General features: G+C 39.4%; 16 protein-coding genes and 1 pseudogene across 18 annotated transcripts; 2 read left to right on the forward strand and 15 right to left on the reverse strand.

Moving 5' to 3' along the window:
- Positions 1–1,240: 1,240 nt before the first annotated feature.
- Positions 1,241–16,429, reverse strand: nlk1 (nemo-like kinase, type 1). Its single transcript, XM_033645418.2, has 12 exons — positions 15,729–16,429; positions 14,294–14,708; positions 13,431–13,560; positions 13,285–13,340; positions 12,733–12,839; positions 11,144–11,229; positions 10,801–11,010; positions 9,528–9,629; positions 7,842–7,928; positions 7,518–7,716; positions 6,299–6,392; positions 1,241–5,678 (listed from the first exon to the last, which is right to left on the reverse strand). Exons 2-12 carry the CDS (start codon positions 14,599–14,601, stop codon positions 5,630–5,632), a joined length of 1,428 nt encoding a protein of 475 aa, XP_033501309.1. The 5' UTR covers positions 14,602–14,708; positions 15,729–16,429; the 3' UTR covers positions 1,241–5,629.
- Positions 16,430–17,421: 992 nt separating this feature from the next.
- Positions 17,422–29,193, reverse strand: maza (MYC-associated zinc finger protein a (purine-binding transcription factor)). Its single transcript, XM_033645724.2, has 8 exons — positions 28,190–29,193; positions 25,950–26,100; positions 25,041–25,444; positions 23,407–23,657; positions 22,902–22,965; positions 22,260–22,431; positions 20,651–21,112; positions 17,422–18,289 (listed from the first exon to the last, which is right to left on the reverse strand). The coding sequence occupies exons 1-7, from the start codon at positions 28,220–28,222 to the stop codon at positions 20,787–20,789; spliced, it is 1,401 nt and encodes a 466-aa protein (XP_033501615.1). The 5' UTR covers positions 28,223–29,193; the 3' UTR covers positions 17,422–18,289; positions 20,651–20,786.
- A 739-nt stretch (positions 29,194–29,932) lies between these two features.
- On the reverse strand, positions 29,933–41,716 carry cdipt (CDP-diacylglycerol--inositol 3-phosphatidyltransferase (phosphatidylinositol synthase)). The gene is made up of 6 exons (XM_033645858.2): positions 41,536–41,716; positions 40,477–40,611; positions 39,474–39,627; positions 35,151–35,232; positions 34,939–35,020; positions 29,933–34,582 (listed from the first exon to the last, which is right to left on the reverse strand). Exons 1-6 carry the CDS (start codon positions 41,576–41,578, stop codon positions 34,440–34,442), a joined length of 639 nt encoding a protein of 212 aa, XP_033501749.2. The 5' UTR covers positions 41,579–41,716; the 3' UTR covers positions 29,933–34,439.
- Positions 41,717–48,592: 6,876 nt separating this feature from the next.
- taok2a (TAO kinase 2a) lies at positions 48,593–80,125 on the reverse strand. 2 transcript variants are annotated; one of them, XM_033644628.2, is made up of 20 exons: positions 79,619–80,125; positions 69,811–69,951; positions 64,793–64,864; positions 64,267–64,368; positions 61,471–61,516; positions 61,274–61,370; positions 59,899–60,012; positions 59,112–59,203; positions 58,928–59,021; positions 58,410–58,491; positions 58,132–58,302; positions 57,686–57,895; positions 57,290–57,418; positions 56,380–56,616; positions 56,089–56,217; positions 53,893–54,096; positions 53,450–53,689; positions 52,274–52,486; positions 51,266–51,448; positions 48,593–50,893 (listed from the first exon to the last, which is right to left on the reverse strand). In XM_033644628.2, exons 2-20 carry the CDS (start codon positions 69,940–69,942, stop codon positions 49,997–49,999), a joined length of 3,444 nt encoding a protein of 1,147 aa, XP_033500519.2. In that variant the 5' UTR covers positions 69,943–69,951; positions 79,619–80,125; the 3' UTR covers positions 48,593–49,996. The 2 variants fall into 2 exon arrangements, with proteins under 2 accessions (XP_033500519.2, XP_033500517.2); XM_033644626.2 differs by having other exon boundaries at positions 52,265–52,486.
- Positions 80,126–84,184: 4,059 nt separating this feature from the next.
- Positions 84,185–87,954, reverse strand: LOC117268241 (heat shock 70 kDa protein 1-like; annotated as a pseudogene). The gene is made up of 2 exons (XR_013488042.1): positions 87,816–87,954; positions 84,185–86,331 (listed from the first exon to the last, which is right to left on the reverse strand). The product of XR_013488042.1 is annotated as a heat shock 70 kDa protein 1-like (transcript).
- A 2,939-nt stretch (positions 87,955–90,893) lies between these two features.
- On the reverse strand, positions 90,894–94,812 carry LOC144458659 (heat shock 70 kDa protein 1). Its single transcript, XM_078161606.1, has 2 exons — positions 94,526–94,812; positions 90,894–93,041 (listed from the first exon to the last, which is right to left on the reverse strand). The coding sequence occupies exon 2, from the start codon at positions 93,016–93,018 to the stop codon at positions 91,099–91,101; it is 1,920 nt and encodes a 639-aa protein (XP_078017732.1). The 5' UTR covers positions 93,019–93,041; positions 94,526–94,812; the 3' UTR covers positions 90,894–91,098.
- A 2,791-nt stretch (positions 94,813–97,603) lies between these two features.
- Positions 97,604–101,522, reverse strand: LOC144458660 (heat shock 70 kDa protein 1). The gene is made up of 2 exons (XM_078161607.1): positions 101,236–101,522; positions 97,604–99,751 (listed from the first exon to the last, which is right to left on the reverse strand). Exon 2 carries the CDS (start codon positions 99,726–99,728, stop codon positions 97,809–97,811), a length of 1,920 nt encoding a protein of 639 aa, XP_078017733.1. The 5' UTR covers positions 99,729–99,751; positions 101,236–101,522; the 3' UTR covers positions 97,604–97,808.
- A 2,791-nt stretch (positions 101,523–104,313) lies between these two features.
- On the reverse strand, positions 104,314–108,232 carry LOC144458658 (heat shock 70 kDa protein 1). Its single transcript, XM_078161605.1, has 2 exons — positions 107,946–108,232; positions 104,314–106,461 (listed from the first exon to the last, which is right to left on the reverse strand). Exon 2 carries the CDS (start codon positions 106,436–106,438, stop codon positions 104,519–104,521), a length of 1,920 nt encoding a protein of 639 aa, XP_078017731.1. The 5' UTR covers positions 106,439–106,461; positions 107,946–108,232; the 3' UTR covers positions 104,314–104,518.
- Positions 108,233–111,023: 2,791 nt separating this feature from the next.
- On the reverse strand, positions 111,024–114,393 carry LOC117268256 (heat shock 70 kDa protein 1). The gene is made up of 2 exons (XM_033644542.2): positions 114,255–114,393; positions 111,024–113,171 (listed from the first exon to the last, which is right to left on the reverse strand). The coding sequence occupies exon 2, from the start codon at positions 113,146–113,148 to the stop codon at positions 111,229–111,231; it is 1,920 nt and encodes a 639-aa protein (XP_033500433.2). The 5' UTR covers positions 113,149–113,171; positions 114,255–114,393; the 3' UTR covers positions 111,024–111,228.
- Positions 114,394–127,648: 13,255 nt separating this feature from the next.
- On the reverse strand, positions 127,649–131,767 carry LOC117268357 (heat shock 70 kDa protein 1-like). The gene is made up of 2 exons (XM_033644720.2): positions 131,657–131,767; positions 127,649–129,779 (listed from the first exon to the last, which is right to left on the reverse strand). Exon 2 carries the CDS (start codon positions 129,754–129,756, stop codon positions 127,837–127,839), a length of 1,920 nt encoding a protein of 639 aa, XP_033500611.2. The 5' UTR covers positions 129,757–129,779; positions 131,657–131,767; the 3' UTR covers positions 127,649–127,836.
- A 4,272-nt stretch (positions 131,768–136,039) lies between these two features.
- Positions 136,040–138,109, reverse strand: LOC117268901 (uncharacterized). Its single transcript, XM_033645650.2, has 3 exons — positions 137,589–138,109; positions 137,130–137,412; positions 136,040–136,980 (listed from the first exon to the last, which is right to left on the reverse strand). Exons 1-3 carry the CDS (start codon positions 138,092–138,094, stop codon positions 136,321–136,323), a joined length of 1,449 nt encoding a protein of 482 aa, XP_033501541.2. The 5' UTR covers positions 138,095–138,109; the 3' UTR covers positions 136,040–136,320.
- A 2,514-nt stretch (positions 138,110–140,623) lies between these two features.
- Positions 140,624–152,355, forward strand: LOC117269064 (trypsin II-P29-like). The gene is made up of 6 exons (XM_033645893.2): positions 140,624–140,783; positions 142,494–142,514; positions 143,445–143,607; positions 144,575–144,846; positions 147,587–147,726; positions 150,420–152,355. The coding sequence occupies exons 1-6, from the start codon at positions 140,639–140,641 to the stop codon at positions 150,714–150,716; spliced, it is 1,038 nt and encodes a 345-aa protein (XP_033501784.2). The 5' UTR covers positions 140,624–140,638; the 3' UTR covers positions 150,717–152,355.
- Positions 152,356–153,408: 1,053 nt separating this feature from the next.
- On the forward strand, positions 153,409–162,821 carry jmjd8 (jumonji domain containing 8). The gene is made up of 9 exons (XM_033645380.2): positions 153,409–153,643; positions 154,902–154,997; positions 155,455–155,503; positions 158,793–158,889; positions 159,007–159,075; positions 160,034–160,153; positions 160,552–160,619; positions 160,775–160,909; positions 162,281–162,821. The coding sequence occupies exons 1-9, from the start codon at positions 153,543–153,545 to the stop codon at positions 162,359–162,361; spliced, it is 816 nt and encodes a 271-aa protein (XP_033501271.2). The 5' UTR covers positions 153,409–153,542; the 3' UTR covers positions 162,362–162,821.
- Positions 162,822–165,316: 2,495 nt separating this feature from the next.
- On the reverse strand, positions 165,317–171,861 carry LOC117268735 (E3 ubiquitin-protein ligase CHIP-like). Its single transcript, XM_033645379.2, has 8 exons — positions 171,727–171,861; positions 169,992–170,206; positions 168,939–169,137; positions 168,387–168,552; positions 168,194–168,281; positions 166,172–166,228; positions 165,916–166,032; positions 165,317–165,674 (listed from the first exon to the last, which is right to left on the reverse strand). Exons 2-8 carry the CDS (start codon positions 170,109–170,111, stop codon positions 165,549–165,551), a joined length of 873 nt encoding a protein of 290 aa, XP_033501270.1. The 5' UTR covers positions 170,112–170,206; positions 171,727–171,861; the 3' UTR covers positions 165,317–165,548.
- Positions 171,862–172,002: 141 nt separating this feature from the next.
- LOC117267927 (calpain-15-like) lies at positions 172,003–194,963 on the reverse strand. Its single transcript, XM_033643998.2, has 13 exons — positions 194,833–194,963; positions 192,062–192,249; positions 187,125–188,214; positions 186,101–186,309; positions 184,701–184,884; positions 183,632–183,855; positions 183,404–183,529; positions 183,152–183,304; positions 182,817–182,978; positions 181,084–181,304; positions 179,224–179,369; positions 176,838–177,016; positions 172,003–174,603 (listed from the first exon to the last, which is right to left on the reverse strand). Exons 2-13 carry the CDS (start codon positions 192,220–192,222, stop codon positions 174,426–174,428), a joined length of 3,033 nt encoding a protein of 1,010 aa, XP_033499889.1. The 5' UTR covers positions 192,223–192,249; positions 194,833–194,963; the 3' UTR covers positions 172,003–174,425.
- Positions 194,964–199,046: 4,083 nt separating this feature from the next.
- amdhd2 (amidohydrolase domain containing 2) lies at positions 199,047–210,742 on the reverse strand. The gene is made up of 12 exons (XM_033643877.2): positions 210,396–210,742; positions 208,529–208,666; positions 208,155–208,291; positions 207,148–207,287; positions 206,408–206,462; positions 205,091–205,303; positions 204,828–204,916; positions 202,979–203,123; positions 202,771–202,878; positions 201,656–201,724; positions 201,035–201,136; positions 199,047–200,951 (listed from the first exon to the last, which is right to left on the reverse strand). Exons 2-12 carry the CDS (start codon positions 208,609–208,611, stop codon positions 200,872–200,874), a joined length of 1,221 nt encoding a protein of 406 aa, XP_033499768.2. The 5' UTR covers positions 208,612–208,666; positions 210,396–210,742; the 3' UTR covers positions 199,047–200,871.
- Positions 210,743–228,163: 17,421 nt separating this feature from the next.
- On the reverse strand, positions 228,164–235,571 carry foxj1a (forkhead box J1a). The gene is made up of 3 exons (XM_033644218.2): positions 235,382–235,571; positions 234,036–234,645; positions 228,164–231,671 (listed from the first exon to the last, which is right to left on the reverse strand). The coding sequence occupies exons 2-3, from the start codon at positions 234,585–234,587 to the stop codon at positions 230,811–230,813; spliced, it is 1,413 nt and encodes a 470-aa protein (XP_033500109.2). The 5' UTR covers positions 234,588–234,645; positions 235,382–235,571; the 3' UTR covers positions 228,164–230,810.
- Positions 235,572–243,446: the final 7,875 nt, after the last annotated feature.

Consider the following 243,446-nt stretch of genomic DNA (forward strand, 5'->3'; position numbering starts at 1 on the left):
CACCACAGCATCTCTAGACTCTTTCATGCCTGTCACATGTGCTCAGTGTGAACCTGCTCTCATCTGTGAAGAAAACAGGGCGCCAATGGCAGACCTGCCAATTCTGGTATTCTCAGGCGAATGCCAATCAAGCTGCACGTGCTGGGCTGTGAGCACATATCCCATTAGAGGATGTCGGGCCCTCATGCCACCCTCATGGAGTCTGTTTCTGACAGTTTGGTCAGCTGTATGCAGGACCATACCCTCTTTGGAGGTTGTCTTGCTTTTGCCTCTCCATTGCACCTGTTGTCACTTTTATCTGTACCAAAGCAGGTAAAACTAATTCATAATAGCTTGAGCTTCCTAAATGGACACATTGATATCCCTATAGTTTAACTGACTTGGTGTTAGACTGTGACCATTAAGTGTTCCCTTATTTTTTTTTAAGCACTATGCAATCTGAAGCTGGTGAAGGTCTGTTCATAAATCATTTCAGAGCCTATGGATGCATATGACTTTGTAAACTAAGATTACAAATCTTTTCAGCACATCTACAAACTGTTCTCACAGATTTTGAAAGCTTTATTTACAACCACATCCATTAAACTTCCATCCAAACATCTTTTCACAGACTTCTTATTGAACCTGTTTATACCTGGTATTATCATGTCTTGGGAGATCCGATCACAAGTGAACAGCGCTGAATCCAAGTCTCAATGACCACCAAGACGCATTGTGATCCAATCACTTCCACCACATTCAGAGTGTGGTCCACATTCTTTTAGCAGTGCGAACACTAATGTGTCCTGCCCCACAGTGAACAACAGCCTACTCAGCTGACGTTCTAGCTGAGGTCCTGAAGCCACACTACTCCAGGTGAATGGTCAGTTAATTCAACTTTTTCCTGTTAACACAAGCTAAGTGTGCGTATAGAACTACAAAGCTCCTGCCAGTTTAAAACAACAACACATTTGGTCTTTGCACCGATACTGATTTGTGTTTATTTGCATATAGAGCAGGGAAGTGAGATCCGATCACAAGTGCTCACCCTAGACGCATTTGGAGATGCTTTCTTAATGCCAGGTGTGAACAGACAGACATGGAACTGTCCGCGTGTGATCGGATCTGTCCGCGTGTGATCGGATCACCAAAGACGCATGATGATACCGGGTATAAACAGGCTCACTGACCCTTACCTGGGCCAACTGACACATTCAGGTCAAGTTGTTAAGAAAAAAAGTGACATGTAAACATTAGAGGATTATTATCCAGTGTCCATTTATTTATTTATCATTCACTACTTTAACTCTAAACATTTTTTTTAAGAAATTCAAGTATTTGTTGGGAACACAAGTCAAAAAAACAAACAAAACTTTTTTTTTTTGCTAAAACGAAGACAAAACATCAGTTTCATATTTATAATAATAAAAACATCAAGTTTCTTTTCATAGAAGAAAAACGAGTCTAATTTCTAAAGATGACCAGCCGTCTGTCTGTCTGTCTTTCAGCCTGCCTGTCTGTCTCACTCTGCTTTAATCATCTACAGACTAGAGCTGAATCAAAGACTCAAAATGCACTCGTCAGCTGATCTCTGAACAGTGTGCAGGGAGGTCATCTAGTTTAAAAACTGGTTCTCACCTGAAGGATCTCTACTCAACACAACAACAGAAATAAAGGAAATAAAGAAAAAGTCCAAAAGGGAAAAAGTTTTGATTCATTGTTCCCTAAATGAGTAAATTTGAGCTTCAAATGAACAAATCACTCCCTCAAATGACCCCTTGTTTTGATAAATTAATTTTGTGTTTTCTATTTGCTAATGTTATATTTGTATTTATATTACATTATATATAATTTATTCTTTTCAGTTATTTTTTCAACAAAAATCTGGAGTTCTATCTTCTGCAATTAATTTTCAGTAAACTGAATCACCTGACAAAATAATGTAATTTAATTTAACGTCATTCGGGGAAACTGCAACAGGAAATTGTATTCTGACATTTCATAGAAACACCAAGATTTGTAAATCAACAAAATGTTCAATGTTCATTTTTTAAACTCTTCTGCAAAGTTGCAAGATGTGCAGACAGAACGTATCTGCCAAATTTTCACTTTTTTCTTAGTTTCGTATTAATCGTAGCTTTAACATTTTTAATGTTATGTTTAGGCGCTCAGAACACTTTGGTTAGAGGTAGAGAAAGATGGCAGTCTTGGTATGATATTTAAAAAGTTTGAGACAGGATGTGTTTTCTTTTTAAATAAAACCACCATTTTTCCCCTTTGGCAACCTTTACACAAATCAGACATGGCTTTAAGGACAAAGATTGTAATTAAGCTTTAGATCCACAGTGGGAGTGTTCAGGGAATAAGAGACACATTGTAAAGGAGAGAACATTAATGTTAATTTCAGGGAACTAACCCAGCAGCTTGAGAACATGTAATTTAAAGACAAATTATACTGATAACTCTTCACTAATAAGTTTATATCAGTAACTTTCTGTTGTATTATCAAAATGAAAAGTTGCTATTTCACAACACCAACTGAAAATAAACATATTAGTGCTGACATCACGCAGAGGTTTACTTGCTTTTTCTTCTTTCAAATGTTTTTAGGGAACAATTCTCAAAACAATCTCCCTACTGCTTTTGTAAAAATCTAATCAGATCACAACAAACAAAAACAAAACTTCTAATAAAAATCACTTCCTAAAGATGAATTAAATAAAAAAAATTACCACAAAATGTACGTTTTCGTCATCGTCGACAAACTCAACCAATTGCACAGCATTCAAACCCAAATGCTCTCCATGGGATAATAAATATACACATGCAGATATACAAGTCAGCCTCAGTGATGAGCTGCTCACAGAGACTCGCTGTGTTCCTGTAGAAGAGGAGCTGAGGTTTCAGGTGTTAGAAAATCAGGAAACTGTGAGGGACCGACAAAGACGCTCCGGCGCCTGGAGGCTCAGGGGCCCCGCCTGCTGGAGGTACAGGACATGTACAAGACTCCTCGTGACTAAAGAGCCACAGGAACTAAACCAGGAGGTTCCTTCAGTGTGTTCTCAGGAGCCTCAAATCAAATGAACGAAACATGGATGAAAAAGCAAACAGTCTGGTCAGAGGTGAATTTTAGCATGGGACAAGACAAACTGAGGTGAATTCTGGGGTGGCTGGCTGTCACTTGGTTGGCACCAGTTGACTGTCATTGCAAAAGTTCCTGAGGTCCTTAAAAGGGTTCCTGGAAAAGTTCCTGCAGTCAAAAAGGGACCAAACATCTTGGGAGCGTCACCAGAAACCAGAGGATCATAGTGATGGTTGTTCATGTTTCACAGATTTATCTACAAATGACAATACTGCTGAACTTTTTGTCAAAGCACAGACTTCAGTTTCAGTTCATTTCAGCTACATAAACTTTCACAGACTGAAAACTTTCTGCAGATGTTTGTGTCGTAGTTGGAGGTTTTGTCTTGCAGTCAGGACGATGACCAAAATGGTGCATCTTCAGTTAACTCAGCGCTGCCAGTGTGCTAAAGTCGGCACTTTTTCCTCAAAGGGGTTACTGGGTTTAAGTCAAAAATTCACTTCCAGTTTCTGAAATCTGAATAGTTTCTTGAAGTAAACTGAACATCTTTTGAGTTTTGGACTGCTGAACCAAACCATTAATTGACAACTAAAAGTTTAGTTGTCTTATCGATCTGCAGCAAGTTTCACGTCTTTGCATGTTCATGTCCACTGAACTAACACTTTCAGGATGATTTCCTTAGTTTGTAGTTTAAAGGGTTAAACATGTAAAAACCACCAGTATGTTCACTTTTGATTTCACTGCAACACGAGAGGAAGTGAACCCAATTAGATGGCAGACTTAGTCACTTGTGTGTTTGATGATAAAGTCAGTTTGTCGACACAAGACAGATACCCCTTCCGATATCATACATATCTTCTACTAAACGTCTTACAGTGTAGAATCTGATATGGTACTTTACTGATAATCCAAACCAGGATCAATACTGGTGCTTCCTTATGTGGCTTTGTACAATACATAGTCTATTAACGGGACACCTGAGCCTGAAACTAAAACAGGAAGTAAAAACGACAAACTAAAAGAAACAAAAAGACAACAAAAACAGCAGCATTTCACCGACAACATCCTTCTCTCAAAAATCCTCACACTAATTCTGAGCTGCGGGGCGAGAGGCGAGGAGCGAGCACGAGGTAAAAGAAGAAGTAGTCACTGAATCTGGAGGAATGACGTTAAAGGTGTGACGAGAGGGGTTCACTTTACAGATATGCACATATCAGTTCTTTTTCTCTTTTCAGGAGTTTGAGGTAACTGAGACACTTCAAACCAAAAAGGGTGGAGACACACATTCTTCAACAAACACTCAATAAATTAAGAAATTAAAAAAAAAAAAAAAAAAAAAAAAAAAGAAAAAACATTGTTGCTTCCTGTTTGTCCTTCCACTGGTGGGACAAAAAGTCGAAGCAGAGGAGGGCTGCAGGGAATAAAACCCATGTGGTGTGTTAAAATAATACGTGTTGAGATGGGAAGAAGGAGAAAAAAAAACGAGCTGCCAAATTCATAGTTTTGGCATCTTTCTGCAGAACATCGTTTCAGATGACTTAAAGTCACACTTTCCTGTCATGACTTGAAGATAAAATAGTTTGCAATGAGATGGTCTGTTGACGTCAGTAAAACTGTGGGGAATGATTTCCTGTCTCTAGATTTGTATCCTGATTAAATTCTCTCCTGCTGAATGAGGCAGGTTTCTAAAGGTGGTGAAACAACACTGATCCAGGACCAGACGACTCAACGAGAGGAACGGAAACTAAAACAACAAAGCTAACTGTGTGTGTGGAGGAACACTGGGGAACTCTGTGGTTAAAACCTGCTACATCTGTTTAATTGCATTATTAACGCCGCATTGAGTTGCGGCGAAAACACAGTGAGTGATGTGTTCAAATGTAGTTAAAAAAATAATAATAAAAAAAAGGAAAACCTTGGCGGTGTTTGGCGGTTCATGGTGTCATGTCATTTGGCGGGTCTTGTTTTGGGTATCTGATCTGATCATGTAGCAAGTGTCTGAAAATCCGGCTGGCAAGTGAACACACACGGAGTGTTCGGTCTCCCCCGGCGTGTTTACCGCTTGTTTAAATTAAACCATATTGCACAGGGCTGGAATGACTTCAAAAAATTAGCTAAGCAACAATTCTACCAAACAATTAAAATCATTATTTCTTAATGTCTCTGCTAATATAGATGGAAAATCCAATCTAGTACCAAGTTCCTCTTTCTTATCCCTCCTCCAGCACTTCAGCAGCATTTTTTTTTTTAATTCAGCACCGGAAACGCCTCGAGCATCAGCTGTTGGGGTCGTTTAAAAAAGTGAAGCAGTAGTTTTCATAATCTGGAAACTTAGTAGATTTATAGGAGGGAAAAAAATGATGAGGATTTTCAGGAGGAGCTCAGGTGGGTTGGCTGTTTCCCCCTCTTACGTTGGGAGTGTTGTTCCCCTCCACACCTCGCCAGGTGGGGAAAAAAAAAAAAAAAAAAAAACAAGAAGAAAAAGTCCCAAACTCTTCAGTATTTTCACGGCCAATAAATCCTTTCTCAAACGCTGATGTCGCCCCTCATGAGAAAGAGGAGGACCGTTCATCTCTCCTCCTTCCTGGACACCTTGGAGGAGTGCCATGCAGTGGACCTGAAGACATAAAAATTCCTTTCAGACATGGAACATGTACCATTCATCGATCTGTTAAGTGATGGCGTGTTATACATTACTGTTCATTACAAATTTATTCTGAAAAGTAATGACGTTAAAGAAGTAAAGTCTTCTTTGTGCTCTCAGGCTGCATCAGTAAAGGATTTTAAAATGTACTTTGCCATCAAAATTGTCTGAGCAAATGCATAAAATGACAAGGCATTATGTTTAAACTCTCATTTATTGGTTATTCCCTCTCACTGTTTATGAAATGGAAGACCATTTCTGATAGGAAAAAACACAAACAAAAATACTTGTGGTAATTTAAAATTAGGGACGACTAAGTTAAAATTACAAAGAACAATGGAGATTCTTACTTTTATCATGTCCAACTTTTATGTATTTTTCATTCATTGATTACATAACAATGTGCATGCCTTGATGATGATGCAAAGTGAGCAGGGAACAGAGAAATGATTTGATTTGTTGATTTAGAGCTAACAGAAGCCGGTTAAACTAACTTTTTTTCAACCGTACAGACTGTCTATGATTTAATGGTTTCAAACAGAACTTGGAAACTACACATTTCATTATGAGCTCAGACTTTTCCTCTCCCTCACCTGATGAAGGTCTTGAAGGCAGCACTCTGAGGGTTGATGCACAGTGGCACTCGTTTGCCCTGCTGGTGCTCCGTGATGAAGCGATGGATTAACTCTGGCGTTGGGACACAAAAGAACATCAGCAGTCAGGATTTATACACACAGTAACTTAGAGACTATGTAAAAGTCAGGGTGGAAATCAGTGTTCATTTGTCAACAAAATTTTGACAATAAGTGTTCAATGATGTCCTTTTATTTCATGACTAAACTGACATCGTATATGAAAAAAAACACTGACAAAAAATTACTGTGAAATCTCCATTCAGTATGCCCTGATGTGTAAAGTTGAGACGTAGGAGTTGGCTCTTTTTGGGCGGACAACCTGAGTTAGATCACAGTAGCCATTTCAAAACATTGTTTTTTTCTTCCTTTTAACCAATGGTGTTAGCCATTAGCCGGCTTACTGTAGCTCCCTCACCTTATTGTTAAATTTAATGGAGCCAAGCTAGCTTACCGTATACATCTACTCCTTCACATTTGTATACGTCTTCTGATCAGCATTTACAGAGACCACTGATCAAAGTATTTTTAATTTATATCAGCCGATAATATCAAAGCAACCTTAAGTGAAACATAATGCCGAATTTAGCAAAAGACCTCAGTAATATTGGTGATATAAAGTAGCAGTAATATGAATAACTTTAGGCATTCATTTTTATATGAAAGACGTATGGTCAGTGAGTAACACATAAGCCCTTTTTACACAGAGATCCACAACAGGGCTTCTACTCAGTCCCTTCATTATGCCACCAATGCTTTTTATACAGATCCAAACCATGGCGGCATCATGCTGCCCCAGTGTGTGATTTTGGATGCCAGCATCCCCAAATCAAAAGGGGGCATGACATGTAACACAACAGTGACGGCCTCTAGTGTGACAGATAACACACATGTCAGCGGCACTTTCATAACAATAAAGGCAATACATGGCAATCATAATCATTTTCCGTCTCTGTTATATTTCAGCTAGAATCCATCCCTTCAGCAAAATCCATGATACTGTCTGAAAATTATGAGTAAACCGTTGACTAAAATAAAAATGTAAAATAAAAAAAGAGTAAAATTGGCTTTAAACCATCTACTTTTCTTCAGTAAGTGATTCAGACGAAAACTTACTTTAAAATTCTTGTAAAAATTAACACTGGGGGAAATGTGGTTATATATACACACGGTGGTGTACCTTTTCCCTGCCACACAGAAAGCAGACTGTTCTCGTAGCTGTGGCTGAACGGCCGTTCGGCGACCGGCTCAAAGTCTCGGGTGTAGACTCGCCCGCTGGGAACAGAGTAGCAGCACTGACACATGCAGGTGTGGTAACGCAGACGCCCTTCGTCCAGGTACGGGTGGGAGAGGGCGTCGCTGCCGGAAATACGTTTGGCCTGGAGAGAAAACAGACAGGGTTTAAAAAGAGATACCAACACATGACTTTCATTCCATCAGAGATAAACAATAACACAAACATCAGAACCAACAATCTCCTTCAGTGTGTATTGTCTGAACTCACCGGATCAAACACCAACATCCGACAGAGCAGGTGCACCGCCTCGTGTGTCGCTCCATCAGACAGCATGTAGAGCACTGACAGCGACGGCTGTAAAAATGAGAAATAAACATTTCTTTCATCATTCTGCTGCTGAACTAGATAGTAAATTAAATTTGGGAGAATATGAGCTTAATAATCAATATCAGTAAATGACCTGAGTCATGAAAGATATTTCATCTTCAATAAAATCAACAGTAAAAGTTTACTATTTAAAATTATTTGATCCCAGTGGTCAGATCATGTGAATTATCATCAACAGTGTAGATTTACTCAGCTTTCTACTTGTTTTTTTTCTAATTGATGTGTAAATAAACAGTTTTTTTCCATTCGGTGATTGACCTTAAAAAGGTGGAGATATGCAGCAGACTGTCTGTCAGCTTGTTTTCAAGGTTTTCTGTTACCTGGTGGACAAAAATCAATAAAGCAGCCTGAAGCAGCCAGTTTGCCTGAAAACTGATTATACTGTAGCTATTTAAACGCTGTTATAGGCTTCACAAATCCATTATTATTTATGCTATACTGACAGCATGCTACAAGCTTAATTACCTTACAGGTTATTTAATTTCTAAATGAAAAAGTAAGGAGTACGCCAGTGTGTCAGGGGGTCAGAGAGATGTTATAATTCATACTTCATGTAAGTAGCAGTGAAACAAAAAGGCCCACCACTCTGACTCAGTGTGTTAAATTAACTCAAATATGATGGATTATTATTTCTGTACACTGAACATATTCTTTATTCAACTATTGCACTTTTCTCTCATTTCATAACACTGTAGACATATATTTTCAAGAGTTTTTCTATTGTACGTTTCTATTTTAAATTAATAAATCTCAACATTTGCTGTCCTTTTTTATTTTCTGTATGTTTACTGTTATTCACCAAAATACCAAGGCTACTTCCTTGTATGTGAAAATCTTCTTGGCAACAAATCGGATTCTGATTCATTAACATTATGATTGTGTTTGTCATTTCTATAATTGACACAGAGTCTTGCTGAATGCTAAGCACCAATTTTAAAATAATCTTTCATATCTAAAGCAACATGCTTATGCTTATCAAAAATAAGGAGTAAAAGTCAGTTGGCTCAAACTGTTATTTCAATGTGTCAGATACCGTCTTGCTTACTGCTGAAGTATTTACTTAAAACGCTTCTGTCTGACGTTCATCATCACGTTTATCATTACTATCATTATACCTGATGAAGGTCAGATGCACCAAAACACTGTAAATAAATATTTCAGCGGTAACGAGACAGCGTGCAGGAGTTCTTCTCATCGTTTTTTAAGATTGCACCTCCTCCGACGCATCTGTCAGACATTCAGGTGTGCAGAGCTTTATTCACGTGTCAGATACTAATTTAATCAACATTTCATATCTTGTGCTACTCAGCTCATTTTCACATTGGAGCTGCAGGCTGTCAACATTAATTAGCCTGACACTCAGAACTGCTTCTGACCTCTCAGACACTTCATTTACTTGCAAATGTTGAAAACTAAACCTATTTTAGATAAAATTTAAAACCAGACCAACATTTCAACAACACTCAGTCTCCTCTGTGAAACATTTTTGGTAAAAAAAAAAAAAAAAAAAAAAAAAAAAAGAGCTTTGTTGGAGATTCAGTGTGAGCGGACCACACAGTCACGTACCGGTTTGTGCGGCCCCCTCAGGATGTGGGCTCTGGCTCCTTCGCAGGCTGATGCCAGGGCCGACAGAGGAGGCGTTCCCAACAGGTCTGTGATCAGATCCAGCTGGAGGACAAGACAGGGAAGGAGGAGAAAATGTGCGTTAAAGAAAGAGCTGCACAATAATCCCACTAATTTGGACTGATTTGGTAGAACATGCTGATTCATGTGTCAAGATGCAAACCTGCACATTCTAAAAATTATGGAGGGATGCATCGTCCTGTAAGGTGCACTCTCCTCACATAATATAAATGAGCTATACATTCCCATTTTTCTTCTTTAATCACATTACTACTGTTACATTAGACTACTATTACATATTAATCCTCATAGCTGGAAGGCTTTAGGTTTACCGGTCTCAAGCTGGAAAGTATGGAAAGTACAAGCAGTAAAAATTCAATCAATTTATCATGCAAAAATGGCCAATAATCTCTAATTTGGGGCTTTTTAATGCGAGGAATGCTGGTTTTGTCCATTTTATGTAATTGTAAAGAGAATATTTTTGTGTTTTACACTTGTTGGCAAAGACAGAAATATTTGAGTATTTTATAGTTTTGTTGCTAGATTGGTTGGTTGAGTGTGAGTAAAGCGGTTAAGAAGGAGTGTGTCAGCCTTAAATTGCATTTGTGCGTGCTGCAGCAGGGATAAATTATGACCACTAATTCGTTATATGCAACTTTCCAAAGCAAGTTGAAATGAGACTGCATAAATGCCTGAATCTAAATCATGATCTTTTAATGATTTATCATGCAGCCCTTCCAAAAGGTACTCAGTATGAAAAAAAATGAATAAGAGTATAACTGTCTTTTCCTCCGTAGTGTTTTTTTCCCTCTGCACCTACATTTAAGTAGCAGTAGGAACTGGTGAGAATCTTACAGGTAACTAAATCATAAAACACAATTACGGGCTGTATTATAAAGTGTTACCATCATTTCTTCTAGTGTTTTCAGGAGACATAATGAAACACTGGGAAACCCGAGCTAACAATCTAAATAGGACAACTTACGTAAAAAGAAAAACAAAACCGTCAGAGGGATGTGATTTAATGAAGCAAGAATCTACAATAAGCCCCACAGTGAAAGGAAAATGTAAACATTCCATGGTGGCACCGGAGTTGTTTTACTGAATCTTTTATTTATTGACGGTAAGGTTGCAGAGCATGGATGCCCTTTTTAAACACCCTGCTAACGATGACTCAGCAGGTACCGGTAAATAAACAGATGTCACCTCATCTCACCTGCTGAATGGGGCTCTGAGCCTGGAAGAGGATGCGGCGTCCCAGCAGCTCTGCGAAGATGCAGCCCACCGACCAGACGTCGATGGCAGAGCCGTAGTGTCGGCAGCCCATCAGCACCTCCGGCGCTCTGTAGTACTGTGTCACTACCTCCTGGGTCATGTGACGGGACGGGTCAGGCTCCTCCACCCGTGCCAAGCCAAAGTCACAAATCTAAACAGAGAAAATAAATCATGTTAATGCATCTGTTTGGGATCATGACTGAATCGTGTTCTTGGTCTGAGGAACACTCCATTCAACACTGATCCATGTTTTCAAGAGGCAGACAGACAAATCTGAGGTTTACCTTGAGCAGGCAGTTGCTGTTGACCAGCAGGTTTCCAGGCTTGATGTCCCTGTGCAGGATCCCAGCAGAGTGCAGGTACTTCAAACCTGAGCCACAAAATGAAAACCATCAATAGTTTATTCTCATGTTACCCATACTGCATTACTGTCAAGCTCGCATTACTGCTTCCCACTTAAATGTTTTATCTTAAACGTAAAATATAGGTAATCTACATACACCATTTCCTCTCGCTCATACCTGTCATACAAACCAGCCCGTTTAGTTTAGAATGTATTTACATAAGACAGGAAGATGTTAGATTTAACTCTCGTAAGCACAGTTATCCAATAGCTCTTCAGAGTTTCTGTCTGCCAGATCAATGTTTCTTTAAAATTTAGAAAAAGACATTTTGGTGTCAGGTGCAACGTGGTAAATCACAGTTTTGATGGTAAAAATGTTTAACTCGATAAGGTGTGCCTGACATCAAAACACACTAGTGGTGACAAAAGCCGACTGTTGCGTCGCCTCTCATCACTTGTGTCTTGGCCAAAAAGCTGCACTTGAACACACCAAAACGACTACAACCAACAGCCAGCTACCACTTACTTTCTATGCCTGTGTAAGTGGAAATAATTCTCTATACCAGCAGGTGGTGGTAGTCTGTATTCGGCATCAAAAGGGAAAATGAAAAACCGACAGGACGGATTTCAGATAATAGTTAGCACATTAACAACATAACCCAATATTTACTAAATATTAAACGTGTGCTAGTAAACACTAATAATTATAAAGTGTTTCTGCTAAAGAGCTTAATAGCTAAAAAATGGTACCTAACGCAACAAGTTTGTTTTGATTTTCTTTCCTCACTTCCATTTCTCTTCTCATACAATGAGTTGAAATGCCAATCAGAGATATTTCTCTCACATGGCTAATTTCTATGCTCCAATCGTAAATCCCTGCTGGACAATTAAAAAGATGGTTTTAAAATATTTAAAAAAAAAAAAAAAAAGTATGAGGAAAAACTAAGATTAAAAAAATAAAAACTAACCTTTTGGTCGGATGAACATTTTTATGGAATCATCGTGCAATGCTGACTACATGAAACCATATGTGGAATATTGCTCATGGAGACAGCCTAAACAATTCCTCAAACTAATTATTTAATTGGTGCAAAATTAACCTGCAAATATTTTGTTAATGGACTGTTTCAGTCTTTCAACAAACAAAATTTCCATCGAAATTCTCTGGTTCAAGTTTTTCCAACATCAGTATCTCCTGATTTTCTTTATCCCGAGTGATAACAAATTAAATAAATTTGAGTTTTGGACAGACAGTCAGAAAAAAGCAGGCATTTAAATTTGACGATGTTACCTCAGGGAAAATGTGGGGGGCGTATTTTTCTAGGCAATTTTTCTTATATTTTATAGACCAAACAATTGATGGGGCAATTAATTCATCAATCAGTGTCAGTTGCAGCTGTACACACACATATAAAATGTAATTTAGTTACTACAAACACAGTTCATCTTCTTGTCTTGCAAGCTGAAAAAAGCTTCGTACTGCAGTTTAGCTAACACTCCACTTCTGCTGGACTGAAACTGTCCGCTCACCTCGGAGGATCTGATAGAGGAAGACCTTGATGTGGTCGGTGGTGAGAGGCTGAGGAGACACGATCACTTTGTGGAGGTCGCTCTGCATCAGTTCTGTTATCACGTAGCTGCGGGGTGGTTTGCTGTCAAGGCAAATAAAAGCTCACACACGGACTGACCTCCGCCTACATGAACATGATGCATCTCTATCTGAGAACAGGTCTCTTTTTTTTTGGGTTGTTGAGTAAATGTCAATAAAACAAATATGAAAAGAATATCATATCAACCACTCATACTAAATATTCACTAGTGGCCAGCCTCACGTCTGCAGTGATGGGCTGGATTTAGACCAGAGAGTGAGTGAGCGGGTGGCTAAATTAAGTGAATAAAAAAGGAGGATGTGATGGGGACAATTAAAAGAAGAGAAACTAGGACAGAAAGCATGGGAAAGAAAATGTATGATTAGTGAGATAGTGTGCTGGAAATGAAAAAGAATACTTTCTATATGATGGTAATATTACACAAATGCAAGAGTGATTCTGACTTCTGATCACTTTGTTTGTTCAAGGATACATTTCCTCAAAGCAGTCGATTTGTGGAGGCTGCAAAATATCCAGAGCTGACAAAACCTGCAGACATAGAAAAAAAAACAAACATTTAGTCCATCTTTAATCCCATCTACAACAAACAATGGGTTTTTCCCTTTGTCTTGTTATTACATTGTCATGTTTGAAGAAGCAGAGCATCCTCAACTCTCTGAAGACCCTCTTACAAGAAACCAGGTTCTGGAAGACATTAGGCATCTTCTTCAAAGCCACCTTGCGACCGTCACGTGGATCAGTAACGGACCTGCAAGACATCAAGAATCATGGGCAGTTTAGACGTTTAGCTAGTTTGATGATGTAGTTTTGCAGACTAAACCCTCCTGTGGTTTGACATACTGCCAGTATAACTGTAGCAGAGAATAAATCTGCAAACAAATCTAATAATTCATTGTGGTATTTTCATGCACAAATACCAAACATTTGCTGGTTTCACCTTAACAAATTTAAGGATTTGCTGCTTTTCTTTGTCTTATATGAGTAATACCTGAATATTTATCAGGTTTTGGACTGTTGGTCTGACAAAACAAGCATTTTATAGATGTCATGTTGAGCTCTGGGAACATGCGAAGAACCAATCATCATCCAGGTAGGTACCTGTTTCCAATCACACCTCTACAATGATAAAATCAACTTACAGTGGTTTTACATTTAGGTTATATCTGCGTAGTAAGGCAGATAAAAGTGTAGATTGATTTGAAAGGCTATACCAGCCAACAACAATGCAAAATTTGATTGAAATTAAGGCAGGCATGACGTTCACTGAGATGAATAAATTGTTTCAAGATAGTTTGAACTCTCTGCAGAAATAAAAGGAGACAAACGGCTGCCTGGAAGACGACAACAACAACAACAACAACAACAACAACACAGAAATTCTTTAACACACTTGTATGCTTTAAAGTCATGGTCACCAGTAATGCGGACTATGCACATCTTAAACATTCAAAACAATGGTATGATCCTTAATTTATATTTACCAGACAACACCAAAAGCGCCATAACCAATGGGGCGGTCTGGCTCCATTTCTGCAGGGCTGGGCACCTCGCTGGCCGGGTTGCTGTAGGGCTGAGGCACTGCTGCTCCGCCGCCTGTGCTCCCTCCGAGAGCTGTGGGGTGACGAGGGGTCCCAGCCGGGGCAGTGGGTCCAGTCAGGCACGGCGTAGCACTGAGGCCCGTGGAGGGGGCTCCGCAGGAGGAGTTGACACAGAAATACTTGTGGCCCAACTCAGAGCCCGGAAACAAGTCTCCACAGACGGTCTGCCGGCCTGCACCGTGAAATGCCATCCCTCCTCTCACCAAACCCCAGAAACAGTCCACTTTGTCTGCACCGAGCTGCTGCTGCTAGGCGCGGAGGAAACACGGCTCCTTACTCAGCATGATTACTTAGTTTCCTGTGTGAACATACAGGAAAGACAATCACTGATAGTTTGGACAGAAATTCAACTAAAAGTATTGTCCTGTGAAAGCTCAGGCTAGTTTGGGGACATACTTTAGCAGACTGGATCATGTGCTGACAGCTCTCCTATAGTATAACACACTGTAAGCGCAACTGTAGCAGTCATTTAAGTAGCAACTCAACTTGATAATAGCTTGAGGTACAATTCCCAACACAAACACCAAATATTTGCTGGTTCTAGCTTCACAAATGTGAGGATCTGCTGCTCTCCTTTGTCTTATAGTATAAACTGAATAAATTTGTGTTTTGGACTGATGGTCAGACTAAAGACCTGTGATGGACATTTAATCGTTTTTAAAAAATATTATTGATAACAACATAAATAAAGCCCTAAGATACAAAAAATGTTAATATTCAAAACAGATTCTGTATCTTAACTACAAATCACAGTATTTTTTATTGCATTTCGAAGAGTTTGAGTATTGTGAGTTATTTTGGATCATCACCCAGGTTTACAGTCACACTAATGCACTGATAAAAATCAACTTACAGTGGTTTTACACTTATGTTTGTGTGGTAATGCAGTCTAAAGTTCAGACTAATTTGAGGGAGTGTTCTTTAATATCAGGCAACAGTAATGCAAAATGTGATGCTCACTGTGATAATAACTTGTTTTGAGTCTCTACAGAAAGAAAAGGAAACCAACGGCTGCCTGCCCTAGGGTGTAGAAAATTAAAATTTTATATGCTGTAATTTTTCACTACAAATCAAACACTTTTCATGACTGAACGTTATAATGTAAACAAGCAAGATGAAGAATGTGTTAACACTGCAGACACACAGAGGATTTATTAAACGTTAGCTAACATGTACTAACAAACATATTAAAAGCATGAAACATGTCGGACAAAGCTCACATAAATTCGTGAAACATGGTCACGAACGTGGCCGAACAAAATCACTGAGTCACACACTTGAAATCAGCGAGCTCAGTTACCTTTTTGTTTGCTCTTACCTGGTTAGTTGGTGAAGCTGCTCGGTTAACTGAGCTAACAGGATCCGGCTAGTTAGCCAAGTTAGCTAACGATGGTCCAGCGACGACTCCAAAACATGGAAAAAAATAAATGTTCCACTCGATGCTAGCCTCAGCCACACACGCTGCAGAGTAATCCGCACTAACAAAAGCATGTGCATTAACGTTATTGCCTTTCTGTTATTGATAACTGATATTTTAAAAAAATACCAAAGCAGCTAGCTACCGTGCTAACCAGCTGTTCCTGCTCATAGGTTACCCGATGATGACCCATATAACTATCATTGGTCGGGTACAGTGACCTACATATTATAAAAGGAAAACCTTTCCTTTACTAATATAATTTAATAAACGTAAGAACAAACGCTCTGTTAAATCAAAGATGGCATGGCACGGAAACTAATTTCATAGAGGCGAAAAAGACAGAGTTGGATGCGGGGGTCCGGAGCTCCAACCCCGGCTAGCCGACCAGCTAGCTGCAGCTAGCTTTAGACTGCTCGCTAGCTGGCCATCGCGTCGTAATATCCACCGATCAAGCGTCCCATAAAGGCAGTTTCTTGTGTTTTCTGAGTGAATACGTCTCATCCAGGAGGCCCTCAATGTTATTTTAAAGATTTCTGGCCGCTTTTACAGCGGCTAGCTGGCTAGCTAGTCAAGTAGGAGGAGCTAGTGAAGCCGGGTGGGGGAGGGTTGATGCTTTTCACCCTGCTGTAAACAATGCTAATGTTAATTTAGCTTCAGACAGTGGTGGAGGAAGTATTCAGATCACTTAGTGAAGTAAAAGTACCACAGAGTAAATGAATAAATAAGTAAATAACATACTTTGTTACAAGTAAAAGTCCTGCAATAAAAATGTTACCTAAGTAAAGATATCCATGTATAATCAAGAAAATGTATTCAAAAGTACAAAAATGTCCCCTGTGACTGTTTTAATATCATGCAATAATGTAAAAGCAGGATTTTTACTGTTGTAGCTGGCTGAGGTGGAGCATTTTGAACTATTCCCTTATGATTATTTTCATTCTGGATTAATCTGCTAATTATTTTCTCCATACATAAATAATAATAATAAAAAAAGAAATGACAATAGTGCCATCACAGTCACCAACAGCCCAAAGTGACACATTCACAGTATCTGTTTTGTCCAACCAACAGTTCAAACCTCAGCATTATTACAATTACAAGCAAAAGCAGCAAATCTTCACATTTGTGAAGCTGAGCCTTTAAATGTTTTTACATGAGAAATGACTTCGACATCAAAATAATGCCTAATATATTATCTTAGTTTACTAATTGATCAGACTTATGGTTTTGGCTGTACTTGTATAAATTGTTGGGGAGTTTAATTTATGACAAAACATCTTATTTTATAAACTCATATGTATAAATTCATCTGTTCAGAGTGAAAATCTCAATTAAAGCAATTGAAGTTGTCAGATAAATGTAGTGCAGTAAAGAGTACAATATTTCCCTCCGAGATGTAGTGTAGAAGTATAAAGTAAAATGTAAAGAAAAGATTCAAGTAAAGTAAAAGTACTTCAATGTGTACTTAAGTCCAGTACTTGAGTAAATGTACCTGGTTACATTCCACCACTGGCTTCAGGTGAACACCTGAGAAAATCTGGATAAAGTCCCCCAGACACTCATGAAGATCATTTCAACTTGAATCCACACATGCATTTTACTGCTTTTTTAATACAGTAGTAACGAGGCGCTATGCACTATGCATCAAGTACAATCAATATGCACAGCCACAGAAAAATGTGTCACCAAGGTAGCTACAAATTACATGGCAATTTACCTTTTTCAAGAATTACAAATCAGCATCCAGAGACAGAGCAAAGACCATATGAAGCAGAGAAGTTATGCACATTCAATGTTCATGGGGGAAATATACACAAACAACTATTAGTTTGCCTTTATCAGCTATATAAAAGTGTATATACATGATGGCCCATCTGAAACAGCTTATCTTGTGTCCTGTTAGGTTTCCCTGCTCTGAAGAATCTGACAAAGGCAAACTGGAGACTGTTTAGTAATAAATTAAGGGAGAAACTGAGATAAGTCATGTTGTGTCTTTAGGTCAATTTCCTCATTATAAATAAACACTAATATCATGGAATATAAATTATCTAAAAACATCAACAGCTTTACAAAATCATGACAGGCTGTGCAAGTTAGTTGACAATTCAAACAATGACATGATGGCAAATAGAAATAGCTAATTGCTAAGCCACATGAATAAAAATACACATTAATTTTCCTCCTTAATGAATGAGCGGAGGTTTTTCTTATCATTTTATCCACAGTCTCTTCCCTGGCTTGACTAATCTGATTTGCAAAGACACTGTACAGTTTGCAAAGTGTGTCTCTTAGTGTTGGTGGCAGGTCAGCTGTTTAACACTGCTGATGGAGCTGGAAACAAAAGGTCCGAAAGGGCCGCCATCCTCACAAAACCACAAGCAACGCTGAGGAGAAAAGACGACTTCCGTGGCAGCTTCTCCCAGTCTGAGTCCACTTCTGGCAGTCTGTTAAGAAATCATCTGAAAAGTAAAAACAAAGCAGTTCATGTAAGTTTCACACCTAACCATGCACATATTTATTTATAGACCATTACATCTTTTATTACAAAAGCAACTTACAGTTTTCCAGTGGTCTAAAAGGTAACAAGCTAGACTTCTGCATACTGTGGTGAAAGTATGATCACGCAGTGGTTTAGTGGTAATTGATGAGGTGGGTGTACTACTAGGTAGATAGAGGTTACTGATGAGGAAGTGGGCATACTCTCCTATATATTACAATGGCTTTTTAGCTGATAGGTGGGTATACTGTAACTGGATAGAAAAAGAAGTGGGTAGACATTAGTTGATTGTGCTGCAGAAGTGGTTTAAGGTTTACAAGACTGTTTGGATAGTTTCAATTAGGCTTAATCAGTTGAATTGTTTGGTTGGTTGCTATAATCCTTCCTCTTGTCCGTGCTAACTATGAGGGGATTTCTCTATGTCAGTAAACACTTAAACGACTGTAATAAGAGGACAAAATCCACAGTCATCGTTCTAAATTTCAGCAGAAGCTGTATGTAGACAAATCAAGTGGGTATTTTCAAGAAAAGGAAAAATACAAAAAGGAAATTTCATATGAAAAAGTCTAACTTCTAAAGATCCCTACTTTATTTGTCCAATTCAAGGCTGCAAACAACCAACATATTGCTCAACATGCACATGGCACGAATGTTGTTTCAAAATAGACTTCACAACATCCATTTATACAATGTACTTGATGAAAATGGCTGACAGCAGCCCTGCTGTAGATATCTTCAGTGTACGTATTGATTTACAGATCAGTGTCTATACCCCAACACCAGATGGATGTGTTGTACATGATCAGGTCATATCGTCCTTTAATTATAGTACCCAAATAACCGTGTTTACATTATTTCATTTACATTTCTTAATCAAAAGCCTGCTGCTGTGTAGTTGCTGTATTTCTGTTCTTTCATTCACTGGGACTAGAAAGTGGAGGTCACGGTGAGCAGAGGGTTTGCAGATATCTTTGTTAGATGTGCATTTTGAGACTTTTTTTCAACTTGCTTCATATTGTCTTTACTATTAATCTCCACTGATATCAGAAACTTATAGGCGGAAACGCAAGAAGTCCATCCTGACACATCCACTGTGATGGTGCTACACCAGCTATGTGCATATGGTGTGTTCCATTTGTAATCAGAAGTAAGAATTTCAGAGTGCCCAATAGGAAATTTCAATTGGAACGCCCCTGAAGTCAGATTTCCATCTTGGAAAGTCTGGGTAGCCTCACCAACCCAGACTAAGTAGGTATAACTGCAGCTGGAGCAGCTAAGTGACCCACCAGCTACATGACTCACCCACCATACCTACACACCAGTCTACGATCAGCCCCCTTCAGTTCTTGGCCCAGAGGCAGAAGTCCCAACGAAATTGTTAAGTTAGCGATTAGCTAGCTATGAAGTATTACGTTAAAAGAGAGGTGGTTAAGCTCAGGGTAAGGGTAATGGAAAGACTATGTCTCATTACTTAGGCTAATGCTAACTTAGCAATTAGCTGACGTTTGCTATGAAGTATTATGTTAAAGGAGAAGAGGTTAAGGTTAAGATAAGGGTAATGGGAAAGGTTATATCTCATTACTTATAAAATGAATCACATCTTCATGTATTTCGCTTAAAAAGTGGATTATTGCTACATTTGGTCTCATTTATTTAATATAGTGTAGCACTATAGCAGGGTTCAGATAATGTGTTTGATGTCATCCGCACTCTGACATCCAAGTGAAATGTAACACAGCAAAAGGCTCTGAAACTACACCTGATCCCGACACAACCATAAATCTCAGCAGTCTTTCCAAACCTGCATAATGTTTCAAGAGTACTCCCCAGATTTATCATTACATGACATTGTCGGATCCACGATGGATAGTTTAAAGGATCAGAATCAATGCAGCAGAACCAGAGATGTCGTCTTTTTTATTCCACACATTCTTCTTCCTAATCAAAACTGTGCCCCTACATTACCCACAATGCAACACTGACAATTGTGTGTCAGATTGTGGTGTGTTCTGCTGGCAGCAGCTATTGTAGTCTGGAGCCTCTAGCCTGCAGCAGTGATGAGCAGTGGGCTACAGAGGTCTCACTTCCTTCTAACTCCATACCTCCAGATATTTTTCATTTTCAAACTCGTAGTTTTTAGACCAACACTAACTCAAATGACATCATTTGAGGACATTGATCAGAATTCAATCAGACACTGAAGGCTTTATACAATATCTGGAAACATACACTGATGTGTAAAATCAAATGAGTTCTCATTTTAGAGCTTCATTTTAAATAAATAAAATGAAAAGGAACATGTTTATAGATTAATGACACACACCTGGATTGGATGTTGTCTTTCCTCTCCTCTCCTCCATGAGTCCGCGTATGCTTTTGCCTCCATTCAACCAGCTCCCCCCAACTCCATCCCCAGCCCCACCCGTCCCATCCCCAGCTCCCCCCCCTGCCCCAGCGTGCTAGCTGTGTGGCTGGGGAGCGATACTGGAGCAGTCAGTTACCAGCAGTCCCACTGTGCTAGCACTGGACACAGTAACAGCCACGCTGGTGGTGCCCACGGGGCCCGCGCTTGTCTGGTCGGGACCAGGGTCACCCTGGTTGGCGTGGGTGCCCATGTGGCCCTGAAGCTGTGTGGCCGTCTTGCACTGCACCCCGCACAGCTGGCAGAGCAGCACCCCGCCGGCCCCCGTCCCACCGAAGCCCCCCCTTGCCCCTCCGCTCTCCTTCCATTCCTGACCATGGTGCTTCTGAGCATGAACTCGCAGGTAGGTGAGGGTGGTGAAGCCTGGAAACATACAGACACTTCCTTAATATAGGATTGTTTTTAAAAAGTTATACTTGTTATTTTATTTCAGAAATATTGCAACGTACTATCAATTATTATTTTGCAATAATTTCACATTTTGCAGAACCACGTTTGATGATATCACTGTCAAACTGGCCAAGTATTGTGACACTCCTTGAGAAATCCTGTGATTTTGCTGGTTGAAAGTACATTTATTCAAGTACTTAAGCACAATTTGAGGTACTTTACTTGAGTACTTCCATTTTATTCTACTTTATAAAGTAGTATATCAAGTAATTAAAATCATCCTCACCTTAACCAGTTGCAACATTTAAATGATAAACATATTAATGCATCAATAATTACAATCCAATATTATTCTGAAATGAGTACTTTTACTTTTGGTTCTTTATTTGAATACTGACGCTACTACTTTTGTACTTTTACTTGAGTAAGATTTTGAATGAAGGACTTTTATTATAACAGAGTATTTCTACATTGTGGTGTTACTGTTTGTTACTGTGTGTTACAAATAAATGGTCTGAGTACTTCTTTCACTTCTGTGTAAATCCTACAACTGGTCAGAACAAAAATTAATAAATAAGTGAATACAGGAAACCTTCAGCTGTGTTGGATGTGTGCTAGTTTGTGCAAACCACAGTTGAGTCTTTCATTTGCAGCTCTTCATCTAACAGCTCACCCTGACTGTTTCTGCTGCACTATTGCCTCCTGCAGCATTTAAAACTGATCCACTGACCAAATAGTGCAGAGAAAGTCTATACCTTGTTATGGAGACCTGTCTTTATTTAAGATAGCACTGCTAATTAAGTTCTGCAAATTCTGCAATAACACATTCTCCTGTAGGTTCGCAGGTGGAATACTCTTAATATGAAGCAGCAGTTACAGGAGATGAACAAATCTCTGATACAGCTGAAAGTGATTAGTCAATGAAGGCTGATATCTGACAGTATGAACAGGAACACCAGCATGAAACTAAACTCACAACCACAGACGTTCACTTAGAAGTAATGAGAGCTGAACACAGAAACTTCTCTGCTTTTTCTTTAAAACAAGACACAGCCTTGATTGAATGAGTGAAAACTGCTGCAGCAGTATAACTTTTTTGGTGCCGTTTCCTGCGACTTACTGCGGTTGCAGAGGTGACAGGCGTGGTGCTGTGACTGGTTGTGGACTCTCATGTGGTCGGTGATGTACGCAGCAGACAGCAGCTTCCCACAGATGTGACACGGAACCTTCTCCTCGTGGCGGACCAGGTGAGCACGTAGACGATCTCGCGTGGCGAACGCTGATGTGCACGTCTGTGGGAAAACAAGAAGACGTGCACAGATACATGTAGTGAGCGTAGTAAGGGACACACACAGAAACACAGAGAAAAGCCAAAAACATCACGTGAGAACATAAATACATTTATTCATTCATTTTCTGTAACAGCTCATCCTGGTGCAGGTTCGCGGGGGAGCTGGAGCCTATCCCAGCTGTCATTTGGCAAAGGGTGGGGTGCACCCTGGACAGTTTGCCAGACTGTCACAGGCCTGACACATAGAGACAGACAACCATTCACACTCACATTCACACCTACGGGTTAATTTTTGAGTGACCCAATAACCTAATCTGCATTCTGACGGAAGAAGCCAGGAACCCAGAGAGAACCTGCACCATCATTATCTTATTCATCATCATCATCATCATCATGCAGTGTTTCAGGGTCTATATTATTCACTAACCTATATTGATTGAACTACTATAAACAGTCAGATGAAAATGTTACCGTGCACTTGAACGGTCTCTCTGTAGAGTGCACCTGTCGGACATGGCTGTTGAGGTGGTCCGGTCTGAAAAACACAAAACGAGTCATTACAAACTGCAAAATATTTTATCACCCCACTAGATTATACCTAACCATTGATAAATTTGTAATCTCCTGCCACCAAAGCTTGATTGGGTCCGGTCAGATTTCTGAGGGGACTTCTCCAAATGTTTGAATGGTCTTTGATGCAGTTAGGTTGTAGAACATCCTCTTTACAAATACACGTTATTTTGTATGAAGTGTTTGTTTTATATATGGATAACAAAACGTGTTAACACTTTATTTGGACAGTCCATCTACAGATAGTTTATAGAATATCTGTAACATATCATGTCGTGTCCTAGTTGGCAGGGTTTTGATGTGTTAAAAGAGATGTCAAATGTGATGTTTTATTATCTAAAGGTTGCGTCACACCAAAAAAAAAACCCTGCCCAAACTAAACGTCTCCTCTTATCAAAGTTTGTACCTAGAGAAGGCCTTGGCACAGTGAGGACAGACGTAGGGTTTCTCCACGCCGCCTTGGTGTGAGCGCACGTGGTAGCTCATCCTGTCTTTCCTCTTGAAGCGCTGCTGGCAGATGGGGCAGGAGTACGGCTTCTCGTCCGAGTGGGACAGGCGGTGGCGGTTGAGATGATAGACATCTCTGAAGGCCTTCCCACAGGCCTCACAGGCGTGGTTCTTCCTCACCTGGTTAGTGTTGGGATTGGGATTTGGATTCTGTAGAGCAGCAGAGGAGTTAAGAGGCTTTGTCACTATTTATCCTAATATAATAATGAGTTGACACAATGATATATACATACACATGATATATAAGAGAGGAAAACTACTGCTGGTAGAGTTAGAATATATTTGTCAGATGACATCAGTGAAATCTTTCTTCTTTCTAAACTTAAAACCTTTGTATATTATCTAACAGTTGCCTGAAACATGTAGCTGTTGCTTGGTCACCATTACAAAAGTGTGGTCAGACACATAACAATATGTGATGACAGACTGACTATGATCTACACCCTAAAATATATAAAACTGAAATGAATGTCATGATGTCCTGAGTTGATCAACAGACTTTTTTGATTAATTTTCGAGCCAGACATTTCCTCTGAGAATGACTGTCAAAGAGGACGTGTAGTTACGCTCTGTCAAAACACCAGCTTTATGATAAAAAAAAAAAAATTAAAAAAATTAAAAAAAAAGCTGCTGGCTACAAGTTTCAACTCATGACATGAGATGAAACATCAGTAAGTGAGAGATGTGAGCAGACACTTGGCTGTTTGTACAAAACATCACAGGAAACCATCAAATGAAACACATTTACTCATATTTAAGAAACTGGAACCAGAGAATATTTGGTATTTTTGCTTAAAAATGAATAATATGATAAATCAATTATTAAAATAGTCGCCAATGAATTTTCTGTCAGTCAGCTAATCAATTAATCGACTACTTATTGCAGCTCTTTTATGTACAACGTGACATGGATCAGGATCCAAACTTGCACTACTATCTGGCCAATGTGGTCACCACTAACAGTGGCGTATAGATTTTTTTTTCCTGGAATTGAGAAGGAGTAGGAAAGCATCAAAGTAAACTTGTGATACAAGTAATGCTTTCTTAATATTTCTATATTGATTTTTCTATTGATTTTTTCATTGTAATGCATGCCTATTGTATGCTAAAATGTAGAAATAAACAAACAGATAAATAATTCAAAGAAACTCTTCTACAGACCATCAGAAACCTGAGCTTGTCAAAGTCATACAGAGATGATGAATAACCAGGTCTAGGTTCCAAATCATTACTAAAATTATTATTAAATAAATAAGGATAAGATGTCTAACAGGGACACCTGTGCGATTAAACACTCAAGTGTTGTTCATTATGTGGTAGACACAATATTTTGAGTAAAGTTGGATGAGATTAAACAGAACAAAAAACAAAATGATAATTGGAGGACTGGTGGTGTGTCTGTGGACTTTGCAGGCAGATGCCGTTTGCAGAAATAAAAAACAGACCTGTCCTTTAATCCTGGTCCGCTACCCTCACTAACCTCCCTGCATACATATTAAACTCACTCACTGGCTCTTCTCCCAACGAACCCACCTGCTCCATGGACCCCACAACAACAACAGCTGCCTGGATGGGTTGAGGCGGTGCAGCCATGGTTACAGTTGCTGGGGCGATGGACACAGAGACCGGCTGGCTCTCTTGGTTGGCGAGCTGACCGGGCTGGGGGAGGGTCTCCGGGGCAGCAGCAGCGGCGTTGGGGGGAAGGGGAGGGGGAGGAGGCTGCGGGGGCAGGGTGAGGTGGAGGAGGGAGAGAGGGACCGTCTGTTTCTCCACCCGTCCTCCTTTCCCTCCATCCTCCTTCTCTCGGGCGGCTCGGTCTTTCATCTTGATGCCCGTGTGCACCGACTGGTGCCGCCGCAGGTTGTAGCTGTTCTTGAACTCCTTGTTGCATGTGGCACAGATGTGGGCTGGCCGGCTCGGCTTGGTGAGCGGTTTGACTGACAGACACAGAGGAGGGTCAAAATAACATATTTAGATTTTGAATTTTTACATTTCAATCAGGTTTGAAGATGTTATTTCTACAGTTAAAATACACCCCGTTTTTAATATGTACATATAGCAAGCACAGTCACTGTCTATAAAAGCTACAACATCCATATTGACATTTTAACCTTCAGCAACCCTCGATCATTATTGGACCACTACAGTGTAACTGGGCTCTGGATGTTAAGTTTGTCCGTTTTACTTTGGGCCCTCTGCAGTCTCCTCAGTGGTCAGACTGAACAGGTTTAAACTGTGATTTGTCAGTCCACAGTAGGTTCAGCTGATATTCATGATCCACTTCCAACAGTGCTAAACTTCAGATGTACCCTCTGTTTCTATTCTGCAGATTTAAACAGGAACCTGTCCCTGTTTAAATCTGCACACAGTTTAATGCCTAACTTCCAGTTTCTTGTTTGTGTGAAACAGTTTTAGACCCCCCCCACCCCCCCTCCTCCTCACCAGGTAGTGGCTCCTCACTCAAGGCGGCGGTGTCAACAGTGGACGGTGGAGTGACAATGTGCTCAGCTGGTGGACTCTGAGCTGAACCGGTGAGCTCCGGCAGCAGCTCAGACTGAAGAGGTGTCTCAGGTTGGCTCTGAGTCGATGGCGTCTACCAGAGATAAACAGGAAAACATGTTTTAATCCTCCGACACACAGTTAATCAGCCAGTCCTCACAGTTTTTAATCAGTTACGTTGGATCACAGCATGTTTTTGGTCTGTTGATCATATTCACCCCACCAGGTATTATATTGGAGAAAAAATGTAGTGACCCACTAACTGAAGGTCAGGATTAGATGTAATGGTAACTACTTTACTTAAGGTGACCCAGTTGGCTAAAGGTTTGGTGTTCTAGGTAAAAATCTACCAGAGACCTCTATTTATTAGTCCACTATTTGATTATTTAACTATTTTGAACATTAATTAATTCAATGTTTAAGCAGAAAAATAAAACCTTCTCTGTTTCCAGCTTCTTTTCTCTAATGTATATTTCTTGGATTATTTTTTCAGTCCAAATAGCACTATTTTCTTATGTTTTATTGACTTAAAAGTTAATCACTTTCTTGAGAAATTAATCTGCAGATCAATAATAAAACATTTTTTAGTTGCATCAACTCTGTCAATACCTAAATTGTGTACCTGTTTATACCTGCAGACACCGCAGTTTACATATGTATTTTCGTCTACCACAGTATTGTATTTTCGACTATTTTATTCTATTTGATCTATGTTGTATTTTACTCCTACAGTTTAATGTTGCACTATTTTATGTCTCATGTCTTGGATTTTCATTCTAATTGTGTGTTTTGTAACTTGGTGTTGTTGAAGGGAGCCTGAGATCTCAGACTTTCATTGCCAATGACTGCTTCTATGTAACTGATGTGCAAGACAAGACCTGACACTTAAATAAAAACCAAGAACAGATTACCAACCAGGCAAAGTGTGCAAAAGGACCCCAGACGTCCAGGGGCCCCAAAAAGGTCCAGGATGAGTCCCTGTCAACTAGTGTCACATACCTGAGCACAATTTATTTAAAATAGAAATCTGCAATACTATGACACACACCAGTTTTGTGTGTTTAGTGTGTGTTGAAAACAGTTTTAAGTAGTAACTAATTTCTTTCTACTGAACTACACCCCGCCAAACGCATCACCCCGCAGAAGCAGGTGGGCATCTACTTGTGGACGACTGGGTCATGCTCGTGACAGCGCGAGATGTAAACATTAATGGTGTGCCCCTTGGCTGAGCTGTAATGTTAGCTGGCTCTGTGGTGCTAGTGGTTGAGCTGAGCTAGCAGTGAGTGCACGCCTCCTTCTGCGCAGTGACACAGTTGGCAGGTGTACTTTGGTAAGAAGAAAATAGTTCTTATATGATACTGCTCACAAGAAGGCCTGTGGATTATCTTGAGTCTTATCTTGGGTCATGATTTCTGGAAAGAGACATTGCTGTTGAGTTTTTCAAATGTACTTTTTTGGTGCTTTGAGCACCACAATTTGAGCACCATTTAGTTCTATTTTATTGGAGAGAAGGCAGACATTGCTATGGCTGATATCTCCAACAACCAGCAACTTACACTAAACAATCTAGGGTGATCAATAACAGTATAGGTAAGAGGTAAAATATGTATTTTTATATAACCTATTTTTAATTTTGTGGTGAACTGTCCCTTTAAGTAAAGGTAGCATTACCTCAGTTAAGAAGTACTTTGTTGCAAGTTAAAGTAATGTGTTAATTTTAACTTCCTTATACTGCTGGGTAGCTTAACCTATAATAACACATTATATTTTATTTTTTGTATCACTAATCTGTAAACCTAAGTTATCAAATAAATGCAGTGGAGTAAGAAGTACAATATGTACTTCTGTGATGAAGTTGAATAGAATTATAAAGTAGCATGAAATGGAAATACCCAAGTGAAGCACAGTTACCTCAAAATTGTCCTTGAGTACAGTACTTGAGTAAATGTACTTAGTTACTCTCCATCACTGGACAGGGAACATGTCTGTGTGTTTACATGTGATCCAACCTGCCAGCTGGGGAGGACCAACCCAAAAGCCAGCTTTACCCTGACCCCTCTGTGACCTCCCCCTCCCTCTGTAACCCCATACAGAAATGTCAAACAACCCCCTCCTCCTCCTCTTCTCCCCTCCCCAAAAACATCCAAAACCACAAAGCAGCTCCAGCATCAAATAAGACTTACCTGAAAAAGGAAATTACTCCAGGAGGTATCCATCCTGAACACTGCAGCCGGGGTCTAACAGCTAAGCAGCCCGGGAGCAAAGAGGGGAGGGAGGAGGGGAACGGAGCCGAGGAAGAAACGCTCCAACTGCTGCTATGAAAACAAAATCTGAGGCCTTTATCTCTTCTCTTCCTGTCCAGGTTAATTAATGGAAAATATATAATGACAGCGTACGATATTTAGCTTAAGTCGGCTAACACTTATTAGTCATTCGGCTGCTATGAGTAATGAATTAATATGGCAATCTTTTGGCATTAAACAGGCACTGACAAGATGCTTTTTGTAAATGCGACAAAATGGTTCATGCTTGCTTTAATGGTGCATTTTTTAATATCATTTGCTTATGTCTACTGTAATGAAAAAATGGTGAATTGCATGCAAAATAGAGAGTATTTTATACAGAAGAGGATGTAGTGCTAATCATAGCAGCTGTTCAGGAGTCATTTATTTTGCGATAGCTCCAGGAAAAAAAAGGCCGCAGCGTCGGGTCCCAAGCCTCGGCGTTGCGTACAGCTCGTCCCCTAACTAGAGAGCTCCTGGTCGGCCGCGGTCCATGGCTCCGCCTCGGTGTTTCAATCGACAGGATGACATCTTTCTCTTTTTTTCAAACTCTCTCTCCGCCCTCCCTCCCTCTCGGTCTTTCTTCCTTTTCTTTTTTTAATCTCTCCTTCACCCCCTCTGTCCCTCTCCGCTTTAAAGGGAAAGTATTTTGTGTATGCACCCTCCTCGCGGACCCCGTCTCGTCTCGTGCCGTCCCTCGCCCCCGCCACCACCGCCGCCACTTCACGGGTAGGCCGACAAATAATGAAATCCGACATTTATACGTATCAGCTCGGCCTGTTCATTACCCCCGCTTCGATTTCGCGTAAAGTAAAAAATATCCACCGGTGCATCTAAATAAAAAAAAAAACAAAAAAACACGCCCGGTCACCGGGACGTCTCTTAGCTAAAATGGTGTCGGGTTAAGCTAAAACAAGGCTTTATCCTTGGAGCATCTTAAAGGTAACGATGCGCGCAAGTGCAACAGCTGGATTCAATCCACATGACGTCCATTGAGTGGGGCTACACCAAACTCCATTCAAAAAATCCTAAAGTTCATGCACCCTTGCTTTAAGTTCATAATAGTAATGTAATAAGCACAACCATCGATTTTTTTCTATTCTGTAAGAGGCACTCGTAAATTCGGCATATATCCAACACACCAAGAACTGTTTAATTACTGAAAAAATATCAAGTCTTAATGTTATTTTTCAATAAAAGTAGGCCTACACTGTGCTCTACAGTTTCACTGTGCTGTATTAGACTTTGCCTCGCAAGGAATTGAAGTAATGCAAACAGGGCCTTATTTGCAATACTGCATTTCCCCCACACATTTATGATAATTCACCTGTAAACTATAATTTATTTCTGTTTTTATGTCCTTTATTTAAAATACATCGTCCTACTATTCAACTGCGTGTTTCACTCAGAAAACCTAATTAAAAAGAGTTGCAAAAAAGTGCACTGTGCTTAAAAGGGGGATAGGGCAGACTTAAGTAAAAGGGGTGTACTTTTGAGCTAAATTATTCTATTAACTTATTAATGTAACAAGAATGACTTTTAACAATATTGAAGGTAAATTAAATATGAATGTAAAATTAAATTAAATATGAACGTAAGCAGCACACGAAACTGGAAGGGGAAAAAACAAACAAACAAACAATCTGGTTTCCATCGTCTTTATTTTACAGTAAATTCAAACCACCTGTGCTCCAAACAAAATAACCATCAAATATTCTAATTACTACATTTGACGTAATTTAAATCTTTAAATATAGTATTAAACTTAGCTTTACTTCGTCGATATACATTTCTGTTCTAGAATAATACATTCTGGGAAATGAGTTCCATCAAAAAACAAATATTGATATTTAAACACTTTTAAACACACACACACGCACAGCCACACCCACACGTTCTGCATTGAAACATGGCTTTACAGAGGTCTATAAGCAGCACATACATACAGTCAGTGGCTTTAAAATGTACAAACCATAATACTTGGTGCTCCTCACGCCATATATAACCATTGACCTGCATCACTTTCTAACTGTTTCTAAGTCAAAAGCAAACACATCTCTTCTACCATAAAAACATGTCTCAAAACATCACATAATTGTCAAATAAGCACAAACTGATCAACTTCCCTCTACTGCGACAATCACCATTTAATCGACACCAAAATATCAGCAGGAATCTCCAGAAAATCAAAAGAAAAGCAATAACGAGTGGCTCGGAAGTTTTCTCTTTAACATGAACAAAAGGGTGTCGTCTGCATCAAGTGAATAAAACTTCAGTGTTTTGGTCTGTCAGAGTTCCAGGACACAACTTCATCTTTATATATGTTAAAAAAAAAAAAAAAAATAATAATAATAACAATAAATGCTAAATAATTTGGGAATAAAGGTCGTTTTTCTCGTGAGTCACAGTTTTTATGCTTACAGCTGCCATTTCCTCCACAAACTTAAGAACACATTGTTTGAATGTAGAAGCAGCTCAAGTACCACTTTCTTTTAAGTCACACTTTATCAGCAAGAGTCTATCTGTCAAACTAATGGCCTTACTGCTGGTTAATAAATCTTTTACAAATTTTTTTTTCTTGCTCCTCAGCTCATCAGGTACACCCTAGACCCTCATCTGTTATTGATGACTTTAGAGCTGCAGCTTTCCATTATTTTCTCAATTCATCATTTGGTCCCTAAAACGTCAAAAAACAGTAAAAGAAAATGTCCAACACAGTTTCCAATAGCTGAAATTGACATATTTAAATGTCTTATTTTGGCTGAACAACGTCCAAAACCCACAGATATTAAATGTAATATCATAGGAGACAACCAGAACCATCAAATATTCACTTATGAGAAGGAACCTATGAGTTTTTGTCATTTCTGCTTACAATAATGCTCAAAAATAGCTGCAGAAACATTTCTACATGCAGATATAACCAGCAAATGGTATTTCTCACAAACTGTCAATCCAAATGTTGTGTATTAGTCATTTATAACCAATCCATAAAGCATTATTTAAAGATTTATTCACCGTTAATAAAGCCATAGAGGCTGGCTTAGTGTGTGGTACTGCAGTTACAATGGATGTCAGATGATGTGATACAATGATTGTTATCATACTGGTTGTTCTGGTTTCCAATATTTCAAATATATATATATATATATATATATATATATATATATATATATATATATATATATATCAGTAATATGTTTTAGCTTCTTTTGATTTCACATGTTATATATTTCATTTGACTATCATTTTTCAAAATGATACATTTCTTAATAAACATATTTTATAGTCGCTTTAGCCTGATTGTCTTTTTCATATTCAAACTTCCAGATGTTGCAGATGAGTAAAACCAAACTGGACAAAAGAGTGGCTGTAAAACATGAGCAGCTTCACATAAAATGACTCATGATCTAAATGTGGTATAGGAGCACCAGAACTTCACTGTGGTTGCTGTCTCTGGCCTCTACAGATTCATTTCTCAAACAACCAGTGTGAATATTAAACTCCACGTCTTTGCCTGCTTAACAACTTTCATGATTATCAGAATTCAAGGTAATGAAAATGCTACAAAGAGCCACCTGCTGAGGCATGTTAAGACATCATTGAAAGAAAAAAGGAGTTAGGATCATGAAGGTGTGTAACAGTTGTAACATTTCTAGTTTGTGCTTCTTATGTATCATCATTACATCCTTGTCACAGAGTTAAAGATGAGTCCCTCTAAAACATAAAACCCACAAGGTTGTTTAAAGGGGACCCATTATACCTTCTCTTATTTTCTGTCATATCTATAATGTCACAGTGTCCGATGTTCACACTGAACGTGGCCAAAGCTTCAAATGTTGAGGTAAATTAATGTAAAAGTAATCTTTGTAAGAATGGTCTCAGACCATTAAGAATACTCTGTTTCTTAAGTTTTTCTTCTACTTTTTTTTGGGGACAAGCTGACGCCAGCTCATGATGCATTTCTTTATATGGTCATCTGTTCTATGCACTAGTGATGCACGGGTCGACCCACAACCCTTGGGTTCTGTGGGCTGACCTGCGCGTTGGATAGTTTGGGTTAGAAAATATCGTTGGTTTCTCTTGAGTGGATCTTAAAGTGACAAAGCAGCAGTCTGAGTAAGTTATTAATAACTTACAGAAACACTGCAGCAGTCCACCTTTCACCTTCTCTTCCCCTCTCTCTGTCTCTCCCAATCACACACAGCAAGCAAGCGGCTTCATCATCAGCCCTGCTGCGCTCGAGTTTCTGTTATACGCTATTTGACCATATTAAATCTCTCCAGTCCAGTATAAATATTTCCCTCTAAGAATATGCAGGACTAACACTGTGTCCTAACAGCAAACAAGGCTCTCTTATGTTACATCATGTAAACAATCAAACAACTGTACCGATCAGCTGGGAGCTCATGTAAACAAACCATGTATGATATCAGCTGTGCTCTCGAGATCAAGTTGGAGACCTAACCACTTAAATGATGAGTGAGCACTTGCTGTCTACCTACTTTTGTACTTTATAAACAAAAAATGTTTTACACACATTTTACACTGTGATATTTACTGATATTGACACACAATACAACTAAAAGCAAGTTGGATATTATTTCCAGAACTTTCAGCTCTGGTTTTTGGGTTGGGTTCAGGTGATTTGCGAGGCAGGTGGGGCAAACTGGCTCTCATAATGGGTTGGGCTGATGCAGGGCTTTTAAACCCTGACCCGTGCATGATTACCAGGCACGCTACAGCAAGTGTTTCCAACACACTGCTACATGAGCTACATGCTAATGTCAGGGAAACATGGAATCCTGCTTGCTGATGTTGTTTATTTCTCACCGATTTCGGATCATACTCCTACTGGAAGATGTCTGGATGCAAAGATTTGGTTTAGAAGCTTTTATTGGTGATTGGTGCCGCTGTACTCCGTTACAGTCACCCCCGGCTCAATGATGGTACAGATAATGAAGACCTGGAAACACTGACCAATCAGAGCAGATTAGGCTCTTTTGGGAGGAGGGCTCAGGAGACAGGCACTAAAATGGAACATTTCAGATGGTGTTCCAGCACAGACAGTATGAGGAAAATAACCATTGACCATTAAAGCATGTAAACATGTTCTAGTAGAAACTCAAAATACAAGGATGAATCTGAAAATGAGCAGAATAGGTCCTCTTTAACAGCATTTCGTGCAGCTCTGAAGGTTTCTCCAGGATTTGTAAACACTCTTCAAATCATCTTCTGCTGCTCGATAAACAATATTTTTTAACATGTTTCTAAAGTTGGGACGAGGATTTTTCATCCAAAGCAAACATGATAGCTCCAGGGTTTCCTCGCACTAGATTGGCTGGCTGTTGCAAAATCAATATGAACTTTTAACTTCAACTCCACGGAGACTGATTTCAGCCTGGTGTCTGATCTGTAGCGCAGGAGGTGACTGAGTGAACGGTTTGTCTCAGACATTTTTAATTTCTTCTGACATTGTGACATGCTGCTCTAATTTAACACGGCAAAACAACACTACGATGTGATCATTTAATCAATCGCCTGCTGAGCTGGATCAGACAGATCCTCCTTATCAATCCTCCTTATTGATATTTGATAAAAATGGCATAATTTCTTCCGTCACTTTGAAAAACTCTGGGAAACCCTGAGCCAGAAAAGACAGATTGTCTAAATAAAACTAATTTTATGAGCTGAAACTGTGACTCAGATGTGAAAAAATTCATAAGAGGGACAAACTGAAAATACTGACTGCCCATTCATACATCCAGCTAGTACGGGGTGATGCTTATGAAAGTCTTCTTTTACAATATATGACTTTTGATATTGGGAGATCAATTTTGACACATAATTCTCACTGCATTTATTGCCATATCACCAAAGTGTCAAACCTGTCAACAGCGTATGTTTGTAAAATAAGTCAGAGAAAAATCAACTGTAGAAACTGTTGAACTCTTGTTTTCTTGTTTTGAGACACATCTAATTTGCAATATTTGGTCATAAACTTTCTGTCTTTCTGAAGTTGTCAGACAAACTGAAGTGATGTGTTTCACGCCGTATTTAAGTGCACAAAGTCTACTGTTAAACCCTTATAATAGTAATAAATAAAAACCAAGGTGGATTTGTTGCTGAGGCTCTCACTCACTCCTCTCTCTCACTGCGTCTTCCTCTTTGCCTCCCGCTCGGCTACGTCGAGGGCGGCCATGTTCTGGGAGGCGGTGACTAGGTGCACGAGGCTGATGCCGGTCTTCACCACGCAGATGATAAAGCACAGACCCTGCAGCCAGTAGAGCCATGCTGCAGCAGAGGGAACTGGATTAGGTTGTTTTCAGGGTGGAAAAGCCTCTGATGTGCTTGGTGAAAAATGACTTCAACCGACAAAATAGTTGCCAAATAATTTTCTGTCAACTGCCTAATTGATTAATGGACTGATCATTTAAGCTGTGCATGTATTAACTGTTTAGGAGTATAATTTATAACTAAACATCACATTTTATGAACTCTTCATATGCTATGTCTGCAAAAATCTTAAGCTGTTAAAGTAACTAAAGCTGTCAGATAAATGTAGTGAAACACAAGTAGAAAACTAAAGTACAAGTATTAAAACTGTACTGTACTTACTCATTAGATGTTAAGGAGAAGGAACATCTTACCTGCAGGTTCCTGGATGTGATGGAGAAGGTAGAGCAGACAGAAGAAGAGCTCGTTCCCAGCACACATCACAAACAGCACCGGCTGCAGGACACAAACACTCAGTCATTCTCTTTCATTTTAGAGTTACAGAGATTTAATGCATGATGCACAGTATCTGTGTGTGTGTGTGTGTGTGTGTGTGTGTGTGTGTGTGTGTGTGTGTACTCCTCACCTTGGATGTGTAGTAGATTCGGAGGATAGGGTTGCCAGAGAGGTCGATGGACTTGTGACTGGCCGATCTGTGTATTGTCGAGCTGAGAAATTTTAAATTAAAAGAAATTTTAGGCTGATTACAGTTATGTATTATGCGATTACAGCCTTCACATGCAGCCGTTGTAGCAAACATGCGCCTCCTTATAAATATAACTCCACATTGGCAGCAAGAGTTACCTCATATTCAGTAACTTACCTGGATGTAACTTCACTTCTGTAAGTACATGTGTAGCCCTGTGTCACTTTGTATAACAGATTACATGAAAGAATATAAACTGAGTTACTTTTGAGACTATAATTAAAACATGAAACCTTTGCTGAGAGGAAACCATGTCCACACACAAAAATTGGTGAATAAAATATATATATGTATATGACTTCAAAGGCTGTATCCTGTTTACCTTTATATACTGTTACTTACTGCTTTACTACCTCTTTACATCTCTGTATGTACTATATATATATATATATATATATATATATATACAGTACAGGCCAAAAGTTTGGACACACCTTCTCATTCAATGCGTTTTCTTTATTTTCATGACTATTTACATTGTAGATTCTCACTGAAGGCATCAAAACTATGAATGAACACATGTGGAGTTATGTACTTAACAAAAAAAGGTGAAATAACTGAAAACATGTTTTGTATTCTAGTTTCTTCAAATAGCCACCCTTTGCTCTGATTACTGCTTTGCACACTCTTGGCATTCTCTCGATGAGCTTCAAGAGGTAGTCACCTGAAATGGTTTCCACTTCACAGGTGTGCCTTATCAGGGTTAATTAGTGGAATTTCTTGCTTTATCAATGGGGTTGGGACCATCAGTTGTGTTGTGCAGAAGTCAGGTTAATACACAGCCGACAGCCCTATTGGACAACTGTTAAAATTCATATTATGGCAAGAACCAATCAGCTAACTAAAGAAAAACGAGTGGCCATCATTACTTTAAGAAATGAAGGTCAGTCAGTCCGGAAAATTGCAAAAACTTTAAATGTGTCCCCAAGTGGAGTCGCAAAAACCATCAAGCGCTACAACCAAACTGGCACACATGAGGACCGACCCAGGAAAGGAAGACCAAGAGTCACCTCTGCTTCTGAGGATAAGTTCATCCGAGTCACCAGCCTCAGAAATTGCAAGTTAACAGCAGCTCAGATCAGAGACCAGATGAATGCCACACAGAGTTCTAGCAGCAGACCCATCTCTAGAACAACTGTTAAGAGGAGACTGCGCCAATCAGGCCTTCATGGTCAAATAGCTGCTAGGAAACCACTGCTAAGGAGAGGCAACAAGCAAAAGAGATTTGTTTGGGCCAAGAAACACAAGGAATGGACATTAGACCAGTGGAAATCTGTGCTTTGGTCTGATGAGTCCAAATTTGAGATCTTTGGTTCCAACCGCCGTGTCTTTGTGAGACGCAGAAAAGGTGAACGGATGGATTCCACATGCCTGGTTCCCACTGTGAAGCATGGAGGAGGAGGTGTGATGGTGTGGGGGTATTTTGCTGGTGACACTGTTGGGGATTTATTCAAAATTGAAGGCACACTGAACCAGCATGGCTACCACAGCATCCTGCAGTGACATGCCATCCCATCCGGTTTGCGTTTAGTTGGACGATCATTTATTTTTCAACAGGACAATGACCCCAAACACACCTCCAGGCTGTGTAAGGGCTATTTGACCAAGAAGGAGAGTGATGGAGTGCTGCGGCAGATGACCTGGCCTCCACAGTCACCGGACCTGAACCCAATTGAGATGGTTTGGGGTGAGCTGGACCACAGAGTGAAGGCAAAGGGGCCAACAAGTGCTAAACACCTCTGGGAACTCCTTCAAGACTGTTGGAAAACCATTTCAGGTGACTACCTCTTGAAGCTCATGGAGAGAATGCCAAGAGTGTGCAAAGCAGTAATCAGAGCAAAGGGTGGCTATTTTGAAGAAACTAGAATATAAAACATGTTTTCAGTTATTTCACCTTTTTTTGGTTAAGTACATAACTCCACATGTGTTCATTCATAGTTTTGATGCCTTCAGTGAGAATCTACAATGTAAATAGTCATGAAAATAAAGAAAACGCATTGAATGAGAAGGTGTATCCAAACTTTTGGCCTGTACTGTATATTGTATTGTTGTTATATCCATATAACAAATAGACTGTGATTTATCTGCACAGCAGCAGATAATGTTCAACATTTTCAGGCAGACATCACTAGATCAAATGTCAGAGGCAGAATGGCAGACAGGCGTAACAGTGACCCTGACATGCATTTTCACTCCGGTGTTCACTTTGGACCCTATTTTTATGATGGACTTTTTTTGTGAGTATATGATAATAATTTAATGCAAGTACTCGAGTAAAGAAATCACTTAAAATTCCCATCCATAGTTCTGTGTGTGTAGCATGGAGGGGGCTACAACTACATTTCATTGTGTAATCCTGTACCGTATACTAGGGCTGAACGATATGGAGAAAATTTCATATCTCGATATTTATGCCAGATATCTCGATACCGATACGATACGATATGACTATGGGTTCAGTGAAAACTAAGCATTTTTTTAAAAAAAATTAAAAAAAAAAAAACGAGTCCGAACCATTTTCTGGAAGCCCTCTTTAGTGACTGAATACACGGGAATCATGTGTAGCAATATGGTACGTTATAGCATTTGTAATGTCTTTGTGCCTGCTGGATGTCGATTGGTATGGCATTATGCTACTGAATGCATCGGCAATCCGACCTTGCTTGGGCTTGACACAGGAGGACCCAGATGTCCCTGCCGTGTCTTTTAATGCAAGGCACTGTTCACACAGTCCTCGGTAGTGTTGTCACGGTACCAAAATTGGGACCCACGGTATGATACCAGTGAAAGTATCATGGTTCTGAGTAGTATCAGGATACCACAGCCAAAATGAGGCAGATGTGCCTTTTGTCATTTATAAAAAGATAAATCACTTTTCTATAATACATCAATGATATTTCAGTGGAATAAATTACTAATTGACTTGTTCATACTTCAAAAACAGCATCAATCAGTGATGAACATAGGGGGGATCAAAATAAAATAAATAAATAAAATAAAAATCAACCAGCCACCCTCCTCCCCTGACAAGTAAAGAACAGTCCCTAAAGTGCGGTGAGGTTTGTGGAAATGTTAACGGCTCGTTTCTCCTCTGACACGTCACATATCTGTGTGCCACTACGGCTCGGCTGTTCCGGTACTACTGGGCAGTCATGACACCGACTTATTCACCTGGAGCCGGGCTTCTTGGTCGCCGGTAGCCTTGCGTCACCAGGCTCTTCACGTACGGCGAAACGCCGGTAAACCACATTATCTTGCGGCGGCCATAGCGCTCCGCCGTATTCCTGTCTGTGACCCCCGTTCAACCCACAACCTGTAAGTTTCGCCTTTCGTGTCTGCTGCTGGTTGAAATCTGTACTCACACAGCGTGCTGAATGATTTAATTTGCTCAAACAAAACTATTTTTAGTCGCAAATGTGTTGTGTGTACTAGCAAGTTGCTAGCAGCAGCACGTCTCGTTCGCTCAATGGGATGTTTGTGATTGGCTGGCTTTGTTGTCGATCCAAGGCAAGCAGGAAATGAGGTTTGTGATTGGCTGGCCGTAGCTGTACATTTAGGGCAAGCGTAAAAAGGATGTTTGTGATTAGCTGAGCTGTACATACAGGTCAAGCTGGGGAAACTCATGGGGAAATTATATCGTCAATATCGTTGCCTTTTGGGATATTAATATCTTGCATGTTCATATCTCGGTATAGATACGATAACGATATATCGTTCAGCCCTACCGTATACTGACGATAGTCAAACCGCTGCAAGGGTCCTAAAGACAGAGGCATGTGATATGCTGTAAAGCCCTCTGAGGCAAATTGTGATTTGTGATATTGGGCTTTATAAATAAAATTGATGATGATGATAAATGATTTAAACCTCGTGCACAAAATAAATTGAATTTGCTCTGTTTTTCAATCCCAGATAAAGATTCAAAAAAGCCTGACACAAAGACTGCTCAGGTCGACACTTGTGACTCGACTTCCAGTGGCACCAGCTGTGCAGGTTAAACAGGTTCTGGCGTTACCTCAGAACACTGTCTACAGCTGAACACTGAACAGTTAATGTTCCAGCCCACAGACTAATGTAATGTTTAATCAGCATTAATATCATCTTGTTCCTCATCCACATGGCAGAGAATCTATTCTGCAAGCAACAGTCACCCTGAGGGTTAAATCCATGTGAGGACAGAGACTTGTCTTGATAATAGTGTACCTGTGCAGGTGCAGCCAGTGGCTGGCTATGTCCACACACATGCTGATCTGGAACAGGAAAGTGTAGGAGGGGTAGAGCAGGGACAGATTCACCAGCAGACACATGGTGGCACAGCGGTCAGTCAGCATGTCCATCATGGCTCCAAACTTAGTGGCTGAAAGAAAGCATCAGTAAATATAGAAAGTCAGGAGAATATGAAAAACCTCATCTGTTTATTCCTAGCTGGGGTTGAGACTTTAGTGGTGAATGTTAAACTGAAGATGCTGAAACTTTTTTATATTTTTCTCTGGTAAATAAAGACTTGTCTTTCAGCCTAACACAGATATACAAAGATGTAGGTTTGGTTTAAGAAGTGGAGCGGACACAATTATTAAAACATTAAGGAGAATATTGACTGTGTATAAAAATGTACATTAAATGATTTTTTTAATTTAAAAAAAAATGGCAAACCTGTTCTGTGCGTAAGTGCATTAGGAGCAACTTAAAACTGGAGTCAGATTCCTTGTATCTGTACACATACCTGGCCCCTTCAGTTCCTGAGATATGATCTTGAAGAATGCTGGAATGTGAAGCTGACCTTTGACCTTTTGGATCTATAATGTCATCACTTCATCATTTTATCCCACTAGGTAACGTTGTGAAATTTCGTCATATTTAGCATATGAATTCACGGCCAAAAATGTGTTCTGTGAGGTCACAGTGACCTTGACTTTTGACCACCAAATTCTAATCAGTTCATTGTTGAGTCCAAGTACTGTAGGTTTTTGTGCCAAATTTGAGGAAATTCCCTCAAGGACTTCTTGTGATATTGCATTTATGAGAATGAGACGCACACAAGGTCATGGTGACTTTGAATTCCCACCACCAAAATCAGTTCATCCTTGAGTCCAAATAAACGTTTGTACCAATTTTGAGTTAATTCCCTCAAGGCCTTCCAAGGCTGAGAGGTACATGTTCATCACTCCATTCCCAGTGGAAAATAATGATCCTCACAAATACGTACACTGATTGAGTGCCCGTGCAGCGTGGCCATCAAAAGCATCAAGCAGAGCACTGAGCAGGTAGCAGAAGACCGCGGGCCACGGACAGCAGGGCATCAGGTAGAAGGAAACCAGAGCCAACACAATGCGGCCGTAACCTGCAGGTAAAAAGAACAAGCTACATGTGGAGAAATGTGGACAAGTTTCTCTTGTCCAGAAACATTAAGCTTAACCTCGTTTGCTGGCCTGACTGGTACTGTGCAATTAACAATTTTGAGGTAGTCCTACTATACTTGGCTATTTTCATTTTCTAGTTCTACTTCACAATATCTTAGAGGGAAATATTGTACTTTCTACTGCATTTTAAAACTTAAGTTCCTCTGCAGATTTAGATTGTCAATACAAAATATAATAACCTAATAAATGATGATGCATTATTATAGTTAACCTACCACACAGTATAAAGTAGGTTAAAACAAAAATGTTCTCTCTACCTTTAGCAGCTGCAACAGTAAAGTGATGAACACTGATGATCAATGCATCAATACTAAAATGAAATTATAAAATACTTTAAGTTTAATTTCATGCTAATACTTATGTACTTTTACTCAAGTCATTTTTTGAATAAAGGGATTTTACTTGCATACATAAAGTCAATCAGACATTAATTACATTGAGTACGTTTATTAATCGGTATATCTTTATCAGTTACAGTAAGTGCTTCTATACTTTTATGAAGATTTAGAATTATTAGTTCGTTTATGAGCCTCTGAAAATAAATCGAAGTCTACATGTGACACCTAATCACAGTTTTTGAACTTGAGTTTAATCGAAGTGGGATTTCTCATTGTCAGACAATTAACGTTAGAGGCCTGATGAGCTGTAAGTGCTTTGAATTTCACAATATACGTGGCAAAAACTAGGGGGGGAGATAACGTTAGAACATTAAATAATCCAGATATATCAGTAGATAGATAACATTATGTTGTATCGGCACTTTTTTTCGTCTCACAGCAGCATCCATCCTGTATGTTGGCTAACTCTCAGCTAGCTACATGATGGAAAACACGATAGAAACTCACCAATTAAATTGGGAACGAAGACAAAAATATTTTCCTGCGTCATCTTCGATGTTCGGGTGGTTTGCTGTCGTCTTTTTGTTTCTGTTAGCTTCGTGTTTTAACTCGTATCTTACAGAGAAACTCACTCAAAGAGCGACAGTTGAATGTATGTTGAACGGTGACTTCCTCAGCGATGCTAAATGTCAAGTATCAGACCATATCACAACTTCCGGTTAATTTTCTAAATAAAAGTCTTAAAATGGCGTTGGAGATTTTAGACCTCAAACCTCAAATTAAAATATGTGAGGTATAATAAAAACAAAACGCCGCTGTGATGATTACTGTTGTTTATAACCCCCCTCACAATGTATTTTTCTTAATAATAATATATATAATATATAGTATATGTAGACTACATATTATACTGTACAGGAACTAACCATAGGCCTATATCATGTTATATTAGAATATATTGCTAAATCATATTAACATATTATTTTTACTATTATTAAAGTACACCTTACACTATATCGTATACTTCATAATATACAATACAGCACTATATCATACTATATTGTGTTATTATGTTATATTGTCTTACCTCATCCTATAGCTACTGTATTATGTTTCTGTTTTGCTATATTATTACAGACAACACTATGTATCATTACTTAATCACAGTAAGATACATATGATTGTGCTTTGCGCAGTTTACACTTTAACTTGTAACTTGCCGCCTCACCTCATCAATTTGTCTTTCATTGCTCTTGTAGCTATAGTTCCTATTTTTACTTTTACTCTTATACTAGTTGTATACCTCTTATTTTATTTCTTTTTTTTTTTTTACTTTCTCTATTAATCTGTACTCATTTCTGTCTTTGTGCTGCAAATAACACCTGAATTTTCCCTCTGGGGATAAAGAAAGAGTTATGTTATTTTAGAGCTGGAAAGTCAGTCAGTTAATCATTAGTTGATGAGGTGGACCTGTTTTGATTGTCAGCTAATATATGTCATTTTTTAAGCATGAATAATGAGCTTCTAAATATAAACGTTTGTTGAAAATAAAATAAGAGCCTAGCAGTTATTTTATTCTAAGCATACAGTTAAACTCAGTGTCAATATAAAACTGTTTAAAACATCAGGTGTCACAGCTATTGTCTACTGTACTTTCAGTGGTGGAATGTAACTAAGTACTTTAACTCATCATTGTACAGAGAATCTTTTCATTTCATGTTACTTCTACTTCAAACTCATCTCAGAGGTAAATATAGTACTTTCATTGCAATATTTTTTATCTGGCAGCTTTAGTTACTTTACAAACGAAAATGTTACACAAATATTATCAATCAGTCGAACAACTGAAAATAAAATAGAAATTATTTTAATGGTTGAAGTCATTTTTTATGTCTAACATTTTATGGTTTCAGCTTCACATATGTGAAGATTCGCTGCTTTTCCTTTTAGTAATTTTAATTATTGTAATGTATTATTAATAATGTTGAGGTTTGGACTGTTGATTGGACAAACAAACGTTGTGAAGGTGCCCCTCAAGCCTCTGGGTATTTTTGTGATGTCACAAATCTTACAATCAATTGATTAACAGAAAAATAATCAGCAAATTAATCCAACAAGATAATAATCAGTAGTTAATGGTTCAAAATGAGCTTACCTCAACCAGTAAAATGCTGCTTTTACATTAATGTATGATAATTATCTAACGATGTAATAATAATGCTACAACAGTCACAGGGAACATTTTTTAATACTTTAGGTAGCCTACATTTACCTGATTATACTTACATATTTGACTTAAATAGCATATTCAATGCAGGACTTCTAACAGAGTATTTTTACAGTGCTGTATTAGTAGGCTACTTTTACTTTTGTTAAAGATTTTAATACTTTCTCCACATTTATTTTCAGACATGGCTGAGAGAAATAGCCTACCTCAAGTTGTGCTTTTATTTTAAAAGAAAATACCCAACATTCCGGTCTCAGCGCGAATCCCGTTGGTTGGGTCGTGACGTCATGTGACGCAGCGTGCACCTCGCGCGCCTCCCCTTTAATTACGTCTGCCTGAAGTTCAGCGGGAGTCTGTTTCCTCCAAGACAAGAAAAAAAAGGCGAAAACTAGTTCATGATAAAAAATAAAAAACACCTCATAGTATGTACTTATTTATTTATGACATATGAAAAAAAGGTCTTTATAGACGTTTTGTACACTTAAACTCAACAAACCATAGGCTATATATCTATCTTTGTATCTATCTTTTAACCTTTTACTAAAATTGATCAGATTTCGGGCTCCATATGAATTTAGTTATCACCAATTTAGGAAAAATGTACATATGATGTAAACATCTCAGGATAAGTTCATATCATGCAGTGTTTTCAAGTGGAAAATAATGTGTGTTGTCCTCAGTTGGGGAAAATAAATTCATATTGACATGTTTGGTGTCCTTGAAAATGTTGAGACCTGAACAAGCACTCAAAATAAGGTTAAGAGTTCTCCTGTAAACACTCAGACAGACATGTCTTCTCACTTTTTAAGCACCAGTTAACACCTGAACCACTCAAAACACAACACGAAAGCAATGACAACAAACACATCGTCTATTTTTGTTCATTTATTTCTCCAAAATTATTTTGTTACGTTTCTGTACAACTTATTTCTCAACTCTCCTCCAAACATTTTGAACCTGAACATTTTAAACTCGGCCTCCTGCTGTAAAAACTGTTTTAACTCCATCCATCACACATCCATCCTGCTCTACACAGACTCTCATTATCATTATCATCATCATTATCATCATCATCATCATCTTTCTCGTCAGTGTATTAACCTGCTGGCCACAACAGTCGGGGCGTGTTTGGGGGAAAGAGAAGTTGTTTCTTGCCTTTAGAGGCTGAGGCAGAAACAGTGAACAAGGTGGGTTTGTCCCACAGAAACATGTAAAACTGCACTAGAAAACATATGGACCCACATTAAAACAAGGAACTAGTAATTAAAGGAATAACAGCACAGCATTTTGGGAAATCTGCTTGTTTGCTGTTGAGTCATAGACAGACTGAAACAAGCAGCATTTTCACTACATTTTAAAAGAGGTAAATTCACATCTTTTTGTTCACATCTTCTGCCCTTGAACGCACCACTAGGTACAGTTTACGCTCCTAGCTGCAACACCAAATGACTTCATCTGACAAAACAACAATGGCAACTAAATTAGAGCTGAAATAATTAACTGATAAACAGCTGAATTCAACTGACAGTTTAATCGATAATCAATTTATAATAAAAAAAAAGGTTAAGTAAATTTCCAGCTTCTTGTAAAATAATTTGTAGTTTTTCTCCGGTTTATCTGACGGTAAACTAAATGTGGCTGGACTGTTGGTCAGAAATAACAAGACATCTGAAGACCATTTTATAAGCCACACAGTCAGTCGATTAAGTCAATTAAAAATGTGAACAGTCACCAACTAATTTTCTGTCGGCTACTTAATCCATTAATTGACTAATCCTTTCAGTTCAAAAAAGAATATTTTCATGTGTTGCAGAGTTGCTAACAACTAAAGAATCAACAGGCATTTTTCACTTTTTTTCAGACCTTCCATTAACCAAATATATTATCAAATTATTGAGAAAATAATCAGCATATTAATGGATAATTAAAATAATTATTAGTTGCTGCTTTAGACTGAAACATCTTCTCATCTGACAGCAAACATGAAAACTTCCCAAAATGTTCCTTTAATTTTTAGGATATGAAAACACAGAAATCCTGATGTCAGTAAACTGATGTGTTGAACTCACAGCTGTAGGTGACTCCAACAATACAAACTGGATAAATCTACTTCTACTTTTCTCTTGGCTGGAGGTACTGAGTGCAGCTTTGATTGGCAAAAAATAAGAAATAACACAACCTCGGAATGATCAGCACTAAAACTCTTTACAAAATAATGCATTTAAAAAAAAGTTGGCAAAATGAAATCTCACAAACATTTTCTAGAGGTTTTTGATAGAGAAGTTGATTGGCCTGCGGCCAGCAGGTTCCTGCCAATCATCTCCATCAGCACAGATCAATACAACATGTTGGGTGACTTGTTTTCACCACCTGAATGTCTCTAGTGTCTCCACATGGGATTAAAGTCCAGCATGTCCTGTAAAGATGACATAAACAAAAAAAAAAAAAAATTCCAGCTTCCACTCTGATGCGTTTTCTGTCCCCTCCTGATCTCAATCTGCATCTCCTGTCAAACATTTGCACAAAGACGGGAAATAAACTAAAAATACTGAAGCAAAATCCAAAGTCTGCATACCAGAAATATGCATTATTTTAAATTCACCCAAACATTCTTTTACTATCAGTGCAAATGAGGTAGACGTGACAACTACAGACAGCATCAGATCACACTGAGGTCAGCCTCCTGCAGCAGTGATGGAGGGCCATGTGACGCGTTGGCAGGAAATCAGCTGATTTATTTTCCACCAGTCGGGACACCGACGCTGCAGGAAGTGACCAGATGATTTTTTCTACCCATTCACACTGTGCAAAATCAAATGATGAGCTGTTTATCTGGAAACGTTCTGCTATAAAAGCCCCACAAAGTGTTCAATGTCAAATCAATAAATCAATTTGGGATATATATATATATATATATATATATATATAATCATATCAGTAACCTGTGTAAACTAACAGAAATATATGAAATTAGTTAAGAAATTATTAAAACTCAAGCAAATTTTGGTAAATGTTATTCGATCACTTATTTCTAGAGTTTTAGACCAAATGTAAGAAAATATTATTTCAAAATGCCTTTTTGGAACTCACCACAGTGAGTATAAATAAGAAAAAGAAATTTTGGAATAAAGTGGCATGAAATAACATGTCACTGAGAAAAACAGAATTGAAATAGCTCAAAATGTCTATAGTGAAATAAATACGATATCCAAAAACACTGTTATTGTCAAAATGATCAAATGTATGTTCATATATGTATTTTTTTAATCCATATTGCTATTTATATCCTCTGTTTGAATGATCTAACATTGAACACTTCTGGGGTCTGTTTTTTTGCAGGTTACAGTGTTTTTTGGGGAAAAGTCCTTTGCACAAAGACTTCAGGGTGCAAAATATAAAATAAAAATAAAAACATGGCACCAAACGTCATGAAAGAAATTATTACTATTATTCAGCTCCACCATTGAACGCTCCACCTGGTAATACTGGCTCAAAATAAAAAGTAAAAAGTCAAAAGTAGCCCTCCCCAGAACTGTAGACTCCCACCCTGAGACCTCCACAGGAATGCTGGGAAAGGTAGTCCTTTTGTCCTCCTAAGAAACATTAATATTTTTTTTTCTTTTTATAGCTCTATCACAGTAACATTGCGCTTATTCCCCCACCTAGTGGTCAAAATTGGCAATTACATTTTTAAAAATTAGCATACAACATAAATATTACAGCTGCAGTAGAGGTAATAATAATGATAGCGTCTATTTGTCTGCATCTAGTACAACATCAAGAATCATTATTATTACTCTAACACAGTCTCAGTTAGTGCTTTATGTACACTGGTAAGTACAATGCAAGTCAAAGTGTTTGGACAGTGAACAATCTTCAGTATACCTGCTACATTTACAGGTATCTTACATTTATATGCATTTATATAAATAGGTAGTGTGCATGTTATCCATACAAATGCTGTCTGTACACAAGTTCCATGCACTGAATTGTACTAATTTGTAATGTAACATGTACATCTTATCTACAGATGCAGACCAGACTGTGAAGAGGAGAACGACAGGTGGAGGTGTAGGTAAGCTGTCAGCACACGCACACGCGCACACACACTCTTTCAGCAAAGATCGCACACAGATTTAGCACTCGGCTCACTCAAAAATACTCTGGCAGCGTCCCTTTAAAGGAGCAATCCGACTTTTTGGGACATTTTGCTCGAGTTATAACTTGAGTCCTATGAGATCACTGGTTTCTGTCTTCTCTGCGAGTTCAGTACAGACATGTGGAAGCACAAGGAAAATAAAATATGATCTTGTTTTAACATTGCGTATTCTTGGTGAGCAAGTAAATCCCTGGTGGGCAATATGAACCATGGGTCCACATCAGTGAATTTACCATCAGGTATCTTTTAATATATTGTTTATGCCACAGTGTCTATTCCTTTAATATCTCTGAATATGTTAGGTCAGAACTATGTGTACACAAAGGTGTGTTTCTGTAATTGTTAAACATTGCTACCCTCACTAGTCTCCAAGTTGTCACGTTTTGTGCACACTGTAATTAAAATGCAATTTAGTTTTTGAAAAATGTGATTATCAATTTCAAATGGCTCTCATAACATAAGCTGTTTTTACAGTGTTTACCCTTAAAGATTCAATTGTGCTGAATTTTTACTGTTGTCTGAGTGCTGTCTTACTTTTACTCCAGTCAATCTAAGTTGAACCTTTTGTATTAAAATCAGGGAAACTCGATATATACACAAATACATACATAAATACGCATATCTAAGCTCACAGAGTATGCTTTTTTAGCATATTTATAGTTACATAACCAATAAACTACAGGGTGTGACCAGATCTCCTGGGGGAAAAGGCATCCATAATTCCAACTGTATGCAATACCATTTAAAATACTTCCATTTATATGATTAAAGTGTTTAATCACATCCAGTGTACCATGGATTCTAGTGGGGCTCGGTTTCTGTCATCTCTCTCCTGTTGTCTTTCTGATAAAGGACATAAAAATGCCCAAAAAATACAAAAAAGGTTCAAATTTGAAACACTGCAAAAGTGACTATGCCAATCACAGGTTTCACTTCCTCAATGGTTTTCTCCTCAATTGTAGTTCAACTACAGAATTCTGTTCTTAATCAAATCAAACAAGCAAAATGTTTTCAGTTTAAAATTGCTAAAATCTAAAAAAGTAAAATCTTATCACATGGACGTCTGTGATCTAATGTGGATCTACATAAGGGTCCTTGAAACAAAAAAGGCTGACTTGTATATCGATGTTAGGCATTAAATTTGTTAGACACCCCTGCTTTCTTTCTGATGTATATTGTTTTATTTTCTGTTTTCTGTGTATTTGTATATTGTATTGATGTTTTTTATGCCTTATGTAAAGCACTCTCAATTGCCTTAGTGTCTTAAATGTGCTTTATAAATGAACTTGTCACAATGTAGACAGGTGACATATCAATATCAGAATATGAAATGACATGTACTTTTATTAGAGGAATTTATTGCCCACCAAAACCTGTTTTATTCAGAGCTGGCAAAGTGTGAACAACTTTTCTTTAAAGGATCCGACTTCTGAAATGCAATGTTTAAAGCTGTGCTATCTCATTCTTTCCTCCTGCATCTAACTGTGACTACATGTGCGAGTGTTAAGGTTGTTGGGAGGTTAACAGTTCCCTCCTGCTAAAGCTAAATGTCTGTACTGAACACCCAGAGATTAAACTGATTAACATCTAATTATCTCGTCCTCTGCCTCCCAATTGATACAGCAAACAAGCTTGCTTCAAAAATGTCAGACTGTTTCTTTAAGAAGACTTAAAGGGCAGTGGTAGAGTTGTCTTGGGTCAGCCCAACAAAGAGATGGCAGTGTTTCTTTAATTGTCATATACAGAATCTTATTTATCACTACAAATAAAAGAAATGTGTTTTCAAGAAATCTTCCCTTAGTTGACCCCCGCCCTGCTGAACATATGAAACACTTACAAATCAAAAAACTGGGTTTACAATTTACTGTTATTTACATAGTTACAGTGGTTTTTAAAGCACCGCTAGCCGAGTGGAAGCTCCACAACTGTCGCTGAAAACCAGAATTTAAACCCGCCTGCCAGCTCAACTTTAAACCTGCTGTCAGACTCTGAAGGTCTCAAACCTGAATCTCAAACTGGTCCAACAGGCGACACTAGTCTCCTGCAATTAAACTGTCATTACTGTGCAACAGATTCAATGTGCCACAAATTGAACAAATGGACTCAAGTCATTTTGTTTTTTGTCAGATTTTACAGTTCGACTTGCTCATTTTGCAGCACATGGCTCATTTTTCACATGTGGACATGTCGTCGTTTAGTTTCATCACTGTTCCTGTGCAACTCTTTAATGTGTGGAAGAGGTTAACAGTGATGCTCTGGGTCTTAATACTCGTGTATTTCTCTATAGTGACTCAAAAAAAAAGGGGCTTCCTCTCTTTCTTTTCTTGTCTATCAAGAACATTTATACACACTGTGAGAAAGGAGATATTAAAATTTACACTTAAAAGTGGGGTTATTTGTTTGTTTGATTTTGTTGTTTTATGACTGATTTACTTTGCTCTGGCTCTATGAAACCTCTTAAAATATGCTAAGAACTTAAAATTCGCTCTCTCTCTCCCTGATAGGTTTTGTTCTACTTCTGTTGGTTTCTTTACAGAAGCAAAATGACAGATCTCAGATCAGAGAGGAGAAATAGGGCAGTTTCATGAGTAAGAGAGGTGAGAGCCGTTAGAAATGTGAGAAGTGACCGATGTGCTCCGGCTGAGCCCTCCGTCGCTCCCCCCGCCACCCCCTGGCCCTCCAGAGGCCGTCCTCCTTAGAGGCTGGGGGCTGTTTCTGAGGGCCATCAAACTGGGGCCCCTGATGCTCAGGCCCCCGCCTCCGTAGCCTCCCTGTGACGATGACGATGAAGAGGCTGAGGAGGGAGGAGAGGAGGAGGAGAGAGAGATGGGAGGAGGTGGTGGTGGGGGAGGCAGGAGAGCCAAGGACTGAGAGGAAGCGTGGGTGGAGAGGTGGTGGTGGTGTACCTGGGAGTGATGGGGGTAGTGACCCCCTCCTCCCACCCACTCCCTGGCCCGCTCGCGCTCCCTGCTGTCGTGGCTGTCCCGGTAGAGCTGTGGCGTGCTCTGATGGTGCTGGTAATGCTGAGGGAGGTAGTGCTGCTGGTGATGATGGTGGGATGAGTGGGAGGAGGAGGAGGAGGAGGAGGAGGAGGAGTGGCCCCTGCTGCTCTTGTGCAGCTCGCTGTCCCTGCCGAGGCCATGGGAAGAGGTGATGGACTCTGCGCGGCTGAAGCTTCCCCCGCTGTGGTTCTGACTGCGCCAGGATGGAGTCGACACCGAGTTCTGCACGCTGTGGCTCCAGTGGCTCCCTGAGCGGGGGACGGGGCGGGAGGGCCACCCACTGGAGCCCGAGGAGGGACTGGGGGTTGGGTAGCCCTGGTTGAAGGCCTCGGCCGGGATGCCGCTCAGTGCCATGTTGCTGAATCCAAGACGCATGCTCTCTGAGTCAAAGGCCTCGATCTCATGAGCCTGACGCTCGAGCAAAGTCCGGATTCGCTCCGAACGTTCATTCTGCAGGGAGAGCATCTCCTCCTCGATCTGACAACAGATGTTTAGACCGTTAGCGATTTGTGAGTCACCACAACAACAAACAAGCGTGACAATCACAGCTGGAATCATGATTGATTGATTATTGCCCACTTTTCACCTTCAACCTTCAGATACCACACAGTGGAAACACGAGGCAAAACCTGGTTCTTAAAAGTTCAGGTTACAGGTCATTAAAAGCTTCTGTAATGGAAACAGGGCTGAAGTGTGGATATGGTCTAACTGCACACATTAACTTACTCTCATCTTTTCTAGTTGGCAACGTAGTTGTGTCAGGCCAGCAGTAGAGCATTATAAAACACACTGAAAAGCTTGGATAGTGTTGTCTGTGTTTAAGAAGACAGTGTAACATTGTGTTCATACCCTTTGCTCCAGTAGCGCCCGGCGGATGGACACCCTCTGCTCCAGGTCCTTCACCTCCCGCTCATGCTGAGTGTCTGTGTGGATCTTGATCTTGCTCTGGTAGGCGTTGAGTAGCTCCAGCTCCTGCTGCAGCTGCATCCTCAACACCTGGTACTCTGCCTCCTGGGTCTCATCTAGGCGCAGCTGTACGAACAAACAGGAATGAGCATCAGTATCAGAAGAGCTCAATCTGCTCAGAGCACTGAGGTGATGATTTGACAGCTGTTGTTAAAACAGCAGGAAAATAGTGTTGTTGTTTTTTTGATCAGATGTGTTTGCAGCAATCTCTCCTTCCTTTCCTCATTTAACAGCAAGATTATCTTATTAATTAAGTGTTTTACTGAGGAACTGTTCGCTCACTGTTACATTTAAAGAAATGTTAATTAATATGTTTTGCCACTATAAATAAATAACAGTGAAACACTGGGCTAAAACTAAATCTGTTCAACCTGATGTTCACATGTAAGAAGCTGGAACATGACAATTGGTGGAAATTTTACTTGATGAATGATTTAAAACAGAAAATCAACGATAAAAATTCTTGTTTATTTTCTGTAGATAAATTCAAAAAAGTGTTTCAGCTAAAGTATTTTCATTGTATAACTTCAATTTTGCTGGGAGATAATTAGAAGATAAGATGTAACTTTATTAAGCAAATTGCTGTGCAGCAGTCACATTACAAAGTAGGACAGAGATATTTAAATGATAACTAAATAATTTTGTCAAGCTGTGCCAAAAAAATAATAGTTGGTATTTGTTCGTAGAAATCTTCTTCGTCGACCTGCTGATTTGTGCTGCTCACACAAATGAAATTTTCCACAACACTGCTTGTACTTTTGCTTTTATTTTCAAACTGTGATGAACACGCTGAGGTGATGCTGATGCACTGACGGATGACGTGTGGTGTGTTGAGGTGCAGATGCAGTTTCAGGTGTACAAGGTGCGCGGGGGTTTCCTTGCCTTACTCACAGCCTGTGTGGACAGCATGTCGTTGATGGAGTGGTCGTACTGCTCAGCCAGGATGGCCAGCTTACGTGTTTGCTCCTCTTTGATGCGTTTGAGGACGGCCTTGTGGTCGGATTTGGGAGTGCTCTCTAGCAGGTGGTTCCTCAGGGCTTTGTACTGACGAGTCTGGATCTTACACGTCTCCTGGAACTGACGCTTGATCTGCAGCTCTTTGGACTGAAACATGGTTTTGATAACAATCAGATGACATTTGATATATTTTACTTTATTTGGACGTGCTTTACTTGAGTATTTCCATTCTTTGAAATATACCTCTACCTCTAAATACTAATCAACCCTAGTGAACAAAGTATCTAAAATTGACTCCACATTGAAACTGCAACATTAAAATATTTTAACATGCAAGACCTAGTGATAAAGATAAGTAATAAAATATTCTAGTACAACATAACACTATGAAAGGAGTCATTCTGCATATAACTTTTACTAAACTATACTGTGCTTTCATTTTTATTCTTTATAGTATATTTTGATTTTTTTTCATTAAAAGATAAGAGTTTAAATGCTTCATTTTGAGTGAAAAATTTGCATGACGCGGTGCCGCAAAAGTCTATGAAAATTTGTCAATGCAATGCCTATTTCACAAGATATGTCTTTAGTCCTCTTTTCCTCTTGTTGAGTTTTTTTAAGCTCCCTGACAAGCTCCCAGATCAGAGGCAAATTGGTGCTCAAGTCCTGTGTGTAAACTGTTTTAAGACATGAGCCAAGAAGTTTATCAGTGCACCACAGATTTCTCTCAGAATAGACTGAGAGTGGGAGGGAGAAGGTGAAAGGTGGACTATTGCCCGCAATGTTACCGAAAGTTATTAATAACGGCTTTGTCCATTTTTGACCTGCCCACAGGTTGTGGAACAACCCACGCACCACATGACATACTCATTCCTCCTGGTGAAGAATCTTGTAGTGTGTGACCCCGTCACCACTCAGTCATGTAGTGTGAAAACCACAACAAATTCGAGACATCTGATTATAAGACAGCAAATCTGCGTAACAAATGTAACACCCCTATATTTGGTATCTTAAGACCATGGTATTTCTACTGTTACTTAAGTAAAGGATCTTCTTCCACCACCTAAGTAATCTGAGACATGAACCCCCCCTCACAAGTCTCCTACATACCTTGAGGCTCTTGGGCTGCTGCCGGACCTCCATGGCGTGTTTCTGACGAAGTTCTTGCTCCCGACGCTTGTTGTACTCCATCTGGTTTGTGAGCTCAGTCTGGTGTTGCGTCCGGATCAGGTCGGCCCGGGTCCGTTGCACTGAGCCCAGCTGCCTGAACTCCAGCTCCTGGGTGGACTCGTGGTGCCGCAGCAGCATGGCACACTCCAGATCCTTCTGGGTCTGCTTCTTGTTGAGGTCCTGGTGGAAGATGAAACAGAGGGAGAGCGGAAATGCAAGAGACATAAGATTAACAACCACAGAGACAGTCAAAGGCAATGGGTTTATTGAAGTGGAAGTACTTAGTGTTTGACAAAGGACAAGTGCACCACTCAATTTGTGCATCTCCAATTTATTTCACATTTTTTTTATGCATAGCTTTGGGGGGATTTTAACCATCGTACCTCTCTGAGCAGGTCCTGCTCCAGGTTGTGGCGAGCCAGCAGCATCTTCCTCTTATACTGGCGACACTGCAGCTCATAGTACTGCCTCTGCCTCCGGAGCAGGCTAGCCTCCTCCTCCGCCTGCATCTGCTGCAGACACTCCTTCTGACGGATCAACCACTCCTGCTTCTCCCGCTTCGGAGTCGACTGGTTCTCATTCAGCTCCTGTTAAAAGTCGAAGAGTAAGAGGGGGCCCAAAGTGAACAAAAATAGATCAATGTGGACATCAACTAATGCTGACTGTCCTGCCATGAAGATTTACTTGGCAAGAGCAATGTTCAAAAGAGGTAAATTCTTTTCTAGTTTCTATGTGCCAAAGTATGTGGCCATGATAATGCGATGTAATGTAATTATTTAGATATTAATTTAAAACAAGCCTGCAACCAATGCCCTTTGTGAAGATAAATTACAAGTTAACTCTAGCGTGTTCTGCGCTGAAACCGTCCGGGTGCCGCACTGCCCTCACAGTTGAGTTCCCCCTCTCTTGTTCCGTCAACATCACGTTATTAAGTTAACACTGAGATAACTGATAACTGACATTTGTGAATCGATGCTCGATGGTCCACGTCCGCGTTGTGATGCATCTAAGAATCGATTATTTCCCCTAAAACTAACAGATGTGTGAGCCAAGTGTCTCCTTCATGGCTGAATTTGAAGTTAATGTATGTAAATGCAGCTTTATATGTTATGATAGATTTCATTTCAAGGCTTAATTTCATTCTACAACACTGTCACAATGAAATGTAGTTGTAGCCCCTCCACACTACACACACAGAAAATGTATAACCAGATATTTAAATAAGACTAAAACAGTACAAATTATACAAAAGTATGAAACTAAAACTTTGTTTTAAGCAGGGAAGGGAATGTTATATTTTTTCCTTTTGCTAATCCAAACTACTCAGGAAATATAAATGCAAAATAAAGATCAGTGTGCAACCATCGTCAAGTATCTGTTTACTGCATCTAAATTAGTGCTGCACGATTAATCTAACTGCAATTGCAATCGCGATGTCAGGCTGTGCAATTACATAACTGCATAAAAGGCTGCGATTTGCAATTTAATGTAAATAAATGTTAACGTGCGTGCCTGTGAACGTGACTACCTCTCCTGTAGTGTGTGGAGTTTGTTGACATCACGCCCACAAGCTATCCTGGTGCGTGCAGCCGGCGTGCAGCAGTGACCAACACAGACGCTGAAGAAGAGCATGAGCATGAACAGGCTGAGTTGGTGGCGAAAAAAACGTCGGTTACATGGCGATACTTTGGATTTAGGTACAGTGACGTTGAACAGAAAGACGTGCTGTGTAAGTGTAAAAGTTGAAGTTGCCACATCCCGCGGCAACACGACCAATCTATATCAGCACTTGAGACAGCACAGAGAAAAGTAGGAAGAGTGTATGCGAGAGAAAGCTGAGCCGTCTAACGTTAAAGACAATGAGACAACTGAAAGCCGCCAGAGCCTCATAAAACAACATCCAAGCACAGTTCCGCAAACATTTGTAAGTGTCACGGGGAAATCACAGACTCCATAACAAACTATATAATAACAAATTAAAAACTGAGCAACTTTGCTCAGGTTCGGCCCACTTGACATGCTGCTGTGTTGTGCTATGGCGTGCTGGAATTAGTCATTTACGTGACAACGCCTGAACGCAACATATGCTCCGCTGTGTGTACAGTGCCGTGCTGTGCTCCTGTGTGAGCGGTGTATTTGACTGTGCTCAGTCTGTTGATGGTCATTTACACTGTCCATAACAATAACTATGTCAGGTCAGGTCAGTGCGCCCTGATATAATGTAGGGGAAACACTGAATCAAGCAAGAAGACTCATGATACCATTTATGTATTATATTGTAATCGCAATCGCAAATCGCGATATCGTCCACTCAAATCGCAATCGCACATTTTTATAAAATCGTGTAGCACTAATCTAAAAGAGCTGCAATCATGTTTTTAACACTAAAACACAAAAGGATGGCTAAACAACTCCAAACAACATCGCGTCTTAAATATTTCCAGTGAACATCTGGACCGCTGGAGGAGGGCAACAACTACATTTAGAGGACATGGGGTGTAAGTGCTAATACGCATGTTCTCTGGTTTGGGGAATATCATCCATTGTCAACATTAGTTTTAATATGCGTTAGCTCTTACCTCTTTCAACTGATCCTTTCGCTGACGGTACTGCCGTTTCTGTGACTCCAGTAAACTGGTCAATTCTTTCTTCTGCTGGCCCAGTATGTGCTGCTGGAACTTCTTCTCTTCCGTCAGAGCTGCTTTCGTCTGCAAGACAACACAAACAGAGGCTGAGGGTAAGAGGCTGGCTTAAAGAAACAGCAGTGCTAATTCAGACATAGCAGCAATTATGAAATGATCAAATTTCAGGTCAACAGGATAAAGGTGTGATCACACTGAGTCTACTGATACATGAAGTCCTGATGTCACCTCTTTCTCTAGGATGGCCTGGTGCTTCTTTGCCAGCTTGTCTGCTTCAGTGGAGAAGCTGTTCCTCTGGTTCTCCAGCTCTTTGTCCAGCTTCAGCTGATGTTCATCCATCTCCGCCTTCAGCTTGTTCTCTAGCCCCATCAGCTGCTTCTGGTGCTGCCGCCTCATACGTTTGTAGCCAGACATCTGCTCTCGCAGTGCCGAGCCCTGCTCATGTTCCTGAATCTGACGGGTTACCTGGATGAGGGGAAGAGGTGAAGAGGTGAACAGGTCAACGCTGATGTTTGAAGGTGGGCGTTCATTTCAGCTGGCCAGCAGAGGCCTGGCAAACTGATGTAAAACTTGCTACAACTGCTGTCATATACACTAGTGTGCGCAAAATGTGGCATAAAGGCATCTGAACAAAGCAGGGAAGAGCCCTTTAAACTGGAAAAAGAAATGCAGCTCAAAGTCCCATATGACATTTGCAGCTCTCAATCTAACCTAGAGAAGATATCTGTACAACCCTGACTTTACTGAAAATGGAGCTGACATTTTTGGAGGGCAAAGACAAAGCATTGAGAGATTTTGAGACATTACATTAATAATCAGAATGCGTAAACTACTGAACACAAAGCTGTCTTACACCAACATATAAGTGCCACTATCTGTCCATGCCCATTGCTGCAGTAATTAACTGCACATTATAAGTTCTTCCCTGCTCATTCAGGTGTGAGATTGGGGAGACTGGGCTGGCTGAATTCAATTTTCCTCCTCTGTAACTGCTGTGTGCTTGGTAAAAGTGTATTTAGCAAGAAACACTATAGCACTATATATTTGCATCTATGTTCTATGTGTGTGAAGTGTGAAGGGACTAAATCTTACATGTCGCTGTGCAAAAGTCAAATCTTTATATGCTCTCTGAATTTACCAAAGAAGCAGTTCGGATGGTAGCAAAGTGGTCACGGTTGCGGTAGTAGGCTCGACGACGTCCGGCTGAGGGAGCCTGGGGTTGGTCCATCTCTGGCTGGTAGGGGTCATCATAGATGTTATCCTGACCCTAAGGAGGGGGGTGAGTAAATAAGGAAGAAGGGTAAGACACTTTTTTTATCACACACATAAAAACAAAACAAAACCAAATTTCTCAGTTCATATCTACACCCCCAAATCTGTAAAAAATGTTTAATTTCTCAACTGACAATTTACAGGTACCAAACTTAGCATAATTCTTTAGATAATGAGGAACATGATGAATGATTGGATTTTTATTTCACAGATCAGGTCCAGTTCCGCATTTTTAGCACAAAGTGAACCTCTTGGTCTTTACCGTGGGTCGGTGGATGATGGAGCTGTTGGAGGTGACAGTGTGCTCGCCCTCCTGCATCATGGCCATCTCACTGCTGCTGTCATCAGAGGCGTCTGCCAGACTGTTGACCGAGCTGCTCTGAGAACTGGCTGAGATGGACATGCTGGGCACTGACTGGGAGCTCTCCATGCTGTTAACTGTGCCTGTTCGCAACAGGTACTGCTCCACCTCCTGACACAAACAAACACACTGGATTTAGCTCCATATACTGTAGATATTTTTAAGGAGACAGGTCTTCAGGTTTTTATTTTTGTCTGCATGCATAATTTGTCTTTTTTGATGTGGTGTATTGTTTTCATATATTCATTCACCACAGACAGAAATACATAAAGTATGCCCTTCCTCCCTTTCCCCCTTTGCCAATACATAGGACTTCATCTCCATCTCCCCCTGTCCCTGCTCCTCACCTCCTCATCCTCCCCTCCCTCAGACACTGGGCCGTTCTGCTGCGTCTCTTGGAAGAGGATCTTCTTCATCTTGCGGTATTGCAGGTTGTCTAGCTCTCGCACTGCATCCTTGGTTCGTGCGATCAGATCCATGATCACCGTCAGCGGACGCTCACGGCACAAGAACCGATGCTACAGAAGGAAGGGTGGAGATGATGGATGAGCACAACAACACTCCAGAGGAGGTTTATGAGTGTTCGTTTTGGTGAGATACTTATAATAATAAGATGAGTTCTCACATTCAGCAGCACATCCGAGGTAGGCCGGTCCTGGGGAATCTTCTGTAGGCAAGAGTCAACAAAGTTTCGGAAGGAATCAGACCTGCAGAGAAACAAGGGTTTATGTTATTCAATAATAGTAATAATACTGTAACACATAAAGCTGAAAAAGAAATGAGTCAAAACAAAGAGCAGCAGCAGCGTTTAAATTTGTTAGGTTGTCTGACAATGACAATTTTTTTTTTACATCCAAAGAAGCTATCAAATATTGTTTTCTCTCTGTCACAAATTAACTAACTCATTATCAAATTCATGGAGTCACTCCTCTCAATAGAGAAAGGAACAGAAATTGCAGAAGAGAAAGAAAAGAGACCTACATATCATAATCACTTGCAACAGGTAGATAATTAAATAATTTACAAAACAACTTATTATCTCAAGATAAATTGATAATTAAATGCAAATTTTTTCTCACAATTAAGTCTTAATCTTGAGTTGAAATCAAACTAAAAACAGAGGAGACACACAAATATTCTCACCAGTGATTGGACTGAAGAATGGGGCTTTCATTCTGAGCGATGTGATATAAGGCACTCATAGCATTCATATTAAACAGTGGGGGCTTCCTCTCCGCTGCGGAAAGAACACATTGTCAGAATAAATTCACTGTCTGGATGTAAATACTCATCTAAAAGACTAAAAGGGTCAGACTGCAGCGTTTACCCAGCTCTATCGAGGTGATGCCCAGTGACCAGACGTCCACCTTGCCGTCATACTGGCCCTCATCCATCGCCAAGATCACTTCTGGAGCCATCCTGAAAAACACAATGCACAGCTGACATCTCTGATACAGAAAATGTAGGAATCTCATAGTGCTGTGACTTCATATCTGCCTTCTTTTTTATTGACCCTGAACTGCAGAAAAAATTAATATATATATATTGAAACATCCTTAACTTCCCTTGGAAAATTTCAGTAAAATTTACCAACCCTTTGCAACGCTAGACATGACACATGATTTGTATCACAATAATCCATCTACAAAAGTAGGATTTGAAGGTCAAGTGTGTGGGATTTAGTGGCATCTAGTGGTGCACATTGCAACCAACTGAAACTTCTCCCATGTGACCAGCGTGCAGGAGGACTATGGTGGCCAGAGCGAAAATGCGAATGGCCCTTTCTGGAACCAGTGTGTTGTTTGTCTGTTCTGGGCTACTGTGGAAAGGACATGGCGGACTCCATAAAGGAGGACCTGTCCTTAGGTTACAAAAACAGGACACTTAGTTCCACTTGATTATACACTAATGAAATCATAATTGTGAATTTTATATACAATTTTATGCAAATATGTCCCACTAAATCCTACACACTGGATCTTTAAGCACACAAAGAGCATTACTTGTTAGGATAAACTTTTCTAAGAGGAGAAATGATGGTCTATACATCCTAAAATTTCAACAGGTCTGCTTCATGAGTAAATGTAGTTGGTGTAGAGAAAGACAACACCTACCAGTAGGGAGTCCCCACGAAGGAGTTGGCAGGAGCCACGATCGAAGCAGAACCAAAGTCCCCCAGTTTAACCTGACCGGGCTCTGTCAGCAGGATGTTTCCCGCTTTCACGTCCCTACAGACAACAATCGGACATTAGTGCAAACAGTGTTTGTTACATACACATTAAGATGCTACCTGAAGCATTTTTGGTATCAACATTTTATCGAAAAATAAGTCAAAATGGGAGTATGCTGTACACAAACAGAACAGAATTACAGAAGGCATTTTTTAGTGTTTTCTTTTCTGTATTATGATTTTAAACCCATAACCCCATTGCCTCCTCCCCAAAGGCTTCCTCCCAACATTGTTGCAGTGCTTTAGAATTCCCAGTCTTAGGATATGGGTTCAGCAGCCAGGATATTCAGAGTGCAGAACATGCGAGAGCATATATATAAAACACCTATATTTCTATGAATATTTTCCAGGGGAATGATTGGGTGACGATCAGGCAGCAGGGCACAAACTTACTGCACAATTGTCACATATGATTCAACCTCTATAGTGCAATCTCACTCACAGGCAGCCGATCAAAGCAGCTAATCAGTGGTTGCCAGTGAGAGTAGAATCTATCAGAGCCACCTCTTACAGAAAATGTAAGTTTTTCCAGATTTAGAAAGGACATAATGTTGCACAGGCAAGACTTACATGAAGGGGGAATGTGGGATTTCAATAACAGGAGAATTCTGAAGCATTTTTAATATTAATTTATCAATGTCAAAATTACCCGCGAAGAGTAGTAGGGCCTCAGGGACGAGTGGTATAAACATATAATTAAGTCAATTATCATTACAAATTAAAGTGTACTGAAGAGGTTGGTAAATGTCTCAATTTGTTTGTAGTCTTCAATAATAAGGTTGTAAAATAAGGGATTCAATTACACCTGAAGAACTCATATTTAGACTGTCAGGATGCCAAAAACATTCCCCTGCTTGTCTCAACTTGTTTTGAGCTCAACATGTAAACTCACTCTGATAAATATACATTCTTATTCTTACTGTGAAGCCTACTGCACCTAGTAACAAGATAGTGTTTTTTTGTGCCCTTATTAATGTTTGATTGTTGCTGAACATTCTATTTGAAAATATAAAAATATAAAGTCATTACAAAATAGATCTCGAAGTTAAAATGTAGCACCATGTACCCAATATATACATACATACATACGTACATTTATATATATATATATATATATATATATATATATATATATATATATATATATATATATATATATATATGTATGTATGTATATATATGAATAGTAATAATTCTTCTTATATTGTTGCCAGAAAGGCTAGGATTTAAAGAGCCAACAACAGTGAAAAAGATGTTACCTGTGAATCATGTTGTGAGAGTGAAGATATGCTAATCCCTGCAGTGCACCATGGGTAATAGCAGCTATTTCTATTTCCTGAAGTGGCTTTTTGTGAACTGCAAGGAGGAGAGGACAAGAGGAGTCACAAACAATAAGAGGAGATGGGTGAATAATGATGTTTTAATAACTGATTAAGTGCTTGAGTGTTTAACTGACCTTCGAGGAGGTCCGAGGCTGAGCCGAGGCAGTACTCCATCACCAGCTGAGGGAGGAACAGTCAAACATGATGATTAGCAGAAACACACACACGCACACTTTTAATTTTTTCACATTAACATTTATAATACTGCATAAACAATACAGATGTAGACGGTGGTGGAAGAAGTACTCAAATCTTTTATTTAAGTAAAAGCAGCAATACAACAGTGTATAAATACTAGGGGCGGGGGAAATTTCCGATTCTTAGATGCATCGCGATTCGGACGTGGACAAATTTGAATCGATTCACAAACGTCCAAATTTCGATTATTTAAATCTGTTAATTAGAGTAATACAGAAGGTTCTAAATAATGCGGAACTAAGAAGCGCGGTACATGTCATCTCTGGGACACTTTGGGATGCGCACCTGGAGCAGACATGCTGACACGCGTACAGAGGAAAACAAACATGGGTGACCGCTACCCACCTCGCCGTGAGAGCTGAACAGCTCCTTCTAATTTAAAAGCAAATGTGCGGAAATACTTCGGCTCCTACAACGTTGACGGCGGAAGCGAACTGGACAAGAGCCACGTTATATGTAAGCTGTGTCGTGCTAAAATAAAATACTTTGGCAACACAACAAACATGAGAAGCCATGTAACTCGATTCCACCTGACAGAGGAGTCAGGGAGACGGCAGGCTCTCGTTGCTGCGGCAACTAGTGGCGCTACCGACCAGAGAACAATCGAGGAAGCAATTAGAAAGCTGCCACCCTCATCGGAAAAGGCAAAGCGAATTACGAAGGCCATCGCGGCATTTATTGCCAAGGATTTGCGTCCTTATTCTGTCGTGGAAAATCAGGGATTTCGAGCACTGCTGCATACACTGGAGCCCAGATACACCATCCCATCCCGACGCTATTTCACCGACACTCTACAACCAAACCAAAACAGAAGTCATGGCCTCACTGTTGAAGGCAGGTAGGAACGCAGTTACATGTGATGCGTGGACATCTGTCGCCACCGAATCATTTGTTACTCTAACTACGCATTTTATCCTGTGATTTAAGATACCTGTTGTTACCTTTGGTTCCGTACAATGAAGTTGTAACTTTCCAGTTTGCAAGCATTTCCATTTATATGTTTAATAAAATATAATGAAAATGAATTCAACTCTTTCTTATTACAAATGCACTGTTTTTAAAAATTGCAAGTGCTGAATGCTTATTCAGTGAGACAAAAAGAAATGTGTGTTGTGAAAAAGTGCATCAATATACATAAATTAAAGATGCATCAATAATCGTTTTATAATCGAATCGTAGCCCCTGAATCGTAATCGTAATCGAATCATGAGGTGCCCAAAGATTCCCACCCCTAATAAATACTGTGTTACAAATCAAAGTCCTGCTTTCAGAATGTAACAGACGATGAAAATGTTCAAGTAAATACACACTTATGTATCTCAATTCTAATAAACACAAGAAGTTTGTGCTCTAATAATAATAAAAAAAAAAAAAAAAAAAAAGGGATCAGCGCTCAGTGAATAATCCTCCTAAGCCCTACGATAAGCTATTATGGCAAGGCTTAACTATACAGACCCGTGAGCAGTGATAACTAGCATGTCTTTGGGGTCATCGGGTGGGAACCTCCTTTCACCGGTGTTTCGTCTAGTTAGTCCCACGACACCTCCAGGAGGCTAGACAGTGATCTCTGGCGTCCCAGAGACACTCCCCTAATGCCAGGTCTCACTGCTCCCCACACTAACCGAACAACCTCCTTTACCTTACCTATACTACCACAGAGGAGGTAGACCCAGGGAAGGAAGCCTTGTTAGGCTATCACACTCCCCCGCCGGGTTAGGCTGTACAGTCTACCTCCCCAGGACGAGCCCTCACAACAATGAATCAAAACTGTACTAAGTACAGTACTTGAGTAAACACATGGTACTTGAGTAAATGCATTGCCTGGTGGGTCCAGAAATTCAATCTCCGCGCTACGAGTTCACTGATTCATGACATGACACAGTGGTTTCTTGGTTGAAAAAGATATCGATCCAATCAGTGCTGAAGGCTGACTAAAGATTAGCCCATTAGCGCCACCCTGTCAAGCTGTGCACCAGAAGCAATGAGCAGTAATGACAACAATGGTGACTCAACAGATAGAATAGACACTGCTATCAAGGCTGTACTAATTCTCAATATTGTCCGACATGTTTTTTGTTTTGTTTTTTTACTTGGCTGCACTTAACACTTAAAACCTTGGCAAAACCAGTATGTTGGCATGGATGTGCATCACTGTGGACTTAAAATGATGTTAGATTTAAGCAGATATGTTGGTCTCTAGTGATTGGTTAGAGAATATCAAATCACTCCCCTCAACAGAAATCAGTTAGAGTGGAGGCAATGTCGGACTAAAGATGGAAACGGAGTGTAACGAGTTGACAATTCAGTCTGGTGTCAGACAAGTAAATGTACTTAGCTACTTTCCACCACTGCTTATAATAAAGGATGAATAAAATTGCACCAATGGTCTCTCTCTTTGTTGTGTGTTAAAGTTACTCATTAATTAAATATGCTGTACGTTTGCTGTTTCCAGCTCGCAAAGTAAGGATTTGCTCCTTTTCCCCCCTTTGTATCACTGCACATTAAATATATCTGAACAGAGAGAACAGAGACAGTTATCTAAGGAGACGCTGAAGAAACTTGTGATGGAGATTTTTCACTATTTTCTGACATTTGTTACAGATAATTTTCCATCTAAATAAGGTCATCCTATTGGATATGACAACCCTCCCACTGACTGACACCATACGTACCCATGCTGTGTGCTCTTTCAGGTAACATCCCCGATACTCAATAGTGTTGGGGTGGCGGAGTTTCTGCAGGAACTTCACCTCTTTAATGATGTCCTGCCATTTCTGTACATGAACACAAAACCCTCAGTGAGTCCTGATCTTGTATTTTTCGGCACATTTATACACACATTATTATCAATAAAAAAAAATAGTTTAGTCATCAATTACAATAACAAGACCAGATCTTGATATTTTTTAGCATTTTACTCTGTCAAAAACAGTAGTAAGGAAAAAAATATGTGAGAAGGTGGAGTTTTATGAACTCATTTTTCCAGAGTTCACAGTTAACAGTTGTAGACTAAGAGATAATATGGAGGTAGATTTTAAAAGACATTTTAAAACCAACTGAGGAGGTTAATAAGTAGAATATGACCCTTTCATTGCCTAACAGAGAAATATCTTAATAATTTCTACAGAGAGTAAGTGAAGCATGAGAAGGGACTTTAAAATGTAAAAGGAAATTACATATTTCTTTACAGTTTGTTACCTCGTTTGTCTGCTTGCCACTGTACGACATTTTCTTGATGGCCACCACCTCATTGTTGCGCACATCTCGAGCCTATTGGAAACACAATCATCATTAGTTTTAACACTGGAGGAACCAAGTTAGTTGAAGAAAAAAAATGAAGAATGCAACATCATAGTACCATTTTTTTATTAACACAAAGCCCTTCAAAATTAACTTAGGAAACTTAGAAAAAACAATAGAGATGTACCTATACCACTTTTTCCTTCCCGATACTGATTCTGATCCCTGAACCTTAGGTATCTGCCGATACCGAGTACCGATCCGATACCAGTGCATAAAATAAAAATGGATGGGATATGAATTGTTGTATGTCTCAACTCCTAAAACTATGTAAAATATTAAGATATAAACAAATAACAGTAGAATGAATGCCATAAAACTTTTTTTTATTATTATTATCCAGTGTTGACACAGATCAAGACACAGGTTACGGTGCAGCCACACAATTTGGTAAAAAAGACATTTTAAAGGCTACAGTAGAATGCTTTTCAAACTCCTCTCCGTTTCTGTTTTGTTTGCCTGTAGCGTGAGTATGCGTGATGATGTGAGGCATTATGTGGTATCGGATTGGTCATAGGCTGTACTCGCCGATACCCGATACCGCATTTTAGGCAGTATCCGAGGCGTTTCCGATACTGGTATCGGTACAACTCTAAGAAACCAACAAACAAAAAAGAACATCCTATCCAAATATAAAAACTAAAACTTATTACTAAATAAATTACTTACTAAATTCACTGGCATGGGATATGAAACAAAGTCCAACATTGCACAGAAACTAATTCTTTAATTTCTATTTATTCAGGGAAGCTTCACCAAAAGTCCCGACTACACTAACACAGTTTCACACATTCACACCTGAAAGCTGCCCAGCGTGATAACAGTCTGACCAGCTGGGTTTACTGATCTTGCTTAAGGGTAGATACCTTGGGGTGCTTTCATAATTCTTGCATGATTACTGCTGTGAATATTCTAGTTTATGCAAAAGCATCTTTTCCAGAGTAAAGAATGCATGTTAATTTTACGACCACATGGTGGTGCCACAAGATCAACTGGATATGTTCAGAGAGCTGAGAACAAAAGATGTACACGATGATCCATTTAACAACCAAACTACTTTATCTATTTCTGAATAAAATACAGGTATTTTCTCAAATCTATTTAAAGTGCCTAATCCTCCACAAGGGCTTAATCCTAAATCCCAAGCCAGGATGCTGCTATCAGACACCACATGAAGTCATGTTGCACTCAGATGACACAGACAACATGAAGTCCTACTCCAGACTGTAAACAACAAAGCGATGCATCATTGTTGTTTCTGCTGAGAATAATTCCCACAGAAAAATAACATTAAATATGGAACCAGATGAGCTGTACAACCCTCTTTAAATAAGGTTATTTTGTGATCTGGATGTTGTTGTCAAGGGTCATTTAAGGCCAGTTGTCCCCTCTGACACAGACATACAGTCTGGGCTCTGAGGAAATACAGTATAAAGCTGTGCCACTCTTGTTAAATTGATGCAAATTGATGCACATCATCTATTTTTGTAGCACATCTCTAATGGCCTTTTAAGGATCCTCTGAAACTCAGACATTCAGCGAGAACACTGTGGAGGTGTTAGTCTACCTCACAGCCTGAAGAATATTTTACAGGTAGAATGAGAAACACAGCTTAGTGAAAACGCACTGTGTTCCCACTGTTTTGATAATTAGGTGGGGACATTTTCACATTCACAGTTTCCTTATTAATGACAAAATGCAGATGAGACAGAATTTCTGTCTTTAAGAAACCCACACAAAGCAACAGTGGTTACAGCTCAGGCTTCTTGGGCTCAGTGTATATTGTTTCTAAAGGGAATGCTTGAAAAACCAGATAAAGATCCTAACAGTTTCATTATCTTCAAAATAATCACCACATTGGGGGCTGCAGGTACACCACGCAGAGTATCTGGTTGCTATATACTTGCTCACAAAACAGGAAAGTAGCTACAAACAAGAAGAAGATAATCATATTTTAACTGTTTGTTTGTTTGCTCTGGTTCCAGATCTCTGAATCACTGCAACTAGTGCTTGGCGATATAGAGAAAATCAAATACCACAATATCTTTGACCAAATACTTTGATTTTGATATTGCAACAATACTGCAGGGCTGACTACTAGTGCTTCCACAAAGTATTTACACAATGGGATTTTTGATAAATCAGTAATGTGGATATAATAACTAAATAGGTAAAGGTGAATAATAGAACAGAACAGTCTGGTAAGGTCCGAAAATTACAACACTTTACTGTAACACAGCCTTTAAAAACCAGGAAAAGACAACCCTTACAAACTTACAATATCCAAAAGCTAACACAATGTCTAGTCTCATATTAAAGGATAACTTCGGTATTTTTCAACCTGGGCCCTATTTCCCCATGTGTATGTGTGCGTTTGATTCATAGGTACAACTCGTTCTAAAATTGGTTCAGTATTGAGGGAGGCGGATGCAGCTGGCAGCCGCGAAACGAACTAAAACGGTAACGGGGGCAAATGCGTCCCGTATAAGTTTGTGCATTAAAAGTGTTTTTTATCGCCACTGACCGGTTCAGATCGCCAGTGTTATCTCTGTAAATAGCATACTAAGGGTTTCCCTTACCCTTCACTTCCTCTGGGCTGTGACGTCATCTCGCGAGAGCTTTGCTTGTTGCCAGAAGAAAACAGAGGAGCCATGCTGAGCGCCGCTCAGAGTGGCGCTGGTTGTCCCGGAGTACAGTTCAGTGTTTTACTGCATCGATTGAAAACAATGGTTCGTGTTTGTGCTTATCCGAATTGCAAGAACAGGATGTCGCGCAACACCCTGTACAGCTTTCACAGGCTGCCTTTGTCGGACTTCGGCGAGATGCTGAAGTTGTGGCTAGTTGTGCTACAAATGGATGCTAACACTCCTATCCAGACACTGTGCCTTGCAGACCATCGGGTCTGCAGTGCTCACTTCTCCCAAGATGACTACTGCCAGCCGAAGAAGAGAAGACATCCAATCCCGAAACACCTCTTCCTCAAGAAAACGGCTGTCCCACGAGTAGAGAGAGCTACAGACACAGTGGAGGTAATGTTATATAAACAATGTTCGAAATGCTTAGCATGCTATTTACAGAGATAACACTGGCGATCTGAACCGGTCAGTGGCAGAAAAAAGCACTTTTAATGCACAAACTTATACGGGACGCATTTGCCCCCGTTACCGTTTTAGCTTGTTTCCCGGCTGCCGGCTGCATCTGCCTCCCTCAATACTGAACCAATTTTAGAACGAGTTGTACCTATGAATCATACGCACACATACACATAGGGAAATAGGGCCCAGGTCGAAAAATACCAAAGTTATCCTTTAAGATAGATAGAATATTGATATACATTCCCAGGCCTTGCCATCCACATCTCTCATTTGTGCTTAGTGACAGCTGTATCCACCGGTTTGTGCAACCTCATCTCCTTGCATGGCTTTCTAGCTACATCCATGAAAATTAGCAACAGAAAAATGGCCACAAAAATGACAGCAAGTCTCAATGAGACTGACGCAGTTGTGGTGACTCAATAAAAACTCTTAAACTTAACAATTTCTGATTGTGAAAAACTTCATGCTGTTCCTCATGATCACCATCATAGCATCCTGACGACTGTAAATGAGGTCGGAATTGGGAACGTCAGCTGCTACTGATCAGTTAGGGCAGAGTAAAACAAAATATTCACCTAATCCTTTAAACACACCTTTGCAAAAGTATACTGCATTAGAACTATCTGTCAGATAGACGAACAGCTTCGGAAGCCTCCAACAATTTCTGCGACTTTGCGAAACCGACAATCTGACGTTCACACCCACTTCGCACAGTGATTGGCCAGCTGTGTGGAAGTGAGAAAGTGGGCAGGGTGCAGAGTACACACAACACCACGAATGTCTTCCAGAAAAGACTTTTGGAAAATTTCCTCTGCCATCCCCATATTTAAATGATCATTACACATCTCCATGATGGCTGCCTTTTCACTCTGCCTTTGAATGGCCACTCAGAACTAGGGTTGGCATCATTTGTGTTTTTCCTTCCGATGCTGGTGCTAAAACAATACTTTAAAAACAGTTCGGGTGCCTGAACAGTGCCTGAAGCAACAAAATTTAAACTTGAAATTGAACAACATATTAATTCTTAACAGTTGAAAGTATACTAAAAATATATATATATATATATATATTTATTAACAAATTCACATAATAAAAAACTATCCCAACTTCAATAATTTACACTAAATAACAGTTACAGTACTAATAACAGTAAAATACATTTTGAGTTGGGATCAATAAGTGTCCCCCTAACTTTGGAGAGACTCAGCAGCCAGACACTTCTATAATAGCGAGCCCCCACCAAGTGAGCCTGTCAGGTTCCAATGCGAGGCTAGTTTTGCTCACCAACTTCGAGGCTAATCCCCTTCACCTATATCAGCAGGTGGCAAGCAAGACACAGGAATTCGACATGGGTCTTGAGTTCTATCATTTAATCACTGTCAAATTACCTGAACTGTACTCTTTTACACTCTCTATTACACTACTACATTTAACTTCATACTCTGCTCTGGTTGCTGCAGCCTCACTGTCACTCATCACTGCCAAACACATGTGCTTTCTCTCTCTCCCTCAGCCATACACTCTCTCTACACACACAATCTGGAACCAAAATGAGACACCGAATGTGCATTGTGATTTAGTCCGGTAGGTACTGGTCGTATAGGAAACAGTGCCATATTGGCACAGGATTTCGCTACCCAACCCTACTCAGAACAGCTATTAATACTTCTATAAACACTAGCTTAAGGACAATGCTAGCAAAAAAGGCCCATTCTTACTTAAAAATCAAGCTTCATCTTGTTTACAGATGATCCTGAACTGAAGAGGCTGTAAGACACACAGGACCAAACAGACATAGAAGGACTTTACGCCCCTACTCACAAAGTAAACGGCTCCAAAGCTACCATGACCGATCTCGCGGAGGTCAGCGAACAGCTTCTCCGGATCATCTTTGCAGAAGAGGTCTGCCACCTCGGGGTCTTTCAGATTGCCCGCCCGTGCACTTGAGGGCATGGCCAGGGCCTGGAAGACAGGGGAGAGCACAGGTTACTACTGAAAGACTGCAATGAGGAGGGGAAACACTCAGTTTAAAAAGGTCAAAACAAGGAATAGCCATCCAGGCCTCAGTAGGAATACTGAAGGGGAAAAAAAATTGCTACTGAAGTATTCCTATTATACAATTCAACACACAATTTTGTAAATTCCTGGTTTTTCAAAAGCTCAAATCTCTAACATTTTTCACAGGAGCTTAAACAATCAAGTATTTGATCAACAACAACAACAAAAAAAAAATCAGTCAGCAAATATTCTGATTTAAATTTATCAATCATTGAAGCTATAATACCAAACTGTTTTCAGATTCTGAAATGTGAGGATTTGCTGTTTTTATCACATCATAATTAATCAAATCTGCTTGTCAAATTAAAGGAGAAATATGAAGACATCACATCACACCACATTAAAAAACACTGGCCTATTATATTTCTTTGTTAAGAGTAGGGTTGTCACGATACTAAAATTTCAAACTCGATATCGATACCCAGGAAAATATTCAATACTCGATACCATTTTCGATACAGCAGCAAAAAATTAAGAGGCATGTCATTTTTTAAATAAAGATCAGAACAGTAACATCAATGATAACAACAAAAAATCCCTCCAAAATAAATAACAACCAGAAACAAGATCTGTCCATACAAATGTATTTATCTACAGCCCTGTTTATTTTCTGTGCTTCTGGTGACTTGGCACCATATTTTCATTGCTGATCAAATAGAGTTGGTAGTTTAGGCTCAGGATGCTCCTGTTTCTACCTCACTATGTGATCAGAGAACCAGGGGTTACGGGAGAAACCAAACGTTTTTTCAGCTTCAATCTGTGACTTTACAGTTAACATAACTTTTCAGACACACATAATTGTGTTGTCCTGTTAAACCAACATTGTCTATTAATGTTACAGACGGGCATGACTGATAAAGTTTTCTGCTTAGCTCCCACATTAATGTTAGAAGTTATATTTTAGTTTGATGCTGGCGACACCAGCTGCTCAGCTGCTAGTGAGGGGAGGGGCTGTACCCGCCGTCTGCAGCATGCTGTGTTCACTTCACTAAATATTTCCAAAGAGCGCTTTTTCCTTTATCATTTTTGACCAAAACTGGCTGCTCTGATCCTCCTGCAGCCGCACTGGCCATATTACAGCAACAGAAATGTGTGCATGCATGCACAGCAACGACAACAAGCCGGGTTGCAGCGAGGGCTTTGTGCCTGCCAGACGCTGCCTGCACAGCGCGTGTCCATCGGACCCGTCGCGCGCACCCGACAGGCGCTGAGGTGGTGTGCACTGTTAGTATCGATACATTTGTAAATTAGTATTGTATCCGGATACAGCGTTTGAGTATCGATACATTTCAGAGTATCGATACTTTTGACAACCCTAGTTAGATATTCATGATGTACACAAACCTTTAACAAATCAAAAATATTAATACTTTTTGATGGATGTATTGACAGACTTCACAGTAGGCTCCAATCCCGTGTTTTAATTTTTGGTGAAGGAACAACCTTTTGGTTTAAATTTGGATCATGGACTGTGTGCCCATTTTGTGTTTGAAGTGATGTGAAGCGTCTGTTTTCCACTTCAGTTGGGCAGAAAACCATCTAATTAATGTGTTAAACACACTGGAAAATGCATTCTTGTGCTCTTGTAAAGTGACCCATTTGCAAAACTCCTCATGTGCACCAAAATCAGAGACTTTATCAGCTTCCCTGAAATCTGTGGTGCATGTCTCAAGAATTCTATAATATTTCAGGAATGTCACGACTGGCTGCATTTGGAGTTATCAGCAGCTCTGCACCTCTGGGGTGTCGTGATAAAAAACAGTTTATGTCTCCCACAGTTTATCTATCTCAGACAGTAACTAGCTGACAAGTAGTGACATGAAGATGAAACTGGATGTTTAACTGTGAAGGTGAAAGAGTTACAACAGAAAGCAGAGTAATAATACTGAGGGAGAGAGTGACATGAACAGCATAGAGCGAATGCTGAGTGGGGGGGGGGGGGGGTCTTGGGGGGTTGACAAAATGGCAGCTGGTTTTCACAAAGTGCACTTCAGCATGAATAGATTTCAATTATTAACTGTTCAGTCTGGGGCTGAAACTTGTGACGTCGACAGCATACATGCTGTGAACAGATTCCAAAATAAGAGGACAAGGCAAAAGTCATCTTTCCAATGCATTAACTAATTGGTGACATTTAGTGTCTCTATTTGTGTCATAAAGATGCAAATTACGAGGACAGGTCTATCTGAAAAAATGGTGACAATACTAAACTGTTTAACTTAAAATGTGTGAACCTAATGAATATTTAAAGAGACATGTATTTAGATAAAAATGTAATGAAAACAAATGTGGGGAATATAGTTTTAAAGAAAACACTAGTAAAAAGGACTCAAATAACTGACAAGTACAAAGAGAGCTGAAAAAAACAAACTGTGGGGTTTCTCCACACATTCACTTATTTGTGGCCGCCTGCCATGATTAAAACATCAGCTGCAACATTTTGATTTTCTATTTTCGGAGCTGGGCCATTTATTAGGATTGCTGCCATTGCTCCACACTTTAGCAGTGCAGAGCGTACTCTTGCCACAGGTGGAGCAGCAGAACGTCAGTCACAGAGAAAGGGAGTCTTAACCGTTTATTACACTGGGTCTTTGCCTCTGCAGCAGCTGATCCTCTCATCTATTGATCTGATCAGCTCTGATTGACTTAAAAATTATCCACCCTGTGACTTAAAACTGCTGCTGAGGAAAGAAAAATTTAACTAATGAAGAGTTACACCTGCGGTGCATTCAGGGTCCTGCAAAAACCTCTAATTTAGAGAGGGGACACACACTGATACACAAGGACATGCAGGCAAGGGGAGGAAAAAAAAAGTAAAGTTACCAGCCGAGCACTAGCTCTGTGAATGTTAAGGAAGGCGGTGTGCTTGGACGGAAATGGTGACAAAGACATGCTATAAGAATGTCAAAATAAAGGCATATCTTAAAGACGACAATATCTATCAATGTTTTCACTTTCATGATACTGAATCATTGAACACTGAATTGATTTACTGATACAGATAAATGTATCGGCCCTAACAGACCAATTGTTTTGGCTCTGAAGGCATCGTCAGTAGGAAAGATCTCATACTAAAATACTAAATGTGTTCACTTGTTCTACACCTTTAAAGTAATTAATTACAGAGGACCATTACGCCATTTTGTTCAGAATTAAAATTGAGTATGAACCATTGATGTCCCCTTTTCGACATAAAAATGTCACAAAAATGCTGCAGATTTATTATCTTTTGATCAAGTGATAAATTTTTTTTCAGCTCTAGTTGAAATATGAAAGAAGGTATCTTTCTTTTAAAAAAAAAAAAAAAATCAGAAACAGCCCACCAGTGACGCAAAAAAGAAAAACGTAAGGAAAAAAGAGTTATTACATAAATTTGATTACATGCATGACACTTGTGTTGTCTTGTGCATCTGAAGATCAGAGAGCAGCAGAGAGCCTGACTGACAGCACCACAGTTCTTCACCATCCAACTCATATCAAAGATTTGTATAAATAAATCCTTAATGAAGAGCCAAGCTAAGCTTCAAATCAAATCTTTCTACTAAATCAGCACCCCTGAATGTAATCTCAGCCTGCACACTGAGTGACGGTTATTGACAAATGCAACATCATTTCGTAATAGGGTTAATGTAGCTGCCCATCTTTGAGTGTCAGCTGGAGGCCCAAGAAGACCCGGCAACATAATCAGGCCTCTGTGACTCTGTGAATACATGAAAACATGCCTTCAGGGTCCCCGTTTAATGCAGTGCTGGAAGGCTTGCTCCTTTTAAAGCTCTGCTGCTGTTTAAATGCACTAGTAAATCTGTGCTAGACGAGGAGACAGATTCCTCCCCCTACCCAACCCAACATTTATTCAAAACGCAGTGAACCGATTTCCAATTATATACTATGTGGCACTCAGTGGCCTGATGGTGTTCAATCCAAAGCAAGGAAGCAGACGGCTGCAGCTGCCATCTACAGTCAGGACGACAACAACCAATCTGACAAATGTTAAAGACAGAAATGTATGAAGCATTTTTCAAACTGGAAGAAGGAGACACTGAGCATCCTCATTACCTAAAGCCTAAACAATGCACTGTGGTTCTAATCTGGTCATGGACCTGTATCATGTCAATCCCCTTTCAAATTTTCTATCATTCCACACTATACATTTTCACAATTAAAAGGAGGCATGCCATGAAAATAAATGTGGCCTTCAAATGGGGTCTTGTAAACTGTAGTAAGAGTCCACATAAATAACCCAATTTTGTTGAAAATCCCAGCTCAGGGTTCCTACACATTTGGAATTTCAAAATTCCATACTTTTCCATACCCTAATTTCCAGACTTCTCTGCTTTTTTTTCTCCCCCAGAGAATATGCGACATCCGAGTAAATATATCAGTGTATCATATTTCACATCATATTTAATTATTCTTAATAGGCGATTGTAGCCAAGTATCATAATGGCATGCAAATAAAAACTCAGGTAAGTTCAATGTCTGGGCTGAGGCAAAAAGGTTGGGACTTTGGGTGCAAGCTATGCAGTAACGAGACGTTGGTGTTTTTTCCTTTCATGTGGCTCAGAATCGCCTTCTACCCCATGTTGGCGATGTCAAACGATTTCACACAAAGCTTGCATCTAGCTCTGTGTGTGAATTGGGAATCCTTGGCCAACCAGTATTTATATACAGTATTGTTAAGCCATCCATCCAAAAACTTGCATCTACCCATTGTGAACCACGTGAAACTCGTCTTCTTGTCGAAGGTGCAGAGTTGGAGTGAAACTTGATACCTGGGGGGCTGGAGGAGGGTCATGGGGCAGCAGATTGGACATACCACTTGTCAATCAGGTAAAAGGGGCGGTATGTTTTCTGAGACGTTTGCTCTCACACATACTGTGCTTGGCCCGACGTAAAACACGATCCGATTCTGGATTGATTAAATTATTTTTGGAAATACCTAATTTTCTATTTTATAAAACAGTATTTTAGAACAGTGGTAACAGTCTGGAAACATAAATATTTTTCCATACTTTATTTTTCATTTTCCATACTTTTTAATACCTGGAAATTGGTCAAATTTATTTCCATACTTTTCCATACTTTCCATACCTGGGTAGGAACCCTGCCAGCTCATGGATTGGGACTGAAAAGTGCACTGAGGTTTGTCCACCATTTTCTCCAGCTTCATGTTGAATTGTAAAAACCACCAAACCATTCACCATTTTTTGAAATGAGAAGATGTCTTGTGGTATCTATTTTTGTCATTTTCCAAGGAACAAAGCTGTTCTCACAGAGTTTAAGCACACAACACAGGGAGTTTCCCCCAACATGCTATGTGGAAAAAACAAACTCACACATGTTCATTTAAGTTAAATTTCAAGCCAGCATAAGAAACTAAAAAATAGATAAAGAAAAAGGGAAGCTGAGCCCAGACAGTTCTTTTTAAACATAGTAAGTGACGTAAAATTTGGTGTGTCAGTGGTGCTGAATGACCAAGATCACATGGTTGAGCTCAAGGCTGACTTGGAAATGGTTTTGCATAACAGAAGCTCCTTGTTGTAAATGGGTGTTACAGCCACACAAAGTTGGCACTGAAACATTTTAGCACTAATAATGAGCACCTCCACAAGCTAAATTGAGTTTATTTCTCATTTTGTAAAAAGTGGCTGGTTGGCAGACAATGAGGTCAGGGTTTCCATTAAATAAAAAACCAGTGCCAATCCATGTGGTCTGGAAGATTTCAATGTCCTGGACTAAGAAGACTTTTTTAGTGCCTTTCTTTGATTGGTCAGTGTTTGAAACTTTGGCCATGTTTCATAAGAAGACCTGACATTATAATATTATATATGAGATAATTAATAAAAGGTGCTAGACTGCATTCTTTGGGAGAGCCCATAAAGACAAAAATATTCTATCAGCTTTACACAGTGTACTAAGTAAAAGCCATGCAAGTGAGCTTCAGTGACAAAATGTGTTTGACTGCATTGTTTTCTATTCGAATGTCCCACTGGCCTGAGCTGAACTTTTTTTGAATGTCCTGTTTCTATTTTTTTTATGTCACTCCCTTTGAAAGCATCACAATGGATGAGAAAAGAGTGATTCATGTTGAAATGGCGATTTATCTACACAATACCATCTTATTTCACTAAAAAACCTAAATAAGGTGGCAAGTGGCTAGAAGGAGATAGCCAGGGAGCTGAAAATGTCTGGAAAATTACCATTGCTAATTAGGGCTGCCACTAACGATTATTTTCATTGTCGACTAATCTGTCGATTATTTCTTCGATTAGTCGACCAATCATTTCATTGAAAAATGTGTTAAAATGTTGAAAAATGACGGTCTGTCTCGCCCAAACCCCAAAATTACGTCATCTAGTGTCTTGTTTCATACTCATGCCAAAGGGTTTTAGTTCACTGTCACGGGAGAGTGTGTAAAGCTGCTAATATGTGAACATAAGAAGCTGCAGTAAGAGTATTTTGGGGTACTTTTATAGTACTTTTCTATGAAAAATGACTCAAACTGATTAGTCGACTACTAAAATAGTCACCAATTATTTTAATAGTTGATTAGTCATCAATTAGTTGACTAATCATGGCAGCCCTATTGCTAATAACAAACTACTTTGCTATATTGTATATCACTTCCAGTAAATATCACAACATAAAACTAGGTTTTCTGTTTAAAGTAAAAACATAGGAAGATAGCAAGGACTTGCCCATCTCCTAAGTTATTTGGACTCCAGTATGTTCTCAATGGCACAGCTGAAAGGTTAGATTGTCAGTTTACATAAGCAATACATTGATCTCTGACCCAAAACAAAGACTCAGATCTGTCAAAGTTACAATCTCAAAGATCTCTGTTTCGTTCTCTTTGATGGCACCTAGGCTTGGGCTTCTATATTTGTATACCTTCATGACATTTCACCAGGGTAAATGGTATATGACGGTTTGCAGGAGGGGATGCAAAAATACATGTTCATCAACGGCCACTGACGGAGCTAAAGTTGTGTATGTGTTTGAGAGAGAGAGAGAGAGAGAGAGAGAGAGAGAGAGAGAGAGAGAGGGGAAGACATGCTGTAATGTGAACTATTGCATGAAATGTTTCTGTAGGCCTAAGTATTAATAACTTAGTTGGAACACTGCTTTGTTACTTTTGACCCACCTCCCGGAAGCCGTGATATTTATATAACTTTACCAGTCAATAAAAACATAAATAAGTAAAAAACAGCCCGGTGAATGTGAGTGGATACTGATCAGTGACGCTGGCAAATCTTCACGATTGGCAGCAACAAAACTGGAAGTTAAAAAGTATACCACTTCACCCATCTGGCAGCCTACAGTTCATCTGGTACATAAATCAGATTTGTTACTTTTTAAGCACACAGCAAATTCCACTAGCACCACCGCAAACCAGCGCCCTAGTGGATGGGGGTGGGGGATTTATATAACGATGTCGGACTCAGTTGTTGATGACTGACAGCCACTGCCGTCGGTCTAACTCTACTTAAGTCAACGACAATGCTCATTAAACAAAACAAAACTGCATGATCAATTCTTTTTTCAAAACACCTGTTGAACCAGCAGAACACAAACTTGAACCCTCTGGTTTCTTCAGGCTTCAGTCATTATCAGGATATTGTTACTCTTCTGGCAACACTGAGAAATTATACATTGTGATAAACATTGATATGATCAAAAATTTAAAAATGACCGCAATCATATTTTCTTGCCATATTACCAAGACCATGTGAAAATATGATGTTTTGCCTGCTGTCTCTCTACGCTTGCTGGTGGCATGTGCTGAGCAGTATATATATAATATATATATATATATATAAATAATACATCACCTCAAAAAAGCATTTCTATATCAGGAGCTGATAGATGTTCTCCTCTCTGATCTCAAACATGCACACATGACAAGATTTGAAAGAAAATGATTAATCACACACACAAAAAGACATTATTAAGATTATGATGCTAAAGGAAGCAACTCAACACCTCACATGATGACTCTCATGTGATCTTATGGAGAAGCATATTAACTAAAAGGCTGACATGTGATAACTTGCTGTAATAGTGATTTGCTGTAAAAAAAAAAAAAGAAAAAAGAAAAAAGAAAAAAAGAAAAAAAAAGGGAAAGGCTTAACGAGTCTGGATGGGAAAAGGTTTGGGAGACATGGTCAACACAAATTATCTATTCTTCAGTGAGAACCTAAGATGAGATTTTAACAGTCAGTTAAATATCTGTCAACAGTAGTATGCTAGTTAAAGGACACATTAGCCTCAAGGCCGAAGCAGGAACATCAAGCCCGGCTTTAGAGACACAACCTAAACCAGTAAAGCCATCTCAGCGGCGCACAGAAATTGTCTTGCATGTTTCAAGTCATCTGATCAGCTCTTCCCATCAGCCTTGATCAAAGAATTTAGAAGCAGTATCAGCCAGTAATTGTTGATGCTGGATTAAACACAGCATCTTTTGTCATTGCTCTTTTCTTTGTTTGTTTGGCCATAATAACTTTCACATTATGTAGCCTGCCAGCTACCTGCTCACATCAGGGACACATGTCGTCTTGGTTGTTGATGTTGTTAATTTCTACCCAAGTTCAGAATGTGTTCTTGCTCAAATATTTCTGGCTGTGAAGATTTTGCTTTAAAAGCTTTTGTTGGTGATTGTTCACAATAAAAAGAGCTGCTATACTCCATTACAGTCTTTCCAAAGCTGCATTGATGGTGCCAAGTTGCCAAGATACGGAGGACCCTGAAATGTTGACCAACCCTTGAGATTATGACTTAAACTTGATTAAAAAAATAACTTTAAATTCAATCCATCACAAAGAACAGTGCTAGCAGTTATCTGCAGCAACAATTTCTCATTTTACTATAGTTCTCTAAACACAAATCAAAGACAACTATGCGCCCCCTGTCCCAAATCCGAAAACCCAGAGAACCTGCCCCACCCACACATTCCCAGTGGCATAGGGACAAACTGGAAAAGATTGGGCATACAGGATGAGGGTCAGACAGAAGTTTCATAAGGGTTTTTCTTCTGCTTTCACTCTGTTCCAGGATGTCTGAGCCATGAAATTTCAACTCGTTGTTAATTATTTTTTGCCCTTACCTAATTCTGCATTAAACCTATTTATTTGCGCAATGTGTGTTGCTCTGTTTCTCCTGAAATGGGGCTGGGGCTTAGAAAAGCATTAGTAATGTCACCTATAGGCAGGTGGTCTTTCGTACCAAAGCAAACATTGTGAGGTGTATGATGCTTCTTTTGAATCCTTTGTTGATTTTTTTTCTATAAGAATATTAATTCATTTTTGTGGGCATACCATTGAGCTTATAAACATTTATGCTCTCTTTCAGTCCCACAGTGTCCTGTTCTGAACACAACCATGTTCTGTTGTAATGCAAGCTAACACAATGTTATAAATACCATATAACTTATACAACCAGCAGGTGATGGGGTAGCAAAGGTATATTGTTTCGAATTGTTTTTTGAAATTGAAAAGCTAATGACAACACTTGCAAAGGAAACCCTGTAAGCTAACCAGGCGAGCTAAGTAAATGTAGCCTTAACGTTACTTACCGCGGCTTATTGTGGTTCCGCTCTGGAACGAAAAACAACCGTTAGCAGCCAAGCTAGCGAGCCTCTATCCTCATAGCCCGGGTCTCCTCTCCCTGCGGATAATTAACACGGCGTTAGGCCCATTTCCACCGATGTCCCAGCAGTGAAAATAATTTACGGTTTTCTAATTACACTACTAGTTTAGCTGGCTCAAACAGAAGCTCGGCCAGTTGTCCTCTCTTACGTTACTAGCCTTAGCTAATTGGCTAGCTTAGCTCCGACAAGCTAACGTTAACATTAGCTGTTCTGCGGGGTGTGGCTGATGTTTCTCGGCGCTGCTCCACTTCCAAGCATATTGTCCCGTTACACTTGATCTTTGTAAATATATGCTCGTAAAATCCGGTTTAATATCTGCGCCCCATCCTGACGGTGGACTTGTTCCTTACACCGTTTTTGTTCTTTTGCTAATACAAGATGGCACAGGCTGATGGGGCGGGACCATAGTGACCGGACGCTGATTTGTTCCATTTCCTGTGAGACTTCCGCTTCACAAATAAAAGGGTATAAATAAATCGACCTAGATAATATGAATAATCTAGTACAAAGGCTCGAAGGCTTGATTTAATGATTTTTTTTCCCAACAAGACTCCGTATATGTTGGTCACATTTCATTATGTTGAGGCAAAGCACTTAATGGCAGTAGTGGAAAAAATACTCAGATTTTTTAGTAGTAGCCTAACAGTAATGATATTATTGTAATAGCAGTAGTAACAAAAGTAGTTATAATGATCACACACACGTGCAGAAATTCTTTGTGAGCTCATGAGTACAAGTAATGCATTCAAAATCTTACTTAGGCCTATGTAGAAGTACAATTAGCATCAAAATACACTTAGAGTACTAAAAGTAATAGGCTACTCATTATGCAGAATGGCCATTACAGGACATTATTTTGTTGGATTATAATTACTGATGCATTAATTAATTTATTCATCATCTAAGTGCTGCAACTGGTAAAGGTGGGTATTTTATATGCTGCTGAGTAGCTTAATCTATGAAAACATTGTTTTAATCCTTGATATATGTTTTGTTTGGATAATGAAAATATGCAAAGTAACTAAAGCGTTTAATTTAATGTGGTGGAGTAAAAAGTACAATATTTCCCTATGAATTGTAGTGGAGTAGAAGTAAATTAAAGTAAAAGCACTATAAGTACAAAGTAGCATTAACGCACAAGTACCTTAAAACTGTAGTTAAGTGCAGTACCTGAGTAAACTGGTTAATAGACATGTACGAATGAAATGAAAATACCTAATGTACCTAATGTTAAAGTAGAAAGGAAAAACAAGGACATTTTAAGTTTCAAGTCATTTGTCATATCCCCATTGAAACAGGGATCCTTTTAAATAAATAATTGAATAAATATATTCAACATGTCTCTGCATTATGTAGTGAAATGTAATAAACTGAACTGGAATGCTTTGTTGCCCCATCCAGTATACTGTAGTTAAAATAAACAATATAACACCTTTTAAACACAATACATACAGCAAGTAAAAAAAGATAATATGTGCAAATGCTAAATGTTAAATCTAGTAGTAGTACTTCTGAGCAATCAGGTGGTCACTGTGAAATAAAATAATTCACAATAAACCTACAGTTTCAGAACAAGCTAACTCTTTGGGTTTTTGTTTTCACAACAAACAAAAAAATTCTGGCAACCTGTTTCAGGAGATTTATAGAATCAACTGTCCACAGCACAGCTGTGAAGTGTGGGGTATTTAAATGGCCAATATATTGAAAAAAAATTATGGGAAGAATACACAGTAGTATGATTTTTTATTAGGTCTGGTCATCACTGTCCCTCAGATCACGACTGACCAAAATGAAACTTGGCATGTTTTATCTATATATTGAAAAATCAAATTGTATCTATTGACAAAGCAGTTTCATGAATAAAACATAAAAGCTAGATATTTAAAACCCTAAATTCCTTTGTACAATACGTCAGACAGGCTCTTAAAGCAGTGAGGTAATCTGCCAAAGTTTAAGTGAAATTGCGACAGCTAGTGGGGATATCGACGCACTGCACTGCTTTATTTCTTAGTTCAACATACAAGCTAGTGTTATATAGATGGCCTCTTATTCTGGGATGTGTACAAGCGAGGAATGTTTAAACTATATGTCTTCATTTTTAAAAGCACCTCACAAAATATGCAAAACATTGTGTATCCTTGAAGCCATGATGAAAACATTAAATGTGATACACTGTTATAGATAAAACTACTAAGCAGTATAATATACTATAAATTAGCCTGTGACCAGCAACAACATAAAAATACTGCTTACAGATGTATGCATTATTATTACTAATACAATCATACAATTTATATGATATCAAAAGATCTGAGGGAAGACATTTTACATAACTAATAATTTTGATGCTCAAAGTACATTTTACTGATAATACTTCTGTACTTTAACTTAGGTGGAGTTGGTGGAATTATTTATAATAATAATAATAATAATAATAATAATAATAATAATAATACATTTTATTTACAATGCCATGTTCATCAAAAGATCTCAAAGTGCTACAAGTTAAAAACAAAGAAAGATTATAAAAAAAAGGAATGGAAGAGAATAAAACAAGATGAGCAGTTATTTAAAAGGATTTAAACAAAAACATCTAAGGGGGACCAAAAGCTTTGCTAAAAAGAAATGTCTTAAGATCCTTTTTTAAAACAGCCAGCGGATTGTGGTGCCCTCAAGGTGTCAGGGAGGGCATTCCACAGATGTGGGGCAGCAGCACAGAAGGCCCTATCTCCCATGGTCCTGAGTCTGGTTCTGGGTATTTGGAGGAGGTTTGAGTGAGTGGAGCGGAGGGAGCGTATTGTGTTTTGTGGGTTGAGAAGTGCAATTTAGACCTTTTGCCTAAGTAAAAGTAATAATACCACAGTGTAAAAATACCATTATGAGCAGTAAGTATGAGCATTTATATACTTCAAGTACCAAAAGTCACAGTAGAGTAGCCCATTTTAGGACAATATAGTATGACACTGGATTTTAATTCTTGATGCAAACATGTGTTCATCACTTAAATGGAGCAGCTTATAAAGGTGGAGCTCATTTATTTTACATTATATACTTTTGGGTAGCTTAAACTATAATCACAAATCATATTTTAGTAGTGTGTCTATTAGCTGTGTTATTAATCTAAATTAAACTAAAATTATTAAATGTAGTGAAGAAAAAAGTACAGTATTTCAATTTGATATGTAACGGAGGAGAAGTAGAAAGTAACATAAATGGAAATACATGAACCTCAAAATTCTACTTTTGTATAGTACTTGAATAAATTCACTGAGCTAGTTTCCACCACTGGTTTTAGAATAACGGCTTTAACTTGTTAAAGAAATATTTTGCCCACAAAATGACAATTTCTAAATCAATTAGTCACGCTGTGTTACCTTTACCTTGGTGAAGAAAACATTTTCTCACATGCCTCTACTGAAAATGGTGATCATATTGATTTATTGATTAATTAGGAACCATGTCTAACAACAGCAAAACTTTATCAAAACATTTACAATTTCTTTCACTATTTGTGCAGTATCATCCAAGTCTCATTTATCCAGTCGTATGCTTAATACTTCCCAAACACATGCATTTCTGCTAAAACCTTTTTCCGTGGAAGCTTGCTAAAAAATATAGTTTTCTTAACAAGTTCAAGGCAACATGACCAGTCGATTTCCAAATGGTAATTTTGATTTTTTTGATTTGATTTTATATACTTTATTAATCCCTGAGGGGAAATTCAATTTATAGGTGAAGTATTTCTTCATGGAGTGTCTGTTACACTACAGTACTTACTTCAGTAAAAGATCTGAATACTTTGTCTACCACTGTACATGAGGAAACGATTCAAGCACAATGTATGGCCTTCATGCCCAAACAATAGGTTATCAGAATTCCCAGTATAATCCATCTCACATTTTGGTTATTACACATTCAGTGGAAATGTGAATAATTCATGCAGCTGTTTTACCCAGTAACACTCACTGTGTGAGAAAGTATTTATGAGAGAAAATAAGTGACTGGTCAGTTTTCAAATGTGTGTTTAAGAGTTTTCATTCTAATATTGGAGCAAAGTTTTCTCTGGATTGCAATAATATTGTTACTATTGTGTATTTCAGCGCTGTGTTTGTTTCCATGAACACAGGGTCAATAGTGTCCTCTGTGTTTCCAGCGGCAGGAACACTTTAGCACATGGGAGTCATGTAACTGATTATGATTAGTGACCTCTTTTATGCTGTAGAGACAGACTGTCAGGATGTTCAACACCATCTCACATGTGTACCACCATATTTCAAAACCCCTTACCTACCATTACACCTTAATCACTGTCAGGACTTGTGATAGATATACACTTGGATCTTTCTGTGGGCCAGACTAAAGTCCTGTACTAAAAACTTTGGGAGGCAGTTTCTAGGGCTTTCTACGCAGGTTTTTTTTGTATACTAGTGCATGACTGTAACTCATTAGCTTTAAGTCAATCTCTTTAAACAACACTCTGGCTACTTTTCATGAAATGATTTTTGTTTCATCTTTATTGCAATGTCCAGCAAGGCAGAGATGAAAGGTACATTAGGGTGGCAATTATAATACAAATGTTTATAATCTAAACAACTTTATTTACAAATACAATGATTATAAAGAAAAATAATATAAGTCATACATTTACAGTTGTATTTAAACAGTCCTAGTGATAAGAGTCCACATGAGGGCCATTTTAGTCCACCTCCTCAATAGTGGGCCCCTGGGAGCTGGCTCGTGCCTGCTCTCTACAGCTGCTTGCAGGCATTCCTCCCTGGTACAACTTGCTGATGATGGAGCTACACACTTTCTCCAGCTCTTTCTGCTTGTCTTGGTACTCCTCTTTTTCAGCCAACTGATTGTTCTCCAGCCAGGTGATGGTCTCCTCACACTTCTCAGTCACCTTCTTCTTGTCCTCCTCGCTAATTTTGTCCTTCAGGTTCTCGTCCTGCACACTGCTCTTCATGTTGAACGCGTAGGACTCCAGGGAGTTCTTGGCAGAGATTCTGTCCCTCTGAACATCGTCCTCAGCTTTGTATTTGTCAGCATCCTGCACCATTCGCTCGATCTCCTCTTTGCTCAGTCGACCCTTATCGTTGGTGATGGTGATTTTGTTCACTTGCCGGTGCTTTTGTCCACTGCAGACACGTTCAAAATGCCATTGGCGTCCACATCGAAGGTGACCTCGATCTGTGGGACCCCACGTGGAGCAGGCGGGATTCCAGTAGCTCAAACTTGCCCAGCAGGTTGTTGTCCTAGGTCATGGCTCTTTCCCCCTCATAGACCTGGATGAGGACCCCAGGCTGGTTGTCCAGAGTAGGTGGTGAAGGTCAGGGTTTGTTTTGTGGGGATGGTGGTGTTGCGTTTAATCAGGGACGTCATGACTCCTCCAGCTGTCTCAATACCCAGGGACAGAGGCGCCACGTCCAGCAGCAGCAGGTCCTGGACATTGCCGGAGGTATCACCTGTGAGAATGGCAGCCTGGACAGCAGCACCGTATGCCACTGCCTCGTCTGGGTTGATGCTCTTGTTCAGCTCCTTGCCGTTGAAGAAATCCTGCAGGAGTTTCTGAATTTTGGGGATTCTGGTGGAGCCTCCAACCAGCACCACGTCATGGATCTGTGCCTTGTCCTTTTTGGCGTCCCTCAGGGCTTTCTCCACCGGCTCTAACGTGTTCCTAAACAGGTCTGAGCACAGCTCCTCAAAGCGAGCCCTGGTGATGGAGGTGTAGAAGTCGATGCCCTCAAACAGAGAATCAATCTCAATGCTGGCCTGGGAGCTGGAGGACAGGGTTCTCTTGGCCCTCTCACAAGCTGTGCGCAGCCTCCTCAAGGCTCTCTTGTTCTGGCTGATGTCTTTCTTCTGTTTCCTCTTGAACTCCTCTACAAAGTGGCTGACCATGCGATTGTCAAAGTCTTCTCCACCCAGGTGAGTGTCTCCAGCCGTGGCTTTGACCTCAAAGATACCATCCTCAATGGTCAGGATGGACACGTCAAAGGTGCCTCCACCCAGGTCAAAGATCAGGACATTACGTTCTCCCGACTTGCTTTTGTCCAGGCCGTACGCGATGGCGGCTGCTGTCGGCTCATTGATGATCCTCATGACATTCAGTCCTGCGATGACGCCTGCATCTTTAGTTGCCTGGCGCTGGGAGTCGTTGAAGTATGCTGGGACTGTGATGACTGCATTGGTTACCTTTTGGCCGAGGTAGGCCTCAGCAATCTCCTTCATCTTCACCAGAACCATGGAGGAAATCTCCTCAGGGTAGAAAGCTTTGTTCTCTCCTTTGTGTTCCACTTGAATTTTGGGCTTTCCTCCATCTCCCACCACCTTGAAGGGCCAGTGCTTCATGTCCGCCTGCACCACTGGATCATCTATCTTTCTTCCAATCAGTCTCTTGGCATCAAACACAGTGTTGCTGGGGTTCAAAGCAGCCTGGTTCTTGGCTGCATCCCCGATGAGCCTTTCGGTGTCAGTGAACGCCACATAGCTGGGGGTGGTCCTGTTGCCCTGGTCGTTGGCGATGATTTCTACTTTTCCATGCTGGAAAACCCCCACACAGGAGTAGGTGGTGCCCAGGTCGATGCCGATTGCTACACCTTTAGCTGCAGACATCTTGGTTGTTTTGAATTAATGTCCTGAAGATGCAGAGACAAAAATTAGACGGGAAAATTGAAAAAGTATGTACATACAGCAACCATTTTTACATTATGAATGAATCAATAAAAGCTTGTCCATTCTAAAAGATCGATTTACCATTTTACCCTTGGTGTGTTATTGTTACAGTCAAGTCAATTTTATTTTATATTATACTTTAATATATCCTTTTCTTTCCTACTGCAATCTTGTATGGGCAAGCACTTACAGAAGAAACCTCATACACCTTGTTACTTTACAGAAAGGATGTGTTAGAGTGATTACAAACTCTGAACCACGAGCGAGCTCAGGCCCTGTGTTTCAAAAACTTGCAATTTTGAATGTTTATGATATAAATGTGAATCGGATCTGCTTACTTGTGTTCCAGCAAAAGAATGATTATTTTACCTCCAGGTTTCTGTTATATATTTGTATCTAACAACCTAGTCCACAGCTACTTGACACAAAACTCTTCCGATCTCCACACTGCTTTCTTTAGAACCGCTCTTGGGCAATTTGCTATACATTATCAAGGTCCCTGTCTCTGGAATCAGCTACTTGACTATCTGAAAAAAATTATTTATTTAACATCATTTAAAAAGGCTCTCAATAAGTACCTCGTCAGCCAAACTATGTGCCATCAAACTTAATAAGTCATCTATAGTTATGTTGTTTATTTATTGTCTTAGCCTACTTTGTTCTTTCATTTACGCCTGTATCTTTATTGTCTTACATTATTCATTTATGTATGTATTTTTCTTTTTCCTTCTTATATTCACTGTATAATCACTCAGTTGATTGCTTCTTTTTCCTACTCATTCTTGTTATCATTTATTGTTTCTTATTTTTTGCCTTTGTAACAAATGTGGTCTTTGATTTATGTCTTCGTGGGTGAGGTTTTCATATAAGCCCTCGCAGGTTTCATACCTCTCCTTCGCACATCCCAATCAAAATAATTGTTTATATTACTTAAATATGTTTGTGAAAAATAAATTAAAAAAATGTAAAAAAAAAAAAAATAATAATAATAATACACACTCATTTTAATTTCAAGGACATTTTAGTTCAAAGCAACAAATAGTATACTTCTCTTAAAAAATAGCTTCAAATTAAAGGCTAAGGAAAAACGTGTCTATTGCACTGTAACGTTAAGCTACTCACATGATTTAATATCTAAAACTGACAGTTTTTCTAAAGGTGTTTGGTGAAACTTTCACTCAGTATGAGTGAAGCATAGTGAAGCCCCAGTAGCTGTATTTGAGCCAAGGACTGTTATTTCTATAATTCGCACATCATTTTAAGGACATTTTAGCTCAGAGCGACAAGTAATTTATCACATAAATCACCAAATAGCTTGATTTTAACTCCACAGCGCTGTACATTAAACATAAAGCCTAAAAAGACCGCTTTTCTGAGGGAAAGAAGTCCGTAAAGTCCGTAAAACAAATGCATTTAAATTCTAGAAGAAAACGGAAGTAGCACTTACTGTGGTGAAAAGATGAGAATATAAAGAGAAGGGAAGGTGAAGAGGTTTCTGTGCTGTCCCGTGGATCCTCTCGTCAGTGCTCTGGATGTCTGAATGCCGGTAACTGAGCCACTGGGACTTTATACATTGCTCACTGTTTTCTGGACACATCTCGAGCTTTCCACCATGCTGTCTACAGACTCCTTTGGTCCAATCACAGAGCTCAGCGCTGACGCTCGGCGTGATGACGTAGCCCCGGGGCGTCTCACGAGAAGCTTCGAGGAAGTTCCGGGAGGTTCGAGCAGACACTCACATGGGTAAACGAAAAGATTTGTTTTCAATCGAGAATTGATTTTTGGCTAATCTAAATAAAGCTTGAATTTAATTAAGTCGGGCAAAATTTTCTCCTGCAGGACCACAGAGTGAAACAGAGATTGAATCTCAACAATAACCGGAACAACAGAAGGAATGTGGTTTATTGGAAGTTTAATAACTCACTACTACAAAGTCCACCAATTTTCAGAGTTTTGGGAGTAATGAAGATGTAAAGTGTTGTGAAGTTTTTTAATGTTAAATAAGAAAGATGCCTATTTTTCATACTGCAAATAAGGGATCTAAAAAGAGATTGGAATAGAAAAAAATAATGATATTTCTGCTCTAACTTAGGACAATATTACAATGAGTGAAAACCATGCTATCACATTAGAAAACTAACAGCAGGAACTGAGTGAAATCTATGCAGATTAACGTTTGTGCACTTTCATAGGAAATGGTCAGAGGAGGATGAAAAGAGCAGCAGGTAGGCTATTTCTTAAATTTAGAGAGAATGTATAACTTAATAACCAGACTAAATATTGGAGACACCACCATCTGTGAAGATGTCAGTGTTATCTCTAAGTAGTAACTTATGCTAATCTTTATAGTTCAAGTGATTTCCATGAAAGCTCTAATATTCTGAATTCAACTAAAGATGCAAAAGCAGTGAATAGTGTTAGCACAGAATGTTCCAAAATTATTAGGCCTACTTCAGAGGAAATATCTCAGGTGTTAAAGATCTAAAAACAAAGTACCAGGCTTACTTCTAAATTTTATAAAAATAGGCTATCTGTCAAAATATTGCAAAATCTTTTTGCTGGCTATACCCCTGCCCCCGGGACTGTTGTTTTTAAATCTTTCTATACTTAAATCCTTCTTCAACGCCAAGTTTCTTTTCATGTGGATCATCCACTCCAGACACTTTTCCTGGGCCCTTCTCTGACTTTCTGCCAAAGCTTTTTACCTTTATCTGGAAAAATAAGCCACACAATATAAATAAGGAGGTTATGTCTGTGTCTCAAACAGAGGGAAGTCTTAATAATTTGGAATGCAGCTATTCATTATGCAGAATGGCCCATTTCAGATTATTATGTCTATGGATTACAATTATTATGCATTAATGTGTTCATCATCTAATTGTTGCAGCTGGTTAAGGTGGAGCTCACTTTATTATTTTATATGCTGTTGCTTAATCTACAACAGTGTATTTTTTAAAACTTGATATATAGTTTGTATTAATAATGAAAAACTTTAAAGTAACTAAAGCATTCAAATTATGCAGTGGAGTAAAAAGTACAATATTCCTCTCTGCATTGGAGCAGACGTATAAAAAGTAGCATAAAATAGAAGCACTCAAGCACAAGTACCTTTAAATTGTACGGTTCATGGACGGTTCACCACTGCTTTAATGGATATGTAGGTACTATGAATGTCCAGTGTTTAAGTAGTAAAATAATTCAAAGGATGTCATAAGTTTCAAGTTTTTATCTGCACATACATATCTCAGTGAACTAAAACAAAAAAAAGCAATTTTGACAAGATTAAAGATATTTACACCATAAATTGATGTAGAAAATGTACAAATGATGCATTAAGATTCACCAGAATGCAGGGAATTAAAAATTTCATGCCCAAAATATTCTGGCAGAGGACACAGCCCAACCCCTCATTTCATATATTCAGATTTATGGAATCAACTGTCCACAATACAGCTTGGAAGTGTAAGGTGTTAAAATTGCTAATAAATTAAAAAATTAGAAGAAGAATATAATATCAATTACTATTAGTGGTCAGCACTGTCCCCGAGGTCACATTACTGAATGAAACTTAGCATGTTTTATTTATTGAAAAATAAATGAATAATATATTGATAGTTATTGAGAGCACCGTTTAAAACAACAACAGTATAAATCTAATTATTTAAAACCCTAAATCCTTTCATGAAGTGTGTCAGACAGGTTCTTAATACAGTGAGAAAGTCTGCCAAAGTTTAAGTCCATGCTGTCATGTCAATCACTGTCAATCATTTCAGTGATTGACATGATTGACAGTTGTTATATAATATTGGATAATAGTTATTAATGCATTAATCACTTAAATGTTACAGTTGGTAAAGGTGGGGCTCATATTATTTTTTATTTACTGCTGGGTAACTTAATATATATCTTATTAGTTTATCAGATTTTCTAGTGTAATCCATCTTCACATGGCTAATTTATGCCGCTGTTTTACCCAGTAACACTGACTGTGTGAGAAATTATTTATGAGAGAAAAGAAGTGATTGGTTAGTTTTCAAATGTGTGTTTAAGATTTTTCTTTAGTTTCCTCTGGATCTTACACTGTTTCCTTCTGGAGTATTTCAGCACTGTGTTTGTTCCCACCAACATAGGACCGAGAGTCTCCTCTGTGTTTCCAGCAGCAAGAACTTTAAAGCACATGGGAGTCATCTGAATGATTGTGATTATTGATGTCTGTCATGCAGTAGAGACAGACTGTCAGGATGTTAACCACCTTTTCAAATGTGTTACCAGTGTACTTTAAACACATACTTTATGATTGAGCCTTATTAATGACCTCCTATGCAGTTTTTTTTCATATACCAGTGCTTGAATGTAACTCAGCTGTGTCTCAGCTTCAAATTGTTCTGTTGAAACATGATTGTATTCTAATGCTTTCTACTTTGTACACCAGCTACTGAACACACACAACTTCCCAACTTTTAATTAATGATTCTTTGAAGTCATAAACCAGAAAAATAAAACCAGAATAACCAGAATAATGATATTTGTTTATATTTGTTTCATCTTTATTGCAATGTCCAGCAAGGCAGAGATGAAAGGTACACTAGGGTGGCACTTATAATACAAATGTTTATAATCTTAACAACTTTATTCACAAATACAATGATTATAAAGAAAAATAATATAAGTCATACATTTACAGTTGTATTTAAACAGTCCCAGTGATAAGAGTCCACATGAGGGCCATTTTAGTCCACCTCCTCGATGGTGGGCCCCTGGGAGCTGGCTCGTGCCTGCTCTCTACAGCTGCTTGCAGGCATTCCTCCCTGGTACAACTTGCTGATGATGGAGCTACACACTTTCTCCAGCTCTTTCTGCTTGTCTTGGTACTCCTCTTTTTCAGCCAACTGATTGTTCTCCAGCCAGGTGATGGTCTCCTCACACTTCTCAGTCACCTTCTTCTTGTCCTCCTCGCTAATTTTGTCCTTCAGGTTCTCGTCCTGCACACTGCTCTTCATGTTGAAGGCGTAGGACTCCAGGGAGTTCTTGGCAGAGATTCTGTCCCTCTGAACATCGTCCTCAGCTTTGTATTTGTCAGCATCCTGCACCATTCGCTCGATCTCCTCTTTGCTCAGTCGACCCTTATCGTTGGTGATGGTGATTTTGTTCACTTTGCCGGTGCTTTTGTCCACTGCAGACACGTTCAAAATGCCATTGGCGTCCACATCGAAGGTGACCTCGATCTGTGGGACCCCACGTGGAGCAGGCGGGATTCCAGTTAGCTCAAACTTGCCCAGCAGGTTGTTGTCCTTGGTCATGGCTCTTTCCCCCTCATAGACCTGGATGAGGACCCCAGGCTGGTTGTCAGAGTAGGTGGTGAAGGTCTGGGTTTGTTTTGTGGGGATGGTGGTGTTGCGTTTAATCAGGGACGTCATGACTCCTCCAGCTGTCTCAATACCCAGGGACAGAGGCGCCACGTCCAGCAGCAGCAGGTCCTGGACATTGCCGGAGGTATCACCTGTGAGAATGGCAGCCTGGACAGCAGCACCGTATGCCACTGCCTCGTCTGGGTTGATGCTCTTGTTCAGCTCCTTGCCGTTGAAGAAATCCTGCAGGAGTTTCTGAATTTTGGGGATTCTGGTGGAGCCTCCAACCAGCACCACGTCATGGATCTGTGCCTTGTCCTTTTTGGCGTCCCTCAGGGCTTTCTCCACCGGCTCTAACGTGTTCCTAAACAGGTCTGAGCACAGCTCCTCAAAGCGAGCCCTGGTGATGGAGGTGTAGAAGTCGATGCCCTCAAACAGAGAATCAATCTCAATGCTGGCCTGGGAGCTGGAGGACAGGGTTCTCTTGGCCCTCTCACAAGCTGTGCGCAGCCTCCTCAAGGCTCTCTTGTTCTGGCTGATGTCTTTCTTCTGTTTCCTCTTGAACTCCTCTACAAAGTGGCTGACCATGCGATTGTCAAAGTCTTCTCCACCCAGGTGAGTGTCTCCAGCCGTGGCTTTGACCTCAAAGATACCATCCTCAATGGTCAGGATGGACACGTCAAAGGTGCCTCCACCCAGGTCAAAGATCAGGACATTACGTTCTCCCGACTTGCTTTTGTCCAGGCCGTACGCGATGGCGGCTGCTGTCGGCTCATTGATGATCCTCATGACATTCAGTCCTGCGATGACGCCTGCATCTTTAGTTGCCTGGCGCTGGGAGTCGTTGAAGTATGCTGGGACTGTGATGACTGCATTGGTTACCTTTTGGCCGAGGTAGGCCTCAGCAATCTCCTTCATCTTCACCAGAACCATGGAGGAAATCTCCTCAGGGTAGAAAGCTTTGTTCTCTCCTTTGTGTTCCACTTGAATTTTGGGCTTTCCTCCATCTCCCACCACCTTGAAGGGCCAGTGCTTCATGTCCGCCTGCACCACTGGATCATCTATCTTTCTTCCAATCAGTCTCTTGGCATCAAACACAGTGTTGCTGGGGTTCAAAGCAGCCTGGTTCTTGGCTGCATCCCCGATGAGCCTTTCGGTGTCAGTGAACGCCACATAGCTGGGGGTGGTCCTGTTGCCCTGGTCGTTGGCGATGATTTCTACTTTTCCATGCTGGAAAACCCCCACACAGGAGTAGGTGGTGCCCAGGTCGATGCCGATTGCTACACCTTTAGCTGCAGACATCTTGGTTGTTTTGAATTAATGTCCTGAAGATGCAGAGACAAAAATTAGACGGGAAAATTGAAAAAGTATGTACATACAGCAACCATTTTTACATTATGAATGAATCAATAAAAGCTTGTCCATTCTAAAAGATCGATTTACCATTTTACCCTTGGTGTGTTATTGTTACAGTCAAGTCAATTTTATTTTATATTATACTTTAATATATCCTTTTCTTTCCTACTGCAATCTTGTATGGGCAAGCACTTACAGAAGAAACCTCATACACCTTGTTACTTTACAGAAAGGATGTGTTAGAGTGATTACAAACTCTGAACCACGAGCGAGCTCAGGCCCTGTGTTTCAAAAACTTGCAATTTTGAATGTTTATGATATAAATGTGAATCGGATCTGCTTACTTGTGTTCCAGCAAAAGAATGATTATTTTACCTCCAGGTTTCTGTTATATATTTGTATCTAACAACCTAGTCCACAGCTACTTGACACAAAACTCTTCCGATCTCCACACTGCTTTCTTTAGAACCGCTCTTGGGCAATTTGCTATACATTATCAAGGTCCCTGTCTCTGGAATCAGCTACTTGACTATCTGAAAAAAATTATTTATTTAACATCATTTAAAAAGGCTCTCAATAAGTACCTCGTCAGCCAAACTATGTGCCATCAAACTTAATAAGTCATCTATAGTTATGTTGTTTATTTATTGTCTTAGCCTACTTTGTTCTTTCATTTACGCCTGTATCTTTATTGTCTTACATTATTCATTTATGTATGTATTTTTCTTTTTCCTTCTTATATTCACTGTATAATCACTCAGTTGATTGCTTCTTTTTCCTACTCATTCTTGTTATCATTTATTGTTTCTTATTTTTTGCCTTTGTAACAAATGTGGTCTTTGATTTATGTCTTCGTGGGTGAGGTTTTCATATAAGCCCTCGCAGGTTTCATACCTCTCCTTCGCACATCCCAATCAAAATAATTGTTTATATTACTTAAATATGTTTGTGAAAAATAAATTAAAAAAATGTAAAAAAAAAAAAAATAATAATAATAATACACACTCATTTTAATTTCAAGGACATTTTAGTTCAAAGCAACAAATAGTATACTTCTCTTAAAAAATAGCTTCAAATTAAAGGCTAAGGAAAAACGTGTCTATTGCACTGTAACGTTAAGCTACTCACATGATTTAATATCTAAAACTGACAGTTTTTCTAAAGGTGTTTGGTGAAACTTTCACTCAGTATGAGTGAAGCATAGTGAAGCCCCAGTAGCTGTATTTGAGCCAAGGACTGTTATTTCTATAATTCGCACATCATTTTAAGGACATTTTAGCTCAGAGCGACAAGTAATTTATCACATAAATCACCAAATAGCTTGATTTTAACTCCACAGCGCTGTACATTAAACATAAAGCCTAAAAAGACCGCTTTTCTGAGGGAAAGAAGTCCGTAAAGTCCGTAAAACAAATGCATTTAAATTCTAGAAGAAAACGGAAGTAGCACTTACTGTGGTGAAAAGATGAGAATATAAAGAGAAGGGAAGGTGAAGAGGTTTCTGTGCTGTCCCGTGGATCCTCTCGTCAGTGCTCTGGATGTCTGAATGCCGGTAACTGAGCCACTGGGACTTTATACATTGCTCACTGTTTTCTGGACACATCTCGAGCTTTCCACCATGCTGTCTACAGACTCCTTTGGTCCAATCACAGAGCTCAGCGCTGACGCTCGGCGTGATGACGTAGCCCCGGGGCGTCTCACGAGAAGCTTCGAGGAAGTTCCGGGAGGTTCGAGCAGACACTCACATGGGTAAACGAAAAGATTTGTTTTCAATCGAGAATTGATTTTTGGCTAATCTAAATAAAGCTTGAATTTAATTAAGTCGGGCAAAATTTTCTCCTGCAGGACCACAGAGTGAAACAGAGATTGAATCTCAACAATAACCGGAACAACAGAAGGAATGTGGTTTATTGGAAGTTTAATAACTCACTACTACAAAGTCCACCAATTTTCAGAGTTTTGGGAGTAATGAAGATGTAAAGTGTTGTGAAGTTTTTTAATGTTAAATAAGAAAGATGCCTATTTTTCATACTGCAAATAAGGGATCTAAAAAGAGATTGGAATAGAAAAAAATAATGATATTTCTGCTCTAACTTAGGACAATATTACAATGAGTGAAAACCATGCTATCACATTAGAAAACTAACAGCAGGAACTGAGTGAAATCTATGCAGATTAACGTTTGTGCACTTTCATAGGAAATGGTCAGAGGAGGATGAAAAGAGCAGCAGGTAGGCTATTTCTTAAATTTAGAGAGAATGTATAACTTAATAACCAGACTAAATATTGGAGACACCACCATCTGTGAAGATGTCAGTGTTATCTCTAAGTAGTAACTTATGCTAATCTTTATAGTTCAAGTGATTTCCATGAAAGCTCTAATATTCTGAATTCAACTAAAGATGCAAAAGCAGTGAATAGTGTTAGCACAGAATGTTCCAAAATTATTAGGCCTACTTCAGAGGAAATATCTCAGGTGTTAAAGATCTAAAAACAAAGTACCAGGCTTACTTCTAAATTTTATAAAAATAGGCTATCTGTCAAAATATTGCAAAATCTTTTTGCTGGCTATACCCCTGCCCCCGGGACTGTTGTTTTTAAATCTTTCTATACTTAAATCCTTCTTCAACGCCAAGTTTCTTTTCATGTGGATCATCCACTCCAGACACTTTTCCTGGGCCCTTCTCTGACTTTCTGCCAAAGCTTTTTACCTTTATCTGGAAAAATAAGCCACACAATATAAATAAGGAGGTTATGTCTGTGTCTCAAACAGAGGGAAGTCTTAATAATTTGGAATGCAGCTATTCATTATGCAGAATGGCCCATTTCAGATTATTATGTCTATGGATTACAATTATTATGCATTAATGTGTTCATCATCTAATTGTTGCAGCTGGTTAAGGTGGAGCTCACTTTATTATTTTATATGCTGTTGCTTAATCTACAACAGTGTATTTTTTAAAACTTGATATATAGTTTGTATTAATAATGAAAAACTTTAAAGTAACTAAAGCATTCAAATTATGCAGTGGAGTAAAAAGTACAATATTCCTCTCTGCATTGGAGCAGACGTATAAAAAGTAGCATAAAATAGAAGCACTCAAGCACAAGTACCTTTAAATTGTACGGTTCATGGACGGTTCACCACTGCTTTAATGGATATGTAGGTACTATGAATGTCCAGTGTTTAAGTAGTAAAATAATTCAAAGGATGTCATAAGTTTCAAGTTTTTATCTGCACATACATATCTCAGTGAACTAAAACAAAAAAAAGCAATTTTGACAAGATTAAAGATATTTACACCATAAATTGATGTAGAAAATGTACAAATGATGCATTAAGATTCACCAGAATGCAGGGAATTAAAAATTTCATGCCCAAAATATTCTGGCAGAGGACACAGCCCAACCCCTCATTTCATATATTCAGATTTATGGAATCAACTGTCCACAATACAGCTTGGAAGTGTAAGGTGTTAAAATTGCTAATAAATTAAAAAATTAGAAGAAGAATATAATATCAATTACTATTAGTGGTCAGCACTGTCCCCGAGGTCACATTACTGAATGAAACTTAGCATGTTTTATTTATTGAAAAATAAATGAATAATATATTGATAGTTATTGAGAGCACCGTTTAAAACAACAACAGTATAAATCTAATTATTTAAAACCCTAAATCCTTTCATGAAGTGTGTCAGACAGGTTCTTAATACAGTGAGAAAGTCTGCCAAAGTTTAAGTCCATGCTGTCATGTCAATCACTGTCAATCATTTCAGTGATTGACATGATTGACAGTTGTTATATAATATTGGATAATAGTTATTAATGCATTAATCACTTAAATGTTACAGTTGGTAAAGGTGGGGCTCATATTATTTTTTATTTACTGCTGGGTAACTTAATATATATCTTATTAGTTTATCAGATTTTCTAGTGTAATCCATCTTCACATGGCTAATTTATGCCGCTGTTTTACCCAGTAACACTGACTGTGTGAGAAATTATTTATGAGAGAAAAGAAGTGATTGGTTAGTTTTCAAATGTGTGTTTAAGATTTTTCTTTAGTTTCCTCTGGATCTTACACTGTTTCCTTCTGGAGTATTTCAGCACTGTGTTTGTTCCCACCAACATAGGACCGAGAGTCTCCTCTGTGTTTCCAGCAGCAAGAACTTTAAAGCACATGGGAGTCATCTGAATGATTGTGATTATTGATGTCTGTCATGCAGTAGAGACAGACTGTCAGGATGTTAACCACCTTTTCAAATGTGTTACCAGTGTACTTTAAACACATACTTTATGATTGAGCCTTATTAATGACCTCCTATGCAGTTTTTTTTCATATACCAGTGCTTGAATGTAACTCAGCTGTGTCTCAGCTTCAAATTGTTCTGTTGAAACATGATTGTATTCTAATGCTTTCTACTTTGTACACCAGCTACTGAACACACACAACTTCCCAACTTTTAATTAATGATTCTTTGAAGTCATAAACCAGAAAAATAAAACCAGAATAACCAGAATAATGATATTTGTTTATATTTGTTTCATCTTTATTGCAATGTCCAGCAAGGCAGAGATGAAAGGTACACTAGGGTGGCACTTATAATACAAATGTTTATAATCTTAACAACTTTATTCACAAATACAATGATTATAAAGAAAAATAATATAAGTCATACATTTACAGTTGTATTTAAACAGTCCCAGTGATAAGAGTCCACATGAGGGCCATTTTAGTCCACCTCCTCGATGGTGGGCCCCTGGGAGCTGGCTCGTGCCTGCTCTCTACAGCTGCTTGCAGGCATTCCTCCCTGGTACAACTTGCTGATGATGGAGCTACACACTTTCTCCAGCTCTTTCTGCTTGTCTTGGTACTCCTCTTTTTCAGCCAACTGATTGTTCTCCAGCCAGGTGATGGTCTCCTCACACTTCTCAGTCACCTTCTTCTTGTCCTCCTCGCTAATTTTGTCCTTCAGGTTCTCGTCCTGCACACTGCTCTTCATGTTGAAGGCGTAGGACTCCAGGGAGTTCTTGGCAGAGATTCTGTCCCTCTGAACATCGTCCTCAGCTTTGTATTTGTCAGCATCCTGCACCATTCGCTCGATCTCCTCTTTGCTCAGTCGACCCTTATCGTTGGTGATGGTGATTTTGTTCACTTTGCCGGTGCTTTTGTCCACTGCAGACACGTTCAAAATGCCATTGGCGTCCACATCGAAGGTGACCTCGATCTGTGGGACCCCACGTGGAGCAGGCGGGATTCCAGTTAGCTCAAACTTGCCCAGCAGGTTGTTGTCCTTGGTCATGGCTCTTTCCCCCTCATAGACCTGGATGAGGACCCCAGGCTGGTTGTCAGAGTAGGTGGTGAAGGTCTGGGTTTGTTTTGTGGGGATGGTGGTGTTGCGTTTAATCAGGGACGTCATGACTCCTCCAGCTGTCTCAATACCCAGGGACAGAGGCGCCACGTCCAGCAGCAGCAGGTCCTGGACATTGCCGGAGGTATCACCTGTGAGAATGGCAGCCTGGACAGCAGCACCGTATGCCACTGCCTCGTCTGGGTTGATGCTCTTGTTCAGCTCCTTGCCGTTGAAGAAATCCTGCAGGAGTTTCTGAATTTTGGGGATTCTGGTGGAGCCTCCAACCAGCACCACGTCATGGATCTGTGCCTTGTCCTTTTTGGCGTCCCTCAGGGCTTTCTCCACCGGCTCTAACGTGTTCCTAAACAGGTCTGAGCACAGCTCCTCAAAGCGAGCCCTGGTGATGGAGGTGTAGAAGTCGATGCCCTCAAACAGAGAATCAATCTCAATGCTGGCCTGGGAGCTGGAGGACAGGGTTCTCTTGGCCCTCTCACAAGCTGTGCGCAGCCTCCTCAAGGCTCTCTTGTTCTGGCTGATGTCTTTCTTCTGTTTCCTCTTGAACTCCTCTACAAAGTGGCTGACCATGCGATTGTCAAAGTCTTCTCCACCCAGGTGAGTGTCTCCAGCCGTGGCTTTGACCTCAAAGATACCATCCTCAATGGTCAGGATGGACACGTCAAAGGTGCCTCCACCCAGGTCAAAGATCAGGACATTACGTTCTCCCGACTTGCTTTTGTCCAGGCCGTACGCGATGGCGGCTGCTGTCGGCTCATTGATGATCCTCATGACATTCAGTCCTGCGATGACGCCTGCATCTTTAGTTGCCTGGCGCTGGGAGTCGTTGAAGTATGCTGGGACTGTGATGACTGCATTGGTTACCTTTTGGCCGAGGTAGGCCTCAGCAATCTCCTTCATCTTCACCAGAACCATGGAGGAAATCTCCTCAGGGTAGAAAGCTTTGTTCTCTCCTTTGTGTTCCACTTGAATTTTGGGCTTTCCTCCATCTCCCACCACCTTGAAGGGCCAGTGCTTCATGTCCGCCTGCACCACTGGATCATCTATCTTTCTTCCAATCAGTCTCTTGGCATCAAACACAGTGTTGCTGGGGTTCAAAGCAGCCTGGTTCTTGGCTGCATCCCCGATGAGCCTTTCGGTGTCAGTGAACGCCACATAGCTGGGGGTGGTCCTGTTGCCCTGGTCGTTGGCGATGATTTCTACTTTTCCATGCTGGAAAACCCCCACACAGGAGTAGGTGGTGCCCAGGTCGATGCCGATTGCTACACCTTTAGCTGCAGACATCTTGGTTGTTTTGAATTAATGTCCTGAAGATGCAGAGACAAAAATTAGACGGGAAAATTGAAAAAGTATGTACATACAGCAACCATTTTTACATTATGAATGAATCAATAAAAGCTTGTCCATTCTAAAAGATCGATTTACCATTTTACCCTTGGTGTGTTATTGTTACAGTCAAGTCAATTTTATTTTATATTATACTTTAATATATCCTTTTCTTTCCTACTGCAATCTTGTATGGGCAAGCACTTACAGAAGAAACCTCATACACCTTGTTACTTTACAGAAAGGATGTGTTAGAGTGATTACAAACTCTGAACCACGAGCGAGCTCAGGCCCTGTGTTTCAAAAACTTGCAATTTTGAATGTTTATGATATAAATGTGAATCGGATCTGCTTACTTGTGTTCCAGCAAAAGAATGATTATTTTACCTCCAGGTTTCTGTTATATATTTGTATCTAACAACCTAGTCCACAGCTACTTGACACAAAACTCTTCCGATCTCCACACTGCTTTCTTTAGAACCGCTCTTGGGCAATTTGCTATACATTATCAAGGTCCCTGTCTCTGGAATCAGCTACTTGACTATCTGAAAAAAATTATTTATTTAACATCATTTAAAAAGGCTCTCAATAAGTACCTCGTCAGCCAAACTATGTGCCATCAAACTTAATAAGTCATCTATAGTTATGTTGTTTATTTATTGTCTTAGCCTACTTTGTTCTTTCATTTACGCCTGTATCTTTATTGTCTTACATTATTCATTTATGTATGTATTTTTCTTTTTCCTTCTTATATTCACTGTATAATCACTCAGTTGATTGCTTCTTTTTCCTACTCATTCTTGTTATCATTTATTGTTTCTTATTTTTTGCCTTTGTAACAAATGTGGTCTTTGATTTATGTCTTCGTGGGTGAGGTTTTCATATAAGCCCTCGCAGGTTTCATACCTCTCCTTCGCACATCCCAATCAAAATAATTGTTTATATTACTTAAATATGTTTGTGAAAAATAAATTAAAAAAATGTAAAAAAAAAAAAAATAATAATAATAATACACACTCATTTTAATTTCAAGGACATTTTAGTTCAAAGCAACAAATAGTATACTTCTCTTAAAAAATAGCTTCAAATTAAAGGCTAAGGAAAAACGTGTCTATTGCACTGTAACGTTAAGCTACTCACATGATTTAATATCTAAAACTGACAGTTTTTCTAAAGGTGTTTGGTGAAACTTTCACTCAGTATGAGTGAAGCATAGTGAAGCCCCAGTAGCTGTATTTGAGCCAAGGACTGTTATTTCTATAATTCGCACATCATTTTAAGGACATTTTAGCTCAGAGCGACAAGTAATTTATCACATAAATCACCAAATAGCTTGATTTTAACTCCACAGCGCTGTACATTAAACATAAAGCCTAAAAAGACCGCTTTTCTGAGGGAAAGAAGTCCGTAAAGTCCGTAAAACAAATGCATTTAAATTCTAGAAGAAAACGGAAGTAGCACTTACTGTGGTGAAAAGATGAGAATATAAAGAGAAGGGAAGGTGAAGAGGTTTCTGTGCTGTCCCGTGGATCCTCTCGTCAGTGCTCTGGATGTCTGAATGCCGGTAACTGAGCCACTGGGACTTTATACATTGCTCACTGTTTTCTGGACACATCTCGAGCTTTCCACCATGCTGTCTACAGACTCCTTTGGTCCAATCACAGAGCTCAGCGCTGACGCTCGGCGTGATGACGTAGCCCCGGGGCGTCTCACGAGAAGCTTCGAGGAAGTTCCGGGAGGTTCGAGCAGACACTCACATGGGTAAACGAAAAGATTTGTTTTCAATCGAGAATTGATTTTTGGCTAATCTAAATAAAGCTTGAATTTAATTAAGTCGGGCAAAATTTTCTCCTGCAGGACCACAGAGTGAAACAGAGATTGAATCTCAACAATAACCGGAACAACAGAAGGAATGTGGTTTATTGGAAGTTTAATAACTCACTACTACAAAGTCCACCAATTTTCAGAGTTTTGGGAGTAATGAAGATGTAAAGTGTTGTGAAGTTTTTTAATGTTAAATAAGAAAGATGCCTATTTTTCATACTGCAAATAAGGGATCTAAAAAGAGATTGGAATAGAAAAAAATAATGATATTTCTGCTCTAACTTAGGACAATATTACAATGAGTGAAAACCATGCTATCACATTAGAAAACTAACAGCAGGAACTGAGTGAAATCTATGCAGATTAACGTTTGTGCACTTTCATAGGAAATGGTCAGAGGAGGATGAAAAGAGCAGCAGGTAGGCTATTTCTTAAATTTAGAGAGAATGTATAACTTAATAACCAGACTAAATATTGGAGACACCACCATCTGTGAAGATGTCAGTGTTATCTCTAAGTAGTAACTTATGCTAATCTTTATAGTTCAAGTGATTTCCATGAAAGCTCTAATATTCTGAATTCAACTAAAGATGCAAAAGCAGTGAATAGTGTTAGCACAGAATGTTCCAAAATTATTAGGCCTACTTCAGAGGAAATATCTCAGGTGTTAAAGATCTAAAAACAAAGTACCAGGCTTACTTCTAAATTTTATAAAAATAGGCTATCTGTCAAAATATTGCAAAATCTTTTTGCTGGCTATACCCCTGCCCCCGGGACTGTTGTTTTTAAATCTTTCTATACTTAAATCCTTCTTCAACGCCAAGTTTCTTTTCATGTGGATCATCCACTCCAGACACTTTTCCTGGGCCCTTCTCTGACTTTCTGCCAAAGCTTTTTACCTTTATCTGGAAAAATAAGCCACACAATATAAATAAGGAGGTTATGTCTGTGTCTCAAACAGAGGGAAGTCTTAATAATTTGGAATGCAGCTATTCATTATGCAGAATGGCCCATTTCAGATTATTATGTCTATGGATTACAATTATTATGCATTAATGTGTTCATCATCTAATTGTTGCAGCTGGTTAAGGTGGAGCTCACTTTATTATTTTATATGCTGTTGCTTAATCTACAACAGTGTATTTTTTAAAACTTGATATATAGTTTGTATTAATAATGAAAAACTTTAAAGTAACTAAAGCATTCAAATTATGCAGTGGAGTAAAAAGTACAATATTCCTCTCTGCATTGGAGCAGACGTATAAAAAGTAGCATAAAATAGAAGCACTCAAGCACAAGTACCTTTAAATTGTACGGTTCATGGACGGTTCACCACTGCTTTAATGGATATGTAGGTACTATGAATGTCCAGTGTTTAAGTAGTAAAATAATTCAAAGGATGTCATAAGTTTCAAGTTTTTATCTGCACATACATATCTCAGTGAACTAAAACAAAAAAAAGCAATTTTGACAAGATTAAAGATATTTACACCATAAATTGATGTAGAAAATGTACAAATGATGCATTAAGATTCACCAGAATGCAGGGAATTAAAAATTTCATGCCCAAAATATTCTGGCAGAGGACACAGCCCAACCCCTCATTTCATATATTCAGATTTATGGAATCAACTGTCCACAATACAGCTTGGAAGTGTAAGGTGTTAAAATTGCTAATAAATTAAAAAATTAGAAGAAGAATATAATATCAATTACTATTAGTGGTCAGCACTGTCCCCGAGGTCACATTACTGAATGAAACTTAGCATGTTTTATTTATTGAAAAATAAATGAATAATATATTGATAGTTATTGAGAGCACCGTTTAAAACAACAACAGTATAAATCTAATTATTTAAAACCCTAAATCCTTTCATGAAGTGTGTCAGACAGGTTCTTAATACAGTGAGAAAGTCTGCCAAAGTTTAAGTCCATGCTGTCATGTCAATCACTGTCAATCATTTCAGTGATTGACATGATTGACAGTTGTTATATAATATTGGATAATAGTTATTAATGCATTAATCACTTAAATGTTACAGTTGGTAAAGGTGGGGCTCATATTATTTTTTATTTACTGCTGGGTAACTTAATATATATCTTATTAGTTTATCAGATTTTCTAGTGTAATCCATCTTCACATGGCTAATTTATGCCGCTGTTTTACCCAGTAACACTGACTGTGTGAGAAATTATTTATGAGAGAAAAGAAGTGATTGGTTAGTTTTCAAATGTGTGTTTAAGATTTTTCTTTAGTTTCCTCTGGATCTTACACTGTTTCCTTCTGGAGTATTTCAGCACTGTGTTTGTTCCCACCAACATAGGACCGAGAGTCTCCTCTGTGTTTCCAGCAGCAAGAACTTTAAAGCACATGGGAGTCATCTGAATGATTGTGATTATTGATGTCTGTCATGCAGTAGAGACAGACTGTCAGGATGTTAACCACCTTTTCAAATGTGTTACCAGTGTACTTTAAACACATACTTTATGATTGAGCCTTATTAATGACCTCCTATGCAGTTTTTTTTCATATACCAGTGCTTGAATGTAACTCAGCTGTGTCTCAGCTTCAAATTGTTCTGTTGAAACATGATTGTATTCTAATGCTTTCTACTTTGTACACCAGCTACTGAACACACACAACTTCCCAACTTTTAATTAATGATTCTTTGAAGTCATAAACCAGAAAAATAAAACCAGAATAACCAGAATAATGATATTTGTTTATATTTGTTTCATCTTTATTGCAATGTCCAGCAAGGCAGAGATGAAAGGTACACTAGGGTGGCACTTATAATACAAATGTTTATAATCTTAACAACTTTATTCACAAATACAATGATTATAAAGAAAAATAATATAAGTCATACATTTACAGTTGTATTTAAACAGTCCCAGTGATAAGAGTCCACATGAGGGCCATTTTAGTCCACCTCCTCGATGGTGGGCCCCTGGGAGCTGGCTCGTGCCTGCTCTCTACAGCTGCTTGCAGGCATTCCTCCCTGGTACAACTTGCTGATGATGGAGCTACACACTTTCTCCAGCTCTTTCTGCTTGTCTTGGTACTCCTCTTTTTCAGCCAACTGATTGTTCTCCAGCCAGGTGATGGTCTCCTCACACTTCTCAGTCACCTTCTTCTTGTCCTCCTCGCTAATTTTGTCCTTCAGGTTCTCGTCCTGCACACTGCTCTTCATGTTGAAGGCGTAGGACTCCAGGGAGTTCTTGGCAGAGATTCTGTCCCTCTGAACATCGTCCTCAGCTTTGTATTTGTCAGCATCCTGCACCATTCGCTCGATCTCCTCTTTGCTCAGTCGACCCTTATCGTTGGTGATGGTGATTTTGTTCACTTTGCCGGTGCTTTTGTCCACTGCAGACACGTTCAAAATGCCATTGGCGTCCACATCGAAGGTGACCTCGATCTGTGGGACCCCACGTGGAGCAGGCGGGATTCCAGTTAGCTCAAACTTGCCCAGCAGGTTGTTGTCCTTGGTCATGGCTCTTTCCCCCTCATAGACCTGGATGAGGACCCCAGGCTGGTTGTCAGAGTAGGTGGTGAAGGTCTGGGTTTGTTTTGTGGGGATGGTGGTGTTGCGTTTAATCAGGGACGTCATGACTCCTCCAGCTGTCTCAATACCCAGGGACAGAGGCGCCACGTCCAGCAGCAGCAGGTCCTGGACATTGCCGGAGGTATCACCTGTGAGAATGGCAGCCTGGACAGCAGCACCGTATGCCACTGCCTCGTCTGGGTTGATGCTCTTGTTCAGCTCCTTGCCGTTGAAGAAATCCTGCAGGAGTTTCTGAATTTTGGGGATTCTGGTGGAGCCTCCAACCAGCACCACGTCATGGATCTGTGCCTTGTCCTTTTTGGCGTCCCTCAGGGCTTTCTCCACCGGCTCTAACGTGTTCCTAAACAGGTCTGAGCACAGCTCCTCAAAGCGAGCCCTGGTGATGGAGGTGTAGAAGTCGATGCCCTCAAACAGAGAATCAATCTCAATGCTGGCCTGGGAGCTGGAGGACAGGGTTCTCTTGGCCCTCTCACAAGCTGTGCGCAGCCTCCTCAAGGCTCTCTTGTTCTGGCTGATGTCTTTCTTCTGTTTCCTCTTGAACTCCTCTACAAAGTGGCTGACCATGCGATTGTCAAAGTCTTCTCCACCCAGGTGAGTGTCTCCAGCCGTGGCTTTGACCTCAAAGATACCATCCTCAATGGTCAGGATGGACACGTCAAAGGTGCCTCCACCCAGGTCAAAGATCAGGACATTACGTTCTCCCGACTTGCTTTTGTCCAGGCCGTACGCGATGGCGGCTGCTGTCGGCTCATTGATGATCCTCATGACATTCAGTCCTGCGATGACGCCTGCATCTTTAGTTGCCTGGCGCTGGGAGTCGTTGAAGTATGCTGGGACTGTGATGACTGCATTGGTTACCTTTTGGCCGAGGTAGGCCTCAGCAATCTCCTTCATCTTCACCAGAACCATGGAGGAAATCTCCTCAGGGTAGAAAGCTTTGTTCTCTCCTTTGTGTTCCACTTGAATTTTGGGCTTTCCTCCATCTCCCACCACCTTGAAGGGCCAGTGCTTCATGTCCGCCTGCACCACTGGATCATCTATCTTTCTTCCAATCAGTCTCTTGGCATCAAACACAGTGTTGCTGGGGTTCAAAGCAGCCTGGTTCTTGGCTGCATCCCCGATGAGCCTTTCGGTGTCAGTGAACGCCACATAGCTGGGGGTGGTCCTGTTGCCCTGGTCGTTGGCGATGATTTCTACTTTTCCATGCTGGAAAACCCCCACACAGGAGTAGGTGGTGCCCAGGTCGATGCCGATTGCTACACCTTTAGCTGCAGACATCTTGGTTGTTTTGAATTAATGTCCTGAAGATGCAGAGACAAAAATTAGACGGGAAAATTGAAAAAGTATGTACATACAGCAACCATTTTTACATTATGAATGAATCAATAAAAGCTTGTCCATTCTAAAAGATCGATTTACCATTTTACCCTTGGTGTGTTATTGTTACAGTCAAGTCAATTTTATTTTATATTATACTTTAATATATCCTTTTCTTTCCTACTGCAATCTTGTATGGGCAAGCACTTACAGAAGAAACCTCATACACCTTGTTACTTTACAGAAAGGATGTGTTAGAGTGATTACAAACTCTGAACCACGAGCGAGCTCAGGCCCTGTGTTTCAAAAACTTGCAATTTTGAATGTTTATGATATAAATGTGAATCGGATCTGCTTACTTGTGTTCCAGCAAAAGAATGATTATTTTACCTCCAGGTTTCTGTTATATATTTGTATCTAACAACCTAGTCCACAGCTACTTGACACAAAACTCTTCCGATCTCCACACTGCTTTCTTTAGAACCGCTCTTGGGCAATTTGCTATACATTATCAAGGTCCCTGTCTCTGGAATCAGCTACTTGACTATCTGAAAAAAATTATTTATTTAACATCATTTAAAAAGGCTCTCAATAAGTACCTCGTCAGCCAAACTATGTGCCATCAAACTTAATAAGTCATCTATAGTTATGTTGTTTATTTATTGTCTTAGCCTACTTTGTTCTTTCATTTACGCCTGTATCTTTATTGTCTTACATTATTCATTTATGTATGTATTTTTCTTTTTCCTTCTTATATTCACTGTATAATCACTCAGTTGATTGCTTCTTTTTCCTACTCATTCTTGTTATCATTTATTGTTTCTTATTTTTTGCCTTTGTAACAAATGTGGTCTTTGATTTATGTCTTCGTGGGTGAGGTTTTCATATAAGCCCTCGCAGGTTTCATACCTCTCCTTCGCACATCCCAATCAAAATAATTGTTTATATTACTTAAATATGTTTGTGAAAAATAAATTAAAAAAATGTAAAAAAAAAAAAAATAATAATAATAATACACACTCATTTTAATTTCAAGGACATTTTAGTTCAAAGCAACAAATAGTATACTTCTCTTAAAAAATAGCTTCAAATTAAAGGCTAAGGAAAAACGTGTCTATTGCACTGTAACGTTAAGCTACTCACATGATTTAATATCTAAAACTGACAGTTTTTCTAAAGGTGTTTGGTGAAACTTTCACTCAGTATGAGTGAAGCATAGTGAAGCCCCAGTAGCTGTATTTGAGCCAAGGACTGTTATTTCTATAATTCGCACATCATTTTAAGGACATTTTAGCTCAGAGCGACAAGTAATTTATCACATAAATCACCAAATAGCTTGATTTTAACTCCACAGCGCTGTACATTAAACATAAAGCCTAAAAAGACCGCTTTTCTGAGGGAAAGAAGTCCGTAAAGTCCGTAAAACAAATGCATTTAAATTCTAGAAGAAAACGGAAGTAGCACTTACTGTGGTGAAAAGATGAGAATATAAAGAGAAGGGAAGGTGAAGAGGTTTCTGTGCTGTCCCGTGGATCCTCTCGTCAGTGCTCTGGATGTCTGAATGCCGGTAACTGAGCCACTGGGACTTTATACATTGCTCACTGTTTTCTGGACACATCTCGAGCTTTCCACCATGCTGTCTACAGACTCCTTTGGTCCAATCACAGAGCTCAGCGCTGACGCTCGGCGTGATGACGTAGCCCCGGGGCGTCTCACGAGAAGCTTCGAGGAAGTTCCGGGAGGTTCGAGCAGACACTCACATGGGTAAACGAAAAGATTTGTTTTCAATCGAGAATTGATTTTTGGCTAATCTAAATAAAGCTTGAATTTAATTAAGTCGGGCAAAATTTTCTCCTGCAGGACCACAGAGTGAAACAGAGATTGAATCTCAACAATAACCGGAACAACAGAAGGAATGTGGTTTATTGGAAGTTTAATAACTCACTACTACAAAGTCCACCAATTTTCAGAGTTTTGGGAGTAATGAAGATGTAAAGTGTTGTGAAGTTTTTTAATGTTAAATAAGAAAGATGCCTATTTTTCATACTGCAAATAAGGGATCTAAAAAGAGATTGGAATAGAAAAAAATAATGATATTTCTGCTCTAACTTAGGACAATATTACAATGAGTGAAAACCATGCTATCACATTAGAAAACTAACAGCAGGAACTGAGTGAAATCTATGCAGATTAACGTTTGTGCACTTTCATAGGAAATGGTCAGAGGAGGATGAAAAGAGCAGCAGGTAGGCTATTTCTTAAATTTAGAGAGAATGTATAACTTAATAACCAGACTAAATATTGGAGACACCACCATCTGTGAAGATGTCAGTGTTATCTCTAAGTAGTAACTTATGCTAATCTTTATAGTTCAAGTGATTTCCATGAAAGCTCTAATATTCTGAATTCAACTAAAGATGCAAAAGCAGTGAATAGTGTTAGCACAGAATGTTCCAAAATTATTAGGCCTACTTCAGAGGAAATATCTCAGGTGTTAAAGATCTAAAAACAAAGTACCAGGCTTACTTCTAAATTTTATAAAAATAGGCTATCTGTCAAAATATTGCAAAATCTTTTTGCTGGCTATACCCCTGCCCCCGGGACTGTTGTTTTTAAATCTTTCTATACTTAAATCCTTCTTCAACGCCAAGTTTCTTTTCATGTGGATCATCCACTCCAGACACTTTTCCTGGGCCCTTCTCTGACTTTCTGCCAAAGCTTTTTACCTTTATCTGGAAAAATAAGCCACACAATATAAATAAGGAGGTTATGTCTGTGTCTCAAACAGAGGGAAGTCTTAATAATTTGGAATGCAGCTATTCATTATGCAGAATGGCCCATTTCAGATTATTATGTCTATGGATTACAATTATTATGCATTAATGTGTTCATCATCTAATTGTTGCAGCTGGTTAAGGTGGAGCTCACTTTATTATTTTATATGCTGTTGCTTAATCTACAACAGTGTATTTTTTAAAACTTGATATATAGTTTGTATTAATAATGAAAAACTTTAAAGTAACTAAAGCATTCAAATTATGCAGTGGAGTAAAAAGTACAATATTCCTCTCTGCATTGGAGCAGACGTATAAAAAGTAGCATAAAATAGAAGCACTCAAGCACAAGTACCTTTAAATTGTACGGTTCATGGACGGTTCACCACTGCTTTAATGGATATGTAGGTACTATGAATGTCCAGTGTTTAAGTAGTAAAATAATTCAAAGGATGTCATAAGTTTCAAGTTTTTATCTGCACATACATATCTCAGTGAACTAAAACAAAAAAAAGCAATTTTGACAAGATTAAAGATATTTACACCATAAATTGATGTAGAAAATGTACAAATGATGCATTAAGATTCACCAGAATGCAGGGAATTAAAAATTTCATGCCCAAAATATTCTGGCAGAGGACACAGCCCAACCCCTCATTTCATATATTCAGATTTATGGAATCAACTGTCCACAATACAGCTTGGAAGTGTAAGGTGTTAAAATTGCTAATAAATTAAAAAATTAGAAGAAGAATATAATATCAATTACTATTAGTGGTCAGCACTGTCCCCGAGGTCACATTACTGAATGAAACTTAGCATGTTTTATTTATTGAAAAATAAATGAATAATATATTGATAGTTATTGAGAGCACCGTTTAAAACAACAACAGTATAAATCTAATTATTTAAAACCCTAAATCCTTTCATGAAGTGTGTCAGACAGGTTCTTAATACAGTGAGAAAGTCTGCCAAAGTTTAAGTCCATGCTGTCATGTCAATCACTGTCAATCATTTCAGTGATTGACATGATTGACAGTTGTTATATAATATTGGATAATAGTTATTAATGCATTAATCACTTAAATGTTACAGTTGGTAAAGGTGGGGCTCATATTATTTTTTATTTACTGCTGGGTAACTTAATATATATCTTATTAGTTTATCAGATTTTCTAGTGTAATCCATCTTCACATGGCTAATTTATGCCGCTGTTTTACCCAGTAACACTGACTGTGTGAGAAATTATTTATGAGAGAAAAGAAGTGATTGGTTAGTTTTCAAATGTGTGTTTAAGATTTTTCTTTAGTTTCCTCTGGATCTTACACTGTTTCCTTCTGGAGTATTTCAGCACTGTGTTTGTTCCCACCAACATAGGACCGAGAGTCTCCTCTGTGTTTCCAGCAGCAAGAACTTTAAAGCACATGGGAGTCATCTGAATGATTGTGATTATTGATGTCTGTCATGCAGTAGAGACAGACTGTCAGGATGTTAACCACCTTTTCAAATGTGTTACCAGTGTACTTTAAACACATACTTTATGATTGAGCCTTATTAATGACCTCCTATGCAGTTTTTTTTCATATACCAGTGCTTGAATGTAACTCAGCTGTGTCTCAGCTTCAAATTGTTCTGTTGAAACATGATTGTATTCTAATGCTTTCTACTTTGTACACCAGCTACTGAACACACACAACTTCCCAACTTTTAATTAATGATTCTTTGAAGTCATAAACCAGAAAAATAAAACCAGAATAACCAGAATAATGATATTTGTTTATATTTGTTTCATCTTTATTGCAATGTCCAGCAAGGCAGAGATGAAAGGTACACTAGGGTGGCACTTATAATACAAATGTTTATAATCTTAACAACTTTATTCACAAATACAATGATTATAAAGAAAAATAATATAAGTCATACATTTACAGTTGTATTTAAACAGTCCCAGTGATAAGAGTCCACATGAGGGCCATTTTAGTCCACCTCCTCGATGGTGGGCCCCTGGGAGCTGGCTCGTGCCTGCTCTCTACAGCTGCTTGCAGGCATTCCTCCCTGGTACAACTTGCTGATGATGGAGCTACACACTTTCTCCAGCTCTTTCTGCTTGTCTTGGTACTCCTCTTTTTCAGCCAACTGATTGTTCTCCAGCCAGGTGATGGTCTCCTCACACTTCTCAGTCACCTTCTTCTTGTCCTCCTCGCTAATTTTGTCCTTCAGGTTCTCGTCCTGCACACTGCTCTTCATGTTGAAGGCGTAGGACTCCAGGGAGTTCTTGGCAGAGATTCTGTCCCTCTGAACATCGTCCTCAGCTTTGTATTTGTCAGCATCCTGCACCATTCGCTCGATCTCCTCTTTGCTCAGTCGACCCTTATCGTTGGTGATGGTGATTTTGTTCACTTTGCCGGTGCTTTTGTCCACTGCAGACACGTTCAAAATGCCATTGGCGTCCACATCGAAGGTGACCTCGATCTGTGGGACCCCACGTGGAGCAGGCGGGATTCCAGTTAGCTCAAACTTGCCCAGCAGGTTGTTGTCCTTGGTCATGGCTCTTTCCCCCTCATAGACCTGGATGAGGACCCCAGGCTGGTTGTCAGAGTAGGTGGTGAAGGTCTGGGTTTGTTTTGTGGGGATGGTGGTGTTGCGTTTAATCAGGGACGTCATGACTCCTCCAGCTGTCTCAATACCCAGGGACAGAGGCGCCACGTCCAGCAGCAGCAGGTCCTGGACATTGCCGGAGGTATCACCTGTGAGAATGGCAGCCTGGACAGCAGCACCGTATGCCACTGCCTCGTCTGGGTTGATGCTCTTGTTCAGCTCCTTGCCGTTGAAGAAATCCTGCAGGAGTTTCTGAATTTTGGGGATTCTGGTGGAGCCTCCAACCAGCACCACGTCATGGATCTGTGCCTTGTCCTTTTTGGCGTCCCTCAGGGCTTTCTCCACCGGCTCTAACGTGTTCCTAAACAGGTCTGAGCACAGCTCCTCAAAGCGAGCCCTGGTGATGGAGGTGTAGAAGTCGATGCCCTCAAACAGAGAATCAATCTCAATGCTGGCCTGGGAGCTGGAGGACAGGGTTCTCTTGGCCCTCTCACAAGCTGTGCGCAGCCTCCTCAAGGCTCTCTTGTTCTGGCTGATGTCTTTCTTCTGTTTCCTCTTGAACTCCTCCACAAAGTGGCTGACCATGCGATTGTCAAAGTCTTCTCCACCCAGGTGAGTGTCTCCAGCTGTGGCTTTGACCTCAAAGATACCATCCTCAATGGTCAGGATGGACACGTCAAAGGTGCCTCCACCCAGGTCAAAGATCAGGACATTACGTTCTCCTGACTTGCTTTTGTCCAGGCCGTATGCAATGGCGGCTGCTGTTGGCTCATTGATGATCCTCATGACATTCAGTCCTGCGATGACGCCTGCATCTTTAGTTGCCTGTCGCTGGGAGTCATTGAAGTAAGCTGGGACTGTGATGACTGCATTGGTTACCTTTTGGCCGAGGTAGGCCTCAGCAATCTCCTTCATCTTCACCAGAACCATGGAGGAAATCTCCTCAGGGTAGAAAGCTTTGTTCTCTCCTTTGTGTTCCACTTGAATTTTGGGCTTTCCTCCATCTCCCACCACCTTGAAGGGCCAGTGCTTCATGTCCGCCTGCACCACTGGATCATCTATCTTTCTTCCAATCAGTCTCTTGGCATCAAACACAGTGTTGCTGGGGTTCAAAGCAGCCTGGTTCTTGGCTGCGTCCCCGATGAGCCTTTCGGTGTCAGTGAACGCCACATAGCTGGGGGTGGTCCTGTTGCCCTGGTCGTTGGCGATGATTTCTACTTTTCCATGCTGGAAAACCCCCACACAGGAGTAGGTGGTGCCCAGGTCGATGCCGATTGCTACACCTTTAGCTGCAGACATCTTGGTTGTTTTGAATTAATGTCCTAAAGATGCAGAGATAAAAATTAGACAGGAAAATTGAAAAAGTACGTACATACAGCAACCATTTTTACATAATGAATGAATCAATAAAATCTTGTCCGTTCTAAATGATTGATTTACTATTTTACCCTTGGTGTGTTATTGTTACAGTCAAGTCAATTTTAGAAAATACATAGCCTACGTATGTCTGATGTCTATTACTGAAAACAATAACCTAAAAAAAATAATGGTCATTGGGGGTCTAGGTCTCATTGCCAGATCACTGGGTCATTATTTCAATGCGGAAATTTTGAGAGGAAGTTAATAATTTTGTATAAATGACTCAAAATTTGTTTGGCAGGACTGTACATAAATTCGACTACCAATGGATCATAAATTTGACAGTTATTCAGATGTAAAAGAAAACATTTCGTGATGGTATTTAAAAGATTCCAACATGTGTTCACACAATTTGCACAAAATTTTAATGTGATATAGGTTCAAAGCAACAATTCTGTTATTACACAGCTGTTCTTTAAACCACGCCTACACATTAACTGCAGTCTAGATTGGCATTTTCTGAGGGAGTTTGGTTTATTCAGTAAGAGAAAACTTATAACTGACTGTATTTAATCTAATGGCGCTTTTATAATACACACTCATTTTAATTTCTAGGACATTTTAGTTCAAAGCAACAAATAGTACATCTCTCTTAAGAAATAGCTTGAAATTAAAGGCTAGGAAAAACTAGTCTATTGCACTGTAACGTTAAGCTACTCACATTATTTACTATCTAAAACTGACAGTTTTTCTAAAGGTGTTTGGTGAAACTTTCACTCAGTATGAGTGAAGCATAGTGAAGCCCCAGTAGCTGTATTTGAGCCAAGGACTGTTATTTCTATAATTCGCACATCATTTTAAGGACATTTTAGCTCAGAGCGACAAGTAATTTATCACATAAATCACCAAATAGCTTGATTTTAACTCCACAGCGCTGTACATTAAACATAAAGCCTAAAAAGACCGCTTTTCTGAGGGAAAGAAGTCCGTAAAGTCCGTAAAACAAATGCATTTAAATTCTAGAAGAAAACGGAAGTAGCACTTACTGTGGTGAAAAGATGAGAATATAAAGAGAAGGGAAGGTGAAGAGGTTTCTGTGCTGTCCCGTGGATCCTCTCGTCAGTGCTCTGGATGTCTGAATGCCGGTAACTGAGCCACTGGGACTTTATACATTGCTCACTGTTTTCTGGACACATCTCGAGCTTTCCACCATGCTGTCTACAGACTCCTTTGGTCCAATCACAGAGCTCAGCGCTGACGCTCGGCGTGATGACGTAGCCCCGGGGCTTATATTCGTCTCTGGCGTCTGCTCGAAGTTTCCAGGTGGTCCTGGCAGGCGGAGGGAACATCCGGACCTGTATATATCGTGCATATTGCTTGGTCATTTGTTGTTTCACAGGATATGATTAAAGACTCAGAAAAGGTGCTTTACAACTTCATTTGAAGGAATAAGTCTCTTTATTTTAGAAAAAGGAAGTGCTTTGCAATAGGCTACCAAAGTGGATATCTGGACATTTTAGATTAGAGCTCTCTTAATAATTATTGAATACTTAAAAAACAAGGATAGCATATGGATCCAGTTAGTGGTATCAAGTTTTTACTAAAATGTGACTTCACTGTTGATAAAATCCCCATCAAGATTACTAATTCTCAAAAGCACTGACAGCTTTATAGTTACAAACATAACATCTTGCCCCATATGGTGCTTCATATGGAACAAAGACATCCAATATAAAAACAGGTGTACAACTTCTATTACACATGGTCCAATAATGGAATAATGACAGCTGGCCAACTGCGCAATAAAAATTGTTAGGCTACTTACTGACACACAAAGAATTTCTGGATAAATTCAAAATAACCTAGCTGTAAATTCAAAGAAGTATGCCTATTGTTTTTTGATCCTATACTAGGAAGTGTCCTTATGCTTCTATGAAACTCTGGTGCTGTAGAGCTACTTGTGTATTTAGAAGTTTGTGTGGAATATATGTTGACTAGTTGAACTACTGGGCCTATATTACAAGAGAAGTGCTGTAACACAAACATTATGGGAACACAGTCAGTTATATTACTCTCACAGCATGGAAAATTAGTGATAAATATTGTATAAATAACAGGTTTCAGAAAGTATCTTTCAAGATACATAGAATAGAACAGATTCAAGCTAAATACTGATTGTAAGTTTGATTTCCGTAAATTGTAGAGAGAGAGAGAGAGAGAGAGAGAGAGAGAGAGAGAGAGAGAGAGAGAGAGAGAGTATTTGTGCACCAGAATGGACTGATGTTGCCAACTTTTTGAAAAAGAAACTGTGGATAAATGTTGAACTAAAAATGTTTGATGTAATTCTATATTTTAGTCAAGATGAGATAATAATAATAGATAATGGAAATATTTACACAACTATTTATTATTCTTGGGAAATTCCATATTCGTATGAAGAACTGGTCAGAAACCAAACCATCTTTCCTACACTTTATTAGTGAAATTAGCACCATGTTGTCTAATGTTAAGAACAAAAAAAGCTTTGAAGACCTTTCAGGTATTAATGATGTATTTAACAAAAACAAAATAATAAATGTATCATTTTATTATCATTATTATTATTATTATTATTATTATTATTATTATTATTATTATTATTATTATTTTGATTTCTTTTGATTTCTTTTTACTCGATTACACGCCACTCAGCAACAGTTACTATACTAGATGTTTATCAGATAGTGCTGTCACAAAATTTAAGGAAAAGATTACTTCGTCGTTAAATTCAATACCAATACCTTCAGTAACAGAGGTTTCCCGTGCCGACTTTAACCTCTCCCAAATTGATCATTTTGTTGATAGCGCCGTAGGCTCGCTGCGAACAACGCTCGACTCTGTAGCTCCTCTTAAAAAGAAGTTAACAAAGCAAAGAAAGTTTGCTCCTTGGTATAACTCTCAAACCCGTAGGTTAAAACAAATATCGCGAAAATTTGAAAGGAATTGGCGATTAACCAAACTGGAAGAATCTCGTTTAATCTGGACAGACAGTCTCAAAACTTATAAGAGGGGCCTCCGCAATGCCAGAGCAAACTATTACTCAGCATTAATAGAAGAAAACAAGAACAACCCCAGGTTTCTTTTCAGCACTGTAGCCAGGCTGACTGAGAGTCAAAGCTCTATTGAGCCTTGTATTCCTTTAGCCCTTAGCAGTAATGATTTTATGAGCTTTTTTAATGACAAAATTCTAACTATTAGAGGCAAAATTCATGACCTCCTGCCCTCAGATGGTAGGCCTACCTATCTAACCTCAAACACAGCTGTAGAATCTAATATATATTTAGATTGCTTCTCCCCAATTTCTCTTCAAGAATTGACCGCAGTGATTTCTTTATCTAAATCATCAACGTGTCTCTTAGACCCCATCCCAACTAGGCTACTTAAGGAGGTCTTTCCTTTAGTTAACACTCATATATTAGATATGATCAATATATCCCTATTAACAGGCTATGTACCACAGTCTTTTAAGGTAGCTGTAATTAAACCTCTCCTAAAAAAGCCCACCCTGGATCCAGAGGTGTTAGCCAACTATAGACCAATATCTAATCTTCCCTTTATGTCAAAGATCCTTGAGAAAGTAGTCGCAGACCAGCTGTGTGATTTTCTCCAGGATAATAATTTATTTGAGGAATTTCAGTCAGGATTTAGAGTGCATCATAGCACTGAGACAGCTCTAGTTAAAATTACAAATGACCTTCTGATTGCTTCAGACAAAGGACTCGTCTCTGTTCTTGTTTTATTAGATCTTAGTGCGGCGTTTGACACAATTGACCATCAAATTCTACTGCAGAGACTGGATCACTTAATTGGCCTAAAAGGTTCAGCACTAAGCTGGTTTAAATCTTATTTATCTGATCGTTTTCAATTTGTTGACGTTCGTAATGAATCATCCTTACGTACCAAAGTTTGTTTTGGAGTTCCGCAAGGTTCTGTGCTCGGACCAATCCTATTTACTCTATATATGCTTCCTTTAGGTAACATCATTAGAAATCACTCTATAAATTTCCATTGTTATGCGGATGATACACAGTTGTATTTATCGATGAAGCCAGAAGAAAGTAATCAATTAACTAAACTCCATAACTGCCTTAAAGACATAAAAAATTGGATGAGCACCAATTTCCTGATGTTAAATTCAGACAAAACTGAAGTTATTGTTCTTGGCCCCAAACAACTCAGAGACTCTTTATCTGATGACATAGTTTCTCCAGATGGCATTGCTCTGGCCTCTAGCACTACCGTAAGAAACCTCGGAGTAATATTTGATCAAGATTTGTCTTTTAATTCTCATTTAAAGCAAACCTCACGGACTGCATTTTTTCATCTGCGTAATATTGCGAAAATTAGGCCTATCCTGACCCGAAAAGATGCAGAAAAATTGGTCCACGCTTTTGTTACCTCAAGGCTGGATTACTGTAACTCTCTATTATCAGGTAGCTCTAGTAAGTCCTTAAAAACTCTCCAGCTAATTCAGAATGCAGCAGCTCGTGTACTAACAGGAACTAAGAAACGAGATCATATTTCTCCTGTTTTAGCTTCTCTGCACTGGCTCCCTGTAAAATCCAGAATTGAATTTAAAATCCTACTGTTAACTTATAAAGCTCTAAATGGTCAAGCTCCGTCATATCTTAGAGAGCTCATAGTGCCATATTATCCCACCAGAACACTGCGCTCTGAGAACGCAGGGTTACTCGTGGTCCCTAAAGTCTCCAAAAGCAGATCAGGAGCCAGAGCCTTCAGCTATCAGGCTCCTCTCCTGTGGAATCATCTTCCTGTTACGGTCCGGGAGGCAGACACCGTCTCCACATTTAAGACTAGACTTAAGACTTTCCTCTTTGATAAAGCTTATAGTTAGGGCTGGCTCAGGCTTGCCCTGTACCAGCCCCTAGTTAGGCTGACTTAGGCCTAGTCTGCCGGAGGACCCCCTATAATACACCGGGCTCCCTCTCTCTCCCTCTCTCTCTCTCTCTCTCTCTCTCTCTCTCTCTCTCTCTCTCTCTCTCTCTCTCTCTCTCTCTCTCTCCCTCTCGTATTCTATTACTGCATCTTGCTAACTCGGCCATTCTGGATGTCACTAACTCGGCTTCTTCTCCGGAGCCTTTGTGCTCCACTGTCTCTCAGAATAACTCATACCGCAGCGGTGCCTGGACAGTGTGACGTGTGTGGTTGTGCTGCTGCCGTGGTCCTGCCAGATGCCTCCTGCTGCTGCTGCCATCATTAGTCATTAGTCATACTTCTACTGTTATTATACACATATGACTATTGTCACACAAGTATGCTGTCTGATATTAATACATACTTTCAACATATTGTACCACAGTAGCCAGAACTATAACTATAATATTATTACTTTCATTAATGTTGTTGTAAGCTACTGTCATTACCTGCATCTCTCTCTCTCTCTCTCTCTCTCTCTCTCTCTCTCTCTCTCTCTCTCTCTCTCTCTCTCTGTCTCATTGTGTCATATGGATTACTGTTAATTTATTATGCTGATCTGTTCTGTACGACATCTATTGCACGTCTGTCCGTCCTGGAAGAGGGATCCCTCCTCAGTTGCTCTTCCTGAGGTTTCTACCGGTTTTTTTTCCCCCGTTAAAGGGGTTTTTTTTGGGGAGTTTTTCCTTATCCGCTGTGAGGGTCTTAAGGACAGAGGGATGTCGTATGCTGTAAAGCCCTGTGAGGCAAATTGTGATTTGTGATATTGGGCTTTATAAATAAAATTGAATTGAATTGAATTGAATTATTATCAGTCTTCTTATGATGTGTTTTATTTTTTGTTGTCCTGCATGTGTTCGTATTTCTCTAAGTGAATTTATGCACAATAAAGAACGTGATAAAAGGAGGTATACTGACATTTATGTGGGCAAACACAGAGACCAAAAAGACTTCAGTATTCAACCAAGAATTCAACCAAGATTCATTGTTGAGTCCAAGTGAACATTTGTGCTCAATTTAAAGAAATTCTCTTGAGGCGTTCTTGAGATATTTCGTTCACAAGGATGGGACGGACAACCTGAAAACATAATGCTTCCAGCCACGGCTATTGCCAGCGCCGCGGCATAAAAATCTCAGTTATTGAATTAAAATTATTGATGCGTTGATCTGTTCATCACCTTAATGTTGCAGAAAGGTGGAGCTTGTTTCAGTAACTACTGGATAGTTTTGAAATAGATAATAATATGTTTGTTGATTACATTTTTCATAACCAGAATCCTGAGATGAGGTGGAGCAGAGTTTTTAGAGTAGTCCAATAGTGATGTGAATCTACAGATGCAGGATCCTGTATCTGCCAGGAGGGGGCACTATAGGCCTATACAGAATTTAACAGCCCCTAAACCCTAGACTGTATGTCATATAGTCTATGCACTGTACTGTGCATTTGTCACACAGTCTGAATTATTTTAAAAACTAGTACTGGAAAATGTGTTTCTTAATTTAATTAAAAAACTTTCTGCGCGTTTTTTTTTTAATGTGCCTTTATGCTGTCAGTAAACTTTCTATCAAACTCCCCAACTGCAGATGCCAAGTTCTCATGTTAGTCCCCACGATATGGGTACAATGCTTTATCTTATATACTGATTATGTTGCAACTCAGATATCACATTGTTTCCTTAGCAAAATGCATTACTGTTACTGACAGGATTTTTTTTAAAATCAGTATTTAACAACGTGTCATTGTCCTGTTGTGCCTATACCCCCCCTGTGTTTCTGGTTGATCCTGTTTGTTCTCTCTGCCTGTGTGTGCCTTGGCCCTCAATCAGCACACCTTCAACCCACCCACTCATCAAACTCCTGCAGTAGCCTGACTCATGGACAGGTACAGTACAGGCCAAAAGTTTGGACACACCTTCTCATTCAATGCGTTTTATTTATTTTCATGACTATTTACATTGTAGATTCTCACTGAAGGCATCAAAACTATGAATGAACACGTGGAGTTATGTACTTAACAAAAAAAGGTGAAATAACTGAAAACATGTTTTATATTCTAGTTTCTTCAAAATAGCCACCCTTTGCTCTGATTACTGCTTTGCACACTCTTGGCATTCTCTCCATGAGCTTCAAGAGGTAGTCACCTGAAATGGTTTCCACTTCACAGGTGTGCCTTATCAGGGTTAATTAGTGGAATTTCTTGCTTTATCAATGGGGTTGGGACCATCAGTTGTGTTGTGCAGAAGTCAGGTTAATACACAGCCGACAGCCCTATTGGACAACTGTTAAAATTCATATTATGGCAAGAACCAATCAGCTAACTAAAGAAAAACGAGTGGCCATCATTACTTTAAGAAATGAAGGTCAGTCAGTCCGGAAAATTGCAAAAACTTTAAATGTGTCCCCAAGTGGAGTCGCAAAAACCATCAAGCGCTACAACCAAACTGGCACACATGAGGACCGACCCAGGAAAGGAAGACCAAGAGTCACCTCTGCTTCTGAGGATAAGTTCATCCGAGTCACCAGCCTCAGAAATCGCAAGTTAACAGCAGCTCAGATCAGAGACCAGAGTTCTAGCAGCAGACCCATCTCTAGAACAACTGTTAAGAGGAGACTGCGCGAATCAGGCCTTCATGGTCAAATAGCTGCTAGGAAACCACTGCTAAGGAGAGGCAACAAGCAGAAGAGATTTGTTTGGGCCAAGAAACACAAGGAATGGACATTAGACCAGTGGAAATCTGTGCTTTGGTGTGATGAGTCCAAATTTGAGATCTTTGGTTCCAACCGCCGTGTCTTTGTGAGACGCAGAAAAGGTGAACGGATGGATTCCACATGCCTGGTTCCCACTGTGAAGCATGGAGGAGGAGGTGTGATGGTGTGGGGGTGTTTTGCTGGTGACACTGTTGGGGATTTATTCAAAATTGAAGGCACACTGAACCAGCATGGCTACCACAGCATCCTGCAGCGACATGCCATCCCATCCGGTTTGCGTTTAGTTGGACGATCATTTATTTTTCAACAGGACAATGACCCCAAACACACCTCCAGGCTGTGTAAGGGCTATTTGACCAAGAAGGAGAGTGATGGAGTGCTGCGGCAGATGACCTGGCCTCCACAGTCACCGGTCCTGAACCCAATCGAGATGGTTTGGGGTGAGCTGGACCGCAGAGTGAAGGCAAAGGGGCCAACAAGTGCTAAACACCTCTGGGAACTCCTTCAAGACTGTTGGAAAACCATTTCAGGTGACTACCTCTTGAAGCTCATGGAGAGAATGCCAAGAGTGTGCAAAGCAGTAATCAGAGCAAAGGGTGGCTATTTTGAAGAAACTAGAATATAAAACATGTTTTCAGTTATTTCACCTTTTTTTGTTAAGTACATAACTCCACATGTGTTCATTCATAGTTTTGATGTCTTCAGTGAGAATCTACAATGTAAATAGTCATGAAAATAAAGAAAACGCATTGAATGAGAAGGTGTGTCCAAACTTTTGGCCTGTACTGTAAGTGTATAGGCTACATGAAAGGAATTTGACTACAGTTTCTCTCATTGTACTTAGACAAGATAAACTTAACAGCTAAGGTATAGAATAGACAGTATTTATCGGCTACATAGCATGCGGGAAAAATAGGTCTATACATCAATATTATATAAAAATGTTACATGTATCACAACGCACCAATGACCCACAATGAAAATACAATACAATAAATAAAAACGTGGTGGAACGTAAGTAGATTTGCTTTTGTACTGCACAGACATGAGGTACAAACTTACCTGAGTGTTTCTTAATGGTGCCTCCTACTTCTACTCTATGACATATCAGAGGGAAATATTGTACCTGACTACATTTATCTGACAGCAAGTATGTTACAAAGAAGATGAATGCTCTTTCTTTGATTAAATGCTGGAAAAACTAGAACATTTGTTTATCCAGTGTGCACATGTGACACTGTTTTGGGCTGATTTTCAGTTGGATCTTTAACCTTTTTTTTTGGAAAGGAAACTGTACTTACAGGACATGATTTGTCATTAATATTTAACTATGTGTCATGGTCCTATTGTGCCTGCACCTCAGTCCTTGCATCTCTGCTGTTCTGCCCTCCCTGTGTTTCTGGTTGGTCCTGTTCTCACTTTCTTACTGTTTTTGCTCACTGAAATAACTTCCCGAGGCACTAAATGAAACTGGTTATCACAGGGGTTGTTGCCAGATCCACTATGACCACATGGGCCACATAAACATAAACAAGTCAGTGGAGATAGATAAGACAGAGATCTGATAAGTGTCATTCGGGCTTACATAAGATCATATTGTAAACACTATTGTCCATGAAGTAAACATTTGTCAAGTAGAAAAGCTACCATTGCTTTTGCCCTGTAGGTCGATTCTGTTGTTTGTTTTGTCAGCTGACAATTACATAGTTGCTGTGGCAGGCTGACAGATTACACTCCATAGAAACTGCTGTACCTGCCCTCACTGTTACATGTTAGGTGGTGCACTGAGATGGAGCGGACCAATGTATTTGTCTGTATGTGGCCCCTCAACCAGCACACCTGCAACTTAACCACTCATTAAGCTCCTGCATTATATAATGGACAGGTATGTACACGTAAAGGAATTTGACTCCAAAGCCCAACAAAACGTAGTCAAACGTTAAACAGACTCTGTGGTGCCTTGGACACCCTGCTGTGTTACGCAAGCACACTGCGTAAGGCTGCGTCTAATTCTGGCCTATTCAGTTTTAAGGAGCTTTATTTGCATGGAAAACACACGTTTGCATTTCCAGAGCAAATGTGAAACAAAAACCCTAATGTGGCTACACTGAGTAAAGATCGAGGCCTAGTAGAGTGTACTTTATGTACAGTCGCTGCTGACTGGGTAACACCTCTGACACACCCATATAACAAGAGAAAACATACAGTACCTCAAAGGCCAGTGTACACTGTGTCACCACATCTCAGGGAAACATGTCGTTCTCCCTGGAAACCATAGCAAACCTGTTTTTTTTGCATTGCTCTTAGTACTTACACAACATAGACATAAGGTAAAGAATAGACAGGACGATGTGAAAAAAAAGCTATTTATATAAATCTGATATAGATATGTTATATACCCTATATAACATAACGAAACACCAATGACCAACAATTAAAACTGAATAAAAATAAATGTAAAAAATGGTGGAATGTCAGTGCATTTACTCAAGTACTGCACTTAAGCACAGATTTAAGGGTTCTTACTTTACTTGAGTATTTTCTTTCCATGGCACTGTCTACTTGTACTCCACGACACCTCAGAGGAAAATACTATAGCTTTTTACCTGACTACATTGTAGACAGTCAGAAGATTAATGTTCTCTCTGTAACAGTGGAAACACTAGAAAATTTGTTTATCCATTGTGCAAATGTAAAAATGTTTAAGGCTGATTTTTCAAACATTTTTGGAGAGAAAACTGTACTGAAAGGACACAATTTATTATTAATATTCAACAGTGTGTCATGGTTCTGTTGTGCCTCCCAGTCCTAGTGTTTCTGCTGTTCTGGTCTCCCTGTGTTTCTGGTTGGTCCTGTTTGTTCTCCCTGTCTGTCTGTGTATGCGTCTCTGGGCCTAAGACCTTTTTTACGGCAGACATTTTGTAACGTCATAGTAGGAAAAGCAAAGTTAATATATTAAGCACACCTTCCATTTAAGGGAGACCTTGGTGTTGTGCATGCTGGCTCATTGGAATAACGTAGACACTTAATAGAACTTATTTATTTATATTTGGAGGAACTGTACAGCACTTTGGTCAACCGAGGTTGTTTTAAATGTGCTATATAAATAAATTTGATTTGACTTGAGTCATTGTTCGTGTTAACAGTTTCACCTGAGCTCTTCCTACAATGACAAGTCAAAATGTCTGCTGGGAAAAAGGTCTATTTCACTCCTGCTGCCCCTCAACTAGCACATGTGCAACCCATAAGTTCCTGCATGATGTAATAGCCAAGTATGTACACGTCAACACTCTACATGTAAAAGGACTTAAGGGCTACACTCAGCCCTGCCAAAATGTAACAAAACATGTATTTAAACAGAAACTGTGGTGATTTTAACACCCTACTGTCTTATGCACTGTCATTTAAAATGGCGGGTTTTCATTTGTTTTTATTTTGAGAGGTTTTCTTGACATGGGAAACATATGTTTACATTTCTAAACCAAGTGTTAAATAAAAAAAAAAGTATGTACAGTAAGAAAAAAAACTAGGCATACTATATAAAGCCCGTTTCACACTGTTCACGCCGTTTTGAGGAAACATGTCATTCACCCTGGAAAACGTAGCAAAAGGCTGCACAATGTTTTCAAAATGAACAGTTTTTTTTTTTTTGCATCTCATTGTACATACAAAATAGACATTACAGCTAAGGTAGAGAATAGACATGACTATTATGTGTAAGCTACACATTTGTGGAAAAAATAGGTATCTATATAAATACTATATACAGTAGACATATTATACAAGTTCTTCACTTAAGTGCAAATTTTAGGTACTTACTTTACTTTAGTGTTTTCTGTCCATGGCACTTTCTACTTCTACTCCACTAAATCTCAGAGGGAAACATTATACTTTTTTATACTTTTTACCTGGCTACAGTTATATGACAACTTCACTTACATTACAAATTAATATTTTTGCACACAAAACACAGAGGAGTCTTTAAAACAATTAACTGGACACTGTTTTGATTGGTGAATTGATTATTTTTATGTAAAAACATTTCATGGTTTCAGCTTCACTAATGTGAAGATTTGCTGGTTTTTCTTTGTAATAACTGTAATAATTGTAATGTATTAATAATAATGTTGAGGTTTGGACTGTTGGTTGGACAGAATAAACATTGTAACATTGGGGGCGTTGGTAGCGTAGTGGATAGTCTCGCGGCCCTTTGCTGCATGTCAGTCCCCACTCTCTCTCTGTCTCCCCATTTCACTCTCTGTCCTGTCAATAAAGGCAAAAAGCCCATAAAAATAATCTTTAAAAAAACAACAACATTGTAACATTGTAAATGTGTCACTTTGGGCTCTGAGTTATTTTTATGGCAATTCTCACTATTTTTACTTAAAAAAAAAACAACAAAAAAAACAAAGTTCAAAATGAGCTCCACTTCAACTAACTACAACTCAGGCCCCGCTAGTGTAACGCTGCTTCAGTCAATGTGTTATTGTGTGACTTTGGTGAATCTAAATGAACCCTTTTAAAAGCCAAAGTCACACAATAACACAAACAAACTAAATGATTGAGGCAGAGGTAAACCAGCAGCTCTTGTGTTCAGCAATGTTAAATCACTGATTTTATTCGACGGAGTCTGGCTTTAAAGAGGGTGATATACCGGCTTCATTTTCTATGTGGAAATCACTGTCTGACATTAAGATAAAGAGGTGAAATCATCCTAAATATAGTGTAACTCATACTATTTTTTATTCATTCATTTTCCATAACTTCTTATCCTGTTGGGGGTTGCAGGGGGGCTGGAGCCTATCCCAGCTGACGTTGGGCAAGAGGTGGGGTACAACCTGGACAGGTCGCCAGACTATCACAGGGCTGACACATAGAGACCTACAACCGCTCACATTCACAGCTACGGACAATTTAGAGTCACCAGTTAAGCTGCATGTCTTTAGACTGTGGGAGAACGCCGGAGTACCCAGAGAAAACCCATGCTGACATGAGGAGAACATGCAAACTATGCACAGAAGGGCTCCCCCACCCTGGGAGGTGGCAAGGGGCAACCCTCTTGCTGTGAGGCTACAATGCTAACCGCTGCACCATCGTGCCACCACTATTTTTTTTTTTAAGTTGGACTTTTTTGGGTAGATGAGACACATTTTGTTGCCGGCCCCCATCCACAGTAATACGTTGCTTAGCTTAATGTTGGACTCCGACCTGCTTCTCCAACCTGGAGGCGTGCCGACTGACATGTAATATACTGAAGTACCCCAAACAACACCACTTCACAAATCTGGAGACACAATCTGTGCATCATAGCAGCCCAAAAAATGTTCCATAAATGTGATTTTAGAGGAGATACTTTCAGGTGTAAAAGCCACTGAGGGACTTGCCTATGAATTTGATCAAGTTTTAGCCAATCTAATTGCAAAATATTTACCCACTGTTTATAATGAGGCTACCTGTAAGGAAGAGTTATCCCCATCAATTAGGCAAAGACATCTCATTCTAACTCCCAAATCAAAGAAAGATCCCTTACTCACTGATAACTGAGACCAATTACACTAATTAATAATGATTATAAAATGACTGCCTCCATATCAGAAAAGCAACTAAAGACTGGCCTAAATGAAGTAATTGAAAAACCTCAATGTGGATTCATATGTGGCTGTCAAATTTCATTGTACTTACACAAAATGTATAGGCGTCAAATATTATATATAAATATGCTATATCTATAAAAAGCACAAATGACCAACAATACAATTAGAATAGAAATAAAAATAAATAAAGTGGTGGAATGTCAGTGCATTTCCTCAAGTCGGCTACTTCCCTTGAGTAAAGTTTTGAGGTTCTTGTGCTTCACTTGACTTTTTTCTTTCCATGGTACTTCCTTCTTCTACTCCATCACATATCAGAGTGAAATATTATGCTGTTCACCTGATTACATTTATCTGGAACATGACAACATCTGTTTATCCAGTGTGCATATGTGACAATGTTTAAGGCGGATTCTTTACTTGTATCTTAAAACATTTTTTGGAAAGGAAACTGTACTTACTGGACATGATTTGGTATTAATATTCAACAATGTGTTATGGTCCTGTTGTGCCTGTACCTCAGTCATTGTGTTTCTGCTGTTTTGCCCCCCCTGTGTTTCTGGTTGGTCCTGTTTGTTCGCTCTGTCTGTCTGTGTTTGTCTGGGCGTGGCGCTCTATTCCATCCTGTGGCCCCTCAAGCAGTACACCTCCAACCCACCCACTTATCAAACTCCTGAATTATGTGTACACGTGAAAGGAATTTGACTCCAGTTTTTTGCATTGCTCTCACTGTACTTTAACAATATAGACATAACAGCTAAGGTAAATAACAGACAGTATTATTATGTATTAGCCACACAGTATGTGAAAAAATAGGTGAATACAGAATATATATGCAACAGGGACATAATTTTTGCAGATTATTTACAGATTATCTGTCTCATGTAGACTAAAATTGTGCAGATGTATAGTTTAGACAAAGACAAAACAGACCTGCTCTAAAAAAATTTCAGGAGGCAGTAACTGCACCTTTCTAGACAGTTTTTCCTCTATTAGTACCCATGCATGGCTGTAACTCATCTGCTTTAACTCGTTCTATTTAAACATCTTTGTACTGCAACTCTTCCTACTTTATATGAAACCACTGCACAACAACTTCCCATCTTCTAAATGAATGATTGACTTAAGCTACAGACCAGAACAATAAAACCAAAACAACAAAAAAATAAATGTATGTGTTATCTTTATTGCAATTTCCAGCAAGGGAGTGATGAAAAGTACATGAGGATGGCACTTATTACCCAAAACTTTTATCACAAATGTAATGATGATAAAAACATATGGGTATGAGGTATTTAGTTTTAGTTGTATTTCAGACAGTCCCAGTGATAACACAGACCATATGAGGGCCATTTTAATCCACCTCCTCGATGGTGGGCCCCTGGGAGCTGGCTCGTGCCTGCTCTCCAAAGCTGCTTGCAGGCATTCTTCCCTGGTACAACTTGCTGATGACGGGGCTACACACTTTCTCCAGCTCTTTCTGCTTGTCTTGGTACTCCTCTTTTTCAGCCAGCTGATTGTTCTCCAGCCAGGTGATGGTCTCCTCACACTTCTCAGTCACCTTCTTCTTGTCCTCCTCGCTAATTTTGTCCTTCAGGTTCTCGTCCTGCACACTGCTCTTCATGTTGAAGGCGTAGGACTCCAGGGAGTTCTTGGCAGAAATTCTGTCCCTCTGAACGTCGTCCTCAGCTTTGTATCTGTCAGCCTCCTGCACCATTCGCTCGATCTCCTCTTTGCTCAGTCGGCCCTTATCGTTGGTGATGGTAATTTTGTTCACTTTGCCGGTGCTTTTGTCCACTGCAGACACGTTCAAAATGCCATTGGCATCCACATCGAAGGTGACCTCGATCTGTGGGACCCCACGTGGAGCAGGTGGGATTCCTGTCAGCTCAAACTTGCCCAGCAGGTTGTTGTCCTTGGTCATGGCTCTTTCCCCCTCATAGACCTGGATGAGGACCCCGGGCTGGTTGTCAGAGTAGGTGGTGAAGATCTGGGTTTGTTTAGTGGGGATGGTGGTGTTGCGTTTAATCAGGGATGTCATGACTCCTCCAGCTGTCTCAATACCCAGGGACAGAGGTGCTACGTCCAGCAGCAGCAGGTCCTGGACGTTGTCGGAGGTATCACCTGTGAGAATGGCGGCCTGGACGGCAGCACCGTATGCCACTGCCTCGTCTGGGTTGATGCTCTTGTTCAGCTCCTTGCCGCTGAAGAAATCCTGCAGGAGTTTCTGAATTTTGGGGATTCTGGTGGAGCCTCCAACCAGGACCACGTCATGGATCTGTGCCTTGTCCTTTTTGGCGTCCCTCAGGGCTTTCTCCACCGGCTCTAATGTTTTCCTGAACAGGTCAGAGCACAGCTCCTCAAAGCGAGCCCTGGTGATGGAGGTGTAGAAGTCGATGCCCTCAAACAGAGAATCTATCTCAATGCTGGCCTGGGAGCTGGAGGACAGGGTTCTCTTGGCCCTCTCACAAGCTGTGCGCAGCCTCCTCAAGGCTCTCTTGTTCTGGCTGATGTCTTTCTTCTGTTTCCTCTTGAACTCTTCCATAAAGTGGCTGACCATGCGACTGTCAAAGTCTTCTCCACCCAGGTGAGTGTCTCCAGACGTGGCTTTGACCTCAAAGATACCATCTTCAATTATCAGTAGGGACACGTCAAAGGTGCCTCCACCCAGGTCAAAGATCAGGACATTACGTTCTCCTGATTTGCTTTTGTCCAGGCCGTACGCGATGGCGGCTGCTGTCGGCTCATTGATGATCCTCATGACATGCAGTCCTGCGATGACGCCTGCATCTTTAGTTGCCTGTCGCTGGGAGTCATTGAAGTATGCTGGGACTGTGATGACTGCGTTGGTTACCTTTTGGCCGAGATAGGACTCAGCAATCTCCTTCATCTTCACCAGAACCATGGAGGAAATCTCCTCAGGGTAGAAAGCTTTGTTCTCTCCTTTGTGTTCCACTTGAATTTTGGGCCTCCCTTCATCTCCCACCACCTTGAAGGGCCAGTGCTTCATGTCCGCCTGCACCACTGAATCATCTATCTTTCTTCCAATCAGTCTCTTGGCATCAAACACAGTGTTGCTGGGGTTCAAAGCAGCCTGGTTCTTGGCTGCGTCCCCAATGAGCCTTTCGGTGTCAGTGAACGCCACATAGCTGGGGGTGGTCCTGTTGCCCTGGTCGTTGGCGATGATTTCTACTTTTCCATGCTGGAAAACCCCCACACAGGAGTAGGTGGTGCCCAGGTCGATGCCGATTGCTACACCTTTAGCTGCAGACATCTTGGTTGTTTTGAATTAGTGCCCTAAAGTGTTAAGACAAAAATTAGAAAGAAAAATGTAAAAAGTAAATACATACAGTAACCATCATAACATTATGAATTAATCTACAGAATCTTGCCCATCCTTAGTTGATTCACCTTTTTTTTTTTCTTTTTACTTTTTTTTTGTTATAAGTCAGTTTAACCTTTGTGAATTACTGGGGACATTTTTGGCTTTCTCATTTTCCATTTTTGATCATTTCGGCTGTGTTAATGCATGTGGAATACATTTTGACAAGGGTATGAGGGTTTTTTTAAACTTTGGAAGTTCAACCTCAGCTATCTGTCAGAAAATATGTGGACTAAACAAAGACACTCAGATCCTTAAGGACAAAAATGCCCCCATTGAAACCCACTGAAGCCCCAACATTTGATACCATGGCCATTACAGAATAAAGTCATGCAATATTTATATCAGGCTTAATCTGGAGCCTTGGTTTCAAAACTGCAGCTTTAACTACGTTCCACCAGACTGAGCCATTTTCTGATATTTGTCCTATGGGGCAAGTATATGCTATTTTGCTAGTTTCCACTAGGGGCATTGCTGCTGTATTACAGAGCTCTGCAGGCTGATGTATGTTACTAAAATAATGGATGTGTGTTCATATGGATCTTGAAGACTGGTGTGTGTGTGTGTGTGTGTGTGTGTGTGTGTGTGTGTGTGTGTGTGTTGTTGTAGGGGTGTAGGTTACTTGTGTGCCTAAATGCAAGTGTATGTGATTGCATGACCTTATGAGTAGAGTGCAAGCAGTTCTCATGACATTTTTTTATTTGTTCTGAAAGTGATTTCGTATTGTGCTTTATTTCTAAAACAAAATAAGGTAATAGGGTTGTGGAAAGTTTGAGGGGTAATAATTAGAGAACCTTTGGAGGGTAATAATTATTAGAAGGCTATAAACGTTTAAGGGTAATCAGAGTATTAGAAAAAGCAATAACATTTTATTCTATTTCATATATCAATCTAATATTGCAATATTAGATATTTTACTGTTTTTTTAATATTACAAAAAAACAAAACCAGTTGTTGCTAATGATTGCCATTTCCCCAACTGTTGAAAAATAAGAATATAGTATAAAGTATAGTATACAGAAAATAATTTTAAAATCTGTGTGTTTGTTGTTGTTTTTTTCCTACAAAAAAACAGTGGCACTATGTTAACAAACTTCCAGGTTAAAAGTCCGAAAATAACTAAACTACATAATAACAATTACATGACATGATAGGAATTTTGGTACGGCACAAGGGTTACTAAAATATATGTCTGATGACTATTACTGAAATGATATCCTCCAAAAAATGGAATTGTCATTAGTGGTCTGTGCATCATTGTCAAACAGCACGGTAATTATTATTTTAATGCCAAAACTTTAAGACATTATCTTTCCATGAAACACTGGGTATTGCTGTTAAAAAGATTAAAATGTGTGTTCACACAATAGACCTACATACTTTTGAGTTTGATATTGGGTCAAAGCAACCAGTAATTTACTACGTGGCTGTTCTTTACAACACTATATATTACTCACAGTGTAAGTGACATTTTTTGTGGAGTGGAGTGAAATTTTAATTTCATTCAGTGGGCTATGAGAGCCCCTCAAACCAATGACTGGTATTTCGTCAATTTGCATTTTTCATTTTTAGGACATGAAGTTATGAAGTTCAAAGAAACAAATATTTTTTAGACATAGCTGCTCTTTAAAACAAATATCTGAATTTAAAGCCTAGAGGAAAACTTTACCACAGTAACTTATTTTAATCGCAGCCTAAAAATGACAGTTTCTCTAAGGGCGTCTGGTGAAACATTCATAAAATTAATGACTTAGATTTATATTTTAGAAGACAACAGAAGCAGCATACTTACTGTGCTTTAAAGATGAGAACAAAGAGAGCAGATAAACAGGTTTCTGCTTTGTAGTGCTGTGTGGCTCCTCCTGAAGATGTCAGTGATCTTGTTGTCTGAGGGTCTGAATGCAGGTGACTCAACCACCAGCACTTTATACTTTCCTCACTCCCCTCAGGCTACTTCTGGATCTTTCTTCTGGCAGTAGCCAATAACAGAGCTCAGCGTGATGATGTAACAGTAATTTCAAATGACCAATGGGGGGCGACTGTACTGGTTTCAAAAAGAAGTCCGTTTACGTGTAAGTCAATTAGAAAATGACCCTACTTCTCATTCACAAGTTTTACGTCTTTTCAAAAACATGATGTTCGTGATGTAAAATATGACATCATTATGAGTAAAATAGACAATAAAGAAGGGGTATGCTTTGGGGCATTGCAACCACAGCAACTTGTCTATTTGGTGTAGCGATATGTATCCCTGGCTCTGTGTGTGTTACCGTGAACTTGCTTTATGGTGACGTCTGTGTTTTCTCCTTAAAACTTTGACCCTCTGACAATGTGTTTTCAGTTCATCAAAGTTAATTGTTCGCCTAAAAATATCTTGTTAAGAGTCAGCTGTCCATTTTTTTCTCGGAAGTAACTTTACTTTGTGTTTTGAGTCTGATTTCGGCAACTAAAATTAGCATCCCACTTTATGTTAATTAGTTTGCTCAACAAGCTAAACAAGCTTGCTCAACAAGCTAGTCATTGAAATTGTCCACAAGGACTTCATGATAGTTCAGAGTAACTTTTAGGGAACTTAAATGTGGTTAAAACGTTAATGACCAATCCATCAATCAATCAATCATTTATTTGTAACAAAGTGTCAAGGTACAACTCCAGTGAAATGCAAACCCGTCAGCTTCTTCAGTTTGTGCAGTTTTTTAGTTCTTTTTTGGCTTCTTCTTACATTGTAGGCTGCTGCTGCTTTATAAAAATTATAATTTATATGATTTATACATTTAAACAGGCCATAGTTGCGATTAGGTAACATTACTAGGAATGTTCTACTTAATACTGTGATACATGATAACATCAGTCCTCAGCTGAAGTAGACATTCTTGCACCCATCCTGTCAAGCTGGTTTATGTAAATGACTCATTGTGATCCACCATATCTTACTGTCCTATTGTCTTTTACTGTAATTCAAAAGGTATCCACACTGTAAGGCCTGAATGGCAGGTGCTAACAGAAAGGGATACCTCATGTATGGAGCAGTGACACCAGAAAACCACTTCATTTCAGCTTCCCCTGATAAAAGGACAGACCAGCTTTTTAGTTGTTTATTATTTCCTGTTGTTAGTATTCAAAGGTTCAATTTCTTACCTTTGACTTAATTTCTAATGTTAGATGGGTTGTGGTAATGACATTTTTATTATTACTAATTCAGCGATGGATTAACTCTAGCACAGTCACCACCTTCAAATTGTGGTGTGTACTTAAAATTTGATGGTTAGATGTCAAATCAGGTTGGTTTTGTAACTGATTCAGCATGTCCTTGTATGTTTTTTCATTTAATAGAGACTTCCAAAATGTCCATGTAGTACAGCTTATGTACATTCGTTTCATTCATAGCTTCAGTTATTGTAATCAAAACGTGTTTAATGTGCCTTTGTAATTTGAGAGTTTGTTATATTGAATTTTAAATAAACCTACAGTGATTAACAGTACATGGTGCATTTTCCATAAACAACCAGATTTACCATATGCCTTGTAATGAATCAAACAGGACATTTTGATGAATTAATGTTTTCAGTATCATTAAAATTGGTAATATAGATCACATAAGGGAAGCACAAACTGTAATGTCTTTCAGTGTATCCTTCATTGTTAATGTTCAAGGACAGCAGCATTTGATAAAACACTCCTATTTATGCTGTTGATTAAAGCTTATAGAAATAGCCTTCTAATTACTGACAAATTCTGGCAATTCTGGTGTTCTTGATTACAATACTGTACATGCTGCTTCTGTTGATTCATACTAGATGAGCACCATAAAATCCACCAACAAACTTGGAATAAGAGCTTCGTAAATTCCTTTACTGCACATCAAATACTGGATTAATTGCAACAACTGATATCCATCAACACCACGGGGAAGACATAACAGAATGTAATAATTGGGTGAATTAAATAATGCAGCGTGCAATTCAAAAATCATTGAGAAACTTAAAATACAAAAGTAATACTTCAGATATAGCTACAGCACATGGTGCAGCATGTTTGAACACTCTGAGTAAAGTCCAAAGCCTGTGAAGGAATAAAAGCTGTCTTAACAATTCAAGTGAGCATATAGCGCAATAGTTATTGATAAAGCTATTGCAGCAGTCCATAAGTAACAGAGGTAAGGTGCAAATTGTCCAAGAGGCATTATTCATCATGAGTCCTTGTGTGTGAGACAGTTTCTATGTAGCAGGCGCACAGTTTGGGTGCAGTTCTGTCTATTTATATCAACATATTACATATTAGCATATACTTGGTTTACTTAAGTCACCATGAAAGGGACAGAAAGGCAACTGGGCTGTGAGAATTTGAATTTAAACTTGCCCCAAGAACAACCTCTCTCTAAATAAGCAATGCTCTTGGATAAGCACACTGATATTCACTCTAACAATTGACAATTACCATGTTTTAAACTATTTATAATTTGTTACAGTTATTACATTTCACCGTTGCTGAAGTTGGGCTTTAATGGACTCAGCTGAACTGTTTAAAACATTTTATTTCCCCTAGTGATGAAATTAACTCCTTCGTGCACAAGAGCCCAGGAGTGTCAAACATTATGTGAAGGTGATATACAAGGCTGCCACCTAAACAATGAACATATTTAGCCATAACACCGTTGTCAACCTTTCTCGGATCGGCACCAGCCTTCCACCTGCATCTCTGGGTGGTGCTAGAAAGAAATTACCCTCATGTTTTTTATTGGTGGGACGAAATGGACACTTGAGACATCTTTCAGGTCATTCTCGCTGCAGCAAATGATGATGAGGACAGCCGGGTCACGGTACTTTAGCACCCTCTACTGGAGGAAGTGCAACTTACCAGTCAACCCACACGGCTCAAACACTGCAGTCTACTTATTTCAGGTGAGAGCGCCAACTGATTATTCTGTTTATGATCATAACGAAACCTTCCCAGCTCTCTCAGCCTCGGGTCTTCTCCCTCCACAATCAGACCTGTTAAAAAATCAGTCCTGCCGCTCATTCACACCACAATATGTAAACCACAGAAGCCTAATGTTACACAGTTTAACTATAAAGGTCCCTTATTGTGAAAAGTCAGATTTCCATGTCTGGAGCAGGAAATGATGCTATACAAATAGTGTGAAAGTATCAAAACACTTAGTCCACAGAGAAATGCACACAGTCCATATTCACAACTGTGCGCAGAAACAAGGCGTCAGGACTTTCATGAAGTTGTGATGTCACTACTTTTGAAATGGGTCCTAGTATTTCTTGTTGGAATGTTTTACAGTGTATGTGAATGACAGGATTTGGGTCCATGTTCACTTCCTGTCCTAAATCCTGTCATTCACATACACTGCAAAACATTCCAACAAGAAATACTAGGACCCATTTCAAAAGTAGTGACATCACAACTTCATGAAAGCTTGATTCTACTAAAACCTTCTGTAAACAAATAATATTACTTTTATAGTGGTCGGCTGCCTGGTTCATATCAAGCTAACAAGGAACTTTAGTCTGTAAATGTGCATTACAGTAGACTAAACCCCGTGTAATAAGGGATAACACTAACACTAGCCAATGTTTGTTTACCCTCTTGCACCGTTTTCTTTGTCTTGCCAACAGGTCCTGCTGGTAACAACCACGCCTACATATGAGGGTACTGTTTGCAGTGGGAACACTAGGGTCTAGGTACCGTTTCTGGTTCCAAGGTACCATACCATAACGTACCATACTGTACTGCTCGGTGGAAACGATCTTTCAGAGAGAAAATTGCTGTGTTGTGTTTTGGACAAAGGGTGATTACAGGTATATTCAGGCAGACTTTTCTGAGGCCAGCATATTTTTTAATGCTTTGCAATAGGAGCACCACATATTCATGCTGCACTACAAATGCCAGTGGTGTGACGAGGCACTGGGCGTGAATTCTTCACCAAGTCCAGTTAATGGTTTCACTTTTGATTTGATTTGAGCCATTGTTTACAGTTTTTCTCGATTGTCAACACACGTTTCTCAATACAATAACGGCTTTCTCAATACTGCACACACAAAACTGAAAACTGCACACACAAAATGCTAAACCTGACACTCCCTTTGCAAGAAGACTCTTGCCATCAAATCTCTAAATTGTGTTCACAAAATGGAACTCATGTTTTCATTTGCTACACACAGTCGTATTTTCCAATGACACATACCATTCATTGAGCACACACAACTAAGCTTTTGCTGCACACTACCAAGCATTTACAGCACATTGTAGTGCAAAATTGAAAACACTATTGTAAAATGGAACACACCATATGAATGACAATGACTCTGGAAAATAAGATATTTCTCCTTTTGTAAAAATGACTCAGTGTAGCCTACTTTTTTCATAAAACAAACTTACTGTAAAACAGCACACAAATATGCAGCCAAAAATGTCTTTTTATTGTACATGATTGAGGAATCATCATGATCAAGCATCATCATGCCTTCGGTTTCTGTCAGGCCAGAGGGCCTCGTCCACATCACAGGCGATGTTCTCCCTATCTAGACATCTCTGGAAGAACCGCCTTGAGTGGCGCATGAATCCCTGAATGGACTCGAGGTTGACGTCACCACAGGCTTCTTCCATGGCCTGGACGAGTGGGACCTGGGTCTGGGGGTTTCGCTCATACACCTTCCACCTCCAAGCAGAGAAGAACTCCTCTATGGGGTTGAGGAATGGAGAGTACGGCGGGAGGAATAACACCGTAAAATGTGGGTGGGCCTGGAACCACTGACGTACAAGCAGAGCCCGGTGGAAACTCACATTGTCCCAGATGACAACATAATTAATTCTTTGTGGATCATCAGTGTGATCTGGTGGAACAAGTTGTTTGTGGAGGTCATCAAGGAAGGCCAGCAGCAAGTCTGTGTTATAGGCACCAAGATGTACATGGCGGTGCAGGACACCATGGTGATTTATTGCTGCACACATGGTTATGTTCCCACCACGCTGGCCGGGGACCCCAACAATGGCCCGCTGGCCTATGATATTTCTTCCCCTGCGCCTTCTCTTGGCCAGATTAAACCCAGCCTCATCTATGAAAATATATTCATATAGTTCATTCGCCGTATCAAGCTCCTGGATTCGCTGAAACAAAAACAGAGAGAATGCAAGTTACTGTATGGACAGAGAGGTCAAAAGACACTGTAGAAAAGGAAAACAAAATATATTGCTGTACATCACAGGTAGGCTACATTACCTGTATGTCAGTGCTTACTGTAATGTATGGGACTTACAAGCACAAAGTCGCGCCGTAGCTCCTTCACATGGTCTGTGTTTCTTTCGAACGGGACCCTGTAGACCTGTTTCATAGCTAATGAATTCCTCTTGAGGACACGGTCCAGTGTAGACAGGCTGACATTCTGGATCGTATTAAAAGCTGCATTATCTGCTAGGATCTTCTGTTTAATTTGTCTTAGGGTAATTGCATTGTTTTCACGAACCATGTTCACAATTAGGGTCTCCTGCTCTGGTGTGAAAACACGTCTTTTTCCCCCACTGTGAGGTTGTCTTTCGGTCCTGCAAAATATAACTACTGTGAGCACACTGTATTATATTGAAATGCAGTATTGTATTACAGTACACAGTATATACAGTACACAATGTATACAGTACACAAATACATAGTACACAAATGCTGTATTGTTTTACAGTACACAAGACAAATAGATTTATAGTAAAGTATAAACTAGTACCTGTTCTCCATCCTGAATGTTCTTATGATGGCACCAACTGTGAATCGGCTGAGATTGGGCTGGACCCTCAAGCCAGCCTCCCTCATGCTCAAACCATGGTTCAGCACATGGTCTATCACAGTGGCCCGAATCTCATTAGATATAATGGTTCTCCTTCTTCTTACTCCTCCTCCTCTCTGTCCTCCTCCTCCTGCACCTCTCTGTCCTCCTCCTGCTCCTCTCTGTTCTCCTGCTCCTCCTCTCTGTCCTCCTCCTCCTGCTCCTCTCTGTCCTCCTCCTGCTCCTCTCTGTTCTCCTGCTCCTTCTGCTCCTCTCTGTCTTCCTCCTCCTCTTCTCTGTCCTCCTCCATGTCCTCCTTCTCTCTCTCCTCCTCCATGCCCTCCTTCTCCTCTCTCCTCCCCTCCTTGTCCTCTTTCTCCTTCTCCTTGTTCTCCTCCTTGTTCTCCTCCTCCTCCTCTCACTCTTAGACTTCTCCTTCTCTGGTTGCTCTCTTCAAGGTTCTCCATTGTTCACCAAACACAGAGGAGGAGGCTCAAGGCACTTATATGCTGCAGTCCTGATTGCTAATTCATCACCAGACCTCAATTTGTTGAGTTTTGAACACTTGTGTGTTGTAGGTTGATACCACTGAATTGTCACATGAGAAGTGTGTGTAACAACAGAACATTGTGTGTAGTGTTTAGACAACAAGGTGATGTGCAATTGGCGTCAGAGCGTAAAGAAGGAAAGTCAGAGTCTAGGGGAGTCATAAGGGAGTGTGAAGTAGTGACAATTCGGGTCGAGCAAATGGTACGTGAAGTTAAGGTTGTGCAAATTGTGCCAAGGTTTAGATTTTTGTGTGTTAACAATCGTGAAAAACTGTAAGATGTCCTTTAAAAGAAGAGTATGTGGGGCATTCCTTTATTGTGGAGGGAAGACTGTTCCAGATGTTCCTCCCCATAACAGACAACACATTTCTCCCAATAGTGCGCCTGTGGGGAATCTATGTATGTATAACAATATCAAACATTAAGAAAGAAAAGCACAAAACAAAAACTAATGCAGACAACATGAAAGTGTACAAGGGAGGTGTTAACCTAGACATAATACACCTTATTTGTTTTAATTACATATCATTTTTCCCATTGTTTTAGAGACCTGGAGCTTCAAAACAGTAGTCAAGTGCCCTTTTTGCAATTTTTTTAAACATTTATTTCTTTTAATAATTTTATATTTCAGTTTTAAATTTGGCCCATAGCATCGATTCCTATTAACAGTGGGTTGTCTACCTAACAACTACATTTGAGTTGAGTTCCTGCCCCTTCCTCTTCAGCTTCACTTGTGGCAGCCACATGCAAATCGAGCACCCTGCAGAGCAGCATCTACATCTCCCTGACCTGCCTGTCATCTGCCTCTGTCATGGACAACCAAGTAACAATAGTGTTTGCCCTGAGCCTCGGCAGTGTTTGTCGCTGTTGTGAAATTAAACCACTATTAAAACATCTCAATACAGCCAGGCTACTGTAGACAAGAACCCACTATTAACAACAAGTGAGCTAGTCTGGCGTAAAAACCACACCGCCTCCCTCCAACTCTCTTTTAATAAATAGTAATATTTCAGTTTTGTGTAAAGATTTGTTGATTGTGATTTTTATTTACTTTACAGAGCACTTCAAGATGCACAGTGTGGTATTGTTTTCTTTGTTTTTGCCTATTATAAATAAATGATAAAAGCAGAAAGTGAATGTGTATGTGTAGCAGCTGCTAGGTGTATTTCTGAAAGATATTTTGACACCGCACGTGACAGCTAGCCAGAAAGTTCCCAGCTCATTACTGTGTGTACTTAGGCCTCAAGCTCAAGAAACCCTCTGGTGTTGGCAGATGGAAACTTCTTGGCATGGTGCACTTTGCATGTGCATAATTTTTTGTGTATGCAAATAAAAGAGAAAAAAATTCTTCTCCACGGCACTTTGTGAGCTTGTGTTTACTACATGGGAAGCCGTGTACATGAATTCATGAACATGGAGCTCTCAGAAAATTTCCACTTATGAGGTAGTTTATACGATGTGTGTTCATATGGTGTCTTCTCATAAACACAGTAAACGAGATCCCAGGTCAATGTGTCATTTGTTTCTACAAGCTTCTGGTCAAACTGAGAAACTGGTAGAGCAAAGACTATGTTTAAATTAAATAAACTATAAAATAGGCCCACAATAAATTAAAAAAACCTACAAATAAAATGAGACAGACTGCGCAGATATAGCCTGGATAGGTAGAGCAGAAAGACATGTAACAAATTAGTAAGCACAATCAAATAAATGTATACACAAATCACCAAAATATCCAAAACCATTGTTTGAATGGATCAAATTGAATTATTTGTTCCTAATTTTCCATTATACATGTATGGGCTAAGAAGCTTCAGCACTGTATTGGTGAGGATCTACAGTACTTGACTGGGATACATATTTTTAATTTAATCTAATTTTTGTAAATGTTAAAATTTAATTTTATTTATTTTTTTACTTTAATTTTTAATTTTTAAAATTTTTAATTTTAATTTTTTATAATTTATTAATCCCCCTGAGGGGAAATTAAATTTTTTCACTCTTTTGTCATTAACACACAAGTCCGAAAGCCACACATATGCACAAACAGGACCTATATATGCACAAAGTGGAGAGATGTCAGAGTATTAGAGAGTATAAGATATTGTTCTGAATTGGGCTATAATGCATAATGAGTACTTTTACTTTTGGTTCTTCTACCTTTATTACCAGAAACAAACAGTATTAGTCTTGTTTTGATACAGACACTCAGACGCCCGCGACGGGTGTCACAGGTCAAAGAAGGTAATGATAGCCCTAGCCAGCACACTTCAGGCTTTCAAAGTTTAAGTGGTTTATGACTGGGGCAGGTTCAAAGCAGGTACTTTAGCAACAAGCCAGCGCCTGGGGCCCCAAAATATGTAAGGTTCTGCTGCTGCCTGCTGTGTTTGGTAATGCTTATAAAGAAGGGAGGGTGTGGTATGTAAGGTGTTGCCTAGGATATGACAGTGGGACAGCAGCACAATGCACCTGACAGGAGGGCAGTGCACACACACACCTTCCTGTTCTAGCCTTTTCAAATCCTGCAGTGATTACTGTACACAGAAGATCCACATCATGGAGACGAAGCTGTTAGTTTGTGGTGTCCTGCTCCTGGTTACAGTTACAGGTGAGTGCTGTTAAATATTGTATCAGTAGAGTACAGGTGTTAATGATCTGTGTTTATAATGAACGGAAATATAAAAAGAATAGATTGAGTGATGTGTTTCTGTGTAATTTCTGAGTTAAAACATATGTATCAGAATGTCTGTTAATGTATTTACTGTTTTCTTTTTTCCTGTTGAGACAGTCTACTATAATACTATATCACTAAAGAGCAGAGGCACAAACTGGTTTTCATTTTAATATCAGACTAAAAGTAAAAGCTCAGCTCACATTTTAGTCTGAAAATGTAAAATACACAGCCTGTCCTGATCTCAAAGGTGAGGTAAAGTAGGACATCTCACTGATACTTCAGTGTCAGAAACCACATCAAAAAAAATATTTCACTTAACATGAAAATCCAGAGGAGCCAGTCTGACTCAATGTGTGTTCACTTTTCACCCTGAATGTCCTTTTGATTCACTGAACTGATTGCGAAGGTGGTTACAGTCACTCCTACATTTGAAAAAAGAGGGGGCAGAACAAAATACCTAAAAAATGTTATCAACGCAAACTTTTTGTCTAAAAATAAACATTAAACATTTAAGATTCCCAGTAGTGAAAGTGGACATTAACATTTACTCAAGTACTGTGCTGAAGTACAAATGTGAGGTGCTTGCTTGTTTCTATTTCATCCTTTACAAATTAAGATTTTAAAAATCCAGACAAGATCAGCTTATAAAATATGATGCACTGTAATAAATTAAGCTTCCCAACATCATAAGATAGTTTATGAATTAGCTTAAAATTAAATATATATATATTGTAACACCTACAGGGGCACTTATTGTAACTGCAAGCTCAAGCATGAAAGTCCCTCTTAAGTCAAAGTACACAAGTATTATCAGCCTTATTAAAGCCTCAGCAGTAAAAGTCAAGGCAGTGGTTCCCAACATAAGATTCAGGCCCCTCTTAAGGATCACCACATAAATCTGAGGGATTATGAGATGATTAATGGGAGAGAACAGAAGAAGAAACTAAGTTCTGGTGCACCAATCTGTTTTAGTCTCTGGACGTTTCTCTAATCTTTGATTTGTAACATACTGAACATTTGAAGAGTTATCAGAATGAAACCAAATGAGAAGTTTAGAGGAGAGATAATTAATAGGCATCTGAAATGTGACAAGGAGATACAACTACTCCGATGTTTTTTGTAAAATCAAACAGATTTGGAACCACTGGTTTAATCTTCAACAATTTGTATTGTATACGCTTTTATCATGTTTTTAATGTAATAGCTTAATTAGAAAAAGTAGATTTATGAAGTAGCATAATATGGGAGGACTTAACTAAAGTACAAGTACCTCAACAACCCACAGTACAGCAGTGATTTTTGCTGCCGTCTGCAGCATCATAAAAATGTGGCAGCCCATAATGCAGAAATGTAATCGATACTCCTTTACACTGTGCTTCAGTGTATTATAGAAACTAGGTTCAGGCAATAAAATGTTTTCATTTACCACATCACACATTCCTTACTGTAGAATCCTCTAATCCTCTTTCCTGTCTGACAACTAATTTGTTTTCTTGGACATCATTCATTTGGCTTAATACCACAAACACCCACCTCACCCAGCAACATGACATCATGATGGATGCAACAGGTACTTCTAGAGAGAGGAAAAACCAGTTGGTTTTGTTTCTTCAAACTTAATGTGTTATTCTCTGTCTCCCACAGGAAGCAACGCACAGTCAGATGGTAAGTTACACTGTCAGGTATTCTTTATCCATGTAAAATCTCTTTTGCAGAGACAACACACTGTTTACGCACAACACACACACACACACACACACACACACACACACACACACACACACACACACACACACACAGTAAAGTAAAGGCTGAAGTTTCAAAACAGCCTCTGAGTTCTCGACATGAATCCAGTCCAGGTTTAAAGGGTCTAAACAGTGCTCAGGAGCTTTTAGCCACAATTCTGCTATTTTTACATTCCTGTCCACTTACTGATTAAAACACACAAGATGGTAGTTGTATTTTTGAACTTTGAACAGAGCCAGGCAGTGGCGGACAAAGTATTCAAAATCAAACCTTTTTTACTTCGTGATCGTTTTTTATTAACACCATTTATTCAGTACAGGTGCTATGGGTACAGAGAAGGTGACATATGGCTTGAACATTCCTTCTCCCACCCTCAACATACATACCCATCCAAAACACCCACCCACATACAGTAATACCTTTACACACACCCCTGAAACCCCTACAGTCTTTATCTGTCATCCTGTATCTTTCCAAAGGCTAAGAATTGAGGACTTTGCTTTGTTGATTTTTTTTTGATAAATGCTGAGTGAGTGTGAAGGCAGCCAGCGATGTGCAATCATTTTCTTTGTTGTGGTTGAGCCAGCAAACCAAATTGTCCTCTGTTTTATTTTTACCAAACTCAGTTTAGAATCATCATTAATTTAGAGACCAGTTGGGTCTATGGACCCAGGAGTCCAATATGTCTTATCGCATATGTTGAAATGGATCAACTGATGGTTTGGGTGTATTCAAACTAATTATTCTCTTATTTTCTGGTCTGGAAAATCAACATAAGACTGAATAAGTTTGATGGTCTTCCTTTCTGCACACTACAATTACATGAATTCTGGTTGTTTCCTTCCCTAGTTTGTGGCACTGCACCGCTTAACAACAAGATTGTAGGAGGTGAGGATGCTACTCCAGGGGCGTGGCCCTGGCAGGTCAGTCTCCACAGCTTCTCCGGACATTTCTGTGGAGGTTCCCTGATAAACAACGAGTGGGTCCTGAGTGCTGCTCACTGTTTCTCCAGGTGAGCTCTGAAACTGACTGATAACCAGTGGTGAAATGTCACTGAGTCATTAACTTTACCACAAATTTAAGGTATTTTACTCAAGCATTTCCATTTTCTGCAACATAATACTTGCACTCCACCACATCTCAAAGGGATATTTTGTACTTTTTACTCCACTACATTTGTATGACAGTTTTAGTTACTTTTTAGATTACAGTTTTAATCCCCCTCCTGTCCAGTGAAAGCCATTTACAACAGCGAATATTTTACTGCACAATAAATGCTTTTACTTTAGGCGCTTTAACTAAATTTTGCGATAATAGGCTACTTTTACTTAAGTAAGATTTTAAATGCAGGACTATTACTTGTAGTGGAGTATTTTCACAGTGCAGTTAGTACATGTAGTTAAGGAGAGGATCTGAATACTTCCTCCCCCACTGCACATGACTCAGCACTTCACCTGTACAAACAGAGTGAGTTTGTACAGCAACAAATAGAGAATATAATGAGGGTGTGGAAAAAGACCATTAAAACCACAAAACATATTTGTCTCATGTAATTAGAAATACTCATATCTACACAGTTCAGATCTTTATCATTCCACAAGAGGAAATTATCTTTGCAGCAGGGCAGCATAAAAAATAAAAACAAGACTATCGAAGACACTCAAACTACTGCTGAACAGACACAACACAATAAAAAATAAAGCTGCACAACTAAGAACAGGGATCAAATAAAATGCTAAACTTGCTGGAAACACGGGAGCAGTTCATAGTTAATTAAGAATTAATTTTTCTACTTTCAATACATGAAGTTCATTTTCCTGATTATGTAGTGCATCCTTTTGCTAGAGTCAAATTTCCATGGCAGGACTTTTACTTATAGTATTTTATAGTGTTGCATTAGTACTCTGGTGTTGGATCTACAGGCCTCCATCACTTGGTCTGTCTCTGTAGTTAAACATGTTGTCTCTTTTGTGTCTCAGCTCCAGCACCTTTGGTTTCACCGTTTATCTCGGACGTGACAGCCAACAATCCATCAATCCTAACGAGGTGTCTCGGTCACTGTCTCAGATCATCAGACATCCAGACTATGACAACACCCCAAACAACAACGACGTCGCCTTGTTGAAACTGTCCTCGCCTGTTGAATTCACCGACTACATCAGACCAGTGTGTCTGGCGGCAGCTGGCAGCACGTTCCCAGCCGGGACGACATGTTGGGTCACCGGATGGGGAACCATCCGAAGTGACGGCAGTAAGTTGTTTTTTAAACATAGCCTATTATTAATAGTTAATGATTGTATGATGGATGAATTTAGTTTTTATTGCTGTGTTTTGCATACGAGGGAAGCTGGGGTGTGTTTGCACACTTTTTACTTATTGCTATAGCTACTTCTGCAGCATAATTTATGTTACGTTATGTTATGTAACATTTTAACCGAGCAGCAAATGAAAGATTAAGGTCTCAGCTATAAACACCTGTTTTATTGTACACAAATGTTTTCAAAATAAGGTAGTTTGTAATTAAAGTCATGTTGTGCATCTGTGTATCTATATCTGCATATTTTAAACTCAGAATGTCTGATTACTTTTACTATTGACCAGTCAAAATAGTATTTAACTTACATTGTACACATTGTTTTAAACTTTCAAAATAGTTTTAATCTTTTTAAAAATACAGTCACTGTCACAACTCTTTTACCACTGGTTGGTACATGTGCAGCCAATCCCAAAGTCAGCATGCCAGCTAACCACACTCACAATTGACACAAATTTGTGATAATGTTTATGTTAGTTAGCTAGAATTACTTATCACAGACTTTAAAATCTTTTATCAAAATGCAGCTGATACCTTTGACTATTAACCAGAAGTAACACATTTCAAATATCTCTGTCCAAAGCAGCTTGATAATATTTTTATCCATAGACCACTTTTTTTTTACTTCTGATAGTACCAAACTGAAATGTTATCCTCATCAAAACATTTGATTTCAGATGTTTTAGCATAGATAAGTGCAGGTGAATAGGGCAAACATTTTTTTTTTATCTTTAAAGGACCAAAAAATAGCTGTGTGTCAACTAACCCCGATCTCCCCTAGACTATATGACAAGTAAGACCTTGAAAATGGAAATCCATCTGATGGAACAAGTTTGTCAGATCTTGCAGAATTACTGTTACAAGTACAATGATTTCAAAATCTTAAAGTACCAAAGTACTCATTGTGTAAAATGGCCCATATCAAAATAATGTTTATTATATTATTGGATTGTAATTATTGATGCAATAAAAGCAGAAAATGGAAATACTCAGGTTAAGTACAACCTTTATAGAAATATGGTATTTATTCAATGCTTATTATTTTGAATGCAGGACATTACTTGTAACTAAGTATTTTTACACTGTGGTATTATTACTTTCACTAAAGTAGAAGATCTGAGTACTTCTTCCACTGCTTGATGTAGGTTGTGTTTTCAGTTTTCTGAGTAGTTTTTTGATCAGAAAATGCACAAAAGGAAATTATAGTGCTCATGTCCACTGGCTTCTTGTAAACAAGTAGGCCTATTAGCTGTTTTTCTTTTGAGCTGATGATTCAACCAGGAGAGTTTCATTCCTGTCCCAACTGTGACTCAGCTAACTCTGTCATTGATTGACATGAATGAGACTTTTACTGCAGGAACCAGTGCTACCTGAAATAGCCTTTTCAAACCTGTTGTGCGTCAGGCCACATACTCAATCAGTGATGTCACAACAGGTGTGTCCATCAGCTCCACAAACTGCCATGACATCACTTATTGCCTAAAGTGAAAATGTCCTGTCAGAATATCAAACCACCCACTGGGCTTAAAGGAGCAGTCTGAGGTGCGGAGTCATCCTATAGATACCTGACGCCAAGATGACGCCTGTTTAGTTCAACAGCCAGGCACATATGCTAACAGAAGTTTCCTCTGGGTTGTGCAGCTCACTGAATTTGCGCAATAGTGTTTCTCCTGCTGGCGTTGCCTACAAGTTCCTGCTCAGCTCATAGATTACAGGGAGTGCTACAGATTTTTCTCACCATGAGGAAAGTTTTACAAATATGAAACCACCATGGATCAAGAAATCATAATAGAAAGACTCATAATTGACCTTGCTTGCAGTTTGAGCTGTCTTATCAGCAGTTTTACAGGCGTCTTTTTTATAATGGTGGGCTATGGGGAAATGGAGAAATGCTTTTAGGGCTGCTGGGGATATTTCTGCTGCAGTACCGTGAGTGGCCACTGGGGAAAAATGGAAGCAAGGGTGAGCAGCTTTCCTGAGGGCCTGGTCATCCTCCACCACCTACCTTTCTGTCTGTCTGATCAGATGAAAATATTGATATAACTGATTGGTTTAGACACTGGATCGACTACTCACAGTCCTGTTTCTGCAGGAAAAACTTATTCTATACTTATATATTGCCCAGAGAGAAATAACCGTTTGAATGGACCTAAAGGCACCTATACACTGATTCTAGGCCCTCCCAGACTAATGTTGAAAAGGCTAACACAACATTTTAAGGGCCATTTTATAATACAGTTTAAAAGACAGGTCCAATGATTTGATTATTGTATGTTGCCTATTTTTTATTCAGTCAACAAATCTTATGTGCAGACCCAAACCAACGTGTTAGTCCGTGTCTTAATACTTCTCTGACTTCCTGTCTGTGGCTCTCAGCTCCAAGACAGTGATTCCTTCTGAAGACATAAATCGTTCTCACAAATGTGTAGTTTCATGTTTAATTCACTACAGCAGCTGGTCACTGTAGTTTTTATCAAACAAACAGGAGGAAACAGTGCATTTGCTGTGGACTATTTTCAGCAGCAGATTAATCTACATTTGTTGCTCAGATGAGTATTTGGGGCAGCAGGATGGTGTGTGTGAGGCTCACTGATGTGTTCTGAATAGTTTTTTCAGTGGGGCTTTATGGCATAGAGGAAGAAGACTTAACATTAACATCTATTTTCTTCTTGTTCAGCTTCTCTGCCATTCCCACAGACGCTACAGGAGGTGAGTGTACCTGTGGTGTCCAACACTCAGTGTAGCTCCTCCTACAGTGACCTCACAAGCAACATGATGTGTGCTGGTTTGGAGGAGGGAGGAAAAGACTCCTGCCAGGTGAGTCTGTCTGCATACCCTTCTCTGTCACCTGATTAACACACACATTTTAAGCTGCACTGATCTATAGAGCTGTGACTGTAGCTGGTTGCAAAGAGTTTTTTTCCCTGTCCTGTACCCATGTTATTCCTCTCGCTGAATTTGTATCTGCAACTCGTAGCGGGATGCAAGTTTTTATTGCACTACATTTGTACATTTCCTGCAATTTCATATAAATCAACTAATAAATGATGAGGTATTATTATAGATGAAAGCAACATTATGCAAAAAAATGTATTTTTGAGATCTGGCACCCCTACAATTTTGGGGTGATACACCACTGTCATATACACAGATCTTCAGCTTGGCTGTGGTAACTTGAGTTCAGCCAGTGCAAACCCCAGTGCTGGGTGTCTGAAGCCAGACTGCCTGACTCCCCGCAGGATCAACAGACTTTCTGTTGCTGCCAATACACAGGTTAGACCCGGAGCTGCCAGCTTTTGGGAAATTTTTTCCCAGGAATTTCTGGCAGAAAGTCATATGGGCAAACCTCTCCCATGTGCGGGCTGCTGCTGGGCATCAGCGTGCTGTGACCCCCTGGTGCTAAGGTTTGTGCCAAGTGGCAACGTCCAAGGCTGAAAAATGAAGCCAATGTAGAAGTGCCAAAAACTACAGTTCTTTGAATGGCCACTTGAGGCTGACTTCGAAAGCTAGTCAGTCCACGTAGACCCACATGTTAAAATGTCCAACTTTACAGCAGAAATAAACATGTTTATAGCCTGGTACAAAAAGCAGTTTTGGTCTCTATAGTTTCAACATTCATGGCAACGGTACGTGGTGTGAATTTTTATACAACTCACTGATTTTTATTAAAGCTTAAAGTTATGCATAATAAATGGCGTGGCTGCAGGTTGTCTGTGAGGCGTCACCATAGTCTATGAGTCATTTTATTAATTTCATTTTATATATTTGACTCATGACCATATCATATGGTATGGAGTACAAACATTACATACAATAACAAAACAGTGGCACACGGCATGACAAAAGTACAACCAATGTTACTGAAACAAAGGAAGGACATTCTTCAAAAAAGCACCTATTTTGCAAATTACTTTTGGCTTATCTGATTGTAATAACGAAATAAATTTAAACATAGATGGACGGTTTAAGTAATACCTTTCTCTGTAAGTCCCTTTATATCTTCCAGTGACTTTAGAAATTTTGGTGTTATTTACTCTAAAATTACAAATAGCCTGTCTGTACCTTCGGTTTTCATGCAACAGATACTTCTCCGGTTTAAACTCTTGTTTAATTTCGACATATATTTGTCACATGATGTCATAGTTCTGAGCTCGCTTTGCCACTTTTGTATAGCCTCTGTTCAACTGTAAGATTTAACCAGTTGATGTTGTTACACCTTTGTGTGAGCCAGAGGTAAGGCAAGCCACATTCATCCAGTATCTGCAAGACAAATGGAGACACATATACACCCATATTATGCAGGCTGAGCAAATAGTTGTTCATTATTTGAGTTTAGTTTCTTTACCCTCTATCAGCCTCCCCTAGTAGCCAATAATTCTCTCTTTAACTGCAATACAGAGTTGATATCTTCCTCTAACATTCTATAGACAAAAAAAAAAGATTAGTTTAGACAATAACCTCCAGGTTAAGCAGTTATGAATATGATCCTTAGCTGCAGCCTCAACCAAAAATATATCATCTTCCAGTAAAAAATAAGTCATAACATCATACGTGTATATATAAATGTCTATGTTCTTCCTAACTCCCCAGAGACCATATTATTGCAGGTTGTCATTTCAGCGTTTAGGGTACAGTTTAGAAATTTAAGATGTAGTTTTTCCAATATATCTATTCTTTCAAACCCCCACACTTCACACGTGCACAACATAACTGGTGTAACCAGCTTGTCAAACAGATCAAGTGTGATATCTACACATAAAACAAATTTTCTACATTTACAGGGAATGGCAAACATTGCGCAAGAGCCATTATAATTCAGTTCCACCCGTCACTCCTCCACAGCTCCACCCCTTCGTCCATATATGGTCACTTCCTGCTCCAAACATCCAAGATGGCAACAGCAAAAATGCCAAACTGGAGGCTCCAAAACAAGTCCATGAACAAATGGTTGATGTCAAGGGGGCTAAGTCCGTTATTTTTGCGCTGGCTAAATATGTGTTACTAGTACAGCTGTTAACTAAAGGGCCATCTCCAGAGCTGCTTGCTCTCCTCCCACTAAGGTCTCCTAGTGGTGAGGAGTGGGGCGGAGGGACTGCTGGGAGTGCTAGCAGAGATACCCTGCTATGTATCTGATAAACAGAGAGAAAGCGGCAATCACAAATAAATCAGTGTATGAGAAACTGAGTGCTACAGGGACGATATTTAGCCAAGTTATAGAACAAGACAGAGGTTTAATCGCTGTGGTTCACTCAAGAAAAAGCCAATGGGATTTTCGATTATTGCAGAAAGTGACATGCAAAAGTTTATAATACTTACACGTTTTGTTCAGTAAGATAATCAGTAAGTATTGTTCAGTAAGATAATCTTCACAAATAAACACACCTTTTTTGATTCTTTCAGATACAATCACTAAAATTAAAAAGTTAACATTAGGTCAAATGATTTCCATAACAGGCTGTAGAATTGTATTGGTGTGCTGGTGATGTAACTGACATGTCTGACCTCTGCAGGGTGACTCTGGCGGCCCGTTGGTGACCAAAGACGGCTCTAAGTGGGTCCTTGCTGGAGTGGTGAGTTTTGGAAGAGGCTGTGCTCTGCCTGACTTCCCAGGAGTCTACGCCCGAGTGTCCGAGTATCAGAGCTGGATCAGCAGTCAGATTAGCAGCGAGGATGGCAGCACCCAGCCGGGCTTTGTTGCTGTCCAGAGCAGTGGTTCAACATCAGGAACTGCTCGACTGGTTTCCCTCTCGCTTCCTCTGCTCCTGTCCTTGCCACCTGTTCTTGTTTCTTTTTTTGTGCTTTCATAAGATGCCTAATGATGATAAATGCACCAGTATGAAGTCAATGTCAATTAAGTCAATGCTGCCTTGTGGTCTCACTTCGCTTTTGTAAACTCATTTATATCTAAAACAAGGAAAAAAATCTGCACATGGAGTGAAACATCTTGTGCTGAAGAAATTTAACAGAAAGACATCAGAAACTTTTCAATCAAGAAAATTACTTTTGATTTACAAACTTGAAAAGTCTGCTGATTATTTTCATTAATTAATTGTTTTGTTTTAAAGATGACAGAAAATAGAGAAATGAGTGCTTAAAAAGCCCTTTTTTAAATAAACTTTCCTACTTGTAGCATCTTTTTTCTGTCTTCTGCTCTTCAGCTACAACTTGTTTAAGGTTTTTCACAAGAACATAGACATTTATATATACACATGTATGATGTTATGACTTTTTTTTAACTGGAAGATGATATATTTTTGGTTGAGGCTGCAGCTAAGGATTATATTCATAACTGCTTAACCTACAGATTATTGTCTAAACTAATCAATATTTTTTTTGTCTATAGAATATTAGAAAGTAATGAAAATACCCCAAAAAATATAGTTTCCCATGGCCCAAAGAGATATATTCAACATACTTGTTTATTCAAAATCCACTGATATAAACTTTATCATAAAACAACAAAAAACATTCAACTTGTTAGTTTAATTAATCATTTTAATAATCATAATGTGTTTGATTATAATTAATTAATAAACAGAGCCATTTAAAAAGGCTCTGCTAACAAAAAAAATAATACTGACTTTAGTGCATTATATAAAAAAAGAGAACTAAAAGATGATAAAATTTCCCAGTTAGTGACTCTATTTCCTTATTGTGTTTTGAAATTATGAATTTAATATTAAGCTTTAAAATTAAATTGGAAAACATTTATTTGAAAAGGCTCCTAAATTTACCCAATTTCCTCTAACATTAACATTTTCCATTTTGTGATCAATAAGTTGAAAATTAAACATAAAGATGTTAAATTAATGTTAAGCAATAAACTGACTGATTGTGAGGTAGCGTATGACCCTTAGAAAATGTGACCTAATTAAAAAATAATGATAATTTAAAACCTTTTTTGAGAGGAATTTATCCTTTTTGTTATAAATCATATTAACTCACCATTTAATAACAATAAAGAAATAGAAATATTGACTTGCAAGTTTGATTGCCTTTTCTTTTCAATTTCAAATTTTAAGTTTTACAGTGCACATTTAATCAGATTTAATTAATCAGGTCATAAGGCTTTTTTTTTTACCTACAAAACTGAAAGTTGTGTATGAGCACAAATATTTAAATTAATGAAGTTCTTTAATGTGTCTTGATGGTGGGAGCATGTATATCTGTGTTAATATGGACTTAACTGCCTCTTTTTTTAACTCATTAGGGGCCTACTGTAATTATTAATGCCTTGATTTTTTTTGTTTTGCTTTTTGCACTGAAAACGTACAACTGTGATTTACTCCTTAAATATACATGAAGTGCAAATAATATTTATCTTTTACATTCAGTCAAACATTAAAAGCAGCTGTCAGTGTGTACAATACAACAAAAATGTAACACCAAATACCACGTGTATATCTGTTTGACTGTATTATGTGAAATAAAAAAATTTTTCCCTGATGTTTTTAGTTTTGATTATCTCCTTCTGTGAAGTGACTGTAAAGGAAAGTGAATGAGAGAGGAAGTAGTAGGGTCCTTAAGTAAAAGTACTTATACCACACACTCTGTCACAAGTAAAAGTCCAATTGAAAATGTTACCCAACTAATCATTTATTGAAGTACTGCACACAAAAATAATATAAGTTACTTTATGCTGCACTGATGGGGTTAGTTATAAAAATGATTATAATCAGTCATATTAATAACATTATACATTATACAATATACATTATATGTATATAACATATTACATCTACATGTTATTGGTTCAGTAAAACTGCTTCAATAACATATATACATCATAATTGTAACACTCTGATTAGAGCCATTTTGCATAATACTTTTACTATTTTATAAGTCATACTTTTATACTGCATTTTGCTGTTAATATGCATGCATACAGTAGGCCTATGAGTAAGATTTTGAATGCAGGACCTAAATATATGGGCTATGTTTCAAAAGTCAAAAATCCCAATACTTCTTCCACTACTTGCATGTAGTCAGTAAAACAACTATACAGTCATAGTTTTATTGGTATAATATCAAATACAATATATTTGATACATGTAATATGTAATGTATATGTGTTGTATACACCCACAATGCATCAGATATAAATGTAAACTATAACATATTCTAGTACACAATACCATATAAAACAGAATATACTGCAATGTAATATTGTGTAATCCAATATAAAGGACAGTCATGTTGTTTGTATTTTAAGTAGGCCTACTGCCAATGGTGGAGGATGTATTCAGATACTTTCTTTGAATAAAAGTGCAAACAATAGTACAACGTTTTTACGTAAAAAATGACTTAAATAATCCAAATAGTTTCCAAATAGTTCTCTGTCCAGCGATTAACTGATTAATCGTTTCAGCTGTACATCTTCACATCCCTTTTTAATGTAAAAACCTTAAAATGCAAACTACGTCAAGCTGTCGGATAAGTTATAAAGAACACTTCATAGTTCCCAGGAAACTTGAACTATGCACACGGTCAGATTAATGTGGTGGTTTCTGATTGGCTGTCGGGCAGGAAGTGAAGGAAGGAAGAGTACAGTTTATTCTCAGGGATAATGCGAGATATTCACCGTATTTTCTCCTAAAGTTTGTTAAAATTACGTCTTCGGGCTACAGTTTTGAATGGAATATAAAATAGCTGTGTTAACTACATGTACACAGTTTGTGCTGTTATGTTTCATCGGACTGAAGGCAGCGGAGCCGTCAGATGACGGAGGCGGCTGGTGAGTCAATAACACCGGGTCAACACTAAACTGGCACATGTGTGAAGTTATTATTGTGATTATAATTATTATTATTACATAATGACATGAATTTTACCACTTGCAAAATTTCTCCAAGCTTCGCCTCGATACCTGCTACTCTGACCGAGTTTCACACCAAACCCACTTGAAATTTTGTCATTTTAGCGTCTACCTTGAAAACGAGCAAATTTGAACACATCATAAGGGGTTTGGGGTCGCCAGGAGAAACAAGAAGTCACAAGAGCTAAAAAGGGAAAATAAGTGTCAACACCATGCACAGTTTGAAAGTAAGATGGTGAGAGCTTACAGAGATGCAATTGTGGAAGGTAACTCAGTATGTTTACTCATTTGTAGGCTACTTTACCAAAGGATAAGATAAGCTTTATTTATCCAGAGGGAAATTGCTGTGCAGCAGTTGCAATACAACGTGGGGAGAGTGAAAATATAAAAATCCAAGATAAGGTGCAAATAAGGTGCAAGTCCACATTAAAGCCCATTGGCTGGGGCTAATTTATGCCCAGATCAGGAGTAGGAATCAGTCTAGGTGGGTTGCAGATATGTAAGTACAGTTTCAGATATGAAGTACAGGTAGTGTAAGAGTAGGTGGTTAATACAGAAAAAGTAAATATTTCCAGTGTAAGTATACAGTCAAAGTACTTGTAATTTTTTTGCTTAAGTGTTTTCATTTTATGCTACTTTATCGTCTTATTCCACTTCATCCCAGAGGTAAATATTGTACTTTTTACTCAACTACATTTGTCTGACAGTTACTTTTTAGATTACAGGTTTTCATCCCCTTCCCTCCCCCTCCTGAAAACCATGTATCTCGAGATGTGTTGATTGTGACTGTGATGAACTGAATGATGAAGTGTTTCTTCATATGCTGAGAAAATTCTCCCACTTCTTGAGCTAAATAAACTCTTTAAACAACTTCTTGGATCAGCTGGAAAATGCTTTGTCACAAAGCTGAAAACAGGGCTGTTTTTCTGACACCGTGAAAAGTTGCCTTTTTAGAAACACATGGTTTTCACAGGACAGTTACGGTACAAACACATGATGATCTTATAGAATATGATGCATTGCTGTAGATTAAAATACCCAGCAGTACATAAATGAGTTAAAATGAGCACAAACTTAAACAACTACAGCAGTTAAATGTAACATAACACAACCTGCATTTTTCTGCACGGGGAGATTTATGTTTTGTTCTAATGTTCATGTCTGCCTCTGTGTTCAGGTTATTTAACTCAGATTCCAGATTACAGGATGAAGGTCCTTGTAACATCGATGTGCTGGACGGCTCTTCACTCTCACATCAACAGTTCATTGAAAGGTATGTACAATAAATAAGCTCATGTCTCCTAAATAAATTAATTAAATATCAAAGAATACTGTCACGACATAAAATACACTTGTGTATTCAAGGTCTAAAAGGCTGCCGTACACTCAAGTTACAATTTTTCTGAGATATTTGATTTGTTTATTCAGATAGTCTTGTAATTAGGCTATGGATTGTAGGGTGTAAACTATCTAGTGTCACCATGGCAACCAGCCTAAATACACTAACACCCACCTTGAAATGCCACAGAAGCGCCCTAAACATATGCTGATTAAATGTTTGGTTTCAAAAATGCCCTGAAACAGTGAAAGATAGCCTTCAAATACCACATTTACACATTCAGATAACTTATGTTCTATCACCAATCTAAAGATACTTTTTTTTATATATTTGCATAAGACATCTCGCATGTATTCTGACTCTAACCTACGGGTTTATGATGTTTCCTCAGATATGCATACAGCAGACCGGTGATCCTCAGAGGTCTGACTGATAACACGGTATGTATTGAAACACTTAGTCATTTATGTTGGCTGCAAACACCATGAGTGATTCATGTTACTGCATTAAACCTGCACAGTTGCATTTTTAATTGTAAATGTTTCAAATAACTGTTATGTGAAAATCCACCCTCTGACTGTAATTATTTGATTGGCAACCACATCTTTATGAAAATAAGAAAAATATACAATCACAATGTAAAGTAAAGGGTGGATTTTTTCCTTAAATGCATCCAGCATGCAGCAGTGGAACAAGTATTCAAATCATTTGTATAGTGTGGTGATTTTTACTCAAGTGTTACAAGCAAAATGTAGTTTAAGTATCAAACTTAAAGTAGTTGTTATGCAGAATAGGTTATATTATCATAATATTGGATCATATTTTTTTTATACATTTACATGTAAACAGTACTTTATTGTTTCAGTTGGTTTAGGTGAAACTTTTTTTTTTTTTACAACTTTATATACTATTGCAAAATATCATATTTTACAAACTTATCACATGTTTTCATGTGAGATCTTAAAGGGATAGCTCAGTTTTGGTTGGGTTGTAAGGGTTGCTTATCTATAGACAGTATATTACTGTACAAGCAGTAGATGTCAGTAAGTACGCTCTCATGTCGAGAAGCAGGGTGGAGTCCTACATGAAAAAAGTCCCACCTGAAAAAATGAATATCAGTTTAACTGTACACTAGATTTAGAATATTTTCATCACTTAACCCAAATGTAAGACAGTCATTTCCAACTTTCCAGTCACTCTCTTCAAAGCCAGACTCCACTGAGAAAAACAGTGATTTAACATTGCTGAACAGACGAGCTGCTGGTCTACCGCTGCCTCGATCAGTTATTTTGTTTGTGTTGTTGTCAGACTTGGGTATTTAAAAAGGTTAGTTCAGTTTCACCAAAGTCACAGATTAGCATAAATTAACTAACTGGTCAAAGCAGTGGTAGCCCAGAAGCTTCTGCGCTCAGCAAGCTGAAATCATAGTTTTGTCAATGGAGTCTGGTACCTTTGATGACAGCATAGATGGGGAACTGAGGCTGTTGGAGCGGGCTGTCTGATGGCAAGGTAAAGCGGTGAAAATACTCTCAATATAGCGTACACTTAAACTGATAGTGATTTTAGGTTGGAATTTTTTGCTGACTAAAATACATCTTGTCACTGACCCCCATCCACAGCAGTACATTGCTTAGCTTCTATGTTTGATAGTAGTAGTACATAGTAGTTTGAAGTAGCATAAAACTACACTTAAGTGCAGTATTTGAGTAAATTACTTAGTTACTTCCCACTACTACCAGCATGTGTATACTGTAGAGTACAGTCTGTAAGTGTCGGGACAGTTTTTATTGTGCTGTAAGTTTTGTTTACAAGAACAACAGTTCTTCCACTTCTTATCTCAATTTAAATCTGAGAGTCACAACTTCTACGTCATTGTTTCTTTTGAAAACAACATAAACTGTCCCAACACATTCAGACTCTTAATATAGAGTAAACTACTAGGGGCAAATAAATATATATATATATATATATATATATATATATATATATATATATATACAGTACAGGCCAAAAGTTTGGACACACCTTCTCATTCAATGCGTTTTCTTTATTTTCATGACTATTTACATTGTAGATTCTCACTGAAGGCATCAAAACTATGAATGAACACATGCGGAGTTATGTACTTAACAAAAAAAGGTGAAATAACTGAAAACATGTTTTATATTCTAGTTTCTTCAAAATAGCCACCCTTTGCTCTGATTACTGCTTTGCACACTCTTGGCATTCTCTCCATGAGCTTCAAGAGGTAGTCACCTGAAATGGTTTTCCAACAGTCTTGAAGGAGTTCCCAGAGGTGTTTTGCACTTGTTGGCCCCTTTGCCTTCACTCTGCGGTCCAGCTCACCCCAAACCATCTCGATTGGGTTCAGGTCCAGTGACTGTGGAGGCCAGGTCATCTGCCGCAGCACTCCATCACTCTCCTTCTTGGTCAAATAGCCCTTACACAGCCTGGAGGTGTGTTTGGGGTCATTGTCCTGTTGAAAAATAAATGATCGTCCAACTAAACGCAAACCGGATGGGATGGCATGTCGCTGCAGGATGCTGTGGTAGCCATGCTGGTTCAGTGTGCCTTCAATTTTGAATAAATCCCCAACAGTGTCACCAGCAAAACACCCCCACACCATCACACCTCCTCCTCCATGCTTCACAGTGGGAACCAGGCATGTGGAATCCATCCGTTCACCTTTTCTGCGTCTCACAAAGACACGGCGGTTGGAACCAAAGATCTCAAATTTGGACTCATCAGACCAAAGCACAGATTTCCACTGGTCTAATGTCCATTCCTTGTGTTTCTTGGCCCAAACAAATCTCTTCTGCTTGTTGCCTCTCCTTAGCAGTGGTTTCCTAGCAGCTATTTGACCATGAAGGCCTGATTGGCGCAGTCTCCTCTTAACAGTTGTTCTAGAGATGGGTCTGCTGCTAGAACTCTGTGTGGCATTCATCTGGTCTCTGATCTGAGCTGCTGTTAACTTGCCATTTCTGAGGCTGGTGACTCGGATGAACTTATCCTCAGAAGCAGAGGTGACTCTTGGTCTTCCTTTCCTGGGTCGGTCCTCATGTGTGCCAGTTTGGTTGTAGCGCTTGATGGTTTTTGCGACTCCACTTGGGGACACATTTAAAGTTTTTGCAATTTTCCGGACTGACTGACCTTCATTTCTTAAAGTAATGATGGCCACTCGTTTTTCTTTAGTTAGCTGATTGGTTCTTGCCATAATATGAATTTTAACAGTTGTCCAATAGGGCTGTCGGCTGTGTATTAACCTGACTTCTGCACAACACAACTGATGGTCCCAACCCCATTGATAAAGCAAGAAATTCCACTAATTAACCCTGATAAGGCACACCTGTGAAGTGGAAACCATTTCAGGTGACTACCTCTTGAAGCTCATGGAGAGAATGCCAAGAGTGTGCAAAGCAGTAATCAGAGCAAAGGGTGGCTATTTTGAAGAAACTAGAATATAAAACATGTTTTCAGTTATTTCACCTTTTTTTGTTAAGTACATAACTCCACATGTGTTCATTCATAGTTTTGATGCCTTCAGTGAGAATCTACACTGTAAATAGTCATGAAAATAAAGAAAACGCATTGAATGAGAAGGTGTGTCCAAACTTTTGGCCTGTACTGTATATATATATATATATATATCGATATATTTATTTGCCTCTAGTATATATATGTATATATATATGTATATATATATATAATTATATACTGATTGTGTTTTAGAAATTTAGGTTGTCGTGCTCCAAGTCGAGTTTACTACAAGAATATGGGGCCCGGAAAGTTCGGCTCAGTACAGCTAACACTTACTCTTACAGGAAAGGTACGCATGTCTAACACTGAGATTCTGCATGTAAAATTCATAACCTGCATTTTTTGGTTTTATTTAGTTACATATTGTTTGAACCGCCAAACACTCACTATGATGATTGTGTTCCAGTGGACGTCCCTTTGCAGGAGTATGTGGACATTTTACTGAAGCCTCAGTCTGTAGACACTCTCGGCAGCGGTGAGTTAACACACTTTTACACCTCAGGAGGTGTCAGGTTAACATCTTGATTTACAATATTTCTGGCGCTCTGTGGAGAATGTGAGGTGGCCAAGCCATTTCAACTTTGTTTTCTCCTGTTAATGTTTTTTGCCTCACCTGGACAAAAGGGTTGACAGCAGAAGATGTGCTTTGTTTGATTGCAAAGTTCTTTACGGCTCATTTGTGATTCATGATTTTGCGATACATATATGAAACTGACCTGACTTGAAAATTTAACTGTTTTTAAATGTTTTGAAGTTTTGAATGTGCACAAGTTCAGAGGCAAGACTCAAAAGCATTTAGTATTAATTATTCTCAGTGACTCACCAGTAATGAAGCTCATCTTTAAGCTTTTCCTGAAGGTCGTGAGTCGATATATTGTGTATTTTTCCTCTTGTCACTAAATCTCATGTGCAGACCCAAACCAACAACCTGCTAGTCTGTCTCTTAATACTTTGTCGACTTCCTGTTTGTGGCTCTCTGCTTCAAGCCCATTAGTTCCTACTGAAGACATGTATCTTTAAAAACAGAAAAATATAGTTTCATTTTAAAAAAAGACTAATTTCCTAAAACAGCTGGTCATTGTAGTTTTTATCAAAATACCAGGAGGAAATAGCGCATTTTTTGGGGACTATTTTCAGTGGTGGATTAATCCACATTTGGTACTCTTGTGAGTATTTGTAGCAGCAGGATGGTGTGTGTGGGATTGAGTCAAACTAAACTACAGTGTTTTGTCTTCATGTAAATGAAGGGACATGTCACGCAGTACGACAATGTGACTCACTGGTGTGTTATTAAAAGTCTTTAGACAACAATTGAGCTCTGTGGCATAGAGGAGGAAGATATATCAGGCTTTGATTCACAGATAATATGTGTGAGCAGATACATTCACTGTTGCTTTATTGCTGAAAAGAGCCCATATTTCTCTCTCCTACAGACACGCTGTATTTTTTTGGAGACAACAACTTCACAGAGTGGCAGAGTTTGTTTGAGCTGTATGAGTCTCCACCATACGTCCTGCCTCACACCAGCGGAGCGTACAGCTTCGGGATCGCAGGTCAGTGTTTGTTCTACAGACTCAGAGTCCTGGAGGATTTCACTTTGTCGCCAGTTTCTCTCTTGTAGTCTTATCATGGCTGAGCTGTAAAATGCTCTGTGGAATTCAGACAGTAATGTTTAAAATAAAAAGAAGATTAAAAATAAAGACTCCTGAGGTCTTTTAAGAACATTAATACTTGTACCTCTGTGCTTCTTAAATCTTTTTAATCTACTGCATCTTTGTTTTTCGTTTTTGTGGGATTTTTGAATGAAGTGTTTTATTAAACAAACTTTCTCAAAGTTTTAATACAATGACAGCTTTGTTTTCTGTGATTAAAATGTATCAAATATGAAAATCATTTATTACATGAGAAGCACAACCTGCAGCTGTAACTCAGATCCACTTGTTGTCTTCAGGTCCTGGAACAGGAGTCCCCTTTCACTGGCATGGACCTGGTTACTCTGAAGTCATCTATGGAAGAAAGGTGGGGAAAAAAACTTTTTCTTTAGTCTCATGCACGTTGTGTTGATTTATTTCATCCTAAACTGTATTGTCATGATTCAGATTCTGTTGATGCATGAACACAGAGAAGCATATTAGCATTATAGTTGAGGGAATGAATCATTTGTGATCACACAGCGTTGGTTCCTCTACCCGCCTGACAAGGAACCTCATTTCCACCCGAACCACACCACCCTGTCCTGGGTGATGGAGACCTACCCCAACCTGCCAGAGGACGAGGCGCCGCTGGAGTGCACCATCAGACCTGGAGAGGTAAACAGTTTGTGTTTTACACAGGCAGTGCAGCAGAGAGCAGTTTATATGCCTCCGCACCGGCAATAGCCCTGGCTTGAGGCATTATGTTTTTGGGTTGTCTGTCCTATTTTCATTAATGTAAGATCTCAAGACCACCTTGAGGGAATTGCTTCAAATTTGGCACAAACGTCCACTTGGACTCAACAATGACAACAATTTGCCAGTCAATGGTCACTGTAACCTCACAAAACATGTTTTTGACCAAGAATTCATCATTCTCGGAACCCATTGGCTGTATTCGGCGTCTGACTTCTGGCAGACGGCGATACAGCCTCTGGGGACAGACCCCTGATTTTTTTGGCATTCCGGTTTGATTTGGGCAGAGGAGGCGAATTTCCATTTAACCTGGCAACAACTGCAGCCAGCTCAAACGTGATTAGTCCATATCACGCGTACTACAAACAGCCTACAACCGGCAACCAGGGCTCTTCTTCCTGAGGCAAGATCTCCGGGGTTTGCCTACAGACTCTACATTCACTGAATGTAGAGTCTGTATATAGAGACTAAGAATTCATACACTATGACACAATTTCACACAAATGTAGTTGGATAAAATGAAGTGATGACATTTTATATCCAAAAGGTCAAAGGTCAACTTCACTGTGATATCATAATGTTCTGCAAATACACTTATTTAGCCATTACTTAACATCATAACTCAGGAACAGAAGGGGAGACATTTGGTCAGATACTAAATTGGTGACACTACTCTTGGGTGCCCACTGCCCACCCTCAAACTGTGCTGATTGTATAGATCCTCCGTGCTGCTGGTGGAAGATGTGTGTGAGGCATCCATGTTTTCACAGACATGGATGTAAACTGTAACTGCAACTTGACAGGTTCGAGGAGGCACACAGCTGCGAGGTAGTGATTCTAGCTTAAAACAGTTTTCGGTTATTAATCATTTTTGTACACTGAGAAAATTTATTTCAACAGTCCATCAGAGCATCTCAACATTCCCTGTGGAGTGCCATGGAGCTGTTTTTCCTGTTTCTCCAGTCTTTTGGCAGAATGCTGAACCCTATCGTGTTTGTGTTGTAAAGCACTTTAAGTAGTCGCTAATACCAGAAAATTGCTGTATAATTTAGTCCAGTTACCACAATGCTCTCTGTTAAAAGATGCTTTCTAACAATGAATTCTAAACTAAAACATTTAAATCATATTAATTTCCTTTCGTGATTAAATTGGTCAGTTTTCCTGCTCACAGCATTAATTTGACTCCTGGATAACGCATGAACATGATTAACATAAAAGCCATTAAAGCACAATGTTAAAACTCACATCGCCCGTCTAACAGGGTTCACAGAAGATTTTATTGTTGTTTGTCAGGTGCTCTATTTCCCCGACCGCTGGTGGCACGCAACGCTCAACCTGGACACCAGCGTGTTCATCTCCACCTTCCTCGGCTGAGCTTCATCTCCAGTATTTTTATTTGAAGGAACTCATTACATCTGTTTTATCAGTTTGTCTTCCAGTGTAGATTGACAAGAGGAGAAACACTCACAAGTGGATCCAACAAAACAAATGTTTAAAATATTACATATGATATATGATGTTCTTGGTGATGATGAGAGTGATGAACTGTGATTTCTGGGATCTTATTTTAGTCTAAAGCACCACAGTTACATTCCAGCTGAATCTTTTTTTTCCCTCTTTAAATTCAGCCATGTTTTCTAATAACACAATAAAAATGTGTTTTCAATGACCAAAGGAGCTTAAGAGAGACAACGTTCTGCAGGTTGTCACACACAATGATAAGTTACATTTCTGTCAGGATCAACTTTTGATAGAAATACATGTAAATCTATCATCATATCATTTTTCTCAGTCAGTTGAATTTTCTTCAGTTAATAAAGCACATAACATCTGATCCAGTCAGTGTCTTTTGTGTAATAAAGATGGTTGCTTTTAAAATATTTGCAGATCATTTCTATGATTCTATCAGCAGATATAAGATCATGTGTCTTGTTTCTAACAGTCCAGCTGTGGCTGATGTGAATGTCGTTAGTTCTCCAGATATTTGGTCATGAAAAGCAGTGGACACATTAAAATGTTGACCTGTTGACGGTGCTAGATGAAAAGTCAAATTGTCATCCAATAATTGTTGACATATTTCAGTCTGGAACACAGTAGTGGACATGAACACTTACAAGTGCCTTCAATCACTGAAGGAGATGAAACTGAAACTCAGATGTAGAAAACATGAAACATTTATTTTATCACAACACTTTCAAACATCTGTCTGCAGCAGGTTGATCAAAGATTTTCTGAGAGGAAAACGAAACATAAGAAGTAAATCTGATTCCTTCAGTTGACATTACAGTATTTTAGAAACAGAAAATCAGACTTTAACTTGATTGAGTCAAAGCTGGATTGCAATTGTCACATTTAAACAGAGAGAAACATATACAATACTGTCTAAAACAAATTGAAACACACTGAACCAATCACGTCAGGCTGTTGAAATCAGGTTTGAGTATGAGAGCGCAGCTTGTCTCATAGTATTGTAAAATAACTGATATATGTGCACACTTGGCTTTAATACACAGCAATACCAACAGTTAAAAAAGACAACAATCAACAAAGGGAAAAAAAACAAGCAAAAACAAGCAACAAAAATAGTTGCACGAAAAAGTTGCACCGGAGTGCACTCATAAAAAAGAGAAATTAATCTGAAAACTCAGTAATATCTTAATTAAGTGATTATTTACAACAAAAACTGGTCCCTCCACCAACTGATGAGTTTCTCTCTACAACCCAAAAACTCTCTTTAAGCTGCAACGCTACAAATTCCCCTCTTTTAGTTTGCCAGCAAACACAACACTTCCACATTTACTCTAAATGATGATCAGCACCAGCAGTGCAGTTTTCATATACAATCTGATTACCTTTAGTGAGTAATCTGATTAAAGTCAGCAGTTTGATCACTCTCTAAACCGCAGCATGGATTACTATATTAACTGATAATCAATACTGAGTTATTTTCAATGACACAGATCAGTAATTGTTGAGTAGAGGGAAACAGCGGTATCAAAATGAAATGACAAATCCTCAAGACTCAGAGCTGGACAGATGGTCCTTAAACATCTCATCTGATTGAAAAATGCTCACACAAACATGACAGCAGAAGTGCTGTCGAGCTCTATCTGGTCCTACTGGTTGGTTTTACTGGTCCCAGTAAACAGTAACAAAGAGGGGCTGTTGAACAATCATGGTTTAGTTTTATGTTGTTCCTCAGACAATAAAAAAACTGAAATCTGACCTTTATTAATCTCTGCGTTTTTAGATCAGGTTTAAATTTCACTGCTTGTAAATGGAAATCATGAATTTAATTGATATGAACTGTTGATGAACTGGTTTGACAGGTTTCTTATTTATTACTTATTAATCTAATTTCTTAAAGTATTTGTTTTTCTATGATGTCTGTACACTTTGTTTCCACATCTATCAGCTGAAGGAGGAAAGCTTCTCTGGGCTCATCTTCAATCTCAGTTCAACACCTGGGCTTACCTGCAGGAATTTATGACATCACTTCTAGTCTTGAGCCAATCATAGTCCAGTATGAAACAAGAGTGTGGCAGAGAATGGACTTTTCAGTAAAGAAGGATACATATTGTGTCCAACAGACAATCTATTAAATTAAAAAATATTTACATATTCACATGGAGATTACTGTATGTCTGATAACTTTAAACTTAATAAACTGAGCTTGGTAAGTTTTGGCTGTTGCATTTTTCAGAATCCAGAGTACTTTCAATACAAATCAAATTTGTACCCTTAAACTTTGAGAATTTAACTTAAAGTGCATCTTTGTTCAAATCTATGTCTAGCAGTGATAATAACTCACTAAAGCCTTGGTGGAGAGTAACTACGTGCATTTACTCAAGTACTATTCTCAAGTACAGTTTTGCAAGTACTTGTATTATACTTAAGTATTTTCATTTGATCTTACTGTACTCTTAAAATTAGGATTTTAAATACAAAACACAAAGACAACTCACAAAAAGAATGCATTGTTATTAACTAAAACACCAAACACAGTATAATATAGTTAAAATTAGCTGCATATCAATGCCTTAACAATAATAATAATAATAATAATAATAATAATAATATAAATATAATAATATAGCACTCTGCACAATTAGTACTTCTACTTTTGAAGTTTTTTGCACAATTTACTTCTAACAGAGTTTTGCCACTTCTGAGTACTTCTTCCAGGTTTAACAATCAGTGACCTCTAGTGATGCATCTTAAGACTTTTCTTTGGCTTTTTCTTTGTTTTGTAAGTTTGATTTTGTGGGTTTTACATTCACTTCTCTTGGTTTTCTATATTCTCTCTTCTTCTTTTCTCTTTCTTCCTTCTGTAAATCACTTTATCACCCAGGGTTTTCTAAAGAAATGAATTTTGTTTGTTTGCTTTGGAGTCTGATTTCTACATGACACAGATCATCAAACTGTAACAAGGCATTTAAGTTTAAGGGAGCATATCATGTGTTTCAACTTTTATTAAACTCTAAATTTAAATTAAACCACGGAAAGAGCAACAGCCCCTCTGAAATGCTCAGAATCACTTCCCTTTCTCTGCTCTTGTTGGTTAGTAGTCCTCCACCCATCCATTCTCCAAAATAAAAGCATCGATGACTTCCTTCATGGCCAGGTTTGGGATGAGCTGATCTTGGGTGAGTGGAGAGCGTGTCACTGGGTCAAAGTGGCCGACTCGCTGCAAGAGAACAACAACGGTATGTATTTGTTTCTCCCATGTTTTTTTGTTTTTAATGCTGCACCAGAATTGCCCTCCAGAGACAATAACGATTTATTAAATTGAATTGTCACAGGGTACTTTTTTTTCTTTAAATACTTTTAAATACTAAATTATATTTACATACTTTTTCTTAAGTATTATTTTTAATGCAGGAGTATTATTTCAGTTTGGTATTAGTACTTTTACTTTAGTATTCTACCTGCAGGTGCTCTTCAATGTCTTTCCTGTCGTAAGTGACTCCACTGGGAGTGATGCAAGGCTCTCTCATCAACTCAAAACTGATCTTTCCACACAGGAAGTCCGGGATCTCTCGCTTCTGTCAAACACACAGCAGACACATTAAGATTTTTTGGTGCATTTCTGTAATAGATGGATTCTCTGTGTCACCTTCAAGTGCTGTTTGCAAATAAGTGAGCAACATATTGACTGCAGAGTCAAGTTTCTTCAACACTGACCTTCCTCTTCTCGTCTACTTGACAGAACAGCTCCTCCATGTCTGAAAGATACTTGTCCTGTAGAAAAATACAAGTTTTTAGGTTAATTAAATATTAACAGGTTAATAACTTATATAAACTTATACAGTACAGGCCAAAAGTTTGGACACACCTTCTCATTCAATGCGTTTTCTTTATTTTCATGACTATTTACATTGTAGATTCTCACTGAAGGCATCAAAACTATGAATGAACACATGTGGAGTTATGTACTTAACAAAAAAAGGTGAAATAACTGAAAACATGTTTTATATTCTAGTTTCTTCAAAATAGCCACTCTTTGCTCTGATTACTGCTTTGCACACTCTTGGCATTCTCTCCATGAGCTTCAAGAGGTAGTCACCTGAAATGGTTTCCACTTCACAGGTGTGCCTTATCAGGGTTAATTAGTGGAATTTCTTGCTTTATCAATGGGGTTGGGACCATCAGTTGTGTTGTGCAGAAGTCAGGTTAATACACAGCCGACAGCCCTATTGGACAACTGTTAAAATTCATATTATGGCAAGAACCAATCAGCTAACTAAAGAAAAACGAGTGGCCATCATTACTTTAAGAAATGAAGGTCAGTCAGTCCGGAAAATTGCAAAAACTTTAAATGTGTCCCCAAGTGGAGTCGCAAAAACCATCAAGCGCTACAAGGAAACTGGCACACATGAGGACCGACCCAGGAAAGGAAGACCAAGAGTCACCTCTGCTTCTGAGGATAAGTTCATCCGAGTCACCAGCCTCAGAAATGGCAAGTTAACAGCAGCTCAGATCAGAGACCAGATGAATGCCACACAGAGTTCTAGCAGCAGACCCATCTCTAGAACAACTGTTAAGAGGAGACTGCGCAAATCAGGCCTTCATGGTCAAATAGCTGCTAGGAAACCACTGCTAAGGAGAGGCAACAAGCAGAAGAGATTTGTTTGGGCCAAGAAACACAAGGAATGGACATTAGACCAGTGGAAATCTGTGCTTTGGTCTGATGAGTCCAAATTTGAGATCTTTGGTTCCAACCGCCGTGTCTTTGTGAGACTCAGAAAAGGTGAACGGATGGATTCCACATGCCTGGTTCCCACTGTGAAGCATGGAGGAGGAGGTGTGATGGTGTGGGGGTGTTTTGCTGGTGACACTGTTGGGGATTTATTCAAAATTGAAGGCACACTGAACCAGCATGGCTACCACAGCATCCTGCAGCGACATGCCATCCCATCCGGTTTGCGTTTAGTTGGACGATCATTTATTTTTCAACAGGACAATGACCCCAAACACACCTCCAGGCTGTGTAAGGGCTATTTGACCAAGAAGGAGAGTGATGGAGTGCTGCGGCAGATGACCTGGCCTCCACAGTCACCGGACCTGAACCCAATCCAGATGGTTTGGGGTGAGCTGGACCGCAGAGTGAAGGCAAAGAGGCCAACAAGTGCTAAACACCTCTGGGAACTTCTTCAAGACTGTTGGAAAACCATTTCAGGTGACTACCTCTTGAAGCTCATGGAGAGAATGCCAAGAGTGTGCAAAGCAGTAATCAGAGCAAAGGGTGGCTATTTTGAAGAAACTAGAATATAAAACATGTTTTCAGTTATTTCACCTTTTTTTGTTAAGTACATAACTCCACATGTGTTCATTCATAGTTTTGATGCCTTCAGTGAGAATCTACAATGTAAATAGTCATGAAAATAAAGAAAACACATTGAATGAGAAGGTGTGTCCAAACTTTTGGCCTGTACTGTATAACTGGAAGAATAAATATATACTTCAGTCAGAATAACTTCAATATCAAATCCATGTTGTCAACTTTAAAACTAATTCCAGGATTATTATTCAGCCTGCAGTTTTGTTCAAAAACAGCACATATGAATTAGAAAACAAAACTTTTTTTTTTAGAAATGGTGGGCCTCGTGCTTGACTGTGAACTTGTTCTGCAGACCCACCGCTCCGTTTCAAAGTAAACAAACCTCTATGTTGTATGGGCAAAGATCATCTTGATGAAAAGCCTACATGTTTTGTGTGGATCTCGTTTGGATTGTGTTGAATTCTGCTGTCGTCTGATTTGTCCTCTTGTTTCTGTCGGCAGCCCTCCAGTTCTCTGCAGATTAAACCACGCAGACTTCACTTTAGGAGCAACAATAAGATTTAAAACCACAGAATCTATTTCAGAGTGACGTGTTCTTCATCGATGGACTTGACCTGCCTTTTTTTCTCAGCAAGGATGAGCTTGGTGAGGTAGGCGTGCAGCTCACTCTCCTGGTTGATCCTCTTCTCCTCCATGTTGTTCCAACGTTTCTTCTTAGCGATCCGCAGAGCGCTGGGAATGTCATCACCAAAGTTCAGACGCTGTTCCTTTGCCAGGTTATAAGCTGGAAAACAAACATAAAGATGAATTTATCACACTTCTTTCATTGTCTGTGCACAGGATTTTGAACTGTGGAATATTAGACCAAATGTACAAAATACTGAACACCTGAAATCTGTTTAAAATGAGGTCCTAATTCAGCAGCAGTGAAAGAAATATTCTTTATATCTTACTGGATGGGTAGGGGATGAAAAACTGCAATCTGTAAAGTAACTAAAGCTGTCAGACAAATGTAGTGGAGTAAAAAGTACAATATTTCCCTGTTAGATGTGTCGGAGTAGAAGTATGAAGTACCGTGAAAGAGAAATACTTAAGTATAAGTAACTCAAAGTACAGTCTTTGAGTAAATGTACTTAGTTACCCTCCACCACTGTCAAATATCTCTCATACCTTTCTGCAGGTTGCCGATGGCTTCGTCATAGTTCTCCATCTCCAGGTGACACTGGCCCATGAAGAAGTGAGCTTTGACTGACTGGCTGTCGAGCTCCAGAGCGTGTTTGCAGTCTGCCAGAGCTTTGTCGTACTGCTGCAGCTTCACGTAGCACAGTGCTCGGTTGGTATAGTATGCTGGGACAGACGGACTGTGGGTCTGAAAGAAGAGGAAAGAAGAAACACTGATCTTACTTTTTCTCTCCAGATACTGAATCCAAATAACTCAAATTTGCCAAATACCGACTCATGATGTGATACCAAAGCTATCCTTTTGTGGCAATAAAAACTGTTGGAATAAATATAACTGATAGCAGAAAACACTGAATTTTATATCATCGTTTGCGTGTTGGATGCTGTCCTTGGAGTTTATTTTAATACCTGCAGCATGATCAACGGTGGGAGCAATTCATGTGCTTAAAATCAAGAATGGAGTTCTGCACATTAGCATTTCATTTATGGTGATAAACCCAAGAATTAAAACCTCCAACCGAAGTCAAGATCTCTACAAGAAAATTCAAACTGTTTCTAATCTTTTCCCTTTGATATAATGAATTACTGGATACATTTTTATATCATTAGACCTCTAAAAGTAAAGTAAATAAAAAAATATATCCCTCTTTCGTTGAGCAGGTAAGTAAACATTGCTTTAAGTAACAACGAACAAGAAAACATTGGGAACAACTGCTTTAACGTACATTCTCTGTCTACCTTTAGCAAAGAAAAAAACATTTTAGATGACTTCAGTGGCGACTTGTGTCTTCCAATTTTTTTTCTCACAAATGAAAAGAATGAAAATGTAATAAACCATTCAGATCATTTTCATTTAATTGGCACCTTCTTGGTCAGTCCCTTCTCTCTAAAGTAAAAATAGTGATCATTTTAACAGATCTTTGGAAGAATCACTCGGACGTTGTATGAATGAATTCTGGCTTTTTAAACACAAAGATAAATACACAGTTGGAGACCAACATTAAAATACTAATAGACTCATGAATGTTTCCCAACACTTACTATAGCTTTGCTGTAGCAGGCAGCTGCCTCCAGGTACTTGCGGTTCAGAAACAGGCGGTTGCCCTGTTCCTTCAGCTCCTGAGCCGACACCGAGACACTTTTCTCTGGGCTTTCTGACATTTTGTCCTCCAGGCTTGCTGCACCAGTGGCAGCTGCCTCTCCACTTTGCTTCCCTATCCTGACTGGCGCTCAGATTTGACAGGCCAGGCAAGAAACTGAGACAAGAAGATCGAAAACAGAGATCACTTAAGAGCTTACAGAAAGCAGTTAGTGCTGTAATATGGTTGAAATCCTGCTTGAAAACATCAAATCAGTTATTTAGGGCCAAGAAAATCTTCAATAAGTGAGATGTCTGGATTGTTAAGAAAGTGTTAATAACTGCAGTTTCCAGAGTCTCTGAAAAAATTCTGACAAAAAAGAAGTGATTGTTTGTAGGAGAACTGATGCCACATTGTGAAACATATTTCAAAAGCTGATGGACAGAACATAAATATCCAAATATTTCACCTGATATGGAGGTACTGATAGCTTCTTTTAGTTTATAATAAACTGCAACATTTTGTTACTATAAAACTTAAAGGCAAAAGGTAAGGAAAATACACTAACACTGTTATCTACCAACGTGTTACCACTGGTTACAATCTGACAGACTCACATACACTGTTTCAACATTGCATCTGGCCACCAGTGGCATCAATAAATCTATAAATAAATTATATTTGTAACTGTACATGTGCTGTATTGACCTAGCAATTTTACTTAAATCACCTTTACTCCATTGACGACAGTCATGTTTTTGGTACCATACTTTATTTACACAAATAAAAAGACAAAATAAATTTTGTGTTAAAGGTATCTGCCTGCTTGCCTGAATGTGATCCAGATTATTTGCAATATCTGTACTAACTTGAATGATCTGCATATATTGCTCGTGGAAAAAATGTTTATTTTTTGAGATAAAGTGAAAAGATATGATTAGACAGCAGCCCAAGTATGTGTTTATTTATTTATTGCATTTTTATCCTCACTGAATGTCCTGTGTCTTGTGATTTTATGTTCTTTGCTGGGATGCATCACTTGAGTGTCACAACTAATTTCGCAGTATTCCTATGCAATAACAATAAAGGCTCTCTCGTTTCTAGTTTGTACTTCAAATTAAATTCTTCAGATGATTCAGAGCCAGGTGAGGCAAGAGGTGGGTTGCATTCATAACGGTATGCGGACACTGGGCCGACCTAGGACACCTGCAGTGCTGCCTCCTCAGGGCCGATTTGGAGCCGTTAAGTTGCCCCGTATTTGATATTATTATCCCCTCGCAGCGGGTGAATGATGTCGCCCGGCAGCTTCGCATACATGTTGCTGGCTGAGTCATTAAACACTAAATGCCCCAGAACAGATCGATGACTCTGGCAGTAATCGCACTGACGTTACTGCGTATCCTGGTTCAGGTCTTTCCACTAACGTTACCTGTTTTTGTGTTAGCATGTTATTGCTTCTTATTGTAGGTGTCTCTACTGACATAAGAGACAAATCAAACACACTGAAATATTTAATATGTATTTAGAATTGGGCTGCTATCTTATGGGAATTGCTGCTAAGTTAGCTGACGTTAGCTGCCTCTCTGATGTCCAGGTAGCTGCTATTGTGAAGCTAACAAACGTCTGTATTTAACATTATATCACCGAGCAGAGCTAATATGGCACACACATATATAATCAACATGAAACTCACATACCTGTGCAGCTGCTGTTTCACCACCCTGACTTAAGGTAATGGAAAAATAGATACAAAATTAGCTGCTGCTAGTGATGTAGCTAGGTGGCTAACTACCTAGCTACAAGTTGTCTTGCCAACAGATGTTATGGTTTTGATATGACGTAAATCGCGTCATCGGGAGACACGCCCGACGTCAACAGTGACAGTAAAGTTTTGGTTTTCATTATGGGAAAAAAATAAATATGACACAATAAAATACATTACACCCCCCAAAATATAAGAGATAAGCCAAAGATAAAGAGCTATTCATGTTTTTAATGACAAAGCATCATAACAGCTTTCAAACATTTGCATAGTTTATACGTTTATGTCTCTACCAATAACGATGTTTTGGATTAATAAGCACAGAATACTTGTCCCCACTGTGCAAGTTTAAAACACGAGAATCCAGCATAGTTTAAAGTTCATAAAGTGCTAATGCTTTCACACAGCCAGCCTCAACCCTATACCCTTATTTAACCATCCTACATTAGGTATTAAGACTGAGAAATACCGAGGAGAATAAACACCATGTTTGTTATTACTGTGAATATCCTTGGCAGCCAGTTCAGACACAACTAACTAAAGTTAATAACTTCTACTCATCTACCACCAGTGCAATTAAGACAGTTTGGACCTGAAGACCAGCCTGTGATCTGAAATATGTCTGTGAAATATAAAGTGCATCATGTGTTCACTAACAAGATCTGTACTAAATGTGTTTGTGGAGGAATGTGCAACTTCTGTTTCGTTGGAGGAAGAGCTGATCTGAAGATAGAAATAATCTCACTTTTTGATAGACAGGGTTACTTCAGCCAAATATACAAACAAAGACATTTTAGTACAAGCAGTGGCATCAATGTCATGTAGGCCTATCTATACTGATGAAGTCTCTGGTAGAGATCTTACTGGATCTGTGAACCAGCACACCATTATTAAACGCTGGGCTTTCAGTGTTTCTCACAAACAGAATTACAAAGTACAATATTAACAGTCAACACAGAGGAGAGAATGAACCAGCTGGCCTGTAAACTAGATATATTTTTCTAATGTTGTGTTGTCTAGGCCAATAATAGTCAACTAGTCAACTCAGGTGTTTTGTACTTTGGTAATGGCTTTGCATCTTAACTCTATAAGCAGATATCTGCATATGTATGCAGGTTTGGTAGGCGACTGGACAAGATTTTGGTATTGCAAGTGTCTGGATTTCGTTTGTAGTCCGAGTAGTATTGAACAAGTCATGTTTGAATGGCAGATAAATAGTTTGTGTGGAGGCAGAGTGCAATCTTGAAACCCACCAGCTATTGTCTGACAATTAGTTACCTTTTTATCATCTTAAAAAAAATTAGCTGCATTCATATGCAGATATCTGCTTATAGACATTAGCCGAAATGACCAATACACAGAAGAGGAAATCTCAGCCCGGATATCTGCTAGCTACACCAGATCAGCCCAAAAATATGGCCCTCATTCCCAGGGGTTTTATCGTCATTATTAGCTGATGTGTTCAGAGATTGTTTGCCTCTAATCTTAATGAGGATGGTGTTTATGCATTCTGATTTATCCCTATTTTCCATTTTAGTTTCAGTAAGGTAGTGATCTGTTGGTTTAAAAAATATATAGAATTTTTTTTTTTTCAGTGAGGAGATTTGGGGATTTTCTTAATGCGTTTTGCACTTGAGCCTGTAAGGAAAATAATGCAAGAAAAAAAAGATATTTGAAGTTTAAAAAACAAGATTTTTTTGGAAAATGTACATGCCTAAGAAGGGATAAATAAGAACTCTAAGATCAGATTCAAAGTACTGGCAACTCAAATAGTGAAGCAGAACATGTTTCAAGTTAGACAAATAATATATGAGCTAAGTACCTAAAGAATGTACATGTGGAAAATTCTGATGTGTGGCACGGTTCTATGACTTTGGATGGAAAATGCAATATTCAATTTCGTTCTGTCAATAAGTAAAAAATTGTTGTTTACCTTCAGTATAACTGAGTTCAATTTGCTGATTAATGGACATATACAGTACCAGTACTTTAGAGAACAACTTTGACAAATATTATCCGTGTTTATGTTCTTTGCAGGCAAAATGTATATTTAATTTATTTAATAAACTGATGCTTGAATTTCTGTTACCAAAAGTGAGGAAATAAAAGAGAAATATTGTTATTTTTATGAATGAATGATCAACACTTTTGAGCCACCACAGAATGCAATGAAACCATTTTTATAATGGCTTACTATTTAAACCAAAGAAATATCAAAGTGTTTTGACAGTGAATCAGAAATGACACTGTGGCATATTGTATTACCTCTCTATTGTCTTTACTATGTAACCTAAGTAAACTAAAAAGCTTCATGGCTGTTTTGTCCTGCCCATTGAGAGTGAATTCAAACAGTGAGATTATTTCTGTTTCTGAGCAGCTCTGAGTTAAAAATGTACGCAGAGGTGAAATGGCACCATGTGCCTGCTCACTAAACATGATGGTCTCTTTGCACAACAGTCCAACATTTATGGGAGACTTGCCTGTTTTCCATCAACAGTCAAATGACAAACAAGCACAACTTCTAAAGTGTTGGACTGTTCCTTTAAAGAAGCTGCCTCAGTGTTGAGACCTCATGTCTAGTGTGTACTCTGTGACTTCTCAACAGTTCCCCTGACTCATCTTCCCAGTCAGCAGTCAGAGAGGTCGAGGCTGATGCAGACCTGCTGTCTCCGGGCTCAGAGCAGGACTGTGTGTTGCCTTTGAGGGACTCCAGTTGCCCAGAGAAGCCTGGACAGCCTTACGATGAGCCAGCCTGTGTGTGATGGAGAACCCGGCGTTTCCCTCCAGCTGAGACAAAACCACGAGCACCTGTCTGTGAGAGAAATAAAGCTTCGCTCACATCCACATTCAACTGACAAACACTCAGAAGTTCAATATGAGCATAAAAAAATCTTATCTGACTGAGAACAACTTTAAGCTACTTGTACTTTATTTGAGTATTTCCATTTTATGCAATCTCTGATACAGTACATGTCAGAGGGAAATGTAGTTTTTTTACTGCAGTTTAATAGTTATTTTGCAGCTTCAGATTATTAATATGATATATAAAATTATATATTATTATATAATAATAATATAATAATATAATCAACCAATATATGATATTAATATAGGTTAAGGTCATACCGAGCAGTATATAAAATGAGCTTTTACCAGCTGCATCATTTAAGTGATGAACCCAGTAATGTATAAATAATTATAATCCAAAAAATAAACATTTCTCTGAAATGGGCCATTCTGCATAATGAGTACTTTCACTTTTGGTATTTCATGTGTATTTTGGTGCTTATACTTTTGTACTTTACTAATGTTACTTAAGTAGTACTATGTTTGCAGGAATTTTACTTTTTTTTACTTGTAACAATGTATACTCTGTGGCATTTCTTTTACTAAAGTATAAGATTGAATTACTTCATCGCTGCAGTCTGGGAACTTCTACAGAGCATTTTGCATTAAATGGAAAATATGTTTCATGTTATTATGGCACCTTTTATTTCATTCTTATTTCTATTTCTACTCTTCAGAGAACTGTGGCTAATGAAAGACATGCAAACACACACTGCTAATGGATTGCTGTGTCACATGAACACAGTGTTTCTACACATAGTCTTTACGTCATGATTGTCGCAAGTAAAATGTAGCTTCTCAGAGTTGTAAAACCCCGCCTCTGTGTATTTTTGGCATCTTAAATCCCTTAATTTGTGGATTTGTTATTCAAACTCTACATCATGGACATATTTCATGTCTCATCTCAGATCTCTCAACTCATCAAAAAGAACTGGAGAAATTTTCTGTGTGGTGAAATCTGCTCCCAAGGAATGTGAATAATCCAGTGATTTAACCCCTAACATCTTCTTTCATCAATCTGCTTTTTTGTTCAAATGGATGTTTGGCTGAGGAAGAAATTTTGCATCAGTAAGTTCTTTTGGAAACCAATTCTGTTCTTGCGCTTCTAGTTCTTTGTGCTGCATCCAAATTATTTCACCACAGTAAATCATATTTGCATAAATAATCATTACTAAATTCTTGCCGACTTGAGGGGCACAACGAATCCTTATTTTCATGAGGGATTCGTTTTTGATTAAACACCCAAAAAAAATATTGATAGTCTCTACCTATTCTTTTGAATGAGTCATTACATTACATTACCCACAGTTTTGGTTTATAATAAAACAAAACAGACAAACATAAGCCCATTTTACACTGCCTTTTCAAGGCAGGACTTCACTCTGTTATGCTGCCTCACTACTCTGTATAAATGGTACAATCGCTGAACGGGGGGACAGAGTTGTCTCACCTTTAAGCCAGCAGTGGAGATAGTAACAGTGCTGAAACAGCGCCTGCATAAAAGGTACAGCTGGCAGGATGGGACCCAGTTAGGACCCACATAAGACCCTTACACTTAAAGCCCATCCGGGCATCCACGGTTGGCCCCCATGTGGATCCTGGGTGATGGGGGCCACATTTGCCGCCCATGATGACCCCATATGGGCCCCACGTGGCATTGCTGGCTGGGGACAGGCGTTGATGTTTTGATGAAGTGTTATGTGTGCAACCCACCGCTGGGAGATTTTTTTTTAAAAAGCAGCTGATAGCAGTTAGCAGCTAACTCAAAAAAGAAGAACAGCGGCCAAAGATGTCCGCAAATACAATGAAAACAATGAGGTCTAGGAGCTCCTTACCCCCCAAGCAGAGAATGAGATCAGCCGCCATATGACAGGGATGGTAATTGATTGATATTGCATGTTATGCCATAGTTATTGTTTATAAAGCACTGCGGTTACATGTCACACTAGAGACAGAGGCTGTTGTGTAACATGTCATGCCTGTTATGTCTCTTTTGCTTCAGCAATGCCAGTGTTGTGTAGATGTCTGTTCCCATTGATATGTGTCTTTACATTTTTACAGTTGGTTCTGTGTAAAAATGCAAAGGTAGCATAAAGAACGGACTTCGTAGCGGCCCTAAAGTGCATTTTCTGCATAAAAAGGGCTATAAGCTTGTCCTTATATGTGTCTTAAACAACTAATCATTTGTCATCAGTGAACCTGTGCAGAGGAGGAATGCTGTCGATGGTTTTGAGGCTGCTGCGTGTCGACACCACGTTGAAGCTGTCGCTACAGTCACACGACACGTGGAGGTGATGTCTTGGGTGTCTGTTTTCCACCATGACGATAAGCCCCGCCCAGCCGTGTGTCAGGTAATAACAGGTCATCCCCTCTCGACCCTGTGGTGAAGGAAGTATTCAGATTCTATACTTCAGTCAAAGTATTAACACTACGCTGTGAAAATACTCCACTATTAGAACTAAAACCGTACTCAAGTGAAAGTACTTTAAGTTCTTACAATAAAAATACTCATTGTGCAGTGAAATGTTCCCGGTCTGTATTTTACTATTATAGATATATACAGTACAGGCCAAAAGTTTGGACACACCTTCTCATTCAATGCGTTTTCTTTATTTTCATGACTATTTACATTGTAGATTCTCACTGAAGGCATCAAAACTATGAATGAACACATGTGGAGTTATGTACTTAACAAAAAAAGGTGAAATAACTGAAAACATGTTTTATATTCTAGTTTCTTCAAAATAGCCACCCTTTGCTCTGATTACTGCTTTGCACACTCTTGGCATTCTCTCCATGAGCTTCAAGAGGTAGTCACCTGAAATGGTTTCCACTTCACAGGTGTGCCTTATCAGGGTTAATTAGTGGAATTTCTTGCTTTATCAATGGGGTTGGGACCATCAGTTGTGTTGTGCAGAAGTCAGGTTAATACACAGCCGACAGCCCTATTGGACAACTGTTAAAATTCATATTATGGCAAGAACCAATCAGCTAACTAAAGAAAAACGAGTGGCCATCATTACTTTAAGAAATGAAGGTCAATCAGTCCGGAAAATTGCAAAAACTTTAAATGTGTCCCCAAGTGGAGTCGCAAAAACCATCAAGCGCTACAACCAAACTGGCACACATGAGGACCGACCCAGGAAAGGAAGACCAAGAGTCACCTCTGCTTCTGAGGATAAGTTCATCCAAGTCACCAGCCTCAGAAATGGCAAGTTAACAGCAGCTCAGATCAGAGACCAGATGAATGCCACACAGAGTTCTAGCAGCAGACCCATCTCTAGAACAAGTGTTAAGAGGAGACTGCGCGAATCAGGCCTTCATGGTCAAATAGCTGCTAGGAAACCACTGCTAAGGAGAGGCAACAAGCAGAAGAGATTTGTTTGGGCCAAGAAACACAAGGAATGGACATTAGACCAGTGGAAATCTGTGCTTTGGTCTGATGAGTCCAAATTTGAGATCTTTGGTTCCAACCGCCGTGTCTTTGTGAGACGCAGAAAAGGTGAACGGATGGATTCCACATGCCTGGTTCCCACTGTGAAGCATGGAGGAGGAGGTGTGATGGTGTGGGGGTGTTTTGCTGGTGACACTGTTGGGGATTTATTCAAAATTGAAGGCACACTGAACCAGCATGGCTACCACAGCATCCTGCAGCGACATGCCATCCCATCCGGTTTGCGTTTAGTTGGACGATCATTTATTTTTCAACAGGACAATGACCCCAAACACACCTCCAGGCTGTGTGAGGGCTATTTGACCAAGAAGGAGAGTGATGGAGTGCTGCGGCAGATGACCTGGCCTCCACAGTCACCGGACCTGAACCCAATCCAGATGGTTTGGGGTGAGCTGGACCGCAGAGTGAAGGCAAAGGGGCCAACAAGTGCAAAACACCTCTGGGAACTCCTTCAAGACTGTTGGAAAACCATTTCAGGTGACTACCTCTTGAAGCTCATGGAGAGAATGCCAAGAGTGTGCAAAGCAGTAATCAGAGCAAAGGGTGGCTATTTTGAAGAAACTAGAATATAAAACATGTTTTCAGTTATTTCACCTTTTTTTGTTAAGTACATAACTCCACATGTGTTCATTCATAGTTTTGATGCCTTCAGTGAGAATCTACAATGTAAATAGTCATGAAAATAAAGAAAACGCATTGAATGAGAAGGTGTGTCCAAACTTTTGGCCTGTACTGTATACGTATATGATGTGTTAATTAATTAATTATATGATGGATTAATATTACTTCAGCATTAATGTGTTGCATTTTACTGCCTTAGATGTTTAAGGTTATTCTAATTTTAACTCCTTTATGTACTGTTTGGTAGTTTAATCAACAGCAATGCATCATATTCTATAAGATCATCATATGTTCGTAGTGTGGCTGTCCTGTGACACCACTTTTCATGGTGTCAGAAAAACAGCCCTGTATTCAGCTTTGTGATGATGCATTTTCCAGCTGATCCAAGAGGGTTTTAAGGAGTATATTTAGCTTAAGAAGTGGAAGACTTTAATTCAGGACTGCATTTTAAATATGGATTTACCACTGACCCAATGAGCAATGACAAGGACTGAGAGAATGCAGCATTACCTCATGTCTCTCTCCCTTAGTTTCTGTCAGCTGGATGATGGCGTCGGCAATGGTGGTGTTGGAAGCGGTTACGTGCTCCACCATGACCAGTCTGGAGCTGTAGACTGCCAGCATGTAACCAGGCACCTCTGATCGACTGCAGCTCGCTGTAAAGATGCAACAGTGGCTTATTAACAGATCTAAATTATGTATTGCAAATCCATTTTAGCTTTGGGATTGATTATCAACCTGCTAAAATTTTGGACTAAAGTGAGAGATAAGAGTAAAAATTTCTCTTTTTTAATCCTACTTAAAAACTTCAGAATGAAAATTTATCTGAAGTAATACGCTATGTATGACCCAGAATGAGGTAGTGACTGTTGACTCAGTATACAAGGAGTGTATTACACCAAAGATAAACACAAAGGCAAACATATGAGTAAATGGCTCTTACAAATATTGATTACTATTAATATGTTAACTTTGCTAGCTAGGCCATTGAGACAGTTACATTAAAGCAACACAATGGAGGATTGCGCTTTTTACCTCACGGGGTCCCCCCACAGACGAAAAACGGTATTGTCTGTTACAACTGTCGCAAAAATCTTTCTGCGCATGCGTTTGTTGACAAGCCAACGATACCGGTGAACTTCCTGAAGCTGGTCATGTAATGCGCTATCATCATGTCTTCAGAACAGGTAAAGTAGTGATATAGCATTTTGTACATGATTAGGCTGATTATTTATTTATTCATTTTCGAAACTCAAATATGCGTTGCTCTCTGCATGTCAGGGTTAAGGTTAGGGTTACAGCGTGCACACACACCCCCACAAACACACACACACACACACACACACACACACAAACTCAGCAGAGTGAGGTCAGACAACAGCAGAGAGGCTGCGGTGCAGATGAAGGGAATATAACTTCAAGATTACTCTAGTTGACGAGAACTGCACTTGTTACTTTAAGTAAGTGTGATAAAACCTCTGCCAGCCAAGCCAATACTTTATCAATACATGTGATCAGCATGTAGAAAGCCGTATTTCAATCTTCTCTGTCCGCAGTCTCTCATTCACCGCTATTATGATTTACGATCGCAGTCGACACAAGAACATTGCGCTCGCGGTGCTAACAGCAAAGTGTTAAAGACAAACTAAAATGAAAGCTGTCTGTATGTAGGCTAACACTTTATCTTAAAATGTACCTGAGGCAGCCGACCTGCAGACAGTGAGTCTCCTAAGTAGAGGGTAACAGCAGTAACAGCGCCAGGTCACCATCGGTCAGGCATCCCTCCTCTTTCAGCTCTCGCAAGCGTGTGAAAGCCAGGCCTTTTGTTTGTCGCTTCAACAACCACGTCTAACTTCGTTCACCTCGGTTCGGCTACGCTACTCTAAAGAGAGGAGGGGGATGTGACGAATGCCGTAAAGCAGCCAAATTTTATAGTCTTTTTTGTGTCCTGGTTCCTACCCGAACCCCAAAACTGCATAGTGCCAGTGCAAGTGAAACAGACGCTCTCAAGCAATGACAGAGGTGTCATCCAACCTATTGTGAGTTGATGATCACAAGGATCTTGAATATATATATTTTGAGGGCTCAAAAACTCCATTGTGTTGCTTTAATCTTGATTTGCAAATTGTTGGTGGCGAGTTTAGTTCAGGCGCCTTTTGCTCAGCAGTTAGTTTAAGTTTCTCTATTATATCACTTTTTTTTTTCAATTTTATTTTTCCTGCCTTTGCCTCCAAAGCTACTTTTTGTATGATGCGTAATAAACTCTGTTGTCAAGTAATGTGCATATTTTTCTCTTTCAAAAAAGAAATAATTTCATTTTTAAGAAGTTGAAATAGTTTTTGAAAAACAGCCTGATGATGGTGCTCTTACTTGTCCCCTCTGTGCCGATGCTGTGCCAGTGGTTGAAAGCGCAGCAGAGCACAGCATATTCTCCTGGCTCCAGCATGACATCACAGCCTACAAACTTTCTCACTGAGCGCCGGCTGTGAGCCAGGAGACGACCCAACGTCGGGGTACCTGAGCTGTCATAGGAGACCCGAAACAACAACACACACAAATCCAACAGGTGGCTCTCTGCTGTGTCCCATCGCCTGAGGACACAGGAGAAGGAGACAGGATTAGTTTATACATGGATCAGTTTGTAGTCATCTTAATCTAAATCTTTTATTGCCTCATATATTTGCATTGTGGCTGACATAATGGAGGACTGAACACAAGGTTGTTTACTGAGATAGAAAGTACAGAAGGTCAGTCACCATCATATCCTGTTGAGCTCATTATACTCTGTTGTCTCACAAGAACAGCGTGCTCTCAGGATGCAAGCTTACTTGTAGTTCCTAGAGTCTCCAAAAGTAGAATGGGAGCCAGTGTCTTCAGCTATCAAGCTCCTCTCCAGGGAAACCAGCTCCCAGTTCGGGCTCAGGAGGCAGACACTCTCTTCACATTTAAGATTAAGCGTAAGACAGGCATGTCCAGCATGGGGGCAAATTGTGGCCCCGCAGACAAATTTTAAACAGCCTGCAGCTTGTCTTTCAAAGCATACCATATGTTGCCCACCGCACAATATTGGTTAATCAAGCAAGATCATTTTGCATTTTTTCCTTTCAGCTCAGGATGGCAGGACTATCATACACTTTTAAGACATGCACCATGTGAGCACAATGCAGACAGCACTAGTGTGTCTTCATAAAGAAATGGTAAACAAGCAAAGAAAGAAAGAAAGAAGTGTAAAGTTGTGTTTATTAAATTTTTATGTGTTTTTAAAAAACTTAAATAATGCATATGCTGCGAGAAGCAGCTGGCCTATAGGTATTTTCAAATGATCTAATCTGGCTCCCATAAAAAAAAAAAAAAGGACACCACTGGTTTAAGATCATGCCTATAGTTAGGGCTAGCTCAGGTAAGTCCTGAACCATCTCTTGGTTATGCTCCTATAGGCCTATACTGCTTCCTTTGATACACTGAGCTCCTCTCTCCTCCTCCTCTCCATCTGCACACATTCATGTTCCATTAATGCACTTTTCTAATCTGACATCTTCCCTAAAGTTTTTGTGCTTTCCTTTTTTGGATGGCTGTTATTGTTATTAATGTTGTTGCTGTGCATCTCTCTCTCTCTCTGTCTCTCTCTCAACCCAACCAGTTGCGACAGATGGTGGTGCACCCAGAGCCTGGCTCTGCTTGAGGTTTCTTCCCATTAAACGGGAGTTTTTCCTCCCCGCTGTCACCTTGCTTGCTAATGTGGGAAAGTTGGGTCTCTGTAAAGTGAAAAACATGGTCTTGACTGCTCTTTATGAAAAATATAATGAGATAACTTGCATTGTGAATTGGTGCCATTTAATAAAATTGACTTGACACAAAGCTTTACAATGAAGATTGCTTTGTTAAATGTGTGTTACAATAAAGGAGAAGATAACTGAATCTTTTTTCAGCTCGAGCTCTTCACTCTGAACAATCTCCAAACAACTTCCAGGAGAAAACACAAGTAGTCCAAATTGACCAAATTATTGTCTGCATGTACTATCTCCAGTGTGTTGGACAGAACCTATCTCAGACCTGTAATTACAGTTATGTGAAGGTGCAGGTCAGATGTAGCACTGTCTTACCTGCTACCCTGCTGGAATAAAGCCAATTCCATAGCTGTTCTCTCCAGCACTGTAACAGACACCAACGTCACCGGGACGTCGGCTCCTCGGGGGAAAACACCCGGCGCTCTGACCTCCTGCCAGTCTGAATGTATCTTACAGATATCCACTGAGTCAAAGTACCTGTCAGGGTCAAAATCACACTCAAAGACACGTGTGAACACATTAACATCTTTCCTTATTCAAAAAATGAATAAATGCTTTATTGTTTTCTAAGTAAGCAAAATATGTGACACATCTTAAACTGGGATTGTAAAATGAATACAAAATCAAACAGAGTTTAACTCCTGATCTACCTGATGAAATCCCAGAAGTCCATCCAGAACAGGCCGTCCTCAGCTCGCTGGGCGCACAGCTCCCTTTTTACATGCGGAGGCCAGTTTGGCCAGTCGTCCGCCCAGGGTCCAGTCCAGGAGAAGCGACCCCAAGGGTTCCTCAGTTGCAGTAACCTTAAAAAAAACACAACAGACTGTTGCATCGCTATCTGAAGGGTGGCTTTAATAAGTTTGTGTTTTTTTCATGATTGGAAAGCAGACTTGACTCCTCACCTATGACCGTCTACATCCCTCACATCGAGGACAGAGTAAGCATGTCGTGGGCGTAAACCTAGGGACTCATACTCGGAGTCATCTACCTTCATGTTACCACCTCCACAAGATGCCCCCATCAGGAAACTAGCAGCACATAAAAAGGATAATCTGTTTAGGATTAAATTTTTGAACAGATCAAAATGAAAAACTACTACAGTCTTTTCAGAGACTTTTCCTGACACTCACCCTGCTTCTTTGGAGCTCAGCATTTTGGCCCAGATGAGGTCTGTGTCAATGGGTTCTTCCTTGGGGTTGGTGGCACTGACCTGGAGGGCCAGCGACTCACAGGGGGCCCCTGTCAGTGTGGAGAGCCCTTCGATGGCACGACCTGCCTGCAAAGCAAAGTAGGAGCCGTGGAGCTTGGCCAGCGCTTTTTCAATCAGAGCCACCCAAAGCTGCTTCCTCTGGGCCTGGAGAGGGAACATAAGGAGAAAAGGATTAATTATCTCCTGTACTTCAGCTTAAAAATGGTGATGAACAGAGGAAAATCAGCCCTGCATATGATGAAATAAAAAAGAAACAGAACTCAAAACGGAAATGTGACAGACAACTGGTACAATGTTGTTATGCAGAGAGAAGGATGTGGATCCTGTTAATGATGTATGGGTAATGTTGAAAGTCAAACAAGTGATGTGTTGTGATTTATTTAGGTAATCTGACATAGTAGGAAAATGTACAGCATGAGGACAGATATGTTGTTAAACTTGCATTAGCGTCACCCAATAATGCAATCACTGAAAAACAAGAAATACTGACTGCAGTAAATTTGGCCCTGAGATAGTTTTTTGTCAGTGACACAAAACTAATAAAGTTCTTCTTCTACTACACTTACACTGTGAAAGATGACCTTATGCATAATGAGCACTACTTTACTTTTGCTACTTTAAGTATATTTTGCTCATAAAACGTACTCATACTTTTACTTGAATGACAGTTTCAATTCAGGACTTTTACTTGTAATGAAGTATTTTTATACCGTGGTACTTCTAGGATCTGAAAACATCCTCCAATATGGCAGCTGAGTTAAAAAAATGGAATGCTAAAACAATTAAAATATAAAAAAGCATATCAGTTGCAGCAAATTTTTTCAAATTAATCACTACTTGGCCAATTCCTCGTACTTTTTCACTTTTAAATTTCACTCTGTACTTTGTTGCAAGTCCAAGTCCTTTTTTGTGTGTGTTTTGTGGCTAACATATTTACTTCTGCCTGACACCTAAACATACAGTTGAGTGTTTTGAGTTGAAGATTTTACCTGAGAGAAGAGGAGGTGGCCGTTCTCATCACACGGCAGCATGTCGTCCACCAGCACTGTGGTCCACGAACCATCTTTGCATAGACGCACCTGATAGGCTCCTTCTACACATATTGAGCGAGTCACCATCACTTTCTCTACCAGCTCGGGACGTTCAGCCAGAACAGCCAAGGCACTCAGGAACCTGTTCTCCAAAACATTCAGACACACGGTATAACTGACCTGGACCCAGCAGTGGTGGAGACAGTATTCTGATCCTTTACTGCAGTAAAAGTACTAATACCATACAGTAAAAACACTCTCTAACAAGTAAAAGTCCTGCATGATCATGTATGATCAGGAAAATGTACTTAATGTATTAAAAAACATCCCTTGTGTCTGTTATACTTTACTATACTATTACATATCAAATCATCAACATTGTTATGACTCATGCATTAATGTAAAAAAAGGATTTTACTGTTGTAGTTGGTTGAAGCGGAGCTCATTTTGAACTATTAATTAATGATTATTTTCATTAGTTTAATAATTGATTCGTTCCTAAAAAACAGTGAGAAATCCCAACAGCCCGAACCTCAACATTATTACCGATACATTACAATTATTACAGGGGAAAGCAGCAGATCTTCAGATCAGTGAAACTGAAACCACGAAAGGTTTTTAGATGAAAAATGATTTAAATTATCAAAATAGTTGCCAATTCATTTTCAGTCAATTGACTAATTCAAAAATTCTCCAACTTTTTACACTGTGTACCACCTCAGAAAATATAAGACTCTCCCAGTACCCCCATTATGATGTTAAAATACAGTTGTGTAGGTCTACTCTATTCAGCTACTAACAGTTTGTGCAGGAGGCAGATGTATTCCTAATCAGAACATTAAGTTGCTGTTGACAGTTACAGCCATGCTTTAGGAAGGGGTAGCACTAGAACTGGCACTTTAACTCTTTCGCACCCTCATCAGGTGCTGTGGAGACCACTGACACTGCTTCAGTAGCTATAAGCACTTGTGCTCAGTTGATTGTCCTTCACTCCAGTTTCAACAGGGCTGCTGGAAATATTCTCCTCTGATCAGCACTTCTCTTCCTAATAGTTTCCCATTTGGAGCCACGATTGCAGTGTTTTTAAAATATTCATTTTACCTCCACTTACTATCTCACCATCACAGGATAGCTCATAACTGATTGTGGAGTGTGGACGTATGTACTTTGACAGATTTATCGCAATTTTCTTATTTCCAAAATGTTTGTAGAGCATTTCAGGCAATAAAATAGCAACTGACAGTCAATAAATAGTTTAATTTCTTGTTTTAATTTGGGCCACATCTGTTTTACCCTTCACCCATGTGCAGTGCGGTATGCATGAATACAGTGGTAAATGTGGGGTTGAGTTGGCTCACCAGCAGTTACCCAGAAGTCCTTGCAGGATGTCAGATGGGCGAAGTGTGCGGAAAACAGACCACTTCACTGCACGGTCTCTGAAGTTGCAGCAGTTGATTTCTTGAGGACGAAGCCACTTTCTAACCCGATGCTGGACACTGTCATCCACTGGGAAGCCCACAGACTTTGGACCAGGAGGGAAGCTGTCATCCACAAATGTCACGTTGTTCTGGGAAGAGGGAATCAAATTACAGAAATAACTGAACCTCAAACGTGTTGCAGGAAAAAAATGAAACAGACTTTATTCAAATATAAAAAATATGACCAGGAGTTTAGACTCCTGATGTTTAAGTGCCATTACTATCATATTTTTAGACTGATGTTAGTTATCTTGATGGTGTTACACAGCATTAAGGTTTTAAGGTGCCTTTTCTATGATTGTATTAGAAATGTAATTCATGATTTTATCATTGTGCTTCTGTTTAATTCTAATTTTGTGGCATATGTTTGTCTTGTGTTGTTTGTAACTCGTTGTTGCCGATCTTGTCCAGGGTACTGCTGAAAAAGAGACTTTTAATCTAAGAGAGGATGTCCTGGTTAAATAAATATTAAAGAAAAACTAAAAAGAGCGAGAGTCAGGGGTTGAGGATTCTCCTGCTCTAAATATGTGACACAACTTGATACAGTGTGATACGACTACGACAATACTTTTGGAATAACTTCTTGTTATCATAGCAAGTTATGTTTTCTGTCACAGTGACTTGAAAGCCCCATCATCTTGTGTCTTGTTAATTTAAAGAGCACCTCCAGACATGTTCATTGAAAATACATCTACTAAATACATGCACTCCTTTTCTCTTTTTAGAAAAACAACATGAGCTCAGAGAAACTTTCCTCCTTCACCAGATTAATTTGAAAACTATGCACAGTGAAGCTGAAACATCACAGTGAAGAAACAGTTTAAATTAAGGTATACTGCTACTTTAAAGGTTCCACTTGGAAAGCTAATAGTCTAAGCGAGCCTGAGTCGTGTTGTGTACAAACCTCTTTGCAGAAGCTGATGATGTTGTCCCACAACTCCTTGGCCTCTCCTTCATCACTCTGCCGCAGCGCCTCCACCAGCATGCTCTCCTTCCTCTTTGGGGACAGAGCTGGTTTAAGCAGTGCAGCGTGTAGCTGAGGCGTGTGGCAGGCCAGGCAGTGTTTGGCTTTTACCTCGTTAATGAGAGTACAGGCCGGACATGACCACTCCTCTGTCTTGTTAACAGGGACTATGCATGGTGGGAACGATGCAGGTGCATCTGGTGCCGGTGACAGCGGTGACATTTCCTCCTTGAGGATGCTGAGGCGTCTGCTAGGCAGGAGCTCTGGTTGGGCAGAGAGTTGTGAAACAGCTAGCGTTGATGGAGAAGGACTTATGTTATGAGTCTGACTGAGGCAACCTTCTGGAGGTGGCACTTCTCTGCGACTGCAGGGAAGAGGATTATTATGACCTGAAGATGCTACACTGAGCACTGAAGAGTTTGTTTGTGGATATGAAGCTTCCACTGGTAAACACTCTCCTCCAGTTGATATGGAAAGGGACAGCGCTCCTGCTGCAGGCTCTGGTTGGTGTACTCCTGCTTGATCTTCAGGCATGAGCAAGGCATCAGCAGGGATCTGGGGGAGAGACAGCTTGCGTGGTCCGCCACAAGCAGAGCAGGACATGGAGGTAGGGGTGTTCTGCAGAGTGCACCTCAAACACTCCCAAACCAGGCTGTTTTTTACTGCATCTCCTGGCTGTTTTTTATTTTGCTGCCTGCACGGCTCATTAGACGATGGCCTAAGGGGACCAGAGCAGCTACTGGAGCGCTGAGGGCGTGGCTGGTCCTCAGACGAGCCCCGAGGTCGGTCCAGTGCTCCCGTGTAGCCACACAAAGAGCAGGCTAGGGTGTCTGCGGGGTTGGCCAGAGTGCAGCGTGGACAGGACCAGCAACCGTCCTCCCTGCTGGTCCCCTGCCACATCCATCGGGTGTCGGGTCTTCGCCGAGGGGCTTCACAGATGGAGCAGCGGGGAGCAGCAGCTGCGTTGAGGAAAGTGCAACAGCCACAAGCCCACTGGCTCCTCTGCATGGGCATCGAACCAGAAGAAAAACTGGAGAGAAGACACGAAACTTCAGAATTACACTGTTTATCATATCAAATGCTTTATAATGATATTCTTTCCATGTATGTGTATTGTATTTTTTGTAGTGTACTATCACTGTGTAGAGCTGACATATTGTATAAATCACTGATACAACTCATATCTTATATTTAGTTGACACATCATGGCTGCTGGTGTTGCCATACTGGATTTCTTTTGCACACATTTTTGCACAACTCTGTTATATCCTCGTCCTAAGGTATCATACTGTATATCTTCTTATCTTCTATTTATATCTTTTCCCCATATGTGCTGTTATAACATGAATTTACACTCTGTGATCAATAAAGTTTCATCTTCTCTTACACTGGCTGTAACTGTTTTTCTTCTTAATTAATGGAGTATTGTAGTCTTTCTGTGACTTTGGCATGACAGTGGTCAAACTCACTGATATAATAACCTCTACATGTATCAGCCAATAGAATGTGTCATATGTGGAAAATATCACAACAATTTTCAGCTGAAATCTGGTTTCATGTAACCGTAAAATCTCAAAGGGAGAGAAGGAAGAGAGAGCCGGGAAGACGAGAGGAAAGATCCAAATATAAATGGGTGCATTATACCCTGTGGTGTCTCGGAGGAGAAAATTAAAATGCATGAATATGGAAATGATACAAGAAGCTGCTCTACAGAAACAACATAAACTGTTACCCACAGACGGATGGATTCTATAATATTTGTGATTTCTTACCTTCCTTGCGAGTTAATCCAGGCATTTCACCACCTGTGATACACTGAGTTTGGTTCAAAAACACTGTTGTACATCTAAGATTTATGTTATCATTGTGATCAGGTTGTAAAACAGACCCAGATTATCTGTGCTGTGGCATCCAGGGAAAAATTTAGACTGGAGGAGCCAGTGGGACATCTGTGTGGAGGCTGGCCCACATTTTCTATCTGTGCTTTAAGTAGCTTTGGCATCAAGCCGGAAACTTCCAGCACAGTCCAACCTGGACAGGTTATTGCAGTACAAACTGTCGCTAAGATGCAGGTGTTCCTATGATGCAGAGCTCAGCTATTTCTTCTAAACAGAATGAAGCAGCATGAAGAATGAATGAAGCAGAGATACTTTGCTGCTGCACGGGTGGCTTTTAAAAACTCACATAATGCCTCCAGTGCTACCTAAAAATGACTCTTATTTGACAATATTTTCAAGCTGAATTGATATTTTACTCCACTGCAAATTCCCAGAGTACCTTCATTAGTTCCTGTGACACACACTCAATGAAAGCATCTTATTATAGTCTCAATTTGAAAATAATAAGTAACTAATTATTTATTCATTCACAATGTTAATTATGCACATATATATCAGAATAAGAACTTTTTCTTCATAAGAAGAAATTTTTTTAACATTTTATAAAGAGCTTCTTCACCTAATCCTCAACATTTCAAATCGTCTCAAATACAGTAAAAAATATTCTGGAATTTTACTTTATTCTTTTAAATTTGCCAAGCAAACACACACACACACACACACACACACACACACACTCCCTTCAAGCCCAAAACTCTAGGGTTACTAATTAAAGTTTTTGATATCTGACTCACTTCACTAAATCACTGGAATAGATGATTTTACATTTTCTTGAAATCATACTTCAAAATCTCCTGCTTTGTAAAACGTCATCAACATTTTTTCAGACGTCACTGTTAGTCCATTTGCATCGAACTGAATGTAAAGTGGCCTGCAGACCCAAATTCCCTCTGAAGAGCTTCTCCAGACTACCGTCTACAGTTCAGTCATCAGGGATTTCCCTGGTCGCGTTACATTTCCTGTCAGAGAGTAACTTGACTCCTGCTAGGACCAAGCCTGATGGAGGTTGGGACAGTGTGGCAGCAGAGGAGACTTACACTGGGCAAAATATACAGTACGCAGCACATTAGACAGAGGCAGAGTAATAATTAATAAGTAGAGATTTGAACAAAACTCAGGAAGCCTGAGGTTTACTTCATATTGAACGATTCATGAAAAATTCATGACCACATTCCCAGGCCCGGGATGTCCACACAAGTGTAGAATATAAATTAAACATCCACCAGCTATCACATTTAAGGTGCAATGTGTGGCGCAATAACATTAATAAATCACCATGATCACTCATTTTTACACTGCGAGTTAACAAACAAACAAGACTGTCTCAGAGAAGATCAATAGCCTCTTTTTTCTTGTGTTTATATTTCACATATGAATCACATTTGACAGAGACCAGTGTTGATTTGTTTCACAACTCTAATCAGGAAGACGACTCTGGGTCCTGCGCCAAGAAACATGTTCACTGAGTTATTTGGATAAATTTGTGGTTTAAAACCATTCAGTGGATCTAAAAAGAGCTTTTTCACGCATAAGAGTTATTTCTGTCTGTAGTTCCAGGACTGTTGATATGACCTACTCAAGTCTGTTGTATCAGCTGAGTAAAAGTTGTGTTGGTGTACTGCCAACTCTCTTGGTGATTTCCAGGGACAGAATATCAGCCGATGAAGTGGAGCATTCATGGTTTGGTAACCTCAGAATTGCAACTCTGCTTTTTTTCTGATAATGTAGTTACATCAGGCTTAAATGGACTGTGACCTCCAGAGTGCTCTGAGCTTTTTTCCAAGCTGAAGTCTTGAATCGTTGAGCTCGTCACTGTTTGGTACACTTTACCTTTATACTGCCTCTTCTACCTGTGTACCTGCACACTCCACAGTTTTCATATAAATTTATTTTAGCCTGTCTATATTGCATTCTTTTTATTTTTATTTTATCACTGTAAACCAGTCTACTACAACAATATATTTTATTTTATTTTTTCCAATGTTTAAACTTCTGCACAGTTACATGTTTTATGTCTTGTTTTCTCATTTTTACTTGTATGTTTTTCTTTTGTTCATATTGTAGTAGCTTTGAAAGAGGGAGCCTGACAACAAAGACTTCGATTTGGCAATGATGAATGAGATAGTGTGTCTGCAGTTATGAAAGAGCTGAACCTGAAGGCGAAAGTTCTGAGTTTACACATAAAACTTACCTCAAGTGCAGGAAGCTGAGCTCTGATTATGTGCACACACACACACAAATACTTTTACAGAAACAAAAGATTTTGAAGAAACTTTGCAAACTAAAGTACTACTGTGTTCAGACAAAGTTTTACTGACAGTTTTAGGCGGCACAATGGAATACAAAGTCACTTGAAAGATGGGACTAAACGTAAATTCGCTGGGGCACTGAAAATAGACACAAAGATGCGTCTGTTTGAGCTGAAATGTTTCAACTTATCCCAGGCCTTTTTAAATGTGCTGAACATATAGAAGGAGAGACTGGAAGAAAATAACAGAGGAAAGCAGAGTTTTCTTTTTGTCTGAAAACACCTTTAGTTGTCTGAAGCAAAAACTTTTTTTGCAGAGTGGGAGTGACACCCCTGAAATAAGAAATGCCTTTATTAACATCAGAGGAATTTTTGAAATGTTTAGGCAATATAATATTAGGTTTAATAAGCTTAGGGGGGAGTGAGAAATGGTACCGCATTACACAACAGTGATCACATATTTAATAAGTGAGGAGATTGTTTAAACAGCCATGAAGCTCAACAGGTGAGTAACTGATTGATCACATCATCACAGCTTCTAGAAGAAGAAGCACTTTCCATCCCTATGGGAAACCCTCAAATATCGTATCCTAAATTTTACTTCATGACCGCCATGGTTTGCTAAATTGTAAGTTTTGTACTGTACTGAGACTGTTTTTCACATAACTAGTTGACGGATTGGCCCAAAGACTGGTGGGACGACAGGTTTCCCCTCATTGTTCTTCTCTTACCTGCGCTCTCTGTGCCTGCTGGGTCTGGGAAGCTGCCGAGGTATGGAGGTGCTTTGGCTGCTCCTCAAACATCCCATGATGGGGGAGGGGGGCAGAGCTGCACCTCGAGGGGCAGCATCGCCCTCAGCGTCGTCAACAAGGGAGGAGGTGGAACCTCCCATGATGCTGCTGGCTCAGGAAGAAGGGCCCTTAAAGAGGAGGCAGAGGGAGAGTTGGCATCTACTGGTGAAATAAACTATTCTGATGTCTAATTAATTGTTTCAGTCATTTTTCCAACAAATATCCCAAGTGTTCTCTGATTCTTCTCAAATTATAAAGATGTGACACTTTTCTTTGTCACATATAACATTATACTTAATATCTTTGGGTTTTAGACTGTTGTTCAGATAACACTATTTAAACATGATCTGTTGTGCTGTTAGAAATTATTATGAGGATTTTGTTTTTCTATTTTCTGATATTTTATAGACAAAATGACTACTTGAGAAGATAATCAGCAGACTAATTATTTCTTTGTGACAATAAGCTGAATTTACATTTCTGTCAAATAACAGCAAAATTACAAAAATTAGGGTTTAAACATTTTTGTTAATATTTGTTTAAGGACTGGGTCAGAGATTTACCTTAAAGGTAGAGTGTTTAGGATTAAGGGTCATCTATTAGCAGAAATGTAATATAATATTCATAGCTGTGTTTTCATTAGTTTAAAACTAAGAACTGTTGCATTTTTGTGACCTTAGAATGAGCTGTTTATGTCTACATACAGAGTAGCACAATAGCCCAGAAAGGACAAACCAAACACTGGCTCTAGATAGGGCCATTTGCGTTTTTGTGTCAACCACTGTAGTTCTCCACACAAGTTTCATTTGGTTGCAATCTGCAACCTTACCACTAGATGCCACTGAATCCTACACACGAGACCTTTAATGTAAAATGACACACAGTTAAAGGTCCCACAGTTTTCTATTTTCCCAACACATTCTCATTTCCAACTTGACAAATACTGATGCTTGGTAAGTGGCACTACACATCAAAATATAAAGCGCTAGATACCTCTCCTGCATCAGTTTTGGATGCCAAAGGATGGCGTGTTAATTTACCCTCCTTACATGCTCTGTTTCCTTAAAAAAAAAATTAAAAAAAATTAAAACATTCGTAACAAAACAAAAAAACAAGTATTTTTAGGTTTACTTCCTTAGGTTTAGGCAACAACGGCACATGATTAGGTTTAGAAAAAAACATATCATGGTTTTGCTTTAAATAGTACATATTTTTCTAACTTCATGTAACATCACGTGACATATGTCTCTGGTGTAGCATGCTACACATACAATTGTTATCAAAAGAAAAAAGAAAAAAAGAAAAAAGTGAGTGCTGCACTGGGCCAAAACCATCAAAAAAACGCTCAGGTGCTCTTCAAAGACAGGGAATGAAATAGATGCAATAAAGCTGAGCTGAGCTTGGAATGTATTTCTGAACACTTTCTGAAACTTTCAGTTTACAATCAGGACAGTCCTTCTGTTTTTATTGCATCTGTTATAAAAATAACTTGATTTCTTTTGGTTTCACATGGGACACAAACAGCAGGCTGCTGGGTAAAAGTCCAGAGATGGATTTTTTTTTCCCCCATGTAAAATAATCAAGTGTATCTTCTCCATGTTGTGGTCTGTGGTGGCTTAAAAGAAACTTTGTTATGCTGATCAACTTTCCTGTTCAACTTCTGGCTCCTTGACTTCTTGGCAATCTGCAATTTTATTACATCAGGGCAAATATAATATGCTGAGAAAGATCTTGTGATACAAACAAATGCTGCAGAACAGCTACAAAATGGACCCTGTGGTGAGATTGTTCTGCCACGTGCTGTTCACAAGGTCAAAATTAAACATCTCGAATCATGTATGTCCTGCTCATAGTTCTCATTAGTTTGAACAATATAAAGCTATCAATCTATCACTTCCATCATACATATAAGTGATAAATGTTATCTGTCATAACTCTACATTCACAACATAATAATATCATACTAATTTGATATGATACTTAAAATCAATAAATGAAGGATTTTCAAACTGATAAAAACATTTTTTTATCAAAACATTTCAAACTGCAGACCTGAAACTGACGTTTTATATTGATTGGTTTAAAAATGCATGATATTTACACATAAGTCAGCAGGGACAAATTAGCATCAGTGCTCTGCAAAGAAACACATATTTGAAGCTACACCAGTGAGTGACATTGCTCAGACTGTTTTTTGACTCATACAGATGTTATGCATTGATTCAGCTCCCTCCCTGCTCACTCCACAGTTTTGTCCTTGAGCAAGGACTTAAAATCTGTCTGATAACCTCAGGAGCTCCAGCTCCAGATGCATGTGATACAGACACACAGATAAGAAGACATATGATCTCTATCAAAAATCCACTTTTTGTGTCATTATAAAAATCCCACCTCAAAGCATTTGGTCTCCCTCTTTGTCTGGTTTGTCTTTTATCTATGTCTGAATGAAAAAATGACAATCAATACATTCAAGATTTAAATTTCAAGAATTAAAACTGATTAAATACTCTTTGCATGGTTTCAAGAATGCATGCATGTACCAAGTGAATTCCTCTGTACCTCAATGCAGATGCATCCCTGCTGATAGTGAAGTTCACATAGACTTTAGGTAACCTGGTGCACCTGCAGTACAGCTGGTGGCTGAATGAGAAACTGCAGAGCAGCATGAGGACGCTGAAAGAAACATCAGCACCATGGACAGTTGGACTTACCTGGCTGCAGTCAGGACACGCTGTGCAACAAGGGGATGAATAATCCTGCCAGCTGTCTGAGATCTCCATGCATCCTCTTTAATTTAAGCCCCGATGTGCACAGTCACCACTGCTCTCCTCTCACCATCACTGTCAAGTTACAGGGAATTATATACACTTCCTGTCACAACATTCAAAATAAATCTGCTATTAATCATGGGGTGCAATGTTTTTGTGCACTACCAGCTTCCATACAAAAAAAATTAAAAGAAAATAAACTTTTTGATGGCCCAAAAAGTACAATCGATTACAACACTGGAACAATTATTCAGTAATTCTTATAGTTCTTCTCTCTAATTCTGATTAGTCAATAATTCTTCAACTTTTTTTTTGATAATTCACTAATTGTTGGTCACTTCAAGTAAAACCATTAAAACATTTTCTAGTGTCAGCTTCTCAAGTGTGAAAAATATGCAGTTTTTCTTAGTCATGTAGGGCAGTGAATTAAATAGCTTTTGAGTTCTGGACCGCTGGTGAGATACAGCAAGCAAACTGAAGACATCACCATGGGCTCTGAGAAACTGTGAATGTCATTTTTTCCACATTTCACAGAACAAACAAGTAATTGAGAAAATAATCTGCAGCATTATTAAAAATGAAATGAATCTTTTGTTGCAACTCCAAAGCAGTTCATATAAACTTGAAGAACTAGCAGTGTATTTCAAAGTGGTTCCATGCAGTTTTTATTAAGTAATAAATAAATAATCTCACAAGTCTGTTCTAGACCCCCTCTCTGTACAAACAAATGTTTAAAATGAAATTAAGTCAACTAAAACATGTAAAAATAACATTACTGTAGTAGGACGACTAGAGCAGGAACTAATTAATTTAACTTGATTGTCTTTTTTATTTTTTAATTAACCCATTTAATGTATATATTTTGTCAGATTAATACTCAAAGAAAAAATATACTTTTTGTTTTAAATTTTGCTCTCAGATCCTCATATGTCATAAAATGGAAACATTTTTGCTTCATATGTGACAGACTTGGACGTTTAATCAATTATCAGAATTGTTGTTGATCTAATTTTCTGTTATGTCAAATTGTTTGAGCACTAATTATGACCCACACTGACCACCATAAGCAACTACTTCCATCAGCAGAAACATCAAAAAGGATAATCTGTATTTTTCTATAACTTAGTCCAAATTAAACAATTTAATTCATGTCATGGAAACTGATATGAGCCAAACTCTGTTCACAAACTACAATCTCTGCATGTCTATGGTGAGTATTTATGAACCTTACCCACCCTTTGTTCCTGTATGCACACACGTGTTGCTCTTTTATTTTGAAGGACATTTCCCCTGCTTCTGGTCCTAACTGTGGCTTTGGCTAATTGTATCTAGCTTGACGCAGCTCTCCTTTTTTTCTTCTCCAGGGACATTTTCCTGACAGGACACCGGGCAGCAGCCGGGACGTATCGACCTCTTGTCCGGTCAAGATGAATATCTTCTTCCCTCTCTACAGTCCTGACTGATGCAGGCTGGGCTAAACACAGACATATGTGGATTCAGTTTCACCCCTTCGCCACCAAACACCGTGACAATTGTAGCACCATATTGGTGCTCGCTATATAGGCATGTGTACACCTTGTAAAATATAAATTATTTTTCTATTAATCATTGACTCTTTATGCTAATTTGGCATATGGATAATAACCTACAAAAAGCAGCAGTTATATCTCCTCCTAAAAGTCTAGGTTTTACCCTGGTCTGTGATTGTAAAATAGTCCTTTAGCAAATTTATTGGTAAAATATTAACAGCTAACTAGGTTAGCTAGTAAAACGTAGCCTAACCCAAGTTTATTTGAGATATCACTGAACCTTAAGCATAAGTGACTCACCTAAGTTTCTTATTGCCATAAATTCTCTAACTGTATCTGCTGGTGGTGGAGAGGGAACACGAGACGAGTGCACGCGCCACTGATGAGAGGACAAGTGAGGAAGAACCAATCAGATTTGTTTGCCTATTCATTTAATTAAATGCTAATTACAGCATATCAGCTATCTGAACACTGTCATTTTCATTGGAGAGTAGCTATATATATATATATATATATATATACAGTACAGGCCAAAAGTTTGGACACATCTTCTCATTCAATGCGTTTTCTTTATTTTCATGACTATTTACATTGTAGATTCTCACTGAAGGCATCAAAACTATGAATGAACACATGTGGAGTTATGTACTTAACAAAAAAAGGTGAAATAACTGAAAACATGTTTTATATTCTAGTTTCTTCAAAATAGCCACCCTTTGCTCTGATTACTGCTTTGCACACTCTTGGCATTCTCTCCATGAGCTTCAAGAGGTAGTCACCTGAAATGGTTTCCACTTCACAGGTGTGCCTTATCAGGGTTAATTAGTGGAATTTCTTGCTTTATCAATGGGGTTGGGACCATCAGTTGTGTTGTGCAGAAGTCAGGTTAATACACAGCCGACAGCCCTATTGGACAACTGTTAAAATTCATATTATGGCAAGAACCAATCAGCTAACTAAAGAAAAACGAGTGGCCATCATTACTTTAAGAAATGAAGGTCAGTCAGTCCGGAAAATTGCAAAAACTTTAAATGTGTCCCCAAGTGGAGTCGCAAAAACCATCAAGCGCTACAACCAAACTGGCACACATGAGGACCGACCCAGGAAAGGAAGACCAAGAGTCACATCTGCTTCTGAGGATAAGTTCATCCGAGTCACCAGCCTCAGAAATGGCAAGTTAACAGCAGCTCGGATCAGAGACCAGATGAATGCCACACAGAGTTCTAGCAGCAGACCCATCTCTAGAACAAGTGTTAAGAGGAGACTGCGCGAATCAGGCCTTCATGGTCAAATAGCTGCTAGGAAACCACTGCTAAGGAGAGGCAACAAGCAGAAGAGATTTGTTTGGGCCAAGAAACACAAGGAATGGACATTAGACCAGTGGAAATCTGTGCTTTGGTCTGATGAGTCCAAATTTGAGATCTTTGGTTCCAACCGCCGTGTCTTTGTGAGACGCGGAAAAGGTGAACGGACAGATTCCACATGCCTGGTTCCCACTGTGAAGCATGGAGGAGGAGGTGTGATGGTGTGGGGGTGTTTTGCTGGTGACACTGTTGGGGATTTATTCAAAATTGAAGGCACACTGAACCAGCATGGCTACCACAGCATCCTGCGGCGACATGCCATCCCATCCGGTTTGCGTTTAGTTGGACGATCATTTATTTTTCAACAGGACAATGACCCCAAACACACCTCCAGGCTGTGTAAGGGCTATTTGACCAAGAAGGAGTGATGGAGTGCTGCGGCAGATGACCTGGCCTCCACAGTCACCGGACCTGAACCCAATCAAGATGGTTTGGGGTGAGCTGGACCGCAGAGTGAAGGCAAAGGGGCCAACAAGTGCTAAACACCTCTGGGAACTCCTTCAAGACTGTTGGAAAACCATTTCAGGTGACTACCTCTTGAAGCTCATGGAGAGAATGCCAAGAGTGTGCAAAGCAGTAATCAGAGCAAAGGGTGGCTATTTTGAAGAAACTAGAATATAAAACATGTTTTCAGTTATTTCACCTTTTTTTGTTAAGTGCATAACTCCACATGTGTTCATTCATAGTTTTGATGCCTTCAGTGAGAATCTACAATGTAAATAGTCATGAAAATAAAGAAAACGCATTGAATGAGAAGGTGTGTCCAAACTTTTGGCCTGTACTGTATATATATATATATATATATATATATATATATATATATATATATATACATATATCTTAAGTACTTTGCATTGAAGTACATTTCAGAGGGAAATATTATACTTTTTACTTCTCTAAATTTAAGTCAGATATAGTTACTAGTTACATTTCAGTTTATAGTAGTTTTAATAGTTATATATAATTATATTTCAGTTTTTTACATAAAAAAGTGTTTGGTATTTTGCTCCATTTTTTGACACCTAACTGGGTCATTTACTTGACAACCTAAGAAGATAAATGAAACAGTAAAACTATCTGGCCAAACAAAAGCAGCAGGGATATTCTTTGATGGAAAGCACCATTTCAAAGTGAAATGTTGTTGTTTTTTAAATTAAAATTTTGCATGTTTGTTTGTTTTTTTTTAAAAAAACCCAATGCTTTTAATCAGATTTTTCACAACATTTTTAGCTTATGATCTGCTACAAAAAAGGAAAAGTCTTGTCAGGTTTCAAATGTTTATGAGCAGTTCTGCAAGAGAGTGATATCCCTCTCTATATGGCTGTAGAGTATACTGTATATAAAATGTAGACAAGCTAAATCATGCAAAAACTCTACTAAAGTGCATGAACAACAGAAATCAACCCAAACAACACATAATATAACAAAGTAAATGATATTGCTTAAAGGGAAACAATCATTTTACAATGAGAGTTAATTTATGTAGTTTAATACCAAAATGTTTATCTTTGAATCACATCTATGTAATGTGATTAAAATAACCATTACAGCGTCTGGATGCAGGATAATGAAAACCTGTTACAATAAATGTATAAACATTCATAAAACCCTTTATATGTCCTGTCACCTATGCAATTTAAAGACATTTACCCCCATAATACATGTCAAATCCACTAACATTCATTCCTATGAGTCTATTTGATTGCTCATACTTGATTAAAGATACAAAAATACTTTTTTTTTTTTTTTTTTTTAAGAAAATCAAAGTACTGTCTATCAGTGAAGTCAGTCCAACAAATCTGTAGAGACCCCGTGAGGCTGTGATGCTCATTACACTCCGAAAAACAACAGTTCTGGATGGATGAAATATGAAGAGAGAACTTTGCTATTCTTTGATCTAAAGGTCTTTAGGAAAGGTCAGTTCTTTTTCTATATCTGAAAGGTTTATCCTCTGCAATGGCCTTTTTAGCACATCTAAAGCCCATTTGGGAGGGATTTATGTCCCTAGGGGAAGAGGGAGGATTTTTATATCACCTGTACTGATCAGTGATTCTAATTCCACTCTGAGCTCGTATGTCTGTGATTGTTCAACCTACCCAGTAATTACAGGTGGCTACCTTTTCCTGTGAACTGACTCTCCTGTAATTTAAGTCCAGTCCACAGAGACACTTTACATTTTAAATGTGTATCTGAGTTTTATACAAAGAGCAGTTTATTGCTACTGAGTTTGAAGCACCAAAGGATTCTGTTAACCTTATAGGTTACTTGTTATCAACAGTCAGTCAATTTTAACTTTACTTTTTCCAAGACAGTTGAAGCTCATCAAATGTGAACTGTCGCTTTCCTAATGTAAAAGCAGCCTAATCAACATTCATTCAAAGACTTAATGGTACAGCAGGTGTCTTTATGTAATATTAACCCTGTCTGAATTATGTAAAGGTCCAGTGTGTAGGATTTATGGAAATATTTTGGCAGAAATATATAAATAATAAGTATGTCATCTTTAGTGTATATCACCTGAAAATAAGAACTGTGTTTTCGTTACCTCAGAATGAGCCATTTATATCTACATTGGAGCGTCTACGGAGATCGCCATGTTTCTACAGTCATCAGAATTGACAAACTTAACAGTGGCTGCAGATGGGTCCATTTGTGTTTCCCATCGGTCAACATAGTTAGTAGCACCTTTAATTCATCAGCATAAGTTGTACTATCAGCCTAAACTGAACTTTATCGAAAATATAAATGACTTAGTTGTTTAACAAATGGAGGTTTTGACTCATTGGTGACACTAGAAGAAAAGTCATAAGATATCCTCTGGGAACCATGAATTTCTGTACTTTCACCAGTATCACATCCAATAATTTTTAAGTATTTTCACCCTGAACCAAAATGTTGCACCAACTGACTGACAGACCGACTGTTAAGACAAAACCTGGTCTTAACTGACATTTATTAACTGGAGAGAATAAAGTTCACTGTGTTTTCTGATGAACTAAAACATTCAACAGGTTGTATGTTTCACAGTGTCCCCTGAAGGCACCGCAGGTCCCAGCTGTCGAGCCAGTTTCCATCGTCTTTTTCTTTCTCTATGGTCCTTTCCTCCAAACCTCCTCTCCAGAGATAAAGGTGGCTTTGACATTGAGGGCATCATCAAGCAGAACAAGGTCTGCAAACACCGACACAATAAACAGGATTAATGTTTCTGTCAATACATGGCAGAGACGATTATTTTATGCAGTAAATCCTGACCTGCATCTGATCCATAGTCCAGGTTTCCCTTCTTGTGGCAAACACCCAGAAGTTGAGCAGGGTGGAGCGAAGCAGCCTCCAGAGCTTCCTCTACACTGCAGCCTGTTATGAAAATGGAAATACAGTGGCGTTGTAGTGGAAGCTAGGGACTAAGTACCTGAAATACAGATCCTGTTATTTAGAGGGACTTCTTGCCAAAATCTTTTACCATTTCTCGGAAAAATACCTGCAGGATTCATGGGTGTCAGAATACTGAGCTATCTTCAAACCTAATGTTGTTTTATGATGAACTATCTGCAGTTCTGTTTTTAAAATCATTTAAGGCGAGAAATCTCAGACATCCTTGGAAAAGAGTGACATATTTCAAGGAAGTAATTATGTTAAAATCACCGGAAAAGCCTCAACGTGACTGGGAGCCTCCTGTTTATCTAAATGCTCCAACATTTTACTACACAAATCCGTCTTTGAAAAGCTCAGTGTTGTTACAGGACATTTTTGAAACTAGAGAATTTTTTGGGTTTCATTTACGGCAGTCATAGCTGTGGAACAATCAGCATATATCATGGCTTAACAAGCTCTTTTTAAGTCATAAATCCAAGTAACAAAATCCCGCAAACTCACCTGAAGCATGTTTAAAATGCCGTACACACATGTCCATCGTGGCTATGCTGCCGCTGAGCGTCTTAGTGCCTACAAGAAAGAAATAGTTTAAAACTCAAAGTCTTTTTAAGAGCTGAATCAGACTGATGGGGGGAAACAATCTAGGATACAGAATAATTACCTCTCATTCCACAGGTGCAATATAAAAAGATCTTGTGACAAATAAAATACCAAAAGTTATGAATCAGCTGTTATATTGATGTTTTTCTTCTTCCCTTAAAAAACAGTATAATTCAGACACTAAATATATTACTTACATTTGAAATAGTTTTTGGCCTCAAAAGAAGAAGAACGAAATGATTCAAACTTCCATTTAGTCGCTGTCCCCACAGCGTTGTATGACAAGAGAGAATACTGTTGGAACTTGGATTCTGAATTTATTTTTTAGTCCAGAAAAGCGTCAGTGAAACTACAACAGTACAACTGGGCTCTAAATATTTAGTAAGTCTGTTTTTCTTTGGCCCCTCTGCTGGTCTACTCCTTGGTTAGACTGAACAGATTTAAACTGTTCAGCTGATATTCACTGATCCAGTTCCAACAGTGCTAACCTTAGAGTAACACCCTGTGTCTATTGTGTGGTTTGAAGAATAGCTTTGCTAAAACAACATGTTGCCTGTTAATTCCAGCTTATTACAGACATTATTGTGCACCTGACACCGAAACAGAAACATGTTCTTGTTTAAATCTGCTCACATTTTGATGCTACACTTCCTGTTTCTTTTACCAATGACTGCTGATTTCTTCTCTTCTTATTGAACTGTTGCTCAGAGGGATCTTTGTCTCTTTCAGCTGTCAGTCTGGTTGAAACATTGTACAGCATTTTGTTCTCCATGTACAAAACAAACCCTTCATACAAAATATCATCTATTTGTAAAGAGGACTTTCTACAGCCTAAAGGCATTAAAGACCATTCAAACATATAGAGTAGTCCTCTCAGACATCTGGACCCAATCAAGCTTTTGTGACAGGAGATAACAAACTTTTAAACAGTAGTACACGTGTGTTACCTCTATAAATCATCATAATTAAACAGAAACTGTGTGAAAATGTTTTAAAACTGAAGAGGAACTTAAGACCTGCCACATATGCATGGAGACCCTGGATCTCAATGACCTGCTGGCCCAGAGTGTGACGACCAGGAGGAAGACCCATTGCTGTGATCGCATCTGTCACCAGCACCAAACCTGAACAAAACAAACAAACAAGATGACAGGTAGTGACATCAGGACTTCGGCTCTCTATAGTTTTGTAGTCTTTCCACTGAAAACAGCAACCTCCACTGACCTGAAGGGTGAGCTCTGTGAGCGATGCGTAGGGCAGCAGGGTTCGTGTGGATCCCGTCAGCTATCATGCCGTAGTACACTGTCCTGCCTGCAGGAACTTGATCACTGGTCAGCAGACCCACAATACCAGGGTCCCGATGGTGGAACTGGATCACAACACATACGAAGACAAAAGAAGATGCTCTAAGTAATGAATAAAAGCAAAACAGTGCTTAAAGAACAAAGTGGTGAAGGGTTAGGGCTGTTTCATAGTTGACGCAAAGGCACGCAGACGCGAACGCATTGGGACGCACTGAGACGCATTGGCCGCCATGATGTGTGCTTGCGTCTTAAAATGTGTTGTCCATCTTTTTTGATACGCGACGCAGCGACGCGTGTAATACCATGCGTTGCCAGCAGGGGTGATAATGCAAGCGATGTACTTGAAAATAACCAGCTTTTGTTATTCACAGAAGAAGCAGATATGAAGTATGGCGGGCGAGGAAAAACTTTGCGAACTCGTACAGGCACACCCCCATTTAAATGACAGTTCTAGTGCCCTGCACTCTAATAATAGCAGTATTAGCTAGCTACAGCAGTACCAGCTAGCCGGAACGTACCGGTGACTCTGCTACCCCATATTGCGCAATTGATGTATTGCATTTCAAGTGTCGCCCACTTCGCTTGCGTTCAGTGTGTTGACAGTGAAAGGAAGTGCGTTGCTCACATCGCTTGGTCGCTTGCTCTCGTTGCGTGCGTCGACTATGAAATGGCCCTTAATCTCCAACAGCGTCAGGAAACCAGAGGGAAGATGAGATACAGCCAGGGGTGGAGCACTACAACCGCACTGTAAAAAACTGTTACTTAAGTAAATCTATGTAAGTATAATTAGGAAAATCTAATTTAAGCATAAAAAGTAGTAAAATGTCCCCTGTGAGTGATATACAGATTATTTTCCCCTTTAATCAATTGATTGGTTTGTGAAAACAGTGAGAAATTTATCACAATTACCCGGGGCCCAAACTGGCACCTTTACAATGTTTGTTTTGCGTGTAAACCTCAACAGTATTACGAATACAACACAATAATTAAATATTAATAGCAAAAGCAGCAAATCTCCTCATTAGTTAAGCTGAAAGCATGAAATGTTTTTACATAAAAAATGACTTAAACCATCAAAATAGTGTCCAATTAATTTTCTAATTGATTATTCAACTAATCGTTTCAGCATTATTTGTACATTTACATATCTTTTGTTTACAAAATCTTAATTTGTAAAGTAGCAAAAGCTGTCAGATAAATGTTCTGCAGTCAAAAAATACAATATTTCCCTCTGAAACGTATCAGGGTAGAAGTATAAAGTAGAAACTGAAGTAAAGAAAAGAAAAATTTAAGCACTTCAGGACAGTTTTTTGATTAGTAATTATAATTAATTAATTTTTTATTTATTCATTTATTTTTTTAGATATTTTTTAGGCATTTTTTGCCTTTAATCGACAGGACAGTGAAGCGTGAAGGGGGGAGAGAGAGAGAGAGGGAGAGACATGCAGCAAAGGGCCACAGGCTGGACTCAAACCCGGGCCGCTGTGGCAACAGCCTTGTACATGGGGCGCCTGCTCTGCTACTAAGCAACCGATGCCCCATAATTAATTAATTTGATTAATATATTCGGTTACTTTCCACCACTGTTAAGCACATTTGTTTAAATTATATTGTTTTGGTCTTGACAACCAGACACCCACTATTGCTTTTCTCAAAGTATTTGTTAAGATTATGTAGTGTAATGTTGTATGCTGCAAAATGGATATCATGTGCACAACAACATTATTACGATAGATACAGGCTCTAAAAGAAGATCAGGTGGGACTCACAGGCAGCATGGCATTAAAGAGGTGAGTGATGAAGGAAGCTCCGTGCTGAACAGCCTCCTCAGCCTGGGACAGGTTGGCCACAGAGTGACCTACAGGAGGAAAACAGTAACATGGAGGAGGACCACATTAACAAGAGTAAGAGATGTTCATACAAAACACACCTAAGAGCACCTGCATTATGTTTTTCTTACATTTAAGGTGTAAAACAAGCTTTAAAGAAAGCAGGGGCTCATTCTGGATGTGAGTGAGTAGATGACACTCACCTAATGACACAGTTATGCCCCTCTGGCATAGCTCCCTCACCACTGATAGGCTGCCGGCCAGCTCAGGAGCCAGTGTCACCATAGCAACGTTGTCCAAGGTGCCGTAGGCCTCTATTAGGTCCTCTATCCCTCCGGACTTAAAGGTGCGCAGAAATTGCTCCGGGTGAGCTCCTTTCTTCTCCAAACTGATGAACGGGCCCTCCAGGTGAAACCCTGCAGAGAGGAGATCAAACTTCACTCTGTTGTTGCAGCAAACAGTAAATATTTTAAAGAATAAGTCTGCTGATATTGTGTGTGTATCAAAGCCTGATATTCCTCTGTGCCATAGGGCTCCGTTGTTATCCACAAACTATTAAAAACACATCAGTTAGCTACGCTGTTGCACTGAGTGACATGTTCCTTCATTAGCATGAACCAGTGACTGTATATAAAGATGGCTGGCTGCAGTATAGATCACAAATGCCTCCCCGTCCATGTTGGCAGGAGTGACACGGGCTAAACATTAATAGAAATTAAAGTACATGTCAAAGATTGTTTTTTCCCAAAGATAGCTTCTGTCATTTCAGGTAGCTCTGTCAAGCCAGTGTTTGTTTTTCTGATAAGTTTGTTTTTCATTGGTTATTTGATGCTATAAAAAAGGGGGTGTGATGTCATGAGTGAAAGCTGTGTGTGTCATTTGGTGTGCTCACAATCAATGGTGTTGCTCGCTACTGGGTCTGATGGGTGCATGGGCAGCAACTCACTACCACACACTAATGCGCTGACTTTGGCTCCAAATGATGGAGATGGCAGCTCCCCTTTCCAGGAGATTTTGGCTTTATCTTTGTGCAGCTGGATGATGTGGAGATGCATTATCCATCTTTATATACAGTCTATGCCATGAACACACACAATTTTTTTTTGACTCATCACACATACACTGTCCAGCTGCCACAAATGCTCACTAGAGGACCAAATGTGGATTAATCCACCGCTAAAAATAGTCCCCAACAAATGCAGTTTCCTCCTGTTTGTTTGATAAAAACTAGTGACCAGCTGTTTCAGGAGATAACTGAGCCATTTAAGACATAAAAAATAAAATAAGAAAGGAAGTCATGTTTTGTTTTTGACTATTTAAAACATATAATTTAAGTAATAACCAGTAATGTAAACACAGCAGTAAAGCATTATAATAATTAGAACATACAAACAGAGTGTACTGCATGACACCTCTGGAGCAGACATACTCAAAATGGGCATTTGTCCTTATACTGGATTTATCCTTTGGTATCAACGGGCTTTGGTGAAGCAACACACCCCACACTGCTAACATCTTACCAAGAACTCCAGCTCCATGCTTTCCTCCATTGTGAACTTTGACCTGAGGCAGAACCTGGAACACACATATAGGTTACCAATGATGGATATTATGTGCAGCAGCAGCCTCTCAAATAATAAAGTTAGACACAGCCAAGAAAATCCATTTTAAAGGAGTCAATAATTTCCGTCTACAACACTCCACAAAGCCAAAGTGGAAAGCAGGCAGTGACACTTAAACATGAGAACAATGTGAGAACATTTCCTGTTTGATATGCTGTATAGTTCACTGCTTGAAAAGTACATGAGTTTTATCCAATTAGCAGGATAAAACTCACAGGCAGCAGCTAATTAGACAACCTATGATACGAACCTCTTGTCTGTGTAACTCAGTGACAGCTTAAGTTTATTTTGTCATTATTTACTTCTAGAGTTTTATATGAATACATTTTGAACTTCATATTTATTCAGTATTTTGTTTATGTTGCTGTTGATTTAACTGTGTTGGCTTAAAGCACAAGGCTTCTGCATTTAATTAATTAACTTTCTCATACTAGGATTTTATCTGCATCATGTACATGTAACTTCATAAATTTTTGGTTATTGCTTATGTATAGAAAAAATATTTTTTTTTACACTTTAGTTCATGATATGCAAACACTCAAAGGCCCTGTACAAACTTGTTACCCTTCCTAAGTAGGTAAATCTTAAAAGTGTCTGATTCTGTACCCGGATAACAAAGCTGAAGTGTTTTATGATACCTTGTGGTAGACATCAGGAGGAGAGGTGACCAGCGTGGGACAGAAGGACGTCACACCGTGCTCCAGGATCTTTTTGGCTACAAATGAAACTCCACTGCTGACGTCCTCGGAGGCCTGAGAGAAGTCAATGCCATATCCTCCTGCAGGGAGAGGATAGAACGCTGAGAACATATACATGTAGCAGAATGATCATCAGTTTTGTTCATTTTGAAACCTTGGACTGATTTCTTACTGATACAAGTCAGTCATTATCGTTTAATATGTCAGTTATTTCAATTGACATAAAACAGTGAACACTGAAAATTAAACCACAGCAAATGTCTTGTTTTACCTGACCAACAGTCGAAAACCCAATGCATCACATTTATTGTCAAAGAAAACACATTTGCAGTGGTGCTCCCCTTTGATGTGTAAAATCACTGGACTTCCCCTTAAAACAATTAATCTGTTATTAAAGTTGCATGCCAAGAGTGGAAAAAAATTGTCAGTTATTTAACTGATGGAAAATTAGAGACTATTTTAATAACTACTAGTTTCAGTCATTTTACAAGCAAAGTGACAAATATTTCCTACTTCCATGAGAGGATTCTCTCTGTTCTCTGTTTTTCAATACTTAAAACTAAACATGTTTTGTGATTTGAAATATTCAATGAAAAAACAAGGCATTTGAAGGCACCACGCTGAGCTCTGGGAACTTTTGTTGGGCTTTTTTTTTTTGGTTTGTTTTCAACATTTCATAAATTTACCAAGACTAACTTATTAATTACAATTACAATTTGCAGATGAATCGAGAAGGAAAATGATTGTTAGTTAGAACCATAAATAAATAACAAAATTGTTTCAAATTAATTTGCTGTTGATGGAGTTTTTGGTTAATTTACTAACTGTTTCCCTTCTGAAACAGATCAGCCACACCCTAAAGCACCCTGAAGGCAGCACGACATGACGGTGACAGTCAGATGAGCTTTAGCCAACCACACTGAATTGTGTGTGTGTGTGTCTGGTACCATTGATCTGAACGTCTATAAAGCCTGGGGCGATTATGCTGCCTTCACAGTCCACACGCTTGTCGGCGTAACCCTGCTCATCAAAGAACAGCTTCTCTGGATCTAAGATCCTCCCCTCACGCACCCAAAGGTCCTCTCTGCGTGCACACACACACACACACATACACACACACAAACCAGTAGTAGAATGTAACTAAGTTAAAATGCGCACAAACTTAAACATCTGCAGCAGTAAAATGCAACATACATATTAATGCAGCAGGAATGTAAATTCATTTTGCTGATAATACTTCTGCCACCACTGACACAGTGAGGTGGTGGCAGAAGTATTATCAGCAGCAGGTGAGGTGTGAGTGTATGTGCAGGTGTTGTACCTCTGCAGCTTGTGGTTTCTAAGTATTCTGCAGTTGATGAACTGAGTGATGGGAGCATCAGACACAGACTTGTTGGACGGCATGTTTTTCTCTCAGCAGACGAGTAGAGACAAACTTTGTCCACTCTGCTTCAGGTGACTGAAAGAAACAGCAGAATAAATGAAATGCTCCTCTTTGTTGCACAAACGGGGATATCATGTAAACAAACTCTCTTTATCTGTTTTTATCTGTTTTTATTACATTAAACATTTCATTACTTTGTAGCCATCACACTCGGGCTGCAGCTAAAAATGATCAGCAAATGTATTAATTTAAACGATTCATTGTTTAAGGAATTTTCAAGCAAAGAGAAAACATTCTTTAATCCCAGCTTTACAGTTTCTTAAAATAAAATCTCTAAAAACCCAATATCTTTGGATAAAATAAACAATTAATGAGATCATCTTGGGAAATTTTAATAAGCATTTTTCAAAACATGTCAGAAAATAGCAGTGTTAGAAGAAGTACTCAAATCATTTACCACAGTGTAGGAATACTCTGTTACAAGTAAAAGTTCTGCATTCACCTTTTAAGTAAAAGTATAAAAAGTATTAGAATCAAAACATATGTAAAGTACCAAGGATCAATTACTGCAGAATGGCCCACTCCCACTCACATATATTATATCATTGGATTTTGATGCATTCATGTGTTCATTACTTAAATGTTGCAGCTGTTTAAGGCGGAGCTTATTTTAGTGACTTTATATACTGCTATGCAGTTTAATCTATAACAATACATCATTATTTTATTGTTAAATAAACTGAATCTACGAAGTGAGCTGTCAAATGTAGTTGATTCAAAAGTGAAATCGTTTCCTGTGGAAGGTAGTTAAGCATAAAATAGCATAAAGTGACAATACTTAAGTAAAGTACAAGTACATAAATTGTATTTAAGTATTTGAGTAAATGTAACGAGTTGCTTTCTACCGCTGAAAAATAGTAAAAAAATGTCTGTCACTATTTCCTAAAGCCCTAAAGTGACATCTTTAAATGTCAGAACACAAATATATTCAGTATACTGTGACATAAGACACACAGAAATGCAATTATTCAAAATTAATTAATAAGTATTTGACATTTTTCTTTCCAATGAATACATTTTGGAACCTTTGTTTCTCTGTTATATCTATCACATATCTAGCTAAAAAATTGTTCTTCATTTTCAAATAGTCCTGGTTACTGTGGTAAAAGAAATGTGTATAAATCTCTTTTAAAAGCAAAGAAGACACTTTGAGAGGCACAGAAGCCAGACTAAAACACAGCTTTTGGTCAGCTTTAAAACATTTGAGGAATCTTAATCTAACCACATTTTTGCCCTGAGATGGACTGCAGGGTGGCCCTTTTTGAATACATGTATGTGTTGCTCTGCTGTGACAACAATTAAGCTGAACTCTAAACCTAACCTCTGAAAGCCTGTAGTTGATTTTTGTTAGCTATGGTTTGGCTTTCCATGATCACCAGCTTAAAGTCATGGTTGGTGTACTTTCTCCTTTATTTATTACTATCACTGTGTATGAAGTGACCAACCACTGATGTACCAATATTAAATGACATCTGATATCTTATCAATGTGGGTGCAGCAGCTGACTTTGACCCCTGATCTTCTTTATGCTTTTAGGGCGTTTTTGAATGAGGTTGCAATAGGCAAAATACATGTTCATCTAATTGTCTTTCCAATTCTGTGCACGTATTCTTTTACCAGGTTGTATTTGAGGAACTATTACTTGTGGCTCTGGTCTGGTCTCTGCGTGAAAATGCACAATGCCAAACTTCATCCAGAAAAGAATCAATTATAAGTGTCCATAGCTCTGACCTTCTTTACATACCTTGACACAGAAAGAGGTAGTGAGTGTGAGGATCGGTAAAGTCCAGTTGTCAAATCGGCACAAACAAAACCCTCAACACAACACTTAATCCGGTAATATTCAAACTTGTTCAGTAGTCACACCGTCGCTCTTCTTCCACAGGACTACAGGAGCAAGGCGAGGAGGGCAACATTAAACTACTGTAATTTTTAACCGAGTGCGGCGACCGTACATTTCGTATTTCCAATCAGCTATTTTGCCATTAGCAGGTAAACAAATAACCAAACTAAGGGTTACAGTGTTTATGTACTTGTCTAGTACTGGTACTCCCCTCAGAGGCGTTTTTAGCTGAGTCTGTAGAACAGAAACAGGGGAAACGGATGTCATGTGACAAAGCGGAGCTACAGGTCAGCTGATCAAAACACACACACACACAAAAAAAAATACTGAGCCTGCAGTTTACTGATGGTGAATACTATGGTGAATACTGCAGTGCCCAGATGTAGAAGACGTATTCAGACCCTTTACTGAAATAAACCTACATAATATGAAATACCCCTTTACAAATAAAAGTCCAGTATTTAAAGTCCTGTCACTTCATTAAAAGCACAGCCTATTTCAAGTATCAGCTGCAAAGGAAAGAAGTAGCCTATTCTTACCTTCATGTAGGCCTAGTTAAAGTACAGAAGTATTGTCAGCTTCATACAGTAAAAGTACATGTTGTGCAGTAAAATGTCTCCTGTGACTGATACCTGATTTTATGTGTCCTTATTAGTTGATATTGAAGCATCAGTGTCAGAGCAGCATGTTCCTGTTGTAGCTGCTCCAGGTGGAGCTAGTTTAAACTAATATACAGTTAGCCAGTTTAGTCCAGTGGTTGCTAACCTAGGGGTTAGGCCCCTTCAAAGGGTCACCAGGTAAATCTGAAGGGTCATGGGTTGATTCATTGGATAGAAGAAGAAGAAGAAGAAGAAGAAGAAGAAGAAACAAAGGTCTGATACAATTGAAGTTGCAGGTTAAAGCTGCAGTGGTTTGAACTGACCAGTCTCAGCTCAACTCAAGCTTTGTGGTGGTGTCGCCTGCGACTCAGCTTGTCAAGTTACCAGCGGCTAATTTTAGAACATAGGGAACATCACCTGTTTCAGCAGCCAATCGGCTTCTAGCAAAGTCCGCTGGCCAAGTCAGTAAACTGCCTGCAGACGATGTGTTCCCTTTCTGTGGCATTCTCTGATGGTCCGTGTACCATTCCTGCAGCTGGTGACACATACTGATAAATCATCTCGTTTGGTGGCATCAGTGTAAACTGGCAGATTTTCAGAACAATGCAGACCGCAAGTATCAACAACAGCAACTAGTTGCAAATCTGTCCTGGGCTTTGTATTTGTATCGGGTCCATGTCATTGGTCCGACAGCCTATTGGTCCGACATCCCATTAGTCCGACTGTCCGCGGTGCTGAACGGCTCCCGGCGGGCGTATTTCTACCTTGATGGTGCACCGCGACCGGCTGGGAAAGGCTTGAGGCGAAGCAGGCTCACAGCTTATGTGTTTGTCACTTTCTTTTTCATTTTAACCCACACCATGATCTCTTCCTAACCTTAACCAAGTTGTTTTTGTGCCTAAACCTAACCAGACCTTAACCACAGGGCATCATGATGATTTCGGAACGGACTTCGGAACAATGGGTTTAATATGGTCGGAACAATGGGCTGTCAGACCAATGGGCAGTTCCCTTCGTATCTTGGGGACTTTCTTACTTTTTGTGAAATATTGGATAATGTAATACTTTGGACCTGTTCTTGAAATGAAAACAAACTGGCCTCTCTATATATAGGCCTGTGTATACAATGTGTGTGTGTGTGTGTGTGTGTGTGTGTGTGTGTGTGTGCCTGAACGCCTTTGAGACAGTTACTAAGCCAGTAGAGGGAGCTAAAGCACAGCATTTGATATTTCCCCATAAACAGGACCCTCACCTGACTTTTCTTCTGAAAACAGTTTGGATTTTGCATTATGGACTTCAGTACTTGCATGATTACACAGAGTTTATCCAGCAGGATCATGTACACATGTTACCACTGTAATTAATACCATAAAGTCTGAAAGGCTTTCTATCTGATGACTTTTCTGTTTCGTATGCAGTCACAAGATGTTAGTTTAGAATATATCACTGACAGGGGTGAGTACTTATACCATCAATACTGTAATTACATTTAGCTAGTAACACTTGTTTACTTGAGTGGCATCTCAAATGCAGGACTTGTACTTGTAATGTAGTATTTTGTCATTGATGTACTTGTACTTTTACTTTAGTATATTATCTTCCACCACTGTTGTTACTCTGAGTGAGCACAACCACCACCTCCACATGCAGGTGCAGGGCTATAGTTAATTTCCCCTCACAGGTCAGGTGAGACGATGAAGTAAAAATCCAGCTGAGCCAATGTTCACACTACCAGGAAGCGCTGCACCAACCTCCGTCTCCAGTCCCCAGTCCCACCCCCCTGCCCCTGCTTCAGGCAGAGCAACAGCCCCCTCCCCATTCCTGAAAGTCGACAATAAACTACGTTTCCAGTAAGCCGGATACCTCCCCATGTCCTGCTCATCCCCATGGAGACCACTACGAGAGTCCGCAGTCCTGTGTCCTCTGGCCAAACCCGGCCACCCATGAGGACAGAGAGCCTATATTTCACCCAATATGGATCAAAATGTAGATCTCCACTGGGACACAGTGCAAATGCTTCTCTGCGTTTCCTCTGTCAGGACACAAAGAAAAGACTTGGCAGCAGCACTGGTGCATATTTGAGAGGAGAACTCAGAGGACTCAGAGTGGTGTTGGTGTACTATATTTTACAGCCGCATCCCCTCTTTTGTGAGACGTGACGTCAGCATTCCCCTCAGAGCTGCATGAGTGACACAGTATCTTTGTTTTGGAGTCGCCACATCTCATTCACGGCCGCTTAACTCCAGAGTCCAGGGCTGCGTGGTGGCCTTTCAGGATCCCCGATTCCTTAATCCGCTGGTTTTTTAAGGCACTGAATAAGCAGCCGTTTGTATGCTCAGTTCAGGGGCGGCGGGGTGCTTCTGTTTTATGGGAATTGTTGACTTGCAAAACACGCCCTGAGGACACCAATTGACTGATACATTGAAGGGATGACTGCCAGCAAGGTCATGGTGAAAGGTCACACTGCTCACATGTGGATGGTGCAGAAAAACAAGGCAGCAAAGAGTGAAATGATGTCAAATATGTGCTGCTTTTAGCTTCTAAGATGTGAGAATTTGCTGCCTTGTTTGTCTTCTATGATATTAAACTGAATATCTTTGAGTTTTGCACTGTTAGCCTGACAAAACAAGACGATTGGATCTGTCACTTTCAGCTCTGGAAAACGTTTTTTTTGACATTTTATAGACAAAAGAATTAGGCTGAGATCAAACTAGAGCCTGACTGATGAACTGGCCAGCCAATATTATCAGATGATATTATTTACCTTAGATATATCGATATTGGCCCACATTTCATGTCTGGGGTAATTAAGAAACAGTATCACCATTACGAGCCCTTATCACACATGGAATACATAACATTTCCAACTTTATATATCTATTGAAATAATGTATTTGGGTATTCTATAAATGATGTTTGTATACAACTAATTTGCAGCTGCCAGAGAAGTGTAATGTTGCCCAGATTATGTCTTTTATAAACATAATGAGGAAACATTTTTAATCAATAACAAAATGTTTAAGCTGAACTTACCAGTAAAAGACTGACAACTTCTTTCATTTTTTTCCCACAAAATCCATCTTTATGTTTAGGAAACTCAAAACCCTACATAATGGTGGTGGTCTTGATTTAGTCCTGAAAAAGTCTTCAGTGACTTGAAGTGCAAGACAGGATCTGTTACCTTAATCAACATTTATCTGAAACCTCTAACCTTCTCTACCCTTCACCAAACTGTTGTCTAATCCACAGACAGGACTCAGGATGTGAACCCCACTCTTTGCTGTCAAAGTCCTTGAACTTTGTACGTGCACTTTCCACACACTAAGCTGATGGTCAGCCATCTGTCAATGTCAGGCCATTGGTGAGTGTCTGTTGCCCTAGTTTTTACAGTGTGTCCCATAGCATTGGCACTAGCTGGCCCTTGCCCTTGGTTTTTCAGCCGATTCAGCCTGCCCAATCTCACTCCCAACTCGTTAAATACCGCTGCTTTGTTGGTAATATCGACATTAGCGATGCACAGAGGCACCCTTCTTTGTGCTAAGATTTGCACTGGGTGGCAGCAGTTGATGCTGTTGCAAAAACCCAACTTGTCAAATACCGTAGCTTTAACTGTAGACATTGGTGTCAGACTCTGATGCACAGAGGAACCCTTCACAGCGGCAGTAAACGCACTGGCCAGCAGCAACTACCCTAGCATTAAGAGCAAGAAAGTCTGTGTAGGGCGGACAGAAGTGGTGGATGGGTCAAACAAACTCAAGACTTTCACCTGGAAGGTCACTATTTGTTTACCATGTAAAACCAAAAGTCAGTAGAGTCATTTTAATGACAATGTATTGTGCTAGTATGGGTAGCATGCGACATATGTTACATGATGTTACATGACGTTAGTTGCAACTGTAGTTATTTTAAGTCAAACTGATGTTTTTTCTAAACCTAACCATGGACTTTTGTTGCCTAAACCTAAGGACATAAACAACAATTGTTTTATTTACATAGTAAATTTATTTCAAAGAAGACTGTATGCATGTAATGAGCAGAAACTATAAATTTCCTGTGAAAACAGAAATGTGTTTTGAAAAGACACAATGCATGCGTAGTGTAAAGTGTAAATTGACACGCTGTCCCTGAACATTCAAAACTGACACCAGAGTGAACCTGGTGCATATTATTTTGACGAGTAGGTCCACTGACAAAGTGGCGGTACTTTACAAGTTTGGATGACAAAGTGTCAGTTCTTGACAAGTTTGGATGAGAACACATTGATTCAGCATGTTGAATCAGAGCCCACGGAGCCCATTGGTGAGAGGGATCACTCTGGAAATGAGGAAATGGAAGTGAGGAAAGTAAACAAATGACTAAAGTCAAGAGGGCAAACTTTTTATGTTAGGTAAATTATTTTTTGTAACTGTGTTATTGTTCGCAAGCGCATGGTAAATACCCTTTGATCTTTCAATATCAGGTTGCATTGTTAATGTGCTACCTGAGTAACTGCCATCTTGAATCTGTTTTGTCATTCTTCTTGTTTCCTTTTTTGAATAACAAATACAAACTGCTGCTGCCTGCTAGTATTAAGAGATTCTTCCTCTCTCACAGGGGCAGAACATAAGTGGCTGTAGTCTGGGATCGGTTGTGGTCTTTGCAACGTGTCAAGTGTAACTTTTTGGCACAGGTGACGATGTTGATTTGGTGTGTCTGGGCCTTTAAAGTCAAATGACAAATGAATAGTACTGTGCTTATTTTGTGTTAAAAACATTAACTTCTCATCAAAGTCAAAACAGCTTAGGGCCTTGCCTAAAGGTGCAAAGTGTCCCGTCATAGAGAACAGTGACCGAATTCATCTTATAACTGAGTTAATTTTCAGACAGTGTTTCCTTGATGCTTGTCGATTTTTAAAAGTTAGAAACATTGTGTGATGCAGCCCCACAAATTCTGTTAGAAGATGGGACAGTTTGTCAGAAGTACAGAAAGGTTTTTAGACGTATTGTGTGTTTGACTTTTTACTGTTTGCTTTACTACAGACAACAGCATGCTGTTTGGTTGTAATGAGTCATTCTTATAATGAATTTGGCTTTGTTTCTATGAATCTTCTGCTTGCATTGTCTTAGTTTTATTTTTGCATCAGGCTTCAGACATTATATATTACATCAAATACATCTCCCAAAGGCAGAATTTCATCTTGCCAGGTAAGGTGGATCTACACTGTACACCAGTGGTGGGAGGCTGTTCTCTCTTCAAACTCTACTTTCTGATTAGAGTTTGAAGTTATGCAGATTATCTTCAGCCTGAACAGGAAGAAGTTCAATGCACTGCTCAGTGACACCTTCATGTTCGCTGACATCTGAGAGGTCTGTATCCTTTGCAAACATATGTGAAGGGTTGGGAAAAAGGCAAATCCATTAGCAAACAAAGCTTCAGCACCTCCACGCAAGTCTGCCCTCTTGTTCCTCCACTCACAGCAGCTTCACGCTCACTAATCTGCTCAATCTGTTGTCACTTGTCCTCAGTGACAACAGGCCCTACCTCCTCCACAGCCTCCCACTACTCTTCTGGACTAATCCATGTCTTCCAGTTGTTTACATGTGGACTAACTGGATAAAGAGAGATAAACAGGAAGGTTAATCAAAACAGGAAAAAGTGTTGAAAAGTCACATTTTCTTAAAGTTCAGGGTGACGTCTTTAGAAGTCTTGTTCTACATATTACAGATATTACACTAACGATCAGGAGACGGTGTGGCTCAGAAGTAGAGCGGGCTGTCCACCAATCAGATGATTAGCCACTTGAACCCCCAACTCCTCCATTTCTCATGTCGAAGTATCCTTAAGCAAGATACTGAGCCCCAGTTTGCTTCTGCTGGCATTTCCATTGGTGTGTTAAAAAACTGAGTAGCAGGTAGCACCTTGTATGGTAGCCTTGGCCACCAGTGTATGAACTAGTGTGTGAACGGGTGAATGTGACTTGAAGTGTAAGAAGTGCTTTGAGTGGTCAGAAGACTAGAAAGGCGCTATGCAAATGCAGGTCCATTTACCATTTACAAAGTTAAACTCGACTTAAATGTTTAACTAATCACTAAATTAGCTGCCAGTAAATATCTGTTACAGCTTATTTTCGAATGTATTTTTAAGTATAATTTTTTCAAGTTAATAGTGTTTTATTGCTGTTCTTTATCCATTTTGTCAGTTTACGTCTAATTATGTTTTTTTATTCACCACATATCTATAGCTGTCCTTGTGACACCTATTTTCCTCCTCTAGGGAAAAATAAAGGTTTATCTTATCTAAAAAAATAAGGTAGCCTAATAAATGTCCAAGCGACAAAAAAACAAACAAAAGAAGATAAGACTGAAATGAAGCTTGATGTACATTCATGTTTGTCATGTTCACCTTGTTAAGTGGATCCGTAGCCGTCTGCAGGCCATACGGTCACCACCTCCATACTCCTCCTCTGCCAGGAGCTGCATTGTTCTAGAACACTCTGGATCCATCTCCTGTACAAGAAGTAAAGCAAGGGAGGAGGGTCTTCTCCCTTTTCTCCTTTCCCTTTCTCCACCCCACATCCTCCCCCTCCTTAGCCACCCTGTGCTGTCCTGCGTCTCAGCAGCTCTGGCCTGTTTGCATTCCTCTCAGTTAATAAGTGTTTGTCTGATCCCTGGCGGGGGGTGTAAAGATCACCCACACTAACACTGCATCTCCCCACACCCCTCCCCTAACTCACCCAGCTGTAAAGACGACAGGAGTGATGCTGCAAGGAGGGGGGTTTGGTGTCATAAATTTTATAGACACATTGCTCAGCCATTAATGTTTATCATAATCAGCAGTCTGCAACATACAGAATAAACACATTGACACACACATGGCTCAAATCTGAATTTTAATTTAAAGGGAAAGCCATAAGTGAAACAATTTCAAACTACAGTATCAGTTGGCCGCAGCCCTCCTGTGAAGTCAATCATTCCTCAACTAAACAGGTTATTGGATCACATATTAAACCCAGACTAAGAACTCCAGCATTGTTTTTTATCCTTATTTTGGGAAAAGATCAAGAAAAGGTGGAAGAAAAACAGACTAAGAGTCTACGGCCTGCTCTATGAGGCTGTACTGTGAGCTAAATGTAAATGTCTGCATGCTAACATGCTCACAATGACAATGCTAACATGCTGGAGAAGGAGCGAGGTATAATGTTTACCACGTTCATCATCTTAGTTAAGGGTTTTAGCATGCTAACATTTGCTAATTAGCAGAAAACACAAAGAACAGCTGAGGCTGATGGGAATGCCATTAGTTCTGCAGGTATTTGACCTGATGATGGAGCTAGATAAAAGGTCAGAGGATCACCAAAGTAATTCCAGTTCATCCTGAGGAAAACATGAATATCTGAACCACATTTCATCACAATATATCTAATACTTGTTGAGATATTTCAGTCTGGAACAAAGGGACAACTGACATTGACCTCCACAGAGCCAAATCATTAGCATGACTGAAAACAAAAAGAAAAAGAGAGCTGGCCCTGTCTTCTTTAGTGTGCAGGAGGCATTTAGTTTCAGGGCTGCGTGTGTCAAGTGGCTTCCTCTCGTACGACAGGTATCTGTGCTTTAACTTGCCTACTGAAATTAAATCCCATCAATAAATGAGAGATATAAAAGAAGTATTTATAAAGCACACATAGATATTAACATGCATTGTGAGTCATATGGGCAAATCTAAAACACATATTACAAAACAATGTAGACAAGAAACAACAAGGACAAACTCTGGCACACTACAATGAAAATATCAGGGTAACGTGTTACTGTAGTATAAGACAAATGACAATATGGAGAGAAAGTGCAGGTTGACCTGCAGGTTGTAATGAGAAAGTAGACAAGTTGAATTATTTGTTCAGCTTTACTTAACATGTGCCACTCTAGAATTGGGTACATGAATAATTGCAGGGGAGGTAATGTCCTGGGGAGTGTGTCTACCCAGTGTGCCCTCAGCCCGATGTTCCCTCTGCCCTGTCTTCCCTCATCCTTTGTTCCCTTCAGCCCTATGCTCCCTCACTCTATGGTCCCTTAGCCCTTTGTACCCTCACCCTATGTTCCCTCCGTCCTGTGTTCCTTTTACCCAATGTACCCTCACTCTATGGGCTCTCAGCCCTATGGTCCCTCTTCCCTATGTACCCTCAGCCCTATGTTTCCTCTGCCCTATGCATCCTCACCCTATCTTCCTTGATCCTGTGTTACCCCTGCCCTATGTTTCCTCTGCCCTATGTACCATCACCGTATGTTCCCTGACCCTGTGTTCCCCTGCCCTATGTTCCCTCACCCTATGTCCCTTCCCTCTGACCTATGTTCCCTCTGACCTATGTTCCCTCTGACCTATGTTCCATTAGCTTATGTTACCTTTGCCATATGTTACATCAGCCCTATGTTTTGTCAGCCCTCTGCTCCCTCTGCCCAATGTTATCTCATCTTATGTTCCCTCAGTCCTATATTCCCTCAGCCCTATGGTCCCTCTGCCCTATGTTGACTCATCTTATGTTCTCTTTGCCCTATGCTCACTCACCCTATGTTTCATCATCCCGATGCTCCCCCCACCCTATATTTCCTCCTCCCTCTGATTAATAAGAAATAAAAGGAAATACATTATCTATACAGTCTTTCTCAGTGGGTGTTTTTATGTTGTGTGAGATTGTTGTCAGTGTTCTTTTTGGTTTTACCATACAAAAGCGGACAACCTGACAGACAAACATATTTTCCAGTTGGACATACTTCGATGTCTTCCCCAAATCTGAGTGTTAAAATCATGATGAAAACAAGGGAAAGCTCCACACTAACTGCAGCTCTACAAACAGAAGCTGATCCTGACTCTGGTTTCATTGGCTGGTGATAAAACAAGCCGCCATGTGAAATCACAAATCAAGCCAACTGCTATTAAAAGGTCCCACTGCAGCAGACTGATAGCAGAGGAAGAAAAAACGACATATTAAAGAGCTGTGCCAGAAACATCCCGACTGTGAGCTGTTTTGAAAATTGTCCTGGAAGCTCACTTTCTCTCTATCCCATGTCCACTCCGATCAACTCATTCTGTGGATACTTTGAACACAACAGAGAAGCTGTACAGCTCTTTGCTGGGGGTGTGAGGCTGCACCAGTGAATGGAGCGGCTTCAGACTGGTGGAGGGCTGCTCGTAGAAATCCCTGGCTGTGCTGAGCAGCGAGGGGGTCTGAGTCTTGGACCAGGCCTGACTGGGTGTGTGTGGAGAAGGCCTTTGTCGCTGCTGTTGCCACGCCAGCTCACCTATTGAGGGTAGAGTCTAAGATATGTAAAGCAGCAGTGTTTCAAAGCTTTCCCTCTGCTGTGGAACAAACAAAGAAATAAAGAAATCAAATTAAAGTTTGGAAAAGAGTGAGTAAAGAGCGGGAGTGAGAGAGAAAGTATCCTCTGTAGTAAATGCTTATGCACAGGGCCAAGCCATGTGTTGGAATCCGATGAGTGTTGAGGAATGGAAAAAGAAAGGAATCATTAAAAAGACGGAGTGAGGTGGAGGGAGACGGCTATGCCCTTGTTTGCCCAGAGTGGTATTTTCCTTTCTCATTGAGCTGGTCCAAGTCCTGCAGGCGGCTTGGTGAGTCTCCCACCAGCATTGAGAGGCAGGCCTGGGCATGCCCGGGCCAAGGTCAAACTGTGGCCGCCAAGAACGCGCACAGGGTTCAGCCTGCTTCCCACCTCCCCCAAGCTGCCACGGCTCTGTTTATGTTTGTTTGTTCTGTCGGTTTCCCTCCTTCAGCTTCCACAGGGATCGCCTCAGCAGCTCAGCCTCTCTGGAGGGTTCGTCAGCACACGCAGGTATCAGGTGACTCTTCTTCCAGTACTGTGTGGCCAAGGTGAGGTGCTCCATCAGTATCACACTCCATATAGGGCATCAGTATATGTTACCAAAGACATACAGTAACCTGCCCCTGCTGCCACAGGATTTTAAGGCCTGTCTGCAGAATTATTTCATTTTTTTGCCACGACATTGCATGAGAAAAGAATGACCAAGAATATCTGAAGGAAACAATACACATAGCTGGTGTGAATTGTTGCAGACAGGAGTGTAAGCTGAGAATGTGTTTGGTAATTGACTCGAGTATTTAGAGACTATTGTTCTGTCACTGCAGTGAGTCACTAACCTTTATGTTACCTGGACAGCATAACACTGCAGAACCTTGGAAGACAACAACAAGGAAAAACATCTGACGCATTTAAGCACAAGCTGGACAGTCTTTGATATTCCTTAAGTCAAAGATGCTTTAGAGGTAACCCCATTTGCTACCCCATCTCCTAGACATTATGTTTATATACTGGTAATATGCAACAGTGTATGCATTTAGGAAAAAATATAATACTTCCTGCAAATCATTACTATGAGAAAACAGTTTTTTATGAATGTGTCATTAACATATAGAAACTGAGAGCAAGAAGGACATGAAAGTTTTTATAGTGATATTTAGACACTCACAGCATTTGGTTAATGATCTCTGAGCTCTCTTAGCTGGGTTAGTCCTTTTTTACATTGTTTCCAGATGGTTCCTGTAATCCATGATTTCTGGATGTGGAATGATTTAAGTGTTCACACATCTCTACCTTAACAAGACAGGTCGCTCCTCCTGAATATGGGCAGCGCCACACTAAACCTGAACAACACCTCTCATTTTTACCGTCACACCAGTCCTTTTTCACCATAAAGCACTCAGCTCCTCTCCTTCTCTCACCAGAGTCCTCTGCTCTGTCCGCTTGACATATAGAAAAAGAGTCACCTGGTTGATTGGTGCTGTCTAAGATTCAGCCAAGTCTTCAGTGAATTAAAGGATGTTACAGTTCCTGATATCCCACTGGTAACTAATGCCAAACAGAGGACATCCAGCTTATTTCCAAAGCTTGTACAATGTCTAGCAGGATGCTAGATCAGCTGGTGCTCATTTCTTCTCCATCTTTTCCTTGATGTTAACTATTTACATTTGAAAACTTCGACCTGGCAAGCTAGCAGTCAGCTAGCAAAGCTTGGCAGGAAGAGACTTTACAGACAGGTGAATTGAGATCCTCATCCCGATGAGTGATTCACAGCCACACGCCACCACTGTCCGAAGACAACCACAAAAAGCACCACCAAGACTTGCAAAATAATTTTAAGAACCCAAATTTAACACAATTTCAGCAGTGCTGGCAGAGATTGGAATTTTTAGTACCACGTCATCAACTGTTGTAGAAGTAAATTCATTCTGCCGTTGTCTGTCAGTGTTGTTATGATCTTAGGTTAGCTCAACAGGTAATTAGTTTGTTAGTTCAAGACAGACTGGTGCAATCACAGAATGCTAAACCTCAGTTTTTTTTACCTGTTGTGTGATATCAGGTGAGCTACAAGTATTCTACAGGCTAAAATTTGTGTTCCACTTCAGGAGCTGAATCCCAACGAAAATCTAACCAAACTGAGCTTAATCATCAGGATAAGAAGTGCCTTTAATGTCCAAGTATGAGTGCACATGCAAAGAATTTGACTCAGGTTTTCATTGTTCTCGACTAACACAAAAAAGGACATACAGCTAAAAGGATAAGGACAACTAAGCTGGACAAGGTAAACATATACATTTAACTACTATCTACACATATAAATATATATATATACATATACATATTTCATGATACCTGAGTTTACGTGTGACATTGCATTTCAGTAGGCTACAGCATAATGGACCCCATCCACAGCAGGAGGTGAGCAAGCTCAACAAAACTTCAGCAGTATGTTAAACCATCTGCATCATACATAGGGCACGCATAGATAATGGTAACAGTTAATGATGCTATGGATTTTGTTTGATGTTTTGATGTTATTTCTTTGCTGTAAAACTTGCTGGTTTCCACTGCTACTAACGTAGCAGTCGACAGGGTTGTTTCATACTCAAAAAGACACATTTAAGATAGAGGTAGAGTGACTGCAAAGCTTCTCTGGTGAGCACCCACAGTTCTTCTCACAGTTTCCCAGCTCGCTGTGGAAGTTTACTGGTCACACCAGGACTGGCTTTGTCATGCTGGTCTTCTGCTGCCTCATTCAGTTCCCTGAAACACCTACAAAGGAACGTCCCCCTAGCCCTGCGTAATGAATAAAGAGGCCCTCCCACTGTTTCCCTGGGTATTGTCTCCATGTTGTTACACAGAGTGTGTATTGCTCACTAAGCCTGTGATGGATGTCGGATTACCCCTTTGCTTGTGTCTTCCTGACAAAGAAGCATCAGCCTGCACTGCAAAAGAGGACACACACACACACACACACACACACACAGAGGCAAACATGCAAACACACACCCATGCACTCCCCAAACATAGACCCGCCATCATCCTTAACATCCTGCATACAATGATCTACAAATCTTTGTCCTGACCCCGACACCCTGAACACATCAGCACCCTCATGGTACTGACATGACATTCATGGTTCTTTTATAGTGAATTGATGTTTTAGTGCATTTTGATAGATATTTGCAGTGGTGGAAAAGATATTCAGATCTTAAGTTAAAGTAGTGATATCATAGTGTAGAAATACTAACAAGTAAAACAAGTTTAAGTCCTGCACAAGTACAAGTATTAGCATCAAAATATACTAAAAGTACCAAAAGCAAACGTACTCATTATGCAGAGTGACCCATTTCAGTATAACATATCTAGGTGGATTATGATTATTGAGACATTAATGTGTTTATCACTTTAATGCTGGAGCTGGTAAAGATGATTGCAAAGTAATTTAAGTTATCAAATGAATGTGGCAGGTTTGAATATTTACCTCCAGAAATGTAGCTGAGTACCTCATAGTTTATAATGAAAATACTCCAGCAGGGTACAAGTAGCCAACCTCAAAATGACACCTGATTACAGTACTTGAGTAAACGTCAAGTACTTAGTTACCCACCACTGCATATTTGGGCAAAAGGATTATACAGATACACAGATGTGCCAAAACAGAATGTCCTCAAATATATGGTGGTGCTCGATAAAAACATGAATCCCCATAATGCATACAACCCTTAAAAAACAAGTTCAATGTCTGTGAACACAGGAGTGAAAAATGAATCAAAAGTTAATGTTTAAATCAGCCCAATGATATGATCTTTTAAGTGTTTTAAAACATGTTGAACTCACCACCAACCTGTTTTAAAGTGTCTCCTTGTATCAGAGGTCATTTCAGGGCAAAGTTTAAGTAAACAGAGAAGCAGCTTTAAAACCTGAGAGCCACTTTGATGGATTTTGTGGTGTTTGATTTTTTCATGTTTTGCTGCGATAATGAGATAAGACACGTTTTCACTTCCAAAGCAATATAAACTGTTACTGTCCACCTGTGTTGTGAAAGGAAGTGTGTCTATTTTTTTCAAGTCACTGATTCACTTCACTGTTTGGGCAGTTTGTTTCCTGAAAACATTCCTGAAATAATTATGTTAGTTTTCTTTGTGTTTATCCAACAGATCCTTAATTGTTTGAGTTGGAAACTCATCTTCATCCTCAGCCTCCATTTTCCATGGAGTCCCATAAGGTTCTGTACTGGGCCCCCTTCTTTATTTATATGCTCCTGTTAGGTCACGGTATCCAAAAACAAATCTGGTTAGGAGTGGTACTAGCATTGCCTTGCTGTTCCAGGTCTGCATTTAGTAATGTAGTGACTTTCAGAGATCTGTTGTGTCATCTTATGACTCTGTTCATGTTCTCTTTGTGGTGGGAGCCAGGCCAACATGACTGTAATGTAACGTTAATGACACCAGCCGCCAACAGAGAAGAGTGGTTCAGGTGAGACCAGAAAGCAATTTTTTCCTGCTATGGACCCACCCAACTCTCCCCTACTCCATCTCTGATTGGCTTAACCTGAAATTCTTACCCTAACCCCAACCAATCTTAGTCCTCATGCCTAAACCTCAACAACCCAATCAACAAGGGCAAATAATACTGGCCAGTCAGAGGCAGAGTAGGATGGGTCATGCTTTCACCATAGTTGGGAAAAAAATTCAGTGAACCAATACAGGTGAGCACCACATCATACCCCATGGTACATAGTGCCCCCAGTGCTCCTTGGGTAATGCAGTTTATGTAGGGCCATTATCAATCGCCCAGAAAACCTGAAATGAAGGTGGCAGAAAAGTCTACTGCCAGCTTGTGAGAAGTGCTGGTGCGCAAAGAAAAGAAGTCACTGTATCCCACAGAGTTAAATATAGAAGTGCCAGTACTGTGTATACTGCTGAGCACTGGCCCACTTTGAGCACTGGTATGTGGCCATGAGATTTTTATACTTTTGTTTTTACTTTATTTTTGCTTTCTGTTGTTATTCTCCTTTCTTATGGTCTGTAAAGCACTCTAGATCAACTGTGTTGAGTGCAAAGTAATATATATACATACATATATATGTAGCTGTTGATCACATCACATGATCTATATATATATGTATCACTATATACATATATAGATATATATGTATATATATATATATATATATATATATATAGTGAAGCTATCATGCCCAAGAAAAGCAGCTGCTTCAAAGTAAAACATCTGATAGAAGGGGGAGCCTCACTTTGGTAAAGTAAGTGTACTTTTACAAAACGACCACTGTAATAAATCTGGGGCTCCATCGAGCCTCTCTTTCTGTCTGCTACACCATCCTTCCACAGCTCTAATCAACACCACAGCCTCCGTAAGACTAGTAAGAGACCCTCACCCATTCAACCCCCCTCCAGCTTCCCCAATCCTACATGACAATGGTACCAGCAGTTACCCAGGAAACAGCCTTTCATTAGCTGCGTGATAAAAAAGATGTATTCCCCATCTCTTCTATGTCCCCTTTTTCACATCTTGTTTTTTTGGGATTCTGCAGATAAGCTTCAGCTCTTGAGGGCTCCCAGTAGCTCCCAGCAGTTCCCTCACCAGCCTTCGTATTCTTAGTCTTCCTCCAGAGGAATACCAGTGGAGTCGTGGGGCAACGGAAAAAGACACATCCTGACTGCACAGAACTGCCTCTATATTTGAATTAGCTGTCTGAACTTAAATATAGTATGCTGTTCTCTCTCCCTCACTCTCTTACTCAAATGCTCGCAATCAAATTAAAGGTTGAGATTGAGTAAACAAACAGCAGCTGACCACAGGTGCATTTAGTAGTTGCTCTGGAGCTGTTGATCACATCACATGATCATCCTCAGCAGATGCAAGTAGGAAAAATGGAAGATATACGGCATCTGCTGAGACATTATGGTAAGAATGAACTTTTAGTCTTATCATATACAATCTAAGACTATGTGATGTTACCAAAAGCTCCAGAGCAGCTATAGTAAGAAGATGTGATGAGATTGTTGTCACATGATGACATTCAGAGAAGAACTGAATCAAAACTAGGCACAAAATGTCAAACTATTAGTATCTTCCCTACTTATATCAGCTGAACCATACTGTAAATGGCTGCATCATTGTCCCGGCCACATCGGGTGTTGGTGTTTAGCACTTTCAGTTTGCAGCGTTTCTGGGTTGGAACAAGCAGTTAGGGTTAGCGTTTCACCAAGAGGCTCCTCTTACTTGCAGCCGTCAGCAGGGCCAGGGAATAATACCTGCATCAGGTTACCACAGGCCTCTCATCTAACCAGCCTGCCACATTATAATTATGAGCCCTGCAATCCAGCTGGAGAACTAAGTCCAGCAGGTAATAGCTGTCCAGGGGGGCCTGCTGGGCGCTCAGGCTGAGGGGGAAGGGGAAACGTCAGCTCTCCTTTCCAGGAAAAAAGCTCTCGGCTTGGGCATGAAGATGCAGTATCCTGCTCTTCCAGCAGAGTGTTGGGTGTCCATCATACAGAGGTGTAACATTACAGCACTCTATCTTCGCCCTTCATCTCTCAGCCATCATTACCTCATCAGTGACCACATACAGACACGCTCACTGACAGAGAAGCCTGTCTGTTCACGACCCCGGGAGGACGCAGGCTTCTTAAATTCTATGTATTTGCATTTGATTACTGCAGCTATTCATCTGACTCTCTGAACGTGAGCCACCTTGCTAATCTGCAGGGTCAGAGAGAGACGGTGTGGTCTACATTGGAGCAGACAGGCGGTGATATATGGGGCCGTGGGACACTTGTCCCTGTTAGACCCCACACTGACCCAATGAAGGACCACAGATCCAAGAGCCATGGGGAACAAGAGTCTGACTGAGCACAGACAAAGACCTGAAAGAGAAACCCAGCCACCCCCTGCTACTATTAGCCTACCCATCCACTGCCTGATCACAGCAAGTGCTCCGAAAGAGATGAGCAGGAAAAGACCAGCGTAAATCTCACATACAGGCACACTGAAGCACGGGGGGGGGGGGGGTGCAAGACAGCAAGCATAAGAAAACAAGAGTCTACAGCCATGCCAGCAGCTCTGTTATGTGACACTAATAATTGCATGCTAAAATGTTTACAATCACAGTGCTAACATGCATGTTTACTGTGTTCATCGTCTTCAGTATGTTTGCATGCTAAGATTTACTAAGTAGCACTTAATACAAAGTACCACTGAGGCTGATGGGAATGTCATAGGTTCTGCAGGTATAGGATCCGAGTTGTTAAATTAATCTTCTAGGGAATATGAAGGTCTGTACAAATTTTTTCTGCACTCCATACAATAGTTCTTGAGTCATTTCAATTTTAAAATCTTCTTATAATGGCACTACATGAAAGGTAATACAAATACCAAAGTCAGTAGGATTCATCATCTGGGGGAACATGAATGTCTCGACAAAATTTTATACCAATCTATGCAGAGATAATTTGCTGAATAAATTAATAGTGCTGCAGGAAATGTCAGATGATCACCAGATTTGTTTCAATATATCCTCTGGGGAACTTGAATATCTGTACCAAATGTCATGGCAATGGTTTATTATTTCACTCTTACCCACAAATGTGTACCTCATGGTATGCTGGATGAAAAGTTAGAGCATCACAAAGTCAGTAGGGTTTATCCTGAGGGGACTACAAATCTGCCTGCCTGCCAGCATGGCTATAAAAAAACTTAAAAATATTATTTGGACAAGCAAGATGCAGTTATTATTTTTTTTATTGTCAAAGAAAAATGGAAAATAAGACAAAAACAGGAAACTAAAAGAATGCATACAGAGTTTCTGACTTAACAGAACCAATCATGAGGTAAGACGCCATTACTATACTTCAAAAGTGTTATTTGATCGAGAAGAGCTGACACAAACATTTTACTGTTGCTTTGTGTTTAAGAGTCCTTTTTTCTATCAGAGTGCATTCACACCTCATAATACACAAACTAGTGAAACTGGTGTCTCTAAAGTAAACTGCATCAATAGACTCCAACAACTGCATGTAAAATAAAACAAGTATCACTGTACATTGATTGCACTTTCACACATTTTAGAGGAAACTAGGAACAATAGGTGTATCTTTAAAGTTAACACTACTTGAATCCATACAGAGTGGTTTGGTTTAGTTATCCAGTGTCACATATTACATCTTTTCTTCATGTACTGACAGCTCTAAGTCGCTGCATCTCCTCACATACAACACTACAAGAAAAGGACATTTATTCTCCATAATAAAAAAACACTGCCACCCTGTCGAGTCCCAAGTGTTGTTCTTGACACATAGAAGGTCAGGTATTCATTTACAAGGCACCATGGCCTTTTTCTAAAGTGAGCATTTTAAGGTCTTAATAGTCTTTGTTGGAAAATTCAGCCTCAAGCTGTTTCAACTTTTATGCCATGACGCCCAGATGTGTCCTCCACTGCAGCCTCAGGATCAAAGAAAGTGGTTACTAAATGCTTCTACAAAGAACAAATTAGTCCTATATAATTATTATTAATCTAGTTAAACTGGTCCTAATTATTTTTGAAAAATGCATACAGACAATAGTTAGTACCAAAAACCCCACACAAAAACCTAATACAATAAATCACCCCTACACCAAACATCATTTGGCAAATATGTCATTATTCATCATCGTAGTGCTGCTGTCACAGTATTTACATATTAAAACAATTCTCAGCAAGACATGACTTTTCTGTCAATCAAAGCATCTGTCTTCCACCTGCTGGTACAATTTGCTTATTTCTTCCTCTTTAAAAACTGTGAATCACTTTTTTTTTTTTACACACCTTTTTATGATGTAAACAGAGACCATGATGTGTTATCCTAAAGGCCTGTTCACACCCACATTTAAAATTACATAAAGTTTGAGATGAAATCCATTTATTCAAATGGATTAGTTTGCATTGGCCAAGTACTCCTATGATAATGTTTTTGATCAAGTTCAATTTTTGTTAAATTTGCATCATTAACCAATGGCAGAATATCCTGACAGAGTAGACCTTTGAGGGGACAGAGAGCCAAAATGGACGAAGCTATAATAGCTTATTAGCTGTTTGTCACCATCCAGTTTTATTGATGCTCCTCTGTCAGAGTATAAACTGGTTTACACACAGTTGGCAGACAAGAGGACATGATACTTATACAGCTTTTTAATAAAGCATTGATAACAAGCTTGCTAACCATGGACGTATTACAATAACTGGATACCAGAGTCCAAGAAGGCACTAATTGAGTGTAATCAAAATTGTTTTGTAGTGTTCATAAGCCAAAAAGTGTGGTCCACTGCACATGCTTGATAGTGTTACTCCTGCTGGAGCATTTTAATAACGTGCCTTACTTTTCTAAGCTCAGGTAACGTTTTACAAATATTAAATCTTTATTAATTATTGTGCCTTCCAACTGGGAAGTCAGAATTCCTGTGGGCTCAGCTGGAAATTTCCAATGTAACACCCCTGAAGTCAGATTTCTGATTCAAAAAGTCGAAGAAACCTCACCAACCTTGACCTCAAAATCCAATATGGTTGCACTGTGCATCAACAGTGGTGAAAACTGTAGTAACATACTGTAACATTAAATCAGTCGTACGGACAGTGCTGTCCAAATTCTATCTGTGGAAATGTTTACATGGTGTTTGTATGCGCAAAATACAGCATAATGCTGACAACATCTTGGTTTTCTGAATTGTTGTACTGGACCGCGGTCAACTTGGGTCGCTTCCAGCTCCGACCTTCAACTTACAAGGTAATTGGAATGGAGTATTTATATTTCATTAGACAAAAAATAATGATCAACCTTGTCTAGAGTTCAAGCTGTCCTGTCAACAGATTTACAGATGTCTCTTTTATCACAGTGGTCTATGGGGAAGATGCTATTTGGGCCGCAGGGGATTTTTTCATTGTAGTACTGCAGTTAGCCACTGGGACAAACTGCGCAGCAAAGTGGCAGCGCTTTATCCAGCTCCTTTAAAACATCCATGTTGCTAATTGACAGTTTACTCACTACATCACCAAGTTATATAACAAATTGTTTTGTGAAGATTCATTTTGTTCAGCCACTTTCTGCTGTGACCAGGCTCCAAAACTGAAAGTTAGTTTGTGTTTGTCTCCAGTCATTTCATGGTTTACTGAGAGTAATTCAACATAGTTTTGTTTTCCCCATGATGATGTGAACTGCTGCTGTACATAGTGGCACCTTTGTTCAGTAGGCATTGGGAATGTATTTCCTGCATGAACAGGTATCAAAATGTTGTTCTAAAAACACTTTAAACATCTCAAAAAGACAATAAGAGTTGCTTGAATGTAAAAAAAAAGTCTGTTATTCCTCAGTGAGTTTTTAGTGTTAGAGAGGACCAACCACTCCTCAAAGGAGGGTATCAATTCGGGTGCTTGGGTCTCCACCTAATGAGTCCCCGAGGTCAAACAGCTGGTCCAGGTTGACGGAGGAGCTACAGAGGAAATCATTGCGGCCTTGTTCCTCCTCTTCTGGCCAGGGGCTTTCAAGGAAGGCGGTGGCAAGGAAGGTCTCCTCATCAAAGTCTGACACGTCATTATTCCTTTGGGTCTCCACCAACACATGGATGCCCGCTGTCCCTGGGGGAGCTTCAACAGGAGAGATGTGGGTCCCCTGCACTGTTAGGTCCTCCTCTTTCATGATGGGGCTCAAAGATTCTCCTCCGTCCAAACTGAGCTCCCCGCTGAGGGCCGAGTCCAGCAGGGCGTCCCAGTCAAAGTCCCCCTTCAGAGGTCCAATCTCCTTCTGTTCGTCTGCAGAGAGCAATGGGGAGCTGGAGCGCCGGGGAACTTTGATGGTGCCATTTCTGGAGCCCAGTTTCCTCTTGTGCCCACCTTTTCCCTTCACCACTGGCCAGGAACCTAGCATGGTCCCTTCAGCCAGATGGGGGTCCCAGTTCTGATCGGCGCCGGTTGCCTCTTCAAACTCCTGGAGGAGCCGCTGGGACTCTGGGTTGATGCACAGGCCATGACCCCCTCCTGTGGGGGTGCAGGGTCCCCTGGACTGGGGCTGGAGGTTGACCCTGAGTCGGTTCTGCAGAGCTGGGTTGATCTGGACTGGTGGCATTCGTCTTTTCTTGTAAGCGCCACTCAGGAGACGCTCAGCGTACTGTGGATCAATCTTCCAGAAACCACCCTTCCCTGGCTCGTCTTTCTGCCGTGGTACCTTGATGAAGCATTTGTTGAGTGACAGGTTATGTCGGATGGAATTCTGAAAATAGAGATGCATATTTTCACATGATAATTGTCATAATTGAAATTGTGAAATGTGGCTTTACAAGAGAACTGTGTTGCCTAGATACAAGAGTCACGTTGTCATCAGAGAGGGTCTTATGTTGTTGAGTTAGTTGGGTGGCAAGCAGATGCCTGTTGCTGAGCTCCTCTTTCATTTTGCCTCTCAATTCAAGTGTGATGTTTGGTTATGTAAGTGCTCTTAAGATTCTCTTATCTCTGTGATAAGAGAATCTTAAGAGCACTCTCAAAGCTACCTCAACAAGGAAACACAACCCCAAACTGTTATATAGTTCAGGTTTCATTAAACAATTACATCTTCTCAACTTTCTAATTTCCTTAAAGGAATTGTTCAACATTTTTGGAAAGCCTATTGGCTTTCTGTAGAAAGTAAGATGTTCAGATTTATACCACTGTCATGTCTGTACCAAGCAGCAACCCCCAAGAATGAAAAAGAAGCCAACACAGAACTGTCATGATCTGCAGTTCCATGAATGGCCACTTGAGGCTGGCTCCAGAAGCCAGTCAGTCCACATAAACTCCCATGTTAAAATATCCAACTATTTCTATAACTTATACTTCTATAACTTGATTAAGGCTTAAAGTTACACACAATTAAGGGTGGAGACGCTTTGGCTAACAGGCTGTCTGCTGACAGATTCCTCAGTTTCTCAGTCAGACATAGCTCAATCTGTGCAAGGGTAATAAAATCTACACAAAAGCACCTTGAAATCTTACTGATTTAACTGTTATATCGCATTGATTTAAGTAGTACAAAAACTGAATTGTTTACAGTCGAATTTAGGAATTTAGTCAGGATTTTGTTTGTCAAAGTTTGGTCATTTCTTGGTGCTCTAGCCCTACATTAGCCAATTGTCCTTAATTAGGCCAGGGGTTTTCCTCTTCTTTCAAGCTTATTTTAGGCCAAGCTAACCAGCTGCTAGCTGTAGCTTTATATTTACTGTACTCAAACATATTTTTCTTAGGATTGCGAAGGCATGACCCACCCTGCTCTGGCTCACCCTGACATTTTGATCTCACTCCTCTTGCCTAAACCTAACCTAACCAATCAAACCAACAAAGGCAACAAGTACTAGCCAGTCAGAGGCAGAGTACTGCGGGTCACGCCATTGCCATCCCAGGAAAAGGCAAACTGCTTACTGTACAGACATGAGAGTTGTATCAATCTGAACATCTGATGCTGTGTTCAAACGAGTGATAATGAAATAGAGTCACCAGCTACATTATTGCCTGCACCTTTTAAGTGTTGCTCAGGCACTCATTAAACTAGCTATGTCGTCCTGGGCTTGTGTGTGTCCGCTGTGTCTTGCTACAAAGCAGTTTGATCGAACGTCATCTTAAGTTTGTACTTCAAAAAAATGAGCCCCATTTCAACGTCACATTTCGCTGCCCCATTGCATTCTGTGTGCACCGCAAGGCACATAAAGATAGCATAGCATCAGCTAGCTATACCAAGTAACACAGTACCACAGCAAGAAACAAAAACATATGATTGGCTGACGCTTCACTGAGGCCAGCTCAGCTTTGATTTGTAACACATCATGCCTGTCTGCAGTGACAAGATCAGTTTGTGGCTTCATGTCACTGGCTTCCTGAAATGACTTGTAGCCTGTGGTTGCTTTGCCCATTGTGTGTGCGCAGCATAACTCTCTGCAAGAAAGCAAATTAGCTAAAAATGTTGAACTAACCCTTTAAAAAGAAGCCACCACAGTCTGGTGGCTGGGAGTACAAATGACAGAGCACCATACATCACATTAATCCACTGTGTATGCTTGCATTCATCCACTGCCCCCCCGCCCCCTCTTCTTCTTCTTCTTCTTCACTGGAGTCTAAATAGAGCAGTGACCCGATGACCTTTGTTAAATATTATCTGCCCCATGTACTGCTTTACAATAACAGAATGCTCTGAAACGTCTGAGCCAGACGCTGAAGCACAGGAGTACAGCTAACAGCTTCATCAATCATTTATCCAGCTAAATTAAACTTTTTTCCCAAAAAATTCCTGCCCTTTGTAGGGGGAATCTGCTGTGCCTCCTTTTCCTCCTCCATTACTTGTTTTTGTTGGAGCACAAAAAACAGTTAGCAAAAGCAATGTGATAAAAATAAGGAGTAAAGAGTTTAGTTAATTTTTTCTATTAAGGTTTTGTGCACCTAAGGGAAGCATCAATGACCTCCGGAATTATTAATTCCTCACACAGCTTAAGTCACTAATACTTCAGAGTGGCTGCAGGCCCAGGCCTCTCACTATGTTGATTTCTTTTTACTGTTCTGTAAATAGAAAACAACTGTGTGTGTGTGTGTGTGTGTGTGTGTGGTCTTTTACCTGCCAGGTGGGATCAGCATGTCGGTAGTAGCAGAAGTTGTCGGTGATCCACTTGTAGATGCACGACAGAGTGATCTTGGTCTTCTTGCTGGCCTGCATGGCCATGCAGATGAGCGTCGCGTACGAGTAGGGTGGCTTGATGTGCGCGTTGGTCTTGTAGTCCACCTCATCTGGACAGTGACCGTGAGCCACGATGCCGGGAAGTGTCTGCATCCTGCAGTAGGCCGCCGCTGTGGGCTTCCCCGGGGTCAGGGGCATGCCGATGGAGGCGGGGTCCCCGGCCAGAGGGGAGGCTGGAGCGTCGGTGCCCAGCGGCTGGTGGCCGAACAGGTGCGGCTGGTGGTGGGCCTGCTGTGGCACGTTGGCACCGAGGATGGAGAACTCCTGAAGCCACTGCAGGCTGGTCAGACTGTCATCCAGGTTAACGGAGATGCAGCTGCTGTTGTTGTGGACGCTGTCCCGCTCCTCCGCCTGGGCAGCGGCGGTCACCACCTCCTCCTCAAGCCCCACTGAGCCCTCAGGCCAGGGGTCCGCACAGCTCAGAGACAGCATGGCTCTTTCCAACACCTCTCTGTCACCCAGCTCCTTCTCCTCCTCCCCCTGCCACCGCCTGATAGGACCGAAAATATAGACCCGACTTCAACAAAGTGCGAAAGGGCAGGACAATGATGGCCCTATTTGAAAACAGAGCCTCTGTGTGTGCGTTTGTGCGTAAAGTGAGAGACTTTCACATTTGTAGATTTAAATCCAGTGGCAAGTCTGTCACCTGAATGTCTTTGTGATGAAAACGTGTGGAAACTTAAGTTTAGAAATATTCGAAGAATCTAAACCCCCCGTGTCTCTGAGCAGCAGCCTCCTCTCAGAACTTTCCTGAAAAACTCTGGTGCGCACTTTACGCTCAGCGCAGAAAAGAGCGCACATCCATACCAGCTACATCTGCAGGCTTTAAACTCACACAAATATATTAAATGACTAAAGAAAGGGATTCTATCAAATTGTTTTATTATAATTTAGGATAGAGTGATGGTGACACTTATGACAAAATCCAAACATTAAGGACGTTTTACGTGTAAAATCCGCATAATTGGACATGGTTTACTTCTATTAAAACTACCAAATTGCTGATTATTTTACTTTCAATATCCAAATGTGATTCAGTAAAATAATATGCTTGTTAGTGTAATGCAATATATACATATGTTTTTAATGATTATTATTATCATTATTATACTTATAAATTTATCCAAACTGGCACCGATATTTAAGGCCCTCAGAAGCAGTTTACAGTGTGATATATTCAGGGGATAAATGAAAGAATCTACAGTGAATAAATTTTAAAAACTCACCTTCTGTCTACTGTTACGTTGAGCAGAGACCTTTTAAATCCCAAACGTGCAGCACGTATTGAATGTTCAGCCTCAGCCTGCTTTGAGTGCACCTGTTGTCAACTTGTAAGTGAGAGAAAGAAAAAGAGGAATTCCTGTGGATGCTATTTGGCGCTATGTTGGGCGCTTCTTCTCCTCTGTGCAGGTCTTTGTAACGGGTGTCAGTGGGCTGCAGGATCCGTCGGGGAGGCAGTTTAATACCTGGTGCAGGAGGTTTGTCCAGCAACCATAGAAACGGTACACCCCCCTTGTAAACAGCTTCCCGGTCCTCCATTGGCCTGTTGGTTTCTATAGCGCTTCATTTTTAATCACTCTCAAGTCAACTGAGGCTGCTGCCGTGCAGGTTCTCAAGATGAGGCCCGGGGACCCAACAGGGGACCTTCTAGAGCAACCTGAGGATTACTCTAATTCTTCAGTAATTAAACTCCAGATATTTAATTAATTTCAGAACATAAAAGAGTGACTGACTGTGGCCTAAATATAGCCTAAAAAAGCCAGATATGAAGCTTCAAATATCAGAAGTATTTCAGATATGCAGTGTTGGAAAGTCACATGTAAGTACAATTTTGGGACATTTAAACTTTGTTTGACTATTTCCATTTAAAGATACTTTACATTCCACTACATTAATCTGGCAACTTTAGTTACTGGTCACATTTCAGATTAAGATTTTGTATATTAAAAAAAGATATATGATAACTTTAAAGAACACAACGTTTAAAGATTAAATCAATAGAGCACAGCTTGTTTGTCTCGCGATTCCTTATATAAAAACAAAGCATAGTTGTGTCTCTTCTCCACCACCACAGAGACAGTTCTCCTCTAAACTTACCACATGGCTTTATTTCATTAACTGATCAAATGATTAATATTTCACAAAAAATAAAGAGCAGAGAAAGTCCAAAAACTGAAAACACAACTTAGTTTCTTCTTCTTCTTCTTCCTCTTCTTCTTCTTCTTCTTCTTCTTCTTCTTCTTCTTCTCTCTTCCATTAATCATCTCACTCCTGAGATTTATTTATCTTTGGAGGGGCCCGACCCCTAGGTTAGGAACCACTGGACAAAATTAGCTAACTGTATACTGGAACAGGAACATGCTGCTCTGACATTGATGCTTCAGAATCAAATGTCTAATAATGTCAAATGGAATTAGATATCAGTCACAGGAGAGATTTTAATACACAACATGTACTTTTACTGCATGAAACTGACAATACTTCTGTACTTTAACTGCTGATACTGTAACTACCTGAAGCACATAATACTTGTGTACTTTAACTTTAGGAAGCTGAGAATACTCATTTACTTTTACTGCTGATACTTTAACTAGGCCTACATAAAGCTGAGAATACATTTGTACTTTTACTGGAGTAGGATTTTAAATGCAGGACTTTTACTTGTAATGGAATGGCTTTTACTTCTCTGTGTACATTTTCCACAGCTGGTCTGCTTGTTTGTCTGCTTGTTTTCTACACATGATGAAAATAGAAGTAGAAAGAAGCTCTGGCTTCATCTCTGAATATATTTAATTAGTAACAAACTAACTTTGGACTTGGAGGGGATTGTGGGTGGGGTGGGGGGGGTGAAGGAATGCACTTTTGTTCATACGTCAGAAAGGGAGAGAAAGGCAAAACAAAAAGGTTTGGCCCCTTGAACATTCTATTAGTGTGGCTGAGTGGTTTCCTGAGGCCCCTCACAAAGACAACTGTAAAGCAATAAAAAGGCTTCCTCATCTCTCGAGTCCTGACGTCTCTTCAAAGTTGGACATGGAGTACCGGTTGGCTACTGAGGACTGCTACTTTTAATGGGTCAAATACTGCACAGTGTCTTATCTCCACCGCTGCTCACATACACTGATGGAGATGAAACTAATTAAACTTCACTGCTCTAAGCAGAAAACAAAAACAAAAATAAAACAAAAACAATAAAATAGGTGTGCTTCACTCACTGGATATGAAGAGCCCCTGTGATCGACTTGAAAAAAAAAAGTCATTTGTGCACATTAACTGACATTTTCCAGTCCCAAACTAATTGTTTTAAAGAGAAGAAAAGAAAACATTCAACTGTATTTATCTCAAAGGAAATTGTTGTGCAGCAGTTGCAGTACAAAGTGGGGAAAAATGAAAATATAGGAGTTCAATTTAGCAAAATATAAACACCAAAACTTATCAAGAAGGTTTCAAACAGGAGACAAATGAGACAAACAACATGCAGACAACAGTATGTATTAAGGTGAAGTAATGTAACCAACTTGTTTAATAAAGAAAACTTCTTAAGTAACATTTTCTTAAAGGATGACGTTAGTTTGAGACACCAAGATCCATCATTTGATGACCTTGAACTGTGTTTAATTTGTAGCAGCTAAAGAATATCAGCCTCCTGTCATCTCTAATGGTCTTAGTTTACATATTTGCAGTTGTAAAAAGAAATATTCAGATGTGTTACTTGAATAAAAGTAACGCGACAATACAAAAATGCTCCATTATAAGTAAAAGTCATACATTCAAAATGATACAAGTACAGAAGTGCTGTCAGCAAATCCATAGCCATGGAGTCTGACATTTGAACACTCATATATGAGTGTATGTTTGGCTGCAAATGAAGCTGTCAGATAACTGTAGCGAAGTAAAAAGTACAATATTTGTCTCTGCTATGTAGTGAAAAGAAGGATAAAGTGCCATAAAATGGAAATATGTAAATTAAGACAAAGTACTTCCAACCTGTATTTAGTTACTTTACACCACTAAAGCAGGGAAAGATTGAAACAATAATATAATATTGTCTGCTTTCAGTTTGTGATGGCTGAGAAAGCAGCAGCATAGTCAAACCAGTAAAACCAGTCGGACACAGGTACTGGTCTTTATTTCACTCCTTACATCCTTGTTACTGATCACAACATTTGTCTGTTGTCATGTCTCATTGTTCAAACCCTGTAGGGGCAGCGCTCCCAAAGAGACAGCGTCTTGAGACAGTCCTCATCCCTCCCCTGGCCCCTGTCGCATCACATCACCTCCAGCAGAGGTCAGAGGTTAAAGTGGGAGCAGCCAACCACAGTAACCTCACAGAGAGGAGGGGCAGGGAGTCGACTCAGGACTACAAAGGGATTATAGAGCGAGATGAAGCTGAAGTTTGATGGTGGACTTGACTCACAGACAGAGAAGGACACACACATAAATACAAACACACACGGTCAAATAAATGCAGATCAATGAAATACAGAAATATCAAGCAGACAGGTTTGTCTTCAAACACAAAATATCCTGCAGGCTCAGAGAGTCAATCTGCAAGAAACACTGCTTAAAGAAAATGTTAAATAGTGGATATTATAATTTTAAAAAAAAAGGTAAATTACTGTAACTAACATTTATTTTCTTTCACTTATTGGAAAATTACTTAAACATGTTGATCTTAAATCTTAGCCTATCACATATTAAAAGCACTTTTGAAAAGTGCCCTTTACAACTAGTTTATATGGAAATAATTTACAACAGGTTCACAGTCCTAAATGAGTATATCTGTTCCTGAACACACTGCATAGCTTGGTGAAGTAAAAGATTATTGATTAATATTTTTCTGAAATATTTAAAATTAATGGCAGCCTGTTTATAGAAAAAAAGAAGAAAGTTGTGGAATTTTCTGATTTTCTGTGGCTGAAGATGACTTCTAGTCTTGCTTCAGATACAGACAAATTATTTAAAACCTTGTTACATTTTGAAAAAATCCTGCATTCCTTCTACAATGAATAATTGAAATTTATTTTACTCAATAACTTTCACCATTTCCAGCATCTCAATTGTGTAGATTTTCTCCTTTTTTGGCTTATATGATGAAAAGCTAGCCTAAATATCTTCAGGTTTTACATTGTTGGTGGGGTAAGACCCCGGCTACTGGAAAACTGTGATGTCATTTTTCCTTTTTTTTTGAAAAGTTGTCAAACCAGAACCATGACAGCTTGAAGTCAGTTTAAAGCCAAAATAAGGCTGTAGTTTGAGTTTTTGCAAATTATCAATATCAATACAGTGTAGGTCTAGTACAGTATATATATGCGTGATATATACACAACATATATACATATATGTGTGTGAAGTGTATATATCTTTTATAATTTGAGGTGATGTGTATGTGTATATATATTTTTTGTAGCTTTTTATCTTTATGTCTTTATACTTGCAATGTGTGATATGTATATATTTTTTATTTTTATATTTTGTAAGTGTATGATGGCACCTTGGGGCTGGGAGAAAGCGCAATTTCATTCCCATGTACTCTCGATGTGGAAATGAAAATAAAGTTGATCTTGAACTTGTATAGCCACCCACACGAGTTATGTCGAAAAATCTTTCATTTAAATGGTTATAAGGCTTTTAAATTTAAATCTAGTACGTTTGTTTTGCTGTGGCCCTTTTGTGTTTCGAAGTAGTGCTAGCTGGTGGACAGAAGAGGGCGCCCGATACAATGTAATGACAGAATAAACCATGTGCTGTCTCACTCACTGGAATAGAAGTTGTGCATGTTTGTTTTTATTGTGCACCTTTATTAGAAAGTGTAGAAACGAAATTTCAAGCTTATAACGCAGGTTACTACAAAAGACATAATTGGCATCATATGCACCAGAAAGGAATATAGTGTAAATGCAAGTATACATATTTTACTACTGCCACTACTACTACTACTACTACAACTACTACTATGACCATTATTACTACAATACCATTTTTAGTATTTTTTTAAACCAATCAGTCGATCAATGGAGAAAATAATCAGCCAATTAATGCTTAATAAAAAATAAAAAAATCATTAGTTAATGCTCAAAATGAGCTCCACATCAACCAACTACAACAGTACAGCCCTGCTTTTACATGAATGTATGATACATAATGATATAACGACATAATATATGATGGTATAGCAGTCACAGGGAACAATTTCAACTTTTTTGCAAGACAATACAAAATACTGACAAAACAACAAAAACCGTGAATACAGGCCTGTAAATTAATTGTAGTCAGTGGATAAGAGGACAAGGTTGTGTTGGCTGTGGCGTGTCCCCCTGAACATTTTTCTACGTTAACACTTCAAGTGCATTTACTGATTGTACTTACAACTTTCATTTAAGTAACATTTTCAATGCAGGACTTGCAACAGAGTATCTTTTACAATGTGGTATAATTAAGCCAGACTCTGGTGTAGAAACTTGTAGTTATTTGTTAACTCACACTGAATCATTTCTGTCACATAATAACACCTGAGTGGGTGGGTGGAGGAGTAGTCACAGGGAAATCCATATCATGGCCTCCAACATGTGGTTTTAGAAAACAACCAGGACTCTCTGTGGAGCCCTCTGTGACAAAGTCCAGTTTGAGGAGACAGATTCATGTTAATCATTAACTCTAGAGCTTTAAAATAAAGTCCCACCTCTTTACTGTATGGTCTTGTTTTAGTGTAGAAATGTCCTTTAACCAATCAGACAGCTGATTTACAGACAGCAGCATTTCAGTGGGGATGAGTGAACAACAACTCCAGGAAACAGAAACTAAAAAAACAGCATCCAATTCTATGTAGGAGAAGGTGCCAACCAATCACTGCTCACCATTCCACATTTCCTGTTAAAATCCAAAATGTTTTAATCATTGGCACTGGACTGTGAAACTATGTGTCCCTCAATATTAGATCTTTCCCCTGCAATGATGACTTTACAGTCTTTTCATGGCATCATGAAGATGTGACTAACCTAGTATCATACTGTAAAAATACTCTCTTACAACAAAAGTCCTGGACTAAAAATATTAGTTTTAGAGTTTTAGTTTTAGTTTTAGTTTTAGAGCTAGCTTCTAGGCTACTGCTAGCTCACCTAGCACCACTGAGCTAGCTAATGTTTGTATCTTGTATGCACGGGCCTCTTGTCCATGAGGAAATGCATGCTATCTAGTGCCATTATATTGAGGAGAAGGCAGGTATCTCTACATCCTTTATCTCCAACATTCAGCAAGTCACACCAAAACAATCTGGACTGATGATCAGTTTTGATTTTGGGGGTAAACTGTCCCTTTAAGAAGTTAAATATACAATACACTTAAAGCTGTCAGTCTTATTTCAGGAGCTTTCTGTTGTCAAGCACCAAACACCCTTCAGGTAATAACAACAACACATAATAGATAGACTTCCTCTGTCACATGTGCTTTCACCTGCACCACTGCTGAATTATTCACAAAGAGAGACCAATAAGAACCTCACTCACATGATAAGAAGATTAGAGTTGCTCTATCAGGAGAAACATTCTGGTCCAGTCAGTCCTCAGTACATAGCATGTCCCATACATGTCAGTTCAGGAGGCAAAGTGCTGTAGGATACCAAAATTAAAATGCTGATTATAAAATAGACCTTCAAAGCACAGACACTTGTTCCTCACATGGTTTTCTTCAACCAAACCAGAGCTTACAACAATAGATAATAATCAATAAAAGGCTGCTTTTCTAGCTTTTGTATGTTATGTCTGTAAACATCAATTACATATATTTATCTTTATGTCATGTTAATTTTATTGTTAGTGGTACATTTGGCTTTTCTTTGTTTTTTATATTTTCTGTAATGCACGTGTTTCCGATTTCTAAAAAAAAAAAATCATTTGTTTCTTTATTGATCAAACCTTAGTTGTCATTGTTCCATTTTTTTTTTTATAATAGGATGTTTTATGAGCCCTTACTTAATCTCCTTTTCTATCCATTGTTGAACTATTTTTTTTGTTTCGCTACTTGTGCTTGGTGGATTATTTTTATTTGTAAGATACATTTTTTATTGTTAATCAGTGCTCTACTTGGTTTTAAAAATGGCCATATTTATGAGAGGGTTCTGAGGTGGACATCACTTTTCATTTATCATGGATTTAAGTCCAAGATGTATGCTATGTCTCATAGCATACATCGGAAATATGTCTTTATAATCAGAATATTTAACAAAACAGATGCTGATATGACATGAGGTATGGATATATTGTATATTTTTGTTGTTTTGCATACTTTTTATATAAACCCTGCAGCGTCCTGAGAGAGTTTGTCACAGATGTGTTATAGAAAATATATTTTGGATTAGCATATTTTACATATGTATAAACAAATATAAGTATATGTGTCAATATACAGTATGTACACATGCTTAATATAGTCCATTATTTAACATATATGTTAATATATGGCCATGTGCATATATACATAATGCGTTTTCAGTAGCTCTTTGAAAAGATATTTGATAAGATAACTTAGGAGAAGATTAACCCTTATCCCCAGAGGGCAAATTCAGGCGTTGCAGCAACACAAAGACAATAACAACTACAGATTAATAGAGAAAGTAAGAAAAAGAGTTATATGCAACTTGAGTAATAATAGAAGTAAAAAGTGAAATGATATGAGAGCAATTAAAGAAAATAGTTACAAGGAAAATCTGACATGATATGGTTAATAGCAGCGAGTCTAGTATATAAACAGTTTAAACCAAAATAATATACAGTGTAATTAAGTAATGATACATAGTGTTGTCTGTATTCATATATCAACATAAAATAAATATAACATACAATGTAGAAAGAGAGTATATAACATACTAACACAATGTAGGATGATATAGTATGGTTAAGTATAGTGTGGGACAAAAGACATAGCATCAGGTGCAATGCAATGTAATATTAATAAGATAATACACAATATAGTGCAGCAATATAACACAGAATATCAAATGTAATATATTGTATGACACAGTATAGTACGGGATGTAAGATATAGCCTAGTATAAGGTGCAATGTAACAACAACGACAATAGTATTAGTAATAATAATAATAATGATAAAACATATTTTGCTGCATAACGTGAAATATCAAATGTAATGTGCTATAATATACAACAATCTCAAATGGACCTATCAAAAATAATAAAATGATAATAATAAAAACATATAAATATTAATGGTAAAAGTATTTACTGTGTTTATATGTGCATATGGTACACATCAACATGCTTCATGTTTACTTCCTATA

Source organism: Epinephelus lanceolatus, chromosome 18 (genome assembly GCF_041903045.1).
Source record: "Epinephelus lanceolatus isolate andai-2023 chromosome 18, ASM4190304v1, whole genome shotgun sequence".
Taxonomy (NCBI): Eukaryota; Metazoa; Chordata; class Actinopteri; order Perciformes; family Serranidae; genus Epinephelus; species Epinephelus lanceolatus.

What these genes read in the sequence shown, in the direction of transcription:
- LOC144458658 (XM_078161605.1), bottom strand. Translation starts at nt 106,438, where the DNA reads ATGTCTGCAGCTAAAGGTGTAGCAATCGGCATCGACCTGGGCACCACC.
- cdipt (XM_033645858.2), bottom strand. Translation starts at nt 41,578, where the DNA reads ATGACGCAGGAAAATATTTTTGTCTTCGTTCCCAATTTAATTG. An exon ending in CTTCGTTCCCAATTTAATTG is followed by an intron (nt 40,612 to 41,535) that starts GTGAGTTTCTAT and finishes TTTTACCTGCAG; the next exon opens with GTTACGGCCGCATTGTGTTG. An exon ending in TCACATCCAGGAACCTGCAG is followed by an intron (nt 34,583 to 34,938) that starts GTAAGATGTTCC and finishes CCTCTGCTGCAG; the next exon opens with CATGGCTCTACTGGCTGCAG.
- LOC144458659 (XM_078161606.1), bottom strand. Translation starts at nt 93,018, where the DNA reads ATGTCTGCAGCTAAAGGTGTAGCAATCGGCATCGACCTGGGCACCACC.
- taok2a (XM_033644626.2), bottom strand. Translation starts at nt 69,942, where the DNA reads ATGCCCTCAAGTGCACGGGCGGGCAATCTGAAAGACCCCGAGGTGGCA. An exon ending in CATCACCTCGATAGAGCTGG is followed by an intron (nt 59,022 to 59,111) that starts GTAAACGCTGCA and finishes TTCTTTCCGCAG; the next exon opens with CGGAGAGGAAGCCCCCACTG. An exon ending in CCATCCGAACTGCTTCTTTG is followed by an intron (nt 56,617 to 57,289) that starts GTAAATTCAGAG and finishes CCCCTCATCCAG; the next exon opens with GTAACCCGTCAGATTCAGGA.
- LOC117268256 (XM_033644542.2), bottom strand. Translation starts at nt 113,148, where the DNA reads ATGTCTGCAGCTAAAGGTGTAGCAATCGGCATCGACCTGGGCACCACC.
- nlk1 (XM_033645418.2), bottom strand. Translation starts at nt 14,601, where the DNA reads ATGGCATTTCACGGTGCAGGCCGGCAGACCGTCTGTGGAGACTTGTTT. An exon ending in GGCGCTTTTGGTGTTGTCTG is followed by an intron (nt 13,561 to 14,293) that starts GTAAATATAAAT and finishes GATGTCTTGCAG; the next exon opens with GTCCGTTACTGATCCACGTG. An exon ending in CCTCTATCAGATCCTCCGAG is followed by an intron (nt 11,230 to 12,732) that starts GTGAGCGGACAG and finishes TTTGTGGCTCAG; the next exon opens with GTTTGAAGTACCTGCACTCT.
- LOC117269064 (XM_033645893.2), top strand. Translation starts at nt 140,639, where the DNA reads ATGCACCTGACAGGAGGGCAGTGCACACACACACCTTCCTGTTCTAGC. An exon ending in GCTCCTGGTTACAGTTACAG is followed by an intron (nt 140,784 to 142,493) that starts GTGAGTGCTGTT and finishes TGTCTCCCACAG; the next exon opens with GAAGCAACGCACAGTCAGAT. An exon ending in AACCATCCGAAGTGACGGCA is followed by an intron (nt 144,847 to 147,586) that starts GTAAGTTGTTTT and finishes CTTCTTGTTCAG; the next exon opens with CTTCTCTGCCATTCCCACAG.
- foxj1a (XM_033644218.2), bottom strand. Translation starts at nt 234,587, where the DNA reads ATGCTGTCTCTGAGCTGTGCGGACCCCTGGCCTGAGGGCTCAGTGGGG. An exon ending in ATGCTGATCCCACCTGGCAG is followed by an intron (nt 231,672 to 234,035) that starts GTAAAAGACCAC and finishes CTCTATTTTCAG; the next exon opens with AATTCCATCCGACATAACCT.
- LOC117268735 (XM_033645379.2), bottom strand. Translation starts at nt 170,111, where the DNA reads ATGTCAGAAAGCCCAGAGAAAAGTGTCTCGGTGTCGGCTCAGGAGCTG. An exon ending in CCTGCTACAGCAAAGCTATA is followed by an intron (nt 169,138 to 169,991) that starts GTAAGTGTTGGG and finishes CTCTTCTTTCAG; the next exon opens with ACCCACAGTCCGTCTGTCCC. An exon ending in ACGAGATCCACACAAAACAT is followed by an intron (nt 166,229 to 168,193) that starts GTAGGCTTTTCA and finishes ATTTTTCTACAG; the next exon opens with GACAAGTATCTTTCAGACAT.
- amdhd2 (XM_033643877.2), bottom strand. Translation starts at nt 208,611, where the DNA reads ATGCCGTCCAACAAGTCTGTGTCTGATGCTCCCATCACTCAGTTCATC. An exon ending in GCATGGAGCTGGAGTTCTTG is followed by an intron (nt 205,304 to 206,407) that starts GTAAGATGTTAG and finishes TCCTCTCTGCAG; the next exon opens with GGTTTCACCTGGAGGGCCCG. An exon ending in TCTCCATGCATATGTGGCAG is followed by an intron (nt 201,725 to 202,770) that starts GTCTTAAGTTCC and finishes TCTTTCTTGTAG; the next exon opens with GCACTAAGACGCTCAGCGGC.
- LOC117268901 (XM_033645650.2), bottom strand. Translation starts at nt 138,094, where the DNA reads ATGGAGAACCTTGAAGAGAGCAACCAGAGAAGGAGAAGTCTAAGAGTG. An exon ending in ACATTCAGGATGGAGAACAG is followed by an intron (nt 137,413 to 137,588) that starts GTACTAGTTTAT and finishes TATATTTTGCAG; the next exon opens with GACCGAAAGACAACCTCACA. An exon ending in TACGGCGCGACTTTGTGCTT is followed by an intron (nt 136,981 to 137,129) that starts GTAAGTCCCATA and finishes TTTTTGTTTCAG; the next exon opens with CGAATCCAGGAGCTTGATAC.
- jmjd8 (XM_033645380.2), top strand. Translation starts at nt 153,543, where the DNA reads ATGGAATATAAAATAGCTGTGTTAACTACATGTACACAGTTTGTGCTG. An exon ending in TCAGATGACGGAGGCGGCTG is followed by an intron (nt 153,644 to 154,901) that starts GTGAGTCAATAA and finishes CTCTGTGTTCAG; the next exon opens with GTTATTTAACTCAGATTCCA. An exon ending in TGTAGACACTCTCGGCAGCG is followed by an intron (nt 159,076 to 160,033) that starts GTGAGTTAACAC and finishes TCTCTCCTACAG; the next exon opens with ACACGCTGTATTTTTTTGGA.
- LOC117268357 (XM_033644720.2), bottom strand. Translation starts at nt 129,756, where the DNA reads ATGTCTGCAGCTAAAGGTGTAGCAATCGGCATCGACCTGGGCACCACC.
- maza (XM_033645724.2), bottom strand. Translation starts at nt 28,222, where the DNA reads ATGGATACCTCCTGGAGTAATTTCCTTTTTCAG. An exon ending in TGTGCCAAGGCCTTCTCTAG is followed by an intron (nt 22,966 to 23,406) that starts GTACAAACTTTG and finishes TGTGTTTTTCAG; the next exon opens with ACCGGACCACCTCAACAGCC. An exon ending in AGAGACCGTTCAAGTGCACG is followed by an intron (nt 22,432 to 22,901) that starts GTAACATTTTCA and finishes GTTTTCCCACAG; the next exon opens with ACGTGCACATCAGCGTTCGC.
- LOC117267927 (XM_033643998.2), bottom strand. Translation starts at nt 192,222, where the DNA reads ATGGGAGGTTCCACCTCCTCCCTTGTTGACGACGCTGAGGGCGATGCT. An exon ending in AGGGATGTAGACGGTCATAG is followed by an intron (nt 183,305 to 183,403) that starts GTGAGGAGTCAA and finishes GTTTTTTTTAAG; the next exon opens with GTTACTGCAACTGAGGAACC. An exon ending in GACTTCTGGGATTTCATCAG is followed by an intron (nt 182,979 to 183,151) that starts GTAGATCAGGAG and finishes TGACCCTGACAG; the next exon opens with GTACTTTGACTCAGTGGATA.
- LOC144458660 (XM_078161607.1), bottom strand. Translation starts at nt 99,728, where the DNA reads ATGTCTGCAGCTAAAGGTGTAGCAATCGGCATCGACCTGGGCACCACC.